This window comes from Crocodylus siamensis, chromosome 3, assembly GCF_052110815.1.
Source record: "Crocodylus siamensis isolate JL-2025a chromosome 3, ASM5211081v1, whole genome shotgun sequence".
Taxonomy (NCBI): Eukaryota; Metazoa; Chordata; order Crocodylia; family Crocodylidae; genus Crocodylus; species Crocodylus siamensis.
Genome location: NC_143397.1, coordinates 138,984,965 through 139,273,322, shown reverse-complemented (window position 1 = coordinate 139,273,322; position 288,358 = coordinate 138,984,965). Strand labels below are relative to the sequence as shown.

At 45.3% G+C, this 288,358-nt stretch overlaps 1 protein-coding gene and 1 long non-coding RNA gene across 2 annotated transcripts; one reads left to right on the top strand and one right to left on the bottom strand.

The window, feature by feature from the left end:
* Positions 1-80,747: 80,747 nt before the first annotated feature.
* LOC149868892 (uncharacterized) lies at positions 80,748-251,328 on the bottom strand. The gene is made up of 8 exons (XR_016441354.1): positions 251,205-251,328; positions 247,508-247,592; positions 223,938-223,994; positions 223,544-223,610; positions 110,642-110,692; positions 102,231-102,344; positions 84,798-84,879; positions 80,748-81,495 (listed from the first exon to the last, which is right to left on the bottom strand). It is a non-coding gene; the product is annotated as an uncharacterized LOC149868892 (long non-coding RNA).
* Positions 170,288-210,013, top strand: LY86 (lymphocyte antigen 86). The gene is made up of 5 exons (XM_090039335.1): positions 170,288-170,625; positions 194,602-194,688; positions 196,447-196,575; positions 205,045-205,097; positions 207,836-210,013. Exons 1-5 carry the CDS (start codon positions 170,511-170,513, stop codon positions 207,935-207,937), a joined length of 486 nt encoding a protein of 161 aa, XP_089895461.1. The 5' UTR covers positions 170,288-170,510; the 3' UTR covers positions 207,938-210,013.
* Positions 251,329-288,358: the final 37,030 nt, after the last annotated feature.

Here is a 288,358-nt window from a genome sequence, read left to right as displayed (position 1 = left end):
TCAATGTAGGTGCTTGAACCACCTCCGCTGGCAGACTGTTCCAGACCTTGGGGGCTCGGACAGTAAAGAAATTCTTCCTTATGTCCAGCCTGAAACGGTCTTGCAGGAGTTTGTGACCGTTCGACCTCGTCATCCCTTGGGGCGCTCTGGTGAACAAACGTTCTCCCCGATCCTGGTGGTCACCCTTAATAAACTTATAGGTGGCCATCAGATCACCCCTGAGCCTGCGCTTTTCCAGGCTAAAGAGTCCCATGGCTCTCAGCCTGTCATCGTAAGATCTGTTTTCCTGACCTCTGATCATGCGCGTGGCTCTCCTCTGGACTCTCTCAAGCTTCTCCACTTCCTTTTTGAATTGTGGAGCCCAAAACTGGACGCAGTACTCCAGCTGTGGCCTCACCAAGGCCGAGTACAAGGGGAGAATGACATCCCGGGATTTGCTCGAGAAGCATCTATGGATGCACGCCAGCATCTTGGTCGCTTTACTAGCCGCAGCATCGCATTGGAGGCTCATGTTCATCTTGTGGTCAATGATGAACCCCAAGTCTCTTTCTTCTGTAGTGCTATCCAACGTAGCACTGCCAAGCCTATAAGGAAGCTGCAGGTTTTTCCTCCCAAGGTGGAGAACCTTGCATTTTTCGGTGTTAAACACCTTCAGGTTCTTGCCCGCCCATTTGCTGAGCTTGTCCAGGTCAGCCTGGATCACCCGCCTATCTTCTGGCATGGATGCTTTGCCCCAAAGTTTGGTGTCATCGGCGAACTTGGCCAGTCCACTTCTGACTCCAATGTCTACATCATTAATGAAGATATTGAACAGGATGGGTCCCAGGACAGAGCCTTGAGGGACCCCACTGGTCACAGGGCACCACGATGAGTGACTGCCATCAATTACAACCCTCTGGGTCTGACCACGGAGCCAGTTTCCCAGCCAGCGGATCGTGGTGGAGCCAAGGCCACAACTGGCCAGTTTGGCCAAGAGGTGATCGTGGGATACCAGATCAAAGGCTTTTTTGAAGTCAAGATATATGACATCAATCTCTTCTCCCTTGTCCAGGTGATAGGTCACCTGGTCATAGAAGGAAATGAGATTGGTCAAACAAGACCTACCCGCAACAAACCCGTGCTGGCTATCCCTTAGGATGTTAGCCTGGGCCAGTCCATCAAGGATGGCCTCCTTAATAAACTTTTCTAAGATCTTCCCCAGGATAGAAGTTAGGCTAATGGGCCTGTAGTTAGCCGGATCCACTCTCCTCCCTTTCTTGAAGATCGGCACCACATTGGCCTTCTTCCAGTCTTTGGGCACTACACCAGAGCGCCAGGAGTTTTCAAAGATCCGTGCCAGGGGCTGGGCTATGACGCTCGCCAGCTCGTTGATTACCCTGGGGTGCAGATTGTCAGGGCCAGCTGACTTGAAGGTATCCAGCTTCTCAAGGTGTTCCTTCACGAGGTCAGCATTGATGGAGGGTAGGGGATCCCCATCACCCGGATCTCCCTGTCCCATAGCAGGCATGGGCATCCCATGGGACTGATGAAAGGCTGACGCAAAGTACCTATTTAAATGGTCATAGAAGAAGGTTGGGGTAGGGCTTGACAGTTTCCACATGCTCAAACCAGGACTCTTTTTCTGGTGCTAAATGTGGAAAGACAGGAGGGAGTGAGTACATCAGGTCTGATGCTTTAGTCCAATGAACTGAACTCCTAGCTGAAAATCACATGTGGATTCCATTCATATCTTCCAATAAGTGCAGTAACTTTGGATAACTCCATTACTCTCTGTGCCTCAGAGCTCAGTATTTGTAAAAAATGCATAATAATGCTTTTCAGGGTTTGGAAACAGCATTTTGAAGTTCTGCATGAAAATCACTAACAAACAGGTTTTAAAGCTATTTAAGAACCTAAAGAAGATAAGCACATAGTGGTATTTTCAGAAGTACTTATACTTAGCTCCCTCTCCTATTGCCATCTATATTTTAAAGCATCAAAATGCCCTTAATAATCTATTACTGTATACAAATGATAGGAATTAAAAGGTGTCTGTCTATGTTTATAGATTCATAGATGCTAAGGTTGGAAGGGACCTCAACAGATCATCAAGTCCAACCCCCTGCCCTGGGTAGGAAAGAGTCAGATGACCCCAGCCAGTTGCCTATCGAACCTTCTCTTAAAGACCCCCAAGGTAGGGGAGAGCACCACCTCCCTTGGAAGCCTGTTCCAGATTCTGGCCACCCTCACTCTAAAGAAGTTCTTCCTGATGTCCAGCCTAAATCTGTTCTGTCAGTTTGTGACCACTGTCCCTTGTTACCCTAAGAGGTGCCCTGGTGAACAGCGCATCTCCGGTTCCTTGCTGCATCCCCCTAATGAATTTGTAGGTGGCCACAAGATCGCCTTCCAGCCTTCTCTTGCAGAGGCTGAAGAGATCCAGGTCCCTTAGTTTCTCCTTATAGGGCTTAGCCTGCAAACCCTTAACCATATGAGTGGACCTCTTCTGGACCCTCCCAAGGTTATCCACATCCTTCTTAAAGTACGGCACCCAAAACTGGATGCAGTACTCCAACTGTGGTCTGACCAATGCCACATAGAGGGGACATATCACCTTGGCTCTATTTGTCACGCATCTGCTAATGCATGATAAAGTGTGGTTAGCTTTGCTGATGATTTTGTCACACTGATGACTCATGTTCATCTTGGAGCCCACTATGGCTCTGAGATCCCTTTCTGCTTCTGTGCTGCTGAGAGGGTTATGCCCCAGCCAGTAGGTGTGTTGGATATTTTTGTGCCCTAGGTGTACCACTCTGCACTTGTCCTTGTTGAACTGCATCTTATTGCATTCTGTCCATTTTTCCAACCTGTCCAGTTCTTCCTGCAATCATTTCCTGCCCTCCAGTGTGTTCACTTCATCCCACAATTTAGTATCATCCACAAACTCGGACAGAGTACACTTCACGCCCACATCCAGCTCCCTGATAAAGACATTGAAGAATACAGGCCCAAGGACTGAGCCCTGTGGGACCCCATTGCCCACGTCCTTCCAGGTTGATACTAACCCATTCACCACCACTCTCTGGGTGAGACCCCCAAGCCAATTTGCCACCCACCAGACTGTGTAATCATCTAAGTCACAGCTTCTTAATTTATTTATGAGAATGGGGTGAGATACTGTATCGAAGGCATTCCTAAAATCCAAGTAAACGACATCCACCTCTACTGCTGTATCTAAGCATTTTGTGACCAGGTCACAAAAAGAAACCTGTTTAGTCAGGCATGATCTACCTGCTATGAATCCATGCTGATTGCCCTGCTGCATTATTTTTCCCGCTGGACTCACACAAATATGATCCTTAATAATTTTTTCAAAGACTTTTCCAAGGATAGAGGTGAGACTAACTAGCCTATAGTTACTCAGATCCTCCTTCCTCCCCTTCTTGAAAATAGGGACCACACTGGCCCTTTTCCAGTCCTCTGGGACCTGACCCGAGCACCGTGATTGCTCGAACAGCTGTGCCAGTGGCTCTGCTATGACACTAGCCAATTCCTTCAGTACCCTTGGATGCAGCTCGTCTGGGACTACTGACTTAAACACATCCAGTCCATCCAAGTAACTCTGCACCAAGTCAGCATCAACAATTGGTAGGCTGGTGTCCTTCTGATGCCCATCTAAGAACCCATTAGGAGACTTGTTCAGGAACACTGAGGCAAAAAATGCATTGAAGGTCTCAGCCTTGTCCCCCCTGTCTGTCACTAATTTCTCCTGCTTGTTCAGTAGGGGTCCTATGCTGCCCTGTGCCTTCCTTTTACTCCCTACATACCTAAAAAAGACTTACTGTTATCTTTAATTTATGTTGCCAGCCTCAGCTCCGTAGTTGCTTTGGCATTTCTAACTGCCTCCCTGCAAGTGTGGGCCAAGTAGGTATCCCTTTATAGCTTCCCCCTGCTTCCACTGCCTGTATGCCTCTTTTTTTTGCCCTTAGGTTTCTCTGGATTTCTCTGTTTAGCCAAGGAGGTTTTTTGGCCGCTTTGCCCCCTTTCCCTCACAACGGGATCATCTCCCTCTGCACCCAAAGGATCGCTTTCTTTAGGAACGACCATCCTTCCTGGACTCCCATCTCACCAATACTCCTATCCTTCAGTGCATCAAGGACTAAACTCCTGAGCACACTGAAGTTAGCCTTCCTAAAGTCAAGCACTTCCACCCTACTAGTTATCTTTCCCACCTTATGCTGTATGCTGAATTAGATTGATTGATGGTCACTGTCCTCAAGGTGACCACAAATCTGCAGCTCCCCTTCCAGGTCATCCCCTGTAGCCAACACCAAGTCCAGTAAGGAATCCCCCTAGTGGGACTGTATACCTCCTGCATTAGGTGAAGGTCCTTTACACAGGTTAAGAACCAACGGGAATGGTTGGATTTGGCTGACTGCTCCTCCCAGCAGATGTCAGGGTAGTTTAGGTCCCCCATGACAACCATGTCCCTAGACTGTCATGTTAAGCAAAAACATAGTGAAAGGTCTTCTGTTTTCTGTATTTTTTTTCAATTAATCAGGATAAAATTATAGATTATTAAGCTATTAATTGTAATTATCCAAACTTGGGAGGTACATTTAATTGGAGAGTTTTTATCTCTGTCATTCAATTAGCAAATTTATTACTGAAATCTTTTAATGCACCTCTCATAAAATATTGTGTTAGAATAAGTGGCATTTTAATTAGTAGTTAACGTATCTAAACAATAATCAGAGTCATAATAATTTTATAACTATGATTAATTATAATAAAGTGTGATCCAGATGACAATCAGTAATGACATGTTCACTGTACTGGAGTAACCAGAAGATGTATCTAAGGAACTTCCCATCCTTAAGAAGAACTTTCTAACTATGAGGATGCTTAAGTACTGGGACAGACTACAAGGGGCTAAAATACAGCCTAAAAGCTACTAAAAATCTTGCATTTGATTTACAATCACAAAAGATGCTGAATTGCAATTCAGTAAATAGGACAGCAGGAAGCCAAAAAGCCAATTATGTCTCCCCCAGAGAACTGATTTCACTTAAAGTAGATACATGGCAGAAACAAAGCCATCTGACTGCAACTATTAGGCCCCCTCTACAGATGCAGGTAAAGGCAGGATGGGTTCTAATACATTATTCATAAAGTCACACTTCCTGCCGTGCCACACATGCATGGCAAGAGGCGCAATTCGGGGATCGTGCATAAATCCCATCATGCCTTCTTGTCAGTGTGGGAGGGAGACTGATCCAAGAAGCAAGTTCCCTTGGCTGGGAGCCCCACATTCCCAGGATAGGGGTGTCACGATCCCTGCCTTCAGTGGTGTGGGAAATCCCTAGGGCCAGAGGATCAGCATCACCAATCACCAGTGCTCACAGGTTTCATACACCCCATAGGCTCCGGGACTGCAGCAACTGTGATCCTCAGGACCCAGGGGTTTTACACTGGGCATACTGCACCTCTGCATTTGGGAGCCCTGTCAGCTGACAGGACTTCCAGCCACAGGGGAGACCCAGTTACATGCAAGTTAAAGCTTGATAGCAATTAGCTATAAAGTTAGTAGACATTTTTTAGCTCTAGCTTTATTGCTGGTTGGAGCTTTTTATTCTGTGATAGCTACTTTACACATGTAGCTGGTCTCCAGGTAATTGCACAATTAACCAGCTAATTGCACAATACCTTTAACGTGTAAACACACGTCATAAACTCCCTTATGACTGAGCAGACTTGATACAAAGGAGGTGGTGGCTGTGGTTCAACAGCTCCATTCAGGAAAGGCTCATTCTATGCAATGATGGGTTTACAGATAAATACCAAAAGTGGAAAAGACTATGAGGCAAATTCTGGTCTCTGTTATCTGGTTGTGAAAGCAGGGGAAGAAGGTACTTGAATCCTCTTACCCTCCCATCACACTACATAACAAGAGTTGAGGGCCCTTAGCAGTTGAAAGTATTACATGGCAGTTGCATTCATCCCTATGAGCTGGCACTTGCTGTATTAGCCAGCCCTTTTTTCTGTCACTTTCTTCAGTCCCATGTGAAGGCACAGAAGCTGCTGAGTGTCTCTGTGGATTACTACTGCTTCTGATACAAAATGTAGTACTTATCCTCAAGAAGGCAGAAAAAAAAGCGACAGAGTTAACTAGGAGCTCATTAATTGGATAGTAACAGTACACAAAGTCCTCAGAACAAATTGAAAAGAAGAGAAAAATTAAAAACAAATAAATGGAAAAGACAACATAGGTATAAGCGGGTCACCTACCCAGCTTCTTTATCTAGGGCAGTTCGCTGTGCAGTCCAGGTTTCCAGACCACTTATTTTTACATAAGGCAACCTCTTCCTCACAGTAAATGAAACAAACCAGGCAAACATGCAAACCACAAACAGCCCAAAACCTGCTGTCTTCCTTCAGTCTTTCAGAGGGATAAGCCAGGCTCTATGCTTTTCCCTCTGCAACACCACCTCCTCTCCTCCCTTGCACTCTACTCCTGGAGTTTTAACCACCTTTGTAGTTGCAGTCACGTGTGCCGTCTAGCTTGGTGACAGATAGAGACGACATAAGGTTGCAGGGCTAGGTACCACCATGTCAACCTAGGATTGACTTCACACGTGGCATGGTGGGTGACAAGGATGAAGAAGGTCATATCAGAGGGTTTCAACTGCTCACTAAATTGCAAGGCACTCCTTCTCAATCAGCACATATTTTTGCTCCCAAGTTTCCTACTTAGATATAGAATAGGACGTTCTCTATCCTCAAATTCTTGAGGCAGAGGATGACCCCCCAAGCTTCGTTTGGAGACATTAATCTATAATGCAAGTTCTTCCATAAAGTCTGCACTGCACAGCCCTCGAGCTCTGAAGAGGAGCCACTTTGACCCAAATGCTTCAGCTGACAACTGCACTTTCTTTGCCCTTTCCCCAAAAGCAGGTCTATTAAAAGCACTGAAATAGCTGAAAATTGCAAGATGAGGCATCAATGATATCCCACCAATCCTAGAAATGGTTTCAACTGTCTCTTCATTATGGGTATGTGGACCTTCACCAGTACCCTTACTCTGTCTGCTTAATCTTCCCATTTTCTAAGGTATATCCTAGGTACTTGTCTCTCTACATCCACACTGACATTTAACTGGGTCGGCTATGAGGCTTGTGGCTCTAAGTGAACACAGCACTGCTTTGATTTGTTGGATGGGCTTGTTCCAGGTGCTGCCAAATATTACCACATCATCCAAGTATGCAGAGTGGACAGAGTATTTTGTCCATTAAGGACTGGAAGGTAGTTGGTGCCCATGGAGTCCAAAAGATAGCGTTCAAAATTGATAGTCTCTTTGCATCACAAATGCTGTAATTTCTCAGAACTCCGGGGCTAATAGCCTTTTCTCCAATCCAGGGTGTCGGGGTAAACCGAACAGAGTGAATCGGGCCCCAAGATCACGGTGGGCCGGGGTGGCAATCAGATATGGACAGGTGGGATTATTGGCGTAGAGTCAGGAGATACAGACCCGGAGCAGATTGAAATGAAGATGGATTTATTTAACTTACGCTTCAGGCGTAGGCAGCAATGTCTTCAGTTACAGTTATAACAGTAAACAATGAAGGGGTCTGTTGGCCCATGAGGTTCAGTCCGAAGACCTAGTCCCAGGGCTGTTCAACAGCTCATTAATGGGGAAAACAAACAATAAAACGAAAACTGTAACTCGATGTATACGGTGAGTCGCGTGACGCCAGTCCCGCAGGACAACGGTGAGAAGTGGTGATGTCGGAAGCCGAAGTCGAAACCAGGTGAGTTGAGCCGAGACTGCAAACAAAGTCCGAAAGGGTGATCCGGAATCGTAGTCTGTAGTCAGTGCCAAGGTACGTCGGAAGCCGGGTAGTAGATGCAAAGCCGTAATTCACAACACGAGCAATACAAAATGCCAAGCGAAGGAGGCGAAGGAGGAGATCTATAGGTCCTAAAGCCTGACTGAGAGACAGTCCCTGCAGCAGCAGCCTCTGTCCTCAGCTAACGCGATCTCCCCCCAAGGGAGGGGTTCACTGAACTTTTATATGAATTTGGTAGCCAATCAGAACCCTCTCCGCAGAGAAATTTCTAGTCAGATTACCTCATGTCAGGTTCTGACTGAGCATGCTCTCAGTCAGGAGCTGACACAATCTGAGCATGCCTGTGGGGAAAGTAGGTCAACAATGATTGCCAGCTCCGCAGGTCACCCAGGGGGCAAGGGCTGGGTGAGCCTTGGAACTTTCCACTCACAGAGTCAAACCGTGCATGTCAGTCCAGCTCTTCTGTGTTGGCAGCATATACTCAAAATTTTGCTCTGACACAGGGTAGTAATGTATTTGGCCTTTCCTAGTCCTTCAAACATCTCATCCACCCAGGATGTGGGCTAGGCATCAAACTTTGAGGCCACATTTACTTTTTGAAAGTCAATACAAAAACAAATAATTTGGTCTGGCTTCACCACCAGCTACTCCACTCACTCAGATTCTTCACCCCTAATTCAAGTATCCTTTGAATCTCCCAGTATACACAGAATCTCCCACAGACACACCAGAATTCATGAATACCCCTTTTGCATGGAGAACCCTGACTTAAGGACAAGCTGGCACTTCATTAATCACTCCTCCAGGAGTTCTTGTAAAAATATCCTCATATTCTTCTAGCAAGGCTTTTGTCTTGGCATGCTGGTCTGTAGTTAACTCTTCCCCCCAGGCAGAGACCTACACTGGAGTCTGAAGGGACCCTGGAAGACAAAGGCCCACCCCAAACAAACAGCTGGAGACATTTTCTACTTCTCAAACCCTCCAGGGTTTTAATAGTTTGTCATGAAAAATTTGGGAACCACACCACTTTCCCATTAAAAGTATCTCATAGTCCACTCACACAACCCAAAGTTGGACCTTGAACAGGCTTTGCCACTTGGAGAACACGTTGTTATCTATAGAAGGGAGAGCAACAGTACCCTGATGCCAGGTAGGCAAACTTGCAGCCTGGCATTGCTCTTGGGGATGTTGTGCTTCCCTGAGATTTTCCTTAACAAGGGCTTCCAGCAAAACCAACCACTCCTGCAGCTTGAGGACATATTGCTCTGGTGCCCTATGCCTGCTAGGATTCTTGTGGGAGGTCTATCACTCCCCAGGGTTGCCTGCCATAGATGATCCAAATGGGGAAAACCCTGTGGAAGACTGTGGGAACCCTCCCCCCATCAATAGCAAATAGAGCAGTAGTTTGTCCCATTCTCAGTGTTCCCCCACTACAAACCTCCATAACATCCTCTTCAGTGTTCAGTTGAATCTTTCATCCAGAACATCTGTTTGGGGATAAGCTCAGGTTTTTATTAAGTGGACCTTTAATACCCCCCACACCTCCTGTAACAGTCTTGACAGAAACAGTGTGCCCAGATCAGTTGACATTGTATAGGGAATCCCTACCTGAGACAATGTTTTTAGCAACACAGAGGCAGCCAGGCTGAGGCTGAGTGGAGAGCCTGCGCTTTGGAGTCCCAGGTCACATAATCTATAACAGGAGTATCAAATGTAAGCTCGGCAGGCCAGATCCAGTCCATGGAGCCGTTCTATCTGACCCAAGAAACTATCAGCAGGACCCTGGAAGTTGGTGGCATTCAGCGGCAGTGGTGGTGAAGGTAGCAGAGCACATGATGGCAGAAGTGGGGACAGTTGAGCATGCATGCTCCAGACTGGATCTGGACTGCAAGGAGTCTCACATTTTAGCGCCAGCCCAGGCCACCACACAAGTTTGAAATCCCTGGTCTACAAAAACCAAAATAAACTGACATCTCCTTGCACTTGGCTCCAATGGTCCAAATAGGTTGACTCCAACTCAGTCAAAGCGGATGGTGCCAATGAATCAGAATCTAATACCTCCTGTCCATATCCATGTTGATCTGCCTTTTCTGTTAGATTTGGGCAATCCAATATAGCAGCCTTAAGAGTTTTATAATACCAGTCCAAAGCAATCCTGAGGCTCCATTAGGAGCTTCCTTGATTAAAAAGGGAGCAATTCTAATATCTCAGAGCTTATGGCCACTGGTTTGCCTATGTCCCCTACTTAAAAAGGTCTCTAAAAAGGCCTCCAGGTTATTTGCTGACCCCATCATCATAAGTACTCTGCCCTCCACCCCATCTAGGAATGGGGTGACACACCAAGCTGAGCCTCCCCTTGCAGGAGGGTGAGCACGGCCTGGTCTGCCTCTGCAGCTTCCACCTGCAGGCCCTGCAGAGGCTCCTGTACAGTGCCAGTACCAATGCAGCATGGAGCCACATAGGACACCTTCCTCTACTGCATCTAAGGGTTCCAGTCTGACCAGCACCTCTTCTACCTGTGAGGTCTCCCCAAGCAGGACCTGGAGGAACAGCCAGAATACTACCAGGGGCTCCTCAGGGACCAGAGGCTGGTGTCAACCTTCAGGACCCAAGACAGTCACACAGGGCACTGACCTCACTGAGCCCCTGCTGAAAAACCTGCAGCTGGTGGTGCCAGTTACAGAGATGCCCTAGGTGAACCGGAGAATGGTCCTGACCAACAGCACACATATTAGTGACCTCCTGGACTATACCTGGCAGGATTGGGCAGATCCCTCAGTACTGGCCTGGCACATGGAGTTGCCCACACTGCAGGTACCCTGCCACCTATTCCAGGAGGTCAAGGCTACCCTGACAGATACTGCCCTTACCTACAGCAACCAGGTCCTGTGGGAGGGCAGATGCTTCCCTCTCCCTCAGTATCCCCCAGCTCCCTAGAGCTTGTTGTAGGTTTGCTGCTTCAGCAGGCCCCATGGCACTCCCTGCCCCACCATCTTAGCAGGCTGGGGGATACCCAGCCCTTCCACCTCCAAACAACCCATCACTGGCAGCTGTACATGCTCTGCCATCCATCTTCCCATCCTTGTGTCCCACACCAACAACAAGTTGGGAATACCCTAGGCAGGGCTGGGAGCAAGAGTTCCCAGAAGGCAAATCTGCATTGCATACTGATCTCTCAAGCCACTGAGGACCTTAGCTGGCAGCTAGTCCATGAAGCCATCTTCACAGGTATCTAGTATGCTTTATGGACACCCTCAGCCACCTACCCATTTTACCAACAGAGGGAGACTCTGGTGCATGCCTTCCTCAAAAGCTCCAGGTTGCAGCCCATCTTTTGCCTCCTCTGGAACTGAGTTTCTGACTGCACTTCTCCACCCGCTTTTTCTTTTATGCACTCCCTGTCCATGGCCCCACCAAGTCCCAGGACCTCCTGATCAACCTTCTCCTGGCCCTACCCAAACTAGCAATATACCTGCCGAAGAAGGCGGCTCTGGCAAGGGGGAACCCAGGCAAGTGTGGGGCTGCTTTCCTCTCCCTTTTCCATTCACCTCTCTGGGCAGAGTTTCACCGGTCAGGCTCCCTTGACTCCTTCAGAGGACAGTGAGCTCTGGCTGGTGAGCTCTTAGCATCTCCTTCCAGATCCCATGTTATAAACCTGTAATTTCACTCCCTTTCCTATTTTCTTTTATATTTGTCCCAGGCAATCAGTTGTTATGTTCTCTTCCCTTTATGAGGGGGGCTTATAGTTGTTTGTGGTGGGCCTAGGCTCACAAATTTCCTGAGTACAACAAACAGCCTGTGTCACACAGTGGATTCTAGCCCTTTTAACAGACCTTCTGGCTCCCTGATGCTGGATAAGTTTAAACTGCCCGTGTTCTCCATCACACATAAGCAGGTCACTCACCCAGCTTCCTTGTCTACATAAGTCCCCTCTGCATTCCAGGTTTCTAGCCCATTTATTTTATTTGGAGCAACCTCAACCTTAAAATAAATAAAACAAACACCAAAACATGCAAAACACAAGCAAACAAACCAAAACCTGCCATCTTCCTTCAAACATTAAGAGGGACAACCCAGGTTCTGTGCTTCTTTCCCAGCACCACAGCCTCTCCTACCTTGCACTCCGTTTTGGGCATTTTTAACCTTCTTTATAGTTCCACAGCATTTCTTAATCACCTGTTGCAGGTTGCTGCCAGACTATTAACTACTTATCACCTGCAACTGGGTTTCAGCCCCCTGAAGCCTGAGCGCCAGAAATATGTTTCTGGAGTTCAGTTATGCAAGATGAACCTGATAGCTTTCTTTGAGAAGATAACTGATTTTCCCAGGAAAGGATATGTGGTAGATGTCACCTTTCTTGACTTTGAAGAAGTATTCAGTATGATGCCACATTGGAGGTTATTATTTAAAATGGCAAAGATGGAGACTAGTGGAGGAATCAAAAGAAGCGTAAGAAACTGGCTAAACGTGAGATTGCAATAGCCAGTTTTGAATGGGGAAGTGTCAGGCTAGAAAGGAGGTTACTAAAAGGACTTCCCAAGGAATCAATTTGGGGACCAATCTTATTTAATATTTTCATTAGTATCTCTGCCACAAAAAAGGAGGAGTATGCTAGTTAAACTCGCTGACTACATTAAGCTAGAAACCACAATAAATAAGGGTTGGGATATCATACAGGAAGAAGTGGATGACCTTGCAGACTAGAGTAACAGAAATGTGTTAAATTCAATGGTTAAAAAAAAAAGAGTAGACCATGCACATGGAAACTAATAACAAGAATTTCCTTTCTAAGTTGGGAGCTCATTAGATAGAAGTAACTGAAGAGAAGGACCGGGGGATACTACCTGATGTCAGGAGAACTCCGAGCTTCTGGTGTAGTGCAACAGTAATAAAAGGCAAATTAAATCCTAGGATAATTAAGGGGAGGTATTTTCAGCAGAGAGAAAGAGAGAGAGAGAGATTAATGCCATCATACAGGACACTTGTAAGAACTCATCACAATTCTTGTCACCCATAAATTCAGACTGGCACAAATGTTAAGGGGGGCAATCAGAATGATCAGTGGAATGCAGAGTCTGTCATATGAGAGAAAACTTTGTTCTATACATACTAAATACATCACGGAAGAAGATGACCTGAAGAACATAGGAACAAATGGGTGTAAACTGGCCATGAATAAATTTAGGCCAGAATTAAAGTAAGGTTTCTAACCATTGAAGCAGTGAGTTTCTGAAACAGGTAGGAACACAGCAACAAACTACTTTTAAAATACAGCTCAATACATTTATGAAATGGATGATGTGACGCAGTGCTTATATAGAAAGGGGCTGGACACAATGGCTTAGAAGGCTCTTTCCAGTCCAGTGTTCCTAATCAAATTATTTTTAACTTTTTCCAGTCACCCACGAGCCTAATGCAACACTGCAGTAGCCACAAATGTCAAACTCCAGGAGGCCAAGGGAAATGCAGTCCTAGTTCCAGGATGAGATAGGAGTCATTACTTTCAGCTGCTACTGTTTTTCCATGGAAAAAAATGGTTGAGAGTTGTGACCCAGCACAATATGCAGTAGAAAACCATTTGTCCTGTGGTATAATTCAAGAAACCAGCCCACCACTACTGTGGTGTTGTATAGACCAGGGCAGATGAAGATATCAAAATCAGAAAGATACCAGGGGTGCTGGTCTGTGAAAGTCCTCCAAAAATAATTCTAAAGGTTCAGTGTATTTTCTTTTAATGAATCAAACTGACATTACAGGGAATGAATGTTCTACCTTCAGAAAAAGGGCTTTGTACGTCTAAATTTCTAGGACACTACAGAGCATTTACACACATACCTTTTTGTTCTGCAACGTGCCAGAGATCTGCCACTTCAGAGCAGGTTCAGTTAATCAAGTCTGCTCTGCATGTGAGCTGATACAAACTGCACTATGCTGTGTGCAGTTGTATAAGTGGTGAAATGCAGGTCAGTGCACAGAAAATGGTGGCAGTGTGCTTTTCAACTAAAACACCTTTTATGTCTTTTAGTTCAAAAGCACACCACTGCCATTTTCTCAGCGCTGATGCACATTACACTGTTTACAGCTGTAAGCAATGCAGTACCAGGTGTTTTTCAAAGCACCCGGCGCTGTGGCATCCACATGTGTAAAGATGTCCATGTAGCACCAGCAAAAGCTTGAGAGATTCCAGTGTTATGATGGAACTCTCTATACCTTATGTTCTTTTTACTCTCAAAACCTACAGTTAGTAGCCGAGACTGTCTCTGAAGGGACCAACATACAGAGCCTCCCTTTAAGATTCTGACATCCATGGACATAAAATAGCTGTGGAATACTCTACCCAACAGAATCATTTTCTAGACACTACAATGAAGGTTTTCAGCGACCACATCTGCACTACGCTGTTTCGGAAACCAGCCGACTGTCACAACTACCTTCACACTACCTGCTTTCACCCTAAGCACACCATTAGATCTGTCCTCTATAGCCAAGCTCTACAGTACAATTACATCTGCTCCAATCCCACTGATCCTTATGAACACTTTAAGGATCTGGAGCAAGAACTCCTACAATTACAATGCAATCCCGAAACTGAAGCCACTCAAATCAACAAAGCCAGATTTAAACCTCTCTCTGACCTGCTACAATGCCAACCCCGGGATAAGGATAACAAATCCCTCTGGTTGTCTCTTATAGCCTTCAGCTTGAACACCTTAGACACATCATTAATGACCTCCAAACCCTCCTGGAACAGGATGACTGTCTCAAGGTAGTCATGCAGAAAAAACCTGTCCTGGCTTATAGACAGCCATCTAACTTCTAATGACATCTCTCAGGCAACAGACTAACAACTCTCATCCTCTCCAAGGCACCAGACCTTGCAATAGACCGAAATATCTGCTGTGTCCCCACATCATCACTGGACTGAATAACAAGGAATACAACATCTAAGGTTCATTCACCTGCAAGTCTACCAACATCGTATACACCATACCCTTTTTACAATGCTATCTACATCAGACACACAGGGCAATCTCTACACGCAAGAATGAATGAACACTGATTTGACAACAGCTTTAAAAAGACCCAAAGGCCTGTGTCAGCACAAAGGCCTCCCTGGACATTCATTGCTGACCTCAGGATTGCTGTTCCAAGTTTCAGTGGGAAACTGCAGAACAAGAAATCATTCACAGACTTGACTGAGTTAAGTATGATTTAACTAGGGACTATGGCTTCTTAGCCCATTAGCTGGATTAGTTTTTGCAACCCCTTTTTTCCTATTTTGTTTGTTTGCTTCTCCCAGCACTATAACTCTCCCCACTCTCATTTTCCCTCCCCCCTCTCCTCCACCTTTCATATTCAAATCATACACTCTATCCATTCTTCTATGCTGTCCTTTTACAACATCTGATGAAATGAACTCAAGTTCATGAAAGCTTGTGGTCTACATATATCTTATTTAGTTAGTCTAAGGTGCATATCTACCCTGCTTTCTGCCCAACTTCAGACTAACACAGCTAACTACCTCTACCAGGGGCATGGGAGTACTGTTGCATCCTTCTTTTGGACCACACCACAAGGGCAGCGGCTGGTGACTTTTTTTAAGTGTCTGAATCAAGAAAGATTATCCCTCCTCATAACCTCCTCCTTTCCCCTCTGGGATCAGTGACATACCTTTCCCCTCCCTTCCTCTCTTTCTCACCCACTGCTACCACTGCCCCCAACTGACCCAGGGAAGGGAGGAGATCTAGATCTGCTCCTGCCCTACTCTAGCCTGGCTGCATGGAAAGCTGGGCTCAGCAGGTGACAGCAGCAGGGGTAATGGGCATGTTCCTTCTCCCTGCCCAGTCCCCCTGGATGTTCCCTACCAGCCAGAGAGTAGCACAGAGATAGGGAACCCATCTCCAACTGCTGTCCTCAGCCAAGCCTGGCACCTCATGCTAGAGTGGGAAGGAAGTGGCTGTGGAACTTCTTCGACCCCTGTGTCAAGGCATGACAGCAACGGACAGGAGAGGGGAGATGCTGCTGAGTATGGAGGGGCAGGGAAGGGTACTGAGAAGTGGGGGGAAATTTTTACTAGATTCTGGGACTTTTAAAAAGTCCCTGGCTGCTGCTTCTGTAGTATGGTCTCTCTGCCCCAGTGGGGGGAAGGCAGGGAGTGGGGGAGTACAACCAACCTGAGGTTACTGCTCTTGCTTTCCCCTTTTAAAATCCTGAATCTTCCTACAGATAAAACCCATCTATTGTGCTACTGAAATCCTGCAAGGCCTGGGCAGCCTGCTATAGCACACTCTGTGTTGGACTGAGGTTACTAAGAATGATGACTATACTGCAGTTGCTTGGGGATGTAGGGGGGCAGTCAGTAAGGCCAAGGCAGAGATGGAATTAGGGCTAGTTTCCCAGATTAAGGACAATAAGAAGTCCTTCTTTAAATACATGGGGGTAAAAAGAAGGTTCCGGGTAATGTGGGGCCCCTGCAGGACACGTTAGGAAATTTGGTCGTCACACCAGACAACAAAGCCAACATATTTGACGATTTTTTTTGCCTCCGTCTTCCTAAGCAGGGACCGGAACAGCCACCCCCCCCCCGCTGGGCCCCCCTCAGGTCCCAGGGGAGGCAGACCTGGGCCAAGGGTTAGTAAGGAACTAGTTAGGGAACTTGTGGAGGGATTGGATGTATTCAAGTCAGCCGGTCTGGACGATCTCCACCCTAGAGTTCTAAAGGAATTGGCTGAGGTCATTGCAGGACCCTTGGCATGGCTTTACGAGCACTCATGGTGCTCTGGTGTGGTGCCAGAGGACTCGAAGAGGGCCAACGTGGTTCCCATCTTCAAAAAGGGGAAGAAGGAGGACCCAGGAAACTATAGGCCAGTTAGTCTCACTTTGATCCTAGGCAAGCTGTTTGAGAAAATTATGCTGGCACACATTCACGAGGGACCAGCAGGGGATTTCATGCTTGGGGGCAACCAACACGGGTTCATCAGTGGCAGGTCCTGTTAGACCAACCTGGTGGCCTTCTATGATCAGATCACCAAATCATTAGATGCAGGAGTAGCAGTGGACATAGTCTTCCTGGACTTTTGGAAGGCCTTCGACACTGTCTCTCACCCTGTTCTCATTAAGAAACTGGGGGACTGTGGTGTCGACATCCACACAATCAATTGGGTTGCCAACTGGCTGGAGGGCCGCACCCAGAGGGTGGTGGTGGATGGGTCATTTTCGACTTGGAGGGATGTGGGCAGTGGGGTTCTGCAGGGCTCGGTCCTTGGGCCCGCACTGTGCAACATCTTCATCAGGAACTTGGACGAGGGGGTAAGAAGCACCTTGTTCAAATATGCTGATGACACTAAGATGTGGGGGGATGTGGGCACTCTAGAAGGGAGAATAGGCTACAATCAGACCTAGATAGGTTACAGGGGTGGGCGGATGAGAATAGGATGGGATTCAACACTGACAAGTGCAAAGTGATGCACCTGGGGAGGAACAACTGGCTCCATACTTATAGGTTGGGGAACTCCCCTCTTGTCAGTACAGAGGCAGAAAAGGATCTTGGAGTCATCATTGACTCCACGATGAACATGGGCCGGCAGTGTGGGGAGGCAGTCAGGAAGGCCAACCGTACCTTGTCATGCATCCACAGATGCATCTCGAGCAGATCCAAGGAGGTGTTCCTCCCCCTTTATGCGGCACTGGTCAGGCCGCAGTTGAAGTACTGCGTCCATTTCTGGGTGCCGCACTTCAAGAGGGATGTGGACAACATGGAGAGGGTGCAGAGGAGGGCCACTCACATGATCAGGGGGCAGCAGGGCAGGCCCTACGAGGAGAGGCTACGGGACCTGAACCTGTTCAGCCTCCAGAAGAGAAGGCTGAGGGGGAATCTAGTGGCCTGTTACAAACTAGTCAGAGGGGATCAGCAGGCACTGGGGAAGTCCCTGTTCCCCCGAGCACGACCAGGAGTGACCAGGAATAATGGTTACAAGCTGGCAGAGGGTAGATTTAGGCTAGATATCAGGAGGCGCTACTTCATGGTCAGGGTGGCTAGGATCTGGAACCAACTTCCAAGAGAAGTGGTGCTGGCCCCTACCCTGGGGGTCTTTAAGAGGAGGTTAGATGAACGCCTTGCTGGGGTCATTTGACCCCAGTAATCTTTCCTGCCATGGCAGGGGGTCGAACTAGATGATCTACTCAGGTCCCTCCGACCCAAGTAACTATGAAAATATGAAACTATGAAAATGTCTATGCTATAGTGGTAGCATGTTCCAAACAGGCTGTTCCTACAAATCCTTGAGGTCAACAACAGAAAGACAATCCTGGAGTAGCCCCAGAGGCATATTTCTGGGTTCAGAGCATATGTGAAGAAGTGGGTGGATGGGGCATGCTCAGGGATGTCCTACTCCAAGACACACTATTACCGCAATGTGGACATGCTCTAAATGTTTCTGCTGAAATGTTGCACCAAATCAGTTCCTAGAGCTCCCAAACTTTGATGGCATGTAGCTGATATTGTTTAGATTATTTCACTCACACATGCTGCACAGGTCCTTTAAAAAATATATGATCCTGGAGGATGAACCTAGAAAAAATTTTGGATTACTATCCTGAATTCACTGCCAATATCAAAGAGCTACACCCATCTGCATAACTGAATAAGTGTGCCACCAGATACCTAGTACTGCCAGAGACAGAAATACCTAGCCACCAGCTCTATCCATCTGTTGCAGCCAGGAGCGGGCAAATTCTGGCCTGCAGGCTGGATCTGGCCAGCAGTGGACCCCATTTCCTAGCAGCCCCTACTTGCATGGCTGGGGCTGGTCTCCATGGCAACCCCAGCCACAGTTGCACTGTGATAGTGTAAGGCTGGGGTTGCCATGGAGATCGGGCCCAGCCCCACTGGCAGGGCATGTGGCAGGGCAGGGCAGAGGGCTGCTCCAGAGCTGCTGGGATCTTGTGACAGGGGCAGCTTGTTTGAGGGCCAAGACAGAGCCATGATCTGTACCCTGCAAGCTCCAGGCAGGGGTGCACAGGCAGCAGATCACACCTGTGCTCAGGCTTCTTGCAGTGGTGATAGTGTAGTCCTGAGCCAAGGCAGAGCTGTGATCTGCTGCCTGTGTGCCCTTGCCCAGAGCATGCAAGCTACAGATTGTGGCTCTGCCATGGCCCCAGCCAAGCTGCTCCAGCTGCAAGATCCAAGAGGCTCCAGAGCAGCCCTCTGCCATGGCCTGCCACATACCTTGACTGTGTGGCTGGGGCTGATCTCCATGGCAACCTCAGCCTTGTGCTATCACAGCACAGCTGTGGCTGGGGTCTCCATGGAAACTGGCCCTAGCCAAGCGGGGAGGGGTTACTGGGAAATGGAGTCCAGCTGCTGGCTGGATCTGCCATTTTGCCCACCCCTGGTTTAAGCATTTGACTGATGTACTTTTGTGTATTGCCTGTATCATTTTGGAGACCCTGAAGCACCTTGTATTTGTAAAGGGCATGTCCACACAGATAGCAAGGGACGTCACCAAACCTAAACTCAATTCATATTATAAACCCTTAACATTGATCCCTTCCATCACTTCTGCCTGAATATGGGCTGCTGACCCCAAGTGCCCAAGGGCTAGGGGTGGATTCAGGGAGAAGGTACTGGCGTAGTCCCCTCCTCCCACTCCAACTTTGATTCCTGCTCCACTCAAGCTAAAAACCAACTTCCCAGCAGTGGCAGCAGCATTTTTATCCTGGTATCACCAAGGGAAACAATTGATTTCATGGTTTATACTCTACATGACTACTGCTAATTTCTCTTCACTTCACAGGTGTTAACAATCCTCTCTCCTTTTTAATGTTCTGGATGTTCCACTAATCAAGGTACCTTTTCTTCTACAATGTTGCTGTCGGTTAGCTACTCCTAGTAATGTCTCTCTCCTATTTCACAGCCTTGCAGACTGTTTTTATCTCTAGTGAAAAAACAGTCAATTGACATGTGGAAACATGAACTCAGGTGAACATTAACACGTTAAAATAACTGTCAGTGAAGTGTTGGATGCACTGTCAAGATGCTTAAGAAGGCTAGACTTTGTTTTTTGAATCTGAATAAGAGCCAAATTTAATTCTAAAATTTATAGGACTAAGAAAATAACATCTATTGATTATTTTTCTCTAATTTGTTGTGTTTTTTTATACTTATATCATTTAGCTAATTAATTCACATTCTAATAAAGTTTTACTTTTTGCTTAACTGGCAATAAATATGTGTTGCGTTAGATGGTGCACCACACCATCTGTACCCCGCTTTTCAAAATCCTAGATCCAACCATACCAAAGGCAGACGAAACTCTTATGCTGCAGAATGGATCCACGTGTCAAAACACACATATAGGAGAAAGTCTTGCAATCACATTGTTCTTTACTCTTCCTTTTGGCCCTTCTGCACCCACTCTTTACTCATTCACTACCTGCAAGCTGGAGAATACTATTTAACCCTTTTCTCCACAACTATATTTTTCAAGAAGCTTACCCTGTAGCTAGCACTTATCATTCTACAACCATGACAGCCACACGCAGTTCCAAAAGGTCCAAGGAGCATATCTGCATATTTCCATAAATCCTACAACTCTGGCGGAAGCATGGAAAAGATTTATCATTCTGAACCCCTTTCACAGCACCTAGAACTAGGGTGTCTCAATAGTGCCATTGATGCCACCTCCCTATGTTCATATGGCTTTAGTTTCTTTCTGGTCTGTTCTTTTCCCCTAGTTAACTACAGATGAGATGTCTTTATTCTTTGGAAAAACAAATCATTCTAGGCTAGGAAAGTAACATGTAACCAAGTGTAACAGGGGACCCAAACCCTGTTACTCAGACACAATGGAGGGGGTGGAAAATCCAGTCAGCACATCCGGAGCCTGTGCCAAAGTGATCCACGTGAATGTGGGAGACCAGGAAAATGGCATTAAGAGAGGAAAACTGTGGGAAACGTTTAGGATGGGATCAGGGATTGAAGCAGCCAGTCCAGGAAGAGGAGATCTGTATCAGGTAGCCAGGGGGCTCCTGTCACTTTAAAAGGATGTAGTGGAAGAAGTGCAGGCTGAGCTTTAATTAAGAGAGTAAAACCCCTGTGCCTGGCTGGGGGATGTGACAGAAAGGGGGTGGGGCTCCCAGGCATATAAACCCAGGGCCCTGGGCCAGAGCAGGCAGCCAAGCCTCGCAGACTGCAGGGAGAAAGCTCTTATAAGGAAGCTGGCTGTAGGAAGCAGTGACCAGGCACACCCAAGCTACCCACAAGGGTAAGAGCAGGCCTAGCTCTGGGAGTTATAGTTTGTGGGAGGCAAATGTTTTGAAAGGAGTTTGCATATATTTCAGTTGTATTGGTATATGTTTGTTTCTGTTTGTCGAAGACCTGGAGGACTGGGAGTGGCTGTAGGGGTGAAGAAGGCCACAAGTGGGGTACTGGGTAGGTACCCTCTGCTGCAAGGCTGAGGCCCAAAGAACCAGGGACCAAACCAGTGGACCTGGGCTGAGGAACCTCAGCTGGAGGAAAAAGGGGCCGAGACCAAACAGGCCTAAGCCCAAAAAAGTGTTGAGGTCCAAGTCTAGGCAGAGAGATGGGGAGTCTTTGGGGCATTGGGGTCTGAACTCCAAGCCGAATGGGCCAGGGTGAGCCCCTGGAGTAGAAAAAAAGGGATTAAGAAGAGCACCTGGAGCTTGCCATCTTCTAAGGGCGCTCATCCCTCTTCATTAACAACATCAAAGGTGTGGCTGGCAAGACATCAAGGGAAGACCCTGAGAGGCAGGAGTGAAGGTTGATCAGGGCACCCTGGCAGCCCTAGGGCATGTCTTGTTACACCATGTTATATTTTTCTCTTGGGCCCATTTTTACAATTCTCCCCTTAAAAGTATGTACTTAGGCTGCAATCCAATTCATGCACACAAACAACTGATTATGTGCAGAAAATATCTTCTCTTACTATTTTGGAAAACCAGCAACATTTTTTACAGGCAACAAATTTTCAAAGTATTCTTCATGCGGTTTTTCTGTGAGATATGTAAGTATACACACACATTTATACAAGTTGTGTATTTTTTGCTGCCATTTAGATTCCTGCCCATGGACCAACATTTTTATGGTAAGTAATCTTTTAAAGACCAGTCTTGAAACATTACTATTCCATGCAAAAATGTCTACTTACTAAACTAGCTGGAAATACACATTTAGTTCTTAAAGTTACAAATAAAAACATAAAAATACCATTTGATAAACAGGAGAGTTTAAGGCCTTACTCAGGCAGAATGCCCATTGACCGCACTAGGCATTTTACTAAGGAATTTCCTGAGTAAAAAATGCATAATTTGAGCCCTAGGCAACACATCCTGCATTGTGCCTGATTATTTAGAATGGATTACTTAGAAATTGGTGCCTGATTATTTAGAATGGATGTGCAACATCTTGCTAGCATTCAGAGGGAATGCATGTGTAATTCCTCAGATACGTTGCTGAAAATGTCACCTGTAAAATGCTACAATATTTTTAACTTAAAAAGGGTACTGACTGTTTGGCAGAACTAGAACGTTGCATACTGTTGAGGTTGCAGAGCCAATGCGGTTCTCTCTTCAGAAAATCCTGTAAATGTCAGTTCCTCACCTTCATTTACACTTTGGTCAATAAAGTTATTGACAATGAAAACTGTCATGTACAGTAAGAGCAGAAATAGAAAAGGTTTCCATCCAACAAAAAAGGCATGGGACAAAGTGCTGCCATACTTGACCTAGGGAGCAGATACATTCCAGCATGGCATTATTCCAATTATTCTAGTATGAATGGCAGAGTTATGGTTGCTTTTCAAGGTTGCAAAGCTGCTTTCAGTAGGTCAGGTTCTGATACCTGGAGTAGTGTCCTGGGATTAATGAAGGACTAAGGTGTTACTCAAAATAAGTAAAGATATCTGAAGCTAGACAATTCTTAAAAGCACAGGAAATATCCTATTCCACCTATTAGGTATGCAAATGGCACTTGGATGTTCAAATATATGATTCTATTCCACCCAACTTAAGTCCATGGAAAAGTATTAATTCAAATGGTGAGCAAGTCCTCCAATTCCCTACTTTTTTATATAGTCCTAATGCCAAGATGAAGGTACATTAGCAAAGTAATTGAGACTCATAGCAGAAGTGATATCTATTATTAGATCAACTGGACCAATGTAGTTGGTCTAATAAAAGATATCACCTCTAGCACAAGTCCTAATTACTTTTTCCTCTAGACCAATGCAACTACAACCTGGATACCATTAGCAAAGTAGACGTGTACAGGGTGGAATTGGATCACAGGATGCATCGCATGTAAGCACCATGGCCCCCTCCCACTCCTGTTGGTCCACCACTGCATATGTCCAACCCACACCGCTACCAGTAGTTCCAGTTCAGCAGTTGTTCCAGCAAGAAAAAAAATGCACTCAAACAAGATCTTAGGTGCCTCATAGGGGGAACAGGATCTTCTTTTCACTCAGTCTATAACTTTCTGAAAGCTGCTCCATTTGAGCTGAAGAGTCACTTGTCTAGTTTCAGCTCAAAGAGCTTAAATCATTCTGGAAAGCTTACTCTAATTTTGTTTCCCATTTTGTACTCCCAGTGGGTGCTTATCATCAGTTAAAACATCTCTCAAAAATTTTTGCAAACGGATGGGAATTACATTTGTTTTGCATTCAGACAAATAGAAGGTGGCTTTTTGAAAGCTTTAAAACTTTTGCCCTCTTTGGTAAACAAATGTGTTGGCAAATTTGAAGACACTTCGTTCAAACACACGTGTTCCTACATTTTTTTTATTTGTTTAAATGGAGAACCATAACCAGGGAGGAAAGCAACTTTCTTGGCAGACAGATATATATTATGTGAGCTTACTACAAATGTTTATACCATGCTTCTGAAAATTATGCTAAGAATATTAATAGACTACCACTGCGTGAGAATGTATCTCCCTGATCCTCTGGGATTTTTTCTTTTTCGATTACATTCTCATCCCTGGTACAATCTCATGCATTCCAAAGTCAACTCATTTGCTCCTCAGTCCTTTTACAAGCCCATGGATAAACGATCTCTGGAGGATGGTTAGGCAGCATATTGATGGAGCAAGCATGCTTTGTAGTTTTTCACCACAGAATTTTCTGCAACCTACAGAAATAAAAAAAAATGCTGATCTCCACAGGAATCTGGCAGAAAGGCTGCTGTGTTTGTTGACCCCCTTTCCATGCCCTCTTAAAAACGGGATGTGACAACAAGTGTTTCTGTGTACCTACAACCCTTTGTCTCACCACTACTACCAAAGAAGAAAAATATAGTGCCTTTCTTACTGCACTGGAAAGATTACAGCAGATCTGTGAAGGGTGCACTGGCTGGTCCTACTTTCTCCATCCTCCTCTAAGCCAAAAGTGATCTATGCCTTGTAGGGTGCCCTGTATTTTGGCCCTCAGTCTCAGGGACATCACTTTTGATTAGATTGCACATTCATAGTCACATCCTTTTATGTTTGTTGATATTTCATGTAAACAATTTCTGTTAAGGAAATATTGCTATTAAAAACCAGGAAATCCAAAGTTTTCACACCTTCTATAACTCAGGCCTAGTGATCACACACATCGGACCATATTAAAGTTCTGCTGTTCCACATACAAAATACTGCAGATGTTCCAGGTGGCTGAGCTGCAGTTGCTGTGGGAGCTATTATAACTTTGAATTTCCTGGCTTTGGAATGGTTATATTTTCAAACATAACACTGTGTTCTTTTCTATGTAAGAAATGCTGCAATCCTTTCCACTTCCTGTGGCATATCTGCTCTGGAATCCTGCTCAGATGGCTCTTGAACTGGTGGTCACATACTTCCCTACTTCCCTTTTTAAGAAAGGATTAAAAACTCTAAAGAATGCACTCAGCAGAAAAAAACCTGTACTATTGTGTACTGTGGTTAGAACAAGATATAAAAGCATTATAAAGTCTTGTGACAATATTAACACTACTCTGGCTAGGAAGAGTAAGGAAGGCTATGAGCCAAAAGCCACTGGATTCAAAAGAAGTGTGTCCCCTGAATTCAGTGCACTGCTGGCCTTCAAATAGATTCTGAGAGCCCATAAAGGGTTGAAGATCCAATCCCACCAAATTAAATACTCACAACATAAGAATATCTCAATTTATCTTAATAGCAAATTCAATAATAGAAGGCATAAAAGATATAAATGGCCAAAAAGTAAAGATAAGGCATAGCAAGCAAATGATTCAAATTTATAAAATACACATTTATCTCAAGACATAACAGTCTCATTGCAACAGGAACCCAAACCCTGTTACCTGAGCACAACAGAGGGAACTGACCCCTTATGGGAGCCGGACTGTGGAGACTCACAGAGGAAAGAGGATGCAGAAAGCAGCTCACAAGGGACTCAAGGTTGAAAGCCAGGGACTGCTAAGCTGGGAAAGGCTGTGAAGCAGGAAGAGCCAAACAGTTTGTTAGCCTCAGCAGCAACACTTGTATCTATCTTCCGGGGCAGTGGTCAGGTGACTGGAAGGGGCAGGACTTGGACTTGGCTATATATAAGCCTAGTTGCTGATCTGGGGCTGGCAGTTCAGGCCTGGAAGTGGTGGGGAAGGGAATAGAGAACAGAGCTGACTGACAGTGAAAAGGAGGTACTATGGGGTTGGAGGGAATAAAGACAGCTCCTTTTGAGGGTGATAGTTGTTATGGCTCTAAGGGACTTGTTATAATTATTATTATTGTTATAATTAGATGGTTAAACTTTTGTGTTCTGGTGTTCTATGTATTTGAATTTTATACCTGAGGACTGGGAGTGGCTGTAGGGATGGAGGAGGCTACAAGCAACAACCATGGTTCCATGGTTGCTGCTTGTGGCCTCCTACAGTCCGCCCCCCCCCCCCGCCCTACTGTGGGGCTGACGCCCAGAGACCCACAGCCTGAATCAGCTGACAAGCCTCAGTTAGAGAAAAAAAGAGCTAAGGCTTAAGCCTGGACAAGGGTTGGTGCCTAACGGGCCCAGCATTAGTCTGGTACACAGAAAGAGAGAGTGAGAAGGAGAGTCCCAAAAACAGGCAGACAGGGAACCATCAGCAAAGCGTGGGCATGGCTAAGAAGGCCACGAGAACAGCCCAAGAGCACCCCAGAAAGGATCCAGTCCCCCACAAACACCATCCCTCCAAATACACTGGTTACCAGCAAATTGTGGCAGGAAAGAAGAAGGAGGTGGAGTAGACTGGGGTAGTACTGATGGGAAAGGGCAGGGACAAAAACTTGGACTCATTACACCTATCAATATATGAAGGTAAAGTATTCTTAATATTTAAAAGTTCTAAAGTCTTTAAAAAAACTCTAACGGGTAGCCACTGTGTTAGGGAAAGGACCTTTTTGCCTGTGTTTCAAAACTAAGCCTTTAAGTAGTGCTAACCAGGCACGCTTACAAGTGGGTAATTCAGCAAGAACTGTAGTTCAGGACTGAAGAGCAAAAAATCCATAGTGGACCCAGGTTTTATACACTATGGCTCGGCTAAAATATAAAAACTTACTAAAGGTAAAAATGCATATAAACATTCCTAATAGGTAATACTTTAATTAATATTCACAAGCATATTCTTATTCCCTAAATTAGTGCTATCTTATCTGAAATTAGCCTTATTGATCATGAAACCACTAAGTGTATTCAAGGTGACCTCACAAGCCTTATCTTAGGTTTTGTTCTATCCATTTTACTCAAGCTTTCTAAAATGGTTCACACCTTGCAGCCTTTTTTTGCCCAAGCATTTCCTTTGCTTGTTCTTCTCTTTGCTAAACTACAGTTCAAGTAGACACAAGTAGCTCTATAATAACCTATCCTTAAAACAGCTTAAGGCCTACTATGATCTACAGTACATTGAGTCAGGGCTCAACACTGCTTGGTGAAAAAGTCTCCAAGAAAACAGGTAGTTTTTTGCCACCTGCAATTTCAAAAGTTTAGTCAACTGATTTAGTTACTAACGTCCACTGTCAGGCCTTCACAACACATAGCTCCTTATTGCACCTGTATTCCCACAGAAATACACTTCCACCTGCTAATCTACAGTGTTTAAGCCTGTGCTCTAATATCAAATTATGAATGTTCGTGGAGTGGACTCGGTGATTGAGAGACCCCAGTAGGTTGGATCTCAGTGAGTGCATCTACATAAGATGCTTTACTACACAGTAGCATAGTTTACTGTGCAGTAAGCATTTGCATCTACACATACACATGCTTACTGTGCAATAAACCTCACTAATTGCAAGTAAATTTGCTACCTGCAAATGCAAGTAAAAAGTAAAATCCATGGTTTACTGTTTTTCCATGGGAAATGGAAAACCTGAATCCCTGTTTATAATGGGGCACTGTTTTTCCAGGTGAGAGAGCTGGCTTGACCATCCGAATCAGGAAAAGCAGTAGTGGATAAATGAAGGTGATATTGGGATTAGGACAGAATCTGAGCCAGGGTCTACTAACACAGGTGTTTTAATAGTGGGAGCTAAACTATCACAGACCTATTGCAAAATCACTATTACGTTTGGAATATCCAAAATAGGTTAGATTTGTGATGCACCCTAAGTTTTCCAAGGTTTTGTTGGTGCCTTGATTTCAACTTTTCACAAAGAAAGAAAAGCAAACTAAATGCAGTTTGACTGGAATGCAAGGGATTTTGGACATGGGACAGCAGTGTTGAATCGTGCAGCAGCAATTAAACCTAACCGTTGCTAATAATATCTTCCAAAGCTGTCAGGAACAGTATTATATATGTATTTTTAGCCTTTACACAGACAGCAGGATCAATATGCACTAACTTTGCATCTCACAGCTGGAATCAGAGCCACTTCATTCCGATATTATTAAAAACCTCAGAAGAACCACGAGATGTTGGCACGTGCAGATGTTTTTAAAATGGCGCATAATGAGGGTTCCAGAGATGCACAACTCAGCCTCCCAGCTCAGAGTTTTATTAGCCATTATTTTGCTGAATCTGGCGCAATTACATTGAATGCAGTAAAATAAATAAATAAAAAGCACCCATTTTTTACAATGTTCCCTTCCTGAAACTGACAAACTTATTACTATTATAAAAAGAAAAAAGGAGAATAATTTTGGAATCCTTAGATTAAGTGGTTCTTAACCTTTTTGGATTCAAGTCAACCCTCACCACACTCAAGCCTCCCCCCGCAACATCTGTGAGCACCCAGTTTCAAAACTAATGTACAAATTACAGTGCTTACCTCCTTGCAGAGGGGCCAGACAATGGGAATAGGGTATTAATAAAGCAAGGACAAGACAGAGCCTGAGTTTATCTGCTTATCTCTTGACACCTCATATATATGCCCTCACACCTCACAGCACCCTTGAAAGGATCTGGCGGCACCCCGGCATACTGTGGCACCCTGCTTTCTGATGTGTTTCTCTTTTCATTAGTGTTCAGGAACCCACAGGGCCCGAGCTGGCTTCACCTGCTTTTTCTTTTTTTAAAAGGTGATTCTGAAGCAGTAACCCCCTCTCCCCCTGCCCTGACTGAGATCCAGCTCAATACCAAGCCACTAGGCATGCTGGGATGTTTTTTCCACAACAGCTTCCTACCTCATATATTCAGTTATCAAAACTATCCTGCTTCAGTCAGGCATGGGATCCCAGAACTCCATGAAGCCTTGTTCTTTGAAAGGTTCCTTGCTCCTTTTCTCCCTTGCTAAAAACCATCAGTCTGAGTTGTTCTTTCAGCTTGTAAAAGCAGACACAGTCGTCATCATTTGAATTCCCAAACAATCATCAGATAAACTTGGGAATACAAGGCCTCTTCAGGAAGCTTTACGCATCTTAGAGTATTAGACTGCCCTGAGAAACAGTAGCCCAATTCCAAACATTTCTTTAAGGTTTTTTCAGTTCTATCATGGTTATTAAACTTCAGGCATTACACAAGCCTTCATTTGAATTGAGGGAAAACCTCTTTTGGAAATGCTAACACATAATATCCCCCTACACACACTTCTTCCTGTTTGTTATTGTTCCTGCCTCTTTGGTTCATTTTCTAAGCCTTCACAGCCTGCTTTCTTCAAGGATAGTTTCATAGTTTCTAAGGTCAGAAGGGACCTGAGCAGATCATCTTAGATTGGTGAATGTTTCTTTCTTCATTCACCATGCCCTTCCAGTTTTGTTTCATAATCAGAAAATTGTATGGTCCTGAATAAGCCCTATTTTTGCAAAGCAAACCTCATGTTTGGAAGACAGCTGCTTTTGATACTCAGGGAATCCTTTTTCAATAACATGCCAAATGAAATAGTGCACTTATTAAAAAATCTCCAGGCATGCTTACACATAGGTAAAATTCATATAAATATAATTTTAAATAGATACCCAAACCTAGTATAGAAAGAACTCTGCCCACCTCAGCCTCCTACAAAAAGGCTCCATCTTCAGTAAATCCACTCCTGTTGAACCTTGTTGAACCTCATGAGATTTCTTTTGGCCCAATCCTCCAATTTCTCTAATCACTCTGAATCCTAGCCCTACCCTCCAATAGTAAATATGCTGCACAAATATGCTAGACAAATTGGAGAACTGGGCTAAAAGAAATGTCATGAGGTTCAACAAGGACAAGTGCAAAGTCCTGCACTTAGGACGGAACAATCCCATGCACTGGTACAGGCTGGGGGCTGACTGGCTGGGCAGAAGCTCTGCAGAAAAGGACCTGGGGCTTACAGTGGACAATAAGCTGATTATGAGCCAGCAGTGTGCCCTTGTTGCCAAGAAGGCTAAAAGCATACTGGGCTGCATTGATAGGTGTGTTGCCAGTAGGTCAAGAGAAGTGATTATTCTCTTCTATTCAGCACTGATGAAGCCACACCTGGAGTATTGTGTTCAGTTTTAGGCCCCCACTACAGAAAGGATGTGGACAAATGAGAGAGAGTCCAGTGGAGGGCAACAAAAATGGTGAGGGGGCTGGGGCACATGACTTCTGAGGAGAGACTGTGGGAACTGGGCTTATTTAGTCTGGAGAAGAGAAGACTGGGGGGGATTTAATAGCAGCCTTCAACTATTTGCAGGGGGGTTCAAAAGAGGATGGAGCTAGACTGCTCTCAGTGGTAGCAGATAACAGAAAAATGAGCAATGGTCTCAAGTTGCAGCAAGGATAGTTTAGGCTAGATATTAGGAGGAATTTTATCACTAGGAAGGTAGTAAAACACTGGAACAGGTTACCCAGAAAGGTGGTGGAAGCTCCATCTTGGAGGTTTTCAAAACCTGGCTAGACAAAGCTTTGGCTGGGTTGATCTAGTTGGGGATTATCCTGCTTTGAGCAGGGGGTTGGACTAGATGTGATCTCCTGAGGTCCCTTCCAACCCTAACTTTCTATAATTCACCTCATGTGGAGAAGCCTGCTTGTCCTACAAGTCAACAAACGTAGGCTCTAAAAAGCATGTTCCTCCTCTCCCCTCTGCTGACTGTGTTCATTCCACCTAGATAGAAGATTTCTCCTCCCTCGAGGTTTCAGGATTTTTAAAGTTAGTCCATATATGGCATTTCACACCTGGCACGTCAAACAGAATCTTGGGGACATTTAAATGAACACCAAACATTCTGCAGGTTCATTTTTACCCCTGTGCTTTTTCCATGTTTGCCTAAAGCAAAATACAATCAATTTAGAGATTTTCATCAGTAAAAATGTTATTTATAAATTAAAAGGAAAGGACCTCACAACTTTTAATTAAAGGGACTCCATCAATTTGAAAGAAACCTAATCAATTAATAGAAAGAATTAAGAACAGTTTCAGGTATTACACTTGCCTCTTGTACCCTCTTGTGGCTTTGCAATACACTGTTGTGTCTTTTTCGAACTATTTTTTCCCCTGTTGTTGTGTGAAAGACCCAAAGAAACAGCAGCTAGTTAAGTGATTAAACATGAAAGAGATGGAAAATGACTATGCAAAGTGCTGTCAAATGTAGAAAATGGTATAATGAAGAAAAATATTGTTGTAATGAACCTCAGGTTAACACACAGTGCTGGCAGCTAGGAAAACCATCTTTTGACTTATGAAGTGAGCAAATGCAAAGCCAAAGTCTGTTCTGCTTACCTGGCTGATACAGTTGAGATGGCACAAATGTAACCGAAGGCAGAACTTAGACACTCAGATGGAGTAATTGTTGAGAGAGAGTGGGCGCATCTACTAGTGCACATTTACTACTCAATAACCAAAATTACTGCACAGTACGGGTGCACATCTACATATGCACACCCTTACTGTGCAGTAAATTTGGTGACTTACACCAACTTGGGCATAAATTTGATAGCTGCATGATGCGTGTATCAAATTTACGCCCAATCAGTTACTGCATGGTAACACACATGTAGACACTTCACTGCATAGTAACACTGTATGTGTGGACTGACTTGGGACTAACTTTAGTCCCAAGTCAGTCCACACAAACAGTTAATGTGCATTAAGGCCTGCACATGTAGACGCCAGCCTATTCCTGCTTACTGTGTAGTAAATGCATGTATAGACACAGGCAGTATGGAACAAAGTCCCTTTTTAAGGTATAATGTAATTTTAAAAATTGCAGAACTAATTTGGCTTTGGTTTGGGGGTTTGCATTAAAAAAAGAATTGATAAGTCCACTCTACTTTCACTACCTTATGATGAAAAATGTCCAAGTCACTACACCTTCTCCATTTATTCCACACAATGAATAATCTGCACTGTAATTTAGTTTAGTCAAGGAATGAAAGGTGGTAAAGGTAAGGGTCTGGTGAAGTTGGTTAAATGTTCCTGTCTCATTCTTAAAGAGTTAGAGCAATTCTTTGTATCAGCGGTTCCCAAGATCTGACAGATTGTGCACTACCAATTTAAAAGATACAACCTTAAAGACCGCCAATGATTTTTTCAGTACCACCAGCAAATTTTTGTCGTATAAAGTAATTATAATAAATCTGGTAACACGTACCACTGACAGGTTGTCTGAGTACCACTGGTGGCATGTGTACCACAGATTGGGAACCGCTGCTTTATATGGACCTTAGCTCACAACATCTCATTCAACTCTTCCCTGTGGCATCTCTTCTTGGGCCTGGGTAGAGGCCAGGTTGTCTGTTGTTCCCATTCAGCCTTGAATGTTTGCTTTTCAGAGTACAGCCAAAAAGTGCAAGGCACACACTTCATAGCCTCTACTATGTTCAGTGTCAGTTCAGTAGCGTGTTTGTTCTGGTCAAACAGGATTCCATATCTCCTCCTCCATATGTTCTCCTTCCATATGTTCTCCTCCAGCACTGCCTCATGTGTGCTGTGGAGAGACAGAGGAGAGTTTTCTGAACAGAGACTCATCAAGCTTGCAACAATGGCCAACTCCATTCTACAGTTTTTGGTGAGTAAGGGGCTTTTTGAAGCAAACTGCTGCCACATTTGTTGAAAGTCTGGTGGAGAAAGCAACTTTCATATAGTCCTATATATAAAAGGAGGTGACAGCTAATCGATTCATGGAACCCATAGTCCCCAGTGCTTCAAACCCCTATTTAAGCCTTGTTCAGGAACAAGAAGTCAGTTGGAGTCTATTCAGGATGGGGCCCAATAAGATATTTTAAGGCATCCTTAAAAAGAGTTATTCTGTATATGGTTCCTTTTACCACACACCCAGGAATAACCCATGGTTTTTTTTATATGTAGTCATAAACAAAAAAATAAGTTCTTTTTGCACACGGCATTGTTTTTGCCTACAGGGGCTTTATTAGCCAAAATTTAGCAATCAAAATTGGAACTAAATCTAACTCCATAAAACCTTTATCAGCTCCCTTGTAACACTTGGGTTCTTCCACAGAGTTTGTTACAGGAATTCACAATGCATAACCTACAGACCAAGCCCAGTGGGCTGTTTGTGGAGGTGACAGCTCATTAAAAAAGGGTGCAAGAGCATAGAACCAGATGCTTCCCAATGCTTAATCCACTTCATTAACAAGAAGCTCTAAAGATCATTCCACAAATCTGAAGGGAGATGACAGTGAGGCAGTACACATGATGTGGTAGCACTATGAAAGGCTCCCCTGGTCTGATGTTAGACTGCACTGCAGCAAGTCAATGTTACGTGCATGAAAGGCCTCTGGCATATGGCAGCAACAGAACTGAGAAGGAAGATAAAGACACCTATTGGATTACCTGTCAGCAATCAGAGGTCAAAAAGGTATTGCAGACAGCCTGGGTTGAATATATGATAGGTGCTTAAAGTCTGGCTCATGGCCTAGATTGGGCCCACGACAAACTCCATTTTTCAGGAGCCCCTACAGTGCCTGCTCCTTCTGGCTGCTGCTGCCAGCCCCAGCCTTACTACCCAGGCACCCCGGCCCATCCACCTCACACCCACCACTGGGAGTGGGACACAGGCAGGCAGGACGCATGGCTAGGTACCTGGGATAGGGTCGCAGCTGGGAGTAAGATGGGTGGGTAGACCCGGGGAGACCCCAGGATCTGGAGGAGTCAGGGGGGAGCAGAGCTGCAATCTGCAGAGCCCCAGCCTTGGAGCAGCTCCCTGCCCAGTCGCATGCCATGCCTGCGCCACTCCCATCTGGTCTTTATGGGCACAGCCCCGGTTCTGCAATCCCATGCTGTCATGGCCCTGCTGCTCCCAGGGTCTCTACAGAGACCAGCTGAGAGCTGCTCAGGTAGGGGCTGCTGGGAAATGGAGTCTGGGCACTGGCCAGATCTGCCATTTTGTTCTCCCCTGATTTATGATCTTCACAGGTATAAGAGGCCAGTAAATGATGCCCTTCCTTACTCCACAAGTTAAGTTAAAGAATGAAAACTCATTTCCTGCATGAACCAAACCTTTTATTTTTTTTAAAGGTATAAAATCCTATATTCCCATAGCATATTTCATCCTGAAGTGTCCCAAATGCCTTAGATAGTATGTGTCAACATGTGTGTGTGTGCATGTATAGGGTGATGCATACATGTGACTGCAGAGACAGGACACACAATATTCTGTTGTGGAATTTCACAGAACTCTTACTCTCAACTTTTCCCATATTGGGATTCTCTCCAGAAGCCGGCCATGAACCTGTCCTTTTCAGTAATGCAGGGAGGGCAGTAATCCCTGAGTACTGATTGTCATCCCCAGACTGAGCACTTCTGAAAGATTTTATTGCCAGTCCATTATGATTAATAACTCTAGTATTTGCAAGCGGTGTAGTCATTTGCACTCCAATAGGCAGAGCGCCCCAAATAAGTGTCAATAAAATGTTCAGCTGTCCATTGTACAATACACAGATTCAGGCGATGTAACCAGAGAACTATTTTAGGAATGTTCTGAAGGGCTTGATTTTTTTTTCATTGGGATTAGATTGGAAATTTTGCAAGGTTTAGACTAAGTTGTTGAGCAGATAAATTAAGCAGGCAGAGTGTATTTAAGGGTGCTCGATAAGTGAATTTTATGGGAGGGCTCCACAACTTTTAGATGCACATCCCAACTACATGTGGAGGACATAGATATCTATATACATATGCAGAATATGAGTTGTTTCATCTAGCACTGAAATCCATTTAGTTCTAAGCTAAATCAATGCTGCTTTTAAACTATGTTATGTTAAACATCAGGATGTTTATCATATGTAACAGACTTTTTGGCATGGACTAAGAGCAGGAAAATGGAATGTGGTTAATTTTGTCACAGTAAGTCAATCTTGAAAAAATTCAACATTTCCACATCTCAGTAAATGTGATGGTCTCAAAACTTGGTTTAATCTGAACTCTAGAGAAAAATAAGCTCCTCAGAATTCTCTTTGAAACAAAACATTCTGTAAATATTTTATTATTTTGATTTTATTGACATGCCAAACTGTTTTGTTTCAATAAAGTCATTTTGACTGTTTTGTTATGTATTTGAAATAACAGGCAAAATGAAACAGTTGAAAAATGTCCCACAAAAATTTCAGTGAAGGTACAATCTCAGTAGTAGAGATTAGGCTTCCAAGTAACACTGTTCTAGTACATTGTTTCATTGCTGATTTACAATACAATCCCCAACCTGTAGCCACTCGAATCAACAGAGCCAGACTCAGATCCCACTCCAAACTGCTGCAATACCAACCGCATGACAAGGACAACAGAATCCCTCTGGTTGTCACCTAAAGCCCTTAGCTTGAACACCTTGGGCACAATATTAATTACCTCCAAATCCCTCCTAAAATTGAGGACCATCTCAATGCAGCCTTGGGGGCAAGCCTGTCTTGGCTTACAGGTAGCCCCCCACACCTCAAATGATCACTTTCCAGCAACAGACTACTTAATTCCAGTTCTTACCATGCCACCATGCATTGCTATAGACCCAGAAGCATGCTGTACCCCATCATCAACACAGATCACATCGTTACTTCACCAAGAAACACAGATTATAACCCCTGGGGTTCATTCATTTGTTCCTCTACCAAAACCATCTATACCAGCAGTGGGCAAAATGGTGGATCTGGCTGGCAGCTGGACTTCATTTCCCAGCAGCCCCTACCTGCATGGCTCCCAGCTGGTCTCCATCTGGTTCAGCCCTGACCCTAGCCCTGTGCTGTCATAGCCTTGCACTGGAAGGGCCTGGTGCTCATGGGATTTCCATGGAGACCAGCCAGGAGTGGTCCAGGCAGGGCACACAGCTGGTTGGGGAGCTTCTTCGGGACCAGAACCAGAATCTTGCAGTGGTGACAGTGGAGGGCCAGAGCTAGTGCACAACCACGATCCACTCCCTGCATACCCCTGCCTACAAAACCCACGCACATCACAGGGGTGTGCAGGATCTGCCCTGGCTCTGGCCCCCTCAAGATCTTGGGGTCTCCCCAGCCCTGCCCATCCATATTGCTTCCAGCCACAGCCCCATCCTGGGCACCCAGCCGGGTGGATTGGGGTCTGGACTGAAGGATGCTGGGGCCCAGTGTGGGGCTGGTGAGATTAACATCTGTGGATGCCATTTGCAAGGCTTGGGATATGGTGTAGGGGAGGAACAGAGATGCAGATAGTGTCCCCTGGCATAGGGGCAAGAAATGGGCAGCCTTCCACCTAAGTAACATCCTAATTAGGTCATCAAGGTGTGGCAGATGAGGAGGTGGGTGGTTGGCCCAGAAACAGGTGGGTGGGCCATTGGTAAACTGGCCCCAAGAAGGCCCCCTGTTACAGATCCCCTTGTGAAAGAATTAATAGACACCAATTAAACATCAATTCCAGAAATATGTGTGTACACACACACATGCATGCATGTACACAGAAACCTGTGGCAGAACTCTGTTTCCTGGGCATTTTATGACTGACCTCAGAGTAGCTGTTCTTAAAAAATATAACTTTAAAAACCGTCTAGAATGTGAAACTGTGGAACAAGAAATCATCCACAGACCGGATTGTACTAAGTATAATCTTAACAGAAACTCTGGATTTTCATCCTTTTAGCTGAACTAGTTTTTATAACCCCTTGTTTGTCACTATTCACTTGTCACTATTGACCTATTCAACCTACCTTTTCCTCTCAGCAGTATCCCCTCCCTGTAGTCTTTGTATTTCAATTCCCTTTTGTTTAGAACCCAAGCTTTTTGCAAGTCTGTTCATAGCAGCTGATACAGAGGTTGTTGCCTAAAAAACCTTATGCTTCTCTGGACCAGTTAGCCCCTAAAGTGCCGTCCTGCCATGCCTTCTGCTGACTTTGTAGGAAGAACTCTATAAAGTTAGATTTCCAAAACCTTAAATTCAGTTAGGAGTCCAACCCTATTTGAAAGTGAGTGGAGGTTGAGCACTCAGCTCCAGTTGTGCCTTTAAAAATCTCTCTTCGGAGGAGGAAGAGTATGGGTATTCATCCAAATACAGACCAGCCCTAAATCTGATAAGCTCATAAGAGCCCACAAATTCTCAGCCAAGATTACTGCAATACAATTAAAGCCTCATCACCCCTTCTCACCTTCCCATGCATCTCTCATTCCCAGGCACAATGTCAATATTAAGTACAAAGTTGAGTGACAAATCCACATCAATTTCAGACACTCTGCTCCCATAGACAGAAAGCTTGTAGAGGAAATTGCCATCACAGAAAAAGGAGCAGCTTAGTTTAAATTAATTTTAAAAGGACAGAGTATAATGTATCGATCCCAGCTTTGCCAGAATAAAATATTAACCATCTAACCCTCCTCCATACCAGACAGTGTTGCTAGATCAATTAAAAACAAGACAAATTTTACTGCCCAAGAAAAATTGCACAGGGAGATTTAAAATGGTCTTTACTTCATAGCACTGTCATTACAAAAGCCTCTTATTTTGATTAAATTTAAAATATTTTAGTACAGAAAAAGGAGATTTCATTTCCTTTTCATAGGCATATTCCTATGAAGGGAGGAGAATGTGGCTAAGTTCCAAGCAATGGAAATAATACAATATATTTTGGGCTAGATGGGTTATATGTGATTTTTTCAGATAGGAAGACTGCTTCTTAATTTGGCAGTCTTCTAAAAGTACCCCATATATAGAGGTGATATCTAGCAGTGGTTCTCAACCTGTTTTGTATCAGAACCCATTTGTGAACATTAGTGGCCAGTCCTGACCCAGTGCCCCTCACTCCTGACCCACCACCCATTGCCCCCCAGGTCCCAACCCCCCAAGCTAAGTACAGTCAGACAGCCCAAGACTGAATCAATTCAGTCTTTGCAGATTAGTCTACACTGCACAGATTAAACTGAGAAACAACTACACATATATTTACCTTTGATTCAGAAAATACAGCCACATGCCTGCAGTGGCTCAGGCCAGAAGCTGGGGGCATTACAGCATGGCTTTCTAGCACATAGCCAGCACAGGCAATGTGTTTGCTTCCTCTTCCTGCTGACCCTGAGGTCTCTGAGATTGGAAGTCCAGAATCACAACAGCAGGATTCTGCAGGGTTGCTCACCACTTCCTCTTCCTGGTTCCAGGTGTCTCTGGGATTTGTAGTCCATATTCACAGCCAGCACTAAGTTTAGCAGCAGGGCAGCTCTGTACTTCAGGGAAGGTGGGTTTAACCCCTCTCCCTGGCCTCAGACTCCAGCCAGGGTTTGCCTGGGGCGGGGGGGGCGGGCAGTCCCTGCCTCTACCCTTACTCCCCAATAGAGGTGTGCAAAATGGGACCTATTCAATTTGGATTCGGCCTCAATTGGGGGCAGTGATTCAATTCATTGATTTGGATCACTATCCCCGATTCGATACGGCCGAATACGAATCTGAAGATTTGATGCTGATTCAGAGAATCAGCAATTCGGCCATAGACACAGCTTTAAATGTTTTTTCTACATACCTTGAGGCACCAGGCCTGGCTCATGAATGCTGCTATGCTTGGGCGAATGGAGCATCCCACAGGAGTGCGGGCGGGCTCCCCCCTACACGGGCTCGGCGGCGAACCCAGAAGTGGACCAGAAATACTTCTGGTCCACTTCCAGGTCCACTGGGAAGTGTGCTGGGCCCCTTCCCCTCCACCCAGGCTCAGCAATTGGCTGGAGGGGGCCCCAGATACCCCCACCCAGACCTAGGAGGCACCAGTCGTAAAGCTGGGAAGGTGGGGGGGGGGGGCCCAGCGCACTCTCTGGTGGACCTGGAATTGGACCAGAAGTGCTTCTGGTTCATTTCCAGGTCTGTTTCCAAGTATGCTGGGGAGCCCCCTGCACTTCTTTGGGTCACTCCCTGCACCCCAGCATCGCAGCATTCACAAGCCACCTGCTACTTAGAGGTATGTAGAAAAAACATTTACAGCTGTGTCTATGTCCGAATTGCCAAATCTCTCCAAATTGATTCGGAGGGTTCTGGTTCAATTCGGACAGATTAAAGGGTCCTCTGATTTGGATTGGGAGATTCAGCTACTGAATTGGGTGGAATCTCCACCAAATCGAATCAGGGACCGAAGCTTCGCACAGCCCTACTCCCCAACCCTTCTCTGCTGGAGCAGACGGCACAGCTCAGCCCAAGGCTGGAAAGTACACTGGGATGCTGGAGGACTGTGATTTAATTTGAACCAGGAAGGGGTCTGGGATAGAAGTTTCATAAACCAGTCTGACCCAAATCAGTTAAATCTGGTACTACATTCAACCAGGTTTATCTTAAATCAGTTTCAGCCATTTTGAAACTGGTTTATGTGCACTGAGCTTCTGTTCTGTTAGAGGTTTAAACCAGTTTCCAATCACTTAAACTGGTTTATGTGTAACTTCTGTCCCTAGCCAAACTGTGTATATGACATGGGGGGGCCCAAACAGCCCTTTGAGGCTAGAACTCTGCCAGCCTGCAAGCAAAAAGCCACGGTTTCCCATGTTTTTCTCTCTTAAAAAAGAATCCATTTTTCAAATTTGGTCATACATTTTTAAAGTTTGTTTGTGACCCTTTCATATATTCTTGCAACCCACTTTTGGGTCGCAACCCACAGGTTGAGAAACACTGATATATGGGATAAAGTAAGAAAAACCACACAATAAAACGTAAAGCCATTTAGTAACGAATCTGCCTCACCTGCACTCTACCAACTGATCATTCTTCCAGGGTCTTATCCTACTGACCCCAACTCCATAAGCAACTTAAAAAAAAGAGTTTGCCACAGAAGGGTTTTTTACTTCTTCCTTCAAATGAGAATTTCCCTACCAACTTTCTCAACAAACCTGAATCCCAGTCTAAGGTCCAGGATGGTTTTAGCATAGTTTGCAGCTTTACAGCCATGCTACAGAAAAAATGGGAGCTTTATAATAATGTAAATGGAACATTCTGTAGCTTGTCAGTAGCACAGGCAGTGGTCCGTTCTCTCCCTGGAAAGCCATGGGCTACTGGACTTACACTTTATGACACCATGTCATTTCTTCAGGATTTTATGGTGTCCTCTGAACTGGCCCTAGCCATCATATGGAGGGAAGAAAACTATACCCTATTTCTTCTTAACTGTAGCCAGTATGAACAATGGTAGAAAACCTGAGGAAGGAAAGGAAGTAGTACTTACTTACTACCTCCTATGTGATAGCTTCTCCCATCACCTCCCAGCTAATTAGTTTCTGCTTTATCCTGAGTGCTGGGTACAGTAATCAGAATACAAAACACCTCATCATTTTCTGGACCTGTCACTCAGGACTCAGAATAAGATTCACCACATCCCTTTCTAGACTTTTGGTAGGTGGCCTCTCGAGTACTATTTCACCTATTAGGCATCTGAGTTGACAGGGCTGCCAGAGCGTGATCCTAGTCCATCCTGCTCCATGTAAAATGGGAATAGGTTGTCCTTCTGTTCGCTGATTTTTGTGACTTTGTTTAAAAGCAAAGCTGACAGGATGTTACAAAAACAGATGCATTAATGGATTTTCAGGAACTCAAATAGGATGGAATAGGTCACTTTTAACACCTAACAACTGTTTTTCAACACACGTCAAAAATGCCCAGAATACACATAGGACATACAGAAGGGAGGACAGTACTGTCCAACAACAGGAGACATAACAGGATATAAGGTCAGAGACGTAAGCTGAGACAGAGTTTTGTAGGGCCTTGAATGAAGGACACAGATATTACAGTTTATATTCACAGCAAAGGGGCAGCCCGGGGAAGGGTTCAATGAAAAGAGGTGACAGGGTCGGTACAGAGAGTGACTATAAGCATAGTATCAGCAGTAAGAAGAGATTGATACGTACTCATATAATTGTCCTATCACCTATCAGACCAGAAAGAAGAAAGGCATACGTAAGAAAAATCAAACCTGTAAACAAGCTGTAATAGTATTAACTGGACGTTGCACAGACAGGAAGTAATTTGAGTGGAAATCTTGAATCAAAACTGAGCAAGAGTTTAGACCATCCTAAATTCTGATTAAAAGAACTATGAAAGAATAAAAGAAACTGCTTTGGGACTGATAGACCAAGAACACAGATATCAGAGCCCAAAGTTATTAAGATTGTTGGCTATTTTACATAAATTAATTATAACTGCAGCTAAAAGCCATCTAAAGTTTGTCGGGCCAGTATTCCCATGTACAAGCTCCAGTAAATTCTATTCAAAAGTGACTAACTTCTTATTATTGCGATAAACATGTCCGATATTTAACAGCATCTCCTCTGGTTATCTCTGTAGTGGTTATTTGAAAATTATAAGATTTCTTTTAAAATAAAAGCCTGCCTCTGACTCCTCATTTCCAAGTAAAGCCTTTGTTTGGCTAATTATCCTTAACATGCTGAGGAAAGTATAATCATGATCAAACAAAACCAGCCCCAGTATTTTCATGGGCAACCAGAGTCTGTATTTGAGTTTGCTTTTGAATCCAGAAGGTGAAGTCACTGCAGGGGAAGTGAGTTCCTCTTTTTCCAATATAGGAGCAGTGATAACAATAATGCAGAGTAATTGCATTTAGATTGTTAATGATCAAAGGCCTAAGGTTGCCCTCAAAACTGCATGAAAGCTTTAGAAGAAAGACCCTGGCCACTGTTATTTATTAAGGGCTTAAGAACTGATCCAAAGCCAGATGAAATCCGCAGGTGCAGGATCAGGTGCCTACTGCTGTCATGTGCAGTGGAAGTCAATGGAGGGTACGGGTGCTAAGTGCCTTGCAAAATCAATCACTAATCTACTCCTAATCCTAGTTACCAATTGTAACTGTTAGGAATCTATCAACAATTTCAACTTGAATTTCCATTAAGATTTCAAATTCTGTAGAAGAAGTAATTTACCTGATTTTGCCATTTGTGACATTGCAATTCACAAGAATATGAAACCAGCTTTCTCAGGCTTGAATGTTATGTTGTGCCTGCAAGCACTGACTAGGAGCCATAGTTATGCACCTATTTATGTTGGTTTGAACCAACTCATTGGTTGCCAGGATCAGAAGTGAAAAGGAGCCTCAGTTGCGATTTAACAACAGAATCTTGATGTCAGAGAACTTAGCTTCCTCTTCTCTGCCTATAATTATATGGAATAAGTAAAAAAATGACAATGGAAAAGCCCTCAACAAGTGGAGGAAGTACAGGAAAGGTATAGAGGTCTCCTTCAGGAATACACAAAGGTTACATCCTAGCTATGCTGCCAGAAAAAAGTCCCACTCAGTTAAATGAATTTCCTCCTGTAAAACTAGGCCTTAAGTGTCTTCTTTTTGGCTCTAGCCCCTTTCACAGCTTTGGTCCTAGGTGTTCTTTTTTTGCCAGAATTACAGGGACATTTAAAAAAAAAATACAGTTATATTTATCACACCTGCATTCCTCCTCCTAGAGATTAGAGTTTTCTATGTTCATTTTATGTTTGATCAGTGCAGTCTTGCAATATAACACCTTGGGCACTGAAATTCTCTTCGTGATAGAAAGGATGTGACTGCGTATATGTTTCCTGTAATTTCACTTCATCTCCCTTGAGTGATTGTTATTCCAGTCTCCATCTCCCATTTATTTTTTCATCTCTTTTCTCCCCTCCCCTCAAAATGATTTCATAAATGTCTGCAAACAGGCACTTCAAGCACAGAAAAGCCTTCTCAGGCTACGGATTTATCTGGTGGCTAAAATTAATGGCAACACAATCTGACATAACCATCTGTTTCACAACTCCTGCTGCTGATCTTAAGGAGATCTAAACAGAATAATACAACATAAAACCTATATAAGAGAGCCAGCACTCTTGGCCTTATTCATCTGCCTCCACACGCCAGACATCAGTTTCTCTATCCCTCTTCCTTAGAGACCTCTTAGCTGATTCTTCCTTAAAGTCCTCTTAGTTGACTCTTTGCCCTATGTGCCTCTGTAGCCTTTCTTTCTCAGCCCCACTCATGGGAGACCAAGAAGTATTCAGAGACACCTTTCCAGTACCATGTGGCTAGGGGATAACCAGTATGTTCCCATGCTTTATGGACCCTCACTGCAACCTACCCACAGAAAAAGTGGGTTGATATGTATCCACCTTCAAAGGTTACTTTACTGATCTCAGAAAATCATGTTACTACTATTAGTCTTAGTTCATTTAGCACTTCTAGAGTTCTTTGGGTTAATTCTGTAATGTTGAGATCACTGGGTGCTAAGCACCACTTCATGAAAACATCCAGACAAAGCCACGTTTTAAGTATCCATCATGAGTATTAAGTTTAAAGCAGACACAAACTATGCATCATACCACACATTTCACAAATTCCAGTAATGCTGGATTTGCTGCCCTGAACCATGAGCCTCGCTGTCACAGACCACACTTGAAATGTCTCTAGCCCAGCTTCCTGTAAGCTTACTGCAAACATTTCTCGAAACAAAGGTATCTCAAGCACAAAAGTCCTGTTAGTCATTCTTCCCAGTGTCCTTCTGGGAAGTGGATCCCTAATCCTACTCCACAGCCTGGGAAAGCTGTTCTTCTCACTGGATGCATCTACATGTGTACTAATGCACTTTTACTAAGGTGCATCACATTTAGTACCTCCAATATGAGGTACTAAATAAATGTGCAGGCTGCTCTAGCATGCAGTAGCGTGCAGTAGCATAAGCACATACTTTTTTAGTGATGCTTAATGTGCAGTAGCCTATTCTACTGCGCATTAGTGTATTAGCATTTTTTATGCGCCACTTTAATGCACAGTAGAATAGGCTACTGTGCATTTAAGTGCATGTGTAGACATGCCCACTGAGTCTCAGTCTTCCTGTTGGATCCTTTTCCTCTCTTCCCAATTCTGCTTCTGCTATCACTAAGGTCTCTATTCAGTTCAGACAAATTGAAACAGTCCTTCTTTACTTAAAAGACTATTTCCACTGTGTCAGAGAAAGCACATTACCATTTAGGCTTACCTTCTGTCTGCAAATTTTAGGACACCAGAATTGGAGTGCAATGGAGTGTTATGGGGGGGTCCTTCTGTGAACATTTCATATGATTTATAGCCCTGCGAAGAACAAACTGTATTTACAAATGGAGACATTAGAAAATATGAACCTTTAAGCTTTCAAATGTTTCATCATATATTATCTGGCAGCTTATGATGTTATATATACTCCCAGAGCTATTGAAGCAGGCTGCTTGTAGGTTGTTGTTCCACCGTAGAAATTCACATCAGTTTGCATACTATCATTGTGGATTTGGGGAAGAAGCAAGAAAAGCACATGAACCTTGGAAACATGACTGCCAAAGCACCTCCCAGAATTAAGCAAAAATTGGCAAAAAGAAACAGCTGATGACTATAAATAGTATCAGGAAACAGCCTTATTGTAGATTTCGTAGATTTCATAGACATTAGGGCTGGAAGGGACCTCGGGAGATCATCGAGTCCAGCCCCCTGCCCAAAGGGCAGGAAGTCAGCTGGGGTCATAGGATCCCAGCAAGATAAGCATCCAATTTACTCTTGAAGGTGTTCAATGTAGGTGCTTGAACCACCTCCGCTGGCAGACTGTTCCAGACCTTGGGGGCTCGGACAGTAAAGAAATTCTTCCTTATGTCCAGCCTGAAATGGTCTTGCAGGAGTTTGTGATCGTTCGACCTCGTCATCCCATGGGGCGCTCTGGTGAACAGATGTTCCCCCAGATCCTGGTGGTCACCCCTGATAAACTTGTAGGTGGCCATCAGATCACCCCTGAGCCTGCGCTTTTCCAGGCTAAAGAGTCCCATGTCTCTCAGCCTGTCATCGTAAGATCTGTTTTCCTGACCTCTGATCATGCGCGTGGCTCTCCTCTGGACTCTCTCAAGCTTCTCCACATCCTTTTTGAATTGTGGAGCCCAAAACTGGACGCAGTACTCCAGCTGCGGCCTCACTAAGGCCGAGTACAAGGGGAGAATGACGTTCCGGGATTTGCTCGAGAAGCATCTATGGATGCACGCCAGCATCTTGGTCGCTTTACTAGCCGCAGCATCGCATTGCAGGCTCATGTTCATCTTGTGGTCAATGATGACCCCCAAGTCTTTTTCTTCTGTAGTGCTATCCAACGTAGCACTGCCGAGCCTATAAGGGTGCTGCAGGTTTTTCCTCCCAAGGTGGAGAACCTTGCATTTTTCGGTGTTAAACACCATGAGGTTCTCGTCTGCCCATTTGCTGAGCTTGTCCAGGTCAGCCTGGATCACCCGCCTATCTTCTGGCGTGGATGCTTTGCCCCAAAGTTTGGTGTCATCGGCGAACTTGGCCAGTCCACTCCTGACTCCAATGTCCACATCGTTAATGAAGATGTTGAACAGGATGGGTCCCAGGACAGAGCCTTGAGGGACCCCACTGGTCACAGGGTACCACGATGAGTGACTGCCATCAATCACAACCCTCTGGGTCCGACCACGAAGCCAATTTCCCAGCCAGCGGATCGTGGTGGAGCCAAAGCCACAACCGGCCAGTTTGGCCAAGAGGTGATCATGGGATACCAGATCAAAAGCTTTTTTGAAGTCAAGATATATGACATCAATCTCTTCTCCCTTGTCCAGGTGATAGGTCACCTGGTCATAGAAGGAAATGAGATCGGTCAAACAAGACCTACCCGCAACAAACCCATGCTGGCTGTCCCTTAGAATGTTAGCCTGGGCCAGTCCCTCAAGGATGGCCTCCTTAATAAACTTTTCTAAGATCTTCCCCAGGATAGAAGTCAGGCTAATGGGCCTGTAGTTAGCCGGATCCACTCTCCTCCCTTTCTTGAAGATTGGCACCACATTGGCCTTCTTCCAGTCTTCGGGCACTACACCAGAGCGCCAGGAGTTTTCAAAGATCCGTGCCAGGGGCTGGGCTATGACGCTCGCCAGCTCCTTGAGTACCCTGGGGTGCAGGTTGTCAGGGCCAGCTGACTTGAAGGTATCCAGCTTCTCAAGGTGTTCCTTCACGAGGTCAGCATTGATGGAGGGTAGGGGATCCCCCTCACCCAGATTTCCCTGTCCCATAGCAGGCATGGGCATCCCGTGTGACTGATGAAAGACTGACGCAAAGTACCTATTTAATAGGTTGGCTTTTTCCTGGGCGTCAGTTGTCAGTTGCCCCCTCTGGTTTAGCAGGGGTCCAACGTTGCCCTTGCTTTTCCTCCGGCTCCCCACATATCTGAAAAAGGACTTTTTGTTGTCCTTGATGCCTGAAGCTAGTTGGAGTTCAGTTGCAGCCTTGGCTTTCCTGGTTTGCTCCCTGCAGGACCGGACCAGCGCGGAGTAATCCTCCTTGGAGGTGAATCCCATACTCCATCCTTTGTAGGCTTTCCTTTTTAGCCACAGTAGGTCCGCTAGGTCTCTGGAGAGCCAGGGGGGCTGCTGTGCCTTCTTGCTGCCTTTCCTCCGTGTTGGAATAGATTTAGCTTGTGCACTGAGGATCGCTTCCTTGAGAAGCAACCACTCTTCTTGAACTCCCAACTCCCTGGGGTCATGGTCCCTGAGGGCCTGACTGACTAGCCTCTTGAGCTTGTCAAAGTCGGCTTTTCTGAAGTCAAGGACTTCTGTGTTGCTGACTGACTTGCCAGCTTTACGGCGGATGGTGAAGGTGATCAGCTCGTGGTCGCTGTCACCCAACTTCCCATCAATCACTAGGTCGCCAATTAGGTCATCCCCCGTAGCCAGTACCAGGTCAAGCAGCGTTTTGCCTCTCGTTGGCCCATAGACTTCTTGAGTCAGGTAGACGTCATCCACGCACGAGAGAAAGCTTTGCACCCGCTCAGTTTTAGCTGAGTGATCTTCCCACGAGATGTCCGGGTAATTGAAGTCACCCATGACAACCAAGGTCCTGGAGCAAGCGGCCTCAGTCAGTTCCTGGGCGAACTCCTGGTCAAGCTCGGGACTTTGAGTGGGAGGTCTGTAGTAGACTCCCACCGTTGTGTCCCCTGTGCCGAATTCCCCATGAATTTTTACCCAGAGGGTCTCTAGCTGTCCATGCCGGTCGCCAACATCAGCTTGCAGGGACATGTAGCTTTCCTTCACATAGAGAGCTACACCCCCGCCCCTTTTGTCAACACGATCCCTCCTGTACAGGGTATAGCCCTCTATCCCCATGGTCCAGTCATGGGTGGAGTCCCACCAGGTCTCCGTTATCCCAATGACGTCATATTTCTTTGCACTGAGCAGGAGGACGAGCTCGTCCTGCTTGTTGCCCAGGCTCCTGGCATTAGTGTACAGGCAGGCAAGTGTGCCCTTGGGGGCTCTTGCCTTTCCCACAGATTGTGCCAGGGCTGGGGCAGGGGTGGGCTCCCTTAAGTGCCCCTTTAAGTGCCTTCGTCCGCTGGCTTTGCTAGGGCCATTCAGTGGGCCAGCAGGGGCAGTAGTCCCCCCATCCGCCAGCGGGCTTAGTTTAAAGCCCGGTGGAGCAGGTCACCCAGCCTGGCTGAGAAGAGCCTCCTCCCCAGGGGAGAGAGGTGGAGGCCATCTCTTCCCAGCAGCTCGCTGCCTCTCTCTCCAAAGAGCGGGCTGTGGTCTAGAGTTCTAATGGGAAGTCAAACATAGCATTCCATGCTTATTGTCAAATATATGTTTCAAACATCAAATAAAGAATCTGATATACTAAATAACTAATAAATTAAACCTTTTACTTTAAACTGTGCATTCCAAAGAACCATTAAAAATATCTATCCTAACTGGGTAGGGGCAGTGTCCCTTGGGATGGGGATTCCACATGTCTCAGCATGGGGACTCTGCAGTGGAGCCCCCACACCAAGGCACGCAGAGACAGGGGAGCAGACAGCCCAGTGTTTCCTGCCCACCTGAGGAGCAGCTGGCTGGGGCACAGGGTGCCTCAGAACAGGGGCTTCACAATGCACGGAGATGGGGGAGCAGGTAGCTCTGTGCTCTGGGCTGCCTGCTCCCATATATCCACATGCTGCTTCCAGGCTGGCTGGGGCCCAGGGTGCCTCAGTGTAAGGACTGCCTGCTAGCTAGCCCCGCACTGAGGCACCCTGTGCTCCAGCCAGCCCCTCTTGCAGCACGTGGAGCAGCAGGACAATGTGTCCCACTACAAAGCACACAAGCAGGGGTGTGCGCTGCACAACAAAGTAGTGACACAGATTTATGCTGAAATGTGGTGGGACTCAACGCATGACTTGGCGGTGAATGTCGAGGGCTATAGGCTGTACAGGAGGGACAGGATAGGAAGGAAAGGTGGGGGCATGGCACTGTATATCAAGGAGGAATACCCATCCTCATCAATTAACAAAGAATCAGAGGAAGGGCACTCTGAAGTGCTTTGGGTTAGAGTACAAGGCAGTCGAGGGGAAAGAAACTTAACGGTGGCGGTCTACTACAGACCTCCCAACCAGGGGAAGAGCTTGACCAGGAATTCTTAGGTCAGCTCACTGAGGTAGTAAAGTCTAAGGATGTGGTAGTCATGGGGGACCTGAACTTCCCGGACATCTCCTGGGAAGAGCAGTCAGCCAGGTCTGACTGCTCACATAGGTTCTTAGACAGAGTGCAGGACCTCCATCTAACCCAGGAGGTGCACAGCCCCACCAGGGGAGATGCCTTGTTGGACCTAGTGCTGGCCACAGGTGATGACCTGGTGAGGGGGCTGCGGGTGCTCGACCACCTGGGCGACAGTGATCATCGCCTGCTGGAATTCACCATCCAGCACAAGGTGGCAAAGGCATGCAGTAAGGCAGCAGCCCTAGATTTCAGGAGGGCAAACTTCAGCGAGCTAAGGAGGATAGTTGGGGAAGCGCTGAGGTCCCAGAGGGGAGGGGAGCCAGGTGTCCAAGGAGAGTGGTCGCTCCTTAAGGAGACGATCCTCCAAGCCCAAAGGAAGGTAATCCCGACGAGGATCAAAGGGAGCAGGAGGGCACACAAGCCTCTGTGGCTCACCAAAAGCATCCGGGAATGTCTCCTTACTAAAAGGGTGGCGTATACCCAGTGGAAAGAAGGGGTCATCACCAGGGAGGACTATACTGCAGTCGCTCGGGGATGTAGGGGAGCAGTCAGGAAGGCCAAGGCAGAGATGGAATTAGGGCTAGCTTCCCAGATTAAGGACAATAAGAAGTCCTTCTTTAAATACATGGGGGTAAAAAGAAGGTTCCGGGTAATGTGGGGCCCCTGCAGGACGCGTTGGGAAATTTGGTCGTCACACCAGACAACAAAGCTAACATGTTTAATGATTTCTTTGCCTCTGTCTTCCTAAGTAGGGACCAGAACAGTCACCTCCCTGCTGGGCCCCCCTTGAGTCCCAGGGGAGGCACACCTGGGCCAAGGGTTAGTAAGGAACTAGTTAGGGAACTTCCGGAGGAACTGGACGTATTCAAGTCAGCCGGTCTGGACGATCTCCACCCTAGAGTTCTAAAGGAATTGGCTGAGGTCATTGCAGGACCCCTGGCATGGCTTTACAAGCACTCGTGTTTCTCTGGTGTGGTGCCGGAGGACTGGAAGAGGGCCAACGTGGTTCCCATCTTCAAAAAGGGGAAGAAGGAGGACCCAGGAAACTATAGGCCAGTTAGTCTTACCTCAATCCTAGGCAAGCTGTTTGAGAAAATTATTCTGGCACACATCCACGAGGGGCCAGCAAGGGACTGCATGCTTAGGGGCAACCAACATGGGTTTATCAGTGGCAGGTCCTGTCAGACCAACCTGGTGGCCTTTTACGATCAGATCACCAGATCATTAGATGCAGGGGTAGCAGTGGATATAGTCTTCCTGGACTTCCGGAAGGCTTTCGACACTGTCTCTCACCCCGTTCTCATTAAGAAACTGGGGGACTGTGGTGTCGACACCCACACAGTCAAATGGGTCGCCAACTGGCTGGAGGGCCGCACCCAGAGGGTGGTAGTGGATGGGTCCTTCTCAACCTGAAAGGACGTGGGCAGTGGGGTTCCTCAGGGCTCGGTCCTTGGGCCCGCACTGTTCAACTTCTTCATCAGTGACTTGGACGAGGGGGTAAATAGCACCCTGTTCAAATTTGCTGAAAGATATGGGCACACTAGAAGGAAGCAACAGGCTACAATTGGACCTAGACAGGTTACAAGGGTGGGCGGATGCGAATAGGATGGGATTCAACACTGACAAGTGCAAAGTGATGCACCTGGGGAGGAACAACCGGCACCATACCTGCAGGTTGGGGAACTCCCCTCTTGTCAGCACTGAGGTGGAAAAGGATCTTGGGGTCATCATTGACTCCAAGATCAACATGGGCCGGCAGTGTGGGGATGCAATCAGGAAGGCCAGCCGTACCTTGCCATGCATCCACAGATGCATCTTGAGCAGGTCCAAGGAGGTGATCCTCCCCCTCTGTGCGGCACTGGTCAGGCTGCAGTTGGAGTACTGCGTCCAGTTCTGGGCGCTGCACTTCAAGAGGGATGTCAACAGCATGGAGAGGGTCCAGAGGAGGGCCACTCGCATGATCAGGGGGAAGCAGGGCAGGCCCTATGAGGAGAAGGCTGAGGGGGGATCTAGTGGCCTGTTATAAACTAGTCAGGGAGGATCAGCAGGCATTGGGGGAGTCCCTGTTCCCCCGAGCACTGCCAGGAGTGACCAGGAATAATAGTCACAAGCTGGCAGAGGGCAGGTTTAGGCTAGATATCAGGAAGCACTACTTCACGGTCAGGGCGGCTAGGATCTGGAACCAACTTCCAAGAGAAGTGGTGCAGGCTCCTACCCTGGGGGTTTTTTAAGAGGAGGTTAGATGAACACCTTGCTGGGGTCATTTGACCCCAGTATTCTTTCCTGCTACGGCAGGGGGTTGGACTAGATGATCTACTCTGGTCCCTTCCGACCCTAGAAACTATAAAACTATGCTGCTACTATTTATGCTGCTCTAAATGCATGCCCTTGCTTGTGTGGATGCAGCCTTTATGTGTATCGTTTTCGCATCTATCCATGCACAATTTTACAATTTTAGGCCTGAATTTAGAAATTTTGTACTATGAATTTTGTCATAAGGTTGTTTTTTTAAAATAGGTTGTAGTCACATGGGAAAACAATAGAAATAGCTTTTCTCAGAAATGTTTTAAGAGTATTGTTATTTCTCCAGATCTGAATCACTCTATTTTTCTTAAGTTTCTTTTTCTGTTTTATCAAAAATGATTGTTTAGCCTTGATCTAATTGAAAACCTTTTGATGGAACAGTCTTGAAAAATGTGGTTCTATCAAAACTGAAAGAACGTCATGATTTGTACAAAATATGGCAATGGGAAAAAGTTCAATAGTACATTCAACAATATCAAAATATTTCTCTTTTTACGTTTATATTGTGTTAAAATATTGATTTAAATTTTAAATCCAATATATATGAATGTATATATTTAACATTGCTTTAATTACACATCATTACAATTTTACGGTTCTAACCAAAACAACACTGTCAAAACATAATATTTTGACACTGTCAAACTGAAATACTTTGTTGTTACTCAGCCAAAAGGTTTTGCAATTTTTATTTTGAGAGAAATGTCAACATTCTGGCTTTTCTTTCCAATCCATGACAAATGTAGGCTAGGCAAAATATCCTGGAAATTTGCAGCACTGGGAAAGGTAAAGAAAAGATGGAGTATACAGGTATTCAGTCTCCTAGATAGAGCGAAGCAACATCACTTCAATGATGAGCTTTCCAGCCAGGTGGTAATAGGGAGGTGCTCCTTTGCTCACACCAACTGCCCTTCCCACCCCCACATGTGCCTATAGGAGACTGATCATGGACAGCTTGGTCTCTCCCCTGCTAGGGAAGCAGGCAGACTGTCAATGGTCAGCTTGACAGCTGCCAAGGATACCCTCCTGGCCTGCAGGAGTGCCGGGGCAAGGAGAACCAGTTTCTTCACCCTCACCACCCCAACACATTCCTCCCACTGCTTGTACAGTCACGCCAGAGGTATGCAAGGGGTGAAGGGGGCATAGATGAAGGAGCCTAACCCATTCTGGAGCACAGTTTGGTGGCTTGAACCATTCAAGGGAGCCCCTGAATGGGTCAAACTGCTGAAGATAGTTCCTACGTATCAGCTGGCTCAACTTATCCTTGGAGGAGAATGAGGGAGGAATGGAGGACTGGAGCACTAAGGGTTGGGGGGGTGTCAGTGAGGTGTGCCTCAAGACCCTCAGAGAAGAACACAGGCATTCAAGCTGCAACAAGAAAAATTCTCATGAGAGGAAACTTGTTAGTTGAAAGTGCTTTCATTTTTTTTCACAGACAAGCTGTTTTTTCCCCCCACAAAACCCCACAAAAAACACCTTTCTCCAAGGATTATCTCCCTGTTGGCCCTTGGTTGGAAAGCTCACCTTTGAAGTGACTTTGTTGCTGTATGGCTAGGGGCCAAACACCTGTATGCTCCCTCTTCTTGCTACCTCTTCCAGTGCTGCAAATAACCAGGATATTTCATCTAGCCTATATTTGTCCTGGTTTGGAAAGAAAAACCAAATAACGGTTTTCTCCTGGTACAAAAGTAACAGTTATCCAAAGCCATAATTTCAAACATTGGAACTTTCCAAAGAATGGAAATTCCAGATCCTGACAGGTTCTTGTTCTGATTTTTTTCTTTTTTTAGTTACATTCTTTGAGGACAATAACAATATATATTTTTATATATAACTACATCTATATATCTATATAACTATATAGATATATAGATATATATAACTATATAGATATAGATATAACTATATATGACACCTAGATGGATAGGTTGCATGTTGCATAACAGGGCCTAAGTAATTCACATTAACAGCTGATAGACTTTTGCCAGGTTACTGAATTTGATGAATTAACAGGAAAACAAAATAATAATAAGCAAGCAAAAATGTTACGTTGCTTTTTTCTTTCTTCTGACAAGTGTTATTTAATCAGGTGAAAGCTGTCCCAAAATTTATATTTTCTATAAACAAGATGTCCCAAAATATTTCAAGCTAATAAAAATGTTTCCATTCACTTTTTCAGTTACTGTAGGAGGCAAGTGTATAAAATTAAATATTCCCCCATAGTGTATTGCAAAAGACTATTTGCATTTCAATAAAAAAACTGAAAAGCTTTCACTCTTTTTCACTTTTCCAATGGCTAAATGGGGAAAAAAAAAGGTGGTAGGTGGCAGCAGGATAAGGACAGAGGATGAAGGGAAAAAAAAGAAAGGGAATTGTTTTAAATGTTTTTCAATAACTGATTTTTCCCCCGTCTTTCTCAAAAAATAAAACAAAAATAAACGCAAAATTTTCACTATGTTCTGTCTCATATGTTTCAGATGGACAATGTTGACCCACTTAAAATGCGAATGTCTTGAGTATTTTATGACATGAAACTTGGCCTCGGTTTTTAAAAAGTGTAGTTCTGTGTGCTGCAGGTTGATAATGAAAGCTCTTTACTTTACCCTGTTAAATGGCTTTTCCAAGACTCAAGAACAGGAATACAAGATTTTCTTGACATTTAAAAGGTGCTTAATATGATGGCATCTATATCTTCAGCATTATGCGTAGCCATGTATTGTAGAAAGGGTTATATAAAACAAAAAATCCAGGAATACCAATAAAGTAAAGACATAATATACTAAAATAACATAAAAAATCATGGTGAAGGCAGAGAAATAAGAAGGCTTTGAGATGTAGCATGGTGAAGGTAGGATGTTAGATATACTGGAAGATACAGAGTAAGTATTAGGCCTATGCAAAGTGGCAAGTATTCACTTCGGATTCGGAAGACAGTGATTCAATTTGGAGATTTGAATCCCTGTCCACATTTGATTCAGTCAAATCAGATTCAAAAGATTTGATGCCACATTGGAGATTTGGTGATAGACTAAACAGGCAGCTGACACAGCTGCCTCCAGCTGGTAAGTCTGTTGGGGTTGGGGGAGGGAAGGGACATTGGGAAGGGAGGGATTGAGGCTGTGGCTGGGACAAACTGCCCAGACAGGGTGGGGATGTACATTACCTGGGGAAGGTGGGGGGTGTGGGATGTAGGCACGGTAGCGCTCGGAGTGGGGGTTCTGCCCTGTTGCCACTTGCCCAGCCAGGGTGGTGGCGGGGGGCAGGATGCAGGCACAGCTTGCTCCTGGTGGAAGGGGGCAAGTGGCATCAGGGCATAGCCCCTGCTTCCAATACTGCCGCTCCCACATCCTGAACCCCCCCATACCGGTTGGCAAGTGGCGGCAGGGCAGAACCCCTGCTTACAGTGCTGATGTGGGTGCGGCAGCACTAGGAGTGGGGGCTACGCCCTGCTGCCGCTTTCCCCCTTCTGCCCAGAGTGAGACACACCTGCATCTTGCCCCCTTCCCACACCAGCTGAGCAAGCACCAGCAGGGCATAGCCCCTGCCCCCAGCACTGCTGTACCTACATCAGCACTGGGAGTGGGGACTCTGCTGTCACTGCTTGCTAGCTAGCATGGTGGGGGCAGGCACTGCTGCCAGTTGTCCTGCCAGCACGGAGGGTGTGGCAGGGGACAGGTGCTGCCACCAATTGCCAGCCAGTGCAGGGGGGGCACGGGATGTGGGTGCAGTAGCACTGGGAGCAGGGGCTATGGCCTGCTGCTGCTTGCCCCCTTCTGCCTGCAGTGAGCCGCGCCGGCATCCCATCCCTCAGCACCCCGGCTGAGCAAGCAGCAGCAGGGCATAGCTCCCACTCCCAGCGCTACCGTGCCTGCATCCAATGCCCCTCTCCCTGAGTTTCACACCCCCTACCCTGGCTGGGCAGCTTGTCCCAGCCCCAATCCCTCCCTCTCCCATATACCTTCCCTCCCCCTCCCTCAACCCCAACAGATTTAGCAGCTGGAGGCAGTTGTGTCAGCTGCCTGTTTAGTTTATGGCCAAATCGCTGAATCTTTTCTGAATCTTTTTTCAATTTGATTCGGATGCTTCAAATTGATTCAGAGCTTTTAATTGGTCTCTCAATTTGTTTTGGATTTGGAGATTTGGTCCCTGAATTGGCCCAAATCTCCAGATCAAATCAGCTACCAAAGTTTCACACAGCCCTAGTAAATATATTTGGTTGCCTAGGTTGTAAACATAGAGGAAGCACTCTGACACATGGGAATAAGCAAAGGAAACAAAGTAATCATTGGGCAGGCAGAAATTAGGATTGCTGTAAGAGACAATAAAAATAAAGATGGGAAAAAAAACAACATGCAAGATTCTGGCCTCTGAGAAAAAATATTGCATATTCTCCTTTAGATAATGGAATGTTTTAAATGATTAACCCTTTTTTAATAGTGTGTAGTTGATAAGGAATGGAAAATTACTGTGTTCATAATTTTGGTTGATTTCATAGATATACATATGGGGAAATATAAGGTGTAAAAAAGGGGATTTTGCTTTTTTTAGGCACAATCATGATAGTAACCTGTTACTCAAGCACCTGATAGGGAATTGTCCTACAGGGTACAGGTAGATGTACTTTTAAGTTGGTGTGCATAACTCAAGCATTTCTAGATAGTTCTGTGAAACCCATCACAAAGCCATCTGTTTTCCTCTAAATAATTTCATCATTGTTTATATTCTTTCAAATTTTAGAGAAAAGCAGCTTTTCTGCCTACATATGTTAGAGTTTAGGAAAAGTGTAGTCAGTCAAAAGTTGGAGGGTTTTTTTTAACCAATGAATCATCAGACTGGTTTTGTTCCAACTAAAGAATGTCAATATTGAGCGCACAAAGTTTCTCATTATCTCTCACGCTTTGTTTGAGTTCAAGTTGTTGAATTTTTGTCCTTACTTTTATCGACTGATATTTTTCCTAACTGAAAAGTGAACAGTTTATTACATGCTTTGATACAACTCCTTTCCATTAACAATGTTGGCTGATCAACTCCAGGGTCTGAAACTACAAAAGTCTCTCTTATCAGTGAAGCCTGAACCAGTGGTTCGCAACCTTTTTTAGACTACAGGCACCTCTCAGAAAATGTCAGCTCTTAGTTTTCACTTCTTTTTTTTTTTTTGATTCCAAAAAATAATGGAGCAATTTTTCTGTTGCAAAGAACTCAGAAAGATGACAATGTATTTAACATTATGGGTTCCTATTTGAAATGTTTTAATTTATCTGTGAATCTTTTGCACACCTAATAGCAAATGTGATTTTATCCTTATTACTTTGAGCTGCTGTTCAAAAAGATTATGGTGGAGTTCCAAGAAATACTCAAATGACCAGGAGTGGGACTTCCAGATTTTTTTCTTCTATCAAACTAAGAATTTCATCTGGTGTGCTTTCTAGCTAGCTCTAATGTACTAGAACTGTTGGAAAAATTGATGGAGCAAAGATAGAAAAATTTTTTTGAAAATCTCAAGAAGTTTTACTATACTGTAAAACCATCAGTACACATAATGTCACTACTGGGTGAATCTACGTGTGCACATTTATTGCACAATAACCAAAATTACTGTGCAGTATGAGTGTGCATCTACACATACATACACATACTGTGCAGTAAATATGATGACTTACACTGACTTGCATCATGCAGGTATCAAATTTGTGACCAATTAATTACTGCACAATAACGCACATGTAGACGCCTTACTGCACTGTAACACTGTGTGGACTGACGTGGGACTAAGTGTAGTCCCACATCAGTCCACACACAGCATCAATGTGCTTTAATGCCTGCATGTGTAGACGCCATCCTACTCCCACTTACTGCTCAGTAATTTACTGCACAGTAAGTTTAAGCCAGTGTAAATGCATGTGTAGACATGTCCACTGAGAACCCCATTTTCTTTGGATCACATGGATAACCTGCATATGTAAAATAGCAATCTTGGAGAAAATTGTCTATTAGGAAGGCACAGATATTTTGAAAAAGCCAGGACCCATTTTGTCTTAATGTACCCATTTATTTTTCATTTTAACTTGCTCATTTCATTTATTCAAAATGGTGGTTGTGTTTGTCCTTGGAAGCTGAAGAATTTTTTCTCCAAGGCAACAGATGGACTTGTTGAATTTAGGGAGCCCATGGTAGACAATAAAGACATTTTACAAACTCACCATGGGGGATGAGGGGGAACTGGGGGAGGCTCTGTTCCCCTGGGCACCACCCGGGGTTACTAGGAATAACAGACACAAATTGTTAGAGACAAAGTTCAGGCTGGACATCAGGAGACATTGCTTTACAGTTAGGGCTGCCAGGCTCTGGAATGGGCTCCCAAGTGAGGTGGTGCTGTGTCCTACCTTGGGGGTCTTCAAGAGAAGGCTGGACAGATATTTGGCTGGGGTGATATGACCCTGGCACCCGTTCCTGTCCGGGGCAGGGAGTCGGACCTGATGATCTGTTTAGGTCCCTTCCAACCCTGAGCACTATAATTCTGCTTTATCTCAACTTTTTCCAGTTTTGTGCTGTCCTGCCAACAAACCCAGGTCCCCACCCTTTTTCCATTTTTTCTAACTTTAATCCTTATTTACTGTTTTCTTTAACAGCTTTATTTTGATCTCCTTTTAATAATGTCATTCACATTGATCTTGTCCAGTAATTCTTGGATGAAGTTGCCACTAGGGGGAATGCCTTACTGGATCTGGTATTGGCAACGGGGGATGACATAGTAGGGGACCTACAGATCGGTAGCCATCTGGGGGACAGTGATCACCTAAAAATACAATTCAACATAAGGCGTCGAGTGGGTAAGGTAACTAGTAGGGTGAACGTGCTGGACTTTAGGAAAGCTGATTTCAGTGAACTCAGGCGATTAGTGAAGGACGCACTGCAGAGTAGTAGTTTTGAAATGATGGGGGCCCAAGAAGGGTGGCTGTGCCTTAAGGAAACTATCCTTCGAGCACAAAGCGAGACGATCCCCGTGAGAGGTAAAAGAGGGAAAGGGGCCAGGAGGCTTCCCTGGCTGACCAGAGAAATCCAGGGCAGACTAAGGGCCAAAAGGGGAGCACATAAAAAGTGGAAACAGGGAGAGATCACCAAAGAGGAATATACCTCTTCTGCTCGTGCTTGTAGGGAGGCAGTTAGACAGGCCAAAGCTACCATGGAGCTGAGGATGGCAACCCAAGTAAAAGACAATAAGAAATTGTTTTTTAGATATATAGGGAGTAAAAGGAAGGCCCAGGGAGGAATAGGACCTCTGCTAAATGGGCAGAAACAATTGGTGACGGACAGAGGGGACAAGGCTGAACTCCTCAACGAGTTCTTCGCCTCAGTGTTCCTAAGCGAGAGGCACAACAAGTCTCTCACTGGGAGTGTAGGGAGGCAGCAGAAAGGCACCAGACTTCCATGCGTGGACCCTGAGGTGGTGCAGGGTCACTTGGAAGAACTGGATGCCTTTAAGTCGGCAGGCCCGGATGAGCTCCATCCGAGGGTACTGAAAGCACTGGCTGACATCATTGCAGAGCCACTGGCAGGAATATTTGAATGCTCGTGGCGCACGGGTCAAGTCCCGGAGGACTGGAAAAGGGCCAATGTGGTTCCCATTTTCAAGAAGGGGAGGAAGGAGGACCCGGGCAACTATAGGCCAATTAGTCTCACCTCCATCCTTGGCAAAGTCTTTGAAAAAATTATCAAGGCTCACATTTGTGAGAGCCCGGCAGGACAAATTATGCTGAGGGGAAACCAGCATGTGTTCGTGGCAGGCAGATCGTGCCTGACCAATCTAGTCTCTTTTTATGACCAGGTTACAAAACGCCTCGACGCAGGAGGGGGGGTGGATGTCGTATACTTGGACTTCAAGAAGGCCTTTGACACGGTATCCCACCCCACACTGGTGAACAAGTTAAGGGGCTGTGACTTGGATGACTGCACAGTCCGGTGGGTGGAGAATTGGCTGGAGGGTCACACCCAGAGAGTCGTGGTGGAGGGGTTGGTTTCGACCTGGAAGGGTGTGGGCAGTGGGGTCCCGCAGGGCTCGGTCCTTGGACCGATACTCTTTAATGTCTTCATCAGCAACTTGGATGAGGGAGTGAAATGTACTCTGTCCAAGTTTGCAGATGACACTAAGCTATGGGGTGAAGTGGACACGCCGGAGGGCAGGGAGCAGTTGCAAGCAGACCTGGACAGGTTAGACAAGTGGGCAGAAAACAACAGAATGCAGTTCAACAAGGAGAAATGCAAAGTGCTGCATCTAGGGAGGAAAAATGTCCAGCACACCTACAGCCTAGGAAATGACCTGCTGGGTGACACGGAAGTGGAAAGGGATCTTGGAGTCCTAGCGGACTCCAAGATGAACATGAGTCGGCAGTGTGACGAAACCATCAGAAAAGCCAATGGCACTTTATCGTGCATCAGCAGATGCATGACAAATAGGTCCAAGGAGGTGATACTTCCCCTCTATCGGGCGCTGGTCAGACCACAGCTGGAGTACTGTGTGCAATTCTGGGCGCCGCACTTCACGAAGGATGCGGATAACCTGGAGAGGGTCCAGAGAAGGGCCACTCGTATGGTTAAGGGCCTACAGGCCAAGCCCTACGAGGAGAGACTAGAGAAACTGGACCTTTTCAGCCTCCGCAAGAGAAGGTTGAGAGGCGACCTGGTGGCTGCCTATAAGTTCATCAGGGGGGCACAGAAGGGAATTGGTGAGTATTTATTCACCAAGGCCCCCCTGGGGGTTACAAGAAATAATGGCCACAAGCTAGAAGAGAGCAGATTTAGATTGGATATTAGGAGGAACTTCTTCACAGTTCGAGTGGCCAAGGTCTGGAACGGGCTCCCAAGGGAGGTGGTGCTCTCCCCTACCCTGGGGGTATTCAAGCGAAGGTTAGATGTGTATCTAGCTGGGGTATTGTAGGCCCAGCACTCTTTCCTGCTTATGCAGGGGGTCGGACTCGATGATCTATTGAGGTCCCTTCCGACCCTAGCATCTATGAATCTATGAAGATAGGGGCTGCACTGCAGGCAGGAGAAGAATAAAGGGAGTAGTTGTTATGATTCCTTCCACTTTCTCTGGCCCCATGGAAATTGCTTTAATCTACTAGGACTTGACATTATGTGCTTGGGTGAGTCAGAAAAGATGATGCTCTCCCTAATATTCTTTGACCCAAGGCAGCAGATACACTGGAAATATTACTAATAGCATTACAGGAACACTGAGAGACTTCAATCAACATGGACATTAGAGGCTCACACATGAGTTGTTCTGTTTCCCCATCCCTCCAGAACCTTCCTGCCCAGCCCCATGCATCCCAAGTAGCTTTAAAGAAACAATTGTGCCCCTGCCAGTTCCTCCCCTGCCCCTCCCCATCCCTATATCTAACTGAGCAATTTAAAAAATAGGCTACCCACTCCCCTTTTTTTAGTGGTGTATTGCTTTAAGGGAATACCACTACATGATGGCATATCTAGCAGGACTGGTCCAAGCAGCCCATTAGCTATTTTTTGAAGAAAATACTGTGCTCTAGGTGGGTATTCGGTGGGCACTATACCATTATCACTAAGGGCAGTGAACCGCATTGTTTTTATTGCACTAATGAGAGGGGTTGGGAACAGCTCGCTAATGAACAGTCAGTAGAGCTTTCTCTACCTTCCTGGAATGTGTTGGGAGGGGAAATAATGATTTTTCACAAAGGATCTATTCACTGGCTTCAACAGCAATAGACAGAGCTCTGTGTTTCCCTCATGGATAAAGTGTTTGGAACAGTAGTTCTGTTTCAGACACTTCACTGGAGGGGTTGATGGCCCTAGCAAGGGGAGTGATGGGCAAAGGCAGTGCCAAACTACTGGCTACTCAAGCAACTAATAATACTCTTTCTGTCCCTGACTTATTCCTGGAAGGTGATGATCATATAGTTCTTATTGGGCAAGAACTCTAACCACTGAATTATCATAGAATCATGGAAAATTAGGGTTGAAAGGGACCTCAGGAAGTCATCTAGTCCAACCCCCTACTCAAAGCAAGACCAGCCCCACCTAGATCATCCCAGCCAAGACTTTGTCTAGCCAGGTCTTAAAAACCTGCAAGGATAGAGATTCCACAACCTCTCTGGGTTACCTGTTCCAGTGGTTTACTACCCTTCTAGTAAGAAAGGTTTTCCTAATATCTAACCTAAGCTTCCCTTGCTTGAAAATATTGCTCCTTCTTCTGCCATCTGCCATCACTGAGAACTGTCTAGCTTCATTCTCTTAGGGACCTCCCTTCAGGTAGCTGAAGGCTGCTATTAAATCCTCCCTCAGTCTTCTCTTCTCCAGACTAAATAAGCCCAGTTCCCTCAGCCTCTACTCAGAAGTCATGCACCCCAGGCCCTAACCATTGTTGTTGCCTTCCACTGAACTCTCTCCAATTTGTCCACATCCTTTCTGCAGTGGGTGCTCAAAACTGGACACAGTACTTCAAATGTGGCCTCACCAATGCTGAAAAGAGGGGAAGAATTGCTTCCCTTGATCTGCTAGCAACACTCCTACCAATGTAGCCCAGTATGCCAATAGCCCTCTTGGCAACAAGGGCACACTGTTGGCTCATATTCAGCTTATTGTTCCTTGTAATCCCCAGATCCTTTTCTGCAGAGCTGCTGCCCAGCCAGCCAGCCCCCAGCCTGTACTGGTATATGGGATTTTTCCATCCTAAGTGTGGAACTCTGCACTTGTTCTTATTGAATTTCATGGGCGCATCCAGATGAGCACACGCATGCCTCCTGCAGCATCTCAAATCCCTTTGAGATGCTGCAAGAGGCACATGTGGGAACAAAAAAAATGTTCCCTGCACTGCAAATTTGCAGTGCAGGGGCAAAATTAGGGGGAAAAAACCTGGGTTAGGGCAAGGTCCTGTGCCCTGACACAACTGGAAGCTCGTCCTCCACAGAGACACTCTGGTAGCCTACCAGAGTGTCTCTGTGGTTAGCCCTTTTCCCATTGCTGAAGCACACTGCCTGTCCATGCAGGGCAGGCAGCAGTACAAGCTGCAGGGACCTGGATCCTCTTGTGCCAGGTAAGTAGGGGATTGGAGGGCTGGAGGAGGGGGGCAGGGGACCATGGGGGAGGCTCCACCCAGCCCCATTAGTTTCCCCCACCCCCGTTTGTTCCTCCAGCTGCTTGTTCATTCCTCCATCCCCCATTCATTCCCCCATCCCCTGTTCATTCCTCCAGCTCCCCATTCACTCTCCCAGCACCCCCCCCCCCAACCACATGCACACACACTCCCCAGCAGTAGCAGCAAACTTTGAGGCTGGAGATGAGCAGGACAATGAGCAGAAGGTTGGAGACAGCAGGGGAACATCTCCAGCTCGTTTCCAGGGGCTTGTCTCCAGCCTCCTGCTCATTCCCCTGCTCATCCCAAGCCTTGGGAGATAATACTTGGGACAACAAAGGCAAAAAAAACAGGACAGGAGTGATGTGATGATCAAAGGCTCAAAAAGTGAAAATGAGTGCACCTGAGGGGAACACCGAGCAAAGCCCCCTGGGCCACACCCACCAGTCCTCAAAGGCATCCAAGGAGCTGGTGGATGCTGCCTACTGGTGCTCTGCCCAGAAAAGTGCATAGACAAGTGAGAGGAAAGCAGCCCAGCAGTCTCCTGGCACCTTCCCAGCCAGTCTCCTTCCTGACCAGAGCATTTCTGTGTTGGCCCTCTCCCCAGTGCTGAAGCACGCTGCCTGCCTGTGTGGAGCAGGCAGCAGTGCAAGCTGCAGGGACCTGGATCCAGGAAGCCTGCTGGACTACCTTGAGAATTGGTGCTGACACATGTGCTTCAGGGTTGGGGGGAGGAGTGGTTCACGGGAGCTGCTTTAATTAAAATGTCCATAGCATCTCGTGTATTCGGTGTCCTGCATTTCAAAATGATGGTGAGACTGCTTTTACTGAAGCTTGTTCAACAAGCTTTAGTTAAAGCACCCCTGCTGCCATTTTGAAACGGGGGACACTGAATACAATGAGACACTGCCACATGCTGGAGCATTCTAATTGGAACGCATTGGAGCATGTGTAAAAGTGCCCTAAGACAATGCCTCCATTTGCATGTGCATTGTGTGGCCAGAAGGCTTGTGGGACGTTCCAAAGCACACATCGAGGGCATGTCCCCACCAGCTGGGACCTGCCTCTTCTGGGGCCTCCAGAATGTTGGTGTACTTAACAGGCTGCCCAGGATGAAGGATGCAAAAGTGACAGCAATATTATATTTCCCATTTTACAGACAAAGGCACTGAGGCACTAAGAAATTAAATAACTAATTAAATAGCTTAGGTCACGCAGGAAAAACATGCTATCTTGTGCATCACCACTCTGTTTGTTATATCCACCTGTTTCCATCTCTTTTCTTGGATTGCATGCTCCTAGGATAGGTACCAATATTTTTGGTTGTGCTTGAACAGTGCCCCTAGCATGATAAGGTCCTCACCTTCAAGTGTTACTTAAGTAAAAAGAATATAGAATAGTGCATTCCCCTTCAGTGACTTATATACAGAATTATCCATACCCCCCCAAAACTTGCAGTAACCATGGTTACTATGTTCATGCTCCACTACAGGGGGGCAGGAGCATTGCAGACAGACAACTTCTGTGTGACCACTGTTAGCAAAGAAAGGAGGGAGAACCAGAGGAACATTGTCGAGTGCTCCCCTCCCTCTCCCCCACACAAACTGTAACTCTATACCTTCTCCCTGAGGGTCCACAGGATGAAGCTGCCTCAAACTGCCTTCTGGATGGTACCCTGCAAGGAAGATTGGGAGAAAAACCCATAAAGTCAGAGAACTTCCTAGTTACTCCCTACGAGAGTGTCTGGATAAGTGCACACATGCTGTATGTGGCACAGCAGACCCATCTGCGACACTGAACACCACACACGTTGCACATGCAGATGTTCGCCGCACTGCTAATTTGCAGTGCAGAAGTGTTTTTTTTACACTGGGAGGTCCCAGTGTCAAAAAACCTGTGCCTAAAAACAGTGGAACAGCACATGTGGTGGCAATGTCTACCATCTGAAACCAGAGCCTGGCTGGCCAGAGCTACACTCTGGCTTCTGGCCAGTCTCTCTCCTGTTGGATCATTGTAGCTGCAGCTCCCGGACACCCCCAGGACCCCAGGTAAGGTTCCTATGGCCACTGGCCTTAGCCTCCCATCCCCCCTGCCCCAGGGCAACATGCCATGCACCAGAGCACACATGTAAAGGTATTTCCCGAGGACAAGTAGCAGTGGCACATATTGTGCCACTGCTGTTTGTCCCTGGGGAAATGCATGTTCCCACTCATAAGGACACACCCTACAGGTATTGCCAGGAGAGCTATAATTCAGCCCTCAAGGCACTGCTACCATAAGCTAAGAACTACCAATTCACTACAGGGTTAATAGCATTCTCCAGTACAAATGCTATAAAATAGTACTTCCTGATCATATTTCAAGATCATGCCATCCCTGATAAGTATGCCAGATAATTGAAATGGGGATTTAAACAGGCGGGAAGCTTGCCATAATTGAGAAAATTAGCAAATATTCTATATTTCATAAAGGGAAATCTCTCTCTCTGTGCCTTCGACCATAGAGTGCTTTAGCAAAGGCATTATTCAAGCCTGAAATCCACCAACGCAGGCATTGCCCAAAAGGAAAGCCAGCACATCTTATTTAAAAAAAGAAAACCCAGAGTCTTTTTTTCTAATAGAAATAGTGCAAAGTGTTTGCATGACTGTGATAGTGTGAATGTGGAAAAGCTCAGTGTAGGTAGATGAAAAAGAAAGCTGTGCAGAGGCAGAGATGTATCGTACCACCCAGGGAGATCTTGGCTACTCATCAGATGAATCTGCCCATCAGTGTGCAGGCAGTGTGGGTGTTCCACAGCCCAGAAGTTATTTCCAATAGAGAAAGAAGGCAGGAGAGAGGGAGAGAGAGCATCATTTTAAAACTGTGTATCATGTTTCACAGGAATTATGCAACGTAAATTCCCTGACTTTCAGGACTTTGATGCTGTCACAGGCAGGGTGTCATACTGAGATGGACAAAAAATCCTCTCTGAGGTGCATTTAAACCTCTATTAATTTTGTGACCAACAGGCATCTAGTATGGCATCTCGGTTACACTCGGAACTGGTTCTATTCCACTTATTAGGTGTGCAACTGGACTTAAGCACCTAAGGGCCATTTTATTCCACGCTCCTTCAGTGCCTGAGAAACAGTTAATGCAAAAAACAGATGGATTCTCTTCCTCCTCACTACTTTTCTGTGACTCAGCAATAAGGGACAGGTGATAGCATGTTACAAAAGTAGATGCATCAACAGATTTTCAGGATAGAACAGAATTGCCCTCAGATGTGTAAGTCCACTTAGGTGCCCAGTAGGTAGAATAGAATCTCCCCCCAACACACAACATACAGGTGATTAAAGGGTGCAGAATTAATGTTCTGGAGACGCACAGGTGACTGGTAGGGGGGCACATGCACCCCCCCCCCGAGATTGGCCCCTGACTCAGCACCACTCAGGATGGGGCAGTTTTTTTGTGGCGCAGACCAGCAGTGTGTTGGGGGGAGGGGTGGGGGTCACTAAGCCACGGCACATAAGTATAGGAATGGATATGGGCTTTTAGCCTACCCCCAGGCCTGCCCACAAATTGTGCCCCCCTAGACTCAGGAGCCACTAGTCACCCATTTGGAGTGTTTAGTTAGTAAACCAGTCTTTGTCCCTCCTAGCAGAACTGAAACTTTCACACTGCCTAGCAATCAGATTTTATTGGCCAGGCTCAAGATGTGAAATCCAAGCATTTGAAGAGCTTGACCTCTTCACATGTTCTGAAAGCTGTATCCGAGTTCATTCTTGACTTTTTCTGTTGTGTCATGGCCTGCCCCTTATTAGCAAGCTGTGCTAGTCAATTCCAATTTCTTAGAATAAGTAAATAAAGAAAACAAAACAGTGGGGAAGAAATGTAAAATGTTCGGACCTGGCCTGATGCCAGGGTAGCAACATATTGCTCTGCCAGTTGAAATATCACACTCCAGGAACACTCAGAAATTGTTTTGAATGTACTGCCCCAGCCCACCAGGAAACAGACCATCATTCCATCACTACCTACAAGGTAAATCACAAAGCACCATTTGCAAAATCATCAAAACTTCCTTCACTATTAAAAGTGATAACTGGTTAGGTTTTAGTGCTTTACCACAGTAAATATAAGTCTATGTGCCATGGAATTGTAACCCATGAAAATGTTCAACAGAAGAATGTTTCTCTCCCTATATATATAAGTGTGTATATTTCAAAGGATCAGTGCTTATGCCTTACAAGCAATCCCCACTTAACGCTGTTTTACATAGTGCTATTTTGCTATAACACTCATTTGAAATTAATGCCTGATTTCACTTAGCGCTCAGCGAATTTCATTATAACGCTCGCGGTTGCTACCTTGGGTCATTAAAAACAATTGCAGTCATCAAATACTTTGGGTTTCACTTAACACTTGTTTTGTTTAATGTTTGGTTTTCCAGAAACCAATTAAGAGTGCTAAGCAGGGGTTGCCTGTACTGAAATTCAGGAATGAACGTAGCAACAGTATTCATCTACCAAATTTTCCTTCTGAGTCCATATAATCAGATCAGTTTTCTGATAGCACAATTAAGGCTACCAAATTTCATAAAATTAGCCAGACAGTATTGGCAAATTAGGGTAGGAGAGAGTTATATGTGAGTATCTTCAATAGAAATCATCTGATGTATTATCACAGAGAATCTTTCCCATACTTTATAGATGTGTAGGTAGTTTTCCTCAACTAGGAAGTGTTCCAGGGACTTCAACCTATGCATGAATAGGCAAGGTGTTATAACAAAAAACAGTCTTCAGAGAGCCTTCTTGACATGCATGATGTAATTTAGACACTGTTATGTTCTTGCAATAGCCTTTCTTTCACTTGGTTATCAGTTATACCACAAAAAGCACGGTCATTAAATGTTTGAATACATATGACGCAAGTCTATTACACGAATCTGCGACATAACAGTCAGTGTTTTAACTTGGCAGCTGATTGCTTATCTAGGAAGAGTGCTATTTTGCAAGCAACATTCATAGGTGAATCAAAGGATTGACATGTTGTAATTTGTCTGTCTTGTATCCACACTTCAGGTGTGGACACATGATAGATTTACCACAGTGTAACTAAAATTAGTTGTACACCTATGTAAGTTACATCAGTCGCTGGAATAGACACAATCAGCTCTCTGGAAGTAGCTGCCTGCTGTAGGCGCTATTATAGGACCTGGCCACTAGGTGAAAAGGGGAGATGACAATAACCTGCAACCCTAAGATGAAATTTACTAGAGCCGACGGTATTTAAACCATGCAATGGTGCAATTGCACTAGTGTAAAACTATCCCCGTCATTCCGAGGGATAATTTTACCCCAGAGAAGTGACTTAGAGCAACACAGCACTATACATTGTGTATCTGGTCCACTTTTACATGGCTGTAAAGGCAGCTTACCCCAGCATAAATTTTATCCTTTATCTTCCAGCTTGCAGTTTCTGCTGCTGGGACATAGTCAAGTAGACCCCGCAACACTTCAAGCTTAGGTGCAGCAGTGGGGAAGATCCTCTCCATATTCTCGGCAAGAAATTATGGAAATGCTATCATTTCTTCTTTTACCCCTCTGAAAAGTTTCCTTCCAGGCAAAGATGTTTATTTGTGGCTTCATTTCCACCATTTTTGCAAAGATGCAGTTTCCTTCTGACTCATGTCATCTGTGCATTGTATGGCTATGCTGGTAAAAAATTCTGGCCTGAGGCACTTGTCCTGGAGCAGTGTTTCAGAGAGTTATCAGAGCCATCAAACAACAGGGAGGAGCGTACACAGTCTCCAACGGCTACAGTTACAGTGAGGTGGTTAACACAGGAGAAATACCCGGCCTCCTGGCAGAGTATATAAAAAATTATGAATAGAGGAAGACACTGCATTCTGAAAACTATTGATACCTGAAGATGCCAAGCAAGGACACCAAATGATACACTGAAATACTTTGAACTAGGGCCCTTCATGAAGAGCCAATCAACTCAGTTAAGCAGCTGTCCTGATTAAAGGGAAAAAGCCATTAAAAACCCAGTTTGAATAGATTCTAGGAGACATAAAATATAGCATGGAATTAAAAATTCAAGAATAAAAATTATATTCATTGCTTTTCATCTTCATTTAATACTTATTTAGCAACTTCCAGAGTTTAGAATGTAATATGAATTTAAGCACCACTTAATGACTTGGCTCCAGCTGGATATATCCTCATTAAGCAAAATTTATGTTAATTTGTCCCGATTAAGCAACAGTCATTGCTATCCAGCATCATTAGGTGAAATAAGATTCCTAGAAGTGTCTCCAATAAAGCAGCCCTCCCAATTAAACAAAACCCTGATAAATGGAATATATGGCATCTTTGCCATCCTAGGAACCGACAGAAAGATTTGAGGGGTTTGTTTTTAAGTCTTCTTATAAATATTTTGTCTGCATTTAAAATGCTATAGATCTTTAGAAAAAGCAAGAAAATACTCCAGAATTTGATGACATAAGAAGTATTGTCACAGCTAACATGATTCCCTGACCTGAATCCTGGAGCTAAAGGATAAGACTCTACTTGAGTTTTGGATCAGGTCATGAGTGAAGACAGAAGGGTTGGAATATTCAAAGTCAGCTGTGAGAATTAGCTCCACAAATCCCATTCAACTTAGTATGAGCTGTGTAGCTACCTTTCCTCAGTGTTATTACACGCGGATAGGTTTGACAAAACTTAACCCACATATTCTGTGTCACCACTTACACTAGCTGGGGCAATATTAGAGAATACTGGACTATGATCACAGAAGAGAGCTGATAGATGGCTCTGGAGGAAACTCTCTGTCAGGTCCTATATGGAGCTTGTGCTGCAGCTAATGTGACAATGGAAAAGGAAACATAGAGACAACTGGAAAAATCTTGGGGGGGTAGAGACCTTTCTTTGGCAGGGTAGCTGTTCTGTCTGCTCCATTAGGCCAAATCAATATACCTTGTTTAAAATGCTCATACCTGGTTCACAATGGAGTAGATAAAAAAGGTGGGCAAAAGATCAAATAAAAAAAAATGAGATTATGTTTTTTGAATAACATTTGGAAAGGCCCATTTCAAATCCTTATTAATACTTATTAGTTTTTATTATTCTTAGTCCCAAATCCTGAAAAGCACTGTAAACTTCATCTTTAAGTAGAGCTGGAATATTGGTGGGGCCCGATAAACCAGCTAATATATGAGGGAATCTTTCACTTGGCCAGTTGGAAGAGATGTTAGACAAACTTTCAAACACAAAGTGCCTATCATCTTTAAAATACTTATGCATGTTTTTGAGTTACAGGGACTAATTACAATATGTGAATCATGTGTGTTTGCAAGATCAGGGCTTCAGATTAAACTCTTTGCAAAGCACCATGTAAATTTACAGCACTATGAATTATTGTCACAGGAATTTCTATATCTTCACTTTTCAGTGCACAGGACCCCAATATACTCTACAGCAGGGTGGGCAATTATTTTGGCTGGAGGGCCACTTAATGAGTTTTGGTGAGGCAACAAGGGCTGAAAGGGTAGCCCTGCCTCTTGACAGGTACCACACCCCATGGTCACCATATTTTGACCAGAAGTCATGCCCCCTGACCTTTGCCACTGGATTTCTCTCCTCTTGCCCAGAAAGTACTCCTTTTGGGAGGTGGGGGGGTTGCTTGTATATTGTGTGTGGAGGGGTAGGAGGGTATATATGGGGGGTCTGGTTGGGGGGCTGTATGTGGTTCAGGTGGAGGTATGGGATTGTTGTGTGTGTGTGGGTATGGTAGCAGTTGTGGTTGATGTGACAGCAGGTTGGGTGTGCGCGTGTGGAGGGCTTACCTCCTGCCCACTCTGGCTGAGTCCAGCCTTCTGCAGGTGGGGGGTGGAGGAGAGGGGTCAGGACTGCCTGCCTGGCTTGTAGCCCAATGCAAAGGGTGGAAAAGCAGCTGCTGCCTGCAAGCAGCAAGAGAAGCCCCTAGGAAAGGGGTGGGGGACAGGAACTGAGCCTGGCACTGCCAGCTCTCTTGGTCTCTGCCCCACACCTGCCTGGTAGGGATGCAGCTGAGTCTACGCTAGCTCCTTCTATTGCTTTCATCCCATGTGCCTGCCCAGCACTAACCCCATGCTTGCTCCTGCTGCTGCTCCCACCCCACCTGCCTGTCTTATGCTTGCCTGGCAGGGGCAAGCTCCTTCACACCCTGCTCCATCCACATGCCTCCCCACCCAGCCATGCACAAGCAGAACCTAAGTGAGCCACAGGCAAAGCCCACCCCACTCCCTTCAGTGTTGCAGCTTCCCCTCCCTATCTGCTACTCAGAGTACAGCAGCAGGGAGAGGAGTCGTTGTCACTGGAAGCTGGCAGAGCCCAGAACTTCCCTGGGTGGCTGCAGCAGCAGCAGCCCTGCCTGGAAGCCATGCCTGCTGGCCGGGGCTGCCACCCTCCAGTGAAGGAGGAGGGGAGTGCAACAAGCACTGCCCCAGGCAGGAGCCAGCAGGACTTGGCCCAATGCAGAGAACAGCAGAGGCAGCTACCAGTGAAGCTGGATACAATGAATGGATGGATACCTGCCTGCAGGCCAGATCCAATCATCTGGCAGGCCACATCTGGCCCATGGGTGATATTTTGTCCACCCCTGCTCCACAGACTCATTACTTCAGCCCTAAATTAAATCCATTTTGGTTGGAAAGTGGCTACCATTTTTTTTTTTTTACCAGTAACACAGTGAAATATTTTTTTCCTAGGAGAGGTCTTTACAAACAAAGTATATATTTTCCTTGCAATAATTTAGCCAGAAACCCAAGACAAATACTACTTTTCTTATGAATACCAAAATGGGTTGTTTTTCTTCCCCCAAACCCTAACATTTTAACTGAAACATTTGGGTTCTAGTTTTTTGTAAATATGAACATTTTGGCCAGCTTTAACAGTTATTGTGACATTAGCCAGTTCCTTCAGCTGTACCTCACAACTTCCCTAGTATTATTCTAAAGAAAAGAGCTGGTCAAAGCACTTTTTAAAAAGTACAATTTTTAATAAGAATTTCAAACTTCCTGCCAAAATAGAAGAACTAAAACATTCCAGTATCAAAATTTTTGGTTGTTGTTGTTGTTTTTCGTCCCCAAAATCCAAACTTTTTAACATAAACATTAGGGCTATGCAAAATTTCGCTGGCTGTTTCATTTTGAGACTGTTTCAACTCATTTCGAGCTCAAAACAGCAAAATCGAAATGAAATGAAGGGCTTTGAAACTGCCTTAAAACAAAATGAGGGTAGTTGAAATGTTTCAAAAATTTCAAAACATTTTGAGTTGCAAAGCAGCCAGGTGGTGGGAGATAGGGGAGAACCAGGGCTGCACTCCCAGCAGCTCTAGGCTGGGCTGAGTTCTCCTCCCCAGTGTGATAATCGGGCTGGGCTGAGTTTGTTTCCCCAGCGCAAGGGTCATGCTGGGGAGGGGCACTCAGCCTAGTTGGGCTGAATTTGTTTCTCCAGCCCGATCATCATCGTGCTGGGGAGGGAACTCAGCTCAGATGGGCTGAGTGCATTTCCCCAGCCTGATTGTCATTCTGGGGAGGGGAACTGAGCCCAGCTGGGCTGAGTTCCTTTCCCCAGCCCAATGTTAGCACTCAGCTCAGCCCCAGTTTCCTTCCCTGATCGATCCCAGTGCTGGGGAGGGCAACTGAAAGATGGGGCTCAGTTCCCTCCCCCAGCTCTCCAGTCCAGGTGTCATCCCTCTCTCATCTAGCAGGCAGATGGAGGCCTGCAACCACAGGAGGACTGACATAGCCCCTGCAGCCCTCTCAGGGTTGGGCCGTGATCTGCCTGCTAAATGATAGAGGCTGTTTTGAGCTTCCCCATTATAGCCTATGGGTGAAATGTCAAAACAGCATCACTGTTTTGACTAAAAGAAATGGCACAGCAGTTTTGAATCAAAACAAAATTGGAAACGAAACGCTGTGCTGTCAAAACCTCGAAATGTAAGTTGAAATGGAATGGTGCCGTTTCACACAGCCCTAATTAACATATGTTTTCCAGTTTTTTGTAAATATGACAATTTTGACCTTTTTTTTTTTGGTCTCCAAATCCAGGTTAGTAATGCTGTTGTGCTCTAAAGATATGAATAATAAAGTATTTATATTTCCTTATTAGTTGGGGGGGGGGGAAGAGGGGGTTCCTGTGACTGAGATTTGACCTTATTTTTTATGATATTTTTAGATTTCTATTTTCTTCTGGATTCCCAAGTAAATGAAATAGCTCAAAAGGCCTCTTCTGTATCCCTGTTTCATTTGACATTTCTCTCACAGCGGACAGAATTATCTTTATAATTAAATTCAATAAGGCTTTATTTGTATTATCAGTTATTATAGGAATGACACAGAAAACATAGCATTTATTAATAATAATGTTATACAGAGTCACTCATAAGTTAAAATTTTGAACACAATTCAGGCCTAAGCTATTGAAACACATCAAAACAGCAGGTGTTCTTTCTGTGCATCATATAGAGATGTAGGTTGAGTAACTAGAACAGCTAATTAACTAGCCTTAACCATAAAACTCTGCTCATTTGTGAAGTAACTTCTTTTACACTTTCCTTTTCTTTTATGCTTCATGTCTTCAAGCTCATAAAATAGTAGCTGATCAAGCAACATTTGATACAATATTATAAATTATAATGTAGTCATAAATTTAAAAAAAAACCTAAATGTTGTCAATTGAGACTTAAGAAACGATCTAAAAAATTAAAGCTATCTAAACAAATTTTTAACAGACCTCTGAAGGTTGAAGTGGCATTGCCCAGGCAACTTATCCACAAGCTGTATGTCAAAGGATACTCTATAGGCAGACTATCTTAAAAAGAAATGTGACCAAGATATGCATAGCTATTTTTGAATGAAGGTGTGTTGCAAGGTGTCTGGACAATGCTTAAAGAATCTGATACCTTCAAGCCATCAATTGAAAAGCTAATATTAAATTAAAACCTTTAGATTAACCAAATCAATATGTTTTAAGGCATAAATGACCAAAAAGTCCCATTAATTGTGTGACTAACAGCTGTACAAAGAGAATTTAGCAATCGTACTAACTTTATCACCAAAGCATAAAACATTACTTGTTTACAGGTCCAGATGTATAGAAAGCCATTTTGTATAAATTCACTAATTGTTATATCCTTTTAGAAACTTCAATACTTTTACGCTGCCACATATTAAGCTACTAAACAAGGACAAAACCATGACAAAGGATGAAGAGATTGTACACAGAAATGTAACTGTTTTAATATCAAAATAGACAGTTCTTCAGTCAGAGTGAAAAATCATGGAATTATGTAAAGCTCTCCAAAAAAGCACACCACAGAAGGACCTTCAAGAAAGTAGCTTGAGGAAGTAGGTTCCTGACCAGAGCTGAGCAAGCAGTTCCAAGTGCTAAGATGTCCCATGATGTTATATGTGCAGACTAGTTTGATTCAATGCATCTTAGTCGGTGTGTTATGGTGCAAGAGGTGTTCAGTGGAGATTCTGGAATTTTCCAGAAACAAAATTGCAAGAAACCATTGGACTATGAGAAATGACACAGCTCAGCTTCTGACTGATCACCTAAAATCTCTGCCAGAATTATGGCTCATTTTCTGATCGGCTCACAGTAGCTTTGCAAAATGAAGCTGAATTGCCCAGATGCTGCAACATCTTGTTCCCTGACCCAAAAACATCTGGACAAGAAAGACAGTGAAAATGTCGTTTTCTCTCCTGCACTGGGTGCCCTTAAGTGATCTGGGTGCCTTTAAAAATCCCAGTCCTGATTCACCTTTCTGTTACAGCAGCATTATAACTTCCTAGCAACTGGAAGGAGCCTTACATTGGTTTTGTACACTAACACCCAGCACTAGTGAAACGGAGCTTTAGTGCAAAGGAAAATCAGGTCTCTGGGTCTTCAAAGGGACAGTCCCAATTACTGGTTGAGGATGGTGCCTCTGTGTTTATATGTTTCTATTGTGGTAGTTGTAAATCTAGGAAGTATTAAACGGGTGGTTACTGCTAGTATTACATTATAGAGAGGATTCTGCTTTTAATGTGCCCAGAGAACTCGATTCACAGAACATCTTTCATAAACCTATTACAAAAAAAATAAAAGACCCAGACAAAAACAACAGAACTAGCTCTAATGAGTTCACCGTACAAGCTGGCTTTTGGGGTGATTTCTCCTCCCTCCCCTCAGCTGCATGATACAGAGACTGGAAAGCCCCAGGAAATCTACAGGAACAGTATTGCCCAATCGCTTTACTCAAGAAACATGCAACATAGCAACAGAAGAGAAAGAGGAAACATGTTCAGAGTAAGAGACTAGGAAACATGTCAGATCTTTGACTTTTAATTGGCACTATTTGGTTTTCCTGGTTTGAGGATACCCTTTCTACTTTTTGTGTGGCATCATGCACTGCTCATCAAACATACTTAAAGCTACTAAAATTCTAAGAAGATGTGTGACTTAGATTTATTGTCCTTAATGTTCCTATCTAAAGTGCTCCTGCAGTGCAGAAGGTCACCTTGTAAACACAGTACTTGCAGATGTATTTTCTTCTTCACTTTTATGTCAGGTTTGCTGAATTTTACGGCGATAAAATTTTATGCAAGACCCAGCACTGCAAGGTCAATGTGACTTATAAAAAAATCAGCCTATATATTTTTTGTCATCTTGGAAGTAGTCTCGTCTTCCTCAGACACCATGCCAAAAACCAACAGAATTCTGAATTTGAGATTAAATGGTGATGATTCAATGTATTTATGTATAAAGCTGCAAAGATGTGTCTGAAATGGTCAACCAAGAAGGCAAGAGAAACAAGTTTGGAATAAACTGTTCCTGAAAAAAAAAATGGCTCTTTGCACAGTCACATTGACCCGGACAGCCAAACGTGACATTTTGTCTAAATGTCTGTGTATAGAAAGTAATTTAAATTTTATTCACAGTGCTTTGTGTTTTCAGATGTAAGTGCTTGAAGTCAGACACTTGTCCCTAGTTGAGCCAGCTGCAATAGGTCTTTGATAATGGAGAGTGACAGATGGCTGGATATATTGCAAGCCCACTTTGTTCTCCTGTAGGTCTTGATTATAGAAATTGGGGTGCTTCTACCATGCTATTTTGATGGGCTAGTGGGATCAAGCATGACTTTGACTTGACTTTTAAATACCCGGAGCTCCAAAATGGCACCCAATTATAGAAAGACTTTAAGATGAAATAATCAAAATTGAGTAATGATACCGGGTGCCAAAAACTGAGATACCCTCAAATTGGTCATGATTTTCAGAAAGTTCTGAGCACTTGCCCTGTGATAATCAGGTTTTTTAAGTTCAAAATCCTGCCAGCTGACACTGTCATTTTTAATGTGAGTCCTTTAAAAATGTAGCCAGTGTTTTTAGCAAACAGATGTATCTAAGGAACATGTTTTAATAATAGGAAACAGTGCCAACATAAGAGGGAAGTCACAGCAGATTATGTGATAGGTTGTAAATATAGAAACCCACGAAGATTATGTATACATGAGCCTCAGCCACACATTTTAGACCAAAATTGCAAGACTGTGAAAAAAGGGTTTGGGCTTGACTCATACAGATCAGATAAGCCACAAAGTTTGGATCTAGATCTTAATTTAGGACCAAGTTTGAACTTCCCAAAAATTCTGGGTATTTAGAACTGGGGCTTTACATTAGGCCTATCACTAATAGGTAAAATGAGCAGTAGAGAGAATTATATACTTATGCTATATTCAATTTTCACTGTTCATCAGTTTATCCTTACCTTAATCCAAGAGATTCTTTCAAAAGGCTTGAGAACCTGGCAAACGGAAAAAAAAAAAGTGTGATCTAACATTTTTCAGTTTATAGACGATTTTACTTAAAAAGATTGACTTTAGGAAGGTATTGAGCTTCTGCCATAGACATCAGGACTACATCATAGCCAAGAGCTGAGAGACCAAGCAGAAAGAACTATGCTGTTTTTAGAGTGTTACTCATGTTTTAAAACTATAACCATAATTGATCCACATTAAAGTGTACAGTCTCAAAATTGGGCTTATGTTGCAAGAATGGTAGCTTTTGGGTTTTTTTCCACTGGCCCAAAATGTTTTGTTCTGAGCCAGTTCAACATTAAGCTGCATTTTCCTGTAAGTGATATTGCCTTGGAAAAATTTAAATTGGAGTGTCCCATGCCATCTCTTTTCTATGTGTTATGTTACCTCACCAAAATCCAACATGGTTTCTCCTTAAACTGAGTCAGTTGCGATACTATGAAAGATTCCTGACTGGCTGTGGGAAGCACAGTCCAATCAGAGAGTCCAGCAACCTACAACATAAGGTACCCAAACTATAACCCCCATAGGCAAAGAAATCCCTCAGAAAAAGCAATTTAATGGTGAATTGATTTGAAACTAAGCATTTGGGTCTGATTACTCCAAACCAAATAAAATTCCACAACCAGGGAAATTGAAATATTTCTTTTCAAATAAAATGCCCTTTCCAAATCAAACCTTTTTAAAATGTCATACTCCACATAAAATATTTCAACATTTCATCCCAACACGAGAAAGAAGATTGCTGAAATATTGGAGGTTCCACCAGACTGAAATGCTGGTTTCCACTGATTCCAGGCTGTCTTTGATTGGAGCTAGTAGGTCTCCCTAGGGTAAGTTTAAGGGCACAGATCACTGGTAGACAAGTGGAATACCCCTGGTTATGGTTAGGGTTGGGGGTAGTAGGGCTCCCATCAGTAGGGTTCGGTTTTGGGCCAGTACAGTTCTTGCTACAGTGGGTGGCAGTAACCAGGGATTTCCCAGGTAAGTTTAGAGATGGAGTTTGGGGGCTCTTCAAGCTATTTTTTGTGGTCACGATTCCTAAACTGTGTGTTTAAAAAATGAATATAAACAACTAATACCAGAAGTTGGAATAACGTAAAGCAAGGCTACATATGTAAGATATGTTTTAAAGAGTTAAAGGGAAAAACAACAGAAATAAGTCATTGCTAAGAATAATTTGGTAGAGAAAAAGAAAAAGTAATGTGCTCAGTTTGTGAACCCAGGGTCACAGATTTCTATTACTCCATCCTAAAATTTGCTGAGTCAGCTCAGGGCCTTGTTACACCTTAGGCTGAGCCCCACAGATGTTGATCATCTTAGTGGTAGCTTGGAGTCTGGAGCAGGCACACCTTCAACTTGAGCAGCACATCTGTGTTGAGTGGCCATGCCTTAATAGACCAGGAGCTTGTTGTGTAGACCAAGAGATAATCCTGCTCTGGAGCAGTGTAACTTTGAGGTGCATAACAAGGGCTTTAAGCCACTTTAAGGTGTTCACTTGCAGATGTTCCATGGGGTAAGAGCTCCAAGAGCCACCCAAAATTACTGTATAACAAGGTCCTTAGTTTTCTTCCTTACAGGAAAGGTTCTAGATGTCACGATGTTTGTTGGTGATGTTTTCTTGCAGCTTTTTATCTATAAATGAAGTACTGACTTGCAATGTGACAACATGAGGTGATTATGTTAACGAAATGTTACTGGCCCTATGGAGAAAACACAAGAGCAGGTCTGTATGAACCACAGGGTGTTGCTGAGCTTACATAACAGAAAGTGGTTAATGCTTTAGTCCAGTTCAGGTGAACTAATTTTCTTTTCAATCTTTAACAGAGATCATAAAGCCAGTGCACAATTTAACATGCTTAGAATGATCTGTTGGTCAGACAGTGCCATCCCTTGCTACTTCCATTACCCCAGGCAAAATATGTTTTCCTGCTCCCATCCCCACCTGCCAGATCACTGACCTACCAAGAGCCACTGATCTACTAATCAACTGTAGAAATAATATCCTTCTAATTTTGTTGCTCTGGACAATTGCCCAGTTTGTCCACAGAATGGGCCAGCCATGTGGTCAGGTCCAGAATTAGAAGAGGTCAAGGCCTCTGATGGATTGGCGGAGTACAAAAGGAAGCTTATGCAATACTTATACCCAGCACACTGGTTTCTGAGCAAAGTCATAAATCTCCTCCTTCTACAGGCACCAAATTCAGACATACCTTTAGAAAATATTTCAAATGGCGCTGATACCACAACCATTGCAGCTATTTCTGGAGGAAAGGATATCAAAAACAAAGGACTTGACACATCACTCCAAACCATCCTTTTTGTTAAAATGCCCTTTGTTTCCGCAGTATTCTGCTCCACTTTCAAAATAATGAAGTTGACAAGATCAGACCTTTTAGGTGGGCATCTTCAGTGCCAGCACTCTGCCACAACACACATCATGTCTGTGCTCTCTCTTTTACTCACATGAACTTTGTTCATAAATGTGTTTGGCCTCTCCTTACGTTAATGTCAATCAGAAATAAATCCACATAAATCTAGAGGACAATCCTGGGACACAATTTTCAGTTGGTACTTGATAAATGATCCCAGAGCAAGGTCTTCATGAACAGTTCATTGACTATGGAGACCACATCATATATCATAGCAGCTTCTGGGCTGCCCTAACCTATATATGGGTGAAAAATTCCCAAGAAACTACTTTAACAGCTGGGCATAATCAAAGAAGAAAAACCTCTGGTCATGTTCCCTATGCCAAGGGAAAGTCTTGGCAACCTGTGGCCCGTGGGTGAAAATCAGCTCACAAACATGGGGCTTCTGATTTTTAATGGCATTTCATCAGTGAGGGGTTTCATCCACACAGAAGCTGGGCAACAAGGACAATCAGCAGCAGCAGCAGTGGTCACAGCTCAGACCTGAGTCTTTTCAACTCACCATTCCTGAAGCATTATTGATATCCAGCCTACAACTGTGAAGGGTTTGGAGATGTGTAAAATCACAAAGCAGGGAGGGCCTACAAGCATCGTCTAGTCCAATAGGCTATTGGATTCCTAAACTATCCCAGATAAATGTTTATCCCACCTGTACTTGAAAATCTCCACTGAAGAATGTCCTACAACTTCCCTGGGAATCCTATTTCATTGTTCTCTAGTTTTTATGATTAGGATTTTTTTTCTAAAATTCAATCTCAGTCTCCTTTGCTAACATTTAAAACCATCAGCTTATGTCAGGGATGGGCAAAATATGGCCCACGGGCTGGATCTGGCCCACCAGGCCATTCTATCCAGCCTGTGGGACTCCTCTAAAAAATTTAGAAAATGTATATTTATCTGCTCCTGGCTTCCTGTCAAAAATGACAGGAGACAGGGGCAGTAGGATCCAAGGGAAGCTGGCAGGACTCAGTAGCAAGGCCAACCCGGCCCTGCCCCATCCTCACCTCCCTCTCACGCCTGACCCCCCTCCCTCCAACCAGAAGCCTCTGCCTGCCATAGCTTTCACTGCTTCCCTGCACACCTCCTGGCCACTCCCACACCACATGACCCCCGGCTGCATTGCCATACCATGGGAGTACAGGGCTGCACCAGTACCACAGGGCCAGGCGTGTGTGTGTGTGTATGTGTGTGTGTGCACGTGCACACACGCATATCCTTGCAATGAAGGAGGGGGAGAGAAAGATAAATAGAGCAATGAGAGAGGGAGAGCCTGTGTGCATGTGTGCAGTGAGGGAAGGAGAGACAGTGTGTGTACGTGTGTCCATAGAGTGAGTCCCACACCCCCCCCCCACCATACACATACATCCACACCCCCCTCACACTGCCATACAGGCAGGCCCCCAGACCCATGCCCCCTCAAACACTCCAGCCACCCTCCCCCACACACTTTTCCCCACAAACCCCATATCTACACACACACACACACACACACATGCTCCCTCACCCCACATTCATACCCCCACAACCTCCCCCACGCCCCACATACCCACACACCAACAGCCCCCCACAAACATATACCCATCCCCCACCCTCCACAATATACAAGAATAAGACTTAATTTTAAGGTATTGTTCAATCACCTCTATGTACACTATACAAATACATGTAAATCAGAGCAAACATTTTTTAAATCAAATTAATAAATGTTGTAGGTGTTCAATTTTTTAGGCTATAATTTGGTATTTTTCTAGTTCTGAGATGGCAAAACCCCTTGCTAAAAGGAGTATTTCCGGGGGCAAGGGGAAGGCCTTCTAGTGGCAAAGGTCAGGGGTTAGGGGGTGGGACTTCTGATCACAAGATGGCAGCCAGGGGGCAGGGCACCTGTCAAGGGGTAGAACTACCGATGCAGCCCTCAACAGCTTACCAGAACTCAGTAATTGACCTTCTGCCTGAAATAACTGCCCACCCCTGACTTATGTCCTGCCCTTTGTGGCTAGGTGAAACACTTATTCACCCTTTTCTTTACCGAGATACTGTCCTGTTTCTATGCAATCCAGGGATCACTTAGATACTGGGGAAATTCCATATGGTCAAATTCAACCAGATTCATGTTTAGATCTTCTTTGCACAACCTGAAGCTGAAGAATTGGTCCATTGAAATAACTTTGCAATAAACTGGAAGAAAAATCAGGAACCTTGACACAACAACCCTGCTAGGTTTGTGGCTGCTCTTAGAGATATTTGCCCTCATCATCACTTCCATGAATTAATCTTTTGAACTTTTCACCTGTTTTAGGTGAATGTATAGATCAATATATGTTGATCTAACTAGGGCCCCCTCCATTGTCTCCATGCTGCTTATTTATATAATTTTCCATTTGGCTTGAAAGGATGATATCTTGCCATCAAGGGGTGAGGAAGTGGGAGCCAGGGGTGGAAACTTCTCATTTTAAAAGACAGTTTAATGTAAGGTTTAGACATCAGGAGTGGCATTTTATCACCCCATTTAGCTGTGCCAGTCATGAGAATATGCAATATATGTGGCTAAATTGGTGATTTAAATTATATTGCTGTACATCTGTGCTCATGTGGGGGAGCTTATTACATAAGTCCCTGTTGCAGCTAGATTTAGTTGCTTAATTTGGCTGTGCATCTATGCAACTAGCCTTTGCTAGCCACTTGGAGGCTTTATGTCTGCAGCTGTATATGTCTCGAAGAATGTGGTTGTCCCTACAGCATGGTTACATGGACTTAGCCTCAGGTACAAATGAGACTGCTGAGTGCCTGAACAGCCTCTCCACACCTGGGGCCAATAAGAGGAGGAGTTAGTGGGCATGGCTAGGTTAGCTATAGGGACAGATCAGGCAGACATAGCTGAGCCAGGCTGCAGAGAGAAAGGCAACTGAGAGGTTCATAGTGAGACTTGTCACAGATATGTTTAGGGTGTGCAGGCCAGCTGTAGGGATCAGAGGACAAGGGGCAAAACTAGGGACTAGAGGACCATCTATGGAGAGATAGGGGGAAGTAGGGCAAGGCTTGGGACAGATCAGGGAGGCATGCAGGGAGAATGAAGAGGGTGCACCTAAGCAAACAGGCGTGGGAAGCTGTGGAACCCCAAAGGTAGCTGTGGGTGAAAGAGCACTTAGCTAAGGAGTGCAGTAGGAGTCTTGAAGGAGGATTGCGTGTGGGGAGATTGAAGAGGAGAACCCAATGAGCCAGAGCTGACCAGACCATCAAGGGGAGCTCCAATCTCCACCCCCAGTTCCAATCTAGGGAGCCCTGGGGCATAGCTGTCCAGACCAGCAGACCATCTACAGCAGCACCCCCAGTGCCACAGGGCACATGCCTATCTATGTATACCAATGCCATCAGTGTTTTAAGAGCCCTGATGGCTCTTGATGGGACATACATCCACATTGACCAACCTCTTGAGCCTATCTGAGGCACCATTGCATGTACACAATAAACATGATGCAAAAAATGTCAATGCTACTTCAAGTTCACCAACCACATGGCCAAGTTCCCTGGTTTGTGTCACTATGATGGCCAGATGTCCCACCACCAAGACTACTCATTTGTTTGTTTTTTGGGTAAGTGAACTACTTTGGTTCTTTGGCCTCAATGACCTCCTAAGGTCTCTTCCAACCCTAATTTTCTATGATTCTAAGTGTCTCTCAGTCATGGGCCACATCCTCCTGAAATCTCTGCAATGGAGAACTCAGTCCAGGTAGCCTGCCAAAAAAAGAAAAAAAAGGGAAAAAAATTTCAGGTTTAAAAAATATCATTTTGCCCAAAAGGAAGCATTTCATTTCCAGGATTGTGTAATAAAAGCACAGGAAATGTTAAAATGTATGACTGGATTCATAAAGGAGCTTAGGTGCCAAGACTAAGGAAGAAATAATAATGCCACAGCTCCTTATATCCTATAACCTAGAGCAGTGGTCCTTAAACTGTTTATAGTGAAAGTGCCCCTCGTTAGATCTGAGGCCTGCCTCGGAAAATGCCAGCTTTTAGTTTTCAATCATTTCTTGACTACCAAAGAATGGAGAAAGACCACAACAGGTCAAAATGTTTTGAACACTGTGGATTTCAGTTTGAGATCTCTGGGTCAGTCTTGTGAATTATGTTTGCACACCTAACAGAGTTAACATTGCATGGCACCCTACAGCACCCTTGAAAATATTTCAAAACACCCTGACTGAGGATCACTGGTCTGTGGATTAGAAGGCTCACAAAACATGTGGGAAACCCAGATTTAGATCGGTTCTCTACCTGATTAAAAGCATGGATTTGAATAATTTCAAGGATTTGAACTTGGTTAAGAAAATGGATTTGAACCCACTTCCCAGGAAAGTGGCCCCAATATCATGTTCTAGCATGCATCTTTCTGAATGTTTTCCTGTTGAAACTGTTCCATTTTGGATAAAATACTTAAGCATGCATTAGAGTTAAACCCAAGTGTTTCCAAGTGAAAAATCTGTATAGACATTCTCAATCTTTCTGATTACATAATGACTATTTAAGTGATTTGCTAAAAATATTTCACCAAGCTCAACTCAGGAGCCTAGTTCCTATTTTCAAAGATGATACCGAATTTTAAATGGCTATGTTGTCTTTAGGAATGTGTTTAAATTGTATCCATTGATTTGTTGTTGGTACTTATCTAAGTCATATTAGTCACCCCTTTACTAGCATTATTAGGTACCCTAGAAACATGATTCCAAATCAAGATGCTCCATTTCCTTGTATGGTGCCCATGATCTTCTGGTAAATCAGGTATACCAGGGTTTTTATTTGGAGATTGCCTATTAACACTAAAACACAAGAACACCTGAGAAAGAAACTGTACTGGCCCTGTGTTATGAAGCTCAAAAGTCTATGTGTCATTGCACAAGGAAGCAATCACTGTTAAACACAAACCCATCACATAGGCAAATTGATGTTGCACCAACTGGAAGAATCTCATTTCAAGAGGTAAAACAGTTAATAAGGTTTAATAAGGTTGCAATGGTTTTAAACACCACAGAAGTTTCTGGTACAGTTTATAGAAATGTACATCTGAAATAAATCTGTTGGTTTCATGGGTTTTTATTGGAGTTGTTTAACAGATAAAAGGATAGACAACACTTTGCTATATGTGTTATCGATCATCAGCTTGGTGTTTTGGGTATTGCAATCAAGCAAGATATTTTGAATTTCCAACTTCTCATCAGAAACTCAATATGCTGTCTTTTTTAGAAGGAAATATTATTTGTGTGAAAAATCACACACCTTAGCAGTAGATGGATATGAGTAATTGCAATGCCTTTCTGCACTTACTACTAAAGGAAACAGGTGCTGGACAATTTTCCACCAAGCTGCTCTGTTGAGGCATTCTTAGTCTGCAATAGCTCTGTTAGCCCTTGCAAAACAGTTCTTGCCAAATGAAGAAAAACTCTTCTTCTACATGAGCATGGGGGATTTAGCCAGACAAAGGCATTAACTTAATTGCCATAATTAAAAGTTAAGAGTTGAATTCTGTCAGTGAGCGGTAACAAACTTATGTTGCAATCCATTAGCCAACTTCATCCATGCTCAAAATCAGTCCCCAAAAATAAAAGAAATCAAAAAAGTGATGCCAAGAATTCTCCATCTGCTTTACCATATATATCAGAAGGAAAAAATAATAAAAGCAATCATAGCTATCATTCCCAACAAGTTATATTTCCATCCTTTCATTGCTGAAGTCTGATACCTCTACCATAAAGCTGAATATACAGTATAGGTTGCAATGAAAGGGCTTAAACTTGGTCAGCAACATATAAAGATCTGCTTGTGGGATAAATCTACTTTCTGACACCATTTATAGTTGTTTGTTACTGCTCTGTTTTTTCTACACCAACTACAGCCACATCTAGATAGCAAGCTTACCATGCCTGACAATGATGCCCTCGACACATTGCTCCACTCTGCATAGAGAGGCAAATGGCGGGGAGAGTTGCACTGGTGCAGTTTAAGTTTAAAACTACCAGCCTGGCAGTGACAGCAGCATTTCTACTCAGGCAGTGCTAAGGGAATCAATTCACTTCATGGCTCATTGTAATCTACCCGATTCCTTTTAAACTCTTAATTCCATGGGTGTTACTGACCCTCTCCTTTTTAACAGTCTTGATGTTTCACCAATCAAGCTATCCTTTGTTTTGAAATTCCACTCTCTGGTAGCTGCTCCTAGTAATAAAGCTCCTATTTCACAGCCCAGCAGATTGTTTCTAACTACTTAAGTGAAGTTATATTTGTTTTTGCTTCAATCTTAAACTGAATAATATAGCCCTAGGCCCCTAGCATAATTGTAAAGCTTCTCACTTCTTTAACTGGAGAAAAGTATGTTGTTTTATGCATGATGATGCATCTCACCATCTGCACCCCACTTTTTTAAATTTGAGATTTGCCTATGTCTGCATATGCTACCTTCACCCCAACCAGGAGCAAAGTACCTGTGTCTGTGCTGCATAAAGAGAGGGCTAATTATCATTGCCAGATAAGAGCACTGATTAGCCCAACCTGGCACTGTGTAAATGCATCCACACTGCTTCCAATCTCAGAGGTAGTACAGACAGAACAGGGCAGCTTGTTGAAGCATATTACTGCTGTGGTCTGAGGTCTATAACACCCAGTCATGCCAGAGTGCATCATATTCTCTTATTCTTATACATACTATTGCATTACACCCTAATTTGCATTTAGACTCCTTGTAGATTAAGCTGCTGTTCCATGTGATGAAGGGTATCACAATGTGGTCCTCACTGGTTGTTTGGCTGGAAAATACATAGCAACAGATGGATCCAAAGTGTGGTTTTTCAGGGCAGTGCGCAGAGGATAGTTCTATGAGTCATGTAGACACTTCCCCCACCACACACACATAATTAGCCAGTGTATATATTGTGTATACACCCCCCCACACACACACACAAACTCTACCTTGAGGGAGCAGTAAGGTTGCAAAATCAAGCACCCAAAATATAAGAAACACCACAATTAAGGGTGTCTGTACAAACCTTATTTCACTGCGGAACATGCACATGGTGAGATGTTATCTATCATCCATCCTGTGATGCAAAGCTGAATGAGGCAGAGCACCTATGGAAAAAAATTGCTTATGATTATGTAACTGGAAATGAAGGCATCTCTACACCACCTCTCTCATGCTATTGAGGAAAGACATTCTTGAACACACCCCTGCCCATGAAGTCTCACTTGCATGTGTCAAACTGAGAAATGCAACAGTGAAGCTACTTCGTGGGCAGTCTTCACCAACATTATCAAGCAAGCCAGAGACAGAAGTCTTGAAAGCAGTTGTGTAGGACATGTTCAAGGTGTTTTCACACTTCTGGGTTTGGTGGTATGTGGATGGGTGAGGTATGTACAGAAGTATCTCTCCATATGGTACAGACGCATCCTTTACCACCTTCCATGTATATAAGACGACTAAGAAATTCTACACAATCAGCATTAATTTTTTGCTTTTTCTAACATTTTACTTCGTGGCTTTGGAACCTTAACATTCTTTAACATTGACATTTGGGATTTTGCATAGACATGATCTTCATTCTGAAAATTTACCCCAAAACCTCTTCATCCCACAGAAAGTGTCATAATGTTCCCAGCTAAACTTGTTCTAAATAGAGTTGCTTGCTCAACTTCGATTTTACTCACTTGCAGGTTACCTAAATACCCCCAGGCAATGAACTGAGTATGTCATGTTATTTACATTTCTGTAGTGAATGATTCACTGTAGAAGTACGTCAACTCTTTTGTTAAATATTCATCCTTCTGTAGTCAGTGAGTTCTGCCATGAGGCACTCTGGTGCTAGCATCATTGCTTAGATCCCCATGACGGCTGTTTTAGAACAAACTTAAGTATCTCTCTCTGCTATGTGATAATAAAGAATTGCAACTTATTTACCAAGAATGCCTATTTTAAAGGATATTTACCTTTTTATTTTGAATACTCTTGCTCTTCTGAGGTAAAGATAGACATTACATAATTTAGCCTTGCTGTCACAGCCATCTTATCCACAAACTAAAATCTGATTCGCTTGATAAGGTTTCATGCTGCAAGCTTTGCACAGGAGTACATCAATTCAAAGCCAACTTTTATCTGGGCCTGTTGATCACTGAGCACATAAGTCAGTGGCAGGCAGCATTTAATAATGAAGAGCTCCTTCTTCAACAGAGGCATAACTGATACAATTAGTTCCCAGGGGTAAGCTGTGGCGGGCCAGTAGGGGGTGCTCCTGTGCTGAGCCACCCACCTCACTGCGCCCGACCAGCTTCCAGGCTCTGAGTGCCTCCCTGGGGGCCTCATGTCTGGCCAACCCCCTTCCTGGAGCACACCTGCTAGCCTGGAGGTAACGCCACCACCACCCAGGATCTGGCCTGATCTTGGCTCCGTGTCCCCTGGGAAACACAGGCCTAATAGCTCTTGTGGGTACTCGACCCACTTCAAGAACTTGGGGTGCTTCCTTCAGTCTGAAGCATAAATTGTGGTCTCCCTTAGTCAGCCGAACCAAGGGGACCCCAAGGCATAATCTAAACCCACTCTGAATAAGTCTCCCACACTAGGTTCAAAGGAAAACTTTATTGGTTACAAGGAGTAGGTTTGGAATAGGGTACAGAGTAGAGCAATATTGGAGAAATCCCATAGAGCAAACAGGGTGGCTGAGTAGCCTTTGATCACGCATCTGAGTTACTGAAAGCTATATATCTAGTTAGATCTCAGGTAGTTTACAAGTATCATCTAGGGGCAGGTGAAGATTCCCTCTGCAGGCAGGCAGTTCATTGATCATGAGTTTCAGCAGAGAGAGAGCAAGTTTCAGATGGTCCAGCTTCTCTCTCTGTGTTTTTTCATAATGGCTATTGGCCCTCCTCCTGGGTAGTCCTTAACTTATATAGACGTTATGACCTCATTATGTGGTCCAATGGAAGCCAGCACCTGTTGGCTCCAAGCCAAGCAATCTGAAATGCATCACTGGTTGCCAGGTAGACTGGCAGGGTCTCTAGCCCCCTCCCAGCAGGTTGGCATTGCTTAGAATAATAGGGACCGTAAGCCCCTCACCCAGGTATGTGGTGCCAATCACACAGGCAAAGGAAGAAGGTTCCTCCCCGCCCCCCCCCCCCGAATGTATCCAACTCAAGTTACAACTCAAGGTTACCTAAAGAGCCCATGGGATGTCTGCCCTCTGTAAGGACCATGTTAACCAAACTGTCATATAGCAGAGTTTTTTGGGAGAGACAGAGGTAGCATTCTGCAACACAAGCCACTCCTATGGAGTTTAACACTATCAAAATGTGTATGGAGCATCACTTAAAAGCTGAAATTTGGCAGTGAAAAAAGGAGATGAAAGAGTTAATCCTCTGTCTCCTGACTGTGCTAGTATCTTTCCCCTGCAAGAAAGGCCCTCCTGGTACCAACCCTGTGTCTGCTCCTCTGGTCTGTCTGCAGAAGCTGCTGCAAGGAAGGTGTAGAGAGCAAAGGGGACAGGTACCCATACCCAACTTACCATTGTTATACTAGGGTTCCTTGTTGACTCATGGAATCTATATACCACCTCCATGGCAAGTCTTGAGACTACAGAGAAATAAGCCCTGCCCATTCGGTCCTACCCCACAGCTTGCTGAAAAAATACCATATAGTCACTTTTGGGTACATGTCCCCAGACATTTTCAGGGTATTTCTTGGGTATGGCTCCTGAGAGTGCCATTGGGTGCTCCAGCACTATCCGAGTGGTGACTACATGATGTTTTTTCAGCATGTAGCATACACAGAACAGAACGGGGTTTCTTAGTGGTGGTCTTCAGGCAACCTTCATGTTATCCAATTTAGTGCTTCCTTCATAAAAGCAAAAGTGGCTAAAACCCCACAAAATCTGGGGAAAACACAGTATAAAAGCACCCACAGATTTCTATATCTATACACTCTCTTTCTCTCCCTCTCTCTCTCTCTCATACACACACATACACACTACTTTGTTGCAGTAAACCATGTTGCTTGTGTTCTGTGCACATCAGTGCCATAACAATGAAGTTTGGTACCAAGAGCAAAGCCCACAGTGGCAGCCTGCCCTCACCCCGTGCACAGATCCAGGGGGCACACAACCCCCATGCTTGCCCAGGAGTGCACTCAGCAGCAGAAGCTGCACTTCCCCCATACCTGTGCCCCCCAAAACAAGCCACTCATGGCTCTGTCCTGTGCCCCACCCCTGTCAGGCAGCACCTGTTGGCACCCCTTTGCTTCTGTGCCTGGGGCTGCCGCCCAACTCTCCCACCCTTGCTACAGCACTGGTGACCAGAGCTATCCAAAAGGTAGGTGAGGCAGGATATGCTTCTGCTGAGTTGCAGTATACCACACCTAGATTTTCTCAAGCCATTTATTTATTGCTATTGGCACATGCACACATGCAACGCTTAGGTGGATGAAATAAAACATATCAGTGAAGGATTTTTTGTGGAGGTACATGGCATACTGGCTATACTTGTAACTGCATTGCATCCAATGGCAGAAATCACAGTGACTTTCAAGTGACCAGGATTTGGAACTGAAGATTCACATGAGAAACAAATCAACGTACGGATGGATGCACTAACCAAAACAGATAACAAAGACGATATCATTTAGAACATCAAAGAAGAAGCTATTCAGATCAAAGAATCATAGAAAAGTAGAGCTGGAAGGAATCTCAAAAGGTCATCAAGTCAAACCCCCTGCGCTAGGCAGATTTATCTTTATCTAAACCTTCATATACTAGTGTTTCTCTGTTCTTAAAACTGCACAAAGAGCCCTCTTGCACAACTACCAGGAAAAATGGCCAAAAAATACCAAGATCATACTAATTTCCCAAAGATAAAGCAAGAACAAGAGGGTACTTTCAATGTCCTGATACTACAAGGACAGGAAGTAGTTTGTTAAAATACAGTTGAAACAGATACAACTCATCACCTATAGTCTTTTTTTAAGCTGCCATTTTCTTCCACGGTAACCAGGTGTCAAGATGATTGGTGGAAGTCTGCTACAGAAGGAAGCTTGATCAGTACCCACATAACCACCTTTTTTACTATCCTGTGACAGAAAACCCTCAAATCTCTACCCCAGATCTGTTCAGAAAATTTTAAATCAAAGACATTTTGCCTGGGATTTTAGCTCTGAATGAAGCAACTCACATTCAAGTTGACTCAAACAGGGGATCTCAGAAGAAATAAAATTTTTATAGATTTCATAGACATTAGGGCTGGAAGGGACCTCGGGAGATCATCGAGTCCAGCCCCCTGCCCAAAGGGCAGGAAGTCAGCTGGGGTCATAGGATCCCAGCAAGATAAGCATCCAATTTACTCTTGAAGGTGTTCAATGTAGGTGCTTGAACCACCTCCGCTGGCAGACTGTTCCAGACCTTGGGGGCTCGGACAGTAAAGAAATTCTTCCTTATGTCCAGCCTGAAATGGTCTTGCAGGAGTTTGTGATCGTTCGACCTCGTCATCCCTTGGGGCGCTCTGGTGAACAAACATTCCCCCAGATCCTGGTGGTCACCCTTGATAAACTTATAGGTGGCCATCAGATCACCCCTGAGCCTGTGCTTTTCCAGGCTAAAGAGTCCCATGGCTCTCAGCCTGTCATTGTAAGATCTGTTTTCCTGACCTCTAATCATGCGCGTGGCTCTCCTCTGGACTCTCTCAAGCTTCTTCACATCATTTTTGAATTGTGGAGTCCAAAACTGGACGCAGTACTCCAGCTGCGGCCTCACCAAGGCCGAGTACAAGGGGAGAATGACTTCCCGGGATTTGCTCGAGAAGCATCTATGGATGCAAGCCAGCGTTTTGGTCGCTTTACTAGCCGCAGCATCGCATTGGAGGCTCATGTTCATCTTGTGGTCAATGATGACCCCCAAGTCTCTTTCTTCTATAGTGCTATCCAACGTAGCACTGCCAAGCCTATAAGGAAGCTGCAGGTTTTTCCTCCCAAGGTGGAGAACCTTGCATTTTTCGGTGTTAAACACCATCAGGTTTTCATCCGCCCATTTGCTGAGCTTGTCCAGGTCAGCCTGGATCACCCGCCTATCTTCTGGCGTGGATGCTTTGCCCCAAAGTTTGGTGTCATCGGCGAACTTGGCCAGTCCACTCCTGACTCCAATGTCCACATCATTAATGAAGATGTTGAACAGAATGGGTCCCAGGACAGAGCCTTGAGGGACCCCACTGGTCACAGGGCACCACGATGAGTTACTGCCATCGATTACAACCCTCTGGGTCCGACCACGGAGCCAGTTTCCCAGCCAGCGGATCGTGGTGGAGCCAAGAGGTGATCGTGGGATACCAGATCAAAGGCTTTTTTGAAGTCAAGATATATGACATCAATCTCTTCTCCCTTGTCCAGGTGATAGGTCACCTGGTCATAGAAGGAAATGAGATTGGTCAAACAAGACCTACCCACAACAAACCTGTGCTGGCTATCCCTTAGGATATTAGCCTGGGCCAGTCCATCAAGGATGGCCTCCTTAATAAACTTTTCTAAGATCTTCCCCAGGATACAAGTCAGGCTAATGGGCCTGTAGTTAGCCAGATCCACTCTCCTCCCTTTCTTGAAGATCGGCACCACATTGGCCTTCTTCCAGTCTTCGGGCACTACACCAGAGTGCCAGGAGTTTTCAAAGATCCATGCCAGGGGCTGGGCTATGACACTCGCCAGCTCCTTGATTACCCTGGGGTGCAGATTGTCAGGGCCAGCTGACTTGAAGGTATCCAGCTTCTCAAGGTGTTCCTTCACGAGGTCAGCATTGATGGAGGGTAGGGGATCCCCATCACCCGGATCTCCCTGTCCCATAGCAGGCATGGGCGTCCCATGGGACTGATGAAAGACTGACGCAAAGTACCTATTTAACAGGTTGGCTTTTTCCTGGGCGTCAGTTGTCAGTTGCCCCATCTGGTTTAGCAGGGGTCCAACATTGCCCTTGCTTTTCCTCCGGCTCCCCACATATCTGAAAAAGGACTTTTTGTTGTCCTTGATGCTTGAAGCTAGTTGGAGTTCAGTTGCAGCCTTGGCTTTCCTGGTTTGCTCCCTGCAGGACTGTGACAGGTGCAAAATTATTTCCTGGATTTCAAACTAATCTTGGAAATGCTTTCCACTCTAGCCTTTGCCCCCCCCCCCCCCCAAACCAATAATTGTACCATATCTACAACCATTTTCTAATGAGCTGTTCAGCCAGTATCTAGACTCCCAGTTCTCTATCCAATGCTGGTTTATCCTTCTGCTTCTCTCTTTGAATGCACTATTAGGATTTTACTTCCTTCCCTGTTCTTGAAGGAGTGCTTTGTGGAGAAAAGCATCTTGAAATGGTCTGTGACAATGGTGAACATTGGACCATGTGTATATAAATATATATATTTAGAATTTATTTTATTATAATGATAGAGAGCCTCTATCATCATAATAAAAATATTCTAAATATATATACAGTTTGGCATTCACTTTTGGCTTTTTTGTCATAGAAAAATTAGAGCTACCCCTACCCCCTTCACTCACTAGGATGTGCAGCACTGAGCAGCACTGATATGCCAGTGCCCTGCCCCTGCCTTTGCCCCTCACTCTAAACCTATAGTCTGTCCCCCACCCCAGTTCCCTCACTTCTGGCCCACAGGGCTAGGTATGTGGGTGAGGGGTTTGTGGCAGTTGCTCGGGGGTGTGGGGTTTCTGAGCGGATTGTGGGGGGACTGTGGCTATGGGGAAGCATATCAGGGGGCTTCTAAGGAGGGGTAGGTCCCCTGCCCCTGCAGGGCACACACCCCACACAGCTCATGGGCTGCATCCCCACAGAGCCATAGCACCCCCCGCAGGGCCCATGTGTCCCCCACTGACCCAACCCCCCACTCACTTCCCCACCTGGTCCCAGCTCCCTGCTCACTCTTCCAGCTCCCCAGTTCCTCCCCTGCCTGGCCCCAGACCCTGCTCACTCCCCCACCCAGTCCCACTGTCCCTACACTCACCAGCTGCAGCAACATTAAAGCCTCATGGCACAGCCCCCCAGTGGGGCAGCAGGGGCAGTGGAGATTGGCACCCACACTGTTGCTGCCACATTGTGAGGTGCAGCCCAACTCAGCAGGGCAGAAACCAGTGCTGCACACTGTCAGGCAGCTCAGGGCCACTGCAGCTATCACCTGGGGCTCAGACCTGCTCAGCCTGAGTGGCCCTGAGGTGCCTGATAGCACATGGTACCATGCAGCACCTTCCCAAACTGGGCTGCACCCCTGTGATGTGGCAGAACAGATGCTGGGCAGTCGGGGCCAATCCCCGCTGCCCCATGCCACATGGAGGGGCTGTGCTGTGAGGCCCTGAAAGGCCCCAACAGCTGCTGTTGCAGCCAATGAGTGCCAGAATGGGAGGAGTGATCAGGGGGACTGGGCGGGGAAGCGAACAGGGAGCTGAGGCCAGGCAGGGGAGCAACTGGGTGGGGGTTGGGGGAGCATTCAAAGAGCTAGTACAGGCAGGGGAGCAACTGGGGAGCTGGGGGAGCGATGCAAGGCAAGGAAAGCAATTGGGGAGCTGGGACTGGGCAGGCCCCTGCCCCATGGTCTCCTTCCTCCTCCTCCAATCCCCCCAATTCCCTACTTACCTTTCAGAGAGCCCGGGTCCAGGTTCCTGCAGCCTGCACTGCTGCTTGCCCTTCATGGGCAAGCAGAGTGCTTCAACTCCAGGAAAAAGGTCAGCCATAGAGATGCTCTGGCTGGCTACCAGAAGGTCTCTGTGGAGGACTGAGGCTCCAGTTGCCTCAGGGCATGGTCCAGAACTGTGTCCTGACCCATATTTTTTCCCCAGGGTATTTTTTGGATATCCAGGTATCAAATTTTGCCCCTGCACTGCAAATATGCAGCGTGGGTAATATTTTTTTGTTCCCAGCATGAGTCTTGCAGCATCTTAAAGGGGTTTGAGATGCTGCAAGAGGCAAGTGCAGGCTCGTGTGAATGTGCCCCTTGAGGCTATTCTTGGGTTCTGTTTGCCCAAGCACACAGTTTGGCATGTGTTTTCATGGAAAGTCAGGGAATGAAAGATACAATGATCTGTCTATTTCTCCTAGATGAAGGGATGGAAAATACCCATTGTGTAAGAAATTGGATGTGGGGTGTTTGATAAAATATTTTGAATGTGTAGTCAACGGTTTTGCCTGTCTAAATGCCCTCTAAACAGTAGTCCCAAAACATGTTTATAGTTAAATCTCAGACAATCAGTTTTACAAACAGGGAAACTGAAGTATACATAGAGAGCTTAACCTGATTTGCACCTTTGCACCAGGTCACTGGGATTCAAACCTGAAGGCACCGATACACATGCAGTTCTGAGAACTGCTCTAAATAAAGCACCCAGAGCATTTTGTGTATCAGCAACCCTGTGTTTCACAATGGCGGCAGAAGCACTTTATCTAAAGCTTTTTCAACAAACTTTAGGTAAAGTGCCCCACCACCTTTTGAAGCATGAACATGCTGATGCATGGGACGCAGAGGCTGGCTGGAGTGCAGTAATTACCATGCTCCATCAGACTCAATTAATCAAGTCTGCTCTGATGCTCTGTAATTACAGTGGATTGGAGCAACCTCCATGCTCATGTATAGGCACTCTGAGTTCTCTCAGAGCCATTCTCCTATATTCAAAGTTTTAATAAATTCCTCCATCACATGTACATATTATATTCCAAGTCATCTCTGATGCTAGAACTACAGGAGTGCTAGGCTAAATAAATTCTGATCATGAAGAGAAGGAGGAGATTGGCTTAAAGGGATACTTAGATATTCCAGTAAGAATCAACAGCAGAATTTCAAGAAGTGCTGTGTTACAGAGATAGATGTGCTGTGCAGACTATGCCTGATTTGATTCAAATTGGCCACTCAGAGCAGGTGCTGCTGGGGTGTACGTCCTGGTAGGGAACCTAGCCTCTAATGGGAACAAGAAAACCTTTTAACTTGGGATATAGTATTTGGACCCACATGCCCTAGTTTTACTGATGAATATTTTACAGGTCTCTCTTTAAATATGAGCTGATGCAGATAAAGCATTCAGGTTTGGAGGTCCCTTTTTCTGGTTCAGTGACCAGTCTATCAAAGTAGCAGTCATATCAATACTGTCATATTTTAGCTAAGGGAAGGCACTGGCCTGGAAGGGTTAGAGGGAAAGAAGGGCTGGACAAGCATTAGCCCAGGAATAGCACATTGCTCTGAACTGAGGTCCATGACTCCTCTGGCTTTTGGTAAGTTCTACCTTATCTGTTTCAACAGCATCAAAGCCAGATATCAGGCAAGAGGTCAGGGTTGTCAACAGTTCATGGTGTCAAGGCTAAGCATCAAATGAGAGGGAAGATCAGGAGCTACTGGCTCAAGAATAATCACTGAGCAAACTACTGCTGCATCCCCTGAAGTCCCTTAGCTGGCTAAGTGACTTTCTGTTTCCTGTGTGGTGTGGACCAATGGAAGTCTAGGATGGGATAGGAAACAAGCCACAGATATGTGGGGTTGAATCATTCTCCCTTCAGTGAAAGAGGATCCTTCCACTGCATGTGAGGTGGAGCCATCACAAATGGCCCTATTAACACCTTGGAAGAAGTTGGTTTGAGCTCCACCTCAGAGGTTTTAAGAGATGCGTTACCTGCTGCGTAACACCTGCTTTTGTAGACTAATAAACACTATTACAAGGATGTTGGAGCCTGAATATAATAGTAATAACTCTAATGCTATTGTTCAGAACAACTCCCAGCTGAGTCGTATTAGAATTTAGTCATTATTATTTGCACGGAGAAAAAAATCATCCTCATTTATCCAGTTGGAAGCATATTGGAAGGATTTATTCCATATAAAAAGAAACTGGTGTTTGCATTTCAAAAAATGGCTGTGGAGAGAGAAAAGCATCAATTATACAGAGCAAACAACAAAAAGAAAGTATATCTTCACAATTTTAAAAAGAGCTGTGTTATCTACAAGTGATGGGCCTATTTTTCCCCTACAAAGCAATTACTGTATCTCTGTCAATATGGAGTGTACTTGTCAAGTCTGACACACTGGTTTGATTACTGAGAGAATGAGCAAAACAATGAACCTTTACAGCAGAAGAGCCTTGAATTATAACAGATGCTATCTCAAGCTATGTAGATCCTTTCCACTTTGCCTTAGAAAATTTGCCAGAAAGGGAAAAATACTTTGTCACAATTTTTTTTGCAAAACCAAGGAAGGAAAAAAGATATGTTTCTGTTTTCCCCCCTTAGTCAATATTCAGAGATGTCAGCAAAACTCTGTTTAATTTACTATTGTTTTTCAGGTCAGTTTTATATTTTACTCATATTCATACTAACAGTGGTTTACCTAACAAAACACTATATATCTCAGCAAGAAATGAACACAAATATCCTAAAATATTATACTGTTGTAACATGCAGAGTTATCAGTTAGGATCTGGGCTCCATTATGTTGGGAAAAAGAGAAGTCTTTGCCCAAACGTCTGATCATGGACATGCTTACACAAATGCTTGACTTGACTACCATGCATAGTCCCATTGGTTTGACTGGGAAAGCACACAGTAAGCAATTTAATCACATGTATAAGCCTTTGAAGGCTCAGACCTATTGGAGGATTTTCTAAAGTGAAGAAGGGAATGAGGAACACAATTCCCATTGACTTTTAATGGGTTTTGTGTTCCTAAATCTCTTAGGACACAGAAAATCCTACCTAAAGAAAAGCGATATGTGAATTTACAAGGGATACATTTTTTCAGCATTGTACATTTTTTTCACCACTGTATACACTTGCAAAAAAAAGGGTCATAAAATAACTGTCCACTTATCCACCCCTGAAATTTGTCATCCTAAAGCTGGTTTCTTAGAAGTATCGTGACAGTTTGTTAGCTCAATTAAATATATAAAGAAAGACTGTCACCCTTGTGGTAATCCTATTAGTGACAGATGAATCAGTTCAGAGGCAATGAGAAACCTTCTGGACTTTGACCCATATCCGGAGGGAACCAAAACAGAATCTTTGTGAAAACCCTGAAATAGTCTGCCAGAGCGCTCAGTGGTTCACTAGCCTCATGCAAAATTAATAGAGGAGGGAATAATTATCATCTCTTACAGTTTTGCCTAAAGGCTCTGATCAGATACTGGGACCCCAACAGAAAAGGCACTGTGGAAACATTAGACCACTGAAGCATTTAAAGCATTTACAACAGGTGGAATATTTATGATATGTTAATTTGGATTGGGGACTGTAATGGGGAAGCCAAATGCATATATGGAAAGTTCTTTAGGCATCTAAGTTTTGTCTTTCTGAGGCAGGACCAGAGATTATTGTTTTTCTGGTGTATAGTTGACCAAGTTCTGTGGGGGACTACAGGCCTGCTCTCAGAGCTGGGACTGGTGTGGACTCAAGACACTGGACTATTTACACTGAGGAGAAGCAGCAGCTGTTGCTGAATCACTTAAATATTTCAGAGGTAGAGCTTTTAATTCATCAAGTTTGGTCATTGGCCATCATGGGTAAAGGTCATGACAAGTAATACATTTTGAAATTAAACTGTTGAGACTCATCCTTGGAAAACCATAATGAAAACCACAGCTCAGTCTGATGGACTAAACAGTTTCCTTGGAATTAGGCTTCTACTAAATAAAAATTATTTTTCTTAATTAAAGCCTCTTGGACCTTTCCAGGAGGAGACAGTCTACTGTGCAGGGGGAGGAAAGAGAGAGAGAAAGAGACAGAGAGGTTTATAGGAATACAGAACTGTAAGAGACTACCTGGGTCGCAGTAGTAGATACTACAACTGAAAGTTTCCTCGAGGATATCCATACCACCCCTCTCACACACCATAATCCATACAGGACAAGAAAGTTAGGATCTTTAGCAAAGCAAAAGCATCCAAACCTACAACAACCCACAAAAAGAGAGCAGAAGAGACAGAAGGCACTGCCAATGCCCTTGTTCTTGTAAGAGCAGGGAATTTATTGGGTAAAATATGGCCAGATAATCTGAAGAAATGAACAGCACCTCACTCTGTATAGGCAAAATACACCAATGGTCCTTGCCATTCTGTCTTTGGGGAAAATTCCTTCCTGACCGAGACTAAGGGTGCTTGCACACATGATATCATTACCATGTACATGTGATGAAAATATCGTTTTGTGTGGCTTAATGATGTCACACTATACACATGCAGGAGTTTGGGGGTTTTAAATGAGTTTGCATCGTTGCATTACTACATTCTGATGAAGTTTAGTTTGTAATGATGTGTTGCAGCTATTAGCTCATACCCTGGCCATGGGAGAGGCAGGCAGGTACCTGCTGAAGGCAGAAGTGACAAGGGGCCCAATCTTATTTTTTTGCCAAAGCATACCCACTTCTCCTACAGCTGAGGACTGAGCAGCCCCTGAGCTGCAGGGGATCCCAGTCCTTCCCTCTGCCATGGTGTTGCCCCACCCTGGGCTGCCTGGGAGGGCTGTTAGCAGGATAGATGCTGCCTCAGCTTGAGGTCAGGGAAAAGTTCTATCAAGCTGAGTGCTACCTCTGAGCTGGGGCAACACCCAGCCTGCTAGAAGCCTAACCAGGCAACCCCAGGGGACACCACCACCACAGTGGGACGGGTCAGGGCTCCCTGCAGCTCAGAAGCTGCTTGACCCACTGGCAGCTTGGCCATGGGCAGGCTCCACTGGGAAAAAAAAACAAACGATTGGGCCCCTTGCCGTAACACTGATGGAAACCCCTAAATTTGTGTGGTGGGTTTGAATTAAAAACCCACCATTTCAGTTTAGGGGGCACAGAATGCAACCCAAAGAACTAAACTCCCATCACATGTACAAGCGCCTGTACTGACCAATTAATACTTAGTGTGGGCATGTCTACACATACATTTACTGCACAGTAAGCAGATGTAGGCCAGTGTCTATGCGTGCAGCGTTAAAACACAGTAACATTGTGTTTGGACTGACTTGGAGTAAAGTTAGTCCCAAGTCAGTCCACAGACACAGTGCTTCTGCACAGTAATGTGTCTACACGTGCATTACTACACAGTAACTAATCAGGCATAAATTTGCTGCCTGCCTGATGCAAGCAGCAAATTTACAGCCATGTCAGCGTAAGTCATCATAGTTACTGCACAATACAGGTGTGCACGTGTACATGCACATCCATATTGTGCAATAATTTTTAGAGGTGCACCATACATTGGTCCATATCGTATCAGCACTGAAAAACGGAAAACTGACATTATTGGCAATTGGCTTTTTTGGCCGATGTGGCCAATAATGTTATAGATAAATGCTGTGTGCATGTGCATAGCCAGGAGTGCACCCTGGCAGCATGGACAGCAGCATCTGGCCCGGTAAGTCTATGGGAGGGAAGGGACATGAGGGACAGAAGGAGCATGGGGGGGACAAATTGAAGACCCCACAGTGAAGGAGGAAGTGGGACTGGGGCTGGGGCTGGGTCATTGGCAGGCACTTCCCAGCCAGGGCAGGGTGGGGTGCAGGATGGAGCCATGAGTGGCTCATCTGGGAGGTGCAAAGGGGGTAGTTTCCACTGCTATGAATACCTCCGGGGGAGGCATGGGGAGATATGTGCCCCCAGATTTGTGCATGGGGTAAGGAAGGCTGAAAACTGCATGCTCAGGGTTGGGGGCAGCTGCCGGTGTCTTCACGGCCAGGGCTGTGCTTAGGGCAGGCAGGCCTCGGGTGGGTGGCACTGGCGCTGGAAGTGAGAACTACAGCGGGGCTACAGTGAATTTTGAGGTGGTTGTAGCCCACCTCATAGCCTCCCTACCAGCACTGCCACTACCCACCCCACCCTTGTCTGCCCTGAGCGCCGGCCCAGCCCAGCCCCACATGCCAAGAAGAGGCCATAGTGGGTAGCCCGCTGCTGCCCCACACAAAAATCTGGGGGGGCACATGCTCCCCATGCCTCCCCTGGGATGTGCACAGTGTGGGGAGCTGCTTCCCCCACACACACATGCCTCCTAGGCAAGCCATCTGTGGCTCCATCCCATGCCCTTCCCTGCCCTAGCTGGGCAGTGCCTGCCTCTGACCCTGCCCCTGCCCCTGAACTATTCCCTTCCTCACCATGGTGGCCTTAATCTGTCCTATCACACCCTTTTCCTCCCCCACGCTCCTTCTTCCCGCCACAGACTTACCAGCTAGATGCTGTTCTCCAAGCTACTGGGCTGCATATCGGCACTCAGAATGGTATCAGCCAATATGGCTGGTTAATAATCGGTTATCGGTATCAGCCAAAAATATCTTTATCAGTGCACCCCTAGTAATTTTTGGTTATTTTGCAGTAACTTAGGTTATTGCGCAGTAAATGTGTACATGTAAATGCGCCCTGTGTGAGGCACATCAGTCAGGTACTTGTGCACCTTCTCAGTACCATTAGGAGGAGTCCTAAAGCAGCCCACCCAATCCCTCACTTCCAAGTACAGCCACTATCTGGTGTGCCAGAGTAAAGCAACAAATAGACAAGAACTAGAAGTTATTCATTCACGGGGGGAAACAATTCTTCTGGTCCCTGCAGACAATTCACAAAAGCCTTGAAGCATGAAATTAAACACAGAATAACTGAAAACAATATAGTTTCATAGTTTCATAGTAGGTAGGGTCAGAAGGGACCTGAGCAGATCATCAAGTCCAACCCCCTGCCATTGGCAGGAAAGAATGCTGAGGTCAAACAACCCCACCTAGGTGATTATATAGCCTCCTTTTGAAGAAGTGAGGAGCACCACTTCCCTTGGAAGTTGGTTCCAGATCCTAGCCACCCTGACTGTGAAGTAGTGCCTCCTGATATCTAGCCTGAATCTACTCTCGGTCAACTTATGGTCGTTATTCCTTGTTACTCCCAGTAGTGCTCAGGGGAATGCTCCCATAGCCTCCTGGTCCCCCTTGGCCAGTTTGTAGATGGCCACTAGATCCCCTCTCAGTCTTCTCTTGTGGAGACTGAACAAGTTCAGGTCCTATAGCCTCTGCTTGTAGGGCCTGCCTTGCTGCCCCCCCCCCGATCATGCGAGTGGTTCTCCTCTGGACCCTTTTGATGCTGTCCAGATACCTCCTGAAGTGCAGTGCCCAGAACTGGATGCAGTACTCCAGCTGTGGCCTGACCAGTGTCACATAGAAGGGGAGGATCACCTCCTTGGTCCTGCTTGAGATGCATCTGTGGATGCATGACAAGGTGTGGTTGGCCTCCCTGACCGCATCCCCACATTGGTGGCCCATGTTCATTTTGGAATCAATAATGACACCAAGATACTTTTCTGCCTCTGTGCTGATGAGAAGGGAGTTTCCTCAGGTGCAGTACCTGGCACTTGTCAGTATTGAATCCCATCCTGTTCTCATCTGCCCACCCCTGTAACCTGCCTAGATCTAGTTGCAGCCTGTCCCTCTCCTCCAGCGTTCCCACTTCTCCCCACAATTTAGTGACATCCATGAATTTAAGCAAGGTGATTTCCACCCCCTCGTCCAAGTCCCTAATGAAGATGTTGAACAGTGCGGGCCCAAGGACCGAGCCCTGGGGGACCCCACTGCCCACATCCCTCCAGGTCGAAAAATACCCATCCACCACCATTCTCTGGGTTTGGCTCTCCAGCCAATTTGTGACCTATCTGACTGTGTAGGCATCGACGCCACAGTCACCTAATTTTTTGATGAGAATGGGGTAAGAGACAGTGTCAAAGGCCTTCCTAAAGTCCAGAAAGACTATGTCCACCGTGACACCTACATCCAAGGATTTTGTGACCTGGTCATACAAGACCGCCAGGTTGGTCTGACAGGACCTGCCTTTAATGAATTCATGTTGGTTGCCCCTAAGCATGATCTCCCCTGCTGGTCCCTCGCATATGTGCTCCTGGATAATTTTCTCAAAGAGCTTCCCCAGAACAGAGGTAAGACTAACAGACCTGTGGTTTCCTGGGTCCTCCTTCCTCCCTTTTTTGAAAATATGGACCACATCGGCCCTCTTCCAGTCCTCTGGCACCTTGCCAAAGCACCATGAGTGCTCATAAAGATGCTGGGGTACCGCAATGACCTCTGCTAATTCCTTCAGCATTCTGGGGTGGAGATCATCAGGACCTGCTGACTTGAACACATCTAGAACCACCAGAAGTTCTCTGACTAGGTCCTCACTGACCCTGGGCCTGGCAGTACCTCCCCTGCATCCATCGAGGATCTCAGTGCAGGGGATGCCCCAGTCCCTGCTCAAAAAGATGGAGGCAAAGAAATTGTTAAAGATATTAACTTTGTCGTCTGGTGTGACCACCAGATTTCCAAGAGCATTCTGCAGAGGCTCTACATTACCCGGTTCCTTCTTTTTACCCCCTATGTATTTAAAAAAGGACTTCTTGTTGTCCTTGATCTGGGTTGCTAGTCCCAGTTCCAATTCTGCCTTAGACTTCCTAACAGCCCCCCTACAATCTTGGGCAATGGACGTATAATCCTCCTTGGTGATGGCCCCTCCCTTCCATTGAGTATACGCCTCCTTTTTAGCTTTGAGACATCCGTGGATGCTTTTGGTGAGCCATGGGGCTTTTAAGCACTCCTGCCCCCTTTGATCCGTGTGGGGATTATCACCCTTTGGGCTTGGAGGATCATCTCTTTAAGGAACGACCACTCTTCCTGGACTCCCAACTCCCCTCCCATCCAGGACCTCAGTGCTTCCCCAACTAGTCTCTTTACCTCACTGAAATCTGAAGTCTAGGGCTGTTGCAGGCCTTTGACACCCTGCGCTGGATGGTGAATTCCAGTAGGCAATGATCGCTATCACCCAGGTGGTCAAGAACCGGAAGTCCACTCACCAGGTTGTCACTCATGGCCAGGACTAGGTCCAACAAGGCATTTCCCTTGGTGGGACTGTGCACCTCCTGGGTTAGATGGAGGTCCTGTAACTTGGCTAGGAACCTACGTGAGCCATCAGACCTGGCTGACTGCTCTTCCCAGATGTCTGGATAGTTTAGGTCACCCATGATGACCACGTTCCTTGACTTAACTGCCTCTGCAAGCTGACCTGAGAATTCCCGGTCCAGCTCTTCCCCCTGGTTGGGTGGCCTGTAGTAAACCCCTACCGTTAAGTCCCTTCCCTCGCAACCCCCTTGTATACGGACCCAGAGCACTTCAGTTTGCTCCTCCTCTGACCCAGTGCTGTTTGTTGAAGATGTGTATTACTGTCTGACGTAGAGTGCCACACCCCCACCTTTCCTCCCTGGTCTATCCCTCCTGTACAGCCTATAGCCCCTGATGTTTACTGCCCAGTCATGCGTTGGATCTCACCAAGTTTCAGTGAGCCCCACTATGTCTGGTTTAATGTTAGCTAGTAGGAGGGCAAGTTCCTCCTGTTTGTTCCCCATACTACAAGCATTGGTGTAGAGGCATTTAAGGCCTCCTGAAGGTGCATGCACCATCCCCCTAATCCCAGGACTATCTTGGCCCCTGTCTCTCACCTGGGTATTTCTTGTGCTCATCGTCTGTCTTGGCTGGACTGTTCTTGTGGGTGGCTCTTTGTTCGGTGTTCCGTGGCTCTCTCCGTCCTCAATATAAATACAGTATAACAAGTACTGTCAGAATATTGGAAGATCAAGAGTAAGGAGGACAGAAACTGAGGATATAAACTTAATATGCAAACGGCCATGACAACTACCCAGTTCACCCTTCCTTACAATACCTTAACACACAAACCATAAACATGCCTGAAATCTAAACTAAAGCACAACCTCAAAGTCATAAAAATAACCTAAAAAAACCCCCATGATTTATTGCCAATCTATAATCCCCACAAGTTCTGTTGGAGTGCTCAGACTCCAACAGAAGCCAATAAGCCACATCTCACGCTGAAACCATTTTCTCTAGCTTCAAGCTGTGCACCAGATTGTGCCTGCACTATCAGTGAGGTCCAAAAGTCCAATCTTGCCAGACACTTCTCTCATCTGGAAACAATCCCCACAATGATCAAATCCACCAGATTGCTGAATTATTGGTATCTATAGAAAATACCAACAAATTAAACCCCCAAAGACCTCATATCCCAAGCTTTAATTTCAAACTACTATCCTATCATACTCTCCCTAAAGGGATTTCATGAATGTATTACACTCTTTCTTGACAAAAAAAATGGATTCCGTGCCTACTACCTTGTACAGAAGATTCTTCCAGAACTTTACTTTCCTGATGGTTAGAAACCTCCTTCTAATTTTCAATCTATATTTATTCATGACCTGGTATTTGCCCCTTGATGCATTCATAGAAAGTAATCATATCCCCTCTCAACCTTCATTTTGCTAGATTAAACAAGCCAAACTCTTTTAATCTCCTCTCATAAGAGGAGTTCTCTATTCCCCTAGATATTCTAGTAGCCCTTCTCTGCACCTGTTCAGTTCAAATTAATCTTTTCTGAACATTGATGAACCGTATACAATATTCTAAATGCTTTGTACATTAGTACCAATGCTTCCCCGTCTCTGCTAAAATTGCCTCTTCCAATACATCACAGAATTGCATTAGGTTTATTGGCAGCCATATCACATTCACAGTTTATGGTCATCATATGATCAATCAGTACACCGAGGTACCTCCATCAGTTTCAATCTATGAGCCTTTAGCATTTAGCAAAAGGTCTTGGTATGAGTCCCTGACTGTATGACTTGGCACTTTGTGCTATTAAATCTCATACAGTTTTTATTACTCCAGTCCACAGGGTTATCTAATTTTTCTTATATGATAATCAGGTCCTCCTCACTATAGGGAATTCTTCCCCAATATGGGTCATCCATAAATTTCATAAACATAGTCATAGTCCTTTCTTCAGCATCATTAATGAAAATATTAAATAGGACGGGACCCAAGACAACTCCCTGAGAAAGACCACTAGTAAACTCTCCATTCTGGTAGCTCTCCTTTCAATTATAATCTACAGTAGCCTCCCATTTAGCCACTTTACGATTCCCCATCTTCTTCACCTTAATAACACTATCCCATGAGGTACAGTATCAAATACTTTTTTCCAGTCTAGACACTTTAGGACTCCACACTGCTCTGATCTAAGAAGTCAGTTAGCCTGTCATAGAAATATATGAGGTTAGTCTGACATGATCAACTCCAGATAATAGCATGTCGCATTTTATCCCAGGTTCCATTTGCCTCAAAGTCCTTGATCAGTCTTTCCTTCAAAATCTGTTCTAAGACTTTTCATAATATTGAGGTCAAATGAATGAGCATGCCCTCACTCTTTTTCTCTGTTTTTTAATACAGATACACTACACATCCTTCTTACTAAACTTGTTATTTCACTGGCCAATATTTTAGTATTCTGGAATGAAGATCCCTCTCTCCCAATTTTGTTACAATAAATGGCCTAAATTTTGCAGCCATTAGGCACCAAACTATTAACCCTCATATACATCTATATTCTGTTAAAGACTGGGGCAAAATACTCATTTTTTATTTGCAGGATACTTAGATTACCTCTAATAATCATCTCATCCTCAGTGTATGGGTTTCTAAGGGAGAGATTTTCTCTCTCTAAGAACTGGACATTAATGAAATATTGGTTCGAGTATTTTGGATTATGACCTGAAATGTAAAACAAGGTCTGACAGACTGTCCTTAGTTCACTTGTGTAAGGTGATCAGAAGATAGCTTGTCAGTCTTGAGTTTTCTTTGATGCATACGGCATCATGTCAAACCTTGAGAAACCAGTTTTCAACAACCATCTCTAAAACTAAACCTTAAAGAAGAATAAGAATAAGAAGATGATGATGAAGAAGACAAAGAAGATGAAAAAGAAGAAGAAATAGTAGTAGTAGTAATAACAGCAGTAGTAGTCTTGAGGTTAATGCAGAGAGGAGGAGTTGCCCCAGGGTTAATGCACAGGGCTGGGAGTTAGGGTTCATTGCCTGGATTCATTTTGTACCTCTGTCCCAAGCTTTGCCTGTAATACTAGATCTTCAGCTGGTCAGAAGGTCTTTGTGGCTCAATTCTCCCTGTTTCTAAAATGATTTCAGATTCAGGGTTTTAATGAATTTCTTTTCTTACCTTTGTGCAGTTCTCAGATACTACAGTGACAGATATCCTATAAGTTGCTTAGCTAAGGGGTAAGCTGAAGGCAGAGATGACATGAGTGAGATGAAAAATAGAAACAGAAAAGAAAAGTAGTGGGAAAGCAGGGTGAATCAAAGAAGACCCTATCACCACTTCACAAAAGTCTGAATTACTAATACCTGCATGCTTTCTATAGACGTTTTCACTGCAAGGGTAAAATAACCTACCATTTTTAGGTATGAGTAAATTGACACACTGGCTCCTTGTAATCCACATGAAGAGTCCTGAACTGAAATTTTCAGGGAGCAGGTTAAGCGGGTGTAATGAATTTCATCCTTCCATCCTAGAATATTCCCTGAAAAAGTAACTACATACGCTGTGTGATATGTGATCGGTAACAAACTATAAATAATTGGCCACTAAAAAAGGAGTGCAGAATTTAGACTTGCATTTAGTGCTGACCCAGGAAATGAAAATCAATTCTAAATTGAGGCAAAAAGTAAAAAAGGTAAAGTTTTTTATGGGAAAGTGTTTGAGAGAACAAAATCAGAACTTTCTGGATTGCCAGCTGCCTGCCTGGAAGGCAGTAATCAATTTCATTTTCTTCCTCCTAGAGGAGGAAAATGAAATTGACAAATGCCTACCAGCAGTGCAGCTAAGGAGTTGTATTTACCCAACCAAAATGTTTCAACAAAATCATAATTTTCTCATGGAAAATTTTATTTAAAAAAAATGAAGTTTCCATTGAAAAGTTACTCTGAAAGTAAATTCCTGAGTAACAAATTCTTGCCCTGATATCTTAATATGGAGGAGTATAATTAATTTGAAATTGGAAAAGTCACCTACTTCTTTGTCCAGCTGAATTTTCTTAGTGTTCCATTGCATAAAGCAAAAATTGTACTTCAAATGGAAGGTTTTAAGGGCAGGCAGGGGTTGTTTCTTATACAACAGGCCTGTCCATACAGCCAAATTAAGGTGTGACTGCTGTACAGGGAAGTGTACCTGTGTTAATATTAGTCTACTTATCACATGAAATAGCAGTAGTAAAAATGATGAGGACTTCAGCACAGGCTGCAGAAGCCTGCTAGATATTCTGGCTAAGTACTCAGGGTTGATCTTCACTATACCTGTAATCTATGCGAGCCACAGTAAAGTCAATATGAGTGCAACCCACACTTCCTTTGGCTATGCAGCTCGTAAGCAATCCCTCAATTCAAGGATGATCTCTACCATGGTCAGGGGGTGACTTAAGGGTCCAGTCCTTTAGCCACAGATTCGTACGCAAAAATGCAGGTCTTTTCATAGAAGAGAACAGGCCATACCGGGATTTCTCTCCTTTTCTTTCTTCTGCTCTCTCCTCTGCTTTGGCGGCAAGATATTTTTCCTTGAAGAGGGCTGCTGATTGGTTTAGATTGTGGTGTCATTAGAGTTGGTCAGTAGCCAGCTATTCCCAGCTCTTAATGTCTGCCTCCATTTTCTTGAGAATGTGTCCTCATAGCTTTTCCTCTAACCACTGTGAGATCTCAGGGCATATCTAAGCTGGGAGTAGAGCACTTGTTCTGGAAGTCAAGAGTTGTGCATCCACACACATCTGGTCCAGAGAAGTTGATGACTGAGGATCATTGACTCAGTGCTAGTAACATTGGCTTCAGCTAGGATGCTGGCATTTGTGATGCAATCTTCCCATTGATGTAGAGGATTTTCCAGAGACATTGATGGTGATACCTCTACAGGCTCTTGAGATGACAGCAGTAGGTCACCCATGTTTCACATGTGTAGAGGATAACTTCATTTTAGACCTGAAATTTGGTATCTTTCCAAAGATCATGATTAATAGAAACTTGCTAAAACAATTCCCTGGAAGAGGCACTTGTGCACCAGATTCCATGCTGGAGCTCCTCATTATGATCACTCTCTGAGAGAGGTAGCTATCAAGGTAAGGGAAGTGCTCAACTATCTCCAGGGTCTTTCCCTTGATGGTAATTTAAGGAGGGGGTCATATTCACAACTGAGAGCAAGCTGATAGAGCACTTTAGTCTTCTCCATGTTGAGAGAGGGGCCCAAAGTTCAGTAGGCTTCTAGGGATCCAACATCATCTGGAGGTTTTCCTCAGTGTCTGTAAGTATGGCACAGGTTTCAGTGTACTGAAGGTCAACATAGCTGTTTTGAATACTTTGATTTTTGAGCAAAAATGTCCCAGATTGAAAAGCTCCCCATCTGTTTGGTATTCAATGTCAATTCCAGAAGGGAGGCAGACCTTAATGAGAACTAGGATGACAGTTAAAAAAATGAAGAACAGAATTGGGGCAATGATGCATCCTTGACCCCAGTTCAGAAGAAAAATGGATGTTTCTCCAATCAGACCACAACAAGACCGTAACAAAGAATGGCTGTGGTCTTGGAGTCAAGGAGAAGCCTCAGGACTTTGATCTATTTTTCAGAGCATCCAAATCTGACCAGTTCTCAGGGCAACCAAATCTGACCAGTACTTTCCACAAAGCTTCGTGATTGATGGAGTCAAAGGCTATAGTGAGGTCAATGAAGGCCATCTACAGGTCCTGGTGTAGTTCCCAACATGTTTCAAAGATTATGTCAATTACCCAAAGGATGGTCTGAAATCACAATGAGATTCTGGCAGGACTTCCTCAGCAACAGGCAGAAGATGGTTTAGGAGGATGCAGGCAAGGATTTTCCCTGCTGGGGAAAGGAGGGTGATACCTCAATAGTTCCTGCACACAGATTTATCTCCCTTCTTGAAGACTGTGCCAGTGTTGTCATATCTCAAGTCCACAGGGATATGTTAAAAATTTGAAGACAAAATTTGTAGAGAATCACTACTTAGTACCAGTTCCTCAGTACCAGTTCCAGTCCCTCACCATCAGCCTTACTAGGAGTGTCCACACAATGCCAAGCAAAATGGGACCCTGATGCCACCTGTGCAGGGCTCCCAGCCTCTACTGTGGAGAGGGGATGAGAGTCTCCTTTCTAAATCTCTCTGATTCCTTCTGAGTCAGTGGACTCAAAACTAATTCAGTTAATGTTTTGTGCATTTGTTATTCTTGGAGGTTCAATGAGGCTGGAAGAAAAACAGTGATAATATGTATTGAACATGGTGTCATGAGTAGAAAGTTAGTTCAATATTTCAATTTCTTTGGCTGAGATATAAATGGCAGACCATGGATTCTCCCCTTCCCCTCCCCCCCACACACTTTTTTTTTTGGTGCTTCTTCATCTATTTTTCTTAAAATGGCAAAACTGGCTAGAAAAGTGCCTGTTAATGGATAGTGACAAGTAGCTTCCTGTGGTCTTAAAGCAAACCATCAATTACAAGCAGTGTTTTCAATTCTAGAGGCTAAAAAAAATTCAATACCATTCAGTTGGTTGCATGGTTACTGAGTGATGAGCAATCCAAGGTGGTGGGACTGTGTGGGGGTAGAGGTATATTAAAATGAAAAGAAATAAACCTTTGTACATCCTCTGTCCTTGCTGTAACAGGGAGCCAGAAGGTTCCTGTTACTTGAAGGGAGAAGTAGGCCCCAGGCAGGAGGGAAGACTGCTCATGAGAGACAGCCAGGTAGCCATAGACTAAGCGTGCCTATTGCAGGGCTAGACTTGCAGCCCAGCAGTAGGGCAGTAAGACAGAGCCCTGATAAGGCAGAAAGAGTGGCAGTTGTAAGCTGCCCTGGACACTAGCCATCAGGACCTAATTGGAAACCCCTGTGGGCAGCTGAGGACTCAACTGATGGGAAGAAGCACGGCTTAGGAGGCATGTAAGCCCAGGGTCTGAGTCAGGACAGACAGTCTGGCTCTGTGGTCAGCAAGGAGGGGAGCTCCTAAGCAGGATGGCTATGGGAGAGGGAGTGCCTGGCACTTGAGCTGCACTGGAGACTACAAATAAGAGGCTCAAAGCTTGCAGGGAGAAGGACCCAGTGTGTAGGTATTTTAGTTATAGCCAGTAGGCTTATGTTTTTGTTTAAACTTTACACTGGTGGACCAGAAGTGGCTACAAAAGGGGATAAATGGAGGCCACAGAGGGGCACACCTAGACTTGAGCCAGAGTGGCGGGGCCTAAGGGTTGTTGCACTGGGTTTAAAGCTACAGGGTGCCCAAGAGGCATGTGGTGGATTGAGTCTGCCAGGGGGCTGGAGCTCAAGGCATGGAACAGGTTTAAGCCACAGTGGGGTTAAAACTTAAAAAGGGGCTGAAACCTAGCATGGGTGGAAGCCAGACAGGGCCAGGGGGCCCACAGCCCGAGAGGGGAACAACTAGGGCCAGAGGCCTACAGCCCTAGAGGGAAAAAACAGGGGCTGGAGCCCAGAATTACTTCATCCAAGGTATGGCAGGTAAGAGAAAAGTGAGACAGAGCAGGGCAGTTGTGCAGCCAGTAGCATGAGTCATAGCCACCCCTAGGGCCCAATCTTTGCTACATAGCCCACTTTAGGTAAGCAGTCAGCTCAGGTTTGGTTAGCCAAACTCCTTGAAAAAAAACTGCTTTTTGTAAATGCTGCAGCCTCCTTTTCCTTTGACTTGGGCATCCTAGCTGATCTGAACAATGAATGAACAATTTCACACTATGTTGCTATATGAGGGACAGCTCCAACGGTCACTGAAGTTACTGGAAAAAATCCTGCTGACTTCAGTATGACTTAAATAAGGCCCATACGTTTATTAAAAATATATACTAAGAGCAAAGCAATTTGAACCTGGTTAAATTGCTGGCCACTACAACATCTTGTGGCAGTGAGTTCCACACGTTAACTATGTTTTGTAAGAAAAAGAACTCACTTCTGTTAATAGGAGCTGAGTGTGCTTTCACATTCCTGTGCCACAAAGACATAAGCCGATGTATTCCCTGATGTTCAACAGCACTGCTTCTAAAACATTTGCCTCCCTCCCTCCTCCATCCTTAAAACGCCTAGAGCCTCAGAGAAATACAGCCCCATTTACTAAAAGATCTTTGAAATGCATCTTGTACAATAACAGACTCCAAAGATTCATCAGTGTGCCATTTTACAGGGATGGGAAGGATAAGGTATGGGACTTGTCCTTTACCATTCCTAAATGGAAAATTGTTAACAATTACATTTCAAACACATTTCTCCCACTCTTCTGACTTCTATTGGCTCAAATATTCTTGTTTCTGAATGTTTATTCGAAACAGGAATTAAAATGGCAGGTCTCTTTAATCATAAATTCTGGAGAATGTTGGTCTTGCTTTGACATCCCAGATGATCTCATGTCTATTCTCAAGATGGCCAATCTGCCCATTAATAGATAACCCTCATACTGATAACTGAGTGCCAGCCAGCAATGAATCAAGATCTGAAACCTGCACAATACTGCAACAGCTCCCTTTTCCACACTGCCTCTCTGCACTAGTCATTAAACTTGCCTCTGTCTAAGGAAGGCAAGCCTGGCTTCTGAGGGAAGGTCATTCTGTGAACATCAGCAAAATAGTCACCCTACCAAAAGCCTTTGCTGCTGTTACATTACTGAAAGAGACTGGTATCCTCCAAATGATCCTGTCATGCTGACTTGGCACTATTTTAAGCATATTAAGCAAATCAGCATCTGTGGCAAACTGCTCCACCACTTTAGAAAACACGGATGTCATTTCCTCTCTGTCAGATGTTCTCCCAGATGTAGTTCTCTTTGCTCAGAGGCAACTGATACACACAGTTTGCCACTTTCCTTTTTCACAGCATTGTGAACAACTCAGCAAGTTCTACACTTCCGCTACATCTCGGTGTTCGGTTAGGCTAGATCCTACTCCCCCTAACACAAATGGAAATTTTACCCTTCATTTCAGTAACATTACCTTCTGCATTGTTCAATGTGGTCTGATGCTGTATTGTGTTTTGAAGGCTACCTGCAGAATGAAAAGAGAAAAGGAGAAGTGTTTATTGCACTGCAAACAGGAAGCAAGCCTAGACTGAAAAAACAAGCAACCAAAGCAAACCAGAAAGAGAGTGAATGCGGTCTAAACCAATAATATGCTGCCCAGCTGAGTACCTGCAGCTTCCAATAATTTGCAAACAGAGGTGCAGATGTTCAGCACCTATGAAAACCAGTCACCCCTTCACATTCTTTCAAGGTGTTTAAAATTGGATTGTTAAATACTTATGAGAGAAGGCAAATGTAGAATTGCAGCCCTATCATACCCCTCTGAGTGCTCTAGCTCCCCATCTGTAAAACACATATTTATGTGAATTTAAGACAACCCTGAATTGAAGATAACCACCAAATAATTAGATTCTATACTTGGAAAATTTATAAATTTCTTATAATTATCCATATATAGAATCAAATTATTGGAGGGTCGTCTTTAATTCACACCCCCTCATGCTGCTGCAGAGGGGCAGACAGCGGAGGGCAGATAGTATAGGGAGGTCAAGCAGCCTGTCTCCTTCTTGTGCCTGTCCCTTGCCACCTGATACTCCCTTTCCCTCTCTGCTCCCCCTCCTGACCCTTCTCCCCAACTTCTACTCCCCACCCATCCTCCAGCCTCTGCTCCCCACTCCCATTACCCTTGCTCTGAACTGGCATGCTCCATCCCCATTCTAGCCTGGGGCACAGATCATGGACCCAACCCCTGTAGCAGCTGTGTGGGCTGATTTCTGCTGCTATGGGGCCAGGCTGGGACTGTGCTCTGTGCCCCAGGCTACAGCACGGATGGAGTTTGCCAGCATAAAGCAGAAGTAAGGAGAGAGGGGGGAGAGGCAGGTGGGAGAGCAGAGGTTGCGAGAATGGAAGAGAAAGGGAAGAGGCTGCAGGAGGCAGATAGCCAGGTGCAGAGGTGGTAAGAGAGTGGCTGGGCTGGCAGCAGCTGTGGCTATGGCCCCTACCCCAGGTAAGAGCTGGAGACTGAGCTAGAGAAGCTACTTGTTCCCTCTTACTCAAGTCTAAGATGAGGAGCTTTTTCCCCCATGTTAAATGGAGGCGGGGGGGCTCATCTTAGAATCAAGTAAATATGGAAGTACTGTACAGTAATTCACCAGCACACTATGAAATTCTTCAGCACTGAGCACAAAGTATTCGTAAGTGACATTAACACTGAAAACAGCATCAAAATACAAAGGGATGCAATATCCCCCGCACCACAAACACATGAATTAGTCTAGGCAGGTATACAAGTACTTAGTTATATGACATATGCATTAGGGCTATGCGAAACAGCACCATTTCGCTTTGATGTTTCGACAGAACAGTATTTTGTTTCATTTTGAGCTCAAAACAAGTTGAAACAGCATCAAAATGAAACAGCTGGTGAAATTTCGCACAGCCCTACCATGCATAATTGAAGTGTGCACTTCATCATATATTAAAAACAATTTTTTTAATAACTTCACATAGAGACAACAAGACTTGACTGTGGAACCCTGGCATACAGCAAAAAGTGCCTTTATAGTGTGGTGTTTCTGAATAAATGCATGTCTCAACATTTGAGCAAAGGCCTGAAAATGCAAATCCTGGTTTAAGATTGCAGCTCAGTCCCTGACAGTATCCTGCAGACATAGCCAGACCAATACTGCAGGGTTGCCTAATGAGGATTTTTTTTAACTGATAATCTGCTAGCACATGCTTTTTCTGGTATGTTTTAAATAACGTAAATGTAACTCTTTTACTAGTTAGAAGGGCTTGGTTCAAATTTAGGGGTTTAATGTCTTCCACAGTAAAAAAGTAAAAAAAAAAGTTTGTCAGTAAAATTTTTGCCGTAAAAATATTTATTGGAGTGGCAAGCCTGCTTCACTGCAGAAATGGTTTTATACCATATTGTCACCACTACCAGGGGTCCCCTACTAACCACCACACCCTGATGCCCCTGACTGCACCCTGTACCATGCTGGCCCCCCAGCCCATTCCTCAAGCCTTAATCCTGCTGGCCCCACTCACCCCGTCCAAGCATGGGCCCCCAAAGAAGCCTATCTCTGGCCCCAGCAGTATTGCAGGCAACTTGAAATGCAGCAGCAGTAGCACATGGATGAAAAAATGCTCCCTACACAGTGCTGCTTTCCCACTTGAACGCCAACTGGCACTTCTGTGCTCTGTCTGTTGGAGCTTCAATCAGGCTGTGGGTGCTTAGTATTTCTACTGATGGCTAAAGTTTTTTAAAGGACTTTACTGACAGACATTTTATTCTCTTTTTTTTGCTGACAGTCAGTAAATTTACTGATATTTGACAACCTTGTCATACTGAGAATAGAGCCAACTTATTTCTCCTTCAATTTCCTGATTAGTAAAAAAAAGGCACAATTGCATTACACCAAGCACATGAAGATTCACCCATCAATGGGTTGAGGAGGAAAAGAATATCCTGCATTTGGATAAGGTTGGACTAAATGACCCTGAGGACCTTTTCAAATGTATCATTCTATGAACCTAAGTGCTTGTAAGGTTTGGAATCACTGGTACCACCTTAAAGCAAAATGAATGCCTGTGGCAGGTTGATTTATCACATATATTATCCTTCAGGTATGACTAGGAACAGGAGAGCTGCTGCTTAAAGGACACACTAAAATTCTTCTTGCGCATTTCATGATAAGTAAACTGGAAAGCTTATAAGAAGTCTAAATCAAAAATCCTGAGCCCTCAAGGGAGGTTCAGGTTGGGATCCAGACTTTACAGCTTGAGCTCATATTTATTAATGAGCTCATACCAGGGTTTCACCCTCCAGAGGTGGGAAGCCAGCTGGTACTGTAAAGTCTGCTACTGCACTTAGCAATAGATGTTCCCTTGCAGATCAAGGCAGCTTTACTGCCTCTCTGGGATCTGAGGTACTTGCTCCAGGGGGGCTTCAGCCATATTGTAATGCAGAAATGAAGGGAAATGTTCTGATTAAGGATATTTGGACTGGTGTTGGGCAAACTCCTAGCACAGTCTCACTGCACCAGTCCAAGCTCTGTCTCGGCTGTACTGTGTAACTCGATCAGTGTGAGACAACCTCAAACACAGCCTTATATAACAGTCATATGTACCTTATAAAGATACTAGTCAACAACACAGAGAGAAGTTATTTATATACCTAGTGTAGCACTAAGAAAATAGCTATCGTTATCACACGGTTCTACCATTTTTAAATCAGGGGAGGAGGGAGAAAGGTATTGACTACAACACTAACCCAATCCCTTTGCCCATTGGCTCTTTGTTTTAGTCTTCAATTGGCATTGATTCAAATCCTTGGACCAAATTCTCTTGTAGCAGAATTCTGTTAGTTTCAGTGGAGTTACTCCAGTGGATATTTTGACTTCCTCTCTTGCTCAGGCCTTCGTTGTGTCCCTTTTGTTCTCCGAACTTGAATGTTTCTCTAATTCCAGGACAATCCCTACCAAGCCATGAAGCCTGATCCCCTCAAAAAAGCATTTTGGCTATATAAAATAGATTAAAACTGACCTTTTGTCCATACCTCTGACAAGTTTTATAGTGAGTTAGAAATTACTCCAACTGTAAAACACTGAGGGAAAGAGACCTTGAAACATAGAGAGTTATGATTAAAATAAAGAGCAAGTGAGAGACAGAGTGACTGATTGAAGCATGAGAGTTGGAAAAAAATATCTAGTTTTAGAAACATAATTCATTAATGCCATTTCTCTTCTGCCCATCTGGAAACCAGTAATACCACTGATGTACATCATGTTCAGCATCCAATTTAAGTCCTATAAATTCTGATATATGCAAGAAAATGTGTACTGTATTTGGGTTGGGGTTTTTTTATTTTATTTTCTGGGACTTTATCTTTATTTAGGACTTATGATTGAGATAAATTTTGAGGGTAGTGACTCTAGGCTTAGCAGAATCTAAGTTTTTTTTTTAAATTTATGTTCCACTGCCCATTTCTCAGACCCACAATTTCTTTGTAAGATATCCCACTGGGAAGTAACCAAAAAAAACAATTTTTTTTCCCCCCAACAATCTTAAAAGTCACATAAGAAAGATGAAATGACCATCAATAGTTCCCAGGAGGGGGGGAAATCAGGAAACTGGGAAGATTCATGAGCAGTTCTTAATGCATCATCTCCTCTGCACACATTCAAAACTTACATGAAAATCAGAACCACAGTAAACCCCTTTGTAACCCTGAGCACTTCTTGAAAATTTAAATACTCATTTAATGGAAAAGATATCTTATTAAAGGCTGCAGTGGGCCATCTAACAACATGTTATTCACACTCCCTCAACCCACTGGGCCTCTCTTCTTTGCCATTAGAATCATTTCTGGCTTTTCTCATTTGTGAGGCAAACATCCAACACCCAAGTCAAGAAGGTGTCCTGGTCTTCCAGACGATCTCCATTTAGACCACCCATGTGGAAATGCTTTGCAAATGAATTCAAAGTCACCACTAGCTGTGCAGCTGGAAACTCAATTATCTTTGAAGGCAACTGCTAAGATAGTGGCACATTGGCAAGAACAGGAAAAAGCTACAGTTGCTAACTGAAATGAGTCCATTGGAATTATTTCTTTCAAACCTTTTCAATTCAAAGATATAGAACTGGTTTTCTCCTTTAATATGGGATGGGCCAGGCAGCAAACCTTGTTCTGTCCAGTGACTCAGTGAGACAAGAGCAGAACAGAATCCTTTTTTCTCCCAAGACAGTTTTATGGGCCAAATATATTCACTCAACATGAAGCTCAAGCAAACAGGCTTTGTGTAAAGAAATGCTGTGCCCAAAATCTTACCTTCAGGGTCACAATACATCAGCACAGCTGGTACAGAAGCTCCCAGCCTGAAGCAATTCTACATTTACATCCCTCTCTACAGCTGTTACTGCAGCCTGTAGCCTGATGTTGGCTTGGTGCAACCAGCACGCACTGGGTGGATGCCACCGCCAAAGATAGCATTTTTGATTGCTGCTAGTGATCAAAATTGGCAGCAGTTGGCACCAGTTGTTGAGCAACAGCCTTATTAACTCCTTGTCTGCCAGTGCTGCCATAGATGGCTCAAGCAGCCACAGCAAAAGGCATGCCGGCCATACCTGCAGATGGGTCATTTGGCCTACAAAAAACCCTAGCCTGCAAGAAACCCTGTAGTTCAGATCCAGCCTGCAAGCTCATTTTAATTTGACAGCCCTGATGTAAAAGAAAATGGGGATTTTCTTTTTGTGGTTTCTTATGCATGGGAAATTCATGTCTTACGTGCCCTGGGTATCAGCTATGACTGTAAAACTTGTGACTCCCTAGGCGGCTGAGAAAGAAAGCAGAGCACTCAGGGAGACAGGATTTTTAAACCAGACAGCTTTAAACAATGTGGTTTGTTTCTTTGTAACCGCTTTTTAATTTTGAACACTGATAAGCATTATGGATAAATCTTTGGTAAAGAATCAGCCCCCCTGTAGCTAGAAAACAAGTTTTCAAGGAAAAATCAGAGAAGGCTCTGTTTACTTTTCCTGACCTTTCTAGGGTTAGAACAAGCAGAAAAATAAACACACACTACCACCTTTTTAGTTCTTCCTTAGACATAACAAAACACAGCATCCCCCAAAAAAACTTGAGTCCCATTTTTTAAATTCTTCTCAGGTTGCTCTTGAACTGAAAAGCCTACATTTAAAAAGCCTTTAATGAATAATAGTACTTTGCCCTTGTAATGGTAACTCACCTGAGGGTCAGAAAGTTCTTTACAAAAATGCATAAATTTTATCCTATTACTGGTTTGAGAAAACTTAAACATGGGGAAAAAAATTTAGGCCAAAAATATCCAAGAGCAGTCTCTGATTTGGGGTACCCACCTTGGCACTTTGCCCTGATAAAAATCAGATGTTAATACCTGCAGCTGCAAGTCAGCTGAAGTTATGAGTTTGAGATACAAGGTCAGAATAATTTCCTTTTGACTGGCATTTACTAGTGTAATTAGGTTTTCCCTTGATATAAGCATGTGTCTCTTCAGTGAAATTTGGTTCTGCAGTTTGGAGAAATATACCACATACTGTTCTTCTTATAATTATAAAAAGATATAATGAAAATATGATGAGTGGAGTAAAGTAACCAAAATAATACAGGGACCACAGAACTTCAGTGTTTTCAACAAACTTAGAGACTCCAAACCTGTATACTAAATGGTGACTGCTAAGGAATTCAAAATTGAAAAAGGGTTCAACAACAGCAATAAGAGCCAAATACTTCTTCAGAGGAGCTCAGTATGTAGTAGATGGACTATGCCACTGGCCTGAGATCACTAGGGCATCATACTCTGCCAGTGCATCTATACAAGGTACTTACTGCGCATTAGCCTAATAGCACTGTGCATTAGCATGTCATGGCAAAAACCGTGCAAATAGCCTACTGCACAGTGTTACTAGGCTAATGCTCAGTAAGTATCATTAAATAACCTTGCGCTAGCATTACTGCACAGTAACTTTAGGTACTGTGCATGCAGTTAGTATTTTATTAAGCAAGTACTAAACTAAACGTGCAGTATCTAGGGTGCATTAATGAATGTGTAGAAGCACCCAGTACGTACCACCTCAGGCAGGGTCCTCTATTTACCTCCTACAACTGCAGGAGGGAGGAGGAAGCACAATCCCAGGCAGAGGATAAATATTCATCCTTTTTACTCCAGAGGCAAAAATCTGACCTACAGATTCTTTATATGTGTGGCGGGTTTGGAGAATCTCAAGTCTGACTGGTGGACTATTACCAGTGTCAGCAGCATGGTGACCAGAGTGGTCCAACTGGGACCAGAATCATGGGAGCCGCTCTGGGTGGTTCAGGTCCCTAGCCCCCGACACGAGGCCGGGTACTTGGTATAGAAGGCGCTGCATGGCAGGTCCATGTCCTGAACCAGGCCCTAGGTTAACTCAGGCCCCCAACCCTGAGCAAAAGGCAAAGCCCCCAGGAGCACATGATGGTGCTTGGGGCTCCAAGCGGGAAGGTGGCCCAGAAGGAGTCAGAGGCCCAGGAGACTCCTGTAACATACTGGAGGGGCCAAAGAGCACTCTCTCCGGACCCCAGAGGCACGAGTTACCCAGGAAAAGGGTTTCCCACAGGAGAAAAGGGAGTCACCCCAGGTTTGTGAGGCTGCCTATTGGAAGGGAAGCCTAAGCAGGAAAAGGGCTCCCCAGGTCTGGGTTTTCTTCTGGAGGCATCTCTTTGGGGTTGCAGTAGGCCTGAAGGGCACTGGGGATTTTCCCCTCCCACTGGGTGCCAGAGTGCAGCCAATGCCCCAGGACCAGCTGGGGCCTTAGGGAAGTTAAAGAATTAAGTTTAATTTGTTGATGATGTGCCTTATATTTTGTGAGAGAGTGCCTTCTATTTTGTGTATTTTTATTTGTATGTTTGCAATTTAATAGAGTGTAGAGTATATGATTCTTACCGGGGCTCTGCTGGGACCCTTCCCTGCTACTTACCTGTACTTACCTGTTATTTGCCTGTTTTAGATCAATTGTTTACCTATGTATTGTTTGCTGCCTCTTGAGATGGTGTAATCTCCTTGCTTTCATTTACAGGATATAGCATTAAATGATAATACCGTATTTGTGTGCACATGTTTATTAATAACAATTCCTTTTAATTCTGTATATATTAATAAATCCATATATAGTTAAGCATCCCTTCTCCGGGCCTGAATCTATAGGGAATAGAGGGAACTGGCCTGCATTTGCAGATCCCTCTCACAGCACTCCTGCCTAGCCAACACTTGCCTTCCATTCGAGGAAGGAGCACTTACCCTGGTGCACCGGGCCACATATGTTTGAATAACTAAGGTGTTTCATTTACTCCAGCCCCTCTGTCATTACCTTGGGTTAAGGAGGTGATGATTTCTTACTTGTCTAAAGAGCCACTTCTCTAAATAACAGTTTAGAGCACAAAGTCAGGAGCAAAGGGAGTTGTAAACTCTTTCCACAAGCTGGTAAGGGTCAGGGTGAGCATAGGCAATCAACTGGTGAATGATTATATAGACTCACAGATACCAGCAGGACACTCTAGCATTTTAATAGCTGTAAGGCAGATGTCTTGTCTGCAAGTTCCTCTTCATATATCTGCCTTCTACACATAGCATATTCCAGGATTACCTTTCCTCATGAGCAGAAACTGAGCCCAGGAACGCCAAGTGTTTATGGTAGCTTGGAGATATGTATTATTATCTAACATCTCAAGGGGGCCTGTGCTGAGGGTGGCCCTGGGGAGCAGCCTATGTTTTATCTACCATATGACCCAGTTTTCAGCAGCTCAGCCAAGTATTTCTGTCACTAGCGGCAGGGCTGAATAATGTTTAGTGAAGTAGGTGATGAGTTACGTCAAACAAGATTCCAGAGGAAATTGATTCCTACAACTTGAAATTTGTTTAGAAAAGCTGCATGTTATTGCAGTTTGACTTATTGAAGGGGTCTCTTTGGGCATGTCACCTTTTCTCTGTGGATCTAAGGAGTGTAACAGAGGAACCAGTGAAATACAACATTATCTGAATTAACTTCCATCTGCTCTGATTGTGTTGTTCCTGCAGCTGCTGTGTCATTTACTGCATTTACTGTAGATAAGGGAAATAATCAGCCCTTCCTCTAATGCAGGTCCATGCACAGGACATCACCATAAAGACTCTACTAAATAACCAGGCACACAAGTAGTGTGTACTCACAATCTTGCTTTGGAACCGTACAGACAGGTGCGTCTCTTTTCCCTGCAAGCTCAACAGGTTTCCGGTACCCTTCAAACACAACCACCAAAAAGCTTCCTTCTCTGATTTTACCCTGTCAGACTCTCCATGGGGAAACCAGCAAGTTTTCACCAGTCTGTTGCACCTGCTCATTTTATAAGATCGGATGCTATTTGAGGCACAAACTATCTCTTAAAATATGTATGTATAGTGCAATGGGGGCTATCCCTCAGCTGGGATGTCACTGTGTTTCTGTAACACAAATAATAAGTCAATCTATTAAAACAGTGTAGTCTGTATGAGTTGTTGGAATCTGCCATTGTTGTGATTTAGGGTGACTCTTCTTCCATTCAGGAAAACTGTATGGAAAATGGAGAGGAGGGGAGAGCTCCCCACAATGTGTTAATGTGTAGTATAAAAATGACACAGCTGTGTCTCAGTACAGGATCCTTTGCATGAATATTGCTCGAAAACATGCTTTGATCTGATCAAATGCTTCTTAGCAGTTCCTCGCTGGCTGGGTAAGGAAGCAGAAAATGGGCCGAGGCAAAGGCTTCACAGGATGGAATTTCCTCGTGGGTTTTCTTCTTTTTTTTTGAAGGAGGAAAAAAAAGAAAAACCCTGAAAGCAGCTTCATTTTCAAGGCTTTTGAAGCTCTGTGTGCTTGCAAAGGAGCTGACAATGCTACATGAAAAATCTGTGCTAAAAACACCTCAAGCCTATAGCTATATAGGTGCAGAGACTGGCTTAGACACCCTCACTGACAGGAAGGAAGAGGATACGTTACCCCAGCTTTTTACTACCCTGAGGAACTCTCCTTTTCAGTAGATACTTACTTAACCTTTACTCACTGCTGGTGCTTGCTTACCCATGCTCCTTTGCATCACTATAAATTCGATTCCATAATTAGGAAAACCCATGCCCTATGCACTTTATCAGCTGTGAAGTTCCTAAGTTGCACCAAAGCAGGGATCCTTGAAGTCAAACTTAAGGGCATAGTAGTTCTCTATAACACCTGCAGGCCTATTGGTGACAGCTTGTACCTCACTGGTACCTTTACAGCCCTCCTTAACCAGCACTGCAAACTCCAAGCACTTCAAAGTAATGAACTGGACTCTGAGATATCATGAGACTGGCTTAAAAACCAGAAGATTTTTTTTTTTTAAATAAGGCATACCAGCTTCTTAATAATTTGTATTGGGGCGGGGGGGGGGCAGGAAAGGGGGAGGGGCACTACGGCTTGTGTGATCTAGGTTGGGTCTTTTTTAGCAACCACCAGGGTTAAAAATTTACTTAAAAATCACTTAATTTACTTAAATAGTACTCTTTTGACACAACACAGTTAACTTGTGGAATTCATTACCACAGCAGGTGGTGGTGGCAGATAGCTCAGTCAGGTTCAAAAAGAAACTAGATAAATTAATGGATGATAGATCTATTAATGGCTACTGAACAGAATTGTTGAGATGTTTCCTCTAGTACCTTTAACGCAATAAACAGTGGATGCCAGAGATGGTATAGACCAGGAGATAGATCACTCTAGAGATATCTGATATGATGCTCTCCTTGTACAGCATCCACTTCTGCCACTGCTGGATACAGGATACAGGCTGAGCCAGTATGGCTCTTCTTATCTCCTTATGTTCTTAATAGAGCTCCAAAAGCTGACACTTCATGGAAAAGATCAAGTGTCAGTGGTCAGCATCAAGGAACAAAGTTTATTTGTCAACTTCAATGGCTTTGCTAAAAGCCAAGTGCAAAGTGACAGGGCCCAAGAAACAACCAGATTTTCAGGGATCCCACCTGAAGGAGAAGCACAGGAGAGTCCCTCCTTCCTGGGAAGGTAAGGACAGCACTACAAGATCCTAGAAGCACTGGCACTCAGAGCTGACATACTCCTGAGATCCATGAGGCAGGTCAAACCTCCAGAGGCATAACAGAGCAACTCTGTACCCTGGGCAGCTTTGGCATGTGTGGCAATGCTGGCAGCAGAACAGCCAGCTGCCGGCTGCAGCAGCCACTATTTTTGCATACCTCCCCCAAAAAGCAGTAGCTAAGGCTGCTGCCCCAGTTGCCCTCACCCTCTCCTCCCAACCCACCCCTTGCCCAGTTATGCAAACCTCCGAGGGCCATGGCTTTTGGCCATCAACAGATCTCTGTTTCAGCTTTGTTAGTTCATATTTAGGAACTTTAATTGCAACCACAATTGCCAGGATTTTTTTTTTTAATGGAAATCAACATTCTGATCATATCACTTGAATGCAGGAGCTAGAGTTTTAAATATGCTTGTAGGAGCTATGCTTTAACTGGCCTCACAAATGTGCTACGTATGCAGTTCACAAAAATCTACCAAATCAAAACTGATTTTTTTCTAGAAACCTTCAAAGTACTTTTCATGCCACATTTCTATTTTTAACCTTAGCCATTTCAGATCTTATGAAGTAGAGGGAAAGAGATGCCATATCAACACACACACACATTTGTTTGTCTGAACCCCAACACGTGTGTGTGTGTGTATGTGTGTGTATATATATATATATATACACACACAAACATACATATACACACACACACACATATATATACACACACACACACACACATATATGTGTGTGTTTCATTTTTCTCCATTTAAAAATGCCTGACTCATTCTTGTTTACACTAAATCTGCTGTATTCACTTCCAGGAAGAGATAAGGCCTGGACAATCTTAGTCTAAAATGTGAATGTTTCAGGAAAAAAATGCACAAATGAAGAACAACAGGAATGAGGAGGGCTCAAATGGAAACCGTTGTGCTACCTTAACCCTAACAATCCTTGCCTGCCATGCTACAGTATCATAAAGAAATTCTCTTGGTGTTTCATGACAAATAGTACTGAGCTGGTGTCAGTCATATGGGAAGATGAGGTCATAGTAAAGTCAAGTCTTACTATTTCTACTTCTGGCCTACTAAGACGTACTACTCTCAGTCTCTGGAGAGTAAATTGCATTACTGTTGCCTATAGGGTGAACAAATCTGGACGAGACATAATGTAATTTCCTGTTAGGCATATTCAACTCTGTAATTTAAAAAGTGTAAGTGGGAAGGTGAGACAAAAATATAAAAGCGACAGACAAAAGTTAAGTTACGAACAAAACCTCTTCTGCTATCTTGGATACATTCATTGAATGTCTTGTTTGTCTCACCACACTGAATGCACATCCCCTGGATACTGAGAAAGGGGCACTTCTATGACCCTCAAGAATAAATATATACACTACAAACTAAACTCATTCTTGCAATTAGACTTTACACCAGGGGTTCTCAACCTTTTTCAGACACCCCTTAGAAAATGCCAACTTAATTTTCACTTCTTTTTTTTTTACTACAGAAAAATAATAGAGCAATCCTTCCTTTACAAAGAACTCAGAAAGACCACAACAGGTCAAAGGGTTTCTGACAATATGGATCCCTATTTGAAATCTCTGGGTTTAACTTGTGAATTATTTGCACCCCACAATACCCTTGAAAGGATCTCAAGGCACCCTGGGGTGCTGCAGCAGTTTGGGTAAGAATTACTGCTTTATTTGAACTAATTTTGTTTGTTTGTCTCAATCCCAAGATGCAGATTCACTTCAGTTCCCAAATTATAGTACACAGATTGTGACAGACGCATGTGAGACGTGTTCTAGTGGTGGCATATCAGCTGGGGTGGATCCCTGACATGTTCAAAAACTCTTCAGCTGCTCACATGAATTTAGAGGTTGTAGCAACTGCTAGATTGACAGCTGCAAAGAGCTACAGCGCAGCTCAGCTGGCAGTAGCATAGACCTTCACCTGGTTAACCCGGTTAACCTGGTTAACCCAGTTAACACAGACTGGCCATTATTACAGGGGTCGGAAAGTTAGCCATTCTCTACACCCATTCTGCCTGTTTTCCCTGCTGGCACTCTTAATAGAAGCCAACATGTGTCAACAGATACATTTTATGATGTGGCCCATGCCCACTGGGAAGGAGACAGAAGTTATCAACTCACCACATATAGACCATACAACCTAAGAGGGTAAATTATCACCACAACAGACCTTAGCTCAATCTGAACTGGCAACCTGGCCGTAAAAAGGCAAAACCCAATCCACTTTACATTGGCTTACTCCTAGTCATTTCTGAGTAAACATCTCCCCGCCCTCAAATTCAAACTCCACATATAGCTTTTTACAGTTGATTTTGTTTTTCCTTTTCCCTCCATGTCATTAAAGACAACCCAGTGATCCCTACGTTACCAAGAAGCTTTCTCATAGTACATGGCTGTCATTGCATCTGTTGTCGCCAAGCCCACAGAAATAATATGAAATAGCCATAATCACACAACTGAGTCCCCAAACAACACTGTTTTTGAAATACACACAAGTATATAAGGTCTAGCTACAAATATATTGTTTCTCTGGCTGGTGTCTGGCAGATTCTTCAAGGCAGGGCATAGGAAAAGGTTTCATCTAGCGATTTCACAGACTACACGAAGGCACGCTACCGTATTGTCACAAGCTTTGTTTATAATGAAAAAAATTGCAGGCAAATATATTCTCAGCTCTTGAAAACACAGCCTATATTATAGTGTAACGTTATACTGCATTATACCTCCATATATCTTAAAAAGACTATAAGACAAATATTTAACTGCAGCCGAAGAGCTTATCATTAGAAAAAATAGATCATAGTACTTTTTAGTTGCCAGTAGAAATAAGCAAGCTGTTTACTTTCAGTTTTTTATGTTAATCACAGGTTTGATCCAAGCCATCTTTTAGTTTGTCTCCTACTGAAAGATTGCCGGCTGGCTTTGAGAGCTAATTTAGAAATGGTGACAGAGTGTAAATGAAACCCATTTGTACCCTAATTGCATCTTAAAGCAATTAGTAGAAAACTTATTAGAGTATCTGACTTATTTTGGGCCCCCAAACTTGTCTATAAAAAAACCAAGTTGTTTCTAAAAAACACCCTTTGCATACAACTTTGAACATATACTTCTGCAAATCAACATGGGAAGATGTTAAAAAAAAGAAAGAAAGAAAGAATGGTGGATTGTTATTGTGGAAAATTAGACATGCCACAGTGAGCTAATCTTCAGAAATACCTTTTCTTTTGAGGGTAGACACCCTGTATTTTTAAATGCATTTCATGAGCAAGTTTTGGGTTTTTTGGTATAAATTCCCAAGAACATTTTTTATGGGAAGATTTTATTTAATGTGGTCTATGATCTGTATAAATGCCACCCTGGCATTCAGCTAAGCAAGCACTGAGTCAAACTAGGAGCCATATGGGAGCCATATTTGTGATATTAAAGTAGCACAGTTCAATATATGATTTTATCTGAAGTGGACAACTGGAAATTAAGAGATTAGTCCCATGGGAATTTTAACAGCTGGGAAGTCATGAAGAGCTGAGTCTGTGTTTTTGGTCTTGTAAAGTGTCACCCAACTTCCTTGTTACTTAGAACAAAAAATAACAGGGACATTAAAAAACAGGGACTTCAAGCACCAGAGGATGGTTCAAAATTAGAGGAGCTGGGTGGGGGGTGGAGAAGAACACCAGAAAAATAACAAGAAAGTATAACAATATATAATGTGTGGTTCTCTGGGGTTCTGGGAAGTGATTAGAACAAAAGGCATTGGGGGTTACATATTTTTCTCTTTGTGATACCACATCAGATTTGTTCAGTGTTACAAATATTTTTTTTTAATTGTCAGTCCTGAATATCCACTGGACACCTGGCAACATAACTGAATCCTTCTGTCCTATAAGTCACCTATAATAAAGACTTTCTACTGCTGGAAACAAGTTAGTGTAGCAGAGATCCAGAATAGAATCCAGGTACGCTCACCCATAACTGATGTCTCTTCTTTTCTGAAGTGCTTTGGTTTGAATGAGAACCCTAAAGAATAAGCCGAGAGCTCCACTCTTTTCTGCAAGCAAAAACATTCATTGCATACACATTAACTGGGGTGATAAGGGGACCTGTAAAAACCCCTTCTTATGATATTGGCAGGATATGACTAAATAGAGCAGCATCAGCTTGCTTCTGTGCCCCAGAATGCATGATGCATGTCCCAGGAGAGGGTACCAAAGCAGCAGGGCAGCTTCCATGATGATAATTACTTGGCAACCAGAGTAGGACATTGAGGGGCACTTTCAATATGCCCTTAATATAGAAGACCTGAGTTAATGAGCACAGATGACACTAAGGTGTGTTATGCTCTGACTTACCTACAACTTTGGCCTGCTGCCACCATTGTTGAAAGCTAGCATTTGGTGTTCAATAAGAGAGGGAACTGTCAGATTCATATATTTTGGGCTGGATTTTGATCTCCCTTACAACCACTGTAACACTAGTTTAACTCACTGGTAAACTGTACCTGTAAAGAAACCTGCTAGTGGTTCATACCAGGAAGCACAAGAAGGACAATCCTGCAGCACATACAGAATGATCTAAGTAAAAGCAATTACAGTTTGTTTGTTACACCTTTCTGATTTGTGTCAGTATAGCAGGAGGCTCAGTGCTACTTTAAGAGTAGGCAAACTACAGATGGGGTAATCTGCAGGTGCTTCAGGAGGCAATTAGGAGTCATGTGACCCAACAGAGGGCTGGGGTTACAGGATATTAGCCCAGAGCCTGAGCTGGGCAAGAGTCTGATCCTAGCAGCTGAGATGCAAAGTACTCCTAAATAGCAGGGCTGCCATCAGGCTCTTGGCAAACACCTAAACTGGGATAAGCAGGTGGATGGTTGTGAGACCAAGGAAGATCAAGGACCCATAGCCCACTAGGGGCGAGAGGCAGAGTCAGCACTCATAGCCTAGGAGGGGTGAGTAGGGCCAGGGAGCCCAAAGGTCTCAACTGATCTAGAAGCGGGGCAAGGGCCCAGGAGGGTTCACAGCTGGAGACCAGCAAAATTAGGGACCCATAGCCCAGAAAAAGGTAGAGTCAAAGCCAGGGGCCCAAGGCCTGAGGAGAGGCAGGATCTGGGTCAAGGACCAAAGGCCACACCCAGGAGTAGTCAAGATGGGCAAAGTGCCTGAGTGTGGGCAAAGAGAGACAGCTTGATAATGAACAATGACATCTGCAAGGCATGGGCATAGTGTAAGCATCAGTTGGAGCCATGTGATTAGCCCTTAAGATGGAGACTGGTGACTCCTGACCTCAGAAGCATGAGATCAAGCTTGGGAAGCCCTGGGGCAGCCTTCCTTTATCTAAAAGATACATACATCAAGGTGTGGCAGGAGAGTGAAGGGGTGATTGTCCAAAGAAAGAGAAGTTGATAAGGGCTGAAGGGGCTCCAAGGGCATCACAGTAGCCCTGGAGATGAATCCTGTTACAGTCAGCAAGGCTGGAAACAGATGTTGCCTTTGTGCTACCATAAAAATGTTGTGCTAGCAGCACAGCTGATCCACTCTACTTGGCAATGTCTGTTTCAGATAGAGTAAGAGACAGTACAAACCTGACCAGGTAAAATAGCATTTTTGCTGACTTTTCCTTACATAACCAAGGTCAGGATCAAATCTTTTACATATAAATTATGCTCGCTTTTGACCCAATTTCAGATTTTGCATTGACATTTTCCTTATCATCATTACCCACAGTCCAGTTGTTAGTAGTCATGGCACTGTACAGTCAACACTCTACTCAGCGCAACTGAACTAACCTTGCAAGATATACACTGAATCAGCCAAAATACGGTTCTAACTCTAAGATCAGAATTCTGGCAAGGACTTAAATCCCTGCAACTTAAAGCTTTGGCTGAGGGAAATGATATAAAAGCTTCCTATAAGTGATGGATGTTTTTTTCTGCACTTATATTGTTCATCAAATCCATGGAAATGTGGGGCTGAAAAGAGTTAAATAGTTTAATTAAAAAACAACACAAAACCCAACAAATTATGCCAACGTGTTAGAGCCAACTGGCTATACCAAATCTGAATTTACCATAGACCTCAGCCTTAGCCCATCCTCTTCTAATGCAGGGCCTTTCCCTCCAGACATACTCAACTTTGCTTCAAAAGAGTATTCCCATACAAGCTTCCATTTTTTCCAAATAAATCTCACTCTGTTATTTCCTGCCCATGATCCAACCCAGCTTCCTTTGTAAATGACCTTGTAATCTTGATAAGTAGTCAATTATATGCATGCGATAACCCACCACGAATGGGATGATACATTGACCGGTTAAACTTATATTCTTATTATGTTCTTTATTTGTTTTTAAATTGGAGCTACCCTCAAATGATAGCAATTCAGCAAGTCATTTAGCAGCAACAGTTCTGGTGATCAGAAAGAAATAAGGGAAGAAAATATTGGTTATTCATCTCCTAGGAGAGAAGGGATAATTACCATCCCATACCCACCTCCATATGGATGCTAGAATTACTGCATATGCAAAAGGCATGTCATTGATATCTTATGCACATTCAAGATGGCTACAGTCACAACAGCAAGGCTACCATTCTACAAAGTGCCATTTTTAATTGGACTGAAGAGTAACACTCACTCAGTAGATAAAGTGCCTTCCACTGGCTGAGGTGTCCTTGCTCACTCTGTCTCCCAGAGGAATAGTAACATCATGATTGTGTCTATCTGAAGAGGTCAAAAGGGGACAAAAACAATAGTTTATTAAAATTCAGAGTACATATCTTCTGTCCCCCAGCTAGAACAGTTTTGTCTGCACAGCAAGAGGACAAGTAAGAGGATACCACAAATAAGAAAAAGAAAGTGAAATGAAAGGAGACAGTCAGGTTTGAATTTATTTTAAAAGAGGACATAGTAAAGTAATCAAAGAGAAAAAATGTATATATATTCTTTCCTCACAAAGTGTTTTGGAGAAAAATTATATTTTATTGTCAAACTGTGCTCTGAACAATTGTCATGGAACATGTGGATATCAAGGATATGTCTATACAAGACACAGTGCACTGCCATATAGAGGTACCCAAGTTACAGCTAAGTGAACCTTGGGTCCTCAACAGCACAGCCATGTTAGCACAGCACTCCACACCAGCTAATGTAGCCTTAGAGCTCCACACTAATACTACTGGTACCCAATCTAACTCATTTACCTCTATGTGGCATGGCATTAACAATATAGACCTGCTTTCAGCCTTCATGATTAAAGTGTACATTGCAACATAAGGTAAAGCACTACTTTGTTGTTCTTTCTCTTAAAAGGAGTCATACACAAAATAAAGTGGCCTACCCAGTCTTTCCCAGAACACTGTACCACAGCCATAACAAAAATATAGGCAATTGAAACTCTCCATTCAAACCCACATCAGAACCCATTCCTTCCCTAAATATCCCCAGTCCTTACATGCCAGGAATAAAAAAAAATGTCTTGCAGCACACTTCTTTTAGACTGACAAACTAATCTATTACAACCTATGGGAGGAGTAGCCTCCAAAGGCACATGTCTATGACAGAGAACACTATACCAGAAATTGTCTTTTTTATTCAATGGAGTGTCATCTCTGGTGCCCCCACAGAAGCAGTGGTGACCATATCTGAAAAAGAGAGATGGTTTCTTAGGTCTCAATTGTGTCAGTGGAAATTAACCTTCAAAGCATGTCTGTATTCTCATGATTGACTTGAAAACTCCTGCTTTATGTAAAAAGTTACAGCCAAGTATAGCATCAGGATGGGATCCTAAAATAGGAAAATCCCAGGTTATTAGATGCACCTCTAGATGGAGTAAAGGATAGCTGCTAAGGGAACTCCAAAATGGAATTTCAGTTGAATAACTCATCATTGGCTCTAAAACAGTATTCTGGGCACATTAAGGGCATGTTTACACTGCAATCAAGATGTGTAATTTCAACATACGTAGGTATATTCAAATCAGCTTTCACCCTGTTCACTCAGGTAAAAATAGCAACAAAGTAATGGATTTTAGGACAGGCAAGCCAGCTGAGCACCCTGGGTTCTGAATGGACCTATACAGCCCATGGTGAAGCCAATGGCTATCTATACACGTGCTCAGGGGAAACAAGGGGTGCTGCTTTAATTAAAGTGGTTCCCAGGGAGCCAGCTCTACTTAAAACGCCTCACTATTGTGTGTATTAAGCCCCCGTGGGTTTAAAAATGGCAGCAGGATGCTTTATCTAAACCTCATTTGTTGAGGTTTAGATAAAGTAGCCCAGCAGCTATTTTTAAACCCATGAGGGCTTATACATGTGACAACAAGGCCATGCTGGAGCATCCTAATTAGAACACAAACCAGCATGGGTATCCAAGCTAGATAGACTAAAGCCAATTCAGGTATACTGCAATTACACTGCCTAATTTGCAGTATAGACATACTGGTAATACCACAAAATACCATTTTATGGGAGAAGATGAGCTATTCAATGGAGCTGCTGCTTTGGCACCCACTAGCTGAATGTGCAATTAAACTAGTGGGTAGCAGGTGTGAATGCTACTTTAGAGTGCCTCACTGAGATAAGCATTTATTAACCATACATTCTGGGACACACAAGTAATGCTCCCCATCAACTGATTAGAAAGAGTTTTGGAAGATGGTAGATGTATTTAATTTTATTATTTTATTGTTGCATGAGTTATAGCAGAGGCTCCATTGACAAGAGGGTGATGTACTGGGGAGCAACAAGTCAAAAATAAATACTGCACTAAAAAAAAGCCAAAAAGCGCAGTGAGAAAAGCTCTGAAATTGAAATGTGGCTCTTGGGCTTTAGCATTTTCTTCTTTCCATTTTACAGCAATTAGAAAGAGAGAGTAGATAGTGAGTTTTGTAATTACTATGAGAGGATTCAAAGCATCCCATATCAACTTCCAATGACTTGCCAAATGAAGGAAAGCTGTATTTTATCTGTAAATTAAATAACAAACAAGCAGGTTTTAGGGAATCAAATTCTCATTGTTCAAGGAAGATTAACAGAGTTTGAAGGCTCTCCTCCCATTCCCCATAGAAAGGAACTCCATCATGAATGAGCAAATACTCTCACGTCAACAAGTCAACATCAACCAGGCTTTATTAATTTGCAATATTTTTTCCTACCCTCAGCATCATTTAAACCAAGGATTCTTAGACAGGTTCAAGGGATGTGCAGTCACCTGTGTTTGCAGCTAACAGGGAGGTCCTGAAATGATTTTCAGTTGTAACATGGGATGCTGATATTGAAAAAGCTAAGAAACATTGACTTAAGCAGTGCAATTGTACACCAACTACTCCCTATGTAGAGGTGTAAATATAGGTATTTGGTTGTTCAAGGGCACAAATGAGTTTTGTTTGTTTATTGCCAGTCTTCCAATAGAATACTTGGAGTGTCTTACTCCCCTTCTCCCCCTTCCCAAAAAACTTCCAAAATCCCAATAAGCCAAATTTGGGGACAGCCCAAGTACAAAAAAAAATTTTAGAGCGAGAAAGAAAGTCAGATACCTGCAAAAGACGAACAAAAGAAACAGAAGAGCTGGTCAGTATAAGGAGGCAAAAAGTAGAATCGCTTGTGTACCTGCCTGATCAGCTAATCTTTGCACTGAATCATCCAGAGAATGTCAGCAGCAGAGTAAAAAGTTCAGTAGTTGAGTCTCTTCCCAAATGATCCTGTCATCAGATGAAATTCTCTGAGTAACTTATAAAGTTGCAAAAAGTTACATAAGGAACCTTGGAAGAACTCAGGTGAAAGCCTGGTCGATATTTGGAAATATAACTATTGTTAAAAATGGTCTGGAGCCTTGATGGGACGTCTAAATAGCAAGTGTTAAAAATGCTTGCATGTGAGTACTGTATCCTGAGCAAATTATTCAACAGCACCTAAATGACTTAGAATTTTAAAGTAACATTTTCAAAAGTAACTTGGGCATTTTGGAGCCTAAGCCCCATAGAACATCAAGAAGATTTGGGCTCTTAAGTATCTAAAGTCTTTTAGAAATCAGGACTTAAACATTTAAGGGGATTGACAAATCAGATGAAACCAGTAAGAAGGGAACAAGGACTTACTGAACATCAGACATTCCTGGGAACTGTCCATGTGTTTACTCATAACCTGTGTTAAGTGAAAACTCAACCATGATAATATGTTCCCTTTTCAAGGCTAAGTTACTGTGATTTAGATTTAATTTACCATAAGGTAAAAATGGATGTACAGTCCAGCTGATACAGAGTAAGCCCTTTAACCTGCTAAACTAAGACAGTGGAGTTTAGCAGGGATGCTATACCCTAACACAATAGCAGGCATACCATATATTAGCCCTGCACACCCTCCCCACACCATCATTGCCACTTCAATCCCCTACCTCTGCCTGATCTGATGCTCTGCTTTCTTCTCCCTGCCCTGTGCTCCTTTCCTGATCTGCTGCTCTGCTCTGTGCCTTATCAGAGGTTGCCCACGCCAGTTATGGCATGCTTGCTGTAGGTTGGCTACCTAAAATGCTCAGGTGCTTTTGAAAATTTTACCCACTATGCTAGATTTAACTCTTCAGACCAAGGACTATGTTGCTACTAATAAGGAATTGCCTGAGTACTTCAGGTTCAGGTATTTTTTGTACACAGTGGAATTAGTGCTCAAAAAACACATCTACACATGCACCTGCTGGGAGCAGATTTGATCCCAACAGAAGCAGCTGTCATATGGCAGCCAGATAGAGCTCTAAGATCCCCCAGGTGCCAACCTCAGTCTGACAGGGGATGCCCGGATCAGGTCTGGGCTCTGAGGGGCTGGGAAAGTGTCTCGGCTCCTGCAGCTGTTTCCCAACTCCCTGCCCCAATCAGCCAATCAGGGGAGGGGGATGGGAAACAGCTGCAGGGGAGGGGACACTTTCCCAGCCCCCTGCACCAAGTGGCTGGTGCAGCAGCTGGCAGCAAGCCGACAGATGGGTGGGCATTACCAGATTAGTCTACTGCACAGTAAAGTGTCTTGTGTAGACACACCCAGTCAGTGTCAAGTGCTTGAATGGTATTCTTTGGCTAAATGGCAAGCAGTAGCGGTTAGTGTACCATTTTACTATTTCCATGCCTTTGAATATTGTTTGGTAAACTTGGATATTTTGACTAGGGGCAAGGGAAAGGTGTGTTAGGAAGAAATTACTAAATATCATTTTTGTGGGCCATGTATCAGGATAAATGCCAAAACTTCATCCTATTGGAAATGGCCTAGAAAAGGTGGTCTTACCAATATGTAGTGGGTAGAAAATGAATTAGAGACAAAAAATAGACAACATACTGTTATATGCCAAGTCTTGCCAATAAATTCTTTTTGAGCTCATCAAAAAGTTAATGGACTTTGCCAATTGAGCTGATATAAAGTTTAGCAAGGTATTCCCTTCAAAAGCTGTCAATAAATATTAATTGAACATAGTGCTGCCCATAGTGCTAGTAAGGCAGTTCTGCTACCAATCTCCCCCATCCCCAGAAGGTATTCATCTAGTCATGATCCCTTCCTCTACTCATCAAAATGGAAAGCGCCATCATTGTACTAATTAGTCTGCCTATAGTGCTATGCTTCTCATCTAAGAGGCATCTGATGTAAGGCAGCACGGTTTACACCTAGCAGGGTAATTTGTAGGGCTGTGCAAAGCTTTGGTAGCTGATTAGATTTGGAGGAAATTCAGCCCAATTTGGTGACTGAATCACTGAATTGGAATCAGAAGCCTCCAAATCAATTCAGAAAAGATTCAGCCGATTCAGAAATTTAGCCATAAACTAAACAGACAGCAGTACTCACTACGCTGGACACAGCTGCCTCCAGCTGGTAAATCTGTTAGGGTGGGGGGAGGGAAGGATTGGGACTGAGACAAGCTGCCCAACCAGGGCGGGGGGCATGAGACTCAGGGAGGGGGGCGGAGGGGGCAGGATGTAGGTATGGCAGCACTGGAAGCGGGTGCTATGCCCTGCTGCCACTTGCCCAGCTGGGGCTGGATGCAGGCGCAACTCACACAGGGTGGAAGGGGACAGGTGGCAGCAGGGCATAGCCCCTGCTCCCAGTGATGCCGCACTCACATCCCACACACACCCTCCCGCCCCAGCTGGGCAAGTGGCAGCAGCGCCCACCCCCCATGCTGGTTGGGCAAGCAGCGGCGGGGCAGAATCCCCACTCCCAGCACTGATGCAGGTGCGGCAGCACTGGGATTGCCCTGCTGCAGGGCACAGCCCCCACTCCCACTGCTGTGCCTGCATTCCACCCACCCCCACCCCAGTTGGGCAAGCGGCAGGAAGCCAGAGCCCCCACTCCCAGCACTGCCATGCCCCCATCAGCGCTGGGAGCAGGGGCTGTGCCCTGCCACCACTTGCCCAGCCAGCGTGGAGGCAGGTGCTGCTGCTGCTTGCCCAGCCAGGATCGGGGGGCAGGCACTGTTCCCACTTGCCCAGCCAGCGCGGGGTGGGGGGGCGCTGCTGCCACTTGCCCTTCCACCACTTGCTCAGCTGGCTTGCCCGGCCAGTGCGGGGGGGGGGGGGGAGGCACTGCCGCTACTTGCTCAGCTGGTGTGGGGGGGCACTGCTGTCACTTGCCCAACCGGGGCAGGGGGGCAGGCACTGCTGCCACTTGCCCAACCAGGACAGGCACTGCCACAGCTTGCCCAATCAGAGTGGTGGGGCATGGGATGTGGGCACAACACTGCTGGAAGCAGGGCTATGCCCTGGTGCCGCTTGCCCACTTCTGCCCGGAGCAAGCCATGCCCACATCCCTCCCCTCCCCCGGCTGGGCAGGTGGCAGCAGGGCATAGCCCACACTCCCAGCACTGCTGTGCCCACATCCCACATCCCGCACCCCCCTACCTGCCTCCCCGAATCCCACACCCCCTGCCCCAGCTAAGCAGCTTGTCCCAGCACCAGGCCCAGTCCCTCCCTCCCCCACACCTCTTTCCTCCTCCCCCACCCATCACAACAGACTTACCAGCTGGAGGCAGCTGTGTCCAGCATGGTGAGGACTGCTGCCTGTTTAGTCTGTGGCCAAATCTCCAAAGCAGTGCTGAATCTTTGGATCCAATTCAGCCGAATCGAATTGGGATAGTAATTCGAATATCTGAATTGAATCACTGTCCCTCCAAATCAGCCAAATCCAAATACGAAGCGAATACTTGCTGCTTCACACAGGCCTAGTAATTTGCTATGTAGGCATGGCCTAACAGAAAATTACACTCAGGGATTCCTGATTCTAGTTCAGTAACTTGTGGCAACACTCTGGTTAGCTAATATGCCAGAGCAATGTTACAATTCAATGTTGTTGATTCATAAGGACTTCAGAAAATAGTCATTAAAACCAACTCATTTTTGGTCTGATACCCAGGAACTCAGACAAATATCCCAGGTAACTTTTTTACTCTATATAAATATAAAACAGGCAAGAGGTGAGGAATTTTTGTGGGTGACATGTTTGTGATGTGTGAAGGTAAGTGACCTGAAGCTTGTCTAAGTGGGACCTGAAGAAGAATGCATTGCATTTGAAAGCTTGTCTAAGTCTATTCCAACCATGCAACTGTTCCAATAAAAAATATCACCCATAAAAATCCTTGCTTTTCACATATTTTCTGGATCATCACAACTATGACATCACTCCAATACTACCAAATATAAAATGTGTATTATTATATAACTATATAAGTATGTATTAGATAATGCAGAAATACTGAAAAAAAAAATCACTGGGCTCCTCTACATGTGCTGGTAAAAGCATGGTGAGATCTAACATACAATCCACATAATGGTGCCTCCTGCCAAGCCAAACATGCATGGCAGGAGGCATGACTGTGGGATCGCAAACCAGATCTCATCATGCCTTATGGTCAGCAGGGAGCTCCCAGGCTTAGGGGAGCACACGGGCACCCCATCTGGGAGTTCCAGTCAGATAATGAGGCTCCCATATCCAGTTAAATGCTTGATAGAAAGCAGCTACAAAGTTATTACACATACTTTGTGGAATAAATCTGTAGCTTATTCCTCTTTTTATCATGCCATTTATTGATTTAATGTGGCTGTGTGACCAGTTAGGGCATGATTAACTGCTAAGTGTAATATGCCCTAACATAGAGGATGGGAACTCTACGTTTATGGATACTTTGTCCAAATCTGTCCAAGTTTGATAGAAAAATATTGCCTTCTGTTCAGACCTATCTTACATATTGTGAGACTGTCACAGAGCTCTCAGGTGCCCTGCAACTGAGAGCGGAAACGGCTCGGGAGAGACCCCTAGTGGCGGGAAGGGGGAAGTGCAGCCGCCAGTCACCAGGACTGCGCAGGTGCTGGTTGCCCTAGCTAGCAACCAGGGAAACCTAGAGCCAGGAAGGGGCAGAGCTTAGCCCTTCTTAAGCCCAGGCAGAAGGCCACGAGAGCAGTTCCCTTCCGGCGGCCGAGGGAGGAGGAACTCAGCCAAAACAAAGGGGAGAACTCTGACAGTCAGAACATCCCCTGGTTCCTGCTGGGGGTCGATGCGCTCTCTCTCCCTCTGTCTCTCTTTGGTAGGGAAAGATTCGCATTTTGACCAGAACGGTCTAGCTTTTATGTTGTAGCCCAGAGGCTTTGCGTTTTGTGTTTACTGTTTCACCGGAGGACCGAGTGAAGCTATAAGGGGTTGGAGGAGGCCTCATAGGAGCTCCATGATAGCGTGGGGTCTCCTGGTGCCGGAGAGGGTACAGCTTTGTTTGGGGGCGCATTGGCCCAGCCCGGAGCTAGAGGGGGCAGCGAGAAGCCCCGAGAGTGAGGAGGGGCAGTGAGAAGCCCTGAGTTAGGGGGCAACGAGGAGCCCAAGAGTGAGGAGGGGCAGCGAGGATCCCCGAGAGCAAATGAAGGGTCGAGACATAATAACAAGGCCCAAGTCAGATCATACCAGCACCATCTGCGAGGCTTGGGCTGCGGTGTAGGGAAGGAAAAGGGACCACAGACAGCGCCCCCTGTCATCGGGGCACATAAAAATGGGCAGCCTCCTGCTGATTCCAACCATCTATTAATCAAAAGTAAGATAAGGCGTGGCAAGCGAGTAAGCAGATGGTTGGCCCATTGCAGGAGGGCGGAGACTCACGTCCAGAGGGGCTCGAGAGTAGGACTCCTGTCACAGAGACCAAAGTGATTTTTGTAGGGATTTTCTGGTACTGGAGTGAGGGGAAAAAAGAAAGTAAAGGGGGAAATTATGCAGTTCAGTTATAAACTTAATTATGATAAAGTGATTGTGGCAGCTCCAAGGTCATTATATCCATTTTACAGATGGGGAAGCCAAAGGATACTTAAGTGACTTATTCATACCTCAAGTTATACTCATAACCATGTGCTCTGACAACTACTCATTTTCCTTTAAACACTGATTGCTACTTTCAATGACCCCAAGAAGGTTTCAGGAGAATGATAACTTCAGTTATTTTGGTTTCTATGTAGCATAATGTTATATTTATCCACTTAGGGAACTAATAATGTGTCAAAGAAATGACACTCTTAGTTATTCCTCCAAGTCTGGAGTCACCTATATTTAACCTGAGCAGTATTTTGCTCCAAGATTAGTCCTTTTTGTATCACAGTGACAAGAGTAAAATGTTCTGGCCCGGCGTGTTCATGTGTGCATGTCTATGCATGCTTGCAAGAGACAGAGTAACAAAACACTGTATCATAAGTAACTGGAGACATATGCCTCTTTCCCCAGGGGGAAAAAAAGGTCATGGTCCCCAAAAGTTATTAAGTTTTAACACATTGCAGGTTTTGTCTTGGCATTTCAGGTACAAAATCAGCCTGATTCTGTTTGAAAAACAGATGCATTGGGCGCATCTACACAAGATGTTTACTGTAGAGTTGCCTAATTTAGCTTCACAGTAAAATGTCACCGTCTACACATGTGATGCTAAATACAAGTACTATCCTGTGGCACACCCTCATGCCCCAGCCAGCCCCTCTGCTGCACTTTAAGCCAGGTCAGAGCAGCCCCAGGCTGGCAGGCTGATGTCCCCAGACCCCTGCCAGCCTGGGCTACTCCAACCCAGCTCAACATGCTGCAGTTCCAGGGACATGTGTAAATGCTATGCCCAGGAACAATAAACATCAGTGCAATGTGAATTCATTGCTTTGCCTTAACAACATATGTAGATGCACCCAAATATATTTTCCCTCCTCTTTCTTTTTATTTTTGAGTCATTATGATGGGTGAAATATAAATCCAATTAAAGAAAAAGATTTTTTTTTGAAAGAAGGAAAATAAAAATCTTGATGAGCCTTGAAAGGATCTCTCATATTTTCCCTGAGAGCCTAATTTTATGGAATTCTTGTTGTAAATACTGGTATACCATGCTCAGTCACTTCCATTCTCTGTTGGTGAGATTCTTCCTCTCAAAGCTAGCATACAAATTGAGAAATGTACCAATTAACAGAGAGGTTGCCCTTATGAAGCACCTTCTACCCAAGTATGTCAAAATGCTCTGCAAACATAAAATATTAAACAAGTCCCACAAAAACCATTCATAAGATGCAAGGAGGCAAAGAGAAGGTAAGCGACTTGACCAAAGTCCCTCAGAAAGCCACTGGTAGAACTGAGAGTAGAAACCAGGAATTCTAATTACAAAGTCCAAACTAAAGCATTTCCTTTCCAAACACCTCCTTCCCTGCCACAGATTTCCTTTAGCCTTACTGGACTTCAGATCCTCTTCAAGGTAGGCAAGAGTCAGAACACAAATGTTTTAGGTCAGGAGTTTCCATAATTGTTCCTAGGATGGCTAGGCCTACAAACCAAGAGCTACATCAAAAAGAAGAACCCCAGGAAAAAAGGAAATACCACCAAAGTGGCAATAGAGAGTGGGTGAGGAGAAAGACACCAAATAAAATGAAACTGTCCTGAGTGCAGCACTTGCAGGTGCTTGTTGCTGCTCTGAAAAGTATTCAAAACCTTGGAAAAACTGGGTGTCAGGAACCTGTTTTGCTTTGGGGGTTCACGGCATGTCACGAATGCTTTCTTGTGTTTTATTGTACTGATATGCAGGAGTCCTGGTTTTCTCTTTTTAAAAATCACAGATTCTCTGGTAAAAACACAAACTCTGATTAAAACCCCCCAAATCTGCATTTTTTCCATTATTAAAATGAAACGCCATTATATATAGGTATCAGTTGAACACAACGTTTTATTGATATATTTACAATTTTTATATTTTAAAGCAATTTGGAATCCTGCCAGTGCCTCAACCACTATAATAAAATAAATTCTAAATACCTATAAATGTTGGTGTTTGATTTTGAAGTTTTTATCATACAAAATCGGAGTTTCCTCTGCCTGCCTTCGCTCACCAGGATGCAGGTCCAGCTGCAGCTGCCCCGCCTCACCCCCCCACAGCTTTGTGGCACTGCGCAGCCCTGATATGCCTGCCCATGCTGTTACCCATCACTCCCCATCCACAGTCCCCGCGATGCTGCTGGTGCTCCTCACTCCCCACCCAGAGCCTCTTGCCCCCTCAGCCCTGCCAGAGAGGTCAAGCTGCCACGGCTACGGGACCGGGGACCCAGGTCCCCTCCCCCCACAGCAGTGGCTGAACCCCAGCTACCACCCATGGGAGGTGGTGGCTGCTGCGGTGGAGTGGAGCACAGCCTGGCTCCACCTCCCCATGGGTGGCACAGCCAAAGCAAAGACTGTGGGGTGAGGGAGTGGCTGCCTGCTGTGGGCTCAGTGCTCCCCACCCTGCTGCCCTTCCCTTGGGGCCTCTGCATCCCAGCGGGCAAGACCCAGTGTGGCAGGGCAGAGCAGGCCCAGGTGGGAAAGCTCAGTGCTGCTGGGATCCCTAAGCCACCATGGCAAGGCACCCCCTGCCTGCCCAGCAGAAGTGACGGGCACAATGCCACATCACCATCCGCACTGCTGCTGGGCAGGTAGGAGGCACTTTGCCAGGGCAGTGCAGGGATCATGTTTGTGGTGTCCTACCTTGCCCACCCCACCCTCCCCTGCCATGCTAGGTCCCACCCACTGAGCTGTGGAGGCCCTGCAGGGAAGGCAGCAGGGCAGGAAGCCCCAAGCTTGCAGTTGCAAGCCCATCCCAGCCTCCGCCCCATGCACAAACCTGAGGGGCACATGCCCTACATGCCACCCCGGGAGTATGTGCAGAAGCAGGGAGACAGGCCTCCTGCCACACCCTAGACAAGCTGCCTGCATCTCCATCCTGCTCCCCTGAAGCTGCACATTCTGACCCCAGGATCCATGCACCACCCCAGCTGGGCAACAGCCCCAGCCCTACCCAACCCCCTCCCTCACTATGGGGGCCTCAATTCCCACCTCCACACACACCAACTTATTTGCAGGAGCTACTCTCCAGGCTGCCTGGTGGCCATACACATGTCTATGTGAGCACATGCACATGGTACCCCTGGCCTGACCACTCTTCTCCCATTCCCCCTAGCCCCTTGCAGGCTGGAACTCTGTCAGCCTGCAAGGGGAAATCCACCATTGCCTTTGTTTTTCTCCTTTAGAAAAGGAAATCTGCGTTTTTCCCCTTAAAATTAATAAATTCAGGTTTTACTGTAATTTTCCACAGGGAATGGAAAACCCGGATCCCTGCTGACATGGCATGTGTGGTCTTGTTGAAGAGCTCATGTTATGCTGTATCCATTTATGCTGTTTTTATCACTGTATGGATTATGTTGTGCTGGCTTTGTATATCATTATGGTTTTGGATGTGGTTTAGCCAGGGAGTTCAGAGAATGGGCAGACCTGTTAAATATCCCTTGCCATAGTGTTCTAGGGTCAGAACATTTGCTACTAACAACAGCATGCTGAAGGGCCACTGGTGGGATGGGCAGCTTTGCACATTGTCCACCTATCGGAGTGTGGTGGACAATCAACTGTACAATACCAAAGAAATTTGAGAATAATAGCCCTTCAGCTAGAAGGGCTCTAGGTATCTCAGGGTGGTCAGAAACCTCAAGAGGTAATTAGAAAATGCTGAGGAAGGGGTTGGCCCTAGAGGCTTTTTAGGGTCTGTTCATGTTAGAAAATGACTTCAGTTACCAGGCTGGTTAAAATCACCATGAAGGCAGGTTTCTAAAACTCAGGCAAAGAGTGTCACTTAAAGATAAAAGGATAAGCATCTGTACTTCTTTTCTGTTCTGTCTCCAAAGCTATGGTGCATTTTGTTTGCATAATTGCTCGTAGTATGGGTAACAAGCAGGAGGAACTCTCCCTCCTGCTGGCTGACACCAGCCCGGACATAGTGGGGATTACAGAAACGTGGTGGGACTCAACCCATGATTGGGCGGTGAACGTCAAGGGCTATAGGCTGTACAGGAGGGACAGGATAGGAAAGAGAGGTGGGGGCGTGGTACTCCATATTAAGGAGGAATACACATCCTCGTCAATTAGTAAGGAGTCAGGGGAGGGGCACTCTGAAGTGCTTTGGGTTAGGGTACAAGGCAGTCGAGGGGAAAGAGACTTAATGGTGGGAGTCTGCTACAGACCTCCCAACCAGGGAGAGGAGCTTGACCAGGATTTCTTGGGTCAGCTCACAGAGGTAGTGAAGGCTAAGGATGTGGTAGTCATGGGGGACCTGAACTTCCCGGACATCTCCTGGGAAGAGCAGTCAGCCAGGTCAGATCGTTCACGTAGGTTCTTAGACAGAGTGCAGAACCTCCATCTAACCCAGGAGGTGCACAGCCCCACCAGGGGGGATGCCTTGTTGGACCTAGTGCTGGCCACAGGTGATGACCTGGTGAGGGAGCTGCGGGTGCTCGACCACCTGGGCGACAGCGATCATTGCCTGCTGGAATTCACCATCCAGCGCAAGGTGGCAAAGGCAAGCAGTAAGGCAGTGGCCCTAGATTTTAAGAGGGCAAACTTCAATGAGCTAAGGAGGATAGTTGGAGAAGTGCTGAGATCCCAGAGGGGAGGGGAGCCAGGTGTCCAAGGTGAGTGGTTGCTCCTTAAGGAGATGATCCTCCAAGCCCAAAGGAAGGTAATCCTGAAGAGGATCAGAGGGACCAGGAGAGCACACAAGCCTCCATGGCTCACCAAAAGCATCCAGGAATGTATCCTTGCTAAAAAGGAGGCTTACACCCAATGGAAAGAAGGGGTCATCTCCAGGGAGGACTATTCTGTAGTTGCTCGGGGATGTAGGGGAGTAGTTAGGAAGGCCAAGGTGAAGATGGAACTGGGACTAGCTTCCCAGATTAAGGACAATAAGAAGTCCTTTTTTAGATACATAGGAGGTAAAAAGAAGGTCCCGGGTAATGTGGGGCCCTTGCAGGACGTGCAGGGAAACTTGGTCATCACACCAGATGACAAAGCTAACATGTTTAACAATTTCTTTGCCTCCGTCTTCCTAAGTAGGGACCAGGACAGCCACCTCCCTGCTGGGCCCCCGTTGGGCCCCAGGGGAGGTACACCTAGGCCAACGGTTAGCGAGGATTTAGTTAGGGAGCTTCTGGAGGGGTTGGACATAATCAAGTCAGCCGGCCCGGATGATCTCCACCCTAGAGTTCTAAAGGAACTGGACGAGGTCATTGCAAGTCCCCTGGCACAGCTTTACGAGCACTCATGGTGCTCTGGAGAGGTACTGGAGGACTGGAAGAGGGCCAACGTGGTTCCCATCTTCAAAAACGGGAGGAGGGATGACCCAGGAAACTATAGGCCAGTTAGTCTTACCTCGATCCTAGGCAAGCTGTTCGAGAAAATTATTCTGGCACACATCCAGGAGGGACCAGCAGGGGACTGCACGCTTAGGGGCAACCAGCACGAGTTCATCAGTGGCAGGTCCTGTCAGACCAACCTAGTGGCCTTTTACGATCAGATCACCAAATCATTAGATGCAGGGGTAGCAGTGGACGTAGTTTTCCTGGACTTCCGGAAGGCTTTTGATGCTGTCTCTCACCCCGTTCTCATTAAGAAACTGGAGGGCTGTGGCGTAGACACCCACACAGTCAAATGGGTCGCCAACTGGCTGGAGGGCCACACCCAGAGGGTGGTGGTGGATGGGTCCTTCTCAACCTGGAAGGACATGGGCAGTGGGGTTCTGCAGGGCTCGGTCCTCGGGCCTGCACTGTTCAACATCTTCATCAGTGATTTGGACGAGGGGGTAAAAAGCACCCTGTTCAAATTTGCTGATGACACTAAGATGTGGGGGAATGTGGGCACACTGGAAGGAAGCAACAGGATATAATCAGACCTAGACAGGTTACAAGGGTGGGCGGATGAGAATAGGATGGGTTTCAACACAGACAAGTGCAAGGTGATGCACCTGGGGAGGAACAACCAGCACCATACCTACAGGTTGGGGAACTGTAAGATGAACATGGGTCGGCAGTGTGGGGAGGCAGTTAGGAAGGCCAACCGTACCTTGTCATGCATCCACAGATGCATTTCAAGCAGGTCAAAAGAGGTGATCCTCCCCCTCTATGCAGCACTGGTCAGGCCGCAGCTGGAGTATTGCGTCCAGTTCTGGGCGCCGCACTTCAAGAGGGATGTGGACAGCATGGAGAGGGTCCAGAGGAGGCCACTCGTATGATGAGGGGACAACAGGGCAGCCCCTATGAGGAGAGGCTACAGGACCTGAACCTGTTCAGCCTCCAAAAGAGAAGGCTGAGGGGGGATCTAGTGGCCTGCTATAAACTAGTCAGGGGGGATCAGCGGGCATTGGGGGAGCCACTGTTCCCCCGAGCACCGCCAGGAGTGACCAGGAATAATGGTCACAAGCTGGCAGAGGGTAGGTTTAGGTTAGACATCAGGAAGCGCTATTTCACAGTCAGGGCGGCTAGGGGCTGGAACGAACTTCCAAGGGATGTGGCGCAGGCTCCTACCCTGGGGGTTTTTAAGAGGAGGTTAGATGAACACCTTGCTGGGGTGGTTTGACCCCAGTACTCTTTCCTGCCATGGCAGGGGGTCGGACTAGATGATCTGTTCAGGTCCCTTCCGACCCTAGATACTATGAAACTATGAAACCTTCCATCCGATGTAATAAATCCTTTCACTGTTTGTCTCCTTACTGATTGCTTGTGGAAAGAGTGATTTCTGGGTGAGTGATATATAATTTCTTCTCAACCCAAAAACAAGGTCATCTGGGGCTGACAGAATCTCTCAGTACAGCTGCAGGGCCCACAGTAAGGGCAGTGAAACTAGGACTTGTGGAGATAAGGAAATATCTTGGGGCAACCTCAGTCTGTCCCTTGGGGCAAGTGGCAAAGCAGTGGAGAGAAACTTGGGACTTCAGGAATCCCCCATGAATGGGGAGGACGCCGACCCAGAGATGCTGGGGAAGAAAAAAGAAGACGCCAACCCAGAGTCGCTGGAGAAGGAAGAGGAGGATGCCGACTTAGAGACGCTGCTGGAGGAAGAGGAAAGCACCGATCCAGGGACAGCAGCGGAGGGAAGAACAGACAGTGATCTGGACAAGCAAGTGGCCAGAAGGAAGATTCCCCAGCTGCAGGCAACAGGAGGGAAGCTGAGGGCCCTCGCACAGGAGGCGGGAGGCAGCAGCAGGAGTAGGTACCCCACATGGGGGGCACAACACGGGGGGCACAAGCAACCCTGCATTGTTGAAAGCTCTAGCTGGCCCGAGACTGGGCCCGCCCAGATACACTAGTCAGCCTGAAGCCAAGGAACTGGCTACAGTGAAGGGCAGACTGACCAGGACAGCCTGACCCAGATCAGGGGTGGACAAGCCGAGTGAAGAGAAAGAGCCGTCCAAAGTGGATGCCGATAGAAGACAGTATCCATCCTAGCTGTGGATGTGGTAAGGGTGGGGTAAAGGGGAGGTTTGGAGCCCCACGAAGCAAAAGCAGGGACAGAGGCGTCTTCATCCTCAGGTTGGAGAAGCCACCTGACAGGAACTGCCTCCCCAATTAGAACATCAAAGTCATGGCAGGTAAGTAAGGGCAGCACCCATACCACCCAGGTGGCATCTCAGCTCGAACTGACCCTAACGTCACTTGGGGGCAAGGCACCCGGTAAGAGAAGGCTAAAGCCGTATAACACCTTCAAGCAACACTGAGTATGTAGGTTAAAGTTATTTCCAGGAAGTCTGCATATTCATAAGTCGTGTTTGTACCACAAGTTTACTGTGGACCCTAGTGACCTTGGCAGTGTTATATAATGTGTCACCACATTGAATGAACTGCTCTTGTACAATTTTACTACCTTATTCAGGACTGACAGCACCTTCAAACATAGTTATTCCTGAATAACAAGAAGACTTGTTCTGGTCTTATTTCATTGTTCCAGGCTAGTAACATAACCTATAATCCTGTTGCAGCACCTCAGCTACAGTTAGGTAGATGCTTAGAATAACTGATAGTCTTAAGAGGTATTAAAACAGCATTCAGCAAGACATACGCATTTCAAGGCAGTGGAACTGCCTTTCTAGGTCTGTAAAATAACAACCTCAAGCATGCACTATACTACTAAATAATAGGATTTCAAGAGATCCTGTCAGATTCCAAAGTGGAATAATTATTCTGGAATAAAATCACTTTTATTCCAGAATGGAGCTTCCACAGAGGAAGTCTGTACTGGTGTAGTGGCAGCAATATAGCTACATAGACAGGTACCTTTACTAGAACTAGTGGGAGATGTACTGTAATTGAGTTTGTCTGAAAATGCTGCATCATCCTAAATATCCATAGAAATTTACCAGATAAAACACAATTTTGCCCAGGAAAGGGTTGTTAGCTCTAGGAATTTATGGTCAGAATCAGAAAGATCCCATTCCAAGTTACCCAAGAATTTAGTGGTTAGGACACTCACCCGAGATGTGGAGATTAGATTGAACCTTGACCTGAAACCCTGACTCCAAAGTCCCAGCAATTCCCTGAGAAGTGCACTGGCTTCCCACAATACATTGCAAAACTTTTTGACAATACAGTGTGCTCAACAGTCATATGACACACCATAGGATGCCTACCTACAGTGCAACAGGTCTTTTGCCAATACAGCCTCTACCAACAAAGCAAATAATAATGTAAGTGGTTTATGCACATAGAAATGTTATGGGTAGAACATTTTAGTACAGAAATGGCTAATACGTCTGTACCACTGAGTTACAGTGCCAGTGCCTCCACACCCAGAAGCCACTTACATGCAGTACTGGGCACATACCAATAAGCTCTGCCTCTTGCTGTGACTCTTGATGAAATGATCCACTTTATGTTTCTTCCATTTGAAATAGTTAAAGTACATCTAAGCTCACACCATTTTAGGTGACTAGATGTATTTGCATTCTTCAGAGCCATTTTTGAGGCTCCTTGCAAACTCAAGCAGGCATTAAGATTTTAGACTCCCACCAGAAGTTGACCTCACCTAACAACCTCAAGCAAACATTACCTGTGCTTGTCTCCACTAGGATTTTACAGCAAGCTAGGTAACTCATATTATATATCTTGCTGTAAACACAAACCTTTTTTCTCTAAGAGAGCTGTCAGAACAAAAACAGAACGGAGAATAAACCCTAGACTGGACAGGTGGGCATTGTCTGTTCATTCTTTCCAGTCAATTGAAAAAGCTTCCTCTCGAGTGGTGCATACTCAGGGGATATTTAGCTAGAGTCAAGGCTTGAAGGAAGTGAATATAAAGGCTTTCTTACATTAAAAGAAGATTTCTTTTCCCCAACACCAATAATTAGCATGTCCGACGAGAGACACAGCAAGGAAACAACTTCAGGTTGAGTGCATCACTTACTGACTCACTGCCATGAAGCTACACTTTGACAGAATTCCTGGTGAATGGCTATGAAATATTCATCAGTTCCTATTTGTAAATGGCCCAGGCAACATACTGAGTAAATGACCTCCAATGAAGCACCCGCATTAAAATGGAATAGCAGCCAGCTGAAACGAGGGAGCTACAAACTACGCATGTTTTGTCAGCACAAGACAAGCAGCAAACACAAACAGAAAGAAATCTAGTTGGAACCATCATATTGACAGCAAGAAACAAATGAGGAACGAGCCTGTTTACTTCAGAGAGACCCACTGGCAGTGCTGCCTCCAGAAGATATGAAAGCAGCTATCTGGGCTAGTTTTACTCTCAGCTTCCCCTCACCAATGGGAAATTATTGCAGCAGAGAAGGAGCATTAGTTACTGTACCCCCATCTCTACACACACGTATGTGGGTTGGTCTTATTAACACAACTGGGCAACACCCCTCCTGCACACAGACTAGCGACTTCCCAATGGTGGGTCTAGAGCCTGTGAGATGAATGCAGTCAGCTCCCACGCAAGCTAGTGGGAGCCAGCACCTTACAGGATGTGCTGAGCTCTTGGCAGGATCAGGCACATAGTTTGCATTCACTACCCTGACATTTTATCAGCTAGCTTCTCATGGACATATTAAGAGCTGTGGTTCATTTAAATGTACCTTTGTGCTTGTGTCCAGTTGAGGGCATTTCAGAACCATGATCATGGGGATCAGGTGTGTTCAGAGATGGAGGCTGTGATACATGGCATAATTCTCCATTTGCTCTCTTAATGCACACTGATCATGCTAGAAATGGGGAGTGGGGGGATTTTCTGTCCTCTTTCAAGTTCCCATCTTTGTTTAGAATGCAGAAAACGCCAAGGTAGTTTCCAGCTCTGCACTGCATCGCTTGTGACAGCAAGCACTCGTACTGAAAAGCTTCATACTGGAAGTTGTGAGGAGAATACAAAATAAAGGAGGAAAACCTACCCAGCAGTCTCCATCAGAGGCATCTGGGACTGGTTCCCCCCTCTTCTTTTCCTAGGCACTTTCCTAAAAATCAAACTTTAAATAACCATTGATTTCATGCCCCAAGCCTTGCAGAAAGGTGAGATATAATAACGTGAGCCAGACTGGAGACAGATCTCCTTTTTATTAATTAAATGTGTTGTGTTAAGGAAGATTTACATTCAGATCAATAGCTCTGTATCATAACAGGATATAATGTACAGCTCAGAAGATAAACAAAGGGTGCCACCTGGTGCTTGATATAAAAAGAGATTTGTTTTAATTTTTTTTTTTATTTAACATTCAGCAGCTTTACATATTGGTCTCTGTACTACTATCCAGTTCAAATCAGAGATATGCACAGATTGCTTTGGTGTCAGAATGAAAAAAAAGAAAATGTATAGTCTGAGCATGATTTAGATTATCATCTCAATCTAAACCTCTACAACCTCAAGGATGTTTGTAAACCAGGGTGTAGGGGAGGGTGGCCTGGAAAACTGATCAGCATCTGAAAGCCTAGGTGGTACTGCTGGAGTTCATTTTTCACCTGTGACTTAAGAGGGACAGGAAAAGAAGAGGATACCACATCTGGCTTAGCCAGGTATTATTGTTCAATCAAAAGCTGGGCTCAAGTGATCTAGTTTCTGTTCATCTTCCTGTTACCTTCTCTAATTTCGTTAGATTAATACAACACACAGTTGTTTCCAGAATGAAGTAATTCTCCAGTAGTAAGTCAGAGCCCCTTATATTTCCAGTGTACTTTACTGGATGTATAGTAGGTATTGAGGCAGTTGTACTTGGAGCAAGGAACTGGGTCAGAAAGACAGGGGTCTTATTTCTGGATTTTGTGACCTGAGGTATGACACAACCTTTGTGCCTTAATTTCTCCATCTATAAGACAGTTGGCAATACTTACCTACCTCTGTAGAACATCCAGGGTGTAGGCAGATGTTAGGGCTCTGCTCTAACTCATGGAGCTTTACATAAAGCGCCATGAGTTATAGCCTCCTCCCCAACCCAACAGATGTTCACCTCTTGGATTAGGGAGTGGAACCGAACTGGAGGCAGCCTGCACCAGCCCTGGCCATCAGGCAGAGGCACTCCAGTAGCCTCCAAGGAGGCTGCCAAACCTCCCCGCTTCCCATTCTCCCTCCCCCGCCCTCTTAGCTCTAGCCATTCAAACCAGCTGGGAGCTCCATGCCGGCTGTTCCTGGCTGCTGAATGGCCAGAGCTAAGGGGGTAGGAGAGGGCATGGAATAGAGCCCCCTTGCCTCAGGGGCCCAGCCAAGCTCCACCTAATACCCCAGCCAGGGTAGCTAAGGGTGGGAGGGTTCAAGGCAAGCAGGCCCCAATCCTACTCCCCTTCAGCTTTGGCCATTCAGCAGTCAGCAGCTCCCTTCCTTCCCCCTAACAGCTCGGGGTAGGGAGGGGGATGCTGGGCTGAGCTGAGAGCCCAGCCCCACTAGCCAATTGCACAAAAAAAAACCCTGGAGGGAAAACAAGTTCCCTAAGGTGCTCTGCTTTTGAGCACCTTAATGTAATACCTGATTTAACCAAGGTTAATTTTTTGCATGATAGGCCATTTTAAAAGTGCTCTGCAACCATGCACGTGTGTTATGACACAGCTCTAAAGTGCTTTCTGGGGCCAGATCACTTGAAAAATGTCACTTCCATCTGCGCCCTGAGATCCTTGGGTGAAAGGAATTGAAAAAATGAAAAGTATAGTTCTAAATAATTATTACAGTAACAACTCAATATTTGAAATAGGCAACAAGCTGTCCATGACAATTATACTTGGTTGCAAGAAAGGACCCTACTTAACTAATACAAGCTGACTTCCTCACAAAGAAATTTTAAAATGATTTTTCAAAGAGAAAAGTCCAAAGGTCCTTCCATTCAAGGGTATCACAATTTAAATTTAAAAAAATCAAACTTGTCTCCTCTCACAAATTATAAAATATAGTTTGAAAACAATATTTTGTTTTGTTCACAAGCTTAAGAGAAAACTGGTTGGGGCTTACTTTACTTTGTTTCACCCAGATACCTAATGAGACACTGAAGTTAAGTTTCGAACTTACACGTCCAGGGTCAGGTGTCTACCTATGGATTTAGATATCTAAATAGTGCAATATTCCAAAGACCTGAGAATCAAGACTTCTTTTGGCTTTCATCCAGAAGTACTGATTAAGATGTCTAAAATTAGGGCCATTAATTTTTTTAAAGGCTGTGTCAGGGATTGAAAGTCTAGTGTTTATAGTTATATTTCTTGTCCAGCAGGCATTTTCTGTACCAAATACACCATCAGATTACCTTAGCAGGAAGTTACAGGACTGAATGCTGCTGACAGTGTGTCTCAAAGTAATCAATATAACCAAAATCCCAGATGTGCTCAGTTTAATACAATGTCCAAGAACCCAACCTAAAGGGAAAGAAGAAAGGAACAGCCAATATAAAGGAAGAGAAAAAGGACAAGAGGCCATTATATTCCCTTCACAGTATCAGTATTAAACCAGTTACCCAATGATCACACTATAGAAGAGTCACTTTGAGTCTTCCCTGCTTTGTCATATATACTGCCTGGTATTGGGATACACAGGGGAAAACCATGAACTAGACATTCAGATGCCATAGTCTACCCTTCATCTGCTGTTGCTAATGATCAAAAATAAAGTCAGGGCATATTTGAAACTATAAATTATTTGTTTAGCTCAAAAGAATGGAAGTCTTATAGGAAAGAAAAGACGCAACAAAATAAGATGAAGGGATATCTGTTTCTCCTCCACCATTAGTCTCTTCCCTGCCATACACTTTTACTACCCATTGCTTTCTGTGCTTTTTTATGTAAAGCAAAAAAGCAGGAGCACTGACTTGCGTAATGCACCATGCATGAAACCACTGTGTGGGCCACCTTCCAGCAGTTCTACAAGTGCACAGGAGACCTACAACAGCACTCTATTTTTCTAGGCATGGCCTGCCTGCCAGAGAGGTTAGCAATTTTGGCAGATTTTGGAGTACTTCGACAAGGACTCATAATAAACCTCCTACTCACTTTCTCTTGTGACCTAACTAGGCTTTGAACACAGAAATCCAGAGGTGAAAAATCAGAGGAGCAACTGGAATTTAACACCTAGATGACAACACAAAGAGTTGTCCATAAGCTTATTTCTCATCACCTGTAGTAGACAGCAAGGCTGGGTTAACACATAAGCCAACTAGGCACATGCCTAGGACCCTGAGCTGTGGGGGACCCCGAGCTGTGGGGGACCCCGGTCCTTCTTTCCATGACAGTGGCACAAATGGCCCCATCTGCCTCCCTTCCCTTCCCCCTGCCCGCCACCATGGCAGCTGCTTTCTAGCAGCAGCTCCAAGCCTCACTCCCTGTGGGCAGCAGTGCTGGGGTGGGGAGGGGTGGTCTTGACTGACCAGGGGCCTACAAGTTTGTTTGCCCAAGACCCACTACAGGGTTAATCTAGCCCTAGTAAGAAGGAAGAATTTCTCCAAACAAGGTTCGTTAAAACCACTAGAGCTGCACAGCCAATGATGCTTGTTGGAAGCAAAGCATCTTCCCCATTCCTATGATTGATCTTTATGGATCTCTGACAGCTTGAAACAGAAGTGAGAGGAAACAAACCTCTGATGGGAGGGAAACACAGACACAGGCAGAGAAGTTCCAAGAAAGAGTTCATATGGGCTTGCATATCAGCTAAGGAAAAGGGGCCTAGCACATCTAGAATAACTACTAATTGATAAGAAACTGTTATTCAAAAAATCTGATTTAGTGTCCTGAGAAAGCTGAGAAGAAAAAGTCACCTTCAGTTCCACTGAGGTACTACCAGGACCCTCTCAGTTTTCAAGACAGGACCTGGGTCATAGATGGTGATTGGAGCACCAAGGATCTTTAGAGGCAATATCACATATAAGCACCCCTATTTCTGGATCCCTGCATCATTTGATACAGCTGACATGATATTACACTTGAGGACAAGCTGGTGATCCAGGCTGACCTCAGTAGGCTTGCAAGGTAGATGGATGAAAACCTGGTGGCATTCAATACAGAGAAATGCAAGGTGCTCCACCTCAGGGAAAAAAAACCCCGCATCACACTTATAGGCTTGGCAACGTTTCACTCGCTAGCACCATGACTGGAAGAGACATGAGGGTCATGATTGACCACGAGATGAACATGAGCCACCAATGCAATACCGCAGCCAGCAAAGCTAATAAAACTCTGGCTTGCATCTACTGATGTATCTTAAACAAAACACAGGATGTCATCCTCCTGCTGTACTTGGCCTTGATGAGGCCGCAGCTGGAGTACTGCATCCAATTCTGGGCTCCACAATTCAAGAAGGACGTGGAGAAGCTTGAAATAGTCCAGAGGAGAGCCACACGCATGATCAGAGGGCAAGAGAACAGGCCTTATGAAGAGAGGCCAAACAACTATGGGACTCTTCACCCTGGAGAAGCGCAGGCTCAGGGGTGACATGGTGTCAGCCTATATGTACATAAGGGGTGTGCATCAGGATCTGGGGGAATGCGTGTTCACCAGAACACCCCAAGGGATGAAAAGGTCCAACGGTCACAAACTCCGGCAAGACCATTTTAGGCTGGACATAAAGAAAAACTTCTTTACTGTACACACCCCCAAGGCCTGCAACAGACTCCCACCAGAGGTGGTGCAAGCACCTACTCTGGACACTTTTAAGAAACATTTGGATGCTTATCTCGCTGGAATCCTTTGACCCTAGCTGACTTCCTGCCCCTTGGGCAGGGAGCTGGACCCAATGATCTGACGAGGTCCCTTCCAGCCCTAATGCCTATGAAGTTGTCTTCAATAATCCCTTCAAGATTATCACCATTACAGTAGTGGTGATAGACTCTATTTCCCATCCCTCATCCATGGAATACCCCAGCGGTCAATCCTCTCTCCATACCTGCATAAAATTAGCAGGGGAGACTGTACTGCCAATGGGTTTGGTCCCTCCTATCACACACGCATGGCATTGTATCACATTCATATCAGCAGCCACTCCAGACAATCTGAGTGCCGGGCTAAACTAAATGGATGAATGCCAGCTGGCTGGTTCTGAATTCTGGAAAGAATGAGGTGATACTATCAGAAAATAAAAGCATTAAGAAGATCTCACCACCTCTTAAAGATTACTGGAGCAAATCCAGAGGGGGGTATAATGGTGCATTTGGACCCCCCTTTCCACAGCATAGCACAGTGGCTCAAATTCCCCAAAGCCCCAAACACGTGGGTTCCCTTTAGAGTCCAGACCACAACATGGGAGCAGCAGCTGGGGACATTTTTAAGTCCCCCTGTTCTTGACATCTGATCCCTTCCCCTCCATGACCAGAAGCACCTCTGCCCTTCTCCCATTCCTGCCCCTTACCCCTTCACCCTCTCTGCTTATGCCTCTGGCACAGGAAAGGGAGACCTGCCTATCCCAGGCTGACCAGGAGGCAGGGGGAGCCCCAGAGCCATTTCTCCCATGGTCCATCCAGGGCTGCAGGGAGAAGCTACAGAGGGAACCAGGGTTGATTTAGACTTGGCCACAATAGTTCATGCTTTTGTGACAGTTCCTAGCTGAATGATTGGAATGCAGTCCTGGCAAGTCTCCTACAACAGCACACCTTCACACAAACACATTCATATGTACACCTGCCTTTCAAAAACCCACTGATTAGTGAGGCAAAAAATACACTTTTGAAAAACACCAGAGTAAGGAACCATGTAAAAAACAAAATAGATCAATATTTAATCTCACCTGGACTTTTGGACCCAAACAATGTGCCCAAGTTCAAGCCAACTCTGCTGAGTTGCCCAGTAGTGAAAGAAACTTTTTTCTCTAATATTGCAGTCCTTGGCACTGCCTTCACTGGATTCACATCCTTCTTTCTCTCAGCCTGATATTAGGTCACAGGAACATTTCTTTTTTAAGATTGCCCACCATGCCTGTGTGGAAGCAGGACAAGAGTTAACCCATTTAACTAGCCTTTCCTCTATGCTATTCGAGGAAATAGCCAAGAAAATCATGGCAGACAGGATTTAAGGAGGGCTAAATCTATCTGCCCACTCAAAGGAAGAGCAGAAGCACACATGGCACTGTAACAGCTCCAAGTAGGATCAGGTAGGGTCCCTGAACTGGAACACCTTGCAACTTTCCCTGAGGCAGATATATCTATATAGGAAGTATATCTAGGGGAGGCCCACTGAAGACAAAAAATGACAGGAACACTCACAGGGGAGGGGATTGTCTCTAGGAGGAGATAGTACTTATCATGACCTTTCAAATTTCCCTTCAACTGTAATAACCATCTTGCAAGCCATGAAGAGAAAGCACCATCAGTCAGGGTTGGGACCAGAAGGAGAAAAATCCCATAGTTGCTTTGGATAACTATCCCATAGATATTTTACATAAAGCACCACCCCACACCCGCACCACCCAACAAACATTCGCCTCTCTCCTCTCTCCACTTCCTTCCTGTATCACACTAGCCCCAATCATGTAATGGATTGACCCTGGGGAACAGAAGCTCCCTAAGGTGCTCCAAAGTGGAGTACCTTCATCTGATCCGTCATTTGATGGAGGGTTAATTTGTCATGTGATCAGCCACTTTTAAAGCACTCACAGCTGTGCATGGGTGTCATGGCAAGGCTGTAGAGTGCTTTCAGGGGGCTGATTGCATAACAAATGTAACTTCTGTCTGTGCCCTATATGGCTACCTAGTTTTGCACATGGGGAATCACAGGTGACCATACATGATGGTAGACATAATCACTCTTGGGTGTCAATACTAGCACGGCTTAACCACACTTGTCAAACAGGAGGCTTGGCTCAGGTGGACATTCGACATTGACAATGTGTGTGTGTTTGTGTGTGTAATGTATTTGGACACAGCTCTGATTTTTCCCATGTCTACCTGTTCACCTTTTCTCCAATTCATTTCTAAGAGAGTGCTTGACCCAGAACAGATGCTCCTAGTATCAATAAATCACTAAGACACTGTTGACTAAGCTTGATTTCTGTCAGACTGTCCCAGGCAACATCATTAAAGAGATACCTGCCGCCATTACAGCATCTCTTGGACAGTCGATGGTGTTAAGTTTTCTCTGTGGAGGCAGTCCTTTCTTCATAAATATGCAAGGAAGTTCAATTAATTAAGAGGGACAGATATTAATTCTTATTGAATTCAGTGGAAGCAGCAGCAGATTACAAAAACAATATGCTCTAATTCATCTCTCAGTGCTATGAAAAGCTGCCATTTTTATGGTCTAACCAGTACCATTTCACATTGATCTGAAGTTCCATATCATTGCTGCAATGTTGGCAAACAAAGATAGTCCACCTGGTAAGACCAAGGGGTTTTAACATGGGCATTGATCCACTGCAATTCTACTTCCAATACCAGTTCAAACATCTCACATTGCCAAACAGCTGCTCTAGCTTGTGAACATAGTCATGAAACAGTGCAGGAGAGACAGATTCCTGGCATAATGAGACCTACCAAGTGTACAGTGAGCCATAATAAGCCAGAGGCTGTTTTCTTTGCTAATTAAAGGTTACACACCAGAATTATTTGACACCATATTGCTATGGCTGTCATGAGCAGCAAGTCAAGCTAGAAATCCTGGCAGGAGCAGCATCACCATAATGAAAGATCTGACTAGATCTGAGTGGGACATATTTTCCTGTCCCACCAACAGCTGAGGTTACAAACGAAATTGAAAAGTGTCGAAAGTTTTGCAGAAGAGAGAGAGATTCCCATCTCAGAAAAGTCCACAGCCCAGCTGTCAGAAAAGAACCAAGTTTAAGCCTCAGGTTCAGATGTACCTCAGTCTCTGAAGTCCTATATCTGAATCACTAGATTACAGGCAATTCTAGGTTAAGGTCTCTCTCTACCTGTGACGTGAAATTCCTGTTTGTTGAAACGGATATATATTTCCCCACAGGGAAAAAAATGGTTTTAATGAATTGACACTTTTCCCACAAAAAAAAAATAGCATAGTCACAAAATTTCTAACCAGCTCTTAATCTGACAGACGTTGTAAAGACCTGTTCCACCTTCTAAAAATGTTTCAGGAAAGTTAGTGAAATTCTTCTCTCATCTGGGATGGATGGAAGGGAGGACTCAGCCAGTAACACCACTACCAGTAGCTGTTACTTTCAGTACTAACAGATCTTGACAAGCTGCATGACTCAAAAACCAACATTTCACTCTGACCTTGAGGCAATGTGTCTTTGCATTGCAAGTAAGGGTGTACAAAGCAGGCCCTATTCAATCCGGATTTGGATTCAGCCTGAATCAGGGACAGTGATTTGATTCATTGATTCAGATCACTGTCCCTGATTCGATTCGGCCGAATCTGAAGATTTGATGCTGATTTGGAGAATCAGCTATTTGGACATAGACACAGCTTTAAATGTTTTTTCTACATACCTTGAAGTACCAGGTACAACTCATGAACAGTGCAACGCTGGGGTGCATGGAGCATCCCACAGGACTGCAGGTGGGGCCTCCACATGCTCAGCGGTGAACCCGCAAGTGGACTGGAAGTACTTCCAGTCCACTTCTGGGTCTGCCAGGGAGCACACTGCCCCCACCCTCCCCCTGTGCCTCTCCAGCTCGGCAATTGGCCGCAGGGGGACCCCAGATGCCCTCCCCCAGACACAGGAGCCACCTGTCACTGAACTGGGGGGGCCTGCTCCCTGGCAGACCCAGAAGTGGACCCAAAGTGCTGGGGAGGAGGCTCTTCTCTGCCAGACTAGCTGACCTGCTCCACCAGGCTTTAAACTAAGCCCGCTGGGGGACTACCGCCACTGCTGGCCCACTGAGCAACCCTTGCAAAGCCAGCAGGCCAAGGCACTTAAGGGAACCCACCCCAGCCCCAGCCCTGGAACAACCTGTAGGCAAGGCAAGTGCCCCCAAGGGGGACACTTGCCTGCCTGTACACAAATGCCAGGAGCTTGGGGAACAAACAGGAGGAACTTGTCCTCCTGCTTAAAACAAACAGTCATGATGTCATAGGGATAATGGAGACCTGGTAAGATTGCACCCATGACTGGACCATGCATATAGATGGCTGTACCTTGTACAGGAGAGATCGAGTGGATAAAAGGGGTGGGGGTGTAGCTCTCTATGTCAAGGAGAGTTACACATCCCTGCAAGCTGACATTGGTGCCCAGGGTGGACGACTGGAGACCCTCTGGGTTAAAATCCATGGAGAACATGGCACAGGAGACACAATGGTGGGAGTCTACTACAGACCTCCCACTCAGAATCAAGAGCTTGACCAGAAGTTCTCCAGGGAATTGGCTGAGGCTGCATGCTCCCAGTCCATGGTTGTCATGGGAGACTTCAACTACCCAGACATCTTGTGGAAAGAGCGCTTGGCCAAAACCAAATGGTAGCAAAGCTTCCTCACATGCTAGTGGATGAGCTCTATCTGACCCAAGGAATTGACAGGCCAACGAGAGGTAAAACACTGCTCAGCCTGGTACTGGTAACTGGGGACGACCTAATTAGTGACCTACCAATCAAAGGGAAGCTGGGCGACAGCGACCATGAGCTGATCACTTTCACCATCCACTGTAAAGCTGGCAAGTCAGTCAGCAATACAGAAGTCCTCCACTTCAGGAAAGCTGACTTTGACAAGCTCAGGAGGCTTGTCAGTGAGGCCCTAAGGGACCATGACCCAAAGGGGAGGGGAGTTCAAGGGTGTGATCCTGGATGCACAAGCTAAGGCTATTCTGTCTCAGAGCAAAGGCAGCAAAAGGGCACAGGAGCCCCCTTGGCTCAGCAAGGAACTAGCTGACTTAAAAAGGATAGAGATCGGGATCCACCTCCAAGGAGGAATATTCTGCACTGGTCTGGTCCTGCAAGGAGTGAACCAGGAAAGCCAAGGCTGACAGAACTCCAAGTCGCTACAAGTATCAAAGAAAATAAAAAGTCCTTTTCTAGATACGTGGTGAGACAGAGAAAAAGCAAGGGCAACATTGGACCCCTGCTAAACCAGATGGGACAACTGACAACCGACACCCATGAAAAAGCCAACTTGCTAAATGGGTACTTTGCATCAGTCTTTCACCAGTCCCATGGGATGCCCCTGCCCATTATGGGACAGGGAGGCCCAGGTGAGGGAGATTCCCTGCCCTCCATCAATGCTGACCTCGTGAAGGAACACTTTGAGAGGCTGCATACCTTCAAGTCAGCAGGCCCTGACAGCCTACACCCCAGGGTACTCAAGAAGCTGGCAAGCATCATAGCCCAGCCCCTGGCACGGATCTTCAAAAATTCCTGTTGTTCTGGTGAAGTGCCCAAAGATTGAAAGAAGGCCAAAGTGGTGCCTATCTTCAAGAAAGGGAGGAAAGTGGATCTGGCAAACTACAGGCCCATCAGCCTGACCTCTGTCCTGGGGAAGGTCTTAGAAAAGATTATCAAAGAGGCCATTCTTAATGGACTGGCCAATGGCAATATCCTAAGGGATAGCCAGCATGGGTCTATTGTGGGTAGGTCTTACTTGACCAATCTCATTGCCTTCTATGACCAGGTGACTTATTTCCTGGACAAGGAAGAAGAGATTGATGTCATATATCTGGACCTTAAAAAAGGCTTTGATCTGGTATCCCATGATCACCTCTTGGCCAAACTGGCCAACTGCAGCCTTGGGTCTACCACGATCCACTGGCTGGGGAATTGGCTCTATGGTTGGACTCAGAGGGTGGTGGTTAATGGAAGTCAATCATCGTGGTGCCCTGTGACCAGTGGGGTCCCTCCATGCTCTGTCCTTGGACCTATATTATTCAACATCTTCATTAATGATGTGGACACTGGAGTCAGAAATGGACTGGCCAAGTTCACCAATGACACCAAGCTTTGGGATAAAGCAACCACACCCGATGAGAAGACGGCAATCCGGCTGACCTTGACAGGCTCAAGAAATGGGCAGACAAGAACTTGATGGTGTTTAACACCAAAAAGTACAAGGTTCTCCACCCTGGGAAGAAAAACCTCCAGCATGCTTATAGGCTCAGCAGTGCTATGCTGGCTAGCACTACAGATGAAAGGGACTTGGGGGTCATCATTGACCACAAGATGAACATGAGCCTCCAGTGTGATGCTGCGGCTAGTAAAGCGAGCAAAACACTGGCTTACATCCATAGACGCTTCTCAAGTAAATCCCAGGATGTCATTCTCCCATTGTACTCGGCCTTGGTAAGGCCCCAGCTGGAGTACTGCATCCAGTTTTGGGCTCCACAATTCAAAAAGGATGTGGAGAAGCTTGAGAGAGTCCAGAGGAGAGCCACGCGCATGATCAGAGGTCAAGAAAATAGATCTTATGATGAGAAGCTGAGAGCCATGGGACTCTTCAGCCTGGAAAAGCGCAGGCTCAGGGGTGATCTGATGGCCACCTATAAGTTTATTAAGGGTGACCACCAGGATCTGGGGGAACGTTTGTTCACCAGAGCGCCCCAAGGGATGACGAGGTCGAACGGTCACAAACTCCTGCAAGACCGTTTCAGGCTGGACATAAGGAAGAATTTCTTTACTGTCCGAGCCCCCAAGGTCTGGAACAGTCTGCCAGCGGAGGTGGTTCAAGCACCTACATTGAACACCTTCAAGAGTAAATTGGATGCTTATCTTGCTGGGATCCTATGACCCCAGCTGACTTCCTGCCCTTTGGGCAGGGGGCTGGACTCGATGATCTCCCGAGGTCCCTTCCAGCCCTAATGTCTATGAAATCTATGAAATCTCCACTGAATCAAATCAGGGACTGAAGCTTCACACAGCCCTAATTGTGAGCACTCAGTGCTAACCATAAGTGACGCCAAGTAAATGTATGCACTTGTATAGTCTTTGCTCTGAGCAGTGGTCAGTCTCAGTTTTCCTGATGCCTGTTCCCTCATCCATAAGCATACAAGGTAGAAGGAGCAGATGTGTCTGAGGATGCTAATCCAAAAGGGCAGCTTCTCACCATCTCCGCTCCTCATACATTTTCAGAATCTTCTCTCCCTATTTTCGTCACATCATCTCATCACTTTCTGCTTACAGTATAATACATACTTCAACCTGGCCTTCTCCAGCAAACACATAGCAACATGCAAGATTAGGAAAAAAGAAAAACCAACCAAAACAAAGCATGATTCTGCACACACAGCTTTCACTTGAGCTGACAAAAAAGAATAAACCATACATAGAGATTAGAGAATAATAAATAACAAGGATGAAACAGGGAATCCTAGAAGTCATCTAAGGGTATTGTTACATGTTACAGTTCACACATGCTAACTCAGGGGTGGGCAAAACATGGCTATGGGCATAATCCAGTCCGCCAAGGCATTTGTCTGGCTTTCAGCAGGTCTCTTGGACCCATCCAGTCTGGGTGTGGGGGGCAGCCCAATCCCTGGCATATGTGGCTGGTCCCACCACCCCGAGTGCACAGCAGGATTGGGGAGGACAGCTGGACTCCCTCTCTAATGTTCACAACTCTGACTGGTTGGCTAGACAGCTGGCAGGAAGGGGCATGGCTGGAGCCAAGTATGTCCCATGACTGCCTGGCTCTCCAGCAGTTCTCTGCTCACCAGCCTCCCCCATCATCCCCAACAGCTCCCCACTCACCCATGGCTGCTTGCCTCTCCCCAGCTCTCTGTTAGTCCACAGCAGTAGAGTTCTGCTGGATGACAGATTGTCCACATGGGGTGGAGAGTGGGAGTGATGCATCCCAGGATACTGGAGGCCTGTAAATTGCTGGTAACGATGAGCTCATGAAGCAGACTGACATTACTGCAACACAAGCTGCCTAACACCAACTGGAGATAATCCAGTTGAGCAGAGAAAACCTTGCTGTTTCCAGGAATCTGCTCTCTGCAAAAAAACAGAAATTGTGAGATTTACAACAAAGGCTAAATTGTCTTCATATATACATACAAAAAGAGGGGCACCACTGGCACCAAACTCTACACCTAGGCTTTTGACATGCTCAAGAGCAGCAGTTTGGGGAAATCACTCAGCATCCTCACTGCTACAGTTTGATATTAGAAGAGTGGAACATGGTAGGAACCTTTGGTGGCAGAACTAAGCTCCCTAACACTAAGATATAGACATGCCCTGAGTGTCTGTTCTTGCCCATACACTATCTACAGGATTGGTAGCTACATTTTAAACATCTGCTCTATTACTGTACTCTATTGGCAGGTATGGTCCATGGGCCCAGAACACTACAGCTAAGAATCTTGTTCAGCCAAAAGAGTTTAAACCAGATGTAAATGCAATTGTTGTTCACAGACATTATGAACAGGTTAAAGTGACTTTGCAGAATAATCCATATTTTAATGTGAAGACACATCATAGCCAAAGGCATGTATACAATTCCCCAAGATAAACTTAGAGTTTATAGGGTCATAGAGAAGTAGAGCTGGAAGGCAGCTCCAGAGGTCATCTAGTTCATCCCCCTGCCTAAGGCAGGATCATCCCTATCCAAACCATCCCCTAAGCTAAACTCTACAAAACTTCAAAAAGAATGCATGCAGGCTCAAAATATTGGACTTTTTAATGGTCAGAGTATTTGGCAGGTTGTGACATCACCTTAACTGCTTTCTTCCTAACTTTTCATAGTTTCTAGGTTTCATAGTCTCTAGGATCGGAAGGGACCTGAGCAGATCATCTAGTCCGACCTCCTGCCATGGCAGGAAAGAGTACTGGGGTCAAATGACCCCAGCAAGATGTTCAGTTCCTTGTGAGAGAACCTATCGTGTTACCACATGAAAGAGACCCAAGCCTCTCTTTTTGTATGTATATATGAAGACAATTTAGCCTTTGTTGTAAATCTCACAATTTTTAGTTTTTTGCAGAAAGCAGATTCCTGGAAACAGCAAGGTTTTTCTCTGCCCAGTCATGAGACACAAGCTGCAGACACCACCAGTATTAGCAGAGCTTTTAGGGGTGTGAATCAATATATTTTAACTTTCTGGTTTTCAACTGAAAAAGAACTATAGCATTCTAATGATACTGCTTTAAATTAAATGACAGAGACATGAATCCTTAAGCATCTAAAGATCTTTGAGACTTTAGCTTACTCGAACAGAAGAATTGATGAGAAAAATGGAAGAGAACCTTCCCTTAACCACTAAGTACTGCCAACAAGTATATTACAGGAAAATGTTCATTTGTGAAAAGAACAGTCACAATCTATATGCCTGTATTTATCTAAAGCATAAGCCAATCCCCACTTTTTTAATTTAAAATTTTTAAAAAACCACCAAACCCTAACCCATATAAAAGCAAATGAGTTTATATTGTATAAGAAAGTTACAAGTAAGCCATGAGTAATAAGCAGTAGGGCTGTGCAATGCTTCAGCCCCTGATTCGATTCGGCGGAGATACAGCCTGATTTGGTGGCTGAATCCGAATCCAACTCAAATCAGAGGACACTTTAGACTCTCTGAATTAATATGGAACCCTCCGAATTGATTCTGAGAGATTTGGATAAATTTGGTGATTGGGACATAGATACAGCTTTAAATATTTTTTCTACATACCTCTAGGTAGCAGGGGCTCTGAACACTATGATACTCTCTCATTATACAGCATATATAAGCTTTGCAGGTTTCTCTGACCCAGCAGCTCTCTCCTCCTCATACAATTTACAAATGCTGCCTGGGGCCCACCCTGGAACATCTGTGCCAGTGCGGCAGTTCAGATACTCATTGTCCTCAAACATAAAAATCCTCTTCTCCCTAAGCACATTTAGCAAGGGAAAAAAGGCATTGGTTTTCACTGAGGGCAAACGAAAGTAGTATTTGTCATTTCTAGGCCAAGTTGTTTTTGAACTCAAATATTAAAATCTCAATATACACACACTAGGGGAAAATGGTTTTGCAGAAAATGAAAAGAGTCTACTGTGAAAAAGCTTGTCTAAGTAACCTGAAACACTGTCACACAGTATTCTTCTCTGGGGGGTGGGCAACCTAGCTAAGAAATCAGAAAAACTTATTCAGAGGGACATATGAGAGGAGGAGATATCAGAGGCAAGCTTATAATAGCTTTAACCATGGAGTTGCTTCATAAGAAAATGCCCCAGTACAAAAGCAAACTACAGCCAAGAATAAAGTTTTGTGGTTGAAAGGAGAATTCAAGGTTTGGTAAGGACTAATCCTGACACTAAGTTTCCACAACAGAAGAATAACGCTGTGCAAAAAAGCAAATCCCAAGGTAAAGCCCAGTCCTAGAGGTGTTGTAAAGTATATCTCCCAACAAGTTCTATGCTTACAAGTTTTGCAGGTGTAACTAAGGTATTTAGAGGAGGGGAAGGAGAGAGACAGAGACAGAGAGACAGTGTCCATCTATAGGGGAGGGAATGGAAGGAATCACAGCCCTAACCCTATAATCAGAACACAAAAAGGAAAAACTAAATAATAAGTCTTCATACCACCCAAAACTCAGAACCTTCTTGGAACACACAAAGAGCAAACATATCAGGGTAAAGGCAAGCACAGGTGTCAGCAACCCCTGGCATGCATGCCAAGCATGGCATGAGAGGCCATTTTGCTCGGCACGCCATGGCCAGCCCCAGCTCTGGGCAGCTGCTGCCAGTGATGGAGCCCCGGCTGCTCCCAACAGGGCTTCCAGTGTCCCAGCTGCCTGCTGGGAGCAGCCTGAGCTCCCAGCTGGCAGCAGCTCCCCAGAGCTGGGGCTGGCTGCAGCTGGGAGGCTCCAAACAGCTGTGCTGAGCTCCAGAGCCCTGGCATCAGCTTCGCACCGGCGCGTGCACCCATGCTTCAGAGTGGGCAGTGGGAAAGGGGCCTGAGGTGCCCATGCAGCCAGTCCTGAGGTGCCCGTTCAGTTGCTGCCAGCATGGAGCTAATGCCGGAGCTGTGGAACCTGGTGCAGCTGTCTGCAGCTTGCTCACTGCTTGCTGCAGCTGCCTAGAGCCCAGGCTGACTACAATCAGCTGTGCCAGGCTCCAGAACCCTGCCATCATCTCTGTGCCTGGAGAAGGGGAGAAACTGAGGCTGCACTACCTCAGGCCCCTCTCCCACCACCGGCTATGAGGAACAGGTGCATGCGTCGGTGCAGAGCTGATGCTGCGACTCTGGAGCCCCGGCACAGTTGTTTGGAGCTTCTCAACTGCAGCCAGCCCCAGCTCTGGGGAGCTGCTGCCAGTTGGGAGTCCAGACAGCTCCCAGCAGGCAGCTGGGATGCTGCAAGCCCTACTGGGAGCAGCCTGAGCTCCAGCAGCTACCCAGAGCCAGGGTAGCTGCTGGCAGCCACAAAGCCTGGGCTGGGAGGCAAGGGGCAGTAGGGCTGGGGGGGCAGGGGCTTTGGGTGGGGTGTAAGGGGCATCAGGGCTGGGGGGGAAGGTGCTTTGGGTGGGAGGCATAGGGCAGCAGGGCTGGGGGGCAGGAGCTTTGGGTAAGGAGCAAGGGGCACAAGCAGGGCATCCTGCCATGTACTCCTTGCCCTCATTTTGTTTTTCTGCCATGCCGGCACTCCAGCACCTTCCGAGGTAGGCATTGTGGTGTTTTTCAGCACTCTGGCCAAAAAACATTGCCTAACCCTGGGCTAGCACTTGATTACTACAAACTCTTGGCTCATGGTACCATGATCATGCCTTTAACAAATTCAATCCATGATGCCTTCCATACTGCAGTATAAATGAATTCACAAAGTTGCCTGCAAGCATAGTCTACATCTAGTCCTCAATGGGAACAGTGTTTTATTTTACATGGTCAAAGTTTACCATATGTACATTAGTAACTCCAGACACCGTCTCTCCATTACGCTGCCTGTATAATTGCTCTTGGTTTAATCAGGTATTGGCTGTGGTGGATCAATTATTCAATCAAGCCAGATGGATCAATAGCTCCCAGTTCCTTACCCTTGACTAGCGTACGTGTCCTGCACCTAAACACACTTGTCTGGGTTTCGAGCCTGGCCACAGAGCTTTACTGTTATCCTGGTTGCTAAAGAAAACAAATGTGGATTCAGGCCTTAACTATGTCTTTCAGATGTGGCTCTTGTGCTAGGGCTTAACTAGGGCTGGGAGATAGGGGCAACTATACTGGGAGCCAACAGGGGTGAAGGGAGTAGGCATGAAAAAAAGCTTTTTCCAGAGCCACACAACTGTGATTGCAGTGGCAACAGCAACTGGAAGTCACTGCTCCCATTGTATGTGGTGGCCACCCTGGGCACCCAGCCATGTTGTTACACTGTGGGACACAAAGGGGTGTGAGGAACCATAATACACATGAGTTTTAGAGAAGGGCTGTCAAACTGGTGGTCCTTGGCCTACTTGTGGCCCACAAGGGCTTAAATTGCAGGCCCCAGGATCCCACCTAGCTTCTACCTTCCCCCCTTCTACCCTTCATTGCTCCAGCTGCAGTAGCACCTAAGTATTCCAGGCTCCTCTCCCTCTAGCTCCCGATTTCTGCCCATGCCCCAGGGATTGGGGCAGTGCAACACCCCACAGACTTCAATACCAGGGGAGCCTGCAGCTCAGGGTACTTGAGTGGCAGAATGCAGCAGGGGAGCTTGGAGCTGTGGAGCTAAGGGTGAGTTGAAGTGCCCAGACACATGGTGCAGTGCAGGAGGTGTGGGGAGCAGCAGTATAATGGTGTCATGCGGTGAAACAGGAGCCATGGAATGTAGCAGGGGGGCACCCAGGGCACTGGGGAGGTGCAGGGCACAGCAACAGGGGTGGGGGGCACATGCAGTGTAGCCATACAGGTTCCCAGGGACATGGTGCAGCAGTGTGGAGCTCACCAAGCAGTGAGACAGTGCAGGGTGGAAAAGGAGGGCCCGGGGGGAGCACAGAGTACAAGGGGTGGGGTACCCAAGCATGCAGTGACATAGGGAGGACATGCAGCCTCTGAGAACCATGGCCCCTGCTTGTGGGGCCCAAGATGTGTACAGCCCTTGGCCACTTAGAAGTTGGACAGTTTTGGTTTAGAGGAAGGAAGGTGGTAATTAACTTCCATCCTGACTAGTGCATTGAGGCTGTGTACATTTCCAATGTCCTGTTTACAATTCAAGGGGCTGAGGTTTTCTTTAAAGAAAAAAAACCCTGTGATTGGTCCCAAAATACCATATTTGTGGGAATCCAAGATGACCCTGAATTTAAGACAATTCCCCCAATAGTGAGATCCTAGCCACAGCAAATGAAGCATTTCCTCTAATTTTCCATATGTAGAATCTAATTATTAGCAGGTCATCTTAAATTCATCCACAACTACAGGGGAGGGGTAGGCAGGATAACCCTCACAGCTTCCCCCTCCCCCCCCCCCCCCCCCCCGCTGCCTGTCCTCCATCCCCTCCAGCATTTGTCCTCCCTGCCTGTGGTCTTGCCAGCTGCCTGCACACCTGATCCCCCAACCCTCACTGCTGCCTGATCTCCCACTTCTTTGGTACTCCCCAGTCCCACAGAGTTTGTCCTGGACCCCCTGCTTCAACAGGCCGCATTGCACTCCTCACCACACCACCTCAGCTGGCTTGGGGATACAAAGCTGGTCTGCTTTTGTACAGCCCACTGCTTCCAGCTCTATCCATCTGTGGTCCACACCTTCCACCATCCTGTCCTCATATCCAGCCCAGAAACAAAGTGGTGGGACACCCTGTGTGAGGGCAAGGATCCCCAGTGAACAACTTTATACTCTGCCCTGATCCCGTGAGCCAGGGGGGACCTCACCTAGCAGCTGATCCACAGAGCCACTGCAGCGGGCATGTATCTGGCACATTAAATGGACACCCCCAACACATGCCTCTTCTGGCAGCAAAGGGAGGTCCTGGTACACATCTATCACCCCTTCACCACATTCTCAAGAACCTCTTGCTGAGGTTCTGGCTGCACTACTCCCCACACCGTTTTGTTTGTGCACTCCCTATCCATGACACGACCAACCCCCAGGTCCTCCTGGTCAACCTCCTCCTCCTGGCTCTACCTAAGGTGGCCATCTATCTGACCAAGTAGGGTCCAGGCTGGCGGATCCCAGTGACTGTGGAGCCATCTTCCTATCACTCATCCGTTCATGTCTTTGGGCAGAGTTTCACTGGGTGGTGTCCACAAGCTCCTTGGGCTTGTTCAAGAGCCACTGGGCACTGACCAGTGTGCTCTACTTGGTGTGCCCCCTTGGAGCACTTCTTATTAGCCTTTGACCCCTACTCCCATCCCTGTTTTCACTTTTGTTATCCCCAGAATCTGCTGATGCGCATCCAGCGCAAGGTAGCAAAGGCCTGCAGGAAGGCAGCAGCCCTAGATTTCAGGAGGGCAAACTTCAATGAGCTAAGGAGAATAGTCAGGGAAGCACTGAGGTCCTAGAGGGGAGGGGAGACAGGTGTCCAAGGAGAGTGGTTGCTCCTTAAGGAGACAATCCTCCAAGCCCAAAGGGAGGTAATCCCAACACGGATCAAAGGGAGCAGGAGAGCACACAAGCCCCCATGGCTCACCAAAAGCAACCGGGAATGTCTCCTAGCTAAAAGGGAGGCGTACACCCAATGGAAAGGCGGGGACATCACCAGGGATGACTATACTGCAGTTGTTCAGGGATGTAGGAAGGCAGTCAGGAAGGCCAAGGCAGAGATGGAACTGGGACTAGCTTCCTGGATTAAGGACAATAAGAAGTCCTTCTTTAAATACACAGGGGGTAAAAAGAAGGTTCCGGGTAATGTGGGGCCCCTGCAGGACACGTTAGGAAATTTGGTCATCACACCAGACGACAAAGCTAACATGTTTAACAATTTCTTTGCCTCCATCTTCCTAAGCAGGGACCGGAACAGTCACCCCACTGCTGGGCCCCCGTCGGGCCCCGGGGGAGGCACACCTAGACCAAGGGTTAGCGAGGAACTAGTTAGGGAGCTTCTGGAGGGACTGGACGTATTCAAGTCAGCCGGTCCGCATGATCTCCACCCTAGAGTTCTAAAGGAATTGGCTGAGGTCATTGCAGGACCCCTGGCATGGCTTTATGAGCACTCGTGGTGCTCTGGTGAGGTGCTGGAGGACTGGAAGAGGGCCAACGTGGTTCCCATCTTCAAAAAGGGGAGGAAGGAGGACCTGGGAAACTATAGGCCAGTTAGTCTTACCTCAATCCTAGGCAAGCTGTTTGAGAAAATTATTCTGGCACACATCCACGAGGGACCAGCAGGGGATTTCATGCTTAGGGGCAACCAACACGGGTTCATCAGTGGCAGGTCCTGTCAGACCAGCCTGGTGGCCTTCTATGATCAGATCACCAAATCATTAGATGCAGGGGTAGCAGTGGACATAGTCTTCCTGGACTTTCAGAAGGCCTTCGACACTGTCTCTCACCCTGTTCTCATTAAGAAACTGGGGGACTGTGGTGTCGTCACCCACACAGTCAATTGGTTGGAGGGTCGGCACCCAGAGAGTGCTGGTGGATGGGTCATTTTCGACCTGGAGGGATGTGGGCAGCGGGGTCCCCCAGGGCTCGGTCCTCGGGCCTGCACTGTTCAACATCTTCATCAGTGACTTGGATGAGGGGGTAAAAAGCACCCTGTTCAAATTTGCTGATGACACTAAGATGTGGGGGGGATGTGGGCATGCTAGAAGGGAGGAATAGGCTACAATTGGACTTAGACAGGTTACAGGGGTGGGCGGACAAGAATAGGATGGAATTCAACACTGACAAGTGCAAAGTGATGCACCTGGGGAGGAAAAACCGGCACCATACCTACAGGTTGGGGAACTCCCTTCTTGTCAGTACAGAGGCAGAAAAGGATCTTGGAGTCATCATTGACTCCAAGATGAACATGGGCCAGCAGTGTGGGGATGCAGTCAGGAAGACCAAACGTACCATGTCATGCATCCACAGATGCATCTTGAGCAGGTCCAAGGAGGTGATCCTCCCCCTCTATGTAGCAGTGGTCAGGCCACAGTTGGAGTACTGCGTCCAGTTCTGGGCACTGCACTTCAAGAGGGATGTGGACAACATGGAGAGGGTCCAGAGGAGGGCCACTTGCATGATCAGGAGGCAGCAGGGCAGGCCCTACAAGGAGAGGCTACGGGACCTGAACCTGTTCAGCCTCCACAAGAGAAGGCTGAGGGGGGATCTAGTGGCCTGTTACAAACTAGTCAGAGGGGACCAGCAGGCATTGGGGAAGACCCTGTTCCTCCGAGCACTACCAGGAGTGACCAGGAATAATGGTCACAAGCTGGCAGAGGGTAGGTTTAGGTTAGATATCAGGAGGCGCTACTTCACGGTCAGGGTGGCTAGGATCTGGAACCAACTTCCAAGAGAAGTGGTGCAGGCTCCTACCCTGGGGGTCTTTAAGAGGAGATTAGATGAACACCTTGCTGGGGTTGTTTGACCCCAGTACTCTTTCCTGCCATGGCAGGGGGTCGGACTAGATGATCTACTCAGGTCCCTTCTGACCCTAGAAACTATGAAACTATAGTGACACTCTCCAATAATAGGGGAAGAGGTTGCAGTTTCTTTGTAGGCTCATTCCCACAACTTTATGTGCATCAAATAGGCCTGATTCCTCACTCCTGCTATTTCCTTAACCTAGCCCTGGCCCCTCACCTACACTTACCCACCGCATTGCTGCTGACTCCCTGGCTCCAAGGAGCAATGGCAGCAGCTTCAGCTCCTACCCCAGGGCAAAGCCAGAGCACTAATATTCAAATCCAAAATGAGGCTTCTTTTTCCCGCATGGACTGAGGGAAAAAAACTCGTCTTGGATTTGAGTAAATACAGTATTAAGGCAAAGCAGGAGGTATGGCCCTGAAGTTTGCAAGCTGTAGAAACCAGCTACGACAACATTCTGCTGCTGCTACAGAGAATATTGAGGTCGCTGTACTCAATGAAAAACTCCTATTGCTATAGGAATCCACATCAAGAAGAGCTCCCATTGTTAAGTATTAGCTTCTTAATACAGTCATTGTGAGCTTTTTTGTTTTCTAAGTGTGCTTATTTTTGTTCCTGCTGCAGTTCTACTCCATGACAGAGTGGAAGACACTGTTGAAAGCAGCGTGCTGCTGTTTTAAGGCACATTTCATTAATCTAATACAATGATCACCTTGCAGTACCCAAAGTGAGAAAGAGGTGATCCACCAGCCTAACATTTTATCCTTTCCTAACAAGCAATTTAAGGCCAGCTTCCCCCCTGGTTCCACCAAATGGAGTTGCAACTACTTGTTTCATGGCTAAGTTTATCCTGTTGTTTTTTCTTCAATTATATTCTAGTCCAAGAAATTCCTACTGTGGCAATTTACTTAACATAGGGACTTAACATAGACTTCATGGTCCATTAAAATGATACTCCTTAACACAGGCACTTCACAGGTGGTAATGACCCTACTTAAGCTTTTGTTCCATCTGCTATTTAGCTTAGCTGCATCTGCTTCTGTTGAAGAGTCATGAGGAAGGGTACAGTGATACCTGAAAGCTTGCCTATGTTTATACCAACCATTAGGCTGATCCAGGAAAAGATATCACCCATAAGAATTCTTGCCTCTCATATCTCTTCTGGACCATCACAGCAACAACATCACCTCACCACTACTGTGGCAACTGTATTTTGAAAGCCAATTCAAAATCCTGGTTCTGAAACCCAAGAGGGGAAGTTTGCTGGTGTTAAAGAAACCTTTTCTTCCTCCCTGTGTTCTTCAGTGTCTGTAACAATTGCCAATTTACATATCTGGAAGAACAACACAGTTTTTAAGTTGTCAGTAGTGTGCAAGTATACAGCCAGTACATATGCAGAAATAGCCAGAGTCCTGGCTTACAAGAAAGGCAGAGGAAGATTGTTAATAAGTGTGATGCCAAGAATAATTAAATGAGGACTTGGAAGATCAGTTCTCATTGAATACCTGAAATTATTTTTGGCTCTGGTAAAAATTATGATTAATTTCTAAAGTTTCCTTTAGAAGTTTCCAAAGACTCAGACACCCAGGGAATCAACTTTACCAAATAAAACTCTGTTTTCTTTAGCAAAGAAACACATTGCTATAATATAGGAATTAAAGTGGCTACTCTTAGAATAATGTGTTACTTGATGTGAATAAGGGCAGGAGAATTTGACTTACAGTATGTTGTGACCTAAAGGGCCAAGACACTCTTGCCTAATCTCCAGACCCAGGTGTTTTGACTGCAACATGAGAATGGAAACTGGTAGGGAGAAGAAAAAATTAAATACTTGCCCATCTAGTTCCACAAAGAATCAAGGCTGCGGAGTACAGCATTTTCAGTGATTGGGTCTTATTAGGTCATCCGTCATTGGTTTAAACTAACATGAAACAGAAAGCAGAAGTCTGAACGCAAGGGAAACAGCTCGCTCAGAATTCTGATTAGCTACTTGTTGATACTACATCACTTTAAACTGTGAGCAGGTATTGGATCATTCTGTCCTTGTGCAGGCATTACTGTTGGAACTCTTAGAGTGGTCAGACACACTGGAGAAAAGAAGTGAAAACCTGCATTCCAGGGCTCACTGATAACTGAAAGAGAGAGCACGAAAGAAACGATTCCCTACTCCACTGCCACCCTGAAGATGGTTAATGCGGTCTTTCTCCTGCTAGTCCTGCTGTATCCCAATCTCAGCACAGAATGGCCCACGCACACAATCTGCAAGGAGGACAATTTGGAAATAGATTACAAAAGTTGTGGTGAGATTTTTAAAATTCCATTTCTTCTTCTTTATACAGTATCAATAAAGCTATTTCCCATAACAGGGAAAGTTTCTATTTGAGATGATGAGCAAAGGGGTTAAATTTCTGAGCAAGCCCTGTTTTCCTAGTTGGAATGTTCATAGACCTTCGAGGGAAGGAGGAGGGTTTTCATAAAAAGTCCACAATCCTGCTGTGACCAGGAAAGGAAAAAAGCATGTAAATTCACCTAACTTGGATATACATAGTTGCCAAAAATAGAGGCATAAAAGGGCTGTGCAACTAAGTTTTTATCTTGAAGCCAGGAAAAAAAGGATCTCAATCTTTACGTGCTATACCTGTCCTGTGATTCAGAGGCATTGTTCTGATCTATTGTTTTCCTAAGGTAAGGTTTGGCAGTGGAGGTGCATGTTTTCTGTTCCCCCTAGTTAGTGACAAGGGACCCCGTGTGATACTAGCAAGGAATCATGTTGTCAGAAGCTGCCACCAAGCTTATAGCAAGCATGCAGCAGATGCAGCTACCAGAGGCATTTCCTGTGGACTGTAGTTCTGTTTGTTCTTGAAATCAGCCAAAAAGAAAAGGAGCGAATGGCACTGAAATAACTGAAAATGAATTCACTGAATGGTGCTTCCTTTTCAACTCCATTGCTTTGCTGGCCTTGTGCCTCTCCTATTGTTCTGATCTGTTTTACAACTGGGACAAAGGGAATTAGATTCACAGACACCTCATTCATTTTACTCACGTGATGTGAAAAGTGATTCATGGCAAATGAGCACCCTAGAGTTTGTTTTTCCAATTCATCCAGATACAATGGGTTCCCCAGGAGGCTTTTTCTTCCCCGTAGCTCTCATACAGCTTTGCACATCCATTAAAATAAAACCAGCAAGGGGCAAGGGAAGTATATAAATATTTGTAATGAAATTCTTTACCAGTCTATTCCTATGAGAACTAATTCTGGCTGCACATATTATAAGTGGATCCACTGTATTAGGAAAATTTTCATTTGATGTCTAGTGAAAGCTTTGCTATTACCTTTATTTTAGCAAGAATTCCTTATGCAAATTAATTGCCCTCCCCCCTAACATGTTGCTGATTTTACATGGAGGCTTTCTGCTAAATTCTGTGTTGATTTAAATGACAAGAGTTATTTGTTAGGCATGTCAGTCACTTGGTCAGTGATTCCTAATGACCACTCTCACCCACAGATTAGCCAAAACATACATTTGTATGTATGGTTCTTACTGGTTTCCAAATTATTTTCCAGAGACCACTGGTAGCCACCATAGAGTCATAGATGTTCAGGTCGGAAGGGACCCCAGTAGATCATCAAGTCCGACCCCCTGCATAGGCAGGAAAGTGTGCTGGGTTCAGATGACCCCAGCCAGATGCCTATCTAACCTCCTCTTGAAGACCCCCGGGGTAGGGGAGAGCACCACCACCTTTGGGACCCCATTTCAGATTTTGGCCACTCTAACTGTGAAGAAGTTCTTCCTAATGTCCAGTCTAAATCTGCTGTCTGCTAGCTTATGGCCATTATTTCTTGCAACCCCCAGGAGTACCTTCATGAGTAGAGCCTCACCAATTCCCTTCTGCACCTCCATGATGAATTTCCTTTCTGCACCCCCATGATGAATTTATAGGCAGCCACAAGGTCACCTCTCAACCTTCTCTTGTGGAGGCTGAAGAGGTCCAGGTGCCTTAGTCTCTCCTCATAGGGCTTGGCCTGCAAGCCCTTAACCATCCAGGTGGCCCTTCTCTGGACCCTCTCCAGGTTATCCACATCCCTCTTGAAGTGTGGTGCCCAAAACTGCATGCAGTATTCCAACTGCAGTCTGACCAGTGCCCGATAGAGGGGAAGCATCACCTCCTTGGTTCTGTTTGTCATGCATCTGCTGATGCATGATAAAGTGCAGTAGTAGACCAATAGTAGTAGACCAATCCCATAGTAAGTGATCCACAGATCACACCTGTTCACCTGCTTCTCAGTTAGCAGATTAATGATAATGGTGCATGTTGGTCCATGTCAGACAAGGTTCTTTGGGTAAATCCGATATCTTTTATTAGACGAACTCAAATAGTTGGAAAAATCCTTCTTTACAAGCTTCCAGGTACAAATACCCTTCATCAGGCTGAGGAAACATCTGCAGTTGGTCTGTGCTCTTCCTGGATGAAATAGTAAAGAAGCCAGAAGCCAGTATGTGAGAAAACCAGTCAGTGAAAATGTAAATTGAGGTAGTCAATGGGTGAGAGCCAGACGGGGGAGAATGGGAATGAATATAGCTGGTAAAAGTAGAGAGGTTACCTGGGGAGTCAGATGTTAGGCAGGTTATAATAAAAGATATTGGATTTACCCAAAGAACCTTGTCTGCCAATGTCTGCCAATGTCCTTAGACCAACATGGCTACAACCTACAGCCCTACTGGTCCATGTGAAATTTTAAGAGTTGACACTGGTGCATTGATCCAAAAAGTTTGGGAATCACAGGTTTAAAGTAGACATCTCACCTGGTCTGTTGGCAAAAGCTACCACCAAGGTCATAGCAAAACTGGAGCACACATAAAAAGGCAGCAGATTCTCTCATCTCGTGTGACTTCAACTAGACCAGCAAACAGGAAAGTACATAAGTAAGGTCTCCAGGAGGCAGCCCAGCTTGCTCTCCCACACTAGTGATTATCAGCTAGAGCTGAACACAGGAGAACTAATTCCAGTGAAGGCAATGAAGTTATTTCAGTGCAAAGGCTGTTACATCAAAAAAGAGAACAATATACTCAAGCTACTTTGCTGAAATTGCTTGTGGGTAAAATGAAATTTGTATAAGCAGGGTACATTTGATCCTTATATACTAATCGAAGTAGAGCTGTAGATGTAGATAATGCACATTTGTAACAATAGAAGGGATCAAGATTTTTCACTTGGTGAAAAATAACAAGACAATATGGTTTTCCTTGAAATTTTTCACAAAAATGTAGACACTTTTTTGATCACTTCTGACAGAGTTGAGAGAACATGGTGGCTGAACTCTTTATACACGTGACATGCTTAGGAATGCAAAGATGAAATACATAGAAAATAAAGAGGTACTACAGCCACAGATGTCTAGCTAGGTCCTTAGGGGAGCCCTATATAAAATTAACATTCAACATTTTACCTTGCTACTTTACACAAGACCCAAAAACCTGCATAAACCCTTCAAGGTTTGAGAACTGAATTAAAAGCTGGCAAACCCATCATTTCTCTCTTTAGAGAGGACAAGTTTCTTGTATTTAGTATAAAACAATTGCATCCATGAGCAATATATAGGAGAGAGTCAAATGCAAGTGCAATCACAAAAGAAAGCGAAAAAAGCTCAGAGCCTATATTTTTTTCACTGTGATATACAACTACTGGGGCTGAAGATATATCACAGTTGGCCTCCATCCAAACTATTCTAAAACTTGATGAATAGGGTATGGCTCCCAGAAGTGGAAGATACAGGTTTGAATCCCCCTTAGGAAGATAACAGCCTATAAACCAACTGTCCCAATTTAACTAGTGGCCTATTATGCCTAAAGTGGACATGAGCACCACCAGGATGCTTTGCTCCCTTAATGACCAAAAGCACCTCAAATGCCTTGAACCAGCCACCTAAGCTCCAAAGGGGTGGTTTCTGGGACATGCCCCAGTGCTCAGCATTTCCTGTATGCCAAATCTAGGTGCCTCCAGGTTCTCTGAATCACCTTTCAAAGGCACCTAACTCTCCTACTGCCCCAACCCTTTGCAGGCTCCTACCATGACCCCAAAAGTCCATCTTGTCCAGCAACCTGTCTTTGACAATTGCCAAAAACAGTTGCTTCAGAGGATGGCATAAGAACCACACAGTAGGCAAATATAGGTTCATCTACCCCCACACTAGGTTGCATCCTGCTCCTTAACTACAGAGACTGGTTTGAGTCTCCGGAAGCATGGGGCTAAACATCACTCCCAGAATTCCCACGGTTATATATAATGTGCGAGAAGAACTAAATGCCATCCACCAGCTTAGTCACAGTCCACTAATTACTCATGCTCAGATGCCCAAGTCTAAAGTAATCCCATTTTTATAAAAATATTTAGGAAAAGTAGGTTAGGAGCTCAAGAATATTGAAAGGCCTTTAACTAAATGCCTAAGTGATACACCAGTTTCATCAAATAACTGGAAGAGTCAGTTGACTCACTCCCCAATTTGATAAAGTAAATGGTCACATTACAGAAAATGGAGAGAGTACCAGCACCAAGAGCTTTCTTGGCATCAGGGGACTTGGGTAAATTTGGCCCAAACAGGAGTGGATTAACACCCAGGTCGGCAGGGCCTGGGCCCAGGGGGCCTGCCAAGTAGGGGCCCCTGGGGTGCCAGGGGCAGCATTGCCCAGGCAGGCATCCTGGGCACAGGCATCTGGAGCAGGCAGCATGCGCCTCCCCCTCCAGGTGGGCCAGGGCCAGAGGCTAGGGTGCAAGAGCAGGACTCTGTGCAGGTGGCGATTGCTTCCCAGGGCTGAGTTGCCAGAAGCCCTCATGGGTGGTACCGCATGGGAGGACCTAGCTGCAGGCACAGAAGGAACCTGACTTCACCTAGTGGGGGGCCTCCAATTGTCTGTTTGCCCAGGGCCCCAATAAATTATAATCCACCATGGGGCCCAAGGCAGATAACATATGCCTTAAAAAGTGACTATTTATGTAACAGAGTTAAGCAAAAATAATTGTTTTTCCTGGTATTTCAGTTAGGTTGTACCCTCCCAAAGCCAAGGAAGAGTATGTTGTCCCCAGAAGTTTGTCTAAGATGTCTTCCAATGATGTAGCTAGATCAATAAAACACATAACCTAACAAGCCCTTCTAGGCTGTGCCCACACGAGCATGGACATTTGTTTCTCTGGGGAAAAGGAGCAGCGGTACCCTCTGGCTCAAGGCACATTACCCTGGGTGGGGTAGCCGAGGCTGGGGCCAGCAGCCTTGCCTGAGGTCCTAGGGGGCTTGGGGAACTGCAGCCATAGTGCTCCTGCAGCAGGGAGCCTGGCCTACAGCCAGAGTGTGGCTCCAGCCAGCCAGGCTCCAGTTTTGGATGCCATGCACTGCCACCACTTGCACCACCTTTTTTTTTTGCCATGGGTTTTTTTGACACCCCTCCTCTCTCCCCCCCCCCGGCCAGAAACACACACACACACACACACACACACACACACACACACACACACACTGCAAGATAGCAGCATGGGGCATGTTTGCATATGCAGTGTGCAGCAGCACAGACAGGTGTACCGCACATCTGCACTTGTCTGGACCTGGCCCTAATCTCCATAAGGCAGACAAATAAACACTACTGTATTTTTAACTGTATTTTGCTAATTGAGAAAAAAAACATAACTTACAAATTTATCTACAGATATGGCAGGAATTCACTACAAAAAAAAATTATATCTGCCACTTCTAATTTCACAGTGATGCGTGCAAAAACTCTTTTGATCTTTTCAGTTACATTTTAAAAGGCAATTCTCTGAGAAGAGGAAAGTGGGAAGGTTATACAGTTAAGTGCTCATAGCAGTTCAGTGCTATTCAAGTGTCTTGTTTCTACTTTGAAAGTGCATGCAATCAAAGCTGATGGAGCATAATTCTTTGATGCCGCCCCATTGGCTGCTGATAAAGCATTTATATTAGTTTAATTGTGTCAGTTTGTGTTAATTAGCCCCGAAAATACTCTTAAGTTGAAGTGCTCCAGTGGTGCCTTCCTCAGAGACTGCAGCAAACACGTTCCGCTGTATGTAGCTGAGGAATAGAAAGTATTTTCTAGGTATTTTGACAATCCTGTCTCTTGAAGAGTTTTATAATTAGGTACATGCCCAGAAGACAGTATGTGTATTCTTATCATGTTCTGGCATCAACACGGGGAGATTGCTAGGTTCAGGTAACTGACTTAAACGTATATCCTCCACTGATTAATAAAAAGCCCTTAAATCTAGACAGGGAGATGGGAGTTCAAGAAGAGTGGTTGCTTCTCAAGGAAGCGATCCTCAGTGCACAAGCTAAATCTATTCCAACACGGAGGAAAGGCAGCAAGAAGGCACAGCAGCCCCCCTGGCTCTCCAGAGACCTAGCGGACCTCCTGCAGCTAAAAAGGAAAGCTACAAAGGATGGAGGACGGGATTCACCTCCAAGGAGGATTACTCCGCGCTGGTCTGGTCCTGCAGGGACCAAACCAGGAAAGCCAAGACTGCAACTGAACTCCAACTAGCTTCAGGCATCAAGGATAACAAAAAGTCCTTTTTCAGACATGTGGGGAGCCGGAGGAAAAGCAAGGGCAATGTTGGACCCCTGCTAAACCAGATGGGGCAACTGACAACTGACGCCCAGGAAAAAGCCAACCTATTAAATAGGTACTTTGCGTCAGTCTTTCATCAGTCACACGGGATGCCCTTGCCTGCTATGGGACAGGGAAATCTGGGTGAGGGGGATCCCCTACCCTCCATCAATGCTGACCTCGTGAAGGAACACCTTGAGAAGCTGGATACCTTCAAGTCAGCTGGCCCTGACAATCTGCACCCCAGTACTCAGGGAGCTGGCGAGCGTCATAGCCCAGCCCCTGGCACGGATCTTTGAAAACTCCTGGTGCTCTGGTGTAGTGCCCGAAGACTGGAAGAAGGCCAATGTGGTGCCGATCTTCAAGAAAGGGAGGAGAGTGGATCTGGCTAACTACAGGCCCATTAGCCTGACTTCTATCCTGGGGAAGATCCTAGAAAAGTTTATTAAGGAGGCCATCCTTGATGGACTGGCCCAGGCTAACATTCTAAGGGACAGCCAGCATGGGTCTGTTGCGGGTAGGTCTTTTTTGACCAATCTCATTTCCTTCTATGACCAGGTGACTTATTTCCTGGACAAGGGAGAAGAGATTGATGTCACATATCTTGACTTCAAAAAAGCTTTTGATCTGGTATCCCATGATCACCTCTTGGCCAAACTGCCCAGTTGTGGCCTTGGCTCCACCACGATCCGCTGGCTGGGAAATTGGCTTCGTGGTCAGACCCAGAAGGTTGTGATTGATGGCAGTCACTCATCATGGTGCCCTGTGACCAGTAGGGTCCCTCAAGGCTCTGTCCTGGGACCCATACTGTTCAACATCTTCATTAACGATGTGGACATTGGAGTCAGGAGTGGACTGGCCAAGTTCACCGATGACACCAAACTTTGGGGCAAAGCATCCACGCCAGAAGATAGGCGGGTGATCCAGGCTGACCTGGACAAGCTCAGCAAATGGGCAGACGAGAACCTCATGGTGTTTAACACTGATAAATGCAAGGTTCTCCACCTTGGGAGGAAAAACCTGCAGAACCCTTATAGGCTCAGCAGTGCTACGTTGGTTAACACTACAGAAGAAAGAGACTTGGGGGTCATCATTGACCACAAGATGAACATGAGCCTCCAATGCGATGCTGCGGCTAGTAAAGCGACCAAAACGCTGGCGTGCATCCATAGATGCTTCTCGAGCAAATCCCAGGACGTCATTCTCCCCTTGTATTCGGCTTTGGTGAGGCCACAGCTGGAGTACTGCATCCAGTTTTGGACTCCACAATTCAAAAAGGATGTGGAGAAGCTTGAGAGAGTCCAGAGGAGAGCCACGCGCATGATCAGAGGTCAGGAAAACAGATCTTACGATGACAGGCTGAGAGCCATGGGACTCTTTAGCCTGGAAAAGTGCAGGCTCAGGGGTGATCTGATGGCCACCTATAAGTTTATTAAGGGTGACCACCAGGATCGGGGGGAACGTTTGTTCACCAGAGCGCCCCAAGGGATGACGAGGTCGAACGGTCACAAACTCCTGCAAGACCGTTTCAGGCTGGACATAAGGAAGAATTTCTTTACTGTCCGAGCCCCCAAGGTCTGGAACAGTCTGCCAGCAGAGGTGGTTCAAGCACCTACATTGAACACCTTCAAGAGTAAATTGGATGCTTATCTTGCTGGGATCCTATGACCCCAGCTGACTTCCTGCCCTTTGGGCAGGGGGCTGGACTCGATGATCTCCCGAGGTCCCTTCCAGCCCTAATGTCTATGAAATCTATGAAAGGTTATTTGGTACCTCATAGCTGCCTACTACCTGAAAATGAAAATTTCTAGTGAATGGGAAAAAAGTTATTAAGTCTCCTGGAATTCACTTGTAATCTGAACACCCTTTGGATGGTACTGGAATTGATCCAGGTAGACCTGCATCAATTACTGAAGACCTTACTTTGAGTATGTAGAAGAGTATGTACAGTGAGTGCATATGGAGGAGTGACCTACAGTAGGAAGTACTGGAATGACATCTTGAAAGAAACCCAGACTTCATACAGTGTGATCTAGCCCAAGGTGGGGGAAGAGGGAGAGAAGGTTAGGGCAGGGCTATTGGAAAAGTGTTTGGTTGAGAAGCTTATAGATTCATAGATGCTAGGACTGGAAGGGCCCTCAATGAATCAAGTCCAACCCCCTGCAAGAAAAAGCTCTGGGGTCATGTGACCCCAGCCAGGTGTTTGTCCAGTCTTTTCTTGAAGACCCCCAAGGTAGGGAAAAGCACCACCTGCCTTGGAAGCCCGTTCCAGATTCTGGCAACCCTTAGGGTGAAGAAGTTCTTTCTGATGTCCAACCTACATCTGCTTTCCATCAGCGTGTGGCTGTTGTTCCTGGTTATTCCAAAGGGTGCCAGGGTAAACAGGACATCTATTCCCTGCTGTCCCCACCTGGTGAGTTTGTATACTGACACAAGATCTCCCCTCAGCCTTGTCTTGCAGAGACTGAAAAGGTCCAGGTCCCTGAGTCTTTCCTCATAGGGCCTTCCCTGCAGGCCTCTAACCACACAACCTCTGGACCCTCTAAATGTTATCCACATCCCTCTTGAATTGCTGCACCCAGAACTGGACGCAGTACTCCAGCTGGGGCCTGAGCAGTACTGCATAGAGGGGAAGCATCACCTCCCTGGACCTGTTCATGACGCACCTAGTAATGCATGACAAAGTGCTCTTAGCTCTGCTAATTACTTCGTCACATTGACAACTCATATTTATCTTGGAATCGACAATGACTCTGAGATCACTTTCCACTGCTGTGCTGCTAAGAAGGCCATCCCCCAGCCTATAGGTAAGCTGGTGATTCCCTCTCCCTAGGTGTAGCACCTTACACTCTTCCTTGTTGAACTGCATCCTATTGTTCCCTGCCCACTTCTCTAACCTGTCCAGGTCCACCTGGATTTGGCTTCTTCCCATCAGTATCTTTACTTCGCCCCATAGTTTTGAGTCATCAGCAAATTTGGATAGAGTGCTTTCCAAATCCTCATCCAGGTTGCTGATGAAGATAATAAACAGTAACAGCCCAAGGACCAAGCCTAGGAGGATCCCACTGCCCACATCTTTCCAGGTCAATACCGACACGTCCACAACCACTTTCTGGGTATGACCCTTAAGACAACTTGCCACCCACATGACTATGTAATTGTCTATGGCACAGCCATTCAATTTGTTTATGAGAATAGGGTGGGATAGCGTGTCAAAGGCCTTCTCAAAGTCCAAGTCGATGACATCTACCTTGACTCCTGCATCTAAGCATTTAGTAACCTGGTCATAGAAAGAAACAAGGTTAGTCAGGCAGGATCTACTGCAATGAACCCATGCTGGTTGCCCTTCAGCATTATATAACCCGCTGGACTCCTACAAATGTGTTCCTTGATAATTTTTTCAACGGTTTTCCCAAGGATAGAGGTGAGACTAACCAGTCTATAGTTACACAGATCCTCCTTCCTCCTCTTCTTGAAAATAGGGACCATATCATCCCTTTTCCTGGGACCTCACCTGAGCACCACAAGTGCTCAAACAGCCGAGCCAGTGGCTCTGCTATGACACTGGCTAATTCTTTCAGCACCCTCGGATGAAGGTCATCCAGTACCGCTGACTTAAACACATCCAGCCCCTGCTAGTGTCTCTTTATCAGGTCAGCACTGACAGTAGATGAGCTGGTGTTTCTTCTGCTTCTACCTGTAATGCATTTGGGAGATTTGTCTAGATCCATGCTCAAGAATACAGAGGCAAAAACTAATTGAAGAGCTCTGCTTTGTCCCTCCTATCTGTCACCAACTGCCCTAGTCTATCCTGCAGGGGTCCTATGCTGCCCTGCATCCTCTTTTTGCGCCCTATATACCTGAAGAAAGACTTTTTGTTGTCCTTAATTTTTTTTGCCAGCTTAAGTTTTAATGATGCTTTGGCCTCCCTACCTGATTCTCTGCAAGTGTGAGCCAAGGAGGTATACTCCTCCTTGAGAGCTACCCCCTACTTCCACAGCCTGTCTGCCCCTGTTTTTGCCCTTAGACTTTCCTGGATTTCCCTGTTTAACCAAAAGGACTTCTTGGCCCCTTTGCCCTTTTCTATGCAGTGGGATTGTCCCCTTCTGTGCCCAGAGGATTGCTTCCTTGAGGAATGATCGCCCTTCCTGGACCCCCATTTTGTCAATGCACTTGGGCTTTAATGCCCCACTAACTAATCTCCTAAGCATCCTGAAATCAGCCTTTCTGAAGTCTAGCTTCTGCCCTGCTGGTAATTTTTACCACACTTCGCTGGATAGTGAATTCAATCAATTAATGGTCACTATCCCCTAGGTTACCTTGTACCTGCAGATCTGCCACCAGGTCATCCCCAACACCAAGTCCAACAAGGCATTCCTCATAGTGGGATTGTATACCTCCTGCATTAGGTGAAGGTCCTGTACACAGGTTAAGAACCTACATGAATGGTTCCATCTAGCTGACTGCTCCTCCCAACAGATGTCAGGGTAGTTTAGGTCACCCATGACAACCATCTCTCTCGACCACATGGCCCCTGAGAGCTGCCTGGAGAATTCCAGGTCTAATTTATCCTCCTGGTGTGGTGGTCTATAGTAAACCCCGACTACCAAGTCCTTTTCTCCCGAACCCCTTTGTATCCTAACCCACAGTACCTCAGTCTGGCCCTCCTCTGATTATAAAAGATTTATATTGCTCCTTAAGATAGAGAGCAACACCCCCCGCCTTTTTCCCCCGCTCTGTCCCATCTGTGCAACCTATAACCGTCAACCTTATTTTCCAGTTCATATTTAGCTTTTTCTGAATTTTTTGTTTGAATCATATTTGGCCCAATATCCAAGAACTACAAACTTCAGCAGGGAGGAAAAATAAACATAAATGTTCTTTCAAGTTCAGTAAGCAAAATAACAAAATTTTCAGACTTCTTTGGCAGTCATTCAGCTATCAATTTTTAAATGTGTCAAATCAAGCTTTGGTGTAAGTCTATAGTGATCCTTTATATATCACCATGTTAAACTTAGAGGCCAATTGATTTCTATGAGAACATCCATAATCTAACAGTGTAGGAATGGCTGTGATATTATATACTCTGTTATGACCTTTCATTAGATTAAAACTAAAGTTGGATGAACTCTTAGACTATACTGCATTTTCCCAAACTTGTTGGAGTGGATTTTGATCTCAGTTAAAACAATGAAAAGTCAATAAAGCTATTTAAGTATAACTGAAATCAGAATCTGGTCTATGGAGCCTCAGAGTGTTAACATAGACACCTTCCTGTTAAATCTGCATTACTGGGTAGTTTTCAATGCTAACAAGTCAACCATAGGGGTTGGTGGACTGGATAGATCACCTTCAGGGCATCACTTGACATATTCTATTTTTGTTTGTGTTGTTAAACTAACTATGCAGTTCTGAATAGATAATCTTAGTGGACCCCACTTCAGGTACTCATGCCATCTCTAAAATGTCTTTGCTGGAGGTATGGACAGGCTTCTTGGGAGTCAGTTATACAATATCTATTTCTGAGCCATAGAAACCACCTTCAGTGACTTGTTAGTATCAATCTGCAGCCAGTACCGATAGATCTCCACTGCAACAACGTTTACTTTATTTAACTCGACTTCCTGCGTTCTGCACCTTTCCACATTAAAATCAGTTTGCCAGTTTGCTCTGTGTGTATGCCTGTGTATCTTTTTAATTAAGGGAAGCAGGGGGATAATCTGCTGAAGGGAAGTTTGGGGGAAGAAAGAATCTTGTCTCATAGATCTTCAGAGTAACTGTTAACTGACGCACTTGGTAGAAGACGGATCTTTCTCCATTACTCATTGTTTTTTGGCAGCTAGATTGAGCCAGATGCTTCATATTTATTTATTTATTTTCCTCAAGCAGTCTCCTGCAATTGCTTTTGGATCTAAATTATTCAAAGCCACATGATACCAGCTCCCCACTGATCTTTTGTTGTATAGATTGCTAATGGGCAAACACTCAAAGAACTAGAGAGTTTCCCTTGAAAACGTTTTTAATTGCTCTATCCAAAAGATGCTGGAGTCTTCATTTGGAAGCCTCTCTGGCCTAATTTATTCCTGTTCCACAAGTGCAAAAAGGTTAAGTTTTGATATAGATATTTCTGAGTTCAGGTTCTGGAAAACTAAAGATATGTTTAGATTAGAATACTGCTGCCTAATCCCTTACTGGCTCATGGCAGCAATATCAAGCAAGTTCCCCATACGATGATCATTATCATAATTTACTCTGCCTGTTAACCTCAATTTAAACTTTCTATTTTCTTGCTCAATCCACACCGGAGAGTCCCATAGGAAGCGAGCTGTCTGTGAGCCATAGAACATACCTCTTGTATCAGAGGGTTGCTTGTGTAATTATCATATTTGGCACAAAAAAATCTTTCCTGGAGGGTGCTTGTCCCACTGTTTGAGATTTAAATAGAAATTCAATGTCACTTTCTACCCCATGCCAGAAGACTAATACTTTCTTTGTTTCCTGCATCATTCTTCATGTACCTATGATTTTATTCTTTGTCTCTTTTCAGAAACTATATCAAGTAGTAGTAACTGTCAGAGTTCAAATGGTACGGTGATGGACTTTACCCAAAAACATTTGACTTAGTTTCTGGATTTTTAAACCTTAATCTTTTTTGTGTTTATTTATTAGTGGGAATGATGTTGAAAGAATTAATCTCAGTCATTAAGATTCCCTTCCTTGCTTTTTTCCTACTTCTTTTAAATCTTGTAGTCATACATTTTCTTCATAACAAAAAAGGTAATTTTCATACAATAATATAAAGGTTTCCAAACCCTGATCTATAGCAGGAGTGACTAACTTGTGGCACATGACCCAAGTGACATGGGCAGCCTTTGTGTGCGACACAGGGAAGATCAGGGAGGGGACAGTCAACACAGCAGCAAGTAGGACAGGGAGCAAAAAAAGGAGAGCAGCAAATCAGGCAGGGAGCACAGGGCAGAGAACAGAAAGCAGAGCAGCCAGTCAGGCAGGGGAAGGGGATGGGAGTGGCACTTAGGGACAGTGGGGGGTAATTTGTGACATGTCTGCCAAGAAGGTTGACTATCTATTGACCATCCAAGAAAAAATGGTTGGTCTCATTATTCCCAGTTGCACAATCTCACTAAAAATAAAATAAAATAAACCTTATTTTCATATAAAAGTTTCCCATGTATTAATGACCTGATGCAGTTAACGAAAGAGCCGCAAAGGAGGGCTTTTTATGGAGAAGATGGGGTTCTCTGGTTGACATAACCTCACTTCCCAGGAACATCTGGGTTAGTCACAAAAAAGGACAACTTTCTTTGGTCAGAGGACACCTGGAAGACAGACTATGTCATTCAGCTCTGTGTGAGCCAGTGGAGTTACATCCACATAAAGCAGCAACAACATAGTGGCCATCCAGACAGCTGAAAGACTGAGGTTTCGAATGTTTTACATAGCAAGGTGCCCGGGGCATTACTCTCAGGTTCAAGAAAGTTTCTGATTAGATATATAATGAATCCCAAAGCTAGTCATTTGAAGAACTATCACAAAATGAATCCCAGATGCTGGCCATCTTTTCAGTAGATGGGAGGACCACTCTTAGCCATTTCCTTAACAGAGGGAAACACCATTCCAATTATAACAAACTGCTGCACTCTTATGACTGATGTCAACTGGCCCTGGCAAAATGGGGCCATTTAGTTTCCTTATATGCAGGCAACTACTGTTGTGAGTAACAAGCAGTAAAACTTGCCAGGCAGAACACAGACCATATCTAATACCAAGACACTTTATAGCAACCCCTGGTTCTGTTCTAGGACTAAATGAGTAATGAAGGCCCAGGCACTGCAGCTAGTGTGGATGACCAGGTAACCCCATTAAAGTACATGCAGAAGCTCATACCTCTCAGTTACTGTAAGCAAACATTGGCCAATTCTGATGCTATTGCACAGGTTACAAGCAGCTCGTAATTTCAGTGTTTAATTTGTAATATTGAGAGCTGGAAATGCCTTCTTTTTAAATAATTTAATGAGATTTTGTTGTCACATGACTCCAAGACCTGGGGTCCACTGGCATGGGCCTAGACTGCCTATAGCTTTTATCTACTTCCGGCATACATACGTGCTATTTACAGGACTACCAACACCAAAAATATTTAGTATTTAATATTCATTAGTAGTCTGAGAGATAGTGAGAAATGAGTTTAAATTTAATTATCTCTTCTGCAAAAATTACATTTTAGGTTATTTTCATTGCTTTTCTGGGCCCTTGATCTATAGGTGGCATGCATATTTTAAAGCAGTGATTCTCAACTTGGGTGATATGGCATCCAAGGAGCTGTAAGGTCTTTTGAAAGCTGTCACAGAGCTCACCCCTGTGAGAGGAGGTAAACACTGGCTTCCCCACACATCAGGTGTCCTGTGTCTACCCAAATCTCCCGGTGCCATTCCCTGTGGCCCCTCCAACCAGCTCCAGGAGCAGGGGAACAAGCCAAGCTGAAAAGCACAGCCCCTACCACGGTCATCCCCTGTGCTGATTGCCTCCTACACTGTGAGCAGTGTGCTTTGCTGTGGGCCAGTGAGTGCATCTGAGGCCAAGCTCTTTCCACTGCTGTTTCTATGCTTTGGAACTGGTGGGAGAGGTTGCAGGGAGGAATGGTGGCTCTTGTCACCTGCATTCAAGTCCCTGGAGGAGCAGCCTTAGTGGTAGGGCAGCCTATGCCCACTCCCTCAAGTACAGACTGAGGACAGGAAGGGGGCAGACAGAGGAAACTGTGTGGTATGCCTTTGTCTGGCACCAGCAATCAATGTCACCCCCTTCCATTCCCTTCAGGAAAAGCTGCCTCTTTTAAGCGTCTAATGACTCAGCCCAATCTGCCATACCTAGTAGCCCCTGGCAGAACCAAGAGCCATGCATGGTCCCTATCATGCTCTCAGTGAGTTCCTTTTAAGGGTAAAGGGAGTGCAAGAAGATATTATTATTTATTATTACATTATTATTAATAAATTAGTCTTTAAACAGTGTGCCACTAAATTCCAAAAAGTTATGGAGGAGTGCCTTGAATCTAAAAAGTTTGAGAACCAATATTTTAAGGGCTATTAATGTTCACTTCTTGAAAATAAAATTCTCAAATCATCACTTGTCTCCAGGAGCTGGATCTGGATATTAAACCAAAACATCTATGCCATTTGCAACAAGGCACACCAGTCCTGGGCAGCCTCCTGGGAGTTTGAAGATTCATTAGCCGTGGCACTCCTACCATCCCATTATGATTGGGATTCCTCAGTAAATGAAAACAGCACAGAGTTTTGGAAATAAAACTAACAGCAATTCTGTCCTACCTTTTAAAGTGCTGAGCTAAGTGAAATCCCTGTCCACACTTGCAGATTCAAGTGAGGAAACTCAGTGCTGACCAGAACTCTTGAGGTTAACATTGTCCAGGACGTGTGTTTTTTCAGCAAGCTATCATGATTAAGTCTTCATTAAACATTTTCAGTTACATAGTTATACAGAATTTAATCACCATTACCTGGCATGGAGTTACTCTAATTTTCTTTTGGTCTACACTAAAATCAGAGTCGCAGTCAGCATTGTGTCAGATAGCTTAATTCCTCACAAATGAAGCTGTATATGGTAAGGTTTTGTAGTGAAGACAAACTCCAAGAGGGAGGGTCATTAGAGGGTACTCACTGAAATCCATGTGCATAATCTGAGACTTTTGATAGAAACCCACTATATCAGATGGGGTCACTGCATTTCAAAGCTAGCCAAGAGCTGGTTAATCTATTCAAATAGATATTAAAGGAGCAAAATTCAACACCTGCATTAATTACAGTCCCCACAACAGTTCCTCATTAATTAGTTAATTTTATTAAAAGCTTTGAAGGTGATGGGTGTCATGTAATTATTGAATGGCTTGCTTTCTCATGCTGATTTCCTGTAGCACTAGATTACCTCGTGTGACCCTAATAAACCACACATCATTCAATACAATTCCTTTGTTTTTCTGGTCCCAAAAGTATGATTTTGAAAGGCCACAAAGTTGTCAGCATCATATTTGGAGAGCTTGCTTAATCCTGGGAGACTTTTGCAGTTGTGATTTCTGCCAGACAGTGCTCATGTGCGTACTGCCTTTCCTCTGCTGCAGTCATTTTTTTATAATGATCTGGAAGCAGAAGCAGAGGTATTTGGGAGCAGCATCAGATTACTTCTAGGTAAGACTGAACCCAGGAGTGGAAAGCTAACAAGACAGAAGGAGTAAGGAAGATTAAAAAAAAAAGACAGGCACAATTCTAGAAGAAATCAATTATTAGAACAGCTCTTTTTTCAGCAGAGTGATCCAGTTTCTGCGATGCTTTGCTAGTCACACGTAAGTCAAGTTTGTTACAAAGCACAAGACAAGAAAAATAAATCCATTCATAAAATACAGAAAGTAGACAAAATGACCTGAATTTCCAGTAACCAACAGAATTCTTTTGAGGACCTACTCACCCTTCTAGGCTAGGGACAGAAATTACACATAAACCAGTTTAAGTGATCAGAAACTGGTTTAAACCTGTAAAAGAACAGATGTTCAGTGCACATAAACCAGTTTGGCTGAAACTGGTTTGCAATAAACCTGGTTAAATGTAGTATCAGACTTAGCTGATTTGGGTCAAACTGGTTTATGCAATGTCTGTCCCAGCCCCCTTCCTGGTTTAACTTAAACCAGAGTCCCCCAGCATCCCAGATGCTTTGCAGCCATGGATTGGGCTGGCTGCTCCAGAGCAGAGCTGGCCCCGCCTCTCTGCGTGGCTTTCCCCTGTCCCACCCCCAACCACCACTCCCTGCTCAGGCAGACATTCCATCCTCCCATTTCTCACATCATGGACTGTGGAGGGACTGTAGCCAGCATGTGGTATTGTAGCTAATCCTGACAGGTGTCTGTGTAAGGCAGACAGGACAAAGGCAAGCAGGACAGTGTCCGCTTATGGCTTTTTGGAGCTAATCAACAGGTCAGCTGGTAATGTCTCTCTGTTTCTTCCTTGGAAAAAGTTGTTTAAAAAGAGCTTGAACTAATGAAAGAGGCATTTGTTTTCTTGATGAGGTGTTAAATGTTCTGTTATCAATTCCCTGCTGGCTCCCTCCCTGGTCAGGAGCAACGGGGCAGTGTGGGGAGACCCCTCCCTAATCAGAGGTCCTGCTGGGGCCTAGCCACACACCCCCTTCTCAACTCAGCACTGTAGAAGGGAAGGGAAGGCTGCTCTAGCACACCCTGGCTCCTAGCCTGAGCCACTGCAGCCACATGCCTGCATTTCCTCAGTCCAGATGGAATGTTTGTGCAAACCAGTTCAGCCTAGGCAGGCTACACTAACCTGCAAAGATTGAATCAATTCAGGCTCAGGCTTTTGAACATCTGTCCCTAGCCCTAGGGTGCAACAGAGTTAGCTTTGTATCTACCAGGAATGTTAAGCAAGGCAGAAAGCCTGCACTAGGCACCACTGCATGCTGTGTGTCAGGTGACCTATGTATAAAACTAATATTGTGGAAAAAAATCTCTTCCAGTATTTAGGAAGCAGTAAAATCAGAAAGTGCCACTCCAAACAGCTTGTCAAAGCAACTGCCAGTGTATCGGTAACAGAGAGGGTAAAAAATGTTTCCAAATTCTGCTTCACATAGAGCAGTGTTTGACCCTAGAGTCTGGCTTTGGTGAAAACTGTAGGTTCAGAGATGAATATAGCTGAAACCTAAGTCTTACCCATGCATGCATACCAACCTATAACTTCTTTACTATTCATTCCATCCAGGAAGAGCACAAACCAACTGCAGATGCTTCCTCAGCTTGACAAAGGGTATTTGTACCCAAAGGCTTGCAAAGCAGAATTTTTCCAACTATTTGAGTTGGTCTAATAAAAGATATCAGACTTACCAAAAGAACCTTGTCTGTCTAAGTTTTATCCATTACATTCAAACAAGAGGAGAGCTCTTAAGCTGTTGTTGATCATTTACACTAACACAGGATCTAGCTCAGTGATTCTCAACCAGGGTGCCAGGGCACCCTGGCGTGCCATGATATCTACTGAAAGCTGCCTAAGGTGTGAGGAGATAGCAGATAAGAGAAGGCCCTGGCTGTTCTTCTACCCCCACTGCCTGGTCCATCTGCAAGAAGGCAAGTGCTGTAAGAAATGAGTTAGTTTTTGAATGGAGTGCCACTCAATTCACAAAAGTTATAGAGGGGGCCCCTGAGTCAAATGAGGGGTGTCTTGAAGCTAAAAAGGTTGAGTGCCACTGATCTAACTCAACATTTCCCCCAGAAAGCAGTCCCCTGAAATAATGTCATCAGAAGTAGCAACTGCCTGGACTTGAACCTAATCCTGGGCACCCCCAAGCTCTGAGGAAGCCCCGGTCTAGTTCCAAATGTTGAGATTCAGACCCTTCACAAACAAATATGTCAACAGAAAAATGCCAGTCTTTCCAAGAGCACTTTTATAGCAGAGCTGAATATTTGTGGAAAATTTCTATCAGCATTTCAAGCAGTGGTAATACAGCAAAGCTGAACTGGGAGAGCAAAACTATGTGAAATCAGCAGAAGAGTTGCTAGCTTTAATTATGGAAGAGATAACAGATTGATGGGGGTGGGTGGAGGAAAACCTGAGGAACAAGCTGTACTGTTCACAATGAAATGTTGCAGGGAAGTGAAAGGCTGAAGGGCATCATCATGTATTTTATAGTCAGAAAGGTAAATGTTTTTGCTCTGTGCATGTGAAAGACATAACATTTTTTTTTCTCCCAGTCTAACCAAGTCACGTCAGATTGAGGCAAACAAGAAAGAACAAGTCTTCGTGAGAGACACTTAATGACTCATTCTTGGAATACTGTGCCTCTGAAACAAACACAAAAAAATGGCAGCTCCCTTACAGCGCCTCTGAAGTGGTCAGGAAAGTCCTTGACATTCAAAGCGCTGGTACAGAGAAAGCAGGAGGGTATCTTCTTTCACAGAGCATCGGAAAGCTTGCAGACATCCTTACTTATCAAACAGTAAAAAAGCCAACTTTATGTTCTCTGGTTTCCTTTAGCAGCACTCATTCGGCATGCTACTTTTGGAATCCAGACTCACTGGCACCACAGTTCTAGCAAAAAAGCTATCCATCCTGCACCTTCCCCAAAAGCATTGCTAGCCAGAAGTTTCATCTGTAATACAGAAATTATCACCTTGGATTGTGAAGTCAGAGACTGATGTGCCAGGAAGACTGGGTTAGTAGTAGAAAACGAGTAGTTCCCCTATGAAAACATTTTCATTGGTCAATTCAAGTGTCAAAAAACTCCTAAACGTTTCCTCAGAAATTCTGCTGTGGTTTTTCTTCTGCCTTACATAATTTGGTGGATCATGGAGAATGTAGTTTGGTTGGGATGCCCAGCCCTTAGAGAAGAATAAAGGTTATGATCAGGGATCCGGGTTTTCCATTTCCCATGGGAAAACAGAAAAAACCCCACAGATTTCCCCTTTTAACCAAGAAAAACATGGCTTTTCCATTTTAATGGAGAAACACATGGATTTTAATCTTTTGCGAAGAGCTTTCTGCAGGCTGGCAGAGTTCTAGCCTGAAAGGGGCTGGGGGAGTGGGAGGAGGGTGGTCAGGCAGGGGGCACCACATGTATGTGTCGACTCATACACGCACGTGGCCGCCAGGGAGCCTGAAGAGTAGCTCCTGCAGGTAAGGCTGTGGGTGGAGGGTAAAGGGCACTAGCAGGGGTGGGGGGGCTGTGGCTTGGAAGTGAGGGACCTCAACCTGCATCCTGGTGAGCTCAGGGGACAGGGGGAGCTCTGATTGTCCATGATAAAAAACCCAAAATCAAATTCCAAACTTACAGGTACTTAGACTTTGTTTTATTGTAGTGATTGCGGTACTGGCAAACTTCCAAACTGCTTTAAAATTGTAATTATAGCAATAAAATATTGTGTTCAATTGCTACCTCTATATATAGTGGTGTTTCATTTTAATCGTGGATTTGGGGGGGATTAATCAGAGAATCTGCGATTTTTAAACCAGGATCCTGGTTATGATGCACCTAAATTATAACTCACTTCCATTTAGCTTTCCGACAAAAAGTTAATGTATTCCATGAAAAGCAGAAATTTTTCCCAGAATAATTTAATGTTATTAAAAACACAGTTTTTCACTAAAAACAGTTTCAGATGGACACCTTCTTGGTTTGAAAGGACTCAGCTACATGACTGAAGCAGGGAATGGTCCACCTCAAACAGCAAAACCACATTGTTATTTGTTGCCATGCCGTTTTGTAACAGCATTTCCCAACTGAGCTGCAAGCTGTGCCTTTTTGGGCAACATACCAGTTCTCCTAGTTGTGCAAACAACTGAGTTACCTAACTAAAAAGCAGGAGTGATTCCATTACCCCCTGTAGGCATGTAAGCCCCCAGTACAGGAACAAGATCTTTACCCTATTTCTATTATGGAGTTTTAACCCCAAAGAGGTTATAGACTTGCTTCTACACTATTGTCAGGTAACTTAAAGCTGGTCACAAGCTGCACAGTGGTCTTCCACTGGGTGAAACTGTATTCTGCCCTTGCTCACTAAGGACCTTTCACTTGAACCTTATTAACACACTGCAGAAGACAGAGGCTGCTTCTGCTAGAGCCACGTTAGTTAATACATCCAAGTTCCTGGCTGTCAATTAGCTCAGAACCTGAGCAGTTGTTTCCTCACTTCAGCATTACGCAATGAACTAAACAGAGAAGTGAGAGACTATTTTGCAGAAACAGGGAGGAAACCAATCCGGGAGGTGATCAGCGATGGACCAGTGGAGATGCAAACTGTCCCACAGAAAGGAGAAGTCTGAACCCCTATGGTTTCCACAGGAGCAGGAAAGTGCTCTTTCACCCCATTGCAACAACTTTGCAAAGCACGGCAAATAACAAAAGGAACAAAAATAAAGAAAATTAACCATTATCAGGCTGCCTGACCCTGCTTTAACTGTCTTGTAGGAAGGATGATCTGATGGTGACACCAGTAAGTTTCCAGGAAGATCTACATGCTTAATGCAGTGATTGATAAACTAAGCACAATGCACCACATGGTTGCATATAGCACTGGGTGCACTACACTTAATACAGTTCCTGTTGCCACAATCCAAATGGAGTCCCTTTATTACTGCATAGTGCCCTGTGCATGAAACTTTGGAAATGTCTTTGCTCATTTTGCCACTTAATTTATACATGAGATCAGAAATAAGGTTTCAGGGGCTCCTTCTAAAACCCAGTTCCAGGGTGCTTGTTTCTTTCTGAATACTTGTCCTTCCTCTTTTTCTTACTCTATATTTGTCTTTCCTTTTTGTGCCTTTGAGTCACTGGTCTTCATTTCCAGCAGGCTTCCTCTATATTTCCAACCCTACTTTTCTCTCATGTTGTTTCCATGCTTCTGATTCTCCAATCTCGCATGAAATTTAATCTCGCTCCTCATGTAGAAGGACTGTTGTAAAATCAGCCTTCAAACTAGAAGGGAATGGATCACTACCTTCTAACTCAGTCTCAGGAAAGACCAGCTTTACTCCAGCATCCCAGTGGCAAAGAACTGAAACAAGCCTTATAGCCTTTTCCATTCAATGAAGTTAAGTGCAAAGCCAGGACTATGATTTTCAGAAAAATAAAGAAATAAATAAAACCTAATGGCAGATCTGATTCCACCTCATGTCTAAGTGGTACCTAGGTGTCTCATAGAGGTGACAAATGTACTGTGTACCACAGCAGTTCCTTTTTCATCCAGAGTCATTTTTGATACAGTTTGGGCAGATGTGCAGCACTTTGCTGCTATCCATTGTCTGTACCCACACTTCTTTGAAATGCTTAAAAGGCACAGGCAGTGCCTTTTTTTGTTTGTTTGTTTGTCTGTGCGGTCAATGTCGAAGTGTGACCCTATTCCAACATGCTTGAGTCCCTGAAAACCTAGAATGCATCTCCTTAGCCTTCAGTAAGGAAGAAGGTGGCAGCAGCAAGTTTGCTATTGGCTTCCCAGAGATAGAATAGGATCGAACTTAAACAATTAGACACCTTAGTACTGCCTTGACACCTCACGGGGAACAGCATATGGTCCTTACACTTCTAGGTACACATTTAAGCACCAATTTAATCCACCAAGCATCTACAACTCAAACTGGCCATGGTTTCTAAAGTGTGCTGAACAGAGTTTGTTGTTCACTATCCTTGCAGTTAAACCAGCTTCAGCACTGTCTGAACTGCCACTATTGCAAACACCCTTCATCAGAAATGGATTGAAGTCAGGCAGAAGGCAGAATAGATTTGCACCTTATAAACTAATGGAGTAAATACAGAGAGGGTACAAGTTTTCATGAGCTGAAGTCAAATGAATTCAGGACTGGAAAAATCCTATGGGCTAGCAAAGAAAAATGGGGAGGAACCAGAACCAGTCAATCACATCTTAAACTATAATCCAGCCACACATTAAATCAAGTAATTGAGTCATAAGACAAAGAATAAGCCACAAAGTTATTCCACAAAAGATGTGTAATAACTCTGGGTGCCTATACAAGTGCAGAGAGACTGCTCCAACACACTGTAATTACAGTGAGTCTGCTGGAACATAGTAATTACCGTGCTCCAGCAGATGCCAGAGTTATGTGTGCCAGCATTCCCATGCTGAAAAGTGCCCCCACTGCCATTTTCCAGTGCTGGGACACTGATATACATGATACTTCGGGCACTTTAATTAGAGTGGATCTGAGAGCCACTCTAATTAAAATGCTCCCCTCCCCTCCCAACTCCCAGAGCATGTGTATAAATGCCCTTTGTGGCTGGTTACTACCATGCCATTAATTGAACATGTGGCCAAGTGGGCTCTCGTGGCATAGAGCTACTGCACCATCAGCTACTTGCCAGTGCCCAAAACATGATCCCAGGCTCCCCCTGCACCAGCAATATGTCATGATGGAATCTGATACTTGGTCCCATAGTCACACCACCTGTCATGCATATGCGGCATGGCAGGAAGCACAACTCTGGGGATTGTGCATCAGATCCTATCATACCTTTACCTGCAGTCTGGCAGGAGTCTAAGGGGTCTAAAAATAAGCTGCAAAGCACTATAGAAGAAGCCACTACCACAGACAATTTATACACCCTGCTAAGTGCAGTCCTCTTACAATCCTTGTCTTAAGTGAGTCCCACTTGCCATCCACTTTGGGACATTTCCCCTTCAACCTGCCACTTTGAGTCTCCCCTCCCACCTGCAGGGCCATATTGATGTGCTTGGGATCAGCTTGATGATGGTGAAACTAGCACAGGGCCTAGAGCAGCCTGAACCATTTTCTACAAGTTGTAGGGCTCAGGGCGTATGCTCTGAAGACCAAAGAAGGGTGCCCTGCTTTACATGTGGACGCTCAAGGTGTTATGTCTTGTGCTGAGTCAAAGTTCATAGCAGTTGTACTGAGACATAAGATTGTGGATTTGTATCAAATAGTTTAGATAAGGATGGTCCTGCGTCAGTCAGGGGGTTGGACTAGATGATCTCTGGAGGTTCCTTCCATCCCTACTTCTATGGACTCCGTGGCTTTGTAAGAGCTGTAACTCTTCTATCGTTAGTTTTTATGAGGTCAACTTCTCTGTATCAGAAATAAAACTAACTTATTATTGCCTCCTACCTTTTGACAGATCCCTTGCAAGATTTTGCTTTAAGCATCGACCGTTGTTCAGACATATCAACCCATACTTTAAACATCAGAGCTGCGATGCTCCTAAGTAAGTACAATGCTGTTTCTGAAGATTATGAATTAGATACTTTATCACAGGCATGCTGCTGTTACAAAGTACTATGATCAACAGTAAGGCAGGGAAAGAGTTGTACCTGTGGTAAAACAGAAGAGGGTTTTGTCCTTGAGAGAAAGTCTTGCCCAGTGATCAGAGCACTGACTAGGCTTTAAGAGACCTGGATCCTAGTCCATCTTTGCATCCGACCCTGGACAAGTCACTTTGCCTCTCTATGCCTTTGTTCCCTGCCCCCTTTCTCTACCTGTAAAGTTTTGAGGGCAGGTTTATCTTAGAGCATAGACAAATTACAGTGAGGTAAAAGACAGAAATGTTTTTCCCCTTTCGGTGAAAGAGGGCTAAATTACCATGATTTGGCTTCCAGCTACTACAGCATAAGAGCACACACACAGGCAATTACTATGAAGCAACTGACACAACACTGTACTCACCATAATCTGTCTACCTATAAACTTTGGGTATTTATAGGTAGACAGATGTATTTATTATTATTTATTGGGTATTTATAGGTATTTTCTCTGCTAAGTTAACTCAAGTGACCCTTCTAAAGTTCCCATAGATCTGGCAAATCTGGCTACAGGACATTGCACCTGAGCAACAATGTCTGTGTTGGCACTGCACTCATCCCTGTGGGCCACTAAGATGTCTTGGGACATATCTCATAGGCTTTTTGAAAAGTGAGCCACCCTATGAATACTTTCCCAGTGAATTGTGGAAAAATGTCTCTGCCTTTCCTTTGCACAGGAGACAGAATAGAAGGAAGGCATTAGAGAACCAGAGATGTATTTGGTACCCATATTGGTCTGAGATAAAAAGAAATGCAAAACTCTAGAATTCTTGGTTCAGAGATGATGCCTTTTTTTGGTCTAATAACAGGTATCATCTCTGAACCAAGAGTTCTACATTTCTTTAGAGAACCAGAAGCATTTGAGTGGTAGCAGCTGTTATGGAGACCACAACATCAGGTGCTCAATTAGTTTAACCTGAGCTTAATCCCCTGCACTCTCCCTGGTCTGGCAACTCAGTATCACCGCTATTGTACATGCAAGTTAAGAGGTTCTGTATGTGGACAGGACTCAAGTTAGGGTTAAAAGTCAGTAACAACTTGAGTTGACTTAACTTTGAAAATAAACCTGAACCATCAATTCCATAAGTCTTGTAATGCAGATTCTCAAGTCTTTAAGATACAAAGAGTAGAGATTAGCCTCCAACTGCTGCCTGTGGCCTGGTCTTGGATATGAATTTGTGCGCTACTCAGGTTGTAGCCATAAAATCTTGCTGGTCTAATAAAAGATATAATCTCTACTACAAGTTCTGATTCCTACTCATTCTTAGCACTCAGAAACATTTTTCTAGATGCAAATAGGTTGGGACAAGAACTAGTTATTTGCATTAGCCTTTCACCCCTGGGGGCCTGCATGCAGATGCTTGTAAAGGGGTCATAAGTGAGATAAGTTTGGAGCTATCATTAAGATCCATACGTCTTTCCACAGCCCCACACAGCAGGATCCAGAGTGATTCCAGTCGTCTGTCTCTTGTTATCTATCACAATTCCTAAATACACCACATCTGCATCACAGGTGTCTATGGATTTAGGAATTGTCAGGTGGGGCCTAAAACATCAGAGTAAACATAAACCTTTTTCTTTAAAGAAAACAAGTAACAAGCACAGTCACCAGGGCTCAGTTTCCTTACAATTCACTCACTGAGTTTTTCTTCTTTTTTGTACAGGACATGATATCAAGGCATTGTACCTGAAAGCTAATCTTATCATAAATGGCAGGAGTGTCTTATCCTACTCGGAATCACTTTGTGAGCCAGATCATCCAAAGTTTCTTTTCTGCGGAAAGAAAAAAGGAGGTAATTTATGTAGCAGGTTAAAATGTTGAATGTTTGGTAAACATCCTCAGCAAGATGTACCTGCTGTGCTACTGAATGTATCAACACATCCTAGCATTCTGTTCACTTCAGCCTAATGTTTAGGGATGGCAGGTGCACAGTAGGACAGAATCATTTTAAAGTCTTATTTTTACATAACATGTTGGCTTACTTTTATTCTAATCCCACAGAAGGGGGTGAGTGTTGTACGCCTCAGAGTCCAAGTATATAATGTCAATGAATGAGACATGCTATCTTAGGGAAGCAGAACCAGGAAGGGCTTCCCATGCCACCAAAGCCAGTCCCTGGAATTCACAGGCAACTTCAACAAGCCTGCTTGCATGGCCAGCAACTGCTGTAGGGAGGGGACTGATTTAATAAAATAAAATACAATACAATACAATAAAATGAGGGAACAGAGCCCTATGGAGTTCAGAGAATGCTGCTTTGGTAAGTTAGCTTTGAATAACTTCCCTTCCCCCTCACCTTCTTACCTGCCTCTCTATCAGCACAAGGATAATTCATCTCCTGTGGGCTTGATGACCATGCACAGCCTGCCAGTGAGGTGGCCTTTGGGGAATTGCTAAGACATTTCACGCTGCATAGAGATATCACAAAGAATAATAGGCAAATGCTGCATGAGCAACCAATTATGTAAATTCAGTAAGTCAGATAGACAGAAAAAATTAAATTCAGAGGCTTCCTCAATAGTGTATTGAATTAAAGAAAAAATAAGACACCCACAGACCTACTGGAAGACTGTCTTATTCTGATGAAGTACTTAATAACACCCTTTAGAAAATGCATTAAGGAGCACTAGAGTCAGTCCTGAGCCCAGTACAAGCTGCTGTTTACACATTAAGCCACAAAACCAAATCCTTCTGGGGTTTGCCGGTCCTTAATCTTCTCCTGGCAGGGAGATTGTTTTCACTAATTGAAGTGTATTATGATATAAAAGCATAGTTGATTGTTTAAATAATACCATATATCTTCATTTAGAAGCTGCCCTCAATTAACGAGACAATTTTTGCCACATGCTTTTTAATAGAAGCTACCTTGTTTAATAAGCACCTTTGTCGGGTAGCTTTGGCTTTACCATGCAAGTCACCACAGGAAGGAGTTGCGTTTTGAAGGCTGCCTATATACTTGCTTGGCGGTGCGGAGAGGGCATTTTAATTAGAGCAGTTCCCGGACAGCTGCTCTAATTAAAATGCCTCATCGTCATGTTTATTAAGCTCCTGTGCATGTCAAAATGACTGCAGGACTCTTTACCTAAACTTCATTCAATGAGGTTTAGATAAAGCAACTCCAGAGCCATTTTTAAATGCATGAAGACTTATACACATGACAGTGAGGCCATGCTGGAGCATTCTAATTAAAACGCAGAGTAGACTCGATTAATCGCGTCTGCTATGATGTGTTCTATTTAGAACCCGGACCAGCACATATATAGGCAGCCTTAGATGTCATGGCCTCAGAACGAAGGTATGGTCTTTCTATATGGCTGATGTAGATGTTTAACTATGTTGAGAAGGAGTTTGCTCCTAGGCACACATTGTACTAAAGTATAATTTTAACAATTCAGCAAGGCCATATTTAGACCATGTCTGCATGGCTGTTAAACTTGATTGCAATCCCATGAGCTGTCAAACACAAGGCAAAGCAACACTGAAGATGTCCAGCATGTTCTCCCTTGGACTGAAACTTGTGAGCCCTGTCTTCAGTGCATTGCATGGCAAGCAACACTAAAAAATCCAGTTTCTCCTCACTTTAAACATAGTTCCAATCAGGATTTGGTCACACACTGCTGAGGCCAAAACTTGTAAAATCTGGCTCCACTTTTCTTCCCAAAGAAGTGCTGACTTTCCTATGATTTATTTTTATTATAGAGTCTGTTGATTTTTTTGAAAGCACCACGGATACCCTGTACTGATAGAGAGGAATCTGCAGTGGAAAGGGGTTTAGGCGGAGTCAAAAGTCACAAATAGTTAACATTTTTCTTCCCTTAATTTTACGTAAGGACCTCGGCCCACACTTGGAATTACCTTAGCATACTATTCTAACTTATATTTCCTCAATAGTTTACTTAAGCAATTCAAACAATGGCCACATGTGCCCAAGCACAATTCCTTGGGGCCTTTGTTTTAATACAATGACAAATAAAGTATATTGTCTGTTTCTTGGGGATCAAAGCCTACTAGAACTTTTGCTGAGGAGGCAGCAAATAGGGGAACATTTTTAGTGCACAGAATCATTGCTAAATCCTTTGTGGTCTTTAGTTCAAAGGTGATCTTCCCCTTTTCAGGGAGGAACTCTTCTAATTATTCTCCATATCCCTCCCAAGAGAAGAGTTGCAAAAGAATTAAGGTTGCTCAAGTGTATTTCCCATCACTGCCAGCACAAATCAGAGAAAAACCACCTGTTAAGGCAGCATTAAAATCTGCATCAACCACAGCTCACAAGCTTTAACCAATCTTAATGCCCAAGGACATAACTTCTGCAATTCCCTGACTTACTGTCAACATATGAGGACACTCAACAAACATCTGATTCTTTGCAATCACATTTAAGCAATAAGGCTTATCCCAGACCTCAGATGCATTAACTTTTTCCCTCCAGCGGTTCCTGTTGTGGTTAGTGTATGTAATGCGTTATCTGCAGAGAGAGATTTGGGGGGAGCCAAGGCATGCGGAAAGAGGATGAGTGTGCAGTAAATTCTTTTAGGTGCAGTTGGACATGAGCCTCTGAGAAAGCAACTCCAGTACAAAACTGGGTTCTGGACTGATCTGCCTTGGGACCTCATTAAGTCTCACTTCCTTTATCACTCCCAGCGGAGACAATGATACTCATTCATCTATGATATCTATAGCTGAGCACTATTCAGGTCAGTCCTGCATCAACAGTTAATGGGAGCTTTGCCACTGAGTTGAATGGATGGAGGATCTAACCCTAGAGATACTTAACACTACTGCATTAATACGTGGATGAAGAAAAAAATTAAAATTCCAGAAAGGTTTAAAGCCTAGAAAAGGAAGAGGTGGGTGCAAATGTACTGTGGCCTTTATATAGTACAAAGAGTGTGAAAATGTTTAAAGATTTTCAGCATAAGAAAGATTTGAGAAAAGAGGAGTGAGAATTTCACTATAGGTGTTTTGTCAGAAATGAGAAGCAGCTTCACAATAAATGATAACCAGTAACTCAGAATATTTAGTGGGAAATTACAGCTTGTGCACAAAAACCCTCCACTTTCTAATAACCTGTTGAGTAGCAACAGTATGGGTAAATTACTTTTGTTAAGAAATAATGGTGAAGCTCCCCCTCTCTTCCCCCCACTTCCAACCCCCCAATGTCACAGGATCTTACAAACATTTTCTGTGCTGCTCTGTGGAAAGCATCTTTAATCATGTTAGCCACTAAAAATCTGAATATAGACAGCCACAACCTTGGATCGCTAAGAAGTGTTATGACTTAACTAGTGTCCTGTACAAAGGCAGGCACTTTTTTACAGAATGTTTTTACTGAAAGATTGTTCTGATTTATAGATCGATCCTATAATATTAATCTTTCTAACCATCTACACCATATGAGCTCAGGCAGAAGATTTCTAAAAAGATGCATCTCATATTCAACGAGCAAGGCTAGATGTTATAATTACTGCCACTGATTTATTTAATTTGCTCCTTTTTAATAGGCAAATGCAAGGACTGATGAACTATAGGAAAAATACTGTACTCAAGCAGCTTTTCAAAAGTGACATATTTTTTGCATTTGATTCAGTTTTAGGAATGTTCTCTTCTGTTGCAAACTCAGTAGTGCAATGCCCATATGGAAGGAATAACAGTTGTTTGGGTGCCTGGCTTAGTCAAAGTCACAGCCATCAAAGCAAATGGCCCTTGGCAGAGAAGAGTACTGACAAACCACTCAGCAGACTTGCTTATTCATGGTATCTCCTTGGAGCCACTACTGGCTGAAAGTTAAAGCTACTCTCATTTCCCACAACAAAAGCCCAGTTTCTCCTGGTAGAGAAGACAACAGTCCATCTGTGACACAGGGCTCTCAAAAGGAGTTTACTGGCACCATTCATATTTGTCAACCATTCCAATATTTCTGGTAGAGAGAGGTGGCTTTGCCATAATAGTCTGAAGTCAGGCAGGAGGTAGGCCAGAGTGATACCTTAGAAACTCACTTTTGCAGAGAAGAGACCATCTACTGTATCAAAAGCTAGCAGGTTGTTGCCCATGAAAGCCTATGCTACTCTGAACAACTTAGTCTCTAAGATACCACCTTGCTCTGCCCTCTGCAATCCTTTTGGTTGGAAAGCCACTCCACTGGGGCAAAGTATTAAGGCTGTGGTAGGAAGCTGGGGAAAGCTGGAGGAGCCTATCTCCCAGACTTCTGCTCCACAGAGAGATTCTCTCCGTCTCTACCTCAAGAAAGAATAGCCAAGACAACTGGGGACTTCTAATGGGAAAGCCTCCACAGTTTGTCTGTGTGCTGTGGAAACACCTTTTTCTTGAGGTTGGGGTAGCCAGGCCAATCTATTGAGTTAAGATCCTGGGTTGCATTGATCAGACCTTGATGCAGTGTTTAAAGTCTGTCATAGAGCATTGGAAAAAAAATTAGATTCTGCCTTCACTAGAGAGAGACTAGGCTCTCCACTAAGGAGTTGAAAGCACATGTGCTGTTTAATGCTACCTCCTTAATTTTCAAATAGGAATTCTGCAAAGCTAGGACACAAGCATTTCACCTTCAGTATCTTGGCAGGTTTGAAATATTGCAGGTTCAGCCCTAGCAAACCATGTAACCTGGGAAAGGTCTCCACCTCCACCAGTCCTAGAAGGACTCCGAGGGAAGAGGTTTATTTCCTAGGTTGTTCACAGCCCAGTCTTGCTCCGTGTTTGTCCTCTGGAGCTTGTGGGACTTTTGGAGCCTGACTCTGTGTTGCCTCACTTCGTGCTCAAACAAGGCTTATCACAAAGGAATCAGTACAAAGGGGAAATTTTCTATGTGCATAAATTTCCATACACTGCAATATATTTGACTAGGACAGTTTCCATGACCCATGTTCACTACTACTACTGCAAACCATTGATGACACATAGGGGGTGCACATGTACCCTCTGAGATTGGCCGTGCACCTCCTGGAAATGCCAGCTGCAAAACCAGAAATGCCAGCGGAAGTACACTTCCAGTTTTGCCACTGGTGATTTCAGGCTCGGCCATCAACTGCTGGGGGATCCCCCCTTCCTCCCAGTAGGCGATTAGCTGCTAGGGGACCCTTCCCCCAGTTGGTGATCTGGTGCCCCCCCAGACTTGGGAGGCACCAGTCACTCATTTTGCAAACACTTAGGCTAGGGACAGGAATTACACACAACTTGGTATAAGTGATCAAAATCTGGTTCAAGTGTGTAACACAACAGAAGTTCAGTGCACATAAACTGGTTTCAAAAAGGCTAAAACTAGTTTAAGATACACATGGATGGAACCAGTATTAGACTTAATTGATTTAGGTTAAATCCGTTTATTGAACTTCGGTCCCAGATCTTAAGCACCTACCCTGCTTTATTCAAATAAAGTCCTTAGGAAGTCACCAGGGTTCAAATAATGGGGGAACTTAGGGCGGCTGAGACCCCCCACATAAGAGACAAGAGCCCCCCTGTAAAATATGAAAATCATAACCTGAGGGGTCTCTGATTTTATTAGGGCATCATGATGGGAAGCCCAATCTTTTTGCAGCCCCCCCCACCAAGTCAAAGTGTAATTTGAACCCTGGAAGTCACTACTTACGTGAGTTAAGTTCCGCAGGAACACGGATGCCTACTGTCAGCACCTGCAACTCCTGTTTGGGCTCTAGTAAAATGTGCACTGAGAGGTGGGCTGTGCTCCTATTTTTAAACATTTGAGTCATTACTCCATGAAACTGAAATGTGTCAGACTCTAAGGCTCCTACTTCAGCCACAGAAGCAAACAGCCACGGCAACAGCTCTCTCTAAAAAGGCACAGCCGAGGGTCAAGGACATGGGACAGTCCGGTAGTGCTGTGAATTAGTTCCTGGAGCAGTAATCAGAACAGCCTGAGTTCTAATCTAAAGGCTGCTTTTAGCTTTTCTGTGGAACCTCAGGCAAGTCACGCACAGTTTCTCTGACTCAATTTCCTCCTTAATAAACTTTGGGCTAGGGTTTGGCGCTCTTGCAAATGCCAATGCTTGTTCCACACATTCAACACTTTGGCTAAATGCAGACATTTAAAAAGCCTGAACTGATTCAATCTTTGCAAGTCAATCTAACCTGCATAGATTGAACCAGCAAGCACGTGAATAGACATTCACTTTTAATTCCAAAAATGCAGCCACATGCCTTCAGTGACTCAGGCTAGTGCTAGAGCGAGCCCTCCCTTTCCTTTGGCATTGGCTGGAAGGCTGGAGGGAAGCTGAGCTGGAAGTGGGGTAGAGGGGTGTGACAAGGTCCCAGCAGGCTGAGTATAATTGGGGAGAAGTTTAAACCCCCACCCTGACCTGCGCAGTCCCCAGCCAGGATGTGCCTGGAGGGGGAGGAGGGAAGCTACTTTTACCAGGCTTTTTCAAGAGGAGAGGGGAGTGTGGCCAGACTCTGCCCCACAGCTGGCACTGAAGGATTGAGCAGTGAGACCAGTGGCATGGCTAGACCCCAGCCCAGGCCGGAGGCAGAGTGGGGAGGAGGGAGGCAGGAATCACAGAAGAGCAGGGCTAGCAGGGACCTCCAGAGGTCCTTCAGTGTCTAGTCCAGCCCCTGCCTAAGGCCTGGCCAGACCCTCCCATACAAGGTTTGCTGGCAGCACCCACAACCAAGAATACCTGCTAAGGGGGCTCTATACTGCTGGGGAAAAAAACCACCAAGGGCTTCCTGTGACTGGTTCTCCCACCCGCCCCAAGCGGGGCCCAGCACTGCACCCCTCCAAACCCCACCCCCATGCCCTGCATCAGGGGAGGAAGAGGAGAGGGAGAGCCCTGCCCACCACAGTGGCTCTGTGACAGCCCGGCCCAACCTGGGCACAGGGAGCTGGAAGCAAACCAGGCACACAGCTCCCATGGCCCCAGCCTGATCCACAGCCAGCTGGGAAGGGCCCTGCCCCTGTGGCCTGGCCCCACCATCTGCTTGCCTTGCCCACAGCTGGAGCTGGGGCTGCAGGGCTGAGCCAGACCATCCTACAGGCACTGCTGAAGGCAAACACGGAGGGGCCAGGCCAGGGGCAGAGGGGGAAAACTGGCTGCAGGAAGTTTTGGTGGTTTTTCCCCCCAAGCAATACAGAGCCCCCCAGCAGGTATTCTTGGTTGTAGGCACTTCCATATGGGATGCTGGGGGACTGTGAGTTAACTTAAACCAGGAAGGAATCTGGGTCAGAAGTTCCATAAACTGGTTTGACCTAATTCAGTTAAGTCTGAAACTACATTCAACCGGGTTTATCTTAAACCAGTTTCAGCCATTTTGAAAGTGGTTTATGTGCATTGAATTTCTGTTCTGTTACAGATTTAAACTGGTTTCTGATCACTTAAATCAGTTTATGTGTAACTTCTGTCCCTAGCCATAAAGTTTAGGGTTCATTTAAGAGATGCCAGGCTAAGACAACTTTTAGTGAACTACAGACAATTGCTAGAGGAGAAGGGCTGGGCAGAATGGAGTCTGAAAAATCCATATAACAAGATAAAAATACCACTTTCTCCCTCAGCATCAAAGAAGAAACAATATAATAGCTCATATGAGACAGGAGACTAAAATTTGTCCTGGATCCCAAGGGGCAGCAGAGGAGTGTAGGAAGCTTTGAACCTACATTTAAAATGTCTGAGGACTTTTAAGTGCTGGCTGAAGGCTTTGACCCAATAAGCTACAGAGAAGAGAAAGGGAGCTTGGATGGTACTGTATGACCACAAGCTCAGAAATAATCTTTTTTTCACCCAGTAAGTGGTGAGAATGGAGGAATTGTATCTAGTGGCTACAGAGCCAGAACCTGGCGAATGAGACTTAGGGATTTCAATCTTCACTTTTACACCAACTTTCCATACCTTTGACAAGTTACTTAACCTCTGTGTGCCAGTTTACTCCAAAAGTCAAAGACTTTTTAAATTAATTTAATATTCAATAAGCACTTGGAAATCAGATGCGTCAGGACAGAAAACTTTACACTTATTAACTGCCAGAGCACTCAGATGAGACTGTCTCCTCAACACTTCCATAAAGGCGTCCCTTACACAGGACATCCCCAGGGGCTTAGCATGGGCACTGGAACAAATTCCCTCTCACTAATAAGGCAGTGGATATCCTTTCACTTACCTCAGAGGGTTGTTATGGGCCTCTTTATGAAGCGCTTCACACTTCATAGCCCTGAACAATTCCAAATGTCATTACAACATACTCTCTACTGTCAAATGTTACTTTCCTTGTGGGTTGCACAATAAGGATCCACTTTGTTTTTCAGAACAACTCTACTATGAAGGACCCATCAGTCTGGGAAACTTTGAAGTCCCCCAAGTAAGTTATCTTACAACTTGAGAGCTGCTTCACACTTTAAAATATAAGGATCACCTAACAGAGTCACCATAGTCCTACCAGCTGCAGCTGGATTTTGTCAGTAATCACAGATTTTCTCTTCCAATACCAAGCACTAGAGCCATTCAGCAGCGTTTGTCATTTCCCCATCCAATGCATGGCATTGCATTTTGAATTGGTAACAAATGAAGCAGCTGTTCCTAGCAGTCTGAGAAAGGTTGCCTCTGGAAGTACCCATTAACAGCACTGGTTCCTTGGGTTTTTGTTTTGGGGGGGGCGGTTAATATTAGTAGAACTCACAAGGAGCCACTGCATTCATCAAGGGAATAAGGTACTACTCAATAGGTGCATCTACACATGCAATTAAGATGGAGCAATAAACTCTGGCACAGTTTGCACTGGAGAAAACTGCTTGCAGGCACAGTATTTGCATGTGCACCCAGGACCACAGCAATTCAAGCCAGGGCAGAGGAGCCCCAGGCTGGCAGGGGGCCTGAGCGGTCAGCCTTGGGCTCCAGGTGGCAGCGCTGGGCAGCAGAGGGGCTGGCTGGGGCATGAAGGTGCTTACAGTGCAGGGCTAACTGGCAAGCAGCCCCCACACTTTAGCACTCTCATGCCCCAGCCAGCCCCTGTCACTGTCTACATGTGCAGTACAGCACACATACACAATAACTCTGCCAGACAGCACTATCTTATGGTGGAGTTAATTAATTTACTGCACCCTAATACAGACCATATGTAGATGGTAACTCTTTACTGCAGAGCTAATAAGTCAACTCCTCCGTGGGCATGTCTACATGTTCATTACCATACAGTAATTACAACCCATTAAGTTTAGTACCTGTAATGATAGGGACTAACGTAATGTGCCATAATCAGTGCTACTGCACTTTAGTGCAAATTAACTTTTTTGTCACACTACTGTGCATTATATTAAATTTACTGTGCATTAACACAGGCTTTGCCTGCTGTTCTGTGCAGTAGAATTAGTCTTCTGGGGCGCCTGTACATGTCATGGGGTTTAATCCTCATTAAATTAAATAGGCTTATAAAATTTAACCTTGTTTATTCTGGAGCATTGCATCAGTGTTTGCATGCACTAGGTTTTCAAACGAATTAAGCTTTGGAGTGTTGCATCTGTGTTTGCACATACTAGGTTTTCAAATGAAATAAGCCCAGTCCTTGGCCAGCATCGCAGGAGAGCAGGATGGTCCCACACTGCTCCCCAGCCCAAGACCCCCTACCCCATGCTCTGCCACGTAGCTGTGGGAACAGGGAGCCAGCATACAGCACAAGAAAAAATAAAGCGGGAGCAATTCGAAAGCAGCAGCAATTCGAAGGGGTGAGCTACAAAATAGTCCCTGTACCATCTGTGGACAAAGAGGCTCATTACAAGTCTTGAGTTTTCATGCAAAAGTCCATGGAAGCAATGCTTTAGTTCTCAGTGAGCCAAACTAAACTACATCCAAGGAGTTTTAGTTTAATGCACCAGAAAGACTTTTAAAGCATCTGGAAAACCCATTCATGCAAACAGTCATTTCAGTGCTAGAAAAGGCAAAAAACTTGGCATGTACAAATGCCCCTACATTTTAAGTGTGTTGTATAGATCAGATGCACCCAGTAAAATGCTCGTGTTGATGCACACAATGAGTGTAAGGCCTACAAAACCTGGCCATGTTGATTATAGAGCTTCATCTAACATCAGCATCCTCAGGAGAGTCTGCTCAGGGGAATCTGGTTCAAATAAGGTTAAACAGCCATATTTGCAACTAAGTCTCTTGCTTCTTCCATAAAGCAGAAAGCCCTGGCTGAAGCAAAGAGACCACTGCTCCAAAGCCTCTATACATCTGGTGGCTTTCCAGCCCCATATTTTGTTCCTCTCCACACTGCTGAAAAAAAACAAGGAGTCTTGTATTGCCTAAAATCCATAAGAGAATTCTGTGTTAAATCCTCCTCCAAATCTCATGTGATCCTTTTTATAAGTCACTTTCCCAATTCTCCTCTGAACATTTTAAGTGAGAGAGAGGTTCTGGCCTACAAAACCAAGGATTCCTCAAACCACAAGTCTATTCAATTGGACTTTGCCTGGTTTGTTTGTGCAGGGTAAGGAGAGCAATTATGTAAAATTCTCCCCCTAAAAGAACTCTTATTTTTAACCACACATTTTGAGATGAAAATACATCCAGTTCCGAGTGCCTGTGGCATGTGTTTTTATGAAATTTCTTACAGCTCAATATGCTAACTCTGTAAGGATTCATCTGAAGTGATAACAGTTTAATAACTGAACAGTAAGATTAGAGTGACATGGAGCCAGTCCAAGATGCACTTCTCTCAGTCTAATTAAACAGCATCTGCAAAGTAAAGATGGCTTTCAAACCACAAGCCAAGGGGCAATTGTGTCAGAAAGGGTAAAAGGAGCTACACTGACTTGATAGGCATTTCTAAAGATGAGAATATTTTGTTTCCCTCTGGAAGCAATCACCATCATGTTTTAATTCAGAATTTGCTGCTCTGTTGTCTATAAGGAACAGGACCTTTGGCAAGTAGCACGGAACAAACCTTTTACTGGTACTGAAACATATTTAGGACTGGGAGAGATTTTTGGAGGGATGAAGTAGGAAAATATTTTTTTTAATTAAAAAAGGGATTTTCTCCTACAGAGAGAGAATTCTATTCACCACGTGCATGCTAATCTAGCGCTCTGCTTTTGTCTCATCCAGGGAGATTATGTTGTTTCACTGAAGCTGGTCAATGAAGATCATTTCACTGTTCTTTGCGCTGATTTTACCATAAAAAATCATCAAGACTATCCCTTCCCATAAAACAAAGAGACATCCAGCAATCCTTTCATGTAAGCTGTAGGCTACCAAACTCATCTGAGCTGCATAGCTAAGAAAGCCAGTTATATGCTAAAGTGCCATTGAAAGAAATTATTCCACTTGGAGATTCAGGTTCTATTCTTGTTTATAAGCTATTGTTTTTAAGGGAGTCTCCAGAACTACAGGAGGAATTTATCTTAAAATGCATACTGTAGTCCATTTGTATTTACAGACATGCTCCGGGAAGCAGGGGGGGAGGGGGTGTTTTAATCAACACAACTCCGAGAGCCGTGCTAATTAAAAATATGCAGAGCATCATATGTACCATAGTGTCCCCACACTGAAAAATGCCAGCAGGGTGCTTTGAACTAAAGCTCGTCAAACAAGCTTTAAAACACCCCACCACCAGCTTTCAGCGTGGGGACACTGATGCACATGACACTGGAGTCTGGTCTGATACACTGGAATTACATTCCCTGCACGTGTGTAGGAGCCCATTTGTTTTGCTTCAGCCACATATAGCCGCTTTTAAATAGCAAGCATTTTAAGCCCACAAAGAATTGTAGTACGACAACTGCAGAAATTATTAAATCAATCATTACCCAGTGATCTATAAGCATACTATCTTCATGCAGGAAGTCAGAACTTGAGGCCTGACTGCTTGCCCTATATTTGTGTGCTAATGAAGGCTAGAAGCTCCTTAATGTAGAGAATTTCCTGAATACTGATTTGCCTGTTATAGTTAGGGCTGCTGTAACTGGAACTAGGAAAGTCATCCCAACCATAAGAGCCTTCCTCACTTGAACTTGATACAACATATGTCTGTCATTTTATGCTCAGTTGATACAATAGAACTAGAGTACTCCAGATTTCAGTTTTGCACAGTCTGACACGATCTGGGATTTGGAAAGGCTTTAGTTTAAATGAAAGAGGCAGGCCAACATTATACCAGATGCAGGAATTGAAGTCACTGCTTATGGGGGAAGTGCTCAGTAATACCAGTTTCACTACAGTAAACTGATATGGTTGCTTGAGAAGGTTGGAAACAACTAGTAAACAATGGCATCACTCAGTCACTGGTATGGATGTGGAAGCTTTCATGTTACTCTAACACAAACCATCAGTGGCAATGCATAGAGGGTGAACGGGGGTGCACATGCACCCTCTGAGAGCACCGGTGCACCCCCTGACCAGCTGCGCTCGCCACTTAGGCACTGGGCAAAGGGGGCAGGTGGGAGCACCAGTGCCCCGCCCTGTGAGCACCAGCCAGGGAGCGTCACTCCCGAAAGCAGCCAGAGCCACTTCCAGAAGCAGCCGCAGACACTTCGGTGGTGCAACTGGCCATGGGGGAACCCCGCCTGGTCAGCAAGACCAGCCACGGGAGGACCTCCCACATCACTCACTGGTCATTGGGGAGGCACGTGCCCCTCCTGACTAAGGTGGCACCAGTCGCCCATGCAGACCATCAAACTCGATACTTACCAGCACAGGACAAACTGGGTGATGTCACAACCATTTTTTTAAAGTTGTTTTTATAGTACTGTGTCAAAGTTATAGAAGCATCCACCCGTAAAATAGATGAGAGAAGGCTTTCGGTATGCATTCAGTATTACACAAATACATTAATCAGATGGAATTAATGCAATATAAAAGTTGCAAAAAGCTGTAGACATCACCTAACTAATGATGAAGAAAATCAAATCAGTTTTTCTTTGGGAAGTCTCTAAGAAAGTAGAGAACAGGCTTATATACACCAATAGTTTCTTCAGACAGAGGGATTGCGGCATTTATCCAAGCAATATTATAAAAACAATGCTATATAATCATATACATCTATAGCCCTGCCTTTTTTGTATAAGCTTTTTTATGACCAAAGAAGAGAGACCCAGATGGATAAACAGAAGTATGAAGTCTAGTTTTTGAGTATTCAAAGTCTGTTCTCTGGAGTCATCACACTCTATTCTGTGGGACTTTGGGATTGGATTTGTTTCTGTTTAAGTTCCTTATAGCGATACGTGAATTACTCCACTCATATGCTACAGTGTCCAGTTGCTTCTCATTAAAGTCACATTAAAAAGAGTCCTATGTGTTCTGGTTTCTGATCAAGTATTTAGCCTACAATGTCCTCCAAAAGAAAAAGAGAGAGGGGTAAGAATTTTTTTTTTTTTTAAAGCAACTTGAGGTTTAACTAGTCTCTCCTCCATCCTTGGCTTTATTACCAGGCAGAGACATATCAGTAGAAATGAGCCATCCTTAACAGTTTAAGAAAACACCATTCCTGCATTTGACAGCCAAGTCTTTCTAATGTGAACTACATGCAATTGCTGTCAAAAGAATGCATTTCTGAACAAAGCAAGCATACCCTCATGTGAAGGTGAAATGCAGTATTTGCCAAACATCTAATATAGCACTATTTTATATATACTTTCTCATTTGTTTGGAAATAGTTAAACTGGGACCATGTCCACACTGCCTCCTGGAGTGCTAGTAAGCACAGCCATGAAAATATGCCTGCCTACTTGTTCGTGCTTTGTGCACACCTCACAGCCAAACACACACACACATATATACACCCCCCCATAGCAGCTATAGTGTGCGTGTGTGTGTGTGCATGTGTGTGTGTATGTGTGTGTGTGTAACACCCATACACACTTGGGCTGTGCATAGCAAAGTGTGTACTTTTAGTTGGGGCATGTATGTGTGTGTGTGTGCATGCGCACAAGATGGCCCCTGTTGTTTTGACCATGTGCTTTGCACACGGAAAGCTGCAGCCTTGTATCTGGGCAAAATATGTAAAATCCTCTGGCCTGATTGACCAGGGGAAGCAAAAACTTTTCAGGCAGTTTGGTTAAGAGAAAGACTGGAGTGTGGCACTCCCCACCTGGACAAGGCCAGGGTGATGTCATGCAGAAGGATACAAGGTGAGCTTGGCTGGTTTGCAGAGGGGGAAACTGCTAGGGGCTGCTGAAGAGTGAAGTCTCCTCCAAAGGAGAAGGAATTTACAGATAGCAAAAGGGGAGGAGAGAGAGAGAGGGAGAACTGTCCCAGTGTCTGGGAACTCCACTCTCCTCTTTTTGTTCCCCATTTTCTGAGGTTTTAAGGGATTAATACTGGGGAGAAGAGTATTGGTTCTTTGGGATGGCTGGCTAGGAATTAGACCTGGCTTTTCCCTTTTGTTTCTTTTGATTGTCCTTTGCTCCAGTCAAGCTGTGAGGCTGAGCCAGATGTAGCCAATAATTAACCTGGCTTTCTTCTGAGTTTGTTCTGCGGTTTTTGTTTCATTCAGCAGGCCATATAATCCAGCCCAGAAGTTTTGGGGTACATGCATGCTGGCTGGAGCTAGTCACACATACACACAGCCTCTCCATGGGAGCAAAGATCAGCACTCTACCACTTCTCCAGGAGCAATGGAGAGCCTTGTAATGCAGAAGGACCCATGCTTTCAGCAGCTCCCTGCACACAGTGAACACAAGCAGCAGCTCATGGGATTCTCCAGTGTAGGCCCCCCTCTCCAGCCCATCGCTGAAGGACAGGTATAGGAGTGCAGGCCCCAGGAACTACCTGTTAGGGAGCCCAAGTCCCAGGCTGCCTGGGTACAAGTGAAGCCTCTCCAAGAGGGTGCCACCTATGGATTTTGCCGTTAATAGTGTTTTAAAATTATATTTAGTGTTTTCTTTTGGGGGGTTTTTTTGTTTGTTTGTTTTTATTGTCTAATAAATTTGGAGGTTTTGTGTTTACACTGCTTGCGAGGACGGAGGTTTGTTTATATGGGACACCCCCACAAATTTCATAGTTTCATAGTTTCTAGGGTTGGAAGGGACCTGAGCAGATCATCGAGTCCGACCCCCTGCCATGGCAGAAAAGAGTACTGGGGTCAAACAACCCCAGCAATTTAGTGTTCCCAGGTTTCTGGGTGGGGACTCAAGCCACTGGTATAATTTATGGGGTACCTCAAAATGTGAACCCAGCCCCTTGCTGCTGACCAGAGCCCAGCAGAAAGGTTACACACACACACACACACACTACATTTCTTTTTTTAGCATTCAGTGTGCATAGAGTGAGAGTGAATGGCTGAGGCATCTTTTCAGAGCAACACATCCTAGTACAGTTGGAAGTAGTTTAGACAACCCTCAGAGACCTGATCCACACTGTGAAGTTTTACCATGGCCAAACACAATTGTAGACAATCATGTTTATGTGAATAAGCAAGTAGCACAAGCAGGACAAACCATATTCAATATCATTTCAGCTAACAGCACTTAAACCCTTACCCAAGAAAGGCTTAAGCACAGCTAGCTGGAATTCATCAGATCAGAGGTTAAACTTAATTAGTTTGTCTGAGTCTACATATGCTTGCTAAGCTGCACTCAGCATCATGTTGTTGACTCTGTTCATGATATCTGTGTTCAGCTATAGTAAACTTCAGTGTCCTTCTTCAAGGCAGGGCCAGCCCATCCATGCCTGCAAAACCTGTGGCCAGAGGGGGCACCACAGCCAAGAGTCCCCATGTGGCTGGCCACTTACCACCCCCCATCCCACAACCAATGCCTCTACTGGCTTTGTCAGCTGACTCAGCTCACATCAATGCATGGGCAAACTGGGCACATGCCCAGGGGCCCCTTCCAATTCGAGGCCTCAGGATCCTCATTAGCAGGGAGGTGAAAGCGGCAGCTTTAAACTCAGCACCCATTTTCAGCACCAAGTTTAAAACTGCGGCTTTTGCATTTGCTTCCCTGGCAGCTGGAAGTGGGGCCCCACCTCCACCAATGGGGCTGAGGGAGGGGGGTCAGCATGGGGTCTTGCCTGAAGAGCCATACCACACCTGCAGGTCGGGTGGTACCGTGCCTGTGGGGAGGGGGCCAAACCCTGCCTTACCTGGAAGGCAGTAGGAGCCAAGCCAGCTGAGCCAGGAGCACTGCACTACACTGCACCTTTGCGGGCCACAGTGCTAGAGCCCCCCCAAATTCTTGTTAGCCCCCCCTCCCCTCCCAATATGAGCTATCCCTCCCAGATCCGCTGCCTGCCCACAGACACAGCACAGGGCTCCGTCAGGCCCAGCCCAGCCCAGCCCTCTGCATCAGGAGGGCTGCTCAAGACAGCCACACAACAGCTCCGTGCACGTGAGTGTAACGGGGAGGGGGGCGAAGCAAAATGAGACTGAGCCATGGGTGGCTGCAGGGGGGGGTGGCAGGGAGAAGGCAGAGGGCTGTCTGTGGGGAGGGCATAGGCAGTGGAAGGGGGAGCTAACCAGGCTTAGCCCCCCCAAACAGAGGGCAGTGGTAGGGTGGGGAGGCAGCCCAGCCATGGCCTTCCTGCAGCTGCAGCAGGAGTGGGGAGGGGTGCCCACAGGCAGCAGTTAAGGAGGGAGTGGGGCTAGGACTGGGGGTAGGGTCAGGCAGTTGGGGCAGGGCATGGGACTGACAAGGGGACAGGTACAGCACAGTGCCTGCCAGAGCCAGGGCTGGTGCAGGAATGGGCCAGGGCTGGGGCTGGGGCGAGTCAGAGCTGGCCGCAGGGCTGGAGTGAGCGTGGTGCCTGCCAAGGCCAAAGCCAGTGTACAGCCAGAGTTAGGGCTGACATAGCACCCACCAGAGATTATGCTGGGGCCAGGGTTGGCACAACACCCACTGGGGACAGAGTTGGCGCAACGCCTGCTGGGAACAGGTCCCAGGCCTGAGTCGGTGCATCAAGGCCAGGAACAGGGCAAAGCTCTGGGGCCAGCACAGCACTGGGCAATGCTGCTCTTCTCCATGACCTTTTCCCCTCCCTCCCCTCCCCCAACTTTTCCCCAATCTTTTTTCAGCCCCCCGCTAAATTTTTTCTTCCTCTGGCACTCACCCCACCCCACCCCACCCCCCACTGCTGCCGCGGCTGCTACCAGCTTCTTCAGCTACTTGCCACTCCCGCCACCACCAGCTTCTTCACAGCAGGGGGGCCCCAAAAAAATGTGGGGCAGCCCTGCTTCAAGTTTAGGTGAGATAGTAGCTCAGAAGGCATCTGCATATAGATGTGCACACAATGGCTAAGTTAGAAAAATGTCATCATAGGGACTCATTTTAACTCCCTGTAACCCTGTCAGAAGAGCTAGCATTCTGATGCAGTATAAATTATAATCCATTTTGTATTTTTCCCACCCTAGACTTAATTCCTCTCTCCCAGATCCTGCAAGGTAACAAATTATTAGAACAAACAAATACTGACAAAATAAATATATAAATAAAAATACAGTTAGCAGTGAATAAATATATCTACCAATTGGTAGCACAAGGAGATAGCCTGGACATCCAGCTCTCCTTCATAACAACGATACAGTGGGTGCATCTACTCATGCTGCCCACTGCACAGTTGTTACCATTTAGTACTTGCATAACCAAGTACTAAATGACTGCGCAGTAACCAGTGTTACTGCACAGTAGCATTCCGGCACAGTTACCCAGTGATGCTTGCTGTGCAGTAGCTCATTACTGCTGTGCAGTAGCATCACATCACGGTTCGTGCCCAGCGACGCTACTGTGCAGTAGTAACAAGCCACTGCACAGTAAGTGTCCACTGTAGATGTGGCCAGTAAAAGCCAGATTGTTTCACCCATCAGACTTCTAAGTGGACTAAGGTGCCTAAGCAATTCTATTCCATTATGTTCAAGTCCTGAAAATCCATTAATGCATCTCCTGTTGTAGCACCCCATTATCTTACCAGCAAGACCTGGCCACAGAAAAGCTGCAAGGAGGAAAAGGACCCATCTGCTTTTTGCATTACTGGTTTTTAGGGACCCAAGCAGGATGGAATGGAATCAGACTTAGACACACAAGTCCACTTACCACCAGGGATGGTGCTGGGGCCAGGGTTGGTGCAGAACAGAATCTGTCCCTAACTATGCTACTAGAATCTTGTTAACTACTATTGGCCTTGACCAACCAGCACACTAGATGAAAGGTAAACCTAAGGACCACCAGCTTAAACTTCTATGACTACAACAGATATCTCTTAAAAGTAACTATTGCCCAGTCCATCAGGTTTCTCCATCAAGGAGCATACCTACAACAGACTCCATTACCAGAGAAGTAAATAAACAGACCATACTTTATTTACAGTCCCTGGGAGTCTCTACACATGCAATTAATGCTATTTGGCTTTATTGAGGAGTAAATGTATTGGTCTCTTAGCTCAAGTGATAGGAGACCTGCATATGCAGGTAGTAAATTTACTGTGCAGGGGTGTGTGCAGAAGAAACGGGGGGTTGCTTCACCCTAAATTGAAGCAGTGGGTTTTTAAAAACACCCTGTGCCATGTACACCCCTGTCCAACCTGCCTCTCCGTTGGTGGGGAGGAGAGGGTGAGCTGCTGGCCGGGCTGTGGGGGAGGGGAGGCTGGTACTTCCCTCCATGGCAGCGGCAGCCCCCCCACCAGGCAGCACCCACCCACAGGCACCCAACTTGGGTGGTCCTGGAGGGCACCGCAGCCACAGAGAGAAGGACTGGGTCCCCACATAGCTCATGCAGGCAGACAGGCTCCAGGGGGAGAAAATAAAAAAATCAGGCTCACCTTTTTTTTTTTTTCCCTTTGGTGGAGCCTGCCTTCCTGGTCCACTGCCAGGCTGCATATACAGGCTACGTGCATGGCCCCTGAGCTGCACTGAGCCCAGTGCTTCACTTCGTGGCTGTAGGGCAGCAAACTAAAACTCCTCAGAGGTGTTTTAGTTTGCTACGTCCCAAAGTCATTTAAGGTGTGTTACGCCACCGGATGTGCTACAGCAGCTGGAATTAATGCGCAATGTGCCATTGACAAGTGCAAGCACCAATGCCATTAAAACGGTGCAAAATCATTTAACCCACTTTAGAGTGTTGTGCACACATGCTTCTCATTTCGTCTACATACGCCCCAGTAAACTACTGCACAGTAAGCACCTGCAAGTGTAGACAGTGACACTTTAATGCATAGTAGATTAGTCTACTGCACAGTACAGGTCTCACATAAACAAGGCCCCTGTGAAACAAAATTGATGTGCTGTGGAGTGAGTTTTGGAAGTTGTAACATACCTGTGAAACAAGAACCTCATCTCCAAAAATCAGCCTCCTGTCACTTGAGCCAGGAGAGCCTCCTGTCACTTGAGAGCTCTTTTATACCTGTGGCAGGACCAGCCACAAAAGTACCTCAACAAATTACACATATATCAGCCAGCTGGTTATCAAATAATGATTTTTGGTTTTCTAGCACAACATTCCCTGTCAGGCCAGGCCTCTCGTGGTCTACTATCTGGTACCATGAAAACCAGTACAGCCTGTTCTATGGTCGGGTTGTCAGAAACTAAACTGGTGCCCTCAACTGGGTTAGCCTGGGTAAGGATGGTGTGGATACCCAGCAGGACTGAAAACAAGACCTGTCAAAGGACAGACGAGCTCCCTGTGAACCAATGGCCATCCATACCTGGAGAGGTGATGGGCACCACTAGGTCACTTTGTCCAAAGAATCACCAGTGATGCACAGCATCTAAGGTGCCCCAATGGTCACAGTGGCCTTGGGACTGACTTGACTTGGCTTGAGCACAATATGCAGTGTCTTTCCATCACTGTGCAGTGTCTTTCCAAGAATTAAGGAAATTAACTAAGAACAAACTTGGGCCTGTACATTAAGGAGGAAACTTGGAACCCATGTTACTACTCAGAGTCTAATGGAACACTCTGCCTAGTTACTTCCTACCTTAGGACTGGGTGGATTCTTGCATTGACCCTTGTAACCCACATCTTCATTTGCTTAGAGAAAAAGACCTCTTTCATTCTGAAGAGACCTGTGGCTTAGGCCTGGTTCTTTGTTTGTTTTGTGTTCCCGGACAGCTACACACAGACCTCTCTAAAATTAATAGCTTGGCCAGTTTCTACAGGCAAGGATTTTGTTGTCTTCTCAGTGCCCACTATTCTTTGTCAATCCTTTTCCTGTCCCAGGAAGGTGCAAGGCACATGTGCACTCTCACACCTAAGCTAGGTCCCACTTCACAATGACAACACTTGCCTTTCTGAAATAGCCTCAAAAAGCTAAATAAAACTCCAGTAGCAATACACAGGTTCTGCTTATAGCCTGGCTGTGTTAGCATGAGAGCACATCCCCTGGTGAGTCTCACCGCTAAAGAGGAAGAAGTTTGCTTTCAGAAACAATGACTTGTGAAATTTCTGATCAGTTCTCCTTTAAACTGAGAGGAAAAGGCAAAAAATAACATTGATAGTTAGATCCTGGACTTAAATATTTTCCTGAAGTGACTGTGTGTTGGCTGCAACTTGGAAGATTTGTCTGGTGCACTTCTTGTCGTCTTCAAAAGAGCTATTCTTTTCTCAAATTGAATGCTTATGTTTTAATGAGCCTTTTTCTGGACTTTCCAGCATGTCCCTATAGAAGTCTCAAACTGCTCCATTGTATCCTTTCATTAATTTTCTTGGACACAGTGGTGGGTCTGAATTAGCTGTGGCTTTGTCTTTCCTCTGCTTAGGACAATGACATTTTAAATCATGGTATCACCCTCATCATCAGTCTAGTTTTATAAGCCACACTGTGCTCACTGCAATAGCACAGCAGTCTCATCTTCTTAATGAAGTGTCCATCTGGCACCCAGGCTCCAGTCTTTTTAAGGGACTCCATGTGAGCAGACCTCCATGTCTGTGCGGAACTTCATTGAATTGAATGACGTTTAATGCAGCTTCATCCATATGGAGTTCCTGAAGGACTGGGGACCTCAGAAACACAGTGATGGGCTTATTAAACATGCACAATATTGTCGCAGGGGCACTCTGGTGCCCTGCTCCTATGAAGAGATACAGGTGCTGGTTGCCGGGACAACCACAGTTGGTCAGCTGACCAGAAGGGGGCAGGGCCTGACCTATATAAAGGTGATCCAGGCTGAGGCCAGGGAAGCAGTTCCCCTCTGCCAGCTGAGGAAGAAGGAGCTCTGCGGGAGCAAGCAGAGTAGGGAAGCCTGATGGCCTGAGCAGCATCTGGTCAAGGATACCAGGTGGAGGAAGCCCAGGTAGGGAGTTGAATGAGGGTTAGCCAGGTTGCTTAGAGTTTATGTTGTAGACCAGGGGCTTGAGTTTTCTGTTTGTAGTTTTATAAAACCGGAGGACCGGGTGGGGCTATAAGGGGTTGGAAGAGGCCTCATAGGAGCTCCCCAGTAGTGTGGGGGTTCCTGGTGCCAGCGAGGGCCCAGCAGTCAGGGGGTGCACTGACCCCAACCCTGAGAGGGGAGTTCGGTGGACTAGGGGCCAGGTAAGGCCGAGGCCACCTGAGCCCAATTGTGGGAAGCCCCAGTGCGGGCGTGAGCGCGAGCAAGGCCCCAGTGGGTCAGTGCTATGTGGGAGAGGCCCCAGGGAGGGCGCGAGCCCGGGGAGAGGCGAGCCCGGAGGACATCCGTAAGGGCACGGGCAGTAGTTGACCCAACCACGTCCGGTACATCTGAGAGGTTTGGGGCGTGGTATAAGGGGTGGTAGGAGCCACGCATAGCCCATAAGGCTGGGGTGCACCAAGTTACTCCATACTGAACGGGGGCCAAGATAAACAAGAGCACCGTGTCCAAGGGGACAAAAGGCAGCCTCCATTATAAAATTAGATAACATCAAAGATGTGGCGGGTGAGAACGAGGGTGCTTGATCACCAGCTTGGCATGGTAGGGGGCGCCAGGAGAGATCACGGCTGCTCGTAGGTCCCCTCCCCGTGACAAATATGAACAAAGCCAATATGGGACAGCTGCTTCAATGCTTCTGGTAGCATAGGGCACATTCCAAGAGGGAAACCCACTGCAGTAGCAGGTCTTCAGATACAAACAAAGCAAAGGAAAAAAGGATACCTGTATGTTTGAAAGAAGATGCATTATTGCTCCATGCAGCTATGAAATGTATTGGAGCCACTGAATTAGTATAAAGACTGATCTGTAGCTCATCCCTAAATATGACCCTCTGCTCCCACTTCCTGTCTACCTTTGTGGCTTTCCATGCCTAACTATATAATGACAGTGCAGGCACCCTGACCAGAATGTCCGAATTAAGACTTCCAAGTCTCTTCTGTCTAATTGATACACCAGTGGCTACCTTCCACAGGGAGCTAGCGGTGCATGGAAGTTTGAGCAACTATTATTTCCATAATAGGTGAATTTCAGCCATTTCACCACGGAAAATTACTACAGACCCTATGCTTTGGATCGAAAACCTCTCTTCTCATAGTAAAACAGAGCAGGCCCAGGCAGAGTCATGGAAAGCCATACATTTCTCCTACAATAGGAAAAGCAGGACTCCCTGGAAATTGTGTACCAGATTTATTCAAGCTTCTTGAACACCCAACATCTACAGTGAGGCCCATACTTAACTCATATGACATTGCTCTTGGGTAATTTTGGGGCCATCATATCTAAAAGAATGAAACATTGCCACATCAAAACTTTGGATTAACCAGATGTGGCCAGCCACACCATCACCACCATGTGGCTACCATACCTGTGTGTTCCCTTTCCCCCTAAAATCTCCACCCATCTGTTTTCTTTTCTTTGGAGACAGCCCTTGTTTTGCTTTGCTACAGTACCCACCACATAGTGAGAAAGTATTATTAGCAAATAAATCAGGAATGCTCTCCAGTTACCTCAAACCAGAACTATTCTGAAGTGCAGGGGAACCTAAAACTGCTAAACGCTCACTTACGAGGTGTAAGGCCATGATCAACTGATGTAGTAAAAAATCATGAACATGAAGAGATGCAGGAATTCAATGACTAGTTTGTTCTAGGTTTTAATCCCACAAAAATGAGGGGGAAATGATACCACAGTGTGATCTAATAGAGAAAAACCATTGTAAAGTCCTACTATTACAAGTTATTTGTTTGTCCATCAGTACCTTTTTAGGTGTTCCCATCAGCTTTACTACACCAACACCAAAAGATGCCCAAGTCCCAGACAACAGTTTAAAAGAAGCAAAAGAATATATTCAACAAGCTGAGGATCTCTCACTGGCACACCCTAATTAGCTTGAAAGGATCAAAACCAAGACATTTGTATCATCCAGGAGACTGAATGCTGGTGTGTGGGGCCACAGGAAAGGGTTGTCAAGCAGTACTTATACAAAAAGTCTGAACAAAGAAATGAGATGCAGAGGACACTCTTGGAGAGACCAGGGCTACAGACAGACATTCAAAAAGCCTGAGCCTAAATTGATTTAATCTTTGCAGGTTAATCTAACCTGGCTAGGCTGAATCAGTTTGTAACCATTTAGACATCCCTCTGGACTGAGAAAATGTAGGCACATGCCTGCAGTGGATCAGGCTAGAAGCCAGGGGGGCACTAGAGCAGCCCTCCCTTGCCTTCCAAAGTGCTGAGCTGAGGGGAGCATGGCCAGGCCCTGGCAGAATGCTCTGGTTAGGGAGGGGTTCCTCCCACTCTTGACTAGCCCAGCAGGGGATTGATAGCACAGTGCTTATCACCCCTAACTTGGCATTTCTCAGCCCATTCAGAAGACAACAGAGGGACATTACCAGCTACCTGTTGATTCTGCCTTTGTCCCATCTGCCACAGCACAGACCGTAACCAGCATGTGGTCTGCTGGCTAATGCTGTGTGCCTGTGTAAGGCAGAGGGGATAGGGGAATCCCTACTTAGAGGGAAGGGGGCAGGGGGAAGCAGAAGCCAGGCAGACACCAGAAGTCTCTGCTGGAGCTGCCCCCAGGGAGCAGAGGGGAAGGGCCAGCTCTGCTGTGGGGCAGACAGCCACGCCCAGCCCAGAGAGCATGCCAGGATGCTGGGGGAGTCTGGTTTATCTTAAACCAGCAAAGGGTCTGGGACAGACATTGTATAAACCAGTTTGACCCAAATCAGTTAAGTCTGATCCTACCTTCAACCAGGTTTATCTCAAAACAGGTTTCAGCCATTTTCAAACTGGTTTATGTGCACTGAACATCTGTTCTGTTACAGGCTTAAACCAGTTTCTGATCACTTAAACCAGCTTATGCGTAATGTCTGTCCCTAGCCCAAAAGCGTGATCTGTCACCTAGAGCCCCACTGGCACTGGGGATGCCACATATGACAATGCATCTCTCATTGGCATTGTTATAAAGCATACGCTATCAGGCCATACCATAACTCATGTTGTTTTAAAGGGAGAGCACCGTGGCTGCCTTGGAAAACAGGCTATTGTTACTTTACACTTCCTTTGCTGAAGAGCCTTACCTGGACTTTCCCATTTTCCTACTGATGCCCATACTTCCTTTTCTTCCCTCACTCTGCATTCTGCTCTGGAGCAGAGGCTACTGACACCATCCATCTAACAGCAGGATATTCTGGCGCTAAATGTGCAACCACCTGAAAGAACTTCCATTTCATACGGCTGTGATGGTGTAGGTGGCTCTTCTGAGACCCAAAACAAATGTTTACCATTAATCCGGCATCTGACTGCTTATGTGGTTCCCAGGTACTAGTTTTCACATGCAAAATAAAGCAAGCAGAGCAATAAAAGGAACTGATTGTTTCTCCCCCCCATCAGATGCTGTTTTCTCTTCAAATTTGTATATTAATACTGAATGTCCTCTGTCCCTTTGAAAACTACAGAGTCGTTATTTAACCTCCTTCTCCATGGTTTATTACTCTGGGGGTCATCAGCCAGAAAAAATACAAAGTGTATTTGGCAAGGAAGGAAAAGTAATGAGAAATGGCTCAAAGATGAATAGTTCTCTCTGCTACTGATGATCCAGATATCGGTCTGCAAATACGTACATCAGTGCATAATTCTGATCTCAAAAAGGCATTTTTTGTATGCCTAAAGATAAGCATCTGCATATGTGTTTGCTGGATCAGGATCTATATTGCCACACCAATCCTATGATGCCAGTAACATTTCTCCCCTTCTCCATCCCTGAAATGGAAACAGCAGTGGTTGTGGAATGGTTTTTATTTCAGGCTGAGAAACAATGCACACAACTTTCATGGGCTCTTTCAACTTGATTTATTGAAGTTATGCCCCCAGCTATTTCCCATGCTGAAAGTCTGAAAGTCAGGAAGACGAGACAACAGAAAGAGTAAAGGACTTAAAAAACCCCAAACCGATGTGATTGAAGCCTGAACTTTTTTTCTACCAGTCAGTTAGCTAGAGATACCATTGTGGCAGCCAGATAAAAGTCAAAGCTGAACCAATTTACCCATTAATAGGGGTATAGTGGAAGATGAAGAAGCTGTCAGTAGCTCTCTGGCTACAACATAGATTTCCTATTGTTTTACAGAGAACAGATAAATTACTACCCAGGTTTTACTGCTGAGTTTTATGAACAGAAAAAATACCTTGCCATGAAGTTTGTATTTATTCTCATAGCTTCAGCTGCTCCCTCAGGAACAGGAAAGGAACATGAAATCCAAGGTCATCCCATATTTTCAGGAAGTCTGTATCTAGATCCAGAATGTGTGATTCTTTTCCACCCTTATTTTGTTTATAACCATAACCGCAACTCCATGGGAAAAGAAATACTGATCGATTTAAAAACACGTATGTACATTTTAGGCAACATGAATAAAACAAATCAAAGGGCTTTTAGCCACTGCAATGGGCCCCAGTGAAGCATCTTTCCTGTGACTGTGGAACATGATGTGGAACACCAGAACATACTACTAAAGTGCCAGGCTTCTCTTGAAAATCAGCACCTCATTACCTCCAAGAACCATGTCATCCTGCTCATGTATATATCTGCCACAAAGCTTTCTGTAACTTGGCAGATTTACTTTGATTGCAGCACCCCATGGCTGGCTGCCAGTAGCAACATGCAAACCTAGACAAGACATTATTTGTACAGGTAGTTCTTCCACTGGATTCAAGTATAATCTTCTAGTTTTGTGACTGCAGAACTATACTCCCTTGCCAGAACACTACCCTTGCTAGCAAAAGGCTGACAATGGGGGTATCAATCTACGCACAGTTCAAGAATGTGTTGGAGATTAGATGCTCTCTGTATATATCTTTATCAATTTGTAAACCGCTTTGACTGTAAAACTAGTTTGCCTTCACCATCTCTATCTCCCTCCTGGGATGAAATGCCAAGTGGTGATGACACGGGACTAACAGTGGAGTGTCATTAAGCCTGGATAAGATCCTATTCGAATGGAAGCATTCATAAAAAAAGAACTTCACCCTGCCAAGAAACAAGTCTACCCAGGTAGGCTTGTAATTAAACAAAGGTTAAGTAAAGAACTTTAAAGACCTGATGGGGGACGGGGGGTGTCACACAACAGAGGGGACCACAGCTTTATAAGAGGATTCTCTCACTAATAATTTTAGTGTGAGAGAGGGCAAAAGAAGCAGAAAGTATGACTGTATAGGATAAGAAGATGGGAGCTAGAGCAGCGGAAGCCAATCTTTTTGTCAGGTGTGCCACAAAGTAAGCCCCACACACCCCCGAGTGTCACTCTGATCCACTGCCCCTCCCTAAACTACCAGTCTGCGCTCTGCTTTCAGTCCTAATCTGTTGTTCTGCTTTTTGCTTCTTGCCTCTGTTCCTTTTGCCATCTGTTGCTCTGTTTTCTGTCCTCTCTGCCACTGTGCTGCCTGCCCCCTCCCTGGTAAGCTGTGTGTCTGTGATGGGGGCAATGCCCCAAGGGAAAACTTACCCCAAAAAGAAAGAGCTCCCAAGCCAGCGGGACACGGACGAAAACTGGAAGCCCAGCAGGAGTGAAACTGTGGTGGAAGAAAACGCCACAGCAATAAAAGAGAAGAAAAAAAGAACAATGGGTCCAAGACAAGCCAGAATCAGCTCCAGCCCTGGCATGGACCTGCTTTATGGCGGCGTGCCAGCACCAATTCACCACCCAGCCCCTTAAGGCACAGATAAAAGCTCCACCAGGAGCAGAGCCAGGAGGACCAGAAGTAAGGCTTCCAGTGGGGCCAGAAGAGCCCCAAGGAGGAGACAGCTCCAGAGAGGAGCAGTGATGGCTGCCCCAGGAGGGGGCATCTGGAGAAGAGACAAGGCCGCAAGGACAAGGCCGCAAGGGCTAAGGTACCTACCTAAAGCTGAGTCGTGGATCCCAGATGCCTCCAGATGTGGCTGGTCTGCCAGGGACCCTGCAAATGGGAAGAAAGAGCCAAGAGTCCAGACCACAGTAGTGCCATAACTGAGAAACAGAGACATCCCTGGAAACAAGGTAACCCAGGGACAGCGAGGACCATAAGTCAATTTCCACTACAACCTGGAGCTCAGGCTAAGTGAGGTCCACATCCTCTTCTTTTAAGGTAAAAAAGCTAAGATAAAAATTGCCACCGTGACTCACCTTAGAGGTGAGCAGAAGATAACAACTTAAGGTTGGCGTAAGGTGGGTGTCATGGAGCGGGGTCCAAGGAGCGGCCGTCATCTCTCTAGCGCCCCCTTTACCGTGCCAAGTAGGCAATTCAGCACCCTCGTTCTCACCCGCCACGTCTTGCTGTTATATAATTTTATAAGGGAGGCTGCCCTTTTCCTCTTGGACACAGTGCTACGTTCGTCCTGACCCCTTATTCTGTAAGGAGTGACCTGGTGCACCCCCACAGCCTTATGGGCTACACGTGCCTCCAACCTCTTCTTTAGCACGCCCCAAGCCTCGCAGATCTTCCGGATGTTATCCCGCCAATATACCTTCCCTAGAGGCTCTCTCAAAAGGCCTCCGCTCAACTGTTCACCCACACCAGGCCCTTTTCTCACGTACGCGCCCTCTCCGGGGGCCTCACCCACACAAACAGTGCCCCACTGGGGCCAGTCTCTCTGCGCTTCTGCATTTCTTGCCCTCACCGGGCTTCTCAATGGGCTTGCTCCCCTTCCGGGGCTTCTCAGTGGGCTTGCCCCTTTCCGGGGCTTCTCCCTTACAGGCAGTGCCCCGCTGGCCTGCCTCCCGTACGTCCCACCGTCACCCGCACGCCAGCCTGTGCCTCGCGCTTCCCACGATCTCACCCGCACTCGGGCCTTGTCTCTCGCGCTTCCCACAGTCACCCGCACTCGGGCCAGTGCCTAGTGCTTCCCGCGGTCTCGCGCGCACTCAGGTCTCGGCTCCCGCGTTTCCCACAGTCGGAGCTCAGGTGGCTGTAGCCGTGCCTGGCCCCCTGACCCTCCGTCTGGGTCTTCCGCCCTGCTCAGGCTTCTCCAGTTATCGCCCACCCAGGGCTGGGGTCAACACACCCCCAAACGACGCGCCACCCCGGCGCCAAACAGCTGTGCCTTCCCTGGCACTGATCGCTGTGCCCTTACAGGGTGCCAGGAACCCCCACGCTACTGGGGAGCTCCCCTGAGGCCTCCTCCAACCCCTACAGCCTCACCTGGCCCTCCGGTGTAACAATAACAAACCAGGGAACGTAAAGCCATGAGCCAACTGGCTATAACTCAAAAATAAACCCCCTGGCTAAAATGTAAATACTGTGCCACCATGGCTCACCTTCCAAGCCTCCCTGTCAGGGTTCTCTCCACCCCGCACCATGCTGCAGCCACTCAGGCAGTCTGGCTGCTCTGCTCTGCTCTGCTCTGCTCTGCTCTGCAGCAGAGCTGCTGCTCCTTAGGCTGCCAGAGGGGGGCTGCCCCCTAGGCTTCAGCCTGGGCTGTTTATAAAGGCCTGGCCCTGCCCCCTTCTGGTCACCTGGCCAGTGTGGTTGCCCCAGCAACCGGCACCTGAGCTGCCCTGAAGATTGGCAGCTGCCCTTATCCCTTCATAGGAACAGGGCACCTAAGTGCCCCTGTGACAGTGGGGTGTAGGGAAGGCGGAGCCCCAAATTGGGAAACTGGACAAGAAAAATTAAGGAGGGTCCCAGAGAAAGCAAAACGTAACATCTTACTCCTGATAACATACTTATTTTTCCATCAAAGACATGATAGGAGAGAATCCCCTGAAGGCCTTCCAGGAGAAATACTTTAACACTAAGCTACCCAGATCCCAACAAGATGGTGAGACCTTAGAGGTCCATAAGAGCTAGGCATACTAGCAAACACCAGGGGACTTTACAGTGTCACAGACATAGGCTGTCTGTGCCACTTTGATCACGTGCTGCAGGTCGACCACCCCTGATCTAGAGAATTCTTGTTAAGGAAACTGAGAGATGAAAAGGTGTGTGTACAGTTTTGTCCAGTTGTGTGATATGTGCATGCCTTGTGATAGTTGAAACAGAGTTTCTTGGAACTTTTGCAAAATCTTTATTTAGTTTTTTAAGTATTGTAGGCTGGTGGGGAGGTAAACTGTAAACTAGAGTTTCAACATGGCTAGAGACCTGGAAAAGGGCATGCAGTGAAGGTGATCTAAGGTGTCTGCTCTGGTCCTGTGAACCTAAGCTAGCTAGACTGGAAGGTCTCACTCTCATGAAAGGATGACATAGTCTATGCACAGAAAGTATATCAAAGAAAAAGATGGTACTCAACCTATTCAGACTCAAGAAATCTTAAAGATATTCTGTTCAAGCATGTGAGATCAAATGCAACATCAGCAGTTCAAATGGAGCTGCAACTACAGCTCCAACCAGAACCTTTAAAGAAGGAACTCTGCCTCCCCTTGGGGGCTATATCACAATTGCTGGCCCTCTGAAAATGCATTCTGCCAACTCCCTCCAAAATGATTTCCTCTCCTTTTTTCACTCTTGTGTCCAAGGCACTGGGGTTCTCAGTCCCACAATAATTTATGTCTGTTTGTTTTCCAGCAGGAAAGGAGCATGGGGCAGAGGATGAAATGATAACTGACTGACCACAGGCATCTTTTACAGTGTTCTGGGTAGGGAGATGCTCATGGTAAGATAAGCAAGCTGTAGGCTTCTCTCTGCACTGAGATACAAAAATCACCTCTGGAGCTACCCCAGAATTTTCCAGTGGAATATCCTTCTGTCAGAAAATGTTGATTTGTTCAAATTGAAAGGTGTAGGAGAGATGTGTACATTCTGGTGAATTACCATTTAAAATGGATGTGATATCTGACATCAAATATCTCCAAAGATGTGAAGCATTTCAATAGTGTCAAAATATTCTGCTGCCACATTTTTGAAACAGAACATTTAGAATTTTTACTTTAAAACGAGGGTTTTTTGGTTTAAATCTTTTATAGCATAAACATTTTAAATATAACTGGAACAAAATTTTTGATTGTATGGAAATGAAACATTTTGATTGGCTGTCATTTCATAGGATATTTATTTGATATGGGTAGGGAAAAAACAGATTTGTGGAATGTAGGCAACCATATCCAGAGTCATTCACTGGTCTTCTCTGGTTAGCACCTGGTTTGTGTGCCATCTTGCTTTAGCCAATCGGTGGCAGTATTAACCTGCTACAAGTCACCATGAGTCTATGAAATTATTTTTTTCTCTAGATACCTGACTTAAGAATTGTGAAAGGGAGTCACCACTTCACAAATTCTAATAAGGAAGCAGGAAGCTTTTAGCAGCACAGTAACTTCAGCATAGCTGTAGAGTCTCCCACCCAGACTTCTAATAACTTCCTAATTCAGAATGAGATCTGATGTAATATGTATTTCTCTCATCCATGCAAATACAAGAATGATGCTGTATTAACACTTTGTTAACCCTCCACACTTTCCCCTTAGCCTTGTTTTCCACCACCTCTCCAATGCACAACGTTCTCTGCAAGTCAATGCATGAGGAAGGTGAGATGAAATGTTCCGTGAAGCGAAGCGTTTTAAACAGCTGTTCAGTTAACAACTTAAACATTATCACACTCCAGTGAAGCACAACCTTGCAAATTCAATATGTTTAAAAAAGGGATCTTGAAATCACCTGCACCTAAACTGTCAGGTCTTTTCATAGTATCAGCCACATTCTGGTAGTTGAGTGTCTTGAAGATCTTCTCTCTCTCTCCCACTCAACATTTCATGAGCACCCCTCCATCCACACTGGCATGTGCCAGTATCCTGATGACCGGGATAGTTATTTCTGATATTTGATGTTTGAGAGTGGTTAATGTATTTTTTTGACTTCGTGTACATGTTGCTTAGAAGCCATAAATCAATGGGAAGAAATATGAGATCAACTAGTTCTCTCAAATCCACCTGGTAATGCGACTGAGACAGGCAGAAGTTCAAGGCACAGAATGGAAACCCATCACTGTTTTCCAGGACTGAACAAATCTACAAGGGACACACTGTCACTCCTTTCAAGCTGAAATGTTTTAAATATCTCCACAAGTACTCAGTTTGCTCTTTTCACATAGCAAAGCAGATGTTATACGAGTCACAGAAGATATCAGTGTATGCATTTTCATCTCTTTAAAAGTCCTTGTGGCGAGTTGTTCTTCCTGAGCTCTAGCCTCTTTCTCCCCTTCTATGTCATGGTAACACAAATTACAGGTATGCAGTATCACTGCATACATACTGAAGTGCAACAGCACAATAGGGTCCCCAAGGAAACTTTAGACATATTCCAGTGGGGTATTGATCTCCATTATCAGAGCCTCAGATATGTGCTGTTATGCTATTAATTATCTTAAATATCACCAATATACACAACATTAAGCTTTTTCTTGCTAACACAGCTTATAAATGTCTCCCTCTGCCCAGGGTGTCCTGGCCAAATTCCAACACCCACTGAATTTGGGCGAGTGTTACCTGAACACTTCGAAAAAATCAGGGGTGTTCTGAGTTCTTTCCATTCAGCGGAGAAATAGCAGGTGGGTTCAGATATTCCTTTTAATTCTCTCTCCTTTTGCCTTTTGCAGAGCATCTCCTAAATCCTGCCATACCTGCGCACAGCCATGATCAAGCAACAAAAGACAGTCTCCCTGCTCACAGAGCCAAGCCCCCTTTTTCAGTCAGTCCTCAGCCCAAAGTCCCCCATGCTTTTTCAGAAGGCAAGCTTCTCGTCTGCCCCTTTCTCCTCCTTGCTTCTCTGTTTCTTGTCTCTTGCACAAAAACACACATGCCCACAAAACACGAGTCACCTGAATCCCTTCTGACTTTGCCTGTGCCTTTAATTTTGGGACGTGACATGTAGTTGTTCTTGGATGGTGGCTGGTATTGTTCCAGCGATCTAGTTCCATAAAGGAGCTTACCTCTATCCAGCAGGTTCTCCTTGGCCCCCAGCCGTCTCTGTTTAAATGAAGTTTAACCATTTGCAATTTAATTTCAGTGCATTAGGGCCTGATCCAACATTCATTGAAATGATAAGAGGAACCCACACACTAGCTTCAGAAGGTCTTGGGAAAAGGAGCAATAACAGCTCTGATTCAACCATTAATTGTTGCTGTCTCCTATTAACAGCTGCTGTAAACTACTCAGAGTGGCTGTACTTCGGGGTAGATGAAACAATCCCTGTATGTCCACTCCTTTCTACACAGGGTTGCCATGACACTTATTTAGCTAGAGACAAGATGAGGCAGGTTAGGCCCAAAATACTGGCAGTTGTGGAGAGCAGTTTCACAGAAGAGACAGAGGGGCTTATTCAAACTTCTCTGGCCTCTAGTCTGCTTCCCTTAACCAAATAAAAAAAACTGAACAATGATTCACAGTTCAGATCAGCATTGAGTATATTGATGAAAAAGATGGTTTAAAAGAAAGGGGGAAGGAGGGAAGAGAGGAGGGGGATTAATAAGAAAATTAGGCTTGTACCCTTTTCCCTTAGTTATTGGGGGGGAGGTTATCTTATAATCAAGGTCATATTTTATTTGAGTAAATATGTTACTTTGGAGCCAGCTTGGCCCTGATGTTGCTGAAGGATGCATTAGGCTGGTCTACACTGCTTCCCTGGTGCTGCTGAGTGTACTACCACGAAGCACAAGCCTGTCTGCCCCCTCCTGCTCCACCCAGAAATGAGGCAGCAAATCCATCATAGGGTAGCGCTCCTCCACCACTGTCCAGCACACTGGAGATGGAGAACTTGAGAGTGGCAGCAGAGGAAGACACCAAGACAGCTTCACTGCCTCCTTTCTGGACTTGCACAGGCTTTACTTCTCAGAGGTGCCGTCGAGAGCCTCCATGAATATGGTATAATCAGATCCAGAGAGTTCTAACTCCTCAAAAAAAGGATGCATGTTTCCAATCTCTTCCCTCAAAATGTTGATTAGCATTGGAGCTAAATCATTTTAATTAAAATGGACTACACTATAAAGTATTGTTCCTTTAATTGCCCAACTGTCTTTCATTCTCCTGCCCCTTGCAAGCATCATTACACAGGCTTAACAATCACAATGCAGTCTTCTAAAACTTTCTCTGTCTCCGTTTCACATGCGTCTAAAACAGTTACATTCTGGGCCAGTTTTCTACATCCTAATGCTGCAAAGAAGGGCACAATCCCTATTCTGATACAGACAGCTCCCTTCTAAATAATTCTGTGCAATGTTTTCACCACAAGTATTATAGCATTGCACTTTGAGCTAGTGCATGAGAATCCAAAAGTATTCTAGCCATGTCAAGAGCAATACAAAAAGTGAACCACCTCATTTTTAGATATCTAGCTTGTTTTTCAACATTTAATTAAGTCACTAACACCACCATAATTAATAAATAACACCTCATTCTTATACACTGTTAACTCATTTTCAAACCTCAAAAGAGGTCCCATTTTACTGGAAGGGAAACAGAGGCACGGCTCATTCAACAGGCCAACAACAGAGATGAGATCAGATCTCCAGGCTCCCGAGTCTTGTTCCAGTGCTCCAATCAGTTTCTTTAATATTAGTAACCTATTTTCAGAGCCATAGTCGAATGATGCTCTAGAAAAGAGGCTGGATACTGTAATAGCTGTATGGAGCAATTGGAAAGGCTGAAATGTTAGGTGCAGCACGTAGCTGGGCTGCCCCAAGAGCAAGAACCAGTTTGTGACTCAGAGCCCCAATCCAGTTCTTCCTTCCTTCAGGGGAAAGTGATTGTGCTAGCTGTTCTGCTGGTACAGATTACCTCCCTCTCTCAACTGGCTCCAGGGCGCAGGCTGTCAAAGACTAGAAGAACAGTGGCCACTGCTCTTACCACCGTGCAGACTCCAGCAATGTAGTAAGGACATGAGGGAGGCTACTTATGAAGCAGGATAACATTACCACACCCTTTGCTTGTGTCCTGAGCTTGCAGCGTGAGGCCTCAGAACAAAGCCTGTACAGTTGGAATTACATGCCAGCAAATGCCATTTCTTACCCAATCACTGCTAGAAAGGACTGCAGTAGGTGTACTATTTAACTAGGCAAGGTGTGGCTTTCATCCATTATATTCAGTCACTGAGATAAGTTGCCCTGAATCAGATCCTTGGCATAGCTCCCACTGATTAAACTGCTTAGCATTTTCTGGCTGACAACAGCTCTTCCATCTATGCAAAATGGATACAAACTGCTATCATTCTGTTCTGGTACAATTTCACGTCACTTCAGTCAATACCTGCCCTACACCAGGTAATAAATGAGGTTTATACCCAGAAGTTGCACCACTTTAATTGAAATAGGTTCAAAAGCCCAGTTAGCTTGAACCAGCACAAATCCAGGTCAACACAATTCTGTGGGTTTACAGCTAGCTTATAGCTGTTTAACTTCCCCAGAGTAGTTGTCAAACAACAAACATGTCTACACAGAGTTTTGTGCGATTCAGCCAGGTAATTTTTTTTTTAAATCAATTTTAATTAAGCCAGAACATCTGACATGTAAGCAGTTTAGGGCAAGGACACTACTTTATTCTGTGCTTGTACCCCACCCTCATCCATGACAAGACCTGTAGCACTCTACAAATAAGCAATTCTTAGGCATTGCCTATATAAAAGCAGCTCAGAACATAGCAATGATTCTTGTATAACATTTTGAATCTAGTCTCTTTCCTTACCATTTGAGCCTGTGGGCGAGACCTTATTTAAAATTGGGTTTAAAGCTGAAATGTACTTTCTTCTCAACTCATAGCTCTAACTGGAGCAAAACTCTATAACTGCCTGAATAACTTAGTTTTCCTGAAATGTCAATAGGCAAGATTGCTAGCTTCAACTGGGAAGTGGGACACTGAAACAGTGTGTGGGGGGGGGGGAGTTTCTGCTTAAAATAATAATAAAAGAGGTGTTATTCTCTCTGGCATCAACCATAAATCAGTTTTCTTTAAAGAAAATACACAACAAGAAAAACATTTTTTTTTCCAAGAATCCACTTGAGAAGAGAACTTTTTAATTTGATCTTTGTAGACAAAAGGACTATTCAGATTTCACAGGGATGAGGATGAACAGGACTATCTGAGTAGACTGGCGCCTGACAACAGAGAAAAACAGAAAAAATGGTCACATAATCAACATGGTGGGAGAGGAGGTTGATACATAAATACACTCGCAAGAGATACAATTCGTTCCTCCAAATTTGCTAGGTTGGTGATGTCAGCATCAAACTCTGTAAATATGCAGTTTTTAGAGACGTATCAAACACCTGACGAGGCCTCAGGGGAGGTCCATTATCCATGGAATACTGTCAGTGTTGCTGCACCAGTTATGTGAACAGCTGCAAAAAAGCTTTATTTCTGTATTGCAAGAGCTATTGATGACCCTATGCACGGGTATAGAATAGTACAAGGGAGCAAGGTACCCTTTTGGTCAAGTACAATTGCTACCTGTTCCCAAAGGAGCAGTATGAAAGGTAGGGGGGCTCCTATGCAGACAGAAGTGGTTGGCACCCTGGGTTATCACCTGAGTGCAACTTGGATAGCGGAGAAGAGGCAGAAATCTCTATAGGACTGAGGCATTCAACTTCCCTCCCTTGTGACGGCGAGGGGGACACCAGGAAGCAGGCTATGACACAGAGTCTTAGCCTTACTCCTGGGTCTGTTCCTCTCTGCTACCCTATACACAGATCTGGCAAATATCATGCCCAGCCCAGGATATAAACCTGAGAAAAGGTTCAGGAGGTACATTACCAGGAGCAGCTAACAGACAGCAGAATTGCAGAAGAAAGCAGAGAGGATCATTAACACCTGTGGAATAAAGGGTGCTTGTATGCGTTATGCATTGCTTAAACACATGTCACAAAATGGTGCCAAAAATTGCTGTTTCGCTAGGTTAGTCGCGTCTGAAAATACATATTGACATCTTTTTACCACAGCAGATTTTGATTTATCGTGATCAATTAAACCACCTCCGACATGTTTTATTTTTAGTGTGGCCAATTGTTCCAGCAGGATTGTTTTTATTGTGAAAGTTTCGTAACATGTATTCAAACACAAAGAGTTTACAAGGAATCAGTTAGATAATGATCCTTGAAGCCAGTTGTCTCCCCCACTGCTGCCTAAATAGAAACGCTCTGGCCACTGCTAGGCAATTGATTTTAAACTTTAGGTGGACCAGGAATCAAAGGTGGGTGTGACTGCACAACTGCACACCTTAGATCTGCCCCTTGATAGATATTTGATTTGGGGCTAAATGCTGACTGAGATAGACTGTGGAAATGTAAGCAAAGTGTGATTCGTACTGTATTTGGAGAAATAGGACTTTGTATCTTCTTTGTAAATAAACAGGTCTGGATCAAAGAAGCACCCAACTCTCACTGTCACTCTCTCCTGCTAACAGAAACAACCTGCGCCTAACCCCTCCATTCAAACCGCTGTTACCAATAGCAAGAGGCATCCTCTACTTCCTTACATCAGGGTAAGAGAATGGGGGTTTAACTGCAGGAAGTCTGAGTGGAGGCAAAGAAAGGGTGGTACTAACTAGATAACGATGCATGTTTCCTCCTTTCGTTTTCTGAACTCCCTGAATTTTCAGTTAGATAAACCTATGGCAAGGGTAGGTATGAACATAGGTCAGAGTTAAAGGGCTTGTTGGGTCAGCAACAGAAGAACACATTCCCTCTGTAACTGCAAGCAAGTACATCTTTAATGCCCAAGTTCTGTGGTTTGCAGAATGTTTCTGATAAAGTTGGCCACTTGTCCTGTTTCAGGGGTGAGGTGAGGTACAGCTCATCGTACGCAAATTGGTGACATGCGAACATCATTAATGAAGTAGAGTAACCCTCATCAATTTGGCCTTCAGTGGTGTGTCAAGAAGGCAACCTGAAGAGCAAAGAAGAAACTAGCAGAAAAAGGGTGGGGAAATGCAAGATTAAACATCGAAGGGTGGAGCCATCAGAATTTAAACAGCAGTAGCACTTCCTACTCTGCTAGGCACAGTCTTCTGCTGACTTGTCTTCCTCATATTTTACATTCAAAACTGAAGTTTTGTTTTTTCTGGAAGCCGCCCTGGACAGCAGGTAGGTATATGATTTCACAGTTACTAACGGCAGCACTATGGGACTGACTTGGGAATGGAGGCCATTTTCATTTAAAACTCAGAAGAGGGGGGCTGAGGGCTGTTGTCCCCATGGTGTAAAACAGAGATAAGTCCATTGGTACTCATGGAATTTCATCTGTTAACACTTAAAGAATGAATTAAAGAAGAATCAGGCCTTTTATTTTTAAAATGAACTGATGGTTAAGTAAGACCTAACAATCAGCTGAAAGAGAAACTTGCTTTGTTAAGTATTCAATAGTATGCCCCTTGAAAGAAGACTGAGTGAGCGGCTAAGAGATTTCTCTGGATTCCCCTGGGAGAAAAAAAAGACAGAAATACCAGACCTTAAGATTATAAAATAAGCAGGGGGAAACCCCTTCCCCTAAAACTTTTAAAACCTCTCCACAATCTCACATAGGGTTCAGCATCCCCTAAAGCTGTATTTAACATCCACAATATCTTCACACTGCAGGGAGCCACAAACAGACTTAAAAAAAAAGGGGGGTGGGGAAATAAGGGGAGCAGCACCAAGCCTGGGAAATCTTTCTATGTGGACAAATTGGTCTTAGAGCAATCTTATAAGAGTAGAGGCACTGCTACTTCCCATCACCAGGCCACCATTGATTTGAGATGGGCCTGAATGAGCACCACCATCCAGAGCGCTCTGAATTGTGGGCCCTTGAGATCTGTATAAAGTTCTAAGACTGCACCTGTAACATTCAAGGTGTAATTCCTAACCCTGTTGTGCCAGGAAACAACTGCCCAAGATCAAAGCTTGACAGTTGCAGTCAAAACACACCACACTGTGCTGGCCCAACACGGCAAAGCAGCCAAGGTTTAGTTTACTTGAGAAGTTTTCCTCATTAAAGACGATGCCAAGGGATTTGCTAGTTCAGCTCATCTGAATTGGTCGTAGGCCTCTGAATGCAAAATATGCACTTTCCCCTCTTAATTATAGCCTTTAGATTGCATGATTTACATTGCTCTTGTCATTGTTGGTAAGAGGATGGTGTTGCATAATAGCATGTAACACTATACAGCTGCAGAAGGGGTTGCTCCGCCAGCGCCAGCATGAGTCCAAATAGAAAACAGCTTTTCTGTTAACCAACAGCTGAACAGCAGCAGGGAAGTCTCACCCGTCCCCCTTCCATGGGTAAAGTGAGGGAAGGCCAGTAGGCTGTCTCGTGCCCCGTTTGTGTGCAGCTAATTACGGCCACCAGAATCTTGGCAAGCCTCTATAAAACATTTGCTGGTGGTCTCCAACTAAGCCAAGCATATTATTCTCGAAGCACTGCTCTGGACACGTGCATTTCCTTCTTTTAAAGAGAAGAAAGGGACAAGCCCTCTTCACTCTGCCACCCTCCTCTCCCCACCACCTTCCCATGAGAGAAAATCCTCTGGCTTCAATGGGCTGTTGTTTTTTCTTGTTTTAGGGTGAAGAGGACAGGGTTAGGCCAAATGAGATTAAACTCTGACTTTACATCTGCCTTCAAAGGCCTCTGTGAGGACGCAAAGATAAAGCCTTGGGCCAAATTCTACTTTGATTTACACCAAGGTCAATACACTCGTACCAGCATAAGGCCCCGCCCTCCACATACATTTGTAACGTTTTTGTTAAAACAGGACAAGGCTCTATGTAGACACTCATATTTCAAGTTATGCATGGCTTATTTTAGTTAACTTTAAACCTGCTCTGAATCAGCTAAAGCTAAACCAAAACGCTTGTCTACAAGGAGATTTGCATCACTTCAAGCATTTCGATAAACCAGTGCAACTTTCTCAAGACAAGGCTTTACGTTTGGTCAACATACAAGTAAACTAACTATATTGGTTTATAAATCACGCCTTCCATTAAAACAAAAAAATCACACCTTCAAAGCGAACTTTGCACATGCAAAGCAGTTAGCTTGTGCCGTTGAATTTTTCAGGCACAAGCAAAACCAAAGCTGGTGCAACTTGTATGGGTAGAAAAGGCCGTAATATTTTAAGGTTGTTGTTTTCACTGGTCTAGCACAACTAAAAAAATGTTGGTTTATATTCCTGGCTTCCAAGTCTAGAATTAATTAATGAAACAGCAACTGAACATTCCCTCTTCTGGGCCAGAATGACCTGGGGAATCTGCGTGACACCCTTTACACAGACCACCCAAAAAACAGTGGTGTTTTCATGCTTAATGAGATTGTACGTAGAAAGACTTAACCCGTGTGGTTCCTATTTCAATAGGTGACACCAACCTGTAATGGCAGATCAGAAAAAGATCCCTTTTATAGCATTGTATTCCACCATTCTGCATGCCCAACATCGATTCAAATGGCTTCTATAATGAGTTGATTATACACCGTGGATTCCTTTCAAGCCAAATGCTGCCTGAATTCGATGACAGGAAAAATGATTAATCAGCATTTTCAAGCTTGTCTTAGACCTTGCTATTCTGATCTTAAAAAATCTTCTGTTCCTGGTGAGTCTTACACAGGCTTATAAGTTTCTACACATCTGTAGCATTTCATTTTGGATCCAGTCTTTACAGAAATAGAATTTCCCCCATGCCCCTTTTAAAGGCAAAGCTAGCAAAACATGTGACTTCTGCTGATGTGGGATTCTTCTTATCGTTTTCCACAAAAATGTTTACAATAGTAAAAAGCTTGCTTTTGAGATTCAAAATTCCTATTTCCGCCTAGGAATCTTGTGACAGCCCTTCAGTCCAGCTGGAAAGCTGAAAGCAACAAAACCACTAGGGTGAAATTCTGTGGCAGTTCAAGTCAATGGCAAAACTCTCACCGACTTTCAGCAAGGCCAGGATTTCTGCCGAACTCCCCAAAATGTATAAACCTGGGCCTAAAGTAGGTTTTATACATAAACATCTGAATTTGTTCTTTCTGGGAGAAAGGGAGGTAGAAGACGGCACATCAAAGAGCATGATATACAATGAAAACAATACTACCCAATCTTTCCAGAAGTTGATTAAGTTGCCCTGGTTCTGATTCATATTAGAGTAAATAAGGCAGCGGTATCACTGAAGTCAAGATGTCAGAAGAATCTAAATGAAGTTAGAATCAGATCCATAGAATTTAGTTTCATAACTTTCAGACAAGAAGAGAAAAAAAGCCCTCTTCAGTCCTTAACCATAATTCACCTTCCATTTTCCCTGTCAACATGTGACCTTTGTTCCCCACTGAGATGCTAGATTAATTGCTAGAGGAATGGACTAAGTTCACTACCGTCTTCCACGCTCTACCAATCATTAACTTTAAGTCTGCAGATGTCTCTAGTTCTCTTTCTTTTTCTATTGTTCTTCTACAAATCAGTCAGTATACCTTCAGGCCATTTCAAAGCTTTACTGTTTGGTGGGTGTTTCTGCGGAACCTGTTTGTGCAAGTGTTCTGGACAGTGTAACACACTGTACCTTACCCACAGATAACAGCCTCAAACTCTTCAGCAATGAGCGGTGTGGGCTCTGCTTGGAAAAAAGCATAATCCCTTTAAGTCAACAACTGGGGCAGGCCACTGATAGCTTTCTGAGAATAGAGCAGGCATTATTAGTACACGTCTGGTACTAAACTAGAAGTTGACACAATGTGAGTCAGCTAGTGCAATAAAGTGTTTCACAAACAGATCTGCCTGAATTCTCTCCAAGATGCTGTGAATCTCAAAATGGTGGTCGGCAAGTCTATTGGGGCAAGCTGAGTGCTGATTGAGCTCAAGGTGCTGACTTTATTCCTTGGTCCACCCTTCTAAACTCCACAAAAAGGTTGTTAATATACATCAAACAGGCAGCTGCTGTACTCTGGTTGGTATGTGGATGCTAACTGATGGCAAGCTTGAGGGGGAAAGGGAAGAGATCTGTGCCATTGTGAGGAAGGAAAGAGGTCCTTAGTACCACAAAAGGGAAAGAAGATGGTTCTTCAGTACTTTCTACAAAAGATGTGCCTTGTGTTCTAAAAATGCTTGAAAACTCACGGGCTAGATGAATTTTTCACTGAATAATATATAACAATGGTCATAGATACACTTCACCATTAGAGGGCAGCAGTATTAAAGATACTCTCTTTCCAGTTAACAGGATGCCCCAATTAGCAACAAAAAAAAAACCGACATAAAAGGCTGAAGAACAGAGACTACTGAAAACAGAAAGAAAAAAACGATTCCCCCAGAGAAAAGCTATTGTTAACTAAGCACCTACTCATAGACAATGCAGCCATGTATCATCATGTGGCAAGAATAAAAATGCTGTAACGTCTCATCTTTAGCAAGCCATCCACCACCCTCCCTATTGTCCTAGGGATACAAGGAAGAATTAGATCACTGGCAAACACCCTTGGATTAACAGCTGAATGAAGGCCCCGAGTGAATTATTCATTCCATAGCTCATTCTCTGCCTTGTGCAATGAAAACAGAAAGAAATACCCCAATACACACAAAGCTGGACCACTCGTTGCTGCAACTTTGTTTGTTTGGCAAGCAGCAAGGAAACTTGATGCCACCCCCCTGGATATACACTTTATCCCTCTCTGCAATTCAGTTCTAACAGCTTGGCTACTAAAGATGTGTTAAGTCCCGAATACCACATAATAATGAACTGCCAAAAAGGTAAACTGTAGCATTTTCCCATGAAACAAGTGTAGACTAGTGCAGCTTCATCCTCTGTTGAATCATCCATACAGAAAGACAGAATTCTATACAGGAACTATACCAGTGGGGGGCAACATTTTTGGCAGGTGTGCCACAAAATGCCAGATCAGAAACAAAAGGGCAGTGGCTCTGTTCAGATTTCTATCAGCAGCTTAAAATCACTTTGCCAATATTTTTAGGCATATTTGCAGTTCCTAATGGAATATGAGGGATTTCAAATGACAGGCACACCCGGAAAGATGTTTGAAGTTATGGGTTAAACCCAGAGGCTGTTCCCAGCCTGAGCCAGGAACAAAATGCGCACAGCTTGACTGGAGCGTCAGTGGATACGAGGCAGGGACCACATTTTGTTCCAATCAAGTGCTAGGACACAAGCGAGCCATAAAATGCAAGATACGTTCCCCAATTCCAGCCAGGGAGCACGATCAACCACAGAGCAATCAGCTCCTGGTCCTGCTTCTTCCAAAAACAAACAAACCCCGATCTGAAGTAACCACCAGAAACCCATACTGCAGGCTTATGCCAGCTACAAAGCAGAAAAGGCTAAGATGCTGTCTGCCGAGGACACCTTTACTTCCTTAGCCTGCCAGTGAAGGGGCCGTTCGGAGAGAGAAGTGAAGAATGGAGAAGAGCTGCCACCCTCCAGCACACATCTGTATCAGTCATGACTGCTTGGGCTCTCTGCCTCAGGAATATGCAAAAATTTGCCTCAGCCCAAGTTTCTATCCCGCCGCTATGCCTCAATACATTCCTGTGTTCTAGTGGATGAAACATAAGCCTGCTTTTGCACCAGCGTTTGGCAAAGGCTCACACTGATATCTACTTCACGGTCATGCAGGACGTGAGGCTAGAAGGGACTTCCTGGGTCAGAGTCCAGCCCTTGTATTGCAGGCAACCACATCATATAATCCACTTCATAAGTTTATCATGCTCCACCCTAAAACTACCTGGATGATCATCCTACTACCTTTATGGGAAGTTTGTTCCAGAACCTCACCCCGCCGATGACTAGAAACACTCTATTCGTCTCCTGTATATATATATATCTGTGAGCAACTTATGCCCGCTCGTTCTTGTGCCAATGTTGTCACTGCTTTAACTAGCTCTTTTCCCTTTCTGGTTCCCAGAATACATGCAGTATTTCCAATAAAGTCTCATGGGTGCTTTCTATTTCCTTTGTGTAGAAAAAAAGGAATGAAAAGCGGTGTAGACATTTTATAGGGGCTATAGAAATTGCTCAGAAAATGAAAGAGAATTCTTACAAGAGGCCAACTATGTGGAAAAAAAAACTGTCATTGCTTCATTTCCTCTGTGACCATTTTGAATAATGGCAAATTATTATGGATGCTGCTGCTGCACTTGCTTACCAAACCACCACCCCTCACACCTCCACAAACCTCTCTCACTCCATAGCTTATGCCCACTGTGATTTCAAGCCTTTGGGGACCTTGAATTCTCTTTGTTGAAGGATACAATTCTCTATCTTCCCATAAAAGGAGCAACTTTATGTCACCTTTGGATTCCAGGACCAGCACCATAACCATCATAGCTCAGAGAAGTCCCAGGGCTAATTTATACTCCCTTGGAGCTATAACTCATGAATCTTTCCAGCAGCACAGAGCATAGTTCAGCCTAGGCCCCCACCTACATTAATCTTCCAGTACTTTGTTTGCCCCAATTTATACAGTGGGTTTGGGAAGATAAGTAAAGTAGGCTTGCTTCATCAGCTTTATGTCAAGGAATCCTCCTCCTACAAGGAGGTTACTCTGACAGGGAAACCCACCAATTTATGGGTCCTGAGTGCCAGCACAAGTTGGCGAAGAGGGAGAACAGAGAACCATGACTCTCGGTCTCTGTTTTTGAACTGCTCTGGGAGACACCCAACATTAAGCACCACCAAAAATATTCCAAGTAGCAACAGCCAATTCCAGATTCTCTCATCAGCCTAGACTTTCCACTTATTTCGTATACTACAGGAGTTTGTTTGCAAAAGGTATCCAGGGTGGAGAGGTGCCCACTGAAGCAGCAGCTCCATCGCCAGATGAAAAGATGCAGAGTACAGTTCCATCTATCCAGCCCCAGACAGATTTGCTTCTGCTCACAGGACTGCTCACAGTTGCTAAGGAGCAGCTAGCAGCTGTGTCTTGTCACTGTCCTCCCCCAGAGCCTGTCCCCCTGCTCAGCATAGCTTAGCTGGCAGCCAAAGGGGATAGGTGGGGTGGAGGTATAGAGAGTTCCAGGAGAGGAGCAGAGTCCACACTCATCAGACAGTGGGAGAAGAGAAAAATCCACTCTTGCAACCCCTTCCTCCAACCAAATTTAAGAAGTTGAACCACTTATAGTGAAGAAAATTAAACTGGCTCCCTTTTGCCCCCTGCTACTGTCAGGGTTTAAGAAGTCCCTGTAGAAGACTATTTTTTTTAGCACCTACACTGAGAGCTAAGGCATGGGAAAAGACTGTGGTTGAAGTCACTGCAGTTGCTCAGCTCCTATGGAAAAAAGTCACACTGTATATTTTGGTGCCCAAATATAGATGAAATTACTGAACTCTGGCTTATAATAGGGAAGGTCCCACAAGCCCCTCCCCTCTATTCCCTGCATCCCAACAAATGGAAAACCCAGCACCTCCCCCTACCTCCTCCTTCCTAAGAGAGAAAGGGGTTGGAGCTTGGGAAGGAATCCAAGAGTTTGCATTTGGTTTTTTTTAATCAGTGTATTTGCAATTTTTAAACAGAAAAAAACAGAATCCCTGGTGATATCTCCGAAAGCCTGCCTAAATCGGTCCTAGCCATGTGCAGCTGGTTCCATAAGAGATATCACCAGGGATCCTAACTTTCTCTATTAAAAAATCACAATTGTTTGATTTAAAAAACCCCACAAATTCTCTGATTAAAATCCCCCAAGCCCCTCACTCCGCGCACAGACAGGCCCCAACCGCTGTTTGTGCCGACCTCACTCCCCACCCACAGCCCCCCCCAGTAGGGTGGCCATCATAGAGGACAGAGGCTGGTTGTCCTCTGTCGTGGAATGATATGAAACCAAATGTCTTTATATCCTCTATTTTTCTCTTGAAGAGAAAAATAGAGGACGTAAAGACATCAGGTTTCGTATCAATAGAGGACAGAGTAGCAGAAAACCAGAATGTCCTCTATGATGACCATCCTACCCCCCAACCCTGCCAGAGGGGGCCCCCAGCTGCCAGTGCTATGGGACCAGGGACCTGGGTCCACAGCCCTCTGCCCACACTCAGCAGCACCTGATCCCCAGCTGTCACCCATGGGAGGTGACAGCTGCTGAGGTGGAGCAGAGCATAGAGCCTGGCTCTGCCTCCCCCCGTGCTGCACGGCCAGAGCAGAGGCCAGGGAGCAGGTGGGTCCAGGCTGCCTGCTGCAGGCTTGTGCTCCCTGCCCTGCTTCCCTTTCCCTTGGCCCTCTGCGGCCCAGCGAGCGGCATCTGGCATAGCAGAGCAGAACAGGGCTGGGCAGGGAAGCTCAATGTTGTTGCTGCAAATACCATGTCGCATGGTAAGGTGCCCCCGCCCACCCGGCAACATCAGGGGTGGCAGCACAGAGTGCCAGGCAGGAAGGGGCAGTTCACCAGGACAGCATGGGTCTTTGCAACAGCACCAAACTTCCCCGCCCGGCCCCACTTTGCCCTGCTACACCGTCATGCCCACTGGGCTGCAGAGGCCCCAGGGAAAGAGCAGCAGGGCAGTGGGCAGCCCACACCCCTCTCTGCCCTGCACACAAATCTGAGGGACATGTGTCCACCATGCCCCTCAAGGTATACACATAGCAGCAGGGAGCCAGTCTCCTCCACACCCCCGGATCAGCTGCCCATGCCCCCATCCCACTTCCTGCCCAGGCTCTGCAACCACATATTCCAGCCCTTGGGCCCCAAGCATTGCCTGGGCTGGGCAGCCCCAGCCCTGCCCCAAAGCTTTCCATCACTATGGGAGCCTTATTTCTCCCCCTGGCCCCCACCCCGCCAGACTTACCTGAGGAAGCTGCTCTCCAAACTGCCTGGCAGCCATGTGCATATGCATATAGTACCCCCTATCTGACTGCCCTCCTCCTGCTCCCCTCAGCTCCTTGAAGCCTGGAACTCTGTCAGAGGAAACCCACCGTTTCTTGCATTTTTCTCTTTTAAAGGAGAAAATCCAGGTTTTTCTCCTTAAAATGAGAAAGTCCAGGTTCTTCCATGTTTTTGCATGATGAATGGAAAACCCAGATCCCTAGATATTACCCACAAAAGCTCTTGCCTCTTGCATATTTCCTGCACCATCATGGCTACATCATCACCTCAACACTACCAAGAACAAGTGAGGCCATTTATTGTTATGGTATGTCTCCTATATGGTATGTCTCCATTGGAATCAGGAGGTGTGACTACAGTACAGGTAGTTTCAATCTACCCAAGTCTGGGAAGCCATAGCACTGTACGTGCAGTGGCCCAAGCTTCCTTATCGACTAGCAACCCAGGTATGCACCTAGGGACCCTAATGGGCTTGTACAACCTGAACTGAATATCATGCTGTTGCAACTTGACTGCTGTTGTTACTCAAGTTAACTGGATTAGATGGCTCAGACATGCTCAACTGGGCTACAGCAGAGACATATCCCAAGAGAGCCTTGAAACCATGAGGTTGACTGAGTGAAGGTGAGCCTACTGGATCAACCATGGTTGACATGGACATTGGCATCTTCTGTCCTTGTCTACACAGATAGGACTTTGGATCAGTGACTTTACTTTCTTCTGTGTCTGTACAACACTCAATAATTAAAATAAATTATAAATATTTAAATGTAATCTTCATTTTCTCCATCTCTAAAATAGGTATAATACCATCAAGGATGGATTGGTCAGTGTTTCTAAAATTCTTTGCTGTTCCATAACAGCCCAGGTAGAGTAAGAACTACTATATTAAGTACAAATGTATACTCATACAATATAAAGTTCATCTACATACACTGAAACTTAATTGGATGATGGATTTCATCTCGCATAAGGTATACTCATAGCATATATCATGATTAATTGACATCCCCAGGTCCACCACAGCTGCATAAATGGTCAGTGCAGCACAAATGGAGCCTGTCTGCAAATCACTAAGTAGCAAAGAGCAGACCTTGGATTACTGTGGTCTACAGTGATATATCACTTTCCATAAAAAGAAAAGAACATTGTGCTCTCTTACTCTCTTTCTCACCACCATTTCACCCCAGCTAATCAGGTTGCCACAGCAAACTCTTCTCTTCTCCCAGTACTTGCATCGCAGCATGAATATTTTTGAATCCTGGAGGAGTCCTTCTACTCTGTCCTAAAACAAAACCTATCAAGGGGAGGAGAAGAAAACAAACACTCTCAAACAAAAGCCTCTGCAGAACAAGGACAGTTTCCAAACTAATAAAAGCCTTTATTAATGGCTTTAAAAGTACTGTACTAGTGTAGGGACAGAAACAGAAGCACGCACAATAAAGCCCCTAGTTCTGCTAAGACTCATCTGTCTCCCCTGGAATTCTCACATGCGCACACTTGCCTGCCCCACAGAGCATGTTCAAAGTGCTCTGTCAGCTGTAGCTTTAATTCATATCACCAAATTTAGGACATATATATAAAAATTACTTTAAAAAAGCCAGTCATTCTAGCTAGGGACTTATGCAGCTCCCCATGACTATAATATCTGAACACTATACAACTGTTAATGGGTTTTAATGTCATAGCACCTCATGGCATTGGGAGACATATGCTAGGTAAAGTAGCTTGTTTAAGGACACAAGAAAGTCTATAGCTAACCTAGAAACTGAACCCAAGTCTCCTGAATACCAGTCTAACCTCCAATCCACTAGCTCCCAAACTACTGGTTCCCAAACTTTTTAAAGTTTCTTACACAGCCATGTATACTATGATTCTGTTGCAGAATAGTTAATATTTTGTCACTACAACCACATAGTAATCCATTCAACAATCCAAAATATATGGTACAGTTATTGTTGTTTTCTTTTTTCCTTCCTTTGCCTCCATTTTCATTTCCTCCTTTCCCCTCTTCCAGTTTCCTATTCCTTCCCCTCCCACACCTTCTAGAAGTTCACTGCACATCCATGGGAATACATTACCCAAATTTGAGAAACACAGCACAACTCTATCCATTCTACACTCCTAGTTACTGATTAATAGTAGTAGTAGTGACTTATACCATGTACTGAATACTAAAATACTTGCCCTAACTGGCTTGTATTCCTGAAATCAAAAACAGGCTTGTAGGATATCTAAGTGACCTCTGTGTCTGAGGAAAAACTCCAATCCACAACCAAACTAGTGGCTCAGGCCCAACTCCCTCTACAGAAGCCAAAAAGAGAAAATGGTATGTTGATATAATTCTTATCAGATTATGGACTGTTTTTACTTCCTATCTCACCTGAATTGCAGGTACATGAGGAAATATGTTTATGTAAGGTAGGTACGGTCAAGAAAGACACTCCGCTTCCTATACTGTGATCACACTATAAGTTCTTGTGCGTTACAAACACAGATTTCCCTAGGCCTAGACATTTTGGCTGTTTGCAGATGTCTAAAAACAAAAAAATGCCCTTTAAAGGAAGAAGCAGCATGTTACTTTGACCCAGCTCTGCAGAATTTGTATAGATTGGGCGCTTCAGTGGGGCTTTGGGGGTTTTTTATCTAAAGCTGATTCAATCAGCTATTAAATAAAAGTGCTAAAAAACCCCCACTGAAGTGACCAATTTATACAGATGTTGGGTGAGCCAGGTCCAACTAATATGATGCCTCTTCTGGGCATGCGTTGGACTTGGCACAGGAGCACGCCAAGTTTGAAGTAAAGCGCCGTTTTGGAGGGGTTTTTTAACGTCTGCAAGCAACCTTTCTGTTTAAATTTCTTTCTGACTTGAGACACACAGGCATTCACATATATATTCTTGAATATGGTTGCCTTGCACTCTTCAATATTGTTTAAGTGTCTGAATTCAGAATATGGTGTGCAGGCTTTATGATGTAAAAAGTGAATTCACTGAATTCAAATTTTTCTCGATCTTTCTAGTCTTTTACCATTTGTTACCAAAGCCATTTAGAATAAAGGGTCATATGCTTTGCAGTGAGCTGAGTAGACTCAACCAGCTTAGCTCACAGACTGTTAACAGTCTAGCTGTGGCAGCACAGAGCTCAACACAGGTTGCTAGACTTACATGATGAGATGCTGTTAACTGCTTAAGGCTAGTTCAGGTGTGTCTACACCTGATCTGAGCCTTCAAGAGGCCGAGAAGCGATCATAGACAACTGCAATCATAGACACTGCGATCACAGACAACACCCAAGATTTCCAGTTGCACGAATCACTATCAGCACACTCTTACTGATATATCACCAAATAAATTCTACATGCAGCAGATCCTATAGCAGTGTAACAGCTTTTAACTCTAGAATTATTTCCTCCTCCAGCTTATACTCACAAACATGTGAAAACACATACTCCTCAAGTGCCACAATGGCCCTACCCCTTCAGAACCCACAGCTGCAGAGATGGAAGTGAGGATTTACAACACTAGGTATCATGGAGTAATTCTAAGTCATAGGGATCAGGAGTTATGACATTTTTATTGTCTATTTTTTTCCCTCTTGCATGAATATGAAGAAACTGTAAGGGAAAACATCTGCTTTCACTTTTCTTTTCTCCACCACTGCTCCCATCTGACAAAACCTTAAAACTTGCCAGTGTTTCAGGGAGCTGTTTGTGCCAGCACTCTACAAGGAGCCAAGCCCTTTCTGTATCCTTGATGTGAGAGTACGCTGCACTTGGAGAAAAGGCTCCCCATTGTGATGAGAATGCACCCAGGCTCTGTCCAGCTGATAGCTCTATTGCCAGCTTGTCAGGAGACAAACCCCCTTCCCTCATGTCCATAAAACAGAACGGATTGTAGTTCCTTCACTTCTAGTACTACCTGAAGAATTTCTGGAGTTCATTGCTCCATCCCGGTGTGAACAGCCATGCTGCAGTCTGGCATCTGCAGAGGTTGCACCTATGTAACAAAGGTGTGAATTGCGGCAGACCACACAGGAGAACTCCATGTAGCCACTTTGCTGCAGTGTTAGAGGGAGGTCCAGTCTTCCCTCTGACCTTGGGTTTAGTTGCAACATGGTCAGAACTTAAAGGAATTCTGCACAGTAACAAAGTACATTTTCTTCCTTTCAGAAAACTGGCTTGCAGCTTTAGACTTGTGCCCTAAGATTCTCTTCTGTACTGAGATCTGCTCTGATCAAGATGAGAAGAAATTATGGTTCCCTAGTTCCTCTGGTATTTTCAACAAGCTTGATCCCAGGACAATTTCAGGTAGTCTTTAGATGGTTTAAACTTATACAAGCTGCCATTGGTATCCAATGAACCACATACTTGCCAGAGACTGGTGGAGAACAATCGCACTTCAGGCTGACCTCCATCAGGAGCGTTTCATACCATTGTGACTGAGACTATTTCAATTTGTCCCGAGCCTCAGGAATGCTTAGATGCAGTATTTTTAGTTCAAGCCCAAGTGTATTAAAAGCTGGTGGGAGTTGGGGTGTGGGGGCACAAAAGCAGATATTCCTCATGGCATAATAATATCTTACCATGAACCAAAATTAAGCCAAGAAGCTGAAGAAGTTGATTCTATATGAACATCTTATTAAGCAGAGAAAGACAACTGAAGTATTTCATGGGCTCAACTTCTCCCCTAGCCAAAGGAAACAGATATGGATATGACTGGCACACCCAACCCAAGAGAAACAGTACGTACCAGGGATGTGGAAGAGTCCAGGAAAAATTTGCAAAGACTTCAATTTTGTTTGTCCACTGTTCATCATGCATTTTGTGACATTGTTCTAAAAATCAATAAGTCACATATTAAAATACAGTACATAACCCAAGACATGTGCTGTAAAAGCTCAGTACAGAACTGTGACTAGCTTTCATTAGACCTGCCATTCAGCCCTCTCTCCTCCCACATTCAAACCTCCGGAAGAAAGTCAAAGTTCTCTACTGATGCTACAGCATAGTGGGAATGACCTGCTAACTTTTGGATATGCTTTACAAAGTTGAATTCCTCCAATTTAGTTCACTCTCCAAAACCATTCCAGGGAAGCAGGGAGAGATCAGGCCCACTCTACTCCTACCTCCTGTTCTGTTCCCTTCATTTCTTCTCAACATGGTGAAAAAAATATGTGTCACTCACAAATCTTAACAGGAACAGCGTAGAGGAAAAGTTCACACCCTTGTTTGTATTTAGAGTCCTATGACTCTTTGGGACCTTTGAATTTAGTCAATTTTTCTCATATCTGATACTAGTGGAGCTCTCTCATCTAGCACAGGGGTAGGCAAAATGCGGCCTGCAGGCCGGATGCAGCCCACCAGGCCATTCTATCTGGCCCACAGGGCCCCTAAAAAATTTAGCAAATTAATATTTATCTGCTCCTGGCTGCCTGTCATGCAACCCTCGATGGCTTGCCAAAACTCAGTAAGCAGCCCTCCACCCAAAATAGTTGCCCGCCCCTGATCTAACAGACCAAGGCATTATAAGATCTAATGGCTGAAAAATGAAGTCAAAAGATTTCCAACTCCAAAGAAAATACAAGTTAATGGCAAGGACAACAAATCCTTGGGACACCTTATCACAGGAACTGGTAAATGCCTCATCAGTTGAGAACCTCAAATCAGCTATTAACAACTTTCTAAAAAAACATGCTCCGGTACAACCAGAAGTTTTTGAGCTTTATCATGTGCTCTTATAAAGAAAGAAAGAATAAGTATCCTCCACTGCCAGAATTACTCAATGAAAAACCATGATCAAGTGTTCAAAATGGATTGAAAGAGTGTTCCCTTCTGCCTTAAAACCTGTGAATCTACGCATATAATTGCAAGTTGCCACTGAAATGAAAATAGGATGATTTTCTGGTAGGACGGGAAATAGCAATTTGATGGAATTTTCAGTGACAGGGAATAACCTAGTGAGCATTAATTATGGCTGGATATGCTGAGCATAACAGCACTAACAGCTCCAATGGAAGCCAATGAGATTGGAGAAATAGATTGGATCATAACAGAGAAAAATTATACCCTGAACTTTAGAAGCAAATCTCTACAGCAGGGGCACATAAACAATGAAATTATCCTCTGAGGGAGGTCTTTGGCACAGTAGAACAAGGGTAGATGATTTAAAGCTAGAACGGCTTTTGTGAAGGAAAATCCTGCTCCATGCAGGGAGATGGAATTGAAGACTCATCCAGGCATGATTTCCAGGGATCTTTTTTTTTTATTGCCCTTCTTGACTATGCCAGTTCAAAAACACCACTCCCTGAACTTATTCTTCCTTGTTTACTTTTTTCCTGCTTAGCAACTGCAGAAAGTTGAATTATTCTAATATTTTCAAGTAACCATTATTCTCTAAAGGCACTGGCCTGAATCCTAATTGCTGCTGCTCCAGTGCTCAACAGGAGAGTAGCACACAGCTGCAAATATTGCCATGCAGCATTCTATTCATGTCAGCCTGACCCTAACTCTTACATGTCCACTGGGATGCAAACAAACCTTCATCAAACACTGTCAGAAAACAACTGGCATGCCAGACACACTTCTGAATAGAAAGAAATGGTGAAAGAAAAAATAGGATATGGAGATGGTTTTAAAATGATCATGTGGACTGATGAAAGAAACCAGAAGCCACTTGTGTCCATACCAGTCTAAACTTGATTCTGCCTTTGGCTTTCTGAATAACTCTTCCTAGCCAGGATAAAAGGACAATGTATTCTTGTTTCACTTGGACAGTATAAACTTTCTAGATTGTGTCCCAGTGTCCTGAGAACTACTGTCAAATTACCTAAAGGGTCCCTATTCAAGATGTTCCAGGGGTGTATATGCGCATGAGAGAAAGAGAGAGAGATTTTGCTATGCAGGTAGAAAATAAATTGTACACCCAGTTTCATAATTTTCTCATAACAAGCCTGTGTTTCATACAAACCTTTGTTTGAGGCCAAAGCTTGTCATAGCCTTAAGTGACAAAGTTGCTTTGCTAGTGGGATGAGTCACTGAACCAGTCTAGCTAGTGTAAAACCACTGCTCAGGCTGCTAAGAGGGAGGGGTAGAGCTTGTGGTTCCTCAGTTCTCTGCTTCTGTCTGTCAGAGCCGTACAGAAGCGAGAGTGCAGGAGAGAAGCGCACAGAGCTAGGCAACACATTGGGCACAGGCAAAGCATGGTCTCTTTTTGATCTGCTTCACTTCTCCAGGCAGAGAAGGTCAAAGAGCAGAGCCAGAGAGCAAGTGCTTCAGTAATTCATAACTCTAAAAACAGTTGCCCACAATTGTGCCCTAGTTGGGTATTTTGTTTAAAAACGGGCAAATCTTGGACTAGGCCCAAGGAATAGATCCCTGTTCCTCTCTTTTTCCAGTCTACCAGGCCCTTACAGCTCTCTCTCAGCTTCAGCCCAGTCTTTCCCTTCTACCCTCGGCTGTTTTCCTCTCTTGCCCTTGACTTTCCATCCCTTCTCCTATGCCGAAGGTAACCAATCCCAGGGCCAGTTCCAGATTTCCAGTCCAGCAGCCAACCCTCCTACGGACCGGCAGCCCACCCTTTTATCCAAGCACTTTTTATACTGAGTATAAAAAAGGGTGGGCTGCCGGTCACTTCCATTCTGCAGTATGCTGGTCCACAGTTTGCCGGTCCGCAGTCTAAAAAGTTTGGGAATCACTGTCCTATGCCACATCTCCCACTCCCATTCCCTTCCTCCCTGTGCCTTCCATCCGCCACCCCCAAGAGTCTGTAAAATATTTAAAGTTTCTCTGCTGTTTCCAGTCCCCTCAGCTGGGCTGACAGGATGCAAAAATCATTGAGGGGGCCTTCTGCCAGCTGAAGCCATTGCTACTCCTAGTCCTTCCTGTAGTAAACTTGACTTAGCAGGGCAGAGCAGTCAGCAACAGTAATCATGACAAGAACCTTGTATGAGATTCACATGTAAATGTGGGGAGGAAAGGAAGAAAAGCACAATTCTAGAAGTCTACCGGTACATGTCAGGAGATGGAAAGCAGTACAGCTGGTCCTGTGTGTTCAGTGTATCACCAAAGTCCTCTCTCTCAAGGTTGCGGTGACAGGCTACTGAAACAATGACAAAAGCACAGAGCAAGAAGGGGAATTTCCCAAGAGAGAATGAAGGGGAATTTCCCAAGAGAGAATTTGAAAAGCACCAGCAGATATGCTGTTTGTAGTGCAAGCCTCTGGAAGATTGGACAAAGAAGGAGAACAAAAAGGTGTTAATTCAGAGGCATAAGGGATATTGCTATTTGTTTGCCTTTCTCCACAGCTCTCCCCAATAAATCAGCTCTTTAAAGCATTATATTCTTCTGAATGACATCAAGAAACTAGACTCCAACCAAAAAAACAAAACAAATATGTCACAATACAAGATGCAATACAAGAGGCAGATCCACAAGGGACAAATATTTACCACTGTTCTGCATGGCTCCTACACCAGACTGCATTCTTCTTGGCAAGCTGAAGTGGGACAAATGTTCTCGGAAAAATACATAGCATTCTGCCCTCACAAGCTACTGACACACACTCCAGGCCACTGAACCCTGGGCTCGCAGTGCTTCTCGGAGAGCACGAGGCCTATGCTGGGGAAGGCTAAACATAGAGTTGGGTTCTCAAGTGTCCCGACAGGACAAAGAGCTTCAGTGTGATATAATTGTTATTAATAAACTGGAAGCATATGGAGCCCCAAGATGCATGGAAACCTGTAATAAGGAGCACTCTAGTAGACCTTCCCCTGAGTTAACCAACCACCTCTGAAGGGCACATGTCAATTTACACAACCATTTTGTTAACCTACAGGTAAACGCCACGTCTACTTGCTGTTCTCAAGCCAGGTTTGCTACCGCATGTAAAAGGGGACCATTGTATGCTACCTCCGTTCTTTTCTGAGTGAACCTGTGCAGGTATTACTGGCATCTGTTACGGGTAATATAACTATGCATTAACCACCTGATGATAGCAAGAACCAGGATTTCCTGCTATGCCAAAAATGGGATTGCCCCTCCTGCCCGTGCCAAAGGGGTGGTACTGGAAACTGAACAGCCAAGTGGTATAAGAGCTCTGGGTCATATCTGTGCACTTTGACATCTTGCCAGGCTATAATAAGAGAGACCTGCAGGGAGCAACAGATGTCAACGGTGGTAATTTTCCTTCCTGCTTCAGCTCCTCAAAACTGCCTCAACTGGATAAACGCCCGCCCAGTTCCTTCTTTGGATAGTCATCCAAGCGTACACCACACAAACAGCTGCCAACTCCACTGGAAAATGTACAGACTGAAAGATCACCTGTGAATATGCAGCCTCCAAATGAGCTGTGCTGCACGTTGCCTTTGCAGCTAGTTTATATCCTTGACAATTGTACTGCTGCTTTTGCAGCAGGCAGCAGACAATTGCCAAGCAAACTGTCCACACTTGAGACAGCAAGAGGATCAAGAAAGGCTTTACTTGCAGAACACCACTCTTAGCAGAGCAAAGGACATACACACTCAGATGGAATAAGAAACCATCCTCGTCCTGAACCTTCACCCATTTTTAGAGCCAGATTATGCTAACCTCCCGTCCCTCCCCCAAATACTTTCCTAATTCCCTCCACAACTAAAATTTGAAGTGTCCACATTCACCTGGAAAGGACATTCTTCGCTCATTTGCAACTGAGACTGGGCCAAATTCAGAGGGGCTGGACATAGTGATGTAAACTGGCTCCGTACACTAATTTTGCCAGACTCTTACACTCATTTACTCCTACTGTACTCTTTTGTAACTTTAAGCAACACACACACACACACCCCTGAGACCATCCTTGATGCCCTTAGTAGGACTAAGGGTATCCAAGCACTGGGAGAGTATAAGCCTGTGGATCCAGCTGGCATCACATTACATTTTGCCTCTGGATTTGGCCTTACCAGCAGAATCACTAAAGTTGCACGAAGAAGCTTGTTTTCCTGAGATTTACCACTCTGTTTTGCACACTTAAGCAGTCTGCAAAGCTTGGAAAGCATCCAGCTCTTCAGCTGCTTTTCCAAACTAAACCCAGACTCTTTTAAGGCTGCCACATCCTTAGTCAGGGCCCAGCTGACTTCAGACTCCATGTGAAGAAAACTTGACAACTCGCTCAGCCAGATCTTTTGCGTTCCCACAGTTGCCAAAGCAGATCCGGACTGCCTGCCCTCTGTCTTCTCTTTCACACCCCCTCAGCTCTCAGCCTTGCAGGCTTGCCTTAGCCTAATCACACATGCATCTGGCCTGTCTTACACTTTCTAAGCCCTCACATGAATATAGGATTTGCAGGCAGTTTATTCATGTGACATGAATTCCAGGGAAAACAGCAGCAGCAGTGTCATTATCGCATTATGAGTTTCACTGAATTGTCCACATAAATACACCAAGGCTTGCAGCAGTGTTAGACACTGGAATGTTTTCAGAGCTGAGAGTAGATATTCCAGAAGCTTGTTTAATAAGAGGCAGAAGAGGCCACATACTCACATCAACTAGTTCAGCTGATTTATTTTTAAATGCCATTTCCATGCTTACATCCAAGGAACAGAGTTGAGACAAACTAATAGAGACATACTAGTAACAATAAGACGTGTAGTCCTCCATCCTTTTCCCTTATATGACTGCCTGCCTCTCAATTGTCTGTGTAAATGATTCAGAAAGCCCTGTTTAAACAGATCCAGTTCCTGCCATCTGTGAAGTGAGACATTATAGAGACTCTGTATTGTACTGCACGTAACAGAAATGCATTTGATTAACTGTACTCTGAACTACGCATTTCGCCCCTTGCTGTCGTTTACATAAGACAGAGTGATGCAGTAGGAATTCCACCCCCTCCCCCACCAGCTTTTGGGCAGAGTGATTCAGGGAAGTAGATTAGCTGCTCTACAGACCCTCATCCCCCAGCTATGAGTCAGAATCTCTGGGCTACAGAAGCATGCCTAAGATTCCAGACAGGCACTCTTCCAGAAACCTTCTTCTCCCTCCAAATCCCTGTTCCACTGGCATCATTGCTCATGGATGTGTTATACAGTCTGAGGATGAAGCAGAAGGGATGGAAATTCAGAATTCCTGAAGTCTGCAGTAAAACCCTGATGTCCGATCAAAGACTCCAATCACTTTGGCTAGGGACAGACATTACACGTAAACCAGTTTAACTGGCCAGAAACTGGTTTAAACCTGTAACAGAACAGATGTTCAGTGCACATAAACCAGTTTAAGAATGGCTGAAACCGGTTCTAGGTAAACCTGGCTGACTGTAGTATCAGACTTAACTGATTTGGCTCAAACCAGTTTATGTAATGTCTTTCCCAGACCCTTTGCTAGTTTAAATTAAATCAGACTCCCCCAGCATCCCAGCATGCTCTCTGGGCTGGGCTGGGCTGGGCTGAGTGGGACTCTGCTCCACAGCAGAGCTGGCTCCTCCCCTCTCCTCCCTGGGGGCAGCTCCACAGTCTCTGCAGGCCTCAGCATGGCTTCTGCTCCCCCCTCCCCTCCTCACTCTCTGCTAAGCAGGCACTCCCCCATTCCTCACAGACACCTCTCAGCATGAGCTAGCAGACCACATGCTGGCTACCTCCAAGCTGTGGTGGATGGGACAAAGGCAGAATCAACAGGTAGCTGGTAATGTCCCTCTGTTGTTTTCTTAATGGGGCAATAAACACTGAGTTAGGCCTGATAAACATTCTCTGCTGGGCTGATCAGGATGGGGAGGAACCCCTCTCATAGCATCCTGCTGGGGCCTGGCCATATCCCCTCAGCTCAGCCTTGTGGAAGGGAAGGGAGGGCTGCTGTAGCATCCCCCATGCTTTTAGCCTGAGCCACTTCAGGCATGTGCCTGCATTTCTGAGATATCTGTCTGGTTACAAAACTGATTTAGCCTAGCCAGGTTAGACTAACCTGCAAAGTTTGAATCAATTCAGGCTCAGGCTTTTTTGAATGTCTGTCCCTAGCCCTTGGGGTAGTTTCACACATGCACATATGCTGTGATACCTCCAGGATCCAAGCATTTAATAACAAAAATCAGTACATATTGACAGCCATGTGGTCACGAAGTCTCAGGTAGTTTTAGGTTCCCCAAGTTCTCTCGTGACAACTCTGAATTAATCCTGTACTGCAGCATCTAGAAATGGTGTAACTTGAAAACCTTTATGATACCAACTTCATTGCCCTTTGGAAGAGTAACTTGCTTTTCCTCTGACACACAACCTTGCTTGTATACAAGAAAGGCAGTTCCTGAAGTATTGTTTGTGCAGTGAGTGTGCCAGCTTTTGGTACCAACAATACATTGATTCACTCCTCTATGTTCATGCACCAAAAGCCATATCAATCCAATATCTACACTTGAAATACACAGTGGCATAAAGCCAACATTTTCTTTATGGAAGAGGAAATGTTTAATGAGGGGAACCAATTGACTGATTTCTGCTGAGCACTTTATGGTGAAGGGAATGGAAGGTTTGTATTAATGGGGATCAAATACCCCTTGGTGAACTGACACCCCAAGAACTTTTCAAAACTTGATACAGAGACATAGCTAACAAATATCTGCAATGCCAGGAGAATGCCTATGCTGCTCTTGTCATACTGTGCCTGTAGAATACCAGATAGGGCATTGCCAGATCCCTGCAGAGGCTATTAAGATCCAGTACCCACACCACAGCAGATAAGACAAGATGCAATGGGTTTAAACTACAGCAGAGCAGATTTGGATCAAGTCTCAGGAAAAAGCTTCCTAGCCATAAGAAGAGTTAGACAATGGAACAAGCTGCTCAGAGAAGCTGTGGAATTTCCTTCAGAGGAGGTTCTAAAGAGAAGGATGGATGGGCATCTTATCTGGAATGGTTTAAAAACAACAAATCCTGGATTTGTGCAGAGATTGGGACTAAATAGGAGCTCCTTGAGCCCATCACAAATTGCTATCAGTATATGAAAAGCAATTCAGTCATCCACAGTGAAATGCATGTGAGAGAGAGAGTTTACATCAAAGCAAGCAACTGAGAACCCAGAAACCAATGGATTTCACACTTGACTGATTGTCTGAATTAATTAAATAGAAGGAGCTGTAGGCACATTTGTATTAAACCACCCCTCAGCACAGATGGAAGCTCAGCCGTAAGCAAGAACACTACAGGACTCTGACTTTGCAGAGGACTGGCTTATAACATATATCCATCTCTACTCAAACTCAATTTCTCCAGGTAAATGTCTAGTTTTACTTTCTGTGGTACCACACCACAAGCTCAGATCCACTGGTAACACACACATTTGTGCCTGTTGCTATCCTGCTGCTGCTTTTGCTTTCCCCCAGGGGAAGTGGAGAGAAATAGGAGAAGTTGCTGGGTTTGCATTTCACAACTTTCTGTGCAAGCCACTTCTCTGCGTGCATCCCATTGCTCAGAGTGGCTCTCCAGTCACCGGATGGGGAACTGAGAGGGAGTGTTTACACAGTTCATTAGCCTCTTTGCAGTTGCTATAGCAACCACAAGGGGTCAGTTTATAGTAAGAGAGGAAGTTCACTTTTTGGAAGTTCAGCTTTCCAACCCCAGCATTAAGCATGGCTGGAAAAACAAAAGGCCAGACGGTGAGAGGAAACACATTTTTAAAAGTTTCCTATGTGTAAAATCACCCAAGCTTTCTAAATCATCAGGAGATGGCTCATCCCTTTCCCCTCAGTCAGAAAAGATGCTGCAGTATCCCTGATGCAGGACCTATGGTTTTCCCCATAGCACTTCTTTTCCAGATGCCTGCGAATATTTAAGAGTAGTACAGGTCTAGATCAACCATCTAGAGCCACACTTCTGTAAATGCTTCTAAAATTGCATCCAGAATTTGGTTCATTGTGTACCAACTGATTAAATTTAGATCCGGGGTTCCAAACCTACAGCCCAAGGTCCAGACCCAGCCTGTGGAGTCACATGGTCTGACCTGTGAGTCTCACACTGACCCCAGACACCACATGCAGAGCCAGTCTGGTGCATGGGCTAGACCTGGCACTAGATACACTGCTCCTGGCACAAAGGATCAGTCTAGGGGACAAGCTGCACGTGGCATCTGCACCAGACAAATCGTGTGCTAGCTCCAGAGCTGGTATGGAAGGACCATGCTGAAGCCAGCACACAGGGTGGTCCACAGGGCACTGCATGTAGCATATACCCCACACTAGCCCCCTATGCCACAAGCAGCACCCACAGCGCCAGGTCCAGCCTGTGCACCATGTAGAATACTAAACAGCACTGCCCGTGGCTCACAGGGTGGACCCGGTGCTGGAAGCACTGCCTATGACATGAGGGGCTGGCGTGGGGCACATAATGCACACAGCACACTGCTCACTGGCTCAAGTATGCATATATGGCCTGTGGCCCAATCCTAACAGGCCCTGAAGCCACCACTCAAGGCCACTCTGGTGGGATATAACATGCAGTGTATACCCCATACCAGCTCCCTGAGTCCCAGGCAATGCTTGCAGCATGTGTCTAGCCCATTCACTGCCAGCAGTACAGGCCGTGCAGTGGGACTGATGCATATTGCCTGAGGCACAGGAGACTGGCCTAGGGAGTGTAGTACATGCAACACCACAGTGGACTGACCCTGTGCACTGGCTCCAGTGCTGCTGAATCCAGTCTGAAAAACAATTCAAATTTTCTCTGGTCCATGGAGCAGATGAGCTTCATATCCCTGATCTAGACACTCAAGAGCTGTTTACACACATAAAAGGATGTTTTTTAAGGGTATAAACAACAGGCCAAAGTTTGTCTGTCATGCAATTAATTACACCAGTAGAGAATACAGCCTGGTGCATGGACAGATCAAGGATTTCAGAAAGGAAGAGTGGGAGTTGAAACCTGCACTGCAAGGGTAGGTGCACCCAAGCTCCCAGGCTTTCCCCTCCCCCTGCACCTGGGGCAGGCAGAACATGCAGGAGCAGCAGCAGGAGTCTTTCTTAAGTCCCTTGAGCAGATAAGAATCTTCCCTCCCCTTTCCCCTTAGTTCTTAGCAGCAAGTTCCCTCTCCTCCCCTCTCCTCCTCCTCCCCCCGCCAATCCCCTGTCTCCTGCCCATCCCTGCCCTGCCACTGTCCCCAGATGACCTAGGGACTGGGAGGGATTCCAGAACTGCTCCTGCCAGGCTGCACATGTTGCCAGATTTGGCTTGAGACAGCAGCACTGGGAGGAGATAGGTTACCTTCCCCCGTACCTGCTCCCAGGCTGTCAGGGAACAGCAAGGGAACCAGGCACAAAGAAGGGGCTTCTCCATTGTTGCTGCTATCCATGGTTGAGCTGGACTCTGCACAGAGTGCAGCTGCAGTGAGGACAGCAGCAGCAGTGAGCACGACTGGGGTGGGAGGGCAGAGAGAAGGGGAGGGAAGAGAGGTGCCACTGAGTACAGAGGGGAAGGGAGGGAGGAATTCTTACTTGCTTAAAAAAAGGATCTGGTTGCTGCTCCTGAAGCATTGTTGACTGAAAGCGGGGAGTGTCTGTATCACTGCACCCCATCCTAGAATCACCTCTGTCTTGATGTGATGACAAATTATAAGTGCCTCTTCAGTGCCACATTTTGTGTGAGTGCCTGGTGATGAAAATTTTAGCTACCTTGCTTCAAAAAGTTCAAGGCCTGCTCCTGCAGTTGACAAGGTATGGAGGGAGAGCTGGACATGCCGGAGTCCAGCTTAGGCCCAGCAGTCCTTTCACATGATGTCAGTTGCAGGACTGGGTACATAATCACATGCCTAATTGTTCTGCAGAAGGGGTGCAGTATGTTCAAACACAGCTTGGATAAAATGGGATGGAGGTTCTTCCCTAAGTTACCTCTGACTGTTGCTCACCAAACATTTCATTCTTGATACCTTTTGACAATCAGGAACCAGAGTTTGGGTGGTCAGAACAGGTCACTTGGTAACCATGTAAAGTCCAGGAAATGCGTTCAGCGGGGAGCTAGGAGTCCAGAACCAATGTCAGGGTCAGTCTGATTGTCCAACCAGGATTGGCTGGGCCCAGACCCTGATTCAGGCTAACTGCAAATAGGGCCTGTTCCCCTGTAGGTTCAGAGGATGGAGTGCCCTGATAATTTAACTGGGACTGGCTGTGCCCTCAGCCCTGATCTGAGCTCATTATACTGCCCATCCAGGCAAGAGATGCACCCACCAATACAAGTGTAAAATGAAAGAACCCTGAGATGGCGGCTGAGGAGCTAAATTCTGCAAAGATAGCATCTTCCATTTGTCCTATAAAGCTCTGCACTTGCCAAACATCACTCTATGGGAAAGGTAATGTTAGGAAAGCCTGTATAATGGGGAAGGTTTTACCCAGCAATAAAACAACATCAACACTGCCCACGAGTGGAAGAGTAGTGTCAGTCAGTATTACACCATGGAGCATGACAGGTCAGTACAAAGACTAGTGCTAAGCACTTCTGGGTTTCCTAGCTATGGATAGGCAGATCCAGGATTATAAAAAGAGAGGTGTGGAAACAGTGACTGGCATTGCAGTGGCAGGTGGGGAGGGGGCTAGACCCCCTGCTCCCAGCTTCCCCCCACCTCCCTGGGGACTGGGCAGACTACACCACTGGAGCAGCAGCAATAGCCAGGGACTTTTATAAGTCCTCAAATCAGCTAATAATTTTCCCTTCCACCCCCCACTCTCGGCACCTTCTCCATTCCCTTCTTCTCCGTGCTCACCAGCACCTCCACTCCACTCCTCTCCCTGCCCTTGCCACCTCTTCTTATGCCTCTGGACCTGCCCACTGACACTGCTGTTCCAATCATTCCTGCTGTGTGGGGGGGCTGGACTCAGCCAGAGACAGCAGTAGCAGTGAGCAGGTTCTCCTTCCCCATGTCTGCCCCTGGCCTAGTAATGATCACTCAGGGAGGACCAAGTAGGGAGGAAGAATCTGCCCACCGCTATCCCTGCTGCTGTCCCAGCTGAGCATGGCTCTACCTTCAGCCCAGCTGGAGGTGCTCTGGAGCTCCCCCTACCCCTGAGTCAGCCAAGGACAACAGGAACAGCAGCAGTAGTGGGCAGGTGAAGGATGAATAGGAGGGAAGGGGGCATGCTACTAAGCATGGAGGAGAAGGAAGAGAGGAGATTTGTGCCTACTTCAGGGACTTCTTTTTAAGTTCCCAGTTGCTGCTCCTGTGACGTGGTCTGAAAAGGAGGTATGACTGCCCCCCTGCACCACCTCTCTTGATCCACACCTACATCTATGCAAGCAAAAGATTTTAGAACGTGGTTATTTCAAGAGCCAATCCACACAGCAGTTCCCAACAGCACAGCTCTGGCCAAAAGAGCCCCGGAAAGTACATTTGCCAAAACCCATCTCATGGCAGCTCTACTGCACCCCAAGGCTGAACTACCAAGAGTTGTTTTGTGCAAGAATAAATTAGTTGAGCTCCTTACTGCCAAAGTTAGACTGCTTCTTTTGGACTACCCAGAACCCATTGAAGTCAACAGAAGCCTCAACTTTAGAGCCATCAACTGACTTTGAAATCACCAACCATGAAGTAATGCTGCTTTTGTAGACCCTATCAGGGACATGAAGTAAATGACCAGCAGGTATCATAAGGGAAAGACAACAAGCCATTGCCTAGAAGGACAGTGGGGAAAAAAGATGAGCAGACAGGCAAAATTGTAGGCACTTTTTTTTTTTTTGGGGGGGAGGGGGAGGAGGGGACAAGGAGAGGGAAGGGGATGAATCATACCATGAGGGAAGAGGAAAAACAATGAAGAATCATGAGGAGGAGGAGGAGTGACTGCATGAACATAAGAACTGTCATACTGCGTCAGATCAGTTGTTCATCTATCCCAGAAGCCTCTCTACAACAGTGGCAGGAATGGATGTTTGAGAGGAAGGATATTGAACCAGATATCCCCTGTTCATTACCCACCCTGGCGCCCACCATCATTGATTTAGAGATGCCAAAGGATACATTCCTGACTATTCTGTTTAATACCTATTAATGGATCTATCATCTATGAACCTGTCCCATCCTTTCTTGAATCTGGCTATACCATCTGCTTCTACAACCTCCACTGGTAGTTAACTTGTGGAACTCATTACACCCTGGATTAAAATAATATTTTCTTTTGCTAGTTTTAATCTTTTCTTTGACTGCTTTCAGTGGGCACCCCCTAGTTCTGGAATTTAATGAATAACAGTTCCCTGTTCACTTTCTCCACATCCTTCATGATTTTATAGACCTCTATCATATCCCACTCACCTCCTCCTTTTTGGACTGAAGAGTCCTAGCCTTTTTTAGTTTTTCCTGGAATAACAATTGCTCCATACCCCTGATCATTTCAGTTGCCCTTCTCTGCACCTTTTCTAATTCTGCTATATCCCTTTTGAGATGCAGAGACCAGAACTGCACATCAGTTTGTACAAGATGGAAGGAAAGCAAGAAAAAGAATATGTCAAAGAGAAGAATCCACAAAGAAGTGTCCTGAGGGGGCAAAGAATCACAATGTGAAAGAGGAAGATTAAGATAAGGGGATAAGAGGGATTTTGGGGTGGGGGGGTGCTAAAATATCATGCCAAAGAGTGCCATGAGGGATTATACTGAGGAGGAGAGAAAAAGGCCATGTAGAGTGAGCAAGATGAATGTGAAGATAGTGCAGTGTGGTGTAGTGACATGAGAATCAAGAGACCTGAAAGATGAGACAGTAATGAGAAAGCTGGTTGTGATTATGAGAATTAAGGTGGGCACTGGGAAGAACAAGTGACAAGGGAGGAACAATGAGGTTAGGGCAAAGAAGGCTGCAGAGATGAGAAAACTACTTCTTTTCTAGTTGCTGTCTTCTCTCAATTGCCAAGGAGCAGGGCAGAGCCCTGAGATTATCCCTATCATAGCTGTCACAGGCTATGGAAGGGGTTAGTGGCAATTGCTTGTATGCATTTGAGGCAGGGGCAGGCAAAATCCAACCTGTGGGCTAGATCCAGCCCACCAGGCACTTTCATCCAGCCCATGGCACCCACCAATGAATTGTACCCCACCCAGCCCTTCCACCCAGGAGGGTGGGAGCAAGGTGTCCACATATATCCCCCTAACAACATACTCTATTGCGTCTCACTTCCACCCTCGTGGGCGGGGGACCCAGCCAGCACGTAGCATCCAGACAGAGCAGCTGCTGCCACTGCTGCAGCCACAGTGGGACCTACTTACCTTCCCTAGCATCCCCCCCACTCCAGGCAGCAGGTAGGGAAGCAGCAGGGACGGGAGCTGCAGCTGAGTGGGGGCAGGGAACATGGGACTGGGGCTGGTGGCAACGTGGAGCCCATGCTCAGGGGGATGGCAGCAGCGCGTACCTTGGGTGGGCAGGGTGTGAGGCAGTGGGAGAAGTGGGGAGATGCCCCCCACACACTACCCTCCACACTCCCCCACGGCATTCAGCCCCACGGCAGCAGCAGCAGATGGGGGTACTCAGGGCGCTCATGCCCAGTGCAGCCACTGACACCCGGCAGCGCACGGCTCCAGCTGCACATTGTTGAGTGCAGCCCCCATCCGGGCCACCTCTAGCACAGGAGTTCCCCATTGCACATAGGCAGCCCCTGCACTCCTGCACCACTAGAGGGAAGCTCCACACGCTGGAGCCAGCTGCCTTCACTGCTCCCTGTTGCCCAGGTCACAGGACTCCGCAGGGAAGTGGGAGCTGGGGCTCTGTCTGGTGGGGTCCTGGGACCTGCACGGCAGGGAGTGGCAAAGGCTGAGCCAGCTCCAGCGTGGGGAGCTTTCCTCTAGCAGTGCGCAAGTGCAGGGGCTGCCTGCGTGTGGCGAGGAGTGCCTGCGATAGAGGTGGGCCAGTCGGGCTGTGCTCCTCGCCATGATGCGCAGCACCAGCCAAAGCAGTATGCTGCTGGGCACCAGTGCCTGCACCAGGCACAAGTCCCCTGAGCGCCCCTGCCTGCTGCTGCCACTGCTGCTACCACTGCCTGAGGGGCTGCATGTCGTGGAGGGAGCATGGGGGAGTCCCCACATTCCCCCCTTACACCCCACAAATGCCACACACCATGCCCTGCCCACAAGCCTCCCCACATATACACCTTCCAACATACTCTACTGCCCCACACACAGCCACACCACTTCCAAACCCTCCATATGCACACTCCCATACCCTCCATATGCACACTCCCATACCCTCCATACATACACACCCCATCATACACATGCACACACCAACACCCCACCATATACACCCCCCCACAATATACAAAACTAAGACTTTATTTCTTATGTACTATGCAATCATCTCTATATACACTGTGTAAACACAAATCATGTCAAAACATTTTTGTAATAAAATTAAAATATGTTATAGTAGGTGTTTGACTTCTAGTGTATGATTTGGTTTTTTCTGGTTCCAAGATTGCAAACCCGCCTCTCCCCTTCCCAAAGTAGTACTTCTGGGGGGGCAAGGGGAGGGACTTCCAGTGGCAAAGGTCAGAGGTTAGGGGAGGGACTTCTGGTCCCAAGATAACAATCAGGGGGCGGGGCACCTGTCAAGGGATAGGGCTTCCCATGTGGCCCTCAAAAGCTCACCAAACCTTGTTAAGTGGCCCTCCAGCCAAAATAATTGCCTGCCCCTGATTTGAGGACTCTCTCCTGTTCTTTGTTCTCCAGCCCTGGGAGTCACCCTGCTGCAGCATCTGCACTTTTCTGCTGCTTCACTGCTGAACCAGAAAACACCACAGACTTCTGCTTCCATCACGGCTCTACAGGTGATAACAGACAGGAGTGGTGGAAGTCAGGTGTTTTATACATACTGGGCATTTTAACCACACACAGAGACAGAAGCTCTATGTTGGGAATGAGTATGGGACTGCAAACCCAGACACAGGACATGACCCACACTACAGCCGCCACCCCCTACAACTACATCCCCCAACACTACCTCAGGACTCACCTATGGCTGCAGGGTCATTAGAACCATATAGATGATAGTCCATGCCAATCATAGCCCTTATCTGGCATATGTTGCCCTGAGTAGGCCAGGGTGCCAGCTTTCTTAAAACAAGACATGGTTAGGTCTTTGTTTGAGAAACTCCTGGACACAGACAACCTCTTGCATTATCACCTTGCCTCTCACCTTCCTATGCTGGAGAAGAGTCCAGTAAAACAGATGTGGCAACAATCAGCAACCTCAGGTTCCTTGAGTCCGGAGATTATTTTTAAGGTTGCCTTATTTATGGGACAGACATTTGTTTCAAAGATGTCCTCCTGGTGGTGAACAAAGACCACGTGCATGCTGATTCTTTTGGACTACCCAGAACCCATTGAAGTCAACAGAAACCTCAACTTTAGAGCCATCAACTGACTTTGAAATCACCAACCATGAAGTAATGCTGCTTTTGTAGACCCTATCAGGGACAGAAAGATCATCTCATTCCTATCCTGGAGGTCCCAAAGTGCCTTGATGGAAGACTTCGCTCTCCCACCTCTCCGTTTTGCCACATTCTCTACTGAGTGGGTTCATGAAAGACAAAAGGGAAAGGAAAGCTGAGCTGATGTAGTGGCATGCCTGACACTTCTAACATCTAATGTCTTAAAACAAAGTCCATCAGATGGAAAACCTGCAACGCGCTTCCTAGAAGTTCAATATTAAATGTTGAATGACAGGATACCAGGTTGATTCGAAAGCCAGAGGCAAGTGATGAACCTTGAAGTTCTTCACTCAGGCAAAATTAAGTTTGCTTGTCAGGTTCCAGTGGGAACCCTGCCTATAGAAGGACTACACAATGTGGTTCATTATACAATCCAGGTCTGCTATAATATGGCACAGAGATTCCAGCTGAACTATCAGCCCAACAAGGAAAAAGTAGAGCAAGATTTTATGTTACAGAGATACTGAAATGCAAAATTTGATTTAGTTGCTTCAAGCTGGGAACCTGGCTATGTTGGCAGCAGCTCTGAAGGTTTTGCCACCTCATCCCACTGATCATATGCATATATAGTGCATGAGGAACATCTGGGTGGCATCAGATCATAGTTACCTTCATTTCTGTCAACACCAGAACACATCAAGTAGGTTTAGCTGTGACCCCATTAAGTCAAACACATGCTTAGATCTTTGCAGAATCAGGCTTTTAGGTCCCAATCCTGGAATCAGATCCACTAGAGAAGAATTATGCAGACACTGGACTCAGTTGCAGAGACAGGGACTTAAGCAAATCAATCCAAGGTGCTCTATAAAGGTATAATAAAAAATGTCTGTCTGATTGGACAAAACTAAGGATTAAGTTGCACATGATTCTATATGTACATGCAACTTAAGTGAGGGCTGAACTCCTTGGAAAATCAGTCCTAAACCATGAGCGCTGAACACTTGAAAAATCAGGCAGAGTGCTTAAATTCTGGCTCTCTGTACCAGTACAGCATGAGACCCACACAACTGTAATGAGGCTTGTGAAGACAGATGCTAGTTTGCTGTGCTCCACATGGACGCAGAGGTTTGTTAGACTGAATACAAAGAAAACATCCCTCTTTAACTGGGCACAAGCAGCAGAGAACAAAATAGCAGCAGCAATAGTAGTAGTGGTAATAATAATAAGGAACGTCCATATGTATCTTCCTGCAAAAACCACAGCATCTCATGAAAGGATGACTTACAGCTGACCTTGAATTATTTGTATGTACAATGCTCTGAGCTGGCACGCTCCCCTTTGTGTTTGATCTGCATATAGTATGTGGATATGGCCTGTGACAGCTCTTAGATTTCTAAGCTGGCTCTTTATTTCTGCTGGAGAGCCCTTCTGCCCTTTCCCTCCCATCTGCAAGCCCTCTCAGCTTTCTCTTAGCTCACAAGCAAAATGCATCCATTGAGCATTTAGGGACTGGGCTGCAGTTTCATGACCTCGGCATGCAGCACAGTCCTGTGTGAATCAAGTGCCAGAAGAAACAAAGGAAATCTGCAATGTATGCAGTGGGACCACAGTTCCATCGAGGGATTCAGGTGTCAACAAACCATGGGAGCAAAGTTCACCAGCCACCTTTCCCCTTCCTTCCCCACACCCCCATTCTGGAGGAGCAAAATGCTTTGATTCAAGATGCGCCTGTTGGTGATATGATACACAGTTGCAATTCTCTCTTCCTTCCATGTCCTACTCATCTTACCTGCCAGGTCATTCCAGTGACCTCTTCACCTCCCCTCCTGTCCTTCCTCTCTCACACCTTGAGACTTAAAAAGTATCTATGGCAGCCTTCATATGACTTTCAAATAGCAGGGGGCTCTGACATGCCCAAGGAGGACTAGGACAGGGGTGGGCAAAGTATGGCCTGTGGGCCAGATCTGGCCTGCCAAGGGATTTTATCTGGCCTACAGTAGGTCCCTTGGACCCACCTGGACTAGGCATAGTGGGCAGTGGGTCCCTGTCCCCCCCCTTCCTCCTGGTGCACAGTGGGGCTGGGGCAGTGTGGTGGCCAGACTCCACTTCCCAGCAGCCCCAGCATCAGCAGCTCCTTCCTGCTGTCACTGCCATTGTTGCCACCACTGCCAGCCCCAGCCCCACTACATGACTACCTAGGTTTGACCACCCTGCACCCACTGCTGGGGGTGCCAGACAGTTGGTGGGCAGGCAGGGCTTCCATGGAGATTAGCCCAGGACCCCAGCACTCAGGGCACACTTAGCCAAGCAGGTGGGGAGTGGTTCCCAGGAGTAAGGGGGTGACAGCACCCGGCCATATAGAGACTGGATAGCAACTCTGCCCCAGACCCCAGCCCAGCACTGTCACCACCCTGCAATCCTGGCCTTGGCCTTGGCCCTGGCCCTGGCCCTGGCCCTGGCTCTACCCACCCATCTTACTCATGGATGCCGTTCCCCACCAGCCCACGGTCCCATCCCATCCACCTGACTGGGAGTCCCAGTGTGGTCTCTATGTAGACCCCACCCTCCTGCTCCATCCAGCACCCCAGACCACTCTAGCAATTTACCACTTGCTTGCTTGTGGTGACCTTGCCCACAACAGCTCAGCAAAACACCCTAAGTGGCCCTCCAGCCCAAATAACTGCCCACCCCTGAACTAGGTCCTTCTCCGGTGACCAATGCGCTGACATAATTGATCTGTAGGGAAGATATGTGCCACATGGATTGGTAGCGGTGATTGTTATAGTAGCAGTAGTTATTCATACTGCATATGACAGTAGTGTTGATTAATACAAAACACTAACAAATATGGTGGGTCCATCAGGATCCGGTTTGCTGGCCATGTATTATCTTGCAAACCCAGTTATTACCAACATCACAAGGAAAGGATTTTAAGCCTAGTCTTTATTTAGTCACTGTACCCGTTCCACTAAACATATTTATGTGACTTTTTACCTTTATAGTGCTAGTAGATGTGGTTATTCTGATGAAAATGAATATACTGGTATAGGTTATTCCCATTGACTTATGGGACCAGTTCCACCAATGCTATAAGTATGTTTTATATGAATAATGTAACTGCATCCACATTGTGGTTAAATCAACTGAACTTTCTAGTGTTACTCAAGCCTGTAACAGATGAAAGCTAAGCAGGCCTCTCTTGTCTGCTGTTCATTCAAATCAACTCCCAAGCATAGACTGAGTAAACTTTTTGCTTCTGTTGTGGGAATAAACTTAACTGGAAACTATTTTGGGGGTCTTCAACTTCATGATTTTGATCCCCTCCAGGGGTAAGTAACAGATTTTTTGTGCCAGGTGGCACGTTTGAAATCTGAATTTAGTGAACTAAGGCTGTATCCAGCCACTTGATCTCTGTGGGAGTAGGTGTGCACTTAGAAGGATCAAGTTGTAATATCTGGCTCCTAGAAAATAATCCTAAATTTGGTGGCCTTTGCTGCTGGTTCCCACCTTCCCCTGTCCTCCTGGAATGTGGCCAAGTTCTTTTCGTCCCACCAGATTCCAGACTGTCTGTCCTGCAAGGGTGACAGCTTGGTCCCTCCCTGTCCCACAGCCGCAGGCTCTGCCCCCAGCCAATACAGCAGCAGCCGAAGCAGGATGCGCTGCACCCCAGACCCAGGGCAGAAGCTGTGGCTGCCCCTGCCCGCAGGTCCGTGCTGGAGCCAGAGCCCGAGCCCGAGGCCAGTCATGCAGAACCCTGTATAACATCGCCCTGTGGCTGAGTGGTGCCGGGGATACAGAACCACTGCCCACTGGGTGCATACATCACAGACTGAGCTCCAGGGGTGGCCACTCACCCTGTCGCAGCTCAGTTGGCTGCAGCGGCACCTGGCAAATTTGTAGGATCATGGCCGAATCGTGCCAAGCCAGGCCAGGACCTGGCTGCACTGGGGCCGCCCCACTGCTGGCAGGTCCAAGCCATGTACCATGCCCAACTCCGCTCCATGCTGATGGCAGCTCCAGCTGCTCCCAGGGCTCTGGCCACTGCCCCTCCCCCTCCAAATTTCCCAATCCACAGGGAGCCCCATGGACCAAACGCAATGGCTCTGTGAGCCGGAAGCTGAACATCCCTATTTTGAGGAATGGACAGGTGTTCCACACTGCCATCTTGTTTTCTTTTATATCCTGGATGTTCTCTCTTTTCCAAATCCATCTGGAACCATTTCTTTAAGAGCTTCCAGAATCCCAGTAGTAAACCTCAATGACTTCAACATCCTCCCCCTGCAGAGCATACCTGAGGGTGCCAGGCTGGAAGAATAAGCTGTGCTGCATGAAGCGCAATTAATATTTGAACCAGTGACATGTGGATAACAGGATTATCCTATGTAACAGCTGCTGAGTGGTGTTAAAGGGCCACTGTCAGGAAATATGAACAGAAGCACATTATTTTTTTCTAATGAGGTTTCTGGTCCTCCCCCAAACAAACACAAGCATGTTTTCACATTTTAAAGATATCTGTTATTTGCCACCAACAGCAATGGGACACTGGGCTAAAGAGAACTTTGGTCTGACCTGGCAGTCAGCTCTTATGTACTCTTAGGCTTATGGGGGTGGGGTGTCTATTATTTAAACTTTCCCCTGCTGCCTGTGACTCCAATGTGCCAGTGTGTGAGAGCCTGAAAGTGAAACTGCCTCCCTGAAGAAAGGAAAAGGGACTTTTTTCATTTCAAAGCTCAAGCAGAGCCAAGTGAAAACAGTAAATAAAATAATTGCTAATAAATTACTGCTATTATAAAGGAAAAAGTGTTAGGCTTGGTTTCTGCTTGTTTGCTGTATCAGTACCAATAACCAACATAGTTATGTGACTCGACCATTACAGTGATCACAGGTCAACTTCAGGGTGGATGTGGTTATTTGGATAAAAAATGCCTTATCCTTGTATGGGTCATTCCCTTTTCCTTATGGGACCAGTTCCACCACCAATGGAAATGTGTTTTTTACTAACGTAACTGCATCCACACTATTGTTAAAGCAGCTGAACTTTCTAGTGTTACCCAGGCCTGTGACAGGTGAATGCTAAACAGCATCCTCTTGTCTCTGAGTCATTCAGACCAGCTACTGAGCATCATTTTCACCATCATATTAAGTGGCTTAGCCAAGAGGCAGCTGTGGGCTGCTTGCTAAAAAGATCAGAACTAGAGATGGGCCTGAAAGTGGTCCAGCTCTGCAAGAATCAGCTTGTTTCAAACTACAGGAAGAGCCTGACCCTAATTAAAGGACCCAAAGTAGTATCAATCAAACATAAACAAACCCCACTAAGCAAGGGTCTGTCTAAATCAGAAATGGCTTTTAACATACATTGCCTCAATGTAGACGGAGCGAGGTATTTAGCAAGGGGGTCAAACACACCTGGCCCAACACAGGGCCAGTCTTCAGGCCAGACTGCACCCAGACACTGGTCCATGCACTGGTCATGCAGGCCAGCCCATCACAGGCCTCTCATGCAGTGCATGTCGGAGTACCAGTCTGGGGCTCACATATAGAACTTGAATGGGGAACACATTGCATGAGGTGCCCAGACCACCCCAGGCCTATGTACTGGCTCCAGTGCATGGGACCAGTTGGTAGGCATAATTTGGACCAGCCCTGGAGCCAATGCACGGGGTCAGTCCTGTGGGAGCTGTATGCAGTGCACACCTCAAATTGACCCCATACAGCAGAGACACACAGTCCAGCCATGAGCACCACAAACACATGTGCCAGCCCCAGTCTGGGCATAGTGTGCTGGGTCAACATGGGGGTATGTGCTGCAAGCATGTGTCCACATCATCCCTCTGTGCCACATGCAGTGCCCAGGATCCTGGGTCCAGCCCTGTATATCACATACAGCACACTGAGCCAGGGCCAGACAAACAGTTGATCCAGTCCACAGGCCATCGCTTTGACCCTCCTGGTATCAAGTCCTGGGTTTTGGCTGATAGGAGGCATCACTACTGTGGTGGTATCACAGGCTAAGTACATTCAAAAAGTCCAAGGCTGAGTTGCTTCAGGCTTTGCAGTTTAGTCTAAGCTGTGTAGATTGAACTGATAAGCAAGTAAACAGACATTCACTTTTGATCCTGGAAATGCAGCCACATGCCTGCAGTGGCCCAGGCCAGAAGCCAGGGGGCACTAGAACATGCCTCCATGCCCTCCTGAAGCAGACAGATTGGGCCAAAGCTAGCCTACCCACCCTGCAAAGTGGGTTACAGGGGAGGTGCAAAGCATCCTGGGATGCTGGGGGACTGTAAGCAACTTGAATCTGGAGGGGAACTGGGATTGAAGTTCAATAAACCAATTTAACCTAAATCAGTTGAGTCTGATACTACATACACCCAGGTTTATCTTAAACTGGTTTCAGCCATTTTGAAAGTGGTTGGTGCACTGAACTTCTGATGTGTTATAACTTTGAACTGGTTTCCGATCACTTATACCGGTTTATGTGTAATTTCTGTCCCTAGCCACAAAGTCCCAGTTGTGTTTTAAGAATGCTCTCACTCTTTAGACCACTGATTCACAACCAGCATGCCGAGCACCCTTTTAAGGGTGGCCCAGGGTGCTATGCAATACTAGATGTGTAAACTGTTACGTATGATTCACATGACAGACCCAGAGGTTTCAAATAGGAATCCACAGCATCAAAAACATTCTGATATGTTGTGGTTATTTTGAATTGTTTGCAACAGAAATATCATTCTATAGCTTTCCTGTAATCAAGAAAGAAGTGAAAGCTAAGAGCTGGCATTTTTGAGGAGAGCCTTGAGTCTAAAAAGGTTGAGATTAGAACCACTGCTGTAGATGCTGTATGAACACAAAACCAAAAAGATGATTTCCTATAGAAGAACTAGAGAAGGACAACAAGGATGATTAGTGGTATGCAGGGGCTTCCATATGAAGAGAGATTAAAGAGGCTCAGAAAAGAAAAGAGATGCTTCAGAAAAGAGATGCTTGGGGTGGCATGAAAACGGTTTGCAAAATATTAAATGGTGAAGAGGAAGTAAATAGGACTGTATTATTTATTTGCTCAGTACAAGAACTAGAGGTCACAAAATGAAACGAATAGGTAATAAGTGTAAAACTAACAAAAGGAAGTTCTTTTTCACATAGTGTGTCATTAAAGTGTGGAACTCATGGCCACCAGATGATGTGTGGGAGCTGACACTTTAGCCAGATTCAAAAAAGGGACTAGGCAAATTCTTAGAGGAAAGGGGCATGAGTAACTACTGAGCATGGGAGTTTGCGATACAACCTCTGAATGAGAACTTCCTATACTTTAAATGCTGGAGGCTGCAAGTGAGAGAGGAACTTTGGGGGAAAAAAGCCTGGTCATACCCAGTTCACTCTCCCTTTCAGCATCCACTCTGCCATAGGATACTGGGTGAGATGGACCTATGGTCTGACCCAGTAAATGGCAATTCTTATGTTCTTATACCCCAAAATGTAGCCATTCTAAAGAAAGAGGAGAACTATAGCCAGCCACAGCTAACCTATGCTAAAATATTTGTTCTGCCTACATTAGAGGTTTAAAGCCCATTAAAAGCATTTTAGATGACACCTTTTAAAGATGCACTTTTTGCTCCAGTCTAGTCAGGCCCGTAAGGCAATATTTTCAAAAGAGCTCAGCACACACCAGGTCCCAGTGTGACACTTTTCTGGAAAGAATTTCAGCTCTTCTTCAGATTCCACTTGTTTAGCTATCTCAGGGGTACTAAGCCCTTCTGAAAATCTTGTCCAGGCTGTGAGTACTCAGATGCTTGTAAAATCTAGCTAGCCAACAGTGAAGATTTCCATAGCTGACATGAATAAAAAAGGGCAAGCCAGGCTTTCATTGTTACCTGAAGGTAATCACTCTTTTCAAAATGTCAAAAAGCAAGCTGTTTTTTAAATTTTTATAATGTAGTAACATTATAGTCTTTCCTCATAAGTCATGAGCCCCACCCCCTCACCATTTTAGTTGCCCTCCACTAGACTCTCTCCAATCTGTCCACATCCTTTCTGCAGTGGGAGACCCCACAACTGAACACAGTACTCCAGATGTGACCTCACCAGTGCAGAATAGAGGGGAATAATCACTTCCTTGATCTGCTGGCAGTGCTCCTACTAATTCAGCCCAGTATGCTGTTAGCCTTCTTGGAAACAAGGGCACACTGTTGACTCACATCCAGCTTATTGTCCTCTGTGACCCCCCACGTCCTTTTCTGCAGAGCTGCTGCTTAGCCAGTTGGCCCCAAGACTGTCGCAGTGCATGGGATTGTTCCATCCAAAGTGCAGGACTTTGCACTTGTCCTTGACTTCATGAGATTTCTTTTGTTACCCAATCCTCCAATTTGTCTAGGTCACTGTGAATCCTAGCCCTACCGTCCAGTTACTGTACCCCCAGCTTGGTATCATTCACGAACTTGCTTAGAGTGCAATTCATCCCATCTTCCAAATCGTTAAGGAAGACATTGAACAAAACTGGCTCCAGAATCGACCCCTGGGGCATTCCACTAGATATTGGCTGCAAACTGGACCTCAAGCTATTGATTACTACCCACTGAGCCCAACAATACATCCAGCTTTCTATTCACCTTACAGTCCTTTCATCCAAACTATACTTCCTTAGCTTGCCTGCAAGAATGCTGTGGGAGACCATACCAAAAGCCTTGCTAAAGTCAAGGTATACCAGGTCCACTGCATTCTCTGCTGTGACAATGCCTGCCTTCTGGCCTGGTTGTCGGTCCTGTTGCTCACTCTGGGGAGGACCATTCCCAGCTGAGGCGCTCGCACACCATGACTTGATGGAAGAAGTTATAGAATTTTGCCTCAGCAGGAGACGATGCTCACCGAGTCAGGACCATCTGTTATCAGTCACTGTGTTCCTGACTGCCATTTGGCAGGACCCTTATGGGGTCCAGATTGGGAGTTCCTCCACCCCTACACTCCCACCACAGGCCTCTGTATAGTTCTATGGTCCCACTGGACCCAGACTCCAGTCACCGTCTTGATCATCGTTCAACCGTCACGCCAGCCTTGGAGCGTCTTAACAATACCTCCCAGAACTCACGCCTGGAATCCCCAACAGGCCATCTATAATAACAGTAAAGAAACATGGGCAGTCTGGCTGCTTCTCACCCTCTTCCAACGTGTGTCTTCATCCATCATCCGAAGGCTCCTCCCGTCACTTCTGGTGTTTCTTTGACTGTGCCTCAGGGCGTGTCTAACCAGTCAGCATCGGGACTTGCCTCCCAGCTGTGGTTCATGCCCCCCTGCGGGAGGCAGGCCCACCTGGAGAGAGACAGAGCTGAGACTCTCTTTATCCAGGGCCCTTGGCTCCCTGGGTCTCAGCATGCCGACTGAGGCATGCCCAGCTCTCCCTGGCAGCTGTTACTTCCCAGCAGGGACTTCCAGCCTGCTCGCCAAGAGCCACTGGGGCTTTTCATTGGTAAGGAAGGGGAGCACAAGGCAAGGCATTCTCCTTCTCCGATCCTCTTGCCCTGCTACACCTGCATGCACAAAGCCAGTCATCTTATCACAGAAGGCAACCAAGTTGGTCAAACATGACTTGCCCTTGGTGAATCCATGCTGGCTGTTCCTAATCACCTTCTTTTACTCCAAGTGCTCAGAAATGGATTCCTTGAGGACTTGCTTTATCATTTTTCCAGGGACTGAGGTGAGACTAACCAGTCTGTACTTCCCTGGATCATTCTCCTTTCCTTTCTTAAAGATGGGCACTATATTTGCCCTTTTCAACTTGACCAGGTCCTCTCCACACCATAAGTTTTCAAAGAGAATGGCCAGCAGGTCTGCAGTCATATCAGCCAACTCCCTTAGCATCCTCAGATGCATTGCATTCGGCCCCACAGACATGTACTGCCCAGCTTTTGTAAATAGTCTCTAACCTCATCTTTCACCACTGAGAACTGCTCACCTTCTCCCAAAACCGTGCTGCCCAGTGCAGTAGTCTGAGAGCCGACCTTGCCAGAGGTAAAAAAATCATTTAGATCTTCAGCCTTTTCTGCATCATCTGTCAATGGGTTGCCTCCCCCATTTAGTAAGGGACCCACACTTTCCCTGACCTTCCTCTTGTTGCTAACATACTTGCAGAACCCTTATCGTTACCCTTCACTTCCCTTGCTACCTGCAACTCCGAATTCAATTGCACTTTGGCCTTCCTGATTTCAGCCCTGCATGCCCAAGCAGTATTCCTATACTCCTCCCTAGTTATCTGTCGAAGCTTCCACTTCTTGTAAGCTTCCTTTTTGTGTTTACAAGAAGTTACACTTGTCCTTACTGAATTTCAACCTATGCATTACAGATCATTTTTCCAGTTTATCAAGCTTGTTTTGAATTGGAGTCCTGTTCAACAAAGTGGAATCATCTGCAAGGATGTATTCAGTTCTATTAGCTAGGCAGGTAATGAACGGTACCGGATCCCACTTGAGATATCTCCTCCATTTGGCAAAATGTGGTCAGGACACCACTAAACAGAAAATCACCTTGGGAGAAAAAAAGCAGCCTTATGCATCTGAGGGCAACCATTCAAAACTTGCACAGTTGCAATAGGAGGCAATGAAGACCAACATATTGTTGAAGGGGTAGATTTACAAAGAGAAATTAAAATAATTATAAAATGCCTGACATAGTAACAGGATAGTCAAGAGCCTGAAAATCATTGATGGGCAGTGACATCAAGGAGAGAAAAGGAATTAGCAAGTGTGTTTGAAGATGTAACATAAAAAGTAAAGGTTAAGCAATAAAGTATTAGGGTGACATTTTGAAAGAAAATTTTGGCAAAAGAAGCAGCAAAGCTTCCAGACAGGGAAATGTTTGTGCTGGAATCATCTCCCGGGGAAGTCCTGGAAACGTTAGCATTTGGCAAATGTGTATGGGGCTGGAGAAAAATTGCACACATGTGGAAGGACCTTATCCAAAACACACACAAATCAATGGAGAGGGACTCCTGTTGATTTCTAGCCTAAATATAAAGCAGGAAATAATCCTGAAGTGGAAATGAAAGGAATAGTCACCAGGTGACTTTGAGATGGGTCCAGAGCATTAGCAGCACTACAAACAAACATGCTAAACAAATTATAAATAAAAGCCAAAAATAAGGTATCCTGACTGTCTAAGACTGCTTTGCTCTGGCCAACAGAGTCAGTTCTGAGGCTTTCATTACCAGAGCCCAGGGAACAGCCTATTGCTAACTGTAGGGCAACTTCCCTTTAGTCAGGGACAGAGCATGTGTGGGTGGGTGAAAATGAGCAAGTAAGAGTCATGTTTAAATGCACATCAGGAAGCCAAGCGTAGAAAAGCTGGGACTAGTTGGAAACAAAAACCATTCAGTGAAGAGGCAGGCTAGAAAGACTGATAATACTAGTTTCCTTATTCTAACAAAAGTTCTTTGTCTAGTGGTAGGAGAGAAACCAACTCCCTGTGTTTTTCGGTTTACCACAAGCAGTATAGTAGATAGGTCATTGCTTTCTTCCCAGAAAGCTCCAAAACCTACCACTTCCTGCTCTTTACACCACAACACAATGAAGCCAGAAGGGAATCTTCCCCTCCCAAACAGGGAGCTAAGCATCTTTTCTGGGATAAAAGGTCCCTTTTACATGCAAGTAACCCTACACCTGGATAGGCAAACTGGCCAGATACACTCCATCACATCATAACCATAGGGTTATTCTGTCTCTACATTTTAGAGAACCGTAGAACATAGAAATTCTATTTTCAGACTTCAATAGAGTTACTCCACTTTTACTCAGTAGAGTTTGCTTGGAATTGAAGACAGGTCTAAGACTCCCAGACAAGCTTACTTTAAAATAGTTACTTCTGAAGATATTACATCACAATTATTGAAGGATAAAACACAACATGATACTGATACAGAGGTTGCAGTTATTTCCAAGCTAAATGCTGCAGTACGAAAAGGCACAGACAAGGCACACAAAGCACTTCAAGTTTATCCCAAGTAAAAGTACTTGAAAATAATCACACAAAGCTAATTAAAACATTCTAGTATTTGTGGTCCCAGATTAAAGACTATTCAGAGTTAGTTTCATTGTTCTTTTTCTTCCTTCTCATGTTGTCACTACTGGTTGATTCCCCCCTTCCCCATCCCATAAGGGAAAGAATAAGTGCCGCAAGTGGCTATTGATCCTCATATCTGTCATTTAAGTATAAGCCTAAGAATTATTTCTCTACAAACATGCCCCCCCGTCCCCTCAGTCACATCCCTCAGATTAGCATGCAACAGCATCTATGATTTTAGAGAGTTCAGCACATTGAAGCTGAAAAGTTATCTTTGCATAAGGTGAGCATTTATTTCTGTAGAGAACAAGGAACCGGTTTTCCTCTCCCCTTTTAGGAGCTGTAATCTTTGTTCATGCATTTATTTTACAGGCCTGTAAAAAGTCTGTCTTTAAAATGTACAAATATTCATCTGGATAAACAATTAAGGCTTTGGTCAAGGACTAAGGAAGTAATCAAATCCAGAACCATTCCAAAGTATGCATGTGGTGTTGTATTTACTGAGCTAGCAGAAGTCTGATCAAAATCAAGTCACTGCTGCCCTCAGCTATCCGCACACAAACCCAGGGTGGGCTCCCAGGGTGTGACAGAGGGCAGAATTTGGCCTCAATTCTTCAACTTGGCTGCTTGACCACTGTTTTGCACAGCACTGTTTGACCTAGAATCCCATTAAAGTGACTTGTCTGTTCTACAGTCCCATTTGAAATGACTCTACAGAAGTTGTATTTACATAAGAGTGTGGGTGGCCTGAATTGTCATAATGTGTTTAAATATTTGGCACTTAATCATAGCTGTCCACTTATTTGCACTTTTGCTGCTGGGCAGTGAGACAACACTTGGCATTAGTCAGAATCTGACTTAGTAATGAGCTAACAAATATATAGTTTATAGTCCTTCTGTTGACACACGCACACACATCCAGAAAAGGCTGCAACTTTTTTTTTTAAGACCCACTCTTTGCAATGTTGCTTGACTGCAAATATATGTGAAGCTGAAGGGCTTTTCTTTTAATTTACCTTTTTACAGCCAGCGCCAAATTACATGAAAAATAACACTTTGCTATAAAAGGACAGTAAAGGGAAGGTGGTCATGAAAGCCGTTTTTAGTTACTTGAAAGGCTGCTATAAAAAGACGGAGAAACATTGGTTTTTCCTGCCCAGAGAGGACAGGATACATGGTTATGGGTTTAAAAATACAGCAAAGCAAATTTAGGTAACACCCCAAGGAAAACTTCCTGAGTGTAAGGATCATAGGAAAAGGGGAAAAAACAAAAGTTGCCCAGGAAAGCTGTGGAATCTTTTTCACCGGAGATTTTCAAGAAGATGCACAGATATCCATCTGAGATGGCTTAGGAATGACATATCCTGCATCTGTGCAGGGTGTTTGGGAAGAAAAAAAATATCCAAGTTAGAACTAGAACAGCAACATTATTCAGGCAGGCTTCAACAAGACCGAAAATCATTCTGACCCATATATGCAACCAATAATAATTACGGGGAATTTTATATACCTAAAATACTTATGCAGCACCTATTAATGTCTGAGTAGCATGCCATTTTAACATATTTACCATAAGACCTACCCAAGGTAGGAAGTGCTATAATGCTAATTTTTAAAAACTGTGTCAAAGTGATTTGCCCAAGATCATACAAGAAGCCTGTATGCAGTAAAGCAAGAATTGAGCCCTGTTCACTCAATATTCCCAGGGAGTACCCACCCCCTCTTCTCAACCAGCACTGATCAACAGTAGTACATACTGCACTTCTGCTTTAATAACTCCAGCAAAATCCATACACAGCTCACAAGGAGAAGTTTTCCAGATGGTTTGTCTACCTTGACTATTCTCAACCACAAGGTGCTTCAAGATCTACTTAAGGGTGACATGGGGTGCCACATCATATTACCACTAAGTACACAAACACCTACACATGATCCACAAGATAAACTCAGAGATTTCAAACAGAAATCCATAGTGTCAAAACCATTCTGACCTGTTGTGGTCTTTCTGAGTTATTTGCAGTGGAAGAATTGGTCTATTTATTTTCCAGAGTGAGAACACTGAATGAAAGCAAAAAGCAGGCATTTTTGAGGGGTTCCTTGAATTTAATGAGGTTGAGAACCACCGGTCTACCTTCTGTAATATTCTTCAGGTAACAAACAGGTGACAGACAAAAAAAAGAAAACAAAAATAAAAATGAAACACACAAAAACCCCAATATTTCCCACCCGGTTCTAGATTGAAAGATGTAAAGGCTCAATTCTGCCTTTATTTACAGAATTCCTATTCAGCTCTTCTAACATGGACCTTTTCTACATGCAAAAAATTGACCACTTCAATTCTGTGACAGTTACAGTTCCACTCATACATAGTGCAATTCCACCCCTGCATAGATTCGGGCATGCCAAAGCAACTGTATTTACACTAGCAGAGCTTGTCCTTCCCATACAGTCCAATTGTCTTAAAAAGACATCAGCCTGAGTGTATTATGGAACTGTGGCCCAAAGAAAGACAAAAATTGGTTCTGAGTCTTTTCTTTCCTCTTAAACATCTCTGTTTGATGAAAAATAAGATCTTCGAGCCTTAATCAAAAGCAGCACTTCTTACAGTGGTAAAAGAAGAATCAAGAACGATCAGATTAAACAGTAAAGAACTATGTTTATGAACCCTTTGTGCTGCAACCCTACAGGGATAGACATGTCAGATGAAGTTCACCTAAGGCAGATAGAAGGAACGAAAAGCCTGAGCAAAGAAGCATTTAACATTCTGTTTGCACTTCCCGAAAGTAGATTTTGAATAACTGAACAAAAAGGAAAAATTGGACATTTTGAAAGGTTTTCAGTATCTGAAACTTTACCAAATTGAAAGAGACCCAATTGTTTTCTAAACATTCAGTTGTTCTCCTGTACAGAGATACTGTATTCCTTCCTGTAGGAGAAATAAGCTATACTACTATAGAGTATGTTTACAGTGGCATAACATCTACACCATGTGGTTGTACTGCTTTAACTATATTGATTGGCACAGTTAAAGAGGTATGAAAAATGATTAGGTTGCTGCAGTTCAGTGTCCACTTGCTGCAGGATAAGCATTACCACAGAGCAGCTGACAAGCCATAAAGCCTTTCTCTCTTCTAGCCCACCTTAATTGTTCAAACACCAAAACCACTAATATAGAAAAGGCTTCCCACTCAGTAAGCCGGAATCACCAGACACTGCAGCTGCTTTTCATTGCTCTAATGAGACACACAAGCTACCAGCCTAGTTTAGCTAGCTAGTAGGCCACTTAAGGTGGGCCTGCAGCAGTTTTATTTCAGGGGTACAAGGTAGCCAGAACATACTAATGAATCTCTTGGCATTTTATAGTTAAACAGGACTGAGGGGGGCCTCCCAGGCCACTAAGTCAGATCTCCTGTATATCCCACCCAGATCAGCTAAATGTGTAGATGTGCTACACATCATAGATGCAAGGATTTTCTGGGGTGATATCTTTTTTTGGACCAAATGTATAGTTGGGATAAAGTCAAACAAGCTTTCAAATGCAAGACATTCTTCTTCAGGAAAGAAGAGGAAAGCAAGCACAGCAATTCTTAAGAGTGGGGAGAAATTCCCAGACATGGCAGACAAATAGTTAGCAGAAGAAAAGAAGTTTCATTACTAGGAAATCAAAACCTACCTGTAGCATGTAGGAAGAATTTCAAGAATCAGGTAGGTTATAGTATGTCATAAAAAACAATATCAGTGTTTAGTCCTTGGTTCCTAGCATCCAGCCACTTCATGAATTTTTGTTCCCAAGAATGGCTTTAAAAGGTGATTGGTAGATTTCCCTTTATCATTGGTGACACAAAGGGGGTGCGTGCAGATGTACATGCACCCCGAGATTAGCAGTGCACCCCTTGACAGAAGCACAACTGACACTGCTGGTAGCACCTGCAGGTGGTTGCCAGTTACCACCCCCCCACTTCGCCACTGCTGTCATCTGCAGACAGTCCCCGATCGCTGCTGGCCGCCACTGACACTGCAGGTGGTGTATGCGGGTGGCCTTCAACTGCCAGTCAGCACTTGCCACCCCTTCCCCCGCTGCCGACACTGCCACAGATGCGTGCAGGGGCTCCCCACCCACTGACACCATGCCACCAACACCACTACTGTTGCCTGCAGGTGGTCACCATGCCCCCCAGCCTCTGGGGGCACGTGTCATTCATGCCCCTGAGCATGAGGATAGTGAGGTCTGAAAAGAAGCTATTGTACTGTGAAAAATGTGCTCCTCCTGATGTATAATTCATGGACCATCATGGATACAACATCACTAATATTACTATAACACGGAAGATATGAAAATCCACTGCTTATTATGAAAAATCCACAACCTAAAGTGGACATCATCTTCCTAAGCCAAGAAACATCATTCCAAGGGCTAGGGACAGAAAGTACACATAAACCAGTATAAGTGATTGGAAACCAGTTCAAACCATAACACAACAGAAGTTCATTGCACATAAACCACTTCCAAAATGGCTGAAGCCAATTTAAGATAAACCTGGATGGATGTAGTATCAGACTTAACTGATTTGGGTTAAATCAGTTTATTGAACGTCTTCCCCAGATCCCCTCCAGAGTCAAGTTAAATCACAGTCCCTCAGTATCCTAGAATGCTTTTCACCCCCTCTGCAAATCCCCCCCTCACAGGGGGGGGCTGGCTAGCCCTGGCCCAAGATGTCTGCTCCAGTGGAGCAGAGAGGTGTACTCTAGCATCCCTTGGCTACTGGCCTGGGCCACTGTAGGCATGTGGCTACATTTCTGGAATCAAAAGTGAATGTCTGTTCACTTGCTTATTGGCTCAGTCTACGCAGCTTAGACTTACCTGCAAATATTGAATCAATTCAGCTTCGGACTTTTTGACTGTCTGTACTTAGCCAAGTGGACTCATCATCTGCAGCACCTTAGCTAACACACGCAACTCCATATATGCAATACAAGTGTTCAGGAGAACTTTGAAAGCCACAGTTGGGCCAACAGTAGATAGATATCTCCCCCAAAAAATCCTTGCCTCATATAATTCCTGGATCATCCTGGGTAAAATACTACTATAACATTACTGCATCATAAATACACATTTAAAATGGTGCAAACATGATTTAAGGTTGTTCCCCCTCCAAAGCCTCGGTGGCTATGCCAGTCCCCACAAAGAAAAGCAGAACTGTGAGGTATTGTTTCCCCCTTTACTGAAGAACCAAGCCAGGCCCCCTCATCTAGCATGTTTGACCTGTGAGTCAGAGACCAGAACAGAGATTCTCAAACATTTGTAAGACTAGGCAAGTACCTCATGCCAAGAAGTAATCACTGCGATTTTTGTTCTGTCATTCATAAGGCCAGTGATTTCCAGCTTCCTAAGCATACAGAATATACTGCCTCTCTCAAAAAGGCAAGGGTAATTTCATGGGTATTTGCATTCTGGTAGCAACCAGAGACTTCTCTTGGGATCTTTGTCCCACTGGATTGGAGGCTGTGAAAATCATACAGGAAAACAAACCAACTAATCAGTGAAGGATATAGTACCTAGTAGTGGCCATCTAATACGGTCAATGAAATAACTTCCCTTGACTTCAGGGGACAAACATGAACATCTTAAAATTTGTGAGTTTTCTTTCTTCTTCTAAAAATGATATTTAAACAATCAGCCCTACAGTCAATTAGCTTAGGCTTAAAGTGGCTCCTCCTTTTTCCAGAATCAAGCTGATTTCACCTAAAGGACGACAGGACTGGTTAACTTTTTAAAAAAGACTATGCAAGCACATCACTTTCTTTCTGAGATCTACTCTGTGTGTGTAGTCAGATTCACCCATCTTAGAAGCAAGTTTTCACTGCTGTTTGCTACACTTAGTCCTGCAGTGACAAAATTGTTAAAACAGAATAGAATCCAGCTTGGTTTTCTTTCTGTGTCATCACAACCACTTTAATCAGTTCAAAGGATAGAAAGTGACCCTCACAACACTGATGACATGAATCAGTAATCTTTACCAGAGTATGTTAGACCTGGGGTGCTTGCACATATGATAAAATGTAATTTGTGTGGCTTAGTTTTGGGAGTTTTAAATGACTTTGCATCATTGCACATGTAACCTGGGCAGCGGCCCAATAGTTGCCACCTCTGCCCAAATATCAGGGATGGTGTGGTGAGAGTGGGGCAGGGCTTCCAGCCAACACCAATTTACTTTCCAGCTGGCCCCTGCTCCCCACAGAGCAGCCCATGGTCCCAAGAAGGTCTAACACTTAACTGATTTAACTATTTACAAAGCAGGAATAATAGGAAAGGTTATTTCCAAGTGAACTTAAATGGCAAAACAAACCAGAATGCATTGGTCAACCCTTGACTCAAGAACCACAGCAACTGGCAGCTTTCAGCCACCGCTGAGATGCTACAGCAAGGAAGCAGGGTGCTCACTCCCAGCAGCTCCAACAGGCTTCCCAATAAATGACAGACTGCATCAGTGTAAGCTCTTGTGGTCTGAAGCAATCAAATTGTATCAAACCCCAACTCCCCAAAGAAGCTGAAGGGTGGCCATCCATGGCAAGCAAGAAGCAACAGAGTAGGCTCCTGCAGCAATCAGCATGACCCAAGCACAAAGCTCAGGGACTCCACCCGATGACAATCAGCTGCAGAATAAGGGACAGGACTGAGTCCTCTCTGGGGCAGTCAGTGGCAGAGGGTCAGCAGCACAGCCAGCTCCCAGGGGTCACTGCTTTAAACCTCTGCTCCAGATGGCTGACCGGGCGCCCCACACCTCTCGTGGCTCACCAGTCCCGCTCCAAGCGTCAGCCTCTGCCCTGAGCTCCCAGGGACCTTGTCCTGGTGCTCTGCTGCTCCTCAGTATCCCAGTGCCTTGCCTGCTGCTGTCCCACTTCGCTGAAGAAGGTAAGGGGTTTCCTCAACTCACCGGCCCAGCTCCCTGCTCTGCTGCCTGCGCTCCTGGCCACTGCTTCTTCTCTGCAGTGGAGTGGGGGGCTGACTGCCGCCCCTAGCCTCCAGGATGCCCGGCACATCCAGCACACTGTGATGGGGCCTCGGGGCACCAGCTCTCTGCCCCAAGCCTTGGCCACAACTCCCTTTCTGCTGCAGGGCTGGAGGCACGGCCAACTGCCCCTGCCTTCTTTTCCCAGGGCCTTCGAGGCTCTTCAGAGGGGTCTCTCCACTCCCTCCGCTGGGTCAGCTCACCCCAGCTCTTCTTAAGCCTCCTGCATCGTTCCCCTGTCAGTAGCCTCCCATGCCAGTTTGTCTGCTGCTTTTATCCCCTCCAGCAGTCCCTCCCTGGCTTGCAAACCGGCCAACCAGGGCTCAGGGTGGTTGGCCCACAACCCCAGCCATCCCCCCTCCCATGGTAATGAGCGGATCGAAAACCCCTTCTTTCGACTGGCTTCTCCTTTTCCATAGGGCAGGGCTCCCCTGCTCCACACCTGGTGTCTCTCAGAGTTCACCAGCACTGTTTCTAGCCCAGGGTACATATCTCACGCCAATCTGGTGAGCCCACATTGGCAGTCTGTTACACACACTAAACTACATCTGAATCTCCAACCATGAGAGAGGTGGGCAGGCTCTGCAGAAAAAAAGGAAAGGGCCCCTCACTGCTTCTGCCTTGATCAGGCACCTGGCTGAAGGTGGAAGTGGTGAGGGACCCGATTGTTTTTATTTCTATTTTTTTGGCGGAGCCTGCCCACCTTTCTTGGGCCCAGGAGGCAAGCTGCCAGTGGACCAAGCAGTCCCTGAGCTGCAAGGGAGACCTAGTCCTTCCTTGTACAGCAGCGGTGCCCCCCAAGGCCACCTGGGTGGGCTGGTAGTGCGCCGGGGGCTGCCCCATGTCGAAGGCAACACCCAGTTGGATCATAGTTTCATAGTTTGTAGGGTCAGAAGGGACCTGAGCAGATCATCTAGTCTGACCCCCTGCCATGGCAGGAAAGAGTACTGGGTCAAATGACCCCAGCAAGGTGTTCATCTAACCTCCTCTTAAAGACTCCCAGGGTAGGAGCCAGCACCACTTCGCTTGGAAGTTGGTTCCAGATCCTAGCCGCCCTGACCGTGAAGTAGCGCCTCCTGATATCCAGCCTAAATCTACCCTCTGCCAGCTTGTGACCGTTATTTCTAGTCACTCCTGGTAGTGCTCGGGGGAACACTGTCCCTGACACCTTCCCACTGCCTGGGACCATTCAGGAATGGGCTGGCTTGCCCCTGGGGCAGTGTGGGGAAACAGCAGGAAGGTGGCTTGGTGTGCTGGCAGCTGCAGAAGGTGGCGGGGATGGTGCATGGGGCACTGGAAGCCTGGGCAGGTGTGGGGAGGTTTGTGCTTGGTGGGCTTCCAGCACCCCATACACCATATCCACTGCTTTCTCCAGCCGCCAGCATACCCATCCTCCCTCCTGCCACTTCCCTGTGCTGCCCCAGGTACAAGCCAGCCCATTCCTGGGCAGTACCAGATGGCAGGAAGGTGGTGGGGACAATGCATGGGGTACTGGAAGCCCTGGCAGACTCAGGGAATAGTTGAATCTGGCTGGCTGCTGCCTCTGAACTGGGCCAGCTCCCTGCCCAGTAGTGGCCCAGTCCTTCACTCCACAGTGGCAGTGCCCCGCAGGGCTGCCCAGGCGGGTGGCTACTGGGCTGGGGGCTGCCCCAGCTCACAGACAGCACCCAGCCCGATCCAACTCATCCCCAAGGCCACCTGCTGGAAGCCTGCTGGGCACTGCTCCTGGGTGGACTCAGGAAACCATTGGATCAAGCCAGGTGCTGCCCCCAAGCCGGGGCAGCATCTGGCCCGCTAGCAGCCCACCCAGGCAGCCCCAGGGGGGCACTGCCACCACAGAGGGAAGGACTGGGGTCCCACACAGCTCAGGGGCTGCTCAGCCTGCCGGCAGCTTGCCCCCCTGCCATGGGCAAGCTCCAGCAAAATAATAATAATAATAAAGGATCTGGCTCCCTGCTGTATCGTAACAGAAAAATTGAAACAGTGAGTTTCAATTAATATCCCACCATTTCAATTTAGGGCCACATAAAATAAAAAGTTGGGGGTTAAACCTGTCATGTGTACAAGCACCCATATTGGCCTGTTCATTCCCTCCGCCCCAGATGTGCTATTAGGCTAGGTGTGCTATGAAGAAGACACCTGGAGGTGGCGGGCGGGTGGGGTAGAACATCATTCCACTGGCTCCACTTGCCCCCTGGTGCCCAGATTCACTGCTGGGGTGCAGAGGGGGTTACGTTGCCTAGCATAGACACCAACTTTTATTTTTGCAGGGGGGAAGAGAGGGCTAAGATGATGGACATATGCCCCCAGCCCTCCAGTGTGTGGGGACTGGGATGGGTATGTGGGGAGAGGGGGGTATGGACACAAGTGATGTGTGGAGGGGGAACCAGCAAGATGGTGGCAGGGGCAGGTCTGTCCTTTACTTCATTCACAAAGTCAAGTTAACTCTCGCTCCCCCTGGTGAAAGCAGAAAGATTTAGAAGCACAGCATTTATGTTGTCTCTGAAGCTCATTAGTCTTGCTCATTCCCTTCATATCTCTCTTTTTTTAAATGTTTCCCTTACATACAGTAAGGACATGAGTAAATCTCATTTGTACTACTTTTCCCTGGCTCCAGATCCCCAATGGCAGGTGTTAAAGAGTCAAAAGTCACTGCTCCTGCAAGAGCAGATTAGAAACATAAAATTATCTCTTTCCTCCTCATGTGAGGTAGAACAAGGAAACTCCCCCATTTGTATCTGAGCTGTAACCCAGCTGTCTAAACCACAGGGATGGATGCGTAGCAACAGGCTGTTTCACCCTTCAGTGGGGGTGAGAGGAAGGGATTTCTTGGTTACAGACAAAGGAAAAAGAAAAGTAACATAAAGCAAAAAGAACATAACCACAGATTCCAGGAAGAAGGCCTGTTTTTTTTGAGCCCTTCTGTTAGAATCGAGTGATGTGGTAACATAACAAGGAAGGGCCAGAGAGGCACTTGGCCCAGGTGCCAACTATGAAGAGGGAACCAGATTCCTACCCCTACCTGGGAGCCTTTGCCACAACAGGGGCATCCCTGCACTGCCTAGCTGTAGGAGCCAGGCAGCATATCTGCCAAGTATGTGAGGGCCTGAGGGCCCTGGCCTCCCTTGCAAAGAGGGCTGTCAGGGCCCAAACCTGAACAAAATTATGTAATATTTCTTAGGAATGATGGCTGAAGCCAAGGATTCGGGTTTTCTGCTCCCTGTGGAAAAACATGGATTTCTCCTTTACAAAAATGCAGGAAACCATGGGTTTCTCCTTGCAAACTAGGAGAGCTTCAGCCTACAAGGGGCTGGAGGGAGCAGGGAAGGCGATCTGAGGCAGGGGGCACCATGTGCATATATCTGCACAGATGTACTTGGCAGCCAAGCAGCGCTGGAAAGCAGCTCCCACAGCTCCACCCAGGTAAGTTTATGGAGCTGTGGGAGCTGGGGGGGTAAGGGAAGGGGCATAGGTGATCCAATGAGTGATAGTACAGGTGATGTGGCAGAGAGAGGCTGGGAGACCAAGACAATGCGATGGAGGGTGGCACATGCCCCCTGAGATTTCTGCACCCACAGCAGGGTGCGGGGCTGCAGCTGGACCAGACCAGCTCTGGGCAGGAGCTGCCTCTGCAGCCCAGCATGGGGGACCTGACACAGTAGGGAGCACTGCGCTGCCATGGCTGCCAAGGTGGGGCATCCCCCTGTCCGCCCAGCAGCAGTGGCGGCATAACTCTGTGCCACTGCTGCTGCTGCACCTCACCTTGGTGTCTATGGTAGCATGGTGCTCCTTACCCTCCCTACCACATTCTTCAAGTTTTGCAGCAATGTACCTTGCAGTTGGGCAACAGAATGGTTGGGTAGTTCTAGGAATAACTTACTCAAGCACTTGTATGGAATGGTTTGGGTAGGGGTGATCTTTCTTTGAGCACGGGGCTGGACTAGATCAGTGGTCCCCAACCTTTTTCAGACTCGTGGTACCCAGAGACAGACTCAAGCTACTTCCGGGTAGACACAAGACATGCCTTGGAAAATGCCAATTCTTATCTTTTCCCTTTTTTCTGCCTACAGAAAAACAATAGAGCACTATGGATTTCTGTTTGAAATCTCTGGGTTTGTCTTGTGAATCATGTCTGTAAACCTAATAGTGCTAACACCCCACAGCACCCTTGAAAGGATCTCGAGGCTTCCTAAGGTGCTGTGATACCCTGGTTGAGAATTACTGGACTAGATTATCTCCTGAGGTCCCTTCCAGCCCTACTTTTCTAGGATTATTTATTTGTGAAGCACTGGCAATGCATAGGGGGTGTACGCAGGTGCACGTGCACCCCCCGAGCATGGCGGTGTACACCCTACGAAAAGACACTGCTGACACACTGTCGGTGTTGCCTGTAGGTGGTCGCTGCTCGCCACCACCAACACTGCCAGCAGAGTCTGTGGGTGGTTGCCACCACCTGGTCAGTGCTCGCCACCCCTCCCTCCTCTGCCGCCAACAGCGCCAGTGGCATCTCCAGGAGCTCCCAGCTTACCGCCACCATGCTGACGCCGCCACCACACTCCTGCCACCCCTGTGCCCCCCCAGCCAGCAGGGGCATGCGTCGTTCATGTAGTGAAGAGTTTTGAAGCTTTCATGCCCTAAATATGGTTTGTTTGGTTTAGGGGTTTTTTTTAATTCCCTTTTAAAAACAAAAGCAAATTAAAACTCTCCCCAGCTCCTCCAAGCCCTTTTTTTTTTTTTTTAAAGTGACAGTAGTTCCAGCAGTTAAAATCACCCAAACATTACTACGGTGTCTACATGCTTACACAGGGCTTTTCCACTGATTTATTAGCATGCTTATTTCTCCTGATTGTTGGCTTGCTCCACCATGCATGAAATGCAAACATTCCTCAGTCCTCATTATTGTCCTATTGTTCTGTCAAGGATCTGAGCTACTTTACATGGTGGAGTTTAATTCTGGTGCACAACCAGAGGTTTAAGGAAAAAAAAGTCAGGAAGACAAGCAAGATAAGGGGAAGAAGGGCTGGAGACCCTGGGGAAACCAAGTGCTGATAGGGATTGAGGAGGGTCAAGAGGACAGGTTTCCTTAGGACCTACAAAAGGAAGTTACAGATACTGACAAAGAGGCCAGACTTAACCTGAGACATAATTCCTCAGCCAGGGTAGGTGGGCAGGTGAGGAGCAGCCACCAGAAGCAGAGGAGAGTGGGAG

Bases quoted from the DNA above. Each gene is read 5' to 3' on its own strand.
- LY86 (XM_090039335.1), top strand. From the start codon at position 170,511: ATGGTTAATGCGGTCTTTCTCCTGCTAGTCCTGCTGTATCCCAATCTC. The intron at 194,689-196,446 runs GTAAGTACAATG...TTTTTTGTACAG, and splicing joins CAGAGCTGCGATGCTCCTAA to GACATGATATCAAGGCATTG. The intron at 205,098-207,835 runs GTAAGTTATCTT...TGTCTCATCCAG, and splicing joins GAAACTTTGAAGTCCCCCAA to GGAGATTATGTTGTTTCACT.